At 37.4% G+C, this 288358-nt stretch overlaps 1 protein-coding gene across 1 annotated transcript; it reads left to right on the top strand.

Annotated features, from left to right (window-relative positions):
• The first annotated feature begins 70400 nt into the window (after positions 1–70400).
• On the top strand, positions 70401–211447 carry ADGRL4 (adhesion G protein-coupled receptor L4). Its single transcript, XM_036757737.1, has 16 exons — positions 70401–70523; positions 72854–73000; positions 142067–142219; positions 157744–157899; positions 158297–158367; positions 160500–160679; positions 160773–160956; positions 164304–164420; positions 170052–170257; positions 178300–178473; positions 180587–180790; positions 184506–184726; positions 185972–186038; positions 207181–207272; positions 209523–209691; positions 210013–211447. The coding sequence occupies exons 1-16, from the start codon at positions 70502–70504 to the stop codon at positions 210073–210075; spliced, it is 2226 nt and encodes a 741-aa protein (XP_036613632.1). The 5' UTR covers positions 70401–70501; the 3' UTR covers positions 210076–211447.
• Positions 211448–288358: the final 76911 nt, after the last annotated feature.

The following is a 288358-nucleotide window of genomic DNA, read 5'->3' on the forward strand; positions in this document are numbered from 1 at the left end:
TCCTACGGAACTGTTGATGTTGTGCTCCCTCAAGTCCTGCAAAGTCAATATACCAAATGTTTCAGGAACCTTTTTCTAGGTTTCCTAAAAGTCCATAGGCACTAGTCCATAATTTGAGCTGTTATCTGTTACCCCTCACATTTGGTACAGAATTGATTCAACTTCTTTTCCAGAAATACATTCCCTAGGACAATCTATTTTATGCCATTTCTAGGATACAAGTCATCAATGGTGATATAGTGCAAGTGACTAAGAGCCACAACAGGCCTCTTCATCATCCTTTGGGTGACCATCATTTTGATTCTTCAAAGGGTGTGTTGGTCTGTCATTCTTGGCCATAATGTATCACTAGCAAAATATTGATGAGCTTTTGAGTTAGACAGTAGTTTTGGACAATTGGATGTATTGCACAATTTCCCAAATTCAATCTCACCCATTTTTTTCTTCCTATTCAGAGTTGAATCAAGCTTATAGTCCATTTGTAGAAAGTATGTGGAGAACCAACTCAATAGCTTGTCCATACGATCACATACATACATAGATACATTCTATTTATTGACCTATCTATATAGGAGTAGAAACTAGACATATGTTATCATTTGTATAGGGAATTCCCAGATGAGGAAACTCCCTCTACCGGGGCAGGTCAGTACCTTCCCCTCATTGTGTAGTCTAAAGAGAGTTGCCAGAGAAGCAGTTTTCTATCCTTTTGGTGTTAGGATTACTTTTCACTCTTAGCTTACTGAGAGCTCCCCTTCCCAAAGAACTGTTGCTTTTGTTGGTTATATCCAAGGTATGCTGGTAAATGTTTAATGACCAGCTCTCAGAAAGTGCAAGACACACTTTAGTTGAATCTGAATTACCATCATTTTCTCCATCATGTCATTAAGTCTGGACAAGAAATAAAACAATAAACCTAGCCCTCATTTATAGTATTTGGTAATTTCTAAGGTGTAAAGACTCACACTGAAATTTAACTGACTAGAGCTGGCTATAGCACTGCCTTGGTTATATCTATCAACATTTACTGTTAGAAATTAAAATGTTTTATTATTATTATTATTATGAAAATAGTTTTGACTTTGAGGACGGCTGAAAGGGTCTCAGGCCCCACCTCCACTCCCATTGGTCCCTGGACCATGTTTTGAGAACTGCCGGCCTAGAATGCAGAGAGGCTAAGTGTGTTGCTCAAGGTCATACAGTCAATGTGTGTGAGATTCAAGATTTGACTTCATGGTTGCCTGGCTCCAAGGCCAGCTTTCTCTCCATTTCTCCCCCCTGTTTTTCACATATGTAGGTATTTATAGATGCATTTTGTATTATGTGTGCATAGAATAATAACACCTATTTCAAAAGATTGATGTCAGGATCAAAAGAGATAATATATGCAAAGTGTTTCATAAACTTTTAAAGCAATGTATAAATGTAGCTGTTATATTTGTGTTCTATAGAGAGGGACATATATTTAGATAGTTAGATGATAGATAGATAGATACACACAGAGAAAGTATTTTGAGTATATGAAAGAGAGAGAGAGGGAGAGAGAAGAGAGAGAGAGAGGGAGAGAGAGAGGAGAGAGAGAGGCAGACAGAGAGACACAGAAAGAGACAGAGACAAGGCAGAGTGATAACTAAGGTCCAGATAACTTAGGTTTAGGAATACAATTAAATAATTTTCATTTTTTAAACTAGGATCAGTTTTTTGTTGTTATTGTTGCTGTGTGTAGATCAACTGCACTATTTCACCAATATGACTTGAAAGAGACTGGAAGATAATTCTACAGCATGGACTAGCAGTAAGACATTGTCAACTTTTGGTCATGGACTGAGAATGTCAAGAACAGTCACATATAAATTTGCACAAGATTAAGAGGAATCGCAACGCTTCAGTTTGACTAGATTTGCCCTGTTAGCATGAAAAGGAAGTTTACTTAGACAGCAAGTGGGTCAGCCTGGCAAAAGGAGGTGTTAAATAATTCAGAAACCCTGCCAGATCTTCAACATAATAATGGTTTTCCTAGAGCTCAGTTACTTTGTTGCTGGATTCACTTAACCGCTTTATTCCGTGTTCCGACAAAGGTCTGGGCAGTAAAGAAAATCTGTGCTGTGATTCTAATCCCTCCTAAATGACTGGTGGATTGAGGTGACTGGTGTCTCTGCATACTTAAATATTCAAGGGATAATTCTTTGGACACACACACCAGTCAAGGTGAAAACTGAAACAGGAGAAAATGTCCCTATTTATAGTCTATCCCAGCCATGATGTCAAATTCAGGTTGGGGGAGAGGTTGAGGAGAGGAGCAAAATGATGATTTCAGCCGTCAATATTGACAGCAACCATATAACTCTCAAGGTTGAGTTGTCTCACTGCTCCAGTTCTGTGTGAATGCAGACGATTGTTTGTTTCAGTTCTGGGGGCATTTGGCACGAGGATCATCGAACTATTATTTGCCACTTGAGTATTCACAACTGGAATGGCAATGGACGTGTTGTTTGTAAAACATCCATGAATTTCACCATGGGCCTTCCTACTGACATAGCAGCATCTGCGTCTCAAACTGTTCCCCAGCTGTTCGTTCACTACCTGCAGGTTCTTGTAGCATTAAGGCCCGATTAACACTGCTGCTTATACTCCACCCCTGATGGGTCCTTACAAAAGAGTTCCTCTTATAGTACACTTTAATGCACAAAATCCCCTAAAGATAAACCACATAGGACTCTTATTGGGGAAAAACAAAAATTCTTGCCAGTGTGGAGAAATATTGCCAGGATTCCAGTGGCAGCTCTCCATATTTTAATCCAAGCCCCTTTTTGTTCCCTAAATCTTTTGCAGAAAGTCCTTCCTTCCAGGGAGATACACCCAGGGTGATTTCTCAAACAAAGAAGAGAGAAAATTTCCATGAAAGAAAGATTCAAAAGTGAACAGAAATTAAAAAAAAACCACTAATGTTGTTCTAGGCCTTATCTTCAAAAGCACAATTGCTTCAGGACTCCTGAACAAATAGACTTATTATTAAGGCTTTGGAAATTTTTGTTCCTTTTTATAGTGCCACACATATTGTAGGTTTTAATTAAAAGCTTCCGTGATAATAGTTTATATCATAGTCCCTTACTTTTTGGGGGGGAAGAGGGGAAACAGAAGAGAGAAAAAGGGAGGGCAAATTGTATTTCTAAATCATTTGGTAAAAGGAATTTAGCAGTTTTACTTCAGGAAATGGGGGGATTTGAATTTTGTGTTTAAAAATGGATGAAAAACAAAGGATCTATCAACATTTAAATGTGCCTACAAATGCCTTTAGAGGGAGCTGTATGATTCAGTGGATAGAATGCTGGGCTTGGAGTCGGGAAGACCCAAGTTCAAATCCTGACTGAGATACTTAATAGCTGTGCCACTTAACTTGAGCAAGTCACTTAATCTCTGTTTGTCTTCATCCACTAGAAGAGAAAATGGCAAACCGCTTCGGTACCTTTTCTGAGAAAACGCCATAGACAATAGTATTCATGTGGTTGCAAGCAATCAGACATAAGTGAACAATAGCAAGAAGAAATCTCTTTATCTGAAATAGAATAACCAGAGTTTTCCTGAATTCAGATGGGAAAAAAAATCACTGGATCAGATCTTAGAAAACCTGGATTCAAATCCCACCCCTGACATTTGCCAGCTGTGTGACCGAAGGAGATCCAGTTCTGCTCCGTGGGCCCCAGTTTATTTATCTGTAAATTGAGGGGATAGGACTACATAGCCCAAAGGCCCCATTGCAGCTCTATGTCTATGACTCTGTGAAGGATTCACTAGACTTTGCCAGCTCACCACATTTCTAACTTTCAATTAAAATATATAAGCTGTATACCTTGAATTATCATCTCTTGTGATAGCTGATAGAACCTAAAGGCATCTCAAGGAAGCTTTCCTTAGTTGATTCTTCCAGTCAAAATGCCAGGCCCATGAATCAGAAAATCATAAATTTTGAGAAAAAACCAATAAGCTGTTGTTTTTTTCAGTTCTCTGGAAAAAAAAGAAAATCAGTTGATCCATGCTTTAGAAAAGCCATCATTCAGGTTCTCATTCCAGGCCAACTAGCCAGTGTTCATCTTTTAAAATAGAGACAATGTATGCTAACATTATAAAAGAACCAAAATATTTATAATGGGAAATAATCTATTTCTTGGAGTAGGCCCCACATGGGCTTCCCACAACAGGGTTCCGTTATTATTTCTTCCAATGCTGTATTTATGTTCTATATGTGGGAAAGGCAAGCTAACACTGGAGACTCTTAAAAACATACCCCACACAAGTAATAGCCTGGAGTTTCAGATAAGGCCAACTTTTTGTAAGTTATAGTAAATCCCTCAGCCACACACTTCTCTTACAAATTTATATCAATTCATAACAAGCAATGTTTGGAGGGTCATTTTTCTAAATGCTTTCATTTGTCCACCTATGCTTCCCCATTACATATTTCTGTTATTTTCACCACTTTGAGAGGTGTATAAAAGTGGATTGTCCTAATCTTTTGATGGCTATGTTTCTGTACAGTTAATGTCCAAAAAGTGTCCCTAAAATAGCTAAGCATAAGCCTTTCTTTAGCCTAATTTAGAGGTAAACATATTTAAAGAGTTTATCTTTATACAGCATAGATACTGTTTCACTTTTCCAGAGGAATAGGAAAGAGAAGAGGAGAGTGAGAAGGGAAAGGAAGAGGAGAAGGATGAGTGGAGGAGGAGTAGAGAAGGAGGGAGAAGGAGGAAAAGAAGAGAGGGGAAGGAGGAGGAAAAGTAAAAGAATCAGGAGGAGAGGGAGAATGCAGAAGAGAAAGGGGCAGAAGAGAAGGAAGAAGGAAAGAGGGAGGAAGAGGAAAGGGACCAGAGGAGGAAAAAGAGAAGTAAAGGGAGTGGGAAGAGAAAGAGGAGGAGAAATAGTGGGAGAGAAAAGAAGAGAGAGAGAGAGAGAGAGAGAGAGAGAGAGAGAGAGAGAGAGAGAGAGAAAGAGAGAGAGAGAGAGAAAGAGAGAGAGAGAGAGAAAGAGAGAGAGAGAGAGAAAGAGAGAGAGAGAGAGAGAGATGGAAGAGATAATGAAAGAATGGAATAGACTCTCCAAAATTGTTTTTCACAAGCAATGGATTAAAAGTAAGAGGATGGGGAGGGAAGGAATTTTCAAAGATAAGAAAACAAAGTTGGCTTGCCATTTGTGACAGCAGGAGAAAAAATCCACACTGAAATCACATGTCCATTGAAGTATTTGAAACTTTATTGTTTACTTTAGAATAAGAGACCTACTATGGACATTTTATAGGATTTGAGATCCAGTCACTTTTGTTTAGTTAGTCAGTCAACAAGTATTTATTAAGAACCATGTGCCAGGTGTAGTGTCAAGTGCTAGTGATGCAAAGAAATGTAAAAGACAGTCCTGGCCCTCAAAGAACTTACAGTAGAATGTGGGACACACCATGCAGTCAACTATGTACAAACAAACTACACAAAAGATCACTTGGAGGTAATCAACATTAGGAAGGCAGAAGAATTGGGGGGAGGGGCGGTATTGTGAAAGGCTTGTTGTAGAAGGCAGAATTTTAGCTAGGACTTGAAGAAAGCAGGGGAAGCAAGGAGGCAGAGGTAAAGAAGGAAAATCTTCCAGCACTGGGTCAGCCAGTGAAAATGTCCAGAGTGGGGAGATGGAGTCTTGTGAAAAGACACTGGATTGCAGAATATATTCCTTACATTAATTGATGTAGAGTGGAAGGAAGACAATATACATAATGACCACCATAATGTAAATGGAAAGAACAAAAAAAATGAAGGAGATTTAATTATAATGACCAAGGTTGAACCAAGAGAAAAGATGAAGAAATGTACTTTCCTGCCTTTTTTTGTAGAGGTGAAGGACCATAGATATACAATGTGGTATGCCCATTCAGAACTTGGTTTCATCTTTGTTCAATTTAATGGACTGTTTTGTTTTTGTCTTTGTTTTTGTTTTGTCTTTCAAAGGATGGCTTTTTAGGCACCAGATATAGAAGAAATAGATTTAGAAATGAAGGTGATATAAAAACAAAAATATCAATAAAATTATATATGGGTAGGTGTATTATTTATTTGTCCTGGGAGAGTCTATTTACTTCATTCAATGAATTATTAGATTTTACTGCTTGGTAAATCTACGTTTACTATAGACATATGAATTGATCTTTCAGTTATTAGTAACTGCCACAATAAGGCTGCATAGGGTTTAGATTGGACAATAGGAACAAGTGAGAGAGCTTAATTCTCAAGAAGCTAACACTTGAAATGGGGAAAACAAACTATAGAACAACTTCAGCTGTAGGGTGAATAGAAAGGCCCAGGAGTCTGTAGGTTACATCAGTAGGTCAAGTTGGATGATACTGACAAGTATAGGAGAGCGGAGTCAGGAGGGTGTAGAGGCTCTCTCTGATACTTTAAGGACCTGTGATTTCATCAGTGTGAATGTTCTATCCAATTATATGAACAAAATAGAACCTTGTTATTATTTGTAGAATTTCTTTGAAAGTTATGAAGGCCAAAATATGCATCAACTTGTGGCAAACCTGACCTGATAATGCTTCTCTATAAATTTAGTTGGACTAGTCCTCAGGCAACATGCTGCCAACATAGAATCATAGATTTTGGACTACAAGAGTCCCCAGTGGCCAATGAGTCTAATTCCATTGGTTTGTAGATGAAAAAACTGAAGTCCATAAAGACTGAGTGGATACATATAGTGCAAGTGAAAAAACAAGCCTTCAAACCCATGTCTTCTCACTCCAAGCCCAGCTTCCTCCCCCTTGCACTATGCTGCTTCCTTTCCATGTTCAGCACAAGGTTAACAGAGCTGTGGAGCCCCATATCCAGAGCTCACTCAATGCAGGGTGACTTCCCCTAGACCTTATCCTCCACCTTCCTGCCAGTGCCTCCTTTCACCTGACCCTCTCATTGCCACATTTTCCTGAAAGAAACCAGAATTCCCAAGCCAAGCCTGCCCGTAAGCCCATACCCCACTTCCCAAGAGTGGTGATCCAAAGAGTCAGGGTCTTGCAATGCATCCTGGGCCATCTCCAGTCATCCTGGTGAATATCAGGCCCCTGGACCCAGATGACTCTGGAGGAGAAAGTGAGGATGGTGACCTTGCACAGCCCTTCCTCACTCAAATCAAAGTCAACTGCAAGTCATGTCACCATTTCCCTGATGTCATGGTCCTCTTCAAGAACAAAGGACAAACACAAGAAGCAACAAAAGGACTCCTGAGCCTAGCCATCTGCTCAATGATTGAACTCTCCTGTGTGTATTGACTCTCCCCATTATCGTGTGAGCTCCTTGACAGCAGGATTGTCTTATTTTTCCTGTTTCTGTGCCTGAAAATTGACAGAATGCTTGGGCATATAGTGATTAAAATGCTTTTTCATTCATTGATTCATTCATTCATAACTTGCCATTAAGAGCATGAGGTCTTATATGAACAAAGCTGGAGTACCAGAGTGGATCTTTGGGGGAGGACATTTACAGACTAGAGGATAATATGAGCCTTAGATGTCATCAGATACAACCCCTCTCATTTTACATATGAAGAAATGAAAGCTAAGAAAGGGGAAGTTGTTGGCCCAAAGTCACACAGGTAGTTGTTACAGTCATCAAAATCAGGTACTCCAACCAATGTTCTTTCCACAGTACCAAAGTTGTTCCAAACCTTCCCTTCTTTCCTTTCCACTCAATTCTAGTAGATGGTCTTACCTCCTACTTTACAGAGACAACTGAAAACATGCAATAGCTCTCTCAGCTTTTGGCTTCTATGTGTCTAAACTTCACATAATTTCAGAGTTATAGAGCCTCAAAGTTCGTCCAGTCCAGGTGTTGGCAATTTACAGCCAGAGGGCACGCCCTCTGTTTCTGTTCAGCCTGTGAGCCAAGAATGATTTTCACATTTTTAAATACAGTAAAACCTTATTTAAAATGTAAAAAAAAATAGTGTTGGCTTTCAGGCCATATAATAGTAGTCAGCTTACCGGATCTGGAACGCAGGGTGTCATTTTCCAGCCTCTAATTCTAGTCCAATCCAAATGTGAAAAGAGATTGTCTTTACAACATACTAGTGGGTTTTCATCCTTTGTTTGAAGAGCTCAGGTGAAGATGAACTCACAACCTGTGGAAGCAGTCCATTCCACTTTTGGACAACTCCGATCACTAAGAAGTATCTCCTTACATCAAACTTCAATCCGCTTCTCTGAAATTTGTTCCTGCTACTCCTACATCTTCTGCCCTGGAGCCAGGTAGAATAAATTGAATCCCAATTCCTCATGACAACTCATCAAATAATTGGAGAAAGTTATGATTCCTCCTGCCCCTGTGAAGCTTCTCTTCTTCAGGCAAAAACATAGTGTTGGTTGAAGTCAGAATTAAAGAAGGTGCCTTCAGCATAACTTAACTCTATTACATAAAATAAAGAATTCCCCAATTGACCTCTCTATGCAAAGGGGTAAATTTACCCCATTGTGTTTCATTGTATTCCTAAAATTCTATTCCTCTTTGTCCTTTTTTGTGTTTCATTCCCTCTTTTCAATCAATTCAGCAATAAAAAATATATATTGAGCTTCTATGCCAGTCCCAGCATTGTACTACAAGCTATAAATACATTGAGGAATACAAAAGCAATATTAGGCATGGTAAAAAATATTTTGCTTGCTTATAAAAGGCAAAATTATACATAACACTTGTAAGGGAAACAAATTTTGGCTCATATCAGAGGGTAAAAAACTTCACCCCAAAAGCAAAAAAAATCCAACCTTATAATGGACTACCTCTAACAACAGTGGGTTCTCCATCACTTGAATTGTTCAAGCACACTTCTCAGATATAATGCGAAGTAGATTTTTGTTCATGTATAGCTTAGACTACATGGCCTGTGAGGTCCCTTCCAATCCTAATATTCTGTGATTCTGTGAACCTCGTGTCAACCACTGTCTTCATTTAAGAATTTTTCAAATGGAATTCAAATTTTCAGTATCCAAATTGTCAACACTCTTGCACCTCACTCTTAAGGATCTTGGTTGTATCTACAGGTGGGAGGTTAACTTGGTGCTGTCCCATAAAATATTCAAGCCAACTTGCTAAGATTTGTTTTAGTATCATTGTAACAGAAAACCCAATGTTTCTAGAATCATCTCAGATGGCTCCCATCCTGAACTAAGCTCATACTTAAATATGGTCTTTGTCTTGTCTCACAGCACAATGTCTGGTGGGATCTTCTGAATAAATGTACTGTTGGTGGCAGGCCAAATCTTTGTAATATGAAGTATAGAATATTAGAATCTTAGATCCATAAAGGATCTTAAAGGTCATCTTGTCCAAACCTTCCCCTATGCATGAATGCTTTTAATAGCATCCTCAGAGGCGGTCATTCTGCTTTTTCTTCAATAGCTCCAGGGAAAGCATTAGTATTGTAACTTCCTAAATTATCCAATGTGATCTAAAGCTTGAAGATGTGTCATTCCTAGGTTAAAACCACAAAATATGAGCCATAAAACATATAAGCTTAATGGATATTCGGTGCTGTACAGTAAGAGCCAAGGCAATGAAATCTTTAACAATCTTTAAGTAATAATGGGAAATCACTGCTGATTTTCATTTAAGAAATAATGTAACATATTTTACAGAGCCTATATATGATCAGAAGGTAGGACTTGTCATGGAGCAGAAGTGAAAGGTTGGAAAAGATGGATATTCTCAAAGAGGGAAAAGATATAGGGGTTTTAGTGGACTACAAGAGGTTATTGAGTCAGTAGTATTATACATAGCAGTCAAAAGAGTTAATAGAACTTTAGATTACATTAAGATGGTTATAGTGTCCAATACATTCAAGGCATAATAATCCAGTTGTATATGCCAGATCAGATCACATCAGGAGTACTGTGTTCATTTCTGGATGCCACAGTCTAAGAAACCATTGATAAGTTAGAGAGCATCCACTGATGAGTGACCAGACTGATGGAAGGAATTACGATTATGTTACATGAAGAATGTTTGAAGGAACTGATATTATTCAGCCTGAAAAAGAGAAATCATAAAGGAAACATAATAGCTGTCCTCAAGCACTTGAAGCATTGTCAACTGGAAGTGGTATTAGACTTGTTCTTCTTGGTCTTAGAGGGAAGATAATTTTGTCTACGCCAATAGATTGTAAACTCCTTAAGTACAGAGGTTTGCTGATTGTTCCCCTAATGTTGAACCATCCTCACATCTCTGGTGTAAATCCAACTTTTGGGACAGAGGGGGTTTTTTTGCTTATTTTGTTTCTTATCTTTGGCAATTCCATTATAATTCATACTATTTCTCTCTCTGGGACTAGATTATTTAAGATCTCTTTTTAGTTTTCTATTAGATTGAATATTTTGTATTTTGAAGGTATTCCTCTTTATTTTTGAGGTTTCAGTTTTGTTAGCATAAAATTATGCATAGTACATTCTGACCATTCTTTTCATTTCTTATTTTATTGTGATTTTACATTGTTTGCTATTTTACTATTTTGTTAATTTAATTTTCTACCCTCATCTTTTTAATGAGATCACCTAAAGATTTGTCAATGTTATTGGTCTTTTCAAAGAATCAGCTTTTAGCTTTGTCATTTCAATTTTTTTGTTTAAGTTTTCTATTTTTTCTCTAATTTTTAATATTCTCTCTTTTGTGATTATATTAGATTGAGATGGTGCTCTGCAATCCATTAATACTGACCTCCTTGCTTTTTTCTCAAACAAGACCAACCCTCCATTGCCTGACTGGGAATTTTCACTAAATATTCCCCGTGTACTGTTGTAACCAGAATGGACTTTGTTTTCTTTGAATGACTCAGCTTACCTCATTGAGCTTCCCTGGACACTGGGTCTTGCTCTTCCGGGGCAGGAAGCCCAGCGACCATGCCAGGAATCAGAGAACTTCCTGTGTGATGAGTCATGGGGCTGGCTGAGGGGAGGTGTGTTAACCTGGTCTACACTAGGGGGAGGGGCCAAGTCAAGAACCAATCGGCCCTGGTCGTTCAGGCAGCGCTTGATGATGTCAAAAACTCTATAAGAGGGGAGAGGACAGCTTGAAGATCCTCTCTTCCTTTTTTTTTGCCTAGGCATCTCTGGCTGCAACCAGAAAAGGAAAAGGAAGCTTCAAGCTGTCCTCTCCCCTCTTATAGAGTTTTTGACATCATCAAGCGCTGCCTGAACGACCAGGGCCGATTGGTTCTTGACTTGGCCCCTCCCCCTAGTGTAGACCAGGTTAACACACCTCCCCTCAGCCAGCCCCATGACTCATCACACAGGAAGTTCTCTGATTCCTGGCATGGTCGCTGGGCTTCCAAGACCCAGTGTCCAGGGAAGCTCAATGAGGTAAGCTGAGTCATTCAAAGAAAACAAAGTCCATTCTGGTTACAACTGTCCCTCTTCATCTCTAACTCCTGGCTGAGCCTAGAGTCAGGAAGATCAGAATTCAAATGCAATCTTAGGTATTTACTAGTTATATAATGATGGACAAGTCATTTTACCTGTCTACCTCACTTTCTTCAACTATAAAATAGGAATAAAAATAGTACCTACCTTCCAATATTATTGTAATAATCAAATTAGATATTTGCAAAACACTTGGTAGAGTTCTTGGCACTTATTGGGTGCTTAAGAAGTGTTTCTTCTTATCCACCTTCTTTGTTCTTTAACCTACTCATTCTTTGGAATTCCATTTCTAAATCTCCATTTTGGTCTGTCTCTTCTTTGTTCTCCCTGAATTATTTACTATCCTTGTCGCATTGTGGTCTGTAAAGGATATGCTTACTATTTATGTCTTCTTAGATTTATTTTAAATATCTCTTTGTCCTCATTGATGGTCAATTTTTGTAAAAAGCCCATGTGGAGTTGAGAACTGTGTGTGTATATGTGTGTATGTACACACACACACACATATGTGTGTATTTATATGTGTGTATGCATATATATGGATATATGGATAAATAGATAATCTTCAGCATTCCTGTTTAGAAGTTGCCATCAACAATTTAGCTCTAGTTTCTCTAGCAACTTAATCAACTCTATATTTTCCTTTTGTTCAGATTGTCTAAAACAGAGGAAGAGACGTTAAAAACTCCAGCCACTCTTGTATTACTCTGTGTTTTCTTGAAATTCTGTTTACTTTTGTATTATGAATTAATGCTAAGGCATTTAAAGCATATTGATGTTGGTTTGTTTTCTATGGCTCCTTCCAGCATAATGTATTTTTCTTGTTTATTTCTTTTTGTGTTGTGAATTTTTGTTTTTTTTTTCTCTGTCTGATAACTAGATTGCAACTCCTGCTTTTCTTTTTTAATTCACCTATTGCATAGTAAAAATTTTTGTTATCATTTTTATTCCCATGTCTATCCTTTTGTAGGCATGTTGTTTGTGAGCAACAGACTGTGGACTTTTGTTCTATTATACCATCTTCCACTCTGCTTCATTTTATCAGATTGTTTAACCCATTTGCATTGAAGATCATGAGGGTTAGGTTTTTATTTTCCTCCATTAGTGCTGGAAGGCAACCCTATTTCCACTGGTTCTCTTATTTTCATCCTGAAGTCACCCATCTTTTATTTATTTTCCTATTTCCCTCCCTGTGACCTATTGGGAATTTTGCTTAACTTGTGCCTTTTTATATAGTTATCTAATTCTCCTCTTTTATTTCTCAGTTAATTAGTTAAGATGAAGCCATCTTCCTCCTCTGCCCTTCAACCTTGTTTTGTTAGATTTTTTGTTAGATTTTTAATTTAGTTTTCTGCATCTTTTTTTCTTGAAAGCGATTACTGTTCCTCATTCTTTTGGGAGCTCTGGAATTTGGCTATAGTATTACTAAGAGCTTTCATTTGGGGATCTCAGTGGGTTATCAGTGGATTCCTTCAATTTCTTTTTAACCTTCTAGTTCTAATATATCGAGGAAATTTTTCTTTGTATTTTCTTGAAACCTGATGTCTAAGCTTTTGTTTTTTGTTGTTTTTTTTTTTTGGAGGGGCAGGGCAGGGCAATTGGGGTTAAGTGACTCACCCAAGGTCACACAGCTAGTGTGTCAAGTGTCTGAGGCTGGATTTGAACTCAGGTCCTCCTGACTCCAGGGCCTGTGCTCTACTCACTCTGCCACCTAGCTGCTCCTAAGTTTTTTGTTTTTATCATAGCTTTGAGGTAATGCAATAATTTTTAAATTACCTCTTCTTGATCTGTTTTCCAGGTAAGTTTTTTTTCTAAGATATTTCACATTTTCTTCTATTTTTTCATTCTTTTGACTTTGTTTTATTGTTTCTTGATGTCTCATGGAGTCATTAGTTTCCACTTGCTCAATTTTAATTTTTAAGGAATTCTTTTCTTCATTGAATTTTTGTGCCATTTTCTTTTTTTTTTTTTTTGAAATTTCATTTTTTTTATTAAATTTCATTTTTTTAATGCAATTTATTTATTTAACAAATTTGGTTTTCAGCATTGATTTTCACAACAGTTTGAATTACAAATTTTCTCCCCATTTCTGCCCTCCCCCCCCACTCCAAGATGGCGTATATTCTGGTTGCCCTGTTCCCCAGTCAGCCCTCCCCTCTATCACCCCCCTCCCCTCTCATCCCCTTTTCCCTTCCTTTCTTGTAGGGCAAGATAAATTTCTACGCCCCATTGCCTGTGTATCTTATTTTTTAGTTGCATACAAAAAGTTTTTTTGTTTTTGAACATCTGATTTTAAAACTTTGAGTTCCAAATTCCCTTCCCTCTTCCCTTCCCACCCACCCTCCCTAAGAAGTTGAGCAATTCAACCTAGGCCACACATGTATTATTATGTATAACCCTTCCACAATATTCATGTTGTGAAAGGCTAATTACATTTTGCTCCTTCCCAACCCATCCCGCTTTATTGAATTTTCTTCCTTGACCCTGTCCCCTTTCCAAAGTGTTTGTTTTGATTACCTCCACCCCCATCTGCCCTCCACTCCATCATCCCCCTGCCTTTTATTTTTTTTTTATCTTCCTCCCTCTTCTTTCCTGTGGGGTAAGATACCCAACTGAGTATGTATGGTATTCCCCCTCAGGCCAAATCTGATGAGAGCAAGGTTCACTCATTCCCCCCTCACCTGCCCACTCCCCTCCTCTCCTAGAACTGCTTCCTCTTGCCACCTTTATGGGAGATAATCCACCCCATTCTATCTCTCCCTGTCTCCCTCTCTCAGTAAGTTACTCTCTCATCCCTTAATTTCATTTTATTTCTTTTAGCTATCTTCCCTTCATCCTCAACTCACCCTGTGTCTGCTCTCTTTCTTTTACATATATATATATATATACACATACATACATATACACATAGATACATGCATACATACACATTCACTTATATATATACATAAACATATATATATGCATATATATATACGCATATTCCCTTCAACTACCCTAATACTGAGGTCTCATGAATCGTACTCATCATCTTTCCATGTAGGAATGTAAACAAAACAGTTCAACTTTAGTAAGTCCCTTGCAATTTCCGTTTCTTGATTACCTTTTCATGCTTCTCTTGATTCTTGTGTTTGAAAGTCAAGTTTTCTATTCAGTTCTGGTCTTTTCACTGAGAAAGCTTGAAAGTCCTCCATTTTATTGAAAGTCCATATTTTGCCTTGGAACATGATACTCAGTTTTGCTGGGTAGGTGATTCTAGGTTTTAATCCTAGCTCCATTGACCTCCGGAATATCGCATTCCAAGCCCTTCGATCTCTTAATGTAGAAGCTGCCAGGTCTTGGGTTATTCTGATTGGGTTTCCACAATATTCAAATTGTTTCTTTCTGGCTGCTTGCAGTATTTTCTCCTTGATCTGGGAGCTCTGGAATTTGGCAACAATATTCCTAGGAGATTTCTTTTTGGGATCTATTTGCGGAGGCGATCGATGGATTCTTTCAATTTCTATTTTGCCCTGTGGCTCTAGAATATCAGGGCAGTTCTCCTTGATAATTTCCTGAAAGATGGTATCTAGGCTCTTTTTTTGATCATGGATTTCAGGTAGTCCAATAATTTTTAAATTATCTCTCCTGGATCTATTTTCCAGGTCAGTGGTTTTTCCAAGGAGATATTTCACATTGTCTTCCATTTTTTCATTCCTCTGGTTCTGTTTTATAATATCCTGATTTCTCATAAAGTCACTAGCTTCCACTTGCTCCAATCTAATTTTTAAAGTAGTATTTTCTTCAGTGGTCTTTTGGACCTCCTTTTCCATTTGGCTAATTCTGCCTTTCAAGGAATTCTTCTCCTCATTGGCTTTTTGGAGCTCTTTTGCCATTTGAGTTAGTCTATTTTGTAAGGTGTTGTTTTCTTCAGTGTATTTTTCAGTATTTTTTTGGGTCTCCTTTAGCAAGTCATTGACTTGTTTTTCATGGTTTTCTCGCATCCTTCTTATTTCTCTTCCCAATTTTTCCTCTACTTCTCTAACTTGCTTTTCCAAATCCTTTTTGAGTTCTTCTATGGTCTGGGGCCAGTTCATGTTTTTCTTGGAGGCTTTGGTTGTAGGCTCTATGACTTTTCTGTCTTCTTTAGGCTGTATGTTTTGGTCTTCTTTGTCACCAAAGAAAGAATCCAAAGTCTGAGACTGAATCTGGGCGCGTTTTCGCGTCCTGGCCATATTCCCAACCAACTAACTTGACCCTTGAGTTTTTCAGTGGGGTATGACTGCTTGTAGATTACAGAGTTCTATGTTCTACGTTTGGGGGGGAGGTGCCAGCTCTGTCAGAGTCGCACTCCTCCTTCCCCAAGGACCCCCAGTCCAGACTGGGCTCAGATCTTCGGCAGGCTGTGCACCCCTGCTGTGATCCGCCACTTATTTCCCCCCACCAGGTGGGCCTGGAGCCGGAAGTAACAACAGCTGTAGCTGCCCCACCTCCGCTGCCCCCGGGGCTGGAAGCCGAACCGCGAACTCCTTCCACTCCCGCAGCTTTTCCCACTAACCTTCTCCGCAGTCTTTGGTGTTTGTGGGTCGAGGGGTCTGGTAACTGCTCACGTATTCAGGGCGCTAGGGCCCCCTCCGCCCGGCTTCTGGACTGGATCGTCCACGCCGCTCAGGCTGGGCTCTGCTCCACTCCATTCCCAGCTCCCAGCTCCCAGCTCCCAGCTCCGTGTGGAATAGAGCCCACCCAGAGACCATCCGGGCTGTCCTGGGCTGGAGCCCTGCCTCCCTCCGCTGTTCTGTGGGTTCTGCTGTTCTAGAACTGGTTCAGAGCCATTTTTATAGGTTTTTGGAGGGACTCGGGTACGGAGCTCACTCTAGTCCGTGCTTACCAGCCGCCATCTTGGCTCTGCCCTTTGTGCCATTTTCTACCATTTAACCAGTTTTGTTTTTTAAGGTGCTATTTTCTTCAGTATTTTTGTGTCTCTTTTACCAAACTATTAATTCTCATTTCATAATTTTATTGCATCATTCATGTCTTTCTTTAACTCTTCCAGGAATTCTTATTGGGTTTATGTTCAATTTGCATTTTTTTCTTCAAGGTTTTGCTTGTATCTGTTTTCATGTTGTTGTCTTCTTCTGAATTTGTATCTTTATCTTCCCTGCCACCATAGTAGGTTTTTGTGGCCAGGTTCTTTTTATTATTATTTGTTTATTTTTCTAACCTATTTCTTTATTTTGAACGATATGCTAAAATAGGGCTCTCTTCATCTGGGTTTGGGGAAACACTGTACGAACCTTCAGCCTTTTTCATGTTTCTATTTTCAGAGCTAATTCTGGGGGTCTGTAAGTGCTCAGTGTTTCAGAGTTGGTGTTATCCTGGGAGAGGTATGATCACTGCTTTTCTGGTGTGTACTCTGGTCCTTACCCAGGAAGGGCCTCTGTGTTCCCCTGAAGCTGCAGTACTAGCAGTCTCATCAATCTGTAAAAGTGCTCCTCTTCTTCCTGGAACCTCAACCCAGAATTGCATATAAGCAATGGTTTTGCCAAACAGTGCCCAGTCCTGCATCCAGTTCAAGGTGCCTGGTAATCTTCTTCTGACAAGTTGTCAATTCCCTTATCATCTCTGGGCTGAGAGCACTGAAAACTGCTGCTAATGATGTGGCAGCTTCCTCCAAAGCCTACCACTGATGTCGCTGCCGACTACACTCTAGGATAGTCCTCACCTGTGTCATAGATCTCTCCTGTCAATCTCCTAGGCTGTCTTGGTCTGGGAAAAAATGTCTCACCCAAACCTTTTGTTGGCTTAGCCACTCTGAAATTCTACTTAATGTGTCATTTTTAAGTAGTTTGGAGTTGAGGTAGTTTCAGCTGGGTTGCTGCCTCTACTCTGCTATCTTGGCTCTGATACCAATTTCTTTTAAGGCTATTGTTTTTTGCTTCTCTTCTGGATATTTTTTTTCATTTCTGTGTATTAAAATTACAATTATTTAGTCTCAAAGAGAAAGTGCTTTCCATTGGTTCACTAGGTTTTCTCTATTCCTTTATTTGTGTAGATGATTATAAAAGTAATATATCATTGATATGATAAAATTATATTATAATATGATCTATTATGATATTATATTAGATAATATAACATACACATGTACATATTTGTATCTATGTGCACCCATATATGTGTGTGTGTCTTAATTTGAAGCCCAGCACTGCTGCTTGCTACAGATATGACCCTAGGTAAGTTACTTTATGTCCTGAAACCTTAGTTTCCTCGTGTGTAAAATGAGGAAGTTAGACCAGATGGCCTCTGAGGTGCCTTGCAGCTCTAAACCTATGATCTTTTAATTTTCAAACACCCTAAGATAATTGTCAGAAAACTAATTCACATCGACAGTGTTATTAAAGGGGATGAGCAACATGCCTATTGAAAAAATAGAAGGACTGAGGCATCAAGCATTTAATGGAGCTTCCTAAAGGCACAGAATTGACCTAGTCTATAAGCTAACACTAGAGCACAACTTTCCTAATCCCCATATAGTGAAATCTATGAGAAACTGAGAGTCTGCCAATCAATTAGCATTTTTTCAAGAAGCTACTACATGCGAGGCTCTGGATTGAGCACTAAAGACATAAAGAGAAAAAACAAGGTCCTCACTCTCAAGGTATTAACATTTTAATGGAGGAACTATCGTGGAAGCAACTATGTATGAACAAAATATGTACAGTATAAGTGAAAGATAATTTCAGAGAAAGCATAAGCAGTGGGAAGGGGTCAGGGAGGGACATTAATTTCTGGAGGTCACCAGGTTATCGTTCTTCGCCTTGAAAAGACAATTTACTACATTACGCTGATTATCAGAGTGAGTCCACAGCAGGTTCTTCCCAGAGAATATTTTAATGTCCCTAGCCTATCCCAGAATCATGGAGTATTGTTGACATGGGGGTTGGTGGGGAGGAGGTAAATAATCCTATGCCCTTTCATTCAGTTCCTCTTCCTGTTTATTTGCACTAACTTTCAACTTTTATGGAAGGGAGATGGTTCAAATTAATAGGTTCAAAGACAGAAAAATTGAAATTCCAGAGTTGTAGCATTATCTACTTTAAGTGACTCTATATCTCCATTAATGAGGATTCAGAAGTCTCTTTCAATATTTAAAACTTTGCCATAAATGATGAAATTGAGCTCCTGAAAAGGTGAGTAGTTAAATATATTAATGCAAATTCACAAAGAATTTTTTAAAATCAAAATGAATATCTCTACTCAATTTCAGCAAATTATTTTAGATAGCTTAGGTGTCACCAAACTCACAAAGCAAGCAATGTGTAAGGTAGAAATCAATTTTACACAAGTATTATCTTTATTCTCAATTTTTTTTACCTCATTTACAGGTTATAATTAAACTGAAAAAGGAGAGTTGTTCAAGAATTATCTTTGTTCTGGGTGCAATTTTCAATGACAGTATTCATTCGGGTGTTCATGAATGCATGCAGGCAAGCAGGCACTCATTCATGCATTTATTAAGTTCCTACTATGTTCAAAAGAGTGTATCACACCAAGAATATGTCATCTGGGGGTATAACTGGCTTATTCCTAAAGCATCAGCAGAACTTTTGCTATCCAGGAATTTTTAATTACAAATTCCCATGCTCTAGTTCTTAGAGATGTTGGGAGGAAGACAAGGAAAAAGAAGAAAATTTCACCCTGCTGCATCCAAGTGTAAAGATGAAGAGGATCAAAAGAGGAAGAGAAAAAAAAGCACTAACAACGTCCATTCAGATGGAATTTCTAGTTATTTATCAGTTACCCTGCGAGACAACTGTCTGGAGCAATGAGAGGAATATTAAAGACAATGTCAAGATCATGTACTCTATGTGTTCCTCACTTGGGGTCTGTGAACCTTTTTTTTAAAAAATATTTTTGTATTTTTATTTCAGTATGATTTGTGCCCTTGGTAATTCTTTCAATTTTATGCACTTAAAAACCTTTTTCTCCCTGAGGAGTCCATAAACTGCAAGAGCCAAAGGAGTCCATAATAGAAAAAGGTTAAGAACCCATGATCTATTAACCCCCTCTCTTTACATGAAAAGAAACAGATGATCAAAAAGGTAAGTGATTAGTTCAAGGTACCACAATTTCTTTGTGGTAGACTCTGAACTAGAACATAGGTTTCCAGAATCCAGGTCAAGGATCTTCTCATTAAATCATAAATTTGCAATCTAACAAAACACTTGTGTGCGAGATATAGAGAGACACATTATTCATACCGTCCTTAATTCTTTCTTTCCACCTCTACTTCCTTCTTATTCCATTCCCTTCTCCTTTTATACTGCCTTCTTTCCCTCCCTCTTTCCTTCCTTCTTTCTTATTTCTTTCCCTCCTCAAATTCCTTCTTTTATACCATTTTTGCTTTCCTTTCCCCTGTCCATTCCAGGTCCTTCCTTCCTTTCTTCTTTCTCTGTCTCGCCTTCTTTTCTTTCCTTCTTTTCTTCCTCTTATCTTTCTTTTTTTACCCTCCTTGTTCATGCCTATCTTAACTTTCATTCCTTCTTCCCTGCTTCTTTCCCTCTTTTCACTCTACCTCCTTCCTATTTTTTTCCTTCCCCAACACACTCCTTTTTACTTCTCCCCTGCCCTCCTTCCTTTCTTACTTCTTTGCCTCTCTCCCTTTTCCCTTTCCTTACTCCTTTTCTCCTTCCCTCCCTTCTTTCCTTCCTTGCTCTTATCTTTTTTCCCTCTCACTTGGCCCCCCTCTTCATCCCAGAGCATTTCAGCCCTGAAACTTACACTTTAGAAGTACCTTCATCCCTGTTGCCTCTCCGTCTGATTGGATGGCTTCTTCCAGAACCTCTATTTTTCCATTTTTTATTTTATTCTGAACTTAAGAAATTAAACAAGCATTTCCATAACAGTAGAATAGAAGAAAAAGATGATTGGACATGAAACTGCAAGTCTATTATGTAAAACTTGCTATTCCTTTTAAAATATACAATAAAGTTATCCTGTAACTTTCTTTTTTTGCCTTTGTTTCTTCCCTTCCCTCCATTTAAGGGAGGGATCCAAGACTTGTCATATGTTCATTTCTCATCATGACCACCCCTGTGCTGGGTACCTTCCCCTGCCTCTTTTTAGCTCCATTTTATATGTAGTTTTACTTTTTAGATTGAGGACATGGATTCTCCCGTTTTGTCTTTGTATTTACAGCACCTGGCACAATGTCTGGCAAATAGTAAGCACTTAATAAATGCTTCTTGACTGCCTCAGCTTTCCCCTTGAACAGACCCAATCTACCAAGCTTCATTCTGATCCCTTGATGATACCCCAGTCTTCTCAAACCCTTCATTCCCTCCAGAGAAGGGGAGCCTACAAGTGAAAAACAAATCACAGTTGGAGGAGCCTTACCCACTCCTAACAGTCAGTTCTCATTCTAATCATCACTGGAAAAGTTTTTCACCTAGTTACTCTAAATCAGGTACAGAAAAGTACAGCAAGTATCCCCTGGAGCATAGATGGGCCAGTTAGTGCTGAGTTAATGAAGACACAACACTGTTACTTTAGCAATATAATTTTGTCCTCAAATCCATCTTGTGAAAACTGAGTGAAGATTCAGCTCTACGTTCTTTTCTGATTTGTACCTAGATGATGTTCCAATAATTTTAGCAGCTCAAGGACATAATAAAAGGCCTTGTTAACATTGTATTTACTTCATATCTGACTGAGCTATCGATAGTCATTGACATAACTAACCTTCAGAATCTAACAAAAGTTTTCCTTTCTGTTGAAACATGTTCAAGATTACAAAGCCCCTGAATCCCTATTATTTCCTCCTGAAATCATCCATCCTGGTACATCCTCGGAGGGTTAAGTATAACAAGAGATTTTAATATTGCAAGAGATTTACAGCTCACCCTTAGGGTAACTTGGCAGCAGTTTCTTGCTACTAAATATTCAGATCTGTCATCATTTTTTACAGTGTTAATTCAATTGTTCAAGATGGTGTCTGTCCACTTGGAGAAAGGAGGCATTTTCTCAACTCAGTTTTAAAGTTTGCCTCAGCAATTCTCCCTTCCCAAGGAATTTTCACTTACACTCACTAAGTACATAGTTTCTTTGGAAGCAAGAAATCAACTAACATTTGTTAAAGACCTACTTTGTGCCAGGCACTGTGCCAGACACTGGGGATACAAAGTCAAAGGAGAAATAGTCCCTACCTTTATAGTTCATAGTGTATAATCTCTTGTGGTTTACAACATGACATATACAGTCATCCCTCAACATTCACTGGGGTTAAGGGCACAGGCCCCCTACAAATGTGAACTCTAGGCCCCACCTCATATCTTTATTTTTAATCATTCTGAGCATATTTTTAGTATACAAAACAAGTAAAACAACACATTGCACTCGTAAAAATGTTGCAGTTTCTCCTCAAGGGAGAGTCATATCTAGAACACTATGCAGAGTCTTCCCAAACACTTGTATAGCTATAACAACAGATTCATGAATTTCTTCCTACAAAAAAGTTCAAGATACAAAGATTAATGAGGGAGAAAATCTTGTGACTGGATGGTAGAAATACAAAGAGGAGCCATTCCCAAACAGAATGCATGGCCCATCATTCTTTGGTGTGCTGAAACTTTTGGCAAAATTTAACTGTTTATCATAAATTTAAATATGAATATGTAAGGTAGCAAATAATAAAATAGATTAATAATGTATAGTATTAATGCATTTATGACTCTTTTTTTGTTTTCTTTACATATGCATGTCATCTGTGATTTTCCACAGTATGCCACAAATCTCCAAAAATCCCCATTTAATTATCAATGACCAACCTAGGAATAGCCAAAACCACAAATGTGAAACTCTAACAACAATGCTACTTGCTGCTGCTGTGACTGTGTTAAGACCAATAACAACAGCACACAGAAGGGCTGCTAGCACAAGTTCTTTGATCTGCTTTTCTAAGGAAAGAAACTTTAAGAGGTTAACAATCTTACTTTAATTAAAGATTATATATGTTTATATGTATATATGTGTGTGTATATATATATATGTATATATGTGTGTATATATATCATTCACTTAGTTCAGGGGAAAAGTCAGCACCCTGAACTTCAGAGAAACCACAAACAGAAATTGCAAACAGAAATTATATAAACAGAACAAAATAACACAAATCAACAGACAGGCTTCTAGCCATCTGGCCAAGATGTTACATACATAGTTACCAGAGGGAGAAGCACAAGCATCTGGGTTTTTCAAAGCTGAGGGGCTCCTTCACAGCTACCCAGAGTCTCATCTGGTCAAATCATAGAACACTCTTCCAGTGACTGAGCCCAAGCAAAATGATAACCTCAGAGTATATACACACGTCTTCAGTGTCAGAGGGTGTCAATCATGCCACTCAAACCCATGTGAACTAAGCCTTCCCATGACTTAAGCAGGTCATCAAAGACTCTTGATGCAATCAAAGATTTTTGATTGAAGCAAAGGCAAGACTCAAAGGCACTTGATTGCCTTAGTGCTGAGAAGCACTCCAAAACAAAAGACAACAAAAAGTCCCACCCTGCTTGCCACCACAGAAATCCATCAATCTCAAGGTATGACTATATAACTTATACTTAACTCATACAGGGGCAGCTAAGTGGTGCAGTGGACAGAGTGTCAGGCCTGAATTCAGGAAGATTCATCTTTCTAAGTTCAAATCTGGCCTTGGACACCAGTTATTGATCCTGGGCAAGTCACTTAACCCTTTTTGCCTCAATTTCCTCATCTGTAAAATGATCTGGAAAATAAAAAGGGAAACCACTCATGTATCTCTACCAAGAAAATCCAAATAGGGTCACAAAGAGATGGATACAACTGAAAACAAATGAACAACACTTAACGCATACAAAACAGATAAAAGAATTGAAGTTACTATACCTAAGGTAGCAAGGTGGCTCAGTGGGTAGTGTGCTATACATGGACCTAGAAAGACCTGAGTTCAAGGCAAGTGAAATAAAGTCTCTTTGCCTCAGTTTCCTCCTTTGTAAAATCAAATGAGAAAATATTTGTAAAGTGATTTGCAAATTTCAAAGCACTACATAAATTTTAGTTATTACCTTCTGTGGCTATATTGAAGAAAGAGAGGTAAAGGGAAGTTCTGTAACTAAAGTTCTTTTGTTTGAAAGGTTGGTTTTATTTTAGAAAGACATTGTCACATCTTTGCATTGGCTGAACCTTATGACTCAAATATGCTCCCTACTCACTTCCACCTGATAGAATCTCTAGCTTCCTTCAAAGCAAAGTCCAGGTGCTACCTCTTATATCAGACCTTTCCTAATCCCCAGGACATTCATGTCATCTCCTTGAAACTTTTCCATTGCTTTGCCTATAGTCTATATTTACTTATGTGTGAACATGTCCTATGTCTCCAGTGAAATCTAAGTTCCTAGGAGGCATTTTTGTCTATGTATTTCCGGAATATGGCACAGTGCCTGATGCACAGCAGGCACTTAAGAGTTTTTAAAATTAAATTATTTTTAATTTAATTAAATTTAATTTTTTGGAATTGTTTTAATATTTATGTCAATATTTTGTGACCCATATTAATGAAATAACATATCCCTGATTCATTAAATATGTAATATTTTACAGTTTTGTATTTTTTCATCTGTGTTGAGAGCCTGTAGTCATTGGGAAGAGGCATTCCTAAAGGTGGATTTGAGAGAATGCATAAAGAACTTTAAAAAAATTAAAATTTGCTGCAACATAATGCTCTAATTTTGATTGATTGAGGAGTTGTTTCTTTCCTATCATTACTCTATATGCAAAAAGTTAAAGTATTTTAGCATAAGTAAATCTCCAGGATCATTTGTTGTTGTTGTTGTTATGTGATTAAGTTCTCATCCATTTACATATTTCGAGAAATAAATTAGGAGGGAGAAAACTTGAGTTCTAGTCCCAGGTTTCCTTTCCTTATTTATTTCTTTCTTTTTGATGCAGGCAAGTCTCTTTTTCTTTGTGGGCTTCAGTTTCCTCATCTGTAAAAGGCAGGATTGGTCATGATGATCTTTAAGGTCCATTTTGATTCTAAACCATTGGTCCTACGAAATCAACCGGCATCATTTGTGCTTCCTTTCATCTGAAACTCACGATCCAAATACGGAAAAAGACTTCATTTTGCAGGTATTGTTAGACAAAATACATGAATATTAAGCCATTATTTTTACATTAGCAAGTTTTCCCCAGGTAGGTTTTTATCATTTTAAGACATTTTGTTTTGTGTGTTACTCTCTTTTTGTCTAATCACCTCTAAAATTATGAACACTCTAAGAATAATACACCCTGAATAACAAAACAGCTTGAAATATTCATAACTAAGAAAGCAACTGGTAAATGTTCATAAACAAAGTTGTTTGGAGACTCCTTTATTAATTTTTAATTTATTTTCAGTCAATTCCTTATTACTTCCAAATTCCTGTAGGGGATTCTGTTAATTAGTCATGTGTAAAATATTCATTAAAACCAGCTTTCTATTTTCTTCTTTTATTGCAAATTTACATTTCTAATCTTATAACCAAAATAAATGCCATTGGGTAGAGAAGCCACATTAATTTTGATCCTCCACTTGAAATACAACCTCAAACAAAAGATATGGTAATATTTGACGCAGGAATATTGGGATACTCTGATAGAAGACATATCAGGTGGTTACCTAGTTAAACAATTGAAAATATGAACGTCAACATTGAGAAGAGATAATTGGGAAAGCTAGTAGAATTACTTAAAATAGAAAACATTAACCTTGCCTTGTTTTACTTGTTCGTGTTTCGAAAGCTTTAGAATTCTAATCCAATCCAACAGACATTTATCAAAGCACCAAAAAAGTGGTCATGTAGCATTTGCTTGAAGATATCTCCTAAAGCATCTCTTAAAGGGTGGGCTCACTACCACCTGAGGCAGCCTATTTCACTTTTGCATAATTTTCCTTACTCTAGTAGTTAGAAAACTTTGTTTTAGCAAGCACTATTCTACTGCATTGGTTTACCTCTGCATCACCACTAGTCACCATGACTCTCACATCCTTCCCAATCCCTCCCTTATAAAAATAGTCAATGTTCTCTTGCTTCCGCTCATTTAGCTCTTCATTATTTCATGAAAATCTTTCCATGTTTTTCTAAAATCATTGAGCTCATCATTTCTTATAGCATAGTAGCATTCCATCCCAACTGTATGTCACAACTTATTGAGTCATTCCCCAAATGATGGACATCCCTGCAGTTTCCAATTTTTTGTCTCTACAAAGAGAGTTGCAATAAACATTTTAAACACATAAATTCTTTTCCTTTTTCCCTAATCATCTTTTATGGAAATGTTTGTTTTATTCCATAAATTTTTTTAATTAAAAATAGAGTCAAACAAGGCCACACATTGGCTTATATACCTAGTCTGTTCAAGTGATCAAATTTTCAATTTTTTAAGCAGAATCTCCACTCAGCTCTCAAAGTGATCCTCCTAAAGCACAAGTCTGACTATGTCAGCCTTCTACTGAATAGAATTCACTGCTTATCACCTCCAGAATTAAAAACAAAATCCTCTGGCATTCAAACCCCTTTACATGCACAACCTTTGTTGTTGTTTAGTCATTTCCAGTCATGTCCAACGCTCCGTGACCCATTTTGGGTTTTTCTTGGCAAAGACAGTGGAGTGGTTTGCCATTTTCTTCTCCAGCTTATTTTACAGATGAGTAAAGTGAGGCAAACAGGGTTGTGACCTGCCCTGGGTAGCACAGCTAGTAAGTGTCTAAGGTGAGATTTGAACTCAGGAAGATCAATCATCTCAATTCCAGGCCTGGTGCTCTATCCATCATACCACCCAGTCTGACCAGTTTTTTATGCCTTATAACCCCCTTCTACAACCCGAAAACACTGACCTCCTTGTCGCTCCTCTAAAAAGGTATTCTATCTTCTATCTCCAAGAATTTTCACTGGTTGTTCCCTGTACCTAGAATGCTTTCTCTCCTCATCTTTGCCTCCTGACTTCCTTGGATTCCTTCACAAGCCCTAAGTAAAATCCTACATTCTATAGGAAGCCTTGCCTAATCCCTTTTAATTTGTGTGCCTTCCCTCTGTTGGTTATTGCTGGGCATGACGTGGTTAGCTGAGAAAGCTAAAGCAACTTCATTTTGTCTGCAGTTCCTATGTCTTGCCACAGACTCTGTTTGTACTGCAGCTAGCCCTTTTTATGACCTTCCTTTCTGCTGAAACAGAAAGGACATTCCTATCTGTTAGGGTGGGGTTGCAAGAGATAGCTAATTGGAGGAAGATCCTTTCCTGTTACTAGTCCTAGCATAGGGCATTATATCCCCTATTACTACCCTGCATGCCTCTAGCAATAGGCACAATACAGTCAAGAGGTACCCATATCCATTTCACCTCCTGTCTAAATGAAAACCTGTATAAGCTTTATCCTTTTGTTTATTCAGGGAGTCTCTGCCCATGGAGATTGGACTTCCTTGCTGGACCCAGAATGGTTTCTAAATTTTCTGTTTTAGCTTTAGTTTTGCTTCTGGTTATAGTTTTTCTGGCTCTGACAAAGGCAAAAACCTGAAAAACATCACAAAAAAGAAAGCGATTTCATGTTAAGAGATAGGGAATTCCACGTTACTGATATGGGAGTCATTTCTAGATCAAATATCTTTGTACAGTCAGAAAAACAACTCATTAAAGCAAAGACAAAATTTATTACAAAGTTAGAAGAATAGAAGAAAGAAAAAAAACAATATGGTGTTCAATTTAAAAGATTTCTTCCTGAATGATTTAAATAATTTATTGTGGGTGAAACATGATGAAAAAAAGACATAGAAACATAGTGTAATAATTCTATATGGAAGTTTAACCCAAATAAGTGGGGTTTTTTAGCATTTATATAATAATGTCGTTTAATAGTGAGTTGCCATGAACTAAAATTTTCATTTAAAAACTATTTATAGAAACTGCTGTTAAGTCAGGTATTTTATATTTCTGCAATTAATTTTAACCTAAATTTTAGTTATTTTGTTCCTCCCTACTATAGTTTGGATTGTTTTCTTATGTCATAACAAATTGGTAAGCATTCTATCAGTGTCTTCATTGAAATTGTTTGCAAAGATGTAGCTTTGATAGAAAATAGAACCAACTATAGAATGCTGTGACATACCCTATGGGGCCTCCATCCAGATTGATGCCAACCTCTTATACAACACTTCTTCAACATTATCATTCCTTGTTAACCGAAATCTTTCTGAGCTGAGGTTTGCACTTATCCTGAATTATGAAACCACTTAATTGTCCTATCAACCAGTGCTCATTTATCCAACTCATCCAGAAGTCTCATGAGATACTCAATCAGATAATTTACTTACATCAAGAAAAAAAAAATTATCAGTAGCATTAAAAAAAAAGAAAATGGTTTGTTTGGCATGACTTACCCTTAATGAACCCATAACATGCCCTGGTAATTGCCATTTTCTTTTCCACTTGTTCACATATTATCCATTTTTTAAATCTGTTTTACAATTTTACTAAGGACAGGCATCAAACTCTTCTGTCTGTAGATTATAAAATCTACCTTTTCCCTACTTTTTTGAAAAATGGGGCCTCATTAACTAATCTCCAGTCTTTTCCATTCTCCATGATTCTTCAAAGATTCACAGAAAGTGCTTTCATATCCTAAGGTGCAAGTTCTTCTAGTACCCTGGGATATAGTTTGTTGAGACATAAAGACTTCAACTTATTCAAAGAACTTGGGTTCCCTTTTATTATCTCCTCACTTTCCTTGGGCCTTATTTCTCACTTTACCACATTTGTTCAACGATTAGCTGTGATGAACAAACATTCTTAATGATAAGCAAGATGAAAAGAAAATTAGCATTATAATACATTCTCCCAAGCAGAGGGCCCAGATCATCTTAATTTTTCTTTTGGATTACAGAATAACAACACCAATAGCAATTGCCATTTATGAAGTGCCTGCTCAGAATCTCAGCATCTCAGCACTGAAAGAAAGCTGATACTGGCTCTCTCCCTCCCTCCCTCTCTCTCTCCCTCCCTCCCTCCCTCCCTCTCTCCCTCTCTCTCTCTCTCTCTCTCTCTCTCTCACTCTCTCTCTCTCTCTCTCTCTCTCTCTCTCTCTCTCTCTCTCTCACTTGTGCTATATTATAGGGATAAAAATAGCCCCTGCCCTCCAGAAGCTTATTTTCTGTTGAAAGAAAACAGCACAAAACCAGATGACTACATGCAAAATACATTAGTGCAATTTCCAAGATGGATGGCATCAGCAACTTGAGGTGATCAAGGTAGTCCTAGAGTAGGAGATGGAAGGAGCTGACCCTTGAAGAGAGGTAGGGATTGAATTGAATTGAATTTTGAGATGCTTAAATTCACTCTGGGCTTTAGCCTTCCCTGACAGCATTATAATTGTACTTCTCTAGGCCATTTATAGTTTATGAATATGCAATTTGCAAATATTTAGTTTGTGAATATTTCATGACTTTCCCAATAATATATATCACTGTAAAATGAAGGCTTTGAATAGATGATCTTGAAAGTCCTCTCCAGCTCTAGACATTATGCTTAGATGATTCTTCATCAAGTAATTTCTAGATAGGAATGGGATGCTTATTACATCTGAAGAAAGAAATAAAGGTTGCCTGGGAAGGAGAGTGAAGGGAGACCAGTAAAAGTTGTTCGTTGACTTTTCTTTCCTCTTTTCTGTGCTGTCATTATTTTCCTACTTTTATTACTTTTGAAAACTGCTGAATTGTCACAGTTCCTGGGCTTGCTGCCAAATACCCATTGAGTTGGGTGTCATTCCTGTCTTGATGCCAGGATGACTTCGATCCTTCCCATAGTCTTCATGAGGCTCCAGTTGTCCAGTTATTTATATTCAATTTTAATGCCCATAGTCCCAGTTGCTCTCCTTGCCTCCCTAAAGCTGCTGTTTCATTCACCACTATCCCTATTATACCAAGGATTTTCTTTTTCAATGTAAAAAAAGTGTCTGAGCCGGTCTAGTCAGTTATCCCTTCCACATTGCAGGGATTAGGAGTGTGGGTGATCTGGAAATTCCACGTATAATTTTTTGCCCTCCCTTCACACCAGAGAAGTCTGAATTATTATGGTATTAAAAGATAAAATATGTTGATATTACAAAATACCTTACATATATTTTATTCACTTTTGAGATTCTAAACTATTTCTGTGTCAACCGCTGGCCTTCTCCTGTCATCTACGGCTTCCACAAAACTTCCAAAAATTTCCCATTTAATTTCTTATGGCAATCTGTGATATATCAAAACCATGATGGGGAAAGAGCCATGGTGTGAAATGGCTAACTGTATATCTTTGTGAATAAAACTGGTGGAAGCTAGAATCAGGGCAGGAAAAGATTGGGTGAAGAAAGGTTCTATCTCAAATGAGAAAATGTATGTAAAGTGTTTTGCAAACTTTAAATTGCTATATAAATGTCATCTTTGTTTTTATTTACAGTTAAGTGACCACTCTACCCCAGGTGTGTTGCTGTACCATAGTTTCATATAAGCATAAGAGCACGTTTTCTGTTTTGTTTTCAGTACATTCCTGATGATGCCCAGCATTTTATTCACTTTCTTGGCTGTAGCTCCCATCTGGCAAGATTCACTTCAATTAGAGCTAGGGTGGGAGCTGGACCAAGGAATAAGCTACAGAGCTTCCACTAAACTGCGCCATCTTTCCCTTGAAATATCCTCAGCTGTAATGGGACACACTCTTAAAACAAAACTGTGGAGCCTTTCCCTAAAATATCCTGCCAGTATCAAAATCTCCTATTTAAGACATCACCATATGGACTAGATTCTTACTCACAGAGATAGCTTAATTTGACTAGCATATAAAGAAAACCTGTTATTTTCCCTTATAAAATTTTGAACTTTAGAGTAAAAAGGTCAAATTTTAAAAGAAATCCCTAAATTTTGCAATCTGATAGGGATTCATCTGTTTTGCCTTTTTTTCTTATTTGTTCTAAAAAAATGAATTTTACAATGTAAAAGTTTACTTTGGAAACCAGATAACTTTATCAAAGCATGATATTTTACTATTAGTTCAGCCTTTGAGGTAGATTCCCTGGAGCACTTTGTTTCATTATGTAACTGTGTTTTAGTAAGGGAATATTTTTTAAAATATAGAGAGGATTGAGAGTAGAGATGTGTAACGGATAGAGCTGTGGGCTTGAAGTTATACCTCTGACACTTAATAGCTCCGCATCCCTGGATAAATCCCTTACCTCTCTGAGATTCCGCTTTCTAACAAAATGAGGATATCAAAACTTACAATATCTATCTCATGTGATCGTGATGAGTTAAATAGGATATGTGTTTGCACATATGTATATGTATACATATACACATATATGGTATATATTATATGTATACATATAATGCACACACACACACACACACACACATATATATATATATATATATATATATAAATGGGATGGTGTGTGCATGTATGTTTGTGAAAACAATAAAGCAATATACAAATGCCTGCTTTTTGTTATTAGTTGACAGACTGCCCTTCTTTGAGTCAGGAAGACCTGAGTTCAAATGTCACTTCTGTCACAACCCAAATTACTTAACCTTAATGTGAATCAGATAACTATCCAGGAAGTACATACTAAGTCACAGATTAAGATCTAAGAGTAGCCTGCCCATTTACTATCCCTAGTGTGTTCACATAGAAGTACAGAAACAGTTGTATCCATCACTTACTATATGATACCACATGAAGGCAATATTCTTTGTAATATGAAGTTACTCAAATAAAAGTGTGGTCTCACTTAGAAATTACACACACACACACACACACACACACACACACACACAATGCAGACTTTAATCTATTTCTGTCTCTCCATCCTAAGAGACTCTTGTCTATGTCCTCTCACGAGTTTGCTACAGAGGGTCCACCCAGCCTGCGAGGGGCCCTCCTTGACTTCTGGCATTACCAGGATACCAATGGATCTCTCAAGTGGTTTTCCTATTTTCCCTCAGAATCACCACATGACTAGCTCATCTTCATTTTCATTCATATATTTTTTTCCTGGCTCCATTATTCCAATTCTTCTTCAAATTACTTATTTATCACATGTTGCAGCCTGATCACACCCTCATCACCATCAATGGGATGCTAATTTCCACTTCTTTAGAATGCTATTTTGCATGTCTTGTAGCCATATGACAACAGCAATAGAATGGTCGCATTAAAAAGATGAGTCTTGAGGAAATGAAACTATCACTCCTTGCAGATAATTTGATGGCCTACTTAGAGAACACTAAAACTAGTTGAAACCATTTCAGCAAACTTGCAGGATATAAAACAAACCCACATAAATCATCAGAATTTCTGTACACTACCAACAAAACCCAGCAGCAAGAGACAGAAAGAGAAATTCCATTGAAAATAATTGCAGAATTACAAAATGCAAAATGGATAATTTTGATTATGTCAAATTGAAATGTTTTTGTACAAAAAAAGCCAATGCAACAAGAATTAGGAGGGAAGCAGAAAATTGGGAGAAAATCTTTGCAACTAGTATCTCTGATAAAGGCCTCATCTCTAAAATATACAGGGAGCTAAGCCAAATATATAGGAATACAAGCCATTCCCCAATTGAGAAATGGTCAAAGGATATGAACAGGCAGTTTTCAGAGGAAGAAATTAAAGCTATCTACAGGCATATGGAAAAATGCTCTGGATCGCTGCTGATTAGAGAAATGCAAATCAAAACAACTCTTAGATACCACATCTCTCCTGTCAGATTGGCTAAAATAACAAATCAGGAGAATGATAAATGCTGGAAAGGATGTGGGGAAATTGGAACATTGTTGCATTGCTGGTGGAGTTGTGAGCTGATCCAGCCATTTTGGAGGGCGGTGTGGAACTATGCCCAAAGGGCTATAGAAATGTTCATACCCTTTGACCCAGTAATACCACTTCTAGGGTTGTATCCCAAAGAAATCATGCAAGCGGGAAAAGGACCCATATGTACAAGAATATTTATAGCAGCTCTCTTTGTGGTAGCCAAGAATTGGAAAGCAAAGGGATGCCCATCAATTGGGGAATGGCTGAACAAACTGTGGTATATGAAGGTGATGGAATACTATTGTGCCATAAGAAATGGGGATGATGCAGACTTCATAACAACCTGGAAAAACCTACACGACATAATGCTGAGTGAGCGGAGCAGAGCCAGGAGAACGTTGTGCACAGCCACAGATATGTGGATTCCGTGAGGACCAACCCTGACATACTGCGCTTCTTTCAGCAACCTAAAGGGGCAAGGACAATTCCAGGGGACTCACGATGGAGAATGCTATCTTCATTCAGAGAAAGAACTGAGAAGTTTGAATACAGACTGAGGCACACTACATGCTCGCCTTTTCTGCTTCTCTTTTGTTTTTGTTTTTGGGGTTTTTTTTTCTTGTTTGTTTTGTTTTTTTTTTTGGTTCTGTTTCTTCTTTCTCGTGATTCATTCCATTGGTCAAAATTCTTCTCCACGACTTGACTAGAGCATAAATTAATTCAATGCGAAGTTATACATGACAGTTATATGAGACTTCATGCCGTCTTGGGGAGGGAGGGGAGAGGGAGGGGAGAAAAACTGGAACTCAAAACTATGTAGAACCGTGTGTGGTAAACTAAAAATAAATAAAACACCTTTAAAAAAAAAAAAGAGAAAAAAAAAAAAAGAAAATAATTGCAGACAATATAAAGCACTTGGGTGTCTACCTGCCAAGATAAATCCAGGGATAAAATAACACATTTATAAAACACTTTTCACATGAATAAAAACAGATCTAAATAATTAAAGAAATATTAATTGCTTATGGCTAGTCTGAGCCAATATAATAAAAATGACAATGCTACCCAAGTTAATTTACTTATTCAGTGTCATACCAATAAAACTGCCAAAGACTTATTTTATAGAGCAGGAAAAAATAATAATAAAACTCATCTGGAACAAAAAAAAGTCAAGAATATCAAGGGAATTGGTTGGAAGAAAATTGTGAAGGAAGGTAGCCTAGCAATGCCATATTTCAAACTATATTGCAAAATGTTAATCATTAAAACAGGATAGTGAGGTGGCACACTGGATAGAGTACTAGATGTGCTGGAGTCAGGAAGAATTGAGTTCAAATCTGGCTTCAAACACTAGCTGTGTGACCCTGGGAAAGTCACTTAACCATATTTGCTTCAGTTTCCTTATCTGTAAATGAGCTGGAGAAGGAAATGGCAAACCACTCCAATATCTTTGCCCAGAAAAAGAGGTCATGAAGAATATGACATGACTGAAAACAACTGAACAGCAATTCATCAAAACAATCTGGTAATGGCTAAGAAATAGAAGTAGTTGATCAGTGGCATAGATTAGTTACACGATACACAGTAGTAAATGATCATAGTAATTTACTGTTTGATAAATGTGAAGATGCAGGCTTTTGGAGTGAGAACTCACATTTTGACAAAAATTGCTTAGAAAACTAGAAAGAGTTTGACAGAAACTAGCTAGAGAGCAATATCTCACATTGTATAGAAAGCTAAGGCCAAAATGGATAAATGATTTAGAAATAAAGAGTGATAGTATAAGTAAATTACGGGACCATGGAAAAATATACCTCAGATCTATTGATTAAGGGAAAACTTTATGACCAAACAAGAGAAAATAACAGGAAATAAAAAAAATCGATTACATGAAGTTAAAAAGGTTTTGCATAAACAAAGCTAATGCAGCCAAAATTAGGAAGAAAACAGGAAACTGGGTGGAAAATTTCATGGAAAATTTCTTTGATAAAGGCCTCATTTTTCAAATAAATAGGAAACTGAGTCAAATTTATAAAAATAAGAGCCATTCCATGGCTGATAAGTAGTCAAAGGAAAAGAAGAGGAAATTTTCAGAAGAAAAAATAAAAACCATCCAGAGTCACATGAAAAAATGCTCTAGATCACTACCGATTAGATAAATGCAAATTAAAATAACTCTGAGATACCACCTCACACCTATCAGATTCACTAATGTGACAGAAAAGGAAAATCACAAATGCTTGAGGGAATGTGGAAAAATTGGGACACAAATGCACTATTGGTGAAGTTGTGAACTAGTCCAACAATTCTGGAGAACAATTTGGAACTATGACCAAAGGATTATAAAACTGTGCATACTTTTTGACCCAACAATACCACAACTAGGTTTGTAGAGATCAAAGAAAAGAGAAAAGGACCTATTTGTGCAAAGATATTTAAAGCAGCTCTTTTTGTGGTGGCAAAGAATTGGAAATCGAGGGAATGCTCACCAATTGGAGAATGACTAAACAAGTTGTATATGATTATAATGGAATACTTTGGTACTATATGAAATGATGACCAGGATGGTTTCAGAAAATCTTTGGAAGACTTATATGAGCTCATGCAAAGTGAGCATAACCAGGAGAACGCTGCATGCAGTAACAGCAAAATTGTAATGATGTTCAACTTTGAAGACTTAGCTACTTTGATCAAGAAAATAATCAAAGACAATTCCAAGGGACCTATGATGAAAAATGTGATCGAGAGAGAGAGAGAGTTGATAAACTCTGAGTATAGCTTGAAGCATATTTTTTAAATTTTCTTTATTTTTCTTATATTTTGTCTGTGTTTTCCTTTGAACATGGTTAATACGGAAATGTATTTTGTGTGACTTAACATACATACTTAATATTAAATTGCTTGCCCTCTCAAGGAGGGGAGTGGGAGAGAATTTAGAGCTCAAATTTTTGATGATATATAATACACATTAGCATCTATTTGCACATTCTCTCCATATAGAATATATATATACATATATGTGTTTGTGTATGAATGTATATTTCCTATACGTATACATATGTGTGTGTACATATTAGAGAGAAATGATGATGATGGTGATGATGGAGATAGATAATGATGGCAAGGTGATAGATAGGCAGAGAGAGAGAGAAAGAGAGAGAGAGAGAGAGAGAGAGAGAGGGAGAGAGAGAGAGAGAGAGGGAGAGATGAATGACTATAGGGTGTCTAACTGTATATCCTCATATGTGCAACAGATGGATCTTTATCCACTTGGTCTTTCTTGCAAGGATGGACAAAGAAAATACTTTTGAGAGCTTACAGATCAGGGGCTGGCCCTCTGCCCATTATGCCATATGAATTTTAAATATATATAATTTCAAACAACATAGAAAAAGAGAGGATCTCATCATTGACTTTTTCACTCAATATGGTTAAAGAAGTAACAAAAGTATTCTGCCAATATGATTAATATAAAAGCTGGTTTATTGTGAATATAAGGAGTTGTGGTTTAGTGCTGTTTCTTATTGTGTTTTGTTATTAAAGAAGCTATCTACAGCAAGGGCTCTTAACCTTTTTGTGTCATCAAGATATGTAGCAGTTTGGTAAAATTTATAAAATCTTCTCAAAATAATGCTTTTAACTACATAAAATACATAGCATTAAAAAAGGAAAGCAACTACATGGAAATACAGTTTTCAATTTTTTTAAATTTTATTGTTCCTCCTCAATAAGCATTCCTGATGAAGGGTTACTTGCTGACTGTTGTTTAGTTGTGTTGAAATCTTTGTGAGCCTGTGCACCATAGCACACAAATAAAATCCATAGGGTTTTATTGGCAAAGAAACTGGAGTGGTTTGTGATTTTCTTCTTTAGTGGATTAAGGTAAAGAGATGGTTAAGTGACTTGCCCAGGGTCACACAGATAAGTGTCTGAGGCCACATTTGAACTCAGGTTTTCCTGATTCTAGTCCCAGAGCTCTATCCATTGAACCATCTAGCTACTGCTTAGTTGCTATTTAGCTAACCTATTACTATTTTTAAGTAACTTTTCATTAACATCTTCTGTTGTTAAATCAATTAAATTTATATCAGTAGTACCCCTCCCCAATAGCCATGTAAATATTTTATTTTTAAAAAAAATAAAAAGAAATTAGCAAAACTGATCATGACATGAACAAAATCTGAAAATATATGCGATGTTCCATAACTATGGACTTTCCACTTCTTCAAAGGAGTGAGGAAAGATAACATCTTTTATATCTTCTTTGAGGTCATGACTGTTCTATGTAATTGTAAAGCATTGGCTGTCTTTTTTTCTTTTTTTAAAAATAAGTTTTTATTGATACCTTTTATTTTCACCCTGTCAAAATTTCTCCTAGTATCCTTATTCTTTCCTGTCCCAGAATACCATCCCCTATAAAAATACTTTTAAAGAAAAAGAAAAGGAAAAGAGAGTCATCAAAACCAATCAATATATCAAAAATCATTTCAATATATACAGTGTTGTACACCCATGGATCTCTCAGTGTGTATTAAATGGAGTGGGGTATATGTGTGTTATCAAAACTCTTCATGGGACCATACTTCTTCTTTGTAATTTTGCAAAGTTCACTTTTGATCGAGTTGGGGTTGTTCTTGCAATTTTCATTGTTGTAGTCACTGTGTATATTCTTTTCTTAGTTCAGCTTATTTCACTCTGCATCAGGTCATGTAAGTCTTTCTTTGTTTCTCTGTATTCATCATATTCATTATTTCTTATAGCATGATATATTCACGGACGAAAATTTATTTATCCATTCTCCTATCAATGGCATCTATTGCATTTCTAGTTCTTTGCTACCGCAAAGAGTGTTGCTATAAATATTTTTGATATATAAGAGGACTTTCTTCTCACCAAAGACCTTTTTTTGTAGTATAAGTGTAAATGGTGAAATCTCTGGTCAAAGTGTATATGAACATTTTAGATACTTTTTAATTCTGAATTGCTTTATAAATGGTTGTACCAATTCACAACTTCACAAACAATGCATAGGAGTTCCTGTCTTCTCACAACTCCACCAACATTGACTTTTCCCATTTTTTGTCATCTTTGCCAATTTTCTGGGTATGAGATGAAACCTCAAAATTATTTTGATGTGCATAATAGTTCACAATTCTTTTGAGAACTGTTTCTATATAACTTTTAACCACTTTTCTACTGGGTAATGTCTTTTGGGGTGTGTGTGTGCATGTGTGTGTGTGTGTGTGTGTGTGTGTGTGTGAGACAGAGAGGGAGAGAGAGAGAGAGAGAGAGAGAGAGAGAGAGAGAGAGAGAGAGAATAAATGAGTGTTGTACATCAAAGGTTTTTCTGCTTCTCTTGAGATAATTATATGGTTTTTAATTTTTTATTTTTAATATGATTTATTATGTTTATTGCTTTCCTAATGTTGAACCATCCTTGACTGCCTAGTTTAAATCCAACTTTGTTACAATGAATGTTTTCTTGGATGAATTACTATATCCTTCTCTGATTTAGGTATTATGACTGTATTTATCTCACAAAAGAAACCAGGTAGAGGGCTTTCTTTCTCAATTTTTTACAATAATTTTGGTAGCATAGGTATTAATTTTTTATAGAATTCCCTTGTGAATCCATCAGGACTAGGAAGTTTTTCTTTGATAGTTGTTCTTCAGTGGATTATTTAATGTCCCTGTTAGCTTGGGAATTTTATGTGTTCAAAAGTACACCTCTATTTGTTTTGTGTCCTCAATTTTGATTAAAAAAAATGCCTATATGTAATAGATTCTGATAATTCTTTTTATTTCTTCTGGTTTTACTCTGATTTTGCCTTGCTTGTTTGCTATGTGGTCCATTTGATTTTCTGTCCTCTTATTTTTAATCAGGTTGACTAAAGGTTTAACATATTATAGTCTTTTTGTTTATAATTTACCTATTTATCCTCTGTAAGATATTATCCTTTTTTATTTTGGTTACTTATTTGTTGGCTTTCTAATTTTCAGATGTATATTCAGTGCATCAATTTTCTCTTTTTCTATTTTGTTAATGTATGTTTTTAAGGATATAACTTTTCCTCTATGGATTTCTTTGTCTGCATCCCAAAAATTTTGTTTGTTTCATCATTATCATTTTATTTCACAAAATTAACAATTACTATACAATTTGTTCAATGATTCACTCATCATTTAAAATTTCTATGTTAAATCCTTATTTACATATGAATCTTTTATTTGTTCTCTCTGAACTGATTACTATTTTTATTACATTATGGTCTAAAAGTTATTTTTGCTATGTCTGACTTTTTACATTTCTTTAAAATATCTCTGTGCTCTAATATAAGGTCAATTTTTGTAAAAGTCCATTTGGTACTGAGAATATGTATATTCCTTAGCAGTCCCATTTAGAACACTCCATAAAACAGCTATAATTTAATGTTAGACTTTAAGTTCCTCGAAAGAAGGAATTTTTTTAATTATTTCTTTATATGACCACAAGATTCGGAATCTAGAAGATCTGAATTCAAATATGGCCTCAGACACTTAGCTGTGTAACCCAAATTGAGTCACTTAACTTCTGTTTACCACACTTTCCTCACCACTTAGCACAGTGCCTGGCACATAGTAGATGCTTAATATGTTAATGCTTTGACATAAGTTTCTCCAGCAAGTTGCTACATTCTATACTTTCCCCTGTGTTTATCTTTCCTCAAAACTGAGACATTCAAGTATGCTATTATAACTGTGCTATTGTGTATGTCTTCTTGCAATTAGGTTAATTTTTCCTTTATGTATTTAGATACTTAAGCATTTGGATTATATAAGTTTAATATTGATATTGGTTTTCAGTCTATGGTTCTTTTCATCATATGGTTATTTCTCTGTTTATCTCTATTTATAGTGAGAATTTCTGTTTTTGTTTTGTCCCATAGTACGATTGAAATTCCAGTGTTTGGGGATTCAACAGATATGTAGTAAATGTTGTTAAAGCTCATCATTTTTATTCCTTGCTTTATAGATCTGTTCCTTGTAAGCAACATATGGGGGAAGGGGTTCTTGTGCAATCTTTTACTCTCATTTTATCAAATTTTATTCCATTCACATTTAAAGTTATGAGAGTTAGGTTTACATTTTCCTCCAGTTGTCTCCTTTTTTCTGAAATACTATTTTTTTGTCCTGCATCATCTGCAAAGACAGTGTTTTTTCTCTTCAATTATTTGGCTTACTCTGCTCAAGTCAATTTTATTACTACAAGCTCTCTTCTCCTCACCTTTAATCACCACCCTGTTTGTCACCCCTTTCCCTAGTTTTGAGATTTTGTTTAACTTATCAATTCTTTGCTCTTTCTTTTATATAGTTCTCTTATGCTTCCCTTTTCCCCCTTTCAGTTAAGTAGTTAATTAAATTTCCCATCTTCTCTTCAATGTCTTTATTAGGTTTTTTTTTAACTTTCTGTACCTTTTTTCTAATAAATTATTTCTTTTACCTTGTTCTTCTTATCAATCCTCTTCACTTTCTATCATAGAATTTTCTTCTTTGATTCATTGCTCTTGTACTTATTCTTTTTTTAGTTACTTCATGGAATTAAAGTTTCTAAACTATCTATTAAGCATTTCTTCTTCTAAATAATTTCTTTCTAACTCTCATGCCTCACTCTGAGAGTTATAAATTCCTTCAGGAGGCAGAGAAGATATTGACCCATGGTAAAATTTTCCTGTGTCCCTGATTATGTAGTTCATTCTCAACCCTTGCCTTCCCTAGTAGCACCTTCTTTTCTGATTGTCATGAGGTTTCCTCTCTGGGGTTCATGTCCTCCTTCCCTTCTAGATAGTAATTACCTCCAGAACCTCTGATTCCTCTTCTCCTATGGCAGAATACTGTCAAAGGGTGGGGCACAACACTCTCTAAGAGGCAGCAATATTTCTGAATAACACAACTTTTGCAAATCATGCCCATTGTAATGTCCTCATCTCTCAATTCAGAATATGTCTATGCCCCACATGGAAGCACTCAATAGGGCTATGCCCTCCCACCACTGAATTGAAATTTCTCCCTTTTATACCCATGTTTTAATCCTTCCCTTTGCCATGACAACCATTCTCCCCAGGCCTTTGTTCCTGAAAGGCTAAAGAACTTATTTTCCCTCCATAATTTACCACTGACTTGGTTGTTACATAACACATTTCCTAAAATCTTCTGAGCACCTACATGGCATTGTAGAGAAACCATGAGACTTGGAAGCTAGATCTAAATTCACATATGGGCTCAGACACTTAGCTGTATAACTCAGATTGAGTCACTTAACTTTTGTTTACCATACTTTCCTCATCTGTAAAGTAGGGGTAGTAATAGTAACTACCTCGCAGAGTTGTTGTAAGGATCAAATGAGGCAATCATTGTAAAGCATGTCACATAGTGCCTGACACACAGTAGGGGCTATATAAATGTCAGCTGTTTTTATTGTTATTACTTTCTCTCTCCCTTTTAACGTGTACCCCAATTCTGAGATTTACTCCCACATTGATTCACTTCTCTTGAGGGAAGAAAAGTGAAAGGAACAAGCATTTATCAAATACCTACTATGTGAAAGGTGCAGTAGGAAGCAGTTTACAAATATTATCTCATCTATGTCATTTCAGCCCTGTTCCTCCACGATCACTTCTATATAAGTTCTACTTTCATACTTATTGCCTTTTATCCTTCCAGAATAAAAACTTTTAGTGGTCCCTTTGTTGTTATTTTGAAGCTAATAGATGCCTTTCTCTTTCTCTTTTCCCTTTTTAATAGTCTCCAGAGATGGGGTAATTTATTTAGTTACTTGTGTTTTGATTTTGGTAGCTGTGTTTATTTAGCTTTCTTGTGTTTCTGTTGTCTGGGATGTTTGCTAAGCAAATAAGCTGCTTGTGTCTATTGAAATGCTTCAAATGCCTCTCTTTTAGTGAATGTTCATATTTTTTCATTAATGATTAGGTTCAGGTTTGCAGAGTATGTCATTTTGGTTTATATCTTGAGCTCTTTTATTTTTTTGGAATATATTATTCAATTCCCTTCTGTAGTTTCTGATGGATGCTGAATAGCTTTGTGTTATTTTGAATTTTCTTTATGTTTGAAGTTCTTTTTTTCTGGTTGCTTATAGAATTTGTTGTTTGTCATTGCACTTGTTATTAACCATTATATGTTTTGGAGTTTGCAGTATGGTTTTGTTTTGTTTTACTATTTTGTGGAGATAATATGTTTATTATTTTGATTATCATTTTCTTTTCTGTATTCAGAAGTTCTGGGTAGTTTTCTAGTATTATTTCTTGCATTACAGCATTCAGTGTTTTGACTTGTATTTTCTAGACTTATGATTCTTAGATTATCTACATTCATTCTATTTTCAAGAGCATTATGTTTTATATAGAGATAATATGTTCTTTTAACAATACTTTTTTTGCCTCTCCCTGTCTTCTCTCTTTCTCTCTCTCTCTCTCTCTCTCTGTCTCTCTCTCTCTCTCTCTCTCTCTCTCTCTCTCTCTCTTTCATACATTTACACAATCAAGTGTTCTCTTTCTCTTCTTTGGATAGATTTGCCACATTACATTCAAGTTTCTCCATTCTGCACATTTACATTGTGTAATCCATAAATTCTTATTTCTCTCCTGAACCATTCAGGTACATCCTACTGTGATTCCATAATCTCTTTCTATTTCATAGTCTCCTGTCTCATCTTCTGGTTGATTTCCTTTGCCTTGTAATATTTATTTAGAGATGTATAGATTGGTTTGAATGTCTTGGTGGCCATTTTCCTTTATGATTTATTATCTTGTCTTGTTTTATTTATTTGCACTCATGGTTTTCAATTTCAGGAATTTTCTTCCTCCTGAGAGCTTTGGTAGTTTAAGATATTTCCCTCATATTTTGCAATTCTCACTTTTTTTCCTTCCCTTGGATCTTAAAACTATTTAAGTCTCCTCCCACATTGGAGAATTCCCTTTTTACCAGCCTCAGTCCTTGTCCTAAGTGACTTCTCAGGAGATAGAATTGACTCCAGCTGGTTGCCTGCCCCTCTTCCTTCTGGTCTGGTGTAGCCCCTCACATGTGCTCATACACTGCCCCAGTTGTCTCTGTTCTTTAGTTCTCTACCTGATCGGTGGTGCATTCTTAAACAGATTAGGCTTCTACTTTCCTATAATTGCATTTTCTCCAGTATTCTGTGCTCAGCAGAATAAAGGCACGCTACTTGTTACAATAGAATGGTATGGTGGCAGAGAGAGCACAAGCCAATGGATTAGATTGTGTCACTTTGAAAAAATACAAGGACAGGTTGGGGAAAGGGAGCTGAATGACTGTGATAGGGATTAGCCTCTTCTGTTAATCATTGCTACCTTCTTAAAATCATTGGCAGGTTGGTCTGCAGAGACAGTTGTAATAATTTCATCTCTTGTGCATAAATCTTGTTTTGAGCAGTTTTGAGAATTGTGACTGGGGAAAATGTCAGGCTTCTATCTTGCTGGTGACATGACCCCCCACCCACCCACCCATTACTACATTGGTTTGTTTTGGCTGGTTTTTTTGGTGTCTTTTTTAAGCCAGATTTTCCAGGACTTATAAAAGGCTGATAAGACATCCAATAAAATCATAAAAGCTTCTGCACATCAGCTAGTGTTGACTCTTGAATTTTGCAGGTGGAATTTCTGCCATCCTGTAGAGGTAACTTTAAAAAAATATTATTTGACAAAAATAGCAGAAGTCATTTGTTTCCAAAATTTTAAAGTAGTGACTAATAGGAATCATAATTTTTGTCCTGGAATGTATATGTCAATTTTGTTGTGACAAATAGAAAATTGACCTTATTCATTTTTTAAAATTTTTATTTACTTTTAACATTTGGGTAAATAAAGAGGAGGTCTTAAAAAAGAATTTAAGATTAAGAACCCAGAGTTTTACAGCGACATGTCTTCCTACTTAACATAGTTCAGTTGCCACTCAAAAGCACTTCATTTATAATTCAAATATATCTCAGTATTTATTCATTTCCTGGCCCTTGTTTATTTAGCGCAAAGTAAAATAATTCTATAACCACTATTGTACAGCCAGAATAAATAGTGTTAGTAGAGAATGCTAAATGGAAGGGACTTCTGCAGACAAAGCAAATCCCCAGCTCTGGTCACAATCCATTAGAAAAATTTTTCTTAGGAATTAAGCCCCAAGGGGAACTGAAAGGGCCACCATTATTACCACCACACTCAAATATAATTTACTTCCATACCAAAATAGGGGAGTAACCAATTATAAAGCAAGACTTAAAATGAGCAAATGATAGACAATTAGATAGCACTTAAAGGTATGTAATCATTTAATTGAAGCCTTTTATTTTACAAATCAGAAAATTGAGGCCCAAAGAGGGAAAGTGATTTATCCAAGGTCACACAAATAATAAGAAATGGAAGTAAAACTAGAAATCAGGCTTCTGAGCTCTAGGTCATTTATCTTTCTATCGGACAGACTTAGAGCACAATTTGGATATTTGCATAGTCTGAAACATTGCTTTTCACATATGACCCAACAAAAACAAGAAAAATAAATGTTTATGGACTACATTTAAGTACCCCAAAATGGATTATTTCTATAGCAATTTGTAGCATTTTCCATCTTTAACGTATTTTATGAGTTTTTTTAACTGTAACTTTCAATAAAATCTCTGAAACAAAGAAAATCCTTGCTAAAGATTTTAATTATGAGATTTTTCTTCCTTCATAAAATTTTCCTGGAATTTCAAATGGCACTTTGGATAAGATATAATTAAATATAATCTCAAATATTTAATATTAATTTTCCAGTCTCTTATATGGATAAATGAATCACATTCTACCTTTTTAATCATGAAGCTAATTAATTCTCCTTAATTTATGGATACTATTACAAGAAGCCTTTTTTTCCCCCAAAAAACTGCTCAATTTACCTTTTCACTCATTCAGCAGAGCTCCTTTTTCATTAGGTTACATCATGTCACTAAATATATTAGCGAGATGATCTGGCATCAATATACTTTAAACTCATTGTTTCAAAACATATTACTATCTTTGATGTCTTTCATACAATTTGCAATAGTCAGGAAGAATGTATATCGTTTATATGTCACAGACTTTCACATGCTGCATATGGTGACTCTTTCAGATTTCCCTTCATCCTGTCACACATCTCTGAATGCAAAAAATTAATTTGGAATGAGATGCAGATAGGGGGAAAGAGACCACAGATTAAGCAAAAGTGAAGCCAATTTACCATTTCTTCACCCCATAAGCTCCATTTACATAGAAAGTTCAGAATAACTTGAAGATTTTTGTGTTGTTGAGTGACAGCCAGTAGAACTGTATCACTGCCAAAGGGTATGCTCATTAGCATAAAGACTGAGGAGAGATTGTATTTTTAAATCACCAAAAAAAAAACAAATTCTTTGTGCAAGTTTGAAACTTCTCCCGGGCTGAACCCTGTCTTAAATGAGTGAAAGAAACTGTTGTCTCGTTAGCTGAATTCCCTTTTACCTCAGAATGCCATGTAAGTATAAATCACATTTTTATTACACTCCATTTATTATCCAGCCTTACAACTTTCATCAGAATGAGCCTAGTGATGATTACAGCTTTGCAGGATTTTACAACTTCTTCACCCATCAGAGTGAATTGAAAAATGCCCTGGTACCACAATAAACAAGCCAGCCTTCAAAAGCATTGGGGCAAACCCCGCTTGTTGTTCTGTCAGGTGGCAGAATGAGCAAGTCAAACTGTGGAATTTGAAGATTCCAGGAGACTCACAGGAATGGAAGATGGGCTTTCTAAGAACTCAGTGCAGAAGGGAAACTTGGCAGAACCCATGTGGAAATTCATTTCATCTGTTTTCATATTGCACTGTCTGTCATGTAGTTTTGATCATCAAATGAAAAAGGAAAAAATGAAATTCGACCATATGCATCTTATAAATTTCATTTTAGCTATCAGGTGTCCCACCTGCCATCATTCTCCTATTTGATGCATTCTCACCAATTGGTCCAATCATCTCCCTTTGTAACCTATATCATTCTAGGAAGCCTGACTTGGCTTTTGCTATAAATCCAATTTCTTGCCCATTTAAGGAGGCTACCCATGCCAACTATGTTAACAGTTCTACCAAGGACCTGCATGACAGTGGGCAAGCCTCTTCATATCTCCAAATGTCAGCTTCCCCATCTGGAAACAAGGGAGATGGGATTTGAACTCTAATGCCCCTTCCAGCTTTACATCTAGGTAGTACCTTATGAATCTAGATGTTTAAAAACATTCTTATTTATTCTTTTATCCAAATTAGTATGCCCTGACTATAATGTTTCCATGTAATATTCTGCAGTCCACACAGCAAAAGGATTTATGTACACAAATGTGGTTGTAGAAGTTTACAGAAAATCACAACCTGTTTCTCTGGATATTAATCAAAGACTAGTTTGCCTTAATGTGGGTCTTCTTTTTGAACCCCAATGAAAACTCCCATATGTTTTTAGTTTAGCAGGGGGAGTGGGAGTGGTATTCATGAAAAAACTAAACATTAAGGGAATGTCAGGAAGGCTGTACTTCTAACAAACCCAAATACTTCCCACATTAACTTACAAAGATTCTATTTCTTCAAAGCTTTGTAGGATTTTCTTCCATATTCATGTCCTAGGTAGCCTTCCTTAATTTAAAAATAAAAATGACTTTATATATGCAGATACACACATATTGCAAGGACATTTCTACTCAAAAACTTGGCTCATTATTTCTCAAATTCATTTGCCATCTCATTCAGTCAGATCTTTTGGCTTGTGCATTCCAAACCATTTCTGTGGATCAGAGCAAAATAAAAAAGAGAGGAGAAAGAAAATATAAACATGGAGGTTGTATTATAGGGCATAGAGAAATAGAGAAATTATTTTTAAGAGCAATTGAATAAATATAAATGCTGAGAATGGGAACATTTCTTCCATTCAAATTTTTGTTTCTTTTTTTTAATGTTGGCATTAAAATAGCTATTCAGAGAATGGGTAGTGCCAGTAGAAGCAGTGTGATAGAATGAAGAGCAATGCAAGAGATGCAGCTTTGCACCCCAGCTCTAACACTTAATATTGTGATCTTGAGAAAGTCACTTAACTCTCTCAAAGCCTCAGATTCCACATCTATAACAGGAGTAATGACTATACTTGCACTATCTGTCTCACAACAATTTGAAAACCTTAAAGGCTTGTAGAAATTGGACTTGTTATTATATAAGTGCTTTCCCTTATAGTACTTTCCTTTCACACAATTCACAGCTTTAATTAAAGAAGTAATCATCGATTAGTATTTATTTGCCCTTCCACCCACCTGCCCCCCCCCACCATGAGAAGAGAAAAGAAGAGAAAGGAAAGGAAAGGAAGGGAAGGGAAGAGAGAGGAAAAGATGACAAGAGAAGAGAAGAGGAGAGGAGAGGAGGAAGAGGAGAAGGAGAAGTTAGAGAAGGTGAAGGGGGAGGAGAGGAGAGGAGAGGAGATGGGAAAGGAAAGGGAAGGGAAGGGAAGGGAAGGGAAGGGAAGGGAAGGGAAGGGAAGGGAAGGGAAGGGAAGGGAAGGGAAGGGAAGGGAAGGGAAGGGAAGGGAAGGGAAGGGAAGGGAAGGGAAGGGAAGGGAAGGGAAATCTTTTTATCCAATATTCATAGTAGTCAAGCAAAACAAATTCTCTCCTTGGCTATGTCCAAAAATGGATTTCATTTGGCACCTTGAGTTCATCATCTCTTTATCAGTAGGTTGGTAGTATGTTTCCTCATTATGTCTCTTGAATCATGGTTGGTCATTGAAAATAAAATAAAATTTTAAAACTTTTTTTTCAAAATAGATAATCGTTGAGTAACTATAATGTGTCAGACCCTGCACTAGCTACTGTAGTGTCTTGTTGGAGCACTGATGTCACACATTGATATTGCTCTCTCTATTCACAGTCTTTTGTTTCCTGTCCTGTTAGCCAATTTGATAGGTGTGAAGTGGTACCTCAGAGTTGTTTTGATGTTCATTTCTCTAATCAATAATGGTTTAGAGCATTTTTAATTTGACTGTTGGTAGCTTTACTTTTTTCTTCTGAAAACTGCCTATTCATATTCTTTGACCATTTTTTTATAAATTTGACTTAGTTCCCTATACATTTGAAAAATGAAGTCTTTATCAGATAAACTTATAAAAAATTTTCCCAATTTCCTGCTTTGCTTCTAGTATTGACTGCTTTGGTTTTATTTGTACAAAAACTTTAATTTCATGTAATTAAAGTGATTCACTTTACTTCCCTTGATCTTCTCTGTTTCTTGTTTGATCATAAACTCTTCCATTATCTATAGATCTAAAATGTGTATTTTTCTGTTTCCCTACTTTACTTATGATATCACTCTTAATCTCTAAATCATGTGCCAATTTTGACCTTACCTTGTTATACAGTGTATCTATATTTTTATCAATGCGTATATGTGATACGTAATGTAAAGTGATATGTAATCACCAAATATAAGCCTAAAGCTCACATATGATCATGTTGCTCTCCCTCCCCTTCTCCCCCACCATGCCTATTCAATAAACTCCTCAGATCCCTATCACCTCCATGAACAAATCCAAAAAATCCTCTGGCATTCAAAGCCCTTCATAACTTAGCATCTTTTTTGCTTTCCAGTCTTCTGATACTTTATTATATACCACCCCACAAACACTCTTCCATCCACTTACACTGGCCTCCTTGCCATTTCTCAAACAAGACACTATATCTTGGCTTTGAGCAGTTTCTCTGGCTGTCCCCAGTATCTGGAATGCTCTCCCTCTTCATGTCTTCCTATTGATATCCTTCAAGCCCCAGCTAAAAATCTCAACTTTTACAAAAAACCTTTCCCAACCACTTAATTCTAATGATTTCACTCTTTTAATTATCTCATAATTTTTCTGAATATAGCTTCTTTGTTCTTATTTGTTTCCTTGTTGTCTCTCAATTTAATCATGAGTTCCTTGAGAGCAGAGACTATCTTTTGCCTCTTTTGCATCCCCAGCACTTAACACAAGTGCCTAGCACATTGTAAGAGCTTAAAATATCTTTATTGATGGACTGATCAACCAAATGTAACCTTATCCACAAGCTTCCAGGGAGGACTTCTACGTCTCCTTAGGGAAGGAGGGGACTGTTATATCAAAGCTATGGGGAGGAGATGAGATTTAGGAGCTGTGGGTTATTGGTTATTTGAAGAGCAAATGAGGAACTAATCCAGAATGTACCATGCCTGGCCCAGACAGGAAAATTAGGAAAAGGGAAGAGACTATTTGGAGTAGAGTGGCCAACATCATCTTTCACAGTAGGTACACAGGACTATAGTAGTCAGATTAAATAAAAGACCTTATATTATATTTGATACAACTGAAGCATAATGGCTAATGGTAAAAGAAAAAAAACCTATGTTGTATTTTACTATGTACTATTGCTAAAGTATTTTATGAGCCTTGAATCTCTTTTGTATAGATTAGTTTATCTCCACTGTCTTTGTGCATATAGTTACTGAAGATCTGAGTATGCAGGGACTGAGAGCCATAGCGAGTTTTATATTTCACAAATTATCTACACTAGAACCCTGCAGTTCTGGCATTGGAGGTTAAGACCTCTGGGAGCTATCAAGTCAAAATTAGTATTATGAATAATCATATAACTCCCCCAAACTAAACTTCAGAGCTTGATCTCTGGGCCCATTTAGATTTATCATGGATAGAATGAACCACTGGAGCTAGGTACTAGATGAGGAAACAAAAAAAAGAAGCATTTATTAAATACCTATTATGTGCCAGAAACTGTGCTATGTGCTTTTATAAATATTATCTCATTTGATCCCCACAACAACCTGGAAGGCAAGTACTATTAATATCTTTATTTTATAATTGAAGAAACTGATGGTCCTATAGCTAGTAAATATCTGAGTCAGTTCCTTCTGACTCTAGCCCTAGTGCACTATCCATTGGGATACCCTTCTAGGATTCTCAGCTTCTTTCTCCTATCTACAAACAGCTTAACAGGTAAATGGAACGTCAATAAAGCAAACCACCACACTAGCAGACTTTGTCTTAGCACCTACACTAGAAACCCTACTAATGAAAGCAAAAGGTACAAAAGCCCACATTGATAGAGTAAGTATACCAAGGCCTTGGAAGTGATAACAAAAAATAATAAAACAGAACTCTTCTGGTATAATGATTCCAGAATTCATAATCACATCATGGTGACTCCTGAAATGGAAAGCTACTTCCTAAAGTTACCCAGTATAGTTTATATCCCATGCTGTGAAAATATATTGGGGGAGTGAAAATGACAGATGTGAAGTACATTAGCCAAATGAACAGTCACTTCATCCCACCAGATGAAGCATTTCCAGCACAGTCATTTATCGTGAACGAGACGGTGATTTAAGAGGAAACACTGGGAGTATGGTATCTGTTGCAAAGGAGTAAGCAAGGTTAAAATTGTGATATTAAACATATCATCAGAAGCCTCATAACATAAGCAATTTGGCACAGAGTTTTAAATATTGATTTTAATTCAATGAATATAACATGAGCCTAAATGCACTAAATTAAATAGGAACCTAAGTCAATTATTTTTAAATATTCTCCCTCCTTCATTATCCAGGGATTTTAGGAGAAAGTAGGGAAATTGTAGTCTATATTTATCTAGATTACATGTATACATATATATGTACACACACACACATAAATATATATATATATATATATATATATATATATATATATATATATATATATATATATATGTTTGCTTTGGATATGTAGACATTAGCTCTTCAGCCAGTTCTTTATGGAATATACCTAGATTTTTTATCTGAGTGAAAGCTATCACGACAGCCTAGTGAGTTCTAATATTTTGAGAGCAAGTAAGTTCTAGTTTCAAAGTCCAATGCCTACTATGATCCAATAAGATATCTATCATTATATATTATGTATGTATTATGTGTATATAAAATATTCAAGTGAATTCAATATTATAAAGTCATGGAAAGATGAATATCATAATTTTGTTTTGCTTTTTTTCTTAGTCACTACCTTGGTGTGTCTTAAGAATACATCTACATAAAGGAAATGATTGCTGAACCAAACTCAGTGTTTTTTGAACAATCACAGAGATCCAGAAAGATGCCAAAGGACTGTAAAATGGAACATCTTGTGCAGAGACAGATAACATGAGAGTATTCTGGTCTGTCGCCTAACTGTTACAGAACACAAAGAGTGGCAGTTCCTTTGTTAAAAGTGCATCCTTTAAAAAAGCGCATCCTTTTGAACCTCCAGCATCTTTTTTGGGTGTCTTCTTAGAAAGGTACTATTGGACATGCCCACATTACTTGGGGCCATGTCCCTCACTTGACTCCAAACAAAGGCTCATAGCCTGTAAACTCATCAAGTTAACAGGGGAACTGAACAACTTGATCAAGACCTCTCCTAAATCAACCACCTCATAAATATATAGAAAAGGGAACAGTAATCACTAAGAACCATCATTCTTCATTAACAGCACATCATACCAGACTAACCACATTTCAGTTTTTTATAGTATTATTAGTCTGATAGAACAAGGGGCAGCTATAGACATAGTTTGCCAACATCTCATTAAAATATTTGACAAAATCTCTCATGTTATCCTGGTAGACGAGATGGAGTTATGTGGGTTATGTGGTTAAAAAGAATGCCCTATGAACACAGCAGCTGGAAAGCAGAGACTTGCTTAAGCTCTCCCCCAAATCCCTCCAAACACCTGTAAATAATGGCTCTGAACAAATTCTAGAGCTACAGAACCCATGAAATGAGAGAGGGAAGCAGGTCTCCAGTCCAGGACTGCCTAATTGGTCGCTGGGAAGGGTCTATCACACCATTCTGGGAGGACAACACAGCCCAATTTGGGCCACGCCAGGACAGACCAAAACAGGAGTCGAATAGAGCAGGCCTTAGGGCCATGAGTCATTGATCTGTGGCAGTTACCAGACGTCTCAAGCCACAAACGCCAAAGACCAAGGAGCAGGTTAGTGGGTAAACTGCTAGATAGGGTTAGAGAGCAGTCCAGCCACCAGCCCAGGGGGTGGCGGAGGTGGTGAAGCAGTGGAGCTCCAGTGTCAGCTGCTTGCAGAGTCCCTGGCTCACACACTGGGAGGAATCAAGTGGCAGACCAGAGCGGGAGTGCAGATCCCTGCTTGGATCTGGGTCACAATCCTGGTTGGCAGTTCTTGGGGGAGGAGGAGTGCTGCTGTGGCAGAGCTTCAGGTGACAGTGGAATAGAAGTAGTTCTGAAAACAGCAGCCCAGCACCTCAAGCTTGGGACAAAGCACTCTCTACTCTACAAGCAGTCATACCCTGACTAAAAGCTCAAAGGTCAAGTAGCTGGCTGGGAACATGGCCTGGCAGCCATGAAACTCAGACTCTAGAATCTTTTTTTGGTGACAAAGATCAAGACACACAGCCATAAGAAGTCAACAAAGTCAAAGAGCCTACATCAAAAGCCTCCAATAAAAATATGAATTAGGCTCAGGCCGTGGAAGATCTCAAAAAGCATTTTGAAAAGCAAGTAAGAGAAATAGAGGAAAAACAGGGAAGAGAAATGAGAGTGATGCAAGAAAACCATGAAAAAAGTCAATGACTTCCTAAAGGAGACCCCCCAAAATAGTGAAGAAAATAACACCTCAAAAAATAGACCAACCCAAAGGGTAAAACAGCTCCAAAAAGCCAATGAGGAAAAGAATGCCTTAAAAGGCAGAATTAGACAAATGGAAAAGGAGGTCCAAAAGGCCACTGAAGAAAATACCACTTTAAAAATTAGATTGGAGCAAGTGGAAGCTAGTGACTTTATGAGAAATCAAGATATTATAAAACAGAACTAAAGGAATGAAAACATGGAAGACAATGTGAAATATCTCATTGGAAAAACCACTGACCTGGAAAATAGATCCAGGAGCAACAATTTAAAAATTGTTGGACTACCTGAAAGCCATGATCATAAAAGAGCCTAAACATCATCTTTCAAGAAATTGTCAAGGAAAACTGCCTTGATATTCTAGAACCAGAGGGTAAAATAGAAATTGAAAGAATCCACCTATCATCTCTTGAAAAAGATCCCAAAAAGAAAACTCCCAGGAATATTATTGCTAAATTCCAGAGTTCCCAGGTCAAGGAGAAAATACTGCAAGCAGCCAGAAAAAAAACAATTGTATTGTGGAAACACAATCAGGATAACACAAGATCTAGCAGCTTTTACACTGAGGGATCAAAGGGCTTGGAATATGATATTCCAGAGGTCAATGGAGCTAGGATTAAAACCAAGAATCACCTACCCAGCAAAACTGAGTATCATGCTGCAGGGCAAAATATGGATTTTCAATAAAATGGAGGACTTTCAAGCTTTCTCAGTGAAAAGACCAGAGCTGAATAGAAAATTTGACTTTCAAACACAAGAATCAAGAGAAGAATTAAAAGGTAAACAGGAAAGAGAATTCCTAAGGGACTTACTAAAGTTGAACTGTTTTGTTTACATTCCTACATGGAAACATGATGTGTATAATTCATGAGACCTTTCTCAGTATTAGGGTAGATGAAGGGAATGTACATATGTATAGACAGAGGGCACAGGGTGAGCTGAATATGAGGGGGTGATATCTAAAAAAATAAAATAATATTAGAGGATGGGAGAGGAATATATTGAGAGAGGGAGAAAGGGAGAGATAGAATGGGGTAAATTATCTCACATAAAAGCAGCAAGAAAAAGCAGTTCTGTTGGAAGGGAAGAGGGGGAACGTGAGGGGAAATGAGTGAATCTTGCTCTCATCAGATTTGACCTAAGGAGGCAATAACATGCACACTCAATCGGGTATCTTACCCACAGGAAAGTAGGGGGAAGCGGATAAAAAAGGGGGGATGATAGAAAGGAGGGCATATGGGGGAGGAGGCAATCAAAAGCAAACAGTAAGGGGAAAGGAGATGGGGGGCATTGGGGTGACAGAAGGGAGGGCTGACTGGGGAACAGGGCAATCAGAATATATGCCATCTTGGAATGGGGAAGGGTAGAAATGGGGAGAAAATTTGTAACTCAAAATCTTGTGAAAATCAATGTTGAAAACTAAAATATTAAATAATAAAATAATTGTTAAGAGAAAAAAAAAAAGAATGCCCTATGCCCTGCTTGGCCTTATACTCTATAGCATCATAAACAATGCCTCAAATAAAGTCAAAAAGACATATTGATCAAATCTGAAGTTGACACAAAGCTGAGAGGGGCAGCAGAATGAAGTTACAAAAACATCTCAGCAGGTTGGAATGTTGGATCAAGTCCAATAAGGTAAAATTTAGAAGCAGCTAGATGGCCCATTGGAAAGAAAGCTGGGCCTGGAGTCAGGAAGAGCTGAGTTCAAATACAGCCTTAGACACTTTCTAGTTGTGTGACCTTGGGCAAGTCACTTGACCTCTGCCTTAATCCATTGGAGGAGGAAATGGAAAATCCCTCAAGCCTTTGCTGAGAAAACTCCATAGGCAGTATGGTGGACAGGGTTGCAAAGAGTTGGACATGATTGAAAGACTGAATAAAAAAAATTAAGGAGAAACATAAAGTCTTACATTTGGATTAAAAAAAATCAACTTTGGGGCAGCTAGGTGGCGCAGTGAGTAGAGCACCAGCCCTCAAGTCAGGAGAACCTCAGTTCAAATCCGGCCTGGGACACTTGATACATTTACTAGCTGTGTGACCTTGGGCAAGTCACTTAACCCCAATTGCCCTGCCTTCCACCCTCAAAAAAAAATCAGCTTTACCAGTATCAGATGGGAGAGGCTTGGTTATATATGTGTTTATCTACAAAGTCATACTAGCTCTCAGGCTCAGTATAAGTCAGCAGGCTGACTACTCTGGGGTGATGGAAGCAGGTAATTAGAGGTGCAGAGTATCCAGAACTAGAGAGAAGAGAAGGTCCAAGACAGGCTCTTTTATGCCCACTTTAAGGGGTCATAAAAGTGTGAAAAACATGCAGAGTAGGGAGACAGTGAGAGGGTACTACCCAGAGAAGTAGGGAAGGAAACAGTTGAGTATGATATCAAGGAAACTAAAAGAGAAGTGAGTGTATGATTTGGTGGTATATAAACTACATCTGCTTCACAATTTTGGTTAGGACTAGCACTGAATATGAGCTTCCTATTCTCATAGGTCTTCCAGGTGAACAGAAAGTAATCTCCAGGTTCACTGTGCTTCTCAAATTGAAAAATACTATATATGCTTATGCTGTGTGTATGTGCGTATTAACATATAAGTATGTATACATACATGTTGTCAACTGTTAAGAAGTCACAGAAGCAGACTTGATGAATAGTAATTCATTCTGAGGTTCCTTATTTTAAAATAAAAATATTGTGCCTGTGAAAAGTCAGTTATAAGGAAGGATGATTTTTGCAAACACCAACCCCAACCAGTAATTAGAACATGGAATATTACGTCTGCTTAGTGGGAAAAAAGGCTATAAGTCATACTTGCAGACATACTGATCTAATCAGTTCTTTTTCAAGAGGATGTCAGGAATATGCAATTTCTTTTTCTCATTAAAATATAGTTATATTGTAAAGCATCTCAGTGTTATATCAGTTCAGTTTTCCTACCATTCAATGCTTGCCCCCTGTGGACTGATGTGGTGGATAGTGTGAGTTTTTCACTGAACATGAACAATCTCAGAGTTATTATCTTTGTCCCTGGATACCAAGATTATTATGGAACCCTCTTGCATTCACAGACAAAGTTACTGATTTGTTTCTGCTGTTTTATTGGGATCCAGAATTGATTGGATGGCCAGACTCAAAAATTCATAGCAGTTTTTAATGATTCAGTGTTAACATGGCAAGGGGTCTCCAGTGGCATGCCCCAGAGCTCTGGGTTGTTGAGTGTTGTTATCAGCAACTTGGATAAAGGATAGGAAGGCATGTTCAGCAAATTTTGTGGACAAAGCTAAGAGGGATAGCTAACACGCTGGATGATAATTAGGATCCAAAGGAAACTTGATAGGTTTAAACATTGGGCTGAATCTAACAAGCTGAAATTCAATATGGCTGAATATAGAGTCTTACAGTTAGGTGCAAAAAATCAACTTCAAGAGTGTACAATGGGATAAACATATTTAATGATTCCAGATTTCCTGGAAAAAAAATCTGACAATATTAGTAGACTGAAAGCTGGTCATTTGTCAGTACTGTGATTTGTTCTTCAGTCACTTCAGTTGTGTCTGACTCTCTATGAGCCCATTTTGGAGTTTTCTTTCCAAAGATACTTGAGTGGTTTGCCATTTCTTTCTCCAGCTCATTTTACAGATGAACAAACTGAGACAAACAGGGTTAAGTGACTTGACCAGGGTCACACAGGTAGTAAGCTTTTGAGGCTAAATTTGAATTGAGGAAAATGAGACTTTCTGATTCAAAGCCCAGTTTTCCATCCACTACAACACCTAGCTGACCAGCAGTATAATAGAGACCAAAAAAAACTAATTCACTCTTGGGCTACATTATAAGGAGCATAGCTTTAAGGAATAAGGAAGTGATAGTCCCAGTGTACCCTGCCATAGTCAGACCCAATAAGGAATATCATAATTAGTAGTATGGGGACCATGGCTTAAGAAAGACATTTATAAGAAGAATATACAAAGGAGGGCAACCAGTTTGATGGACATACTTGAGTCCATGGTAGGGGATCAATTGAAGGAAGTGAGAATATTTAACTTGAAGAAAAGAAGGTTCGGAAGAGACACAATAGCTGTAATTGAAGGATTGTCATGTAGAATGGAAGATGGATTCAATTTGTTCTATTTGGCCACAGAGAGCAGAACTAAGAGCCATATGTGGAAGTAGCGAAGAGGCCAGTTTAGAAGAAAAAAAGAATTCATGCCAAAGTATTGTTCTTGAGAGTGGTGGCTTTTTTCTCCTTTGATGTCTTCAGACAGAGACTAGACAACCATTTCTCAAGGGTGTTACAATGGTGATTCCTTTCTTGTAGGATTTGGACTTAATAGCCATTGAGGTCAATTCCACCTCTCCAATTATTTTATTCTATTATTTCCTCCAAAACTGACCTTTCTTCTTAAATGTTATACATAGAAACACATTGTAAAAATAACATTTGGCTTTTCAATGCAAGTATATACTAGACTTCGGTCATGTGCCAGCCACTGTCATAGCTTATGATTGCTTACATTCTATTCTAGTACAGATGAGACAAAGAAAAAATGAGAAGCAGTCCCTGCCTTCAAGGTGTTTCTATTCATCTGGGGGGCCATAACATGCCAACAGAAGAGTAAATAAGAATTTGAAGAGGAGGGAAAGAGCATTATACTAAGAAAGAGATCGGGAAAGGCTCCTATAATTCATATAGATGATTTAGCACATAGGAATTGAGGCTTGAAGTAGCATAGGGAGTAAGAAAAAGTTTCATATCTTGTAAACAAGAAATATTGTCTGTGTGCATCAATACAAGTTAATGTGATTAATAGGAGATATAAAAGAGCTTGTAAAAATCGATAAGTTTCACGCAGCCCCTTTAAATACATACCATTCTTATCTATAAACTAATACTACATCTTGATTGAATTTGAAAGAAAAACCAACCCAGAATATTTTTACCAATAAAGCTGTCATACAGACTTGTACTTTGTACGATTCATCAACTACTTAGAAACCCAAAGGCTCTGTCAATAAACCACGTTGCTCCACTGAAAGCCCAGTGTTGGTGTCACATAAATGTCTTCCTTACAAGCTAATAATGATTTCCACTATCACTTAGCACATACAGAAATTGTTTTCAAGTTTCTCTGATAAATACTATCTCATTTTTCCCATGACTCTGTTTCCAATCCATTAAAGTTACCAAGTGAATTTAGGCAAACTTCAGATTAAACAAAATTCTTCTATACTTGAAATCTTTGAAATTGTGGTATTTTTTAAATTTTTTGATAGGATAAAAAAGGAGCAGAGTCATAATTAAACAATCAGTAAACATTTATTCAGTACATTTTATATGCTGAACACAGTGGTAAGTGCTTAAAATGCAAAGATGAAAGTTTACAATCTACTATGAGGTACATTATGTCTGTGCATGTGTACAGTATGTATGTATGTATGTGTACAGTATACACATACATACATATACAGTTGGTGGCAGACCATTCTGACCACATCACCACCGCCATTGCCCCCATACAGCATGCCTAGAGCTGCCCTTCCTGATTACTACGGATAGGAGCTTTGGCACTTGCTTCTAGCCCAGTACTAAGAGGACTTGGCATTTTATAATGACTTAGCAAATATAAATTGTTTTGATCTGTGATTTCATAATGTAAAGGTCTCCTGATACGGTAAGTGCATTTACCAAAGTAAATCATTTATAACTCAGTAGAAAAGACTTAGGAAGAAGCCTGAGGCAAATAGAGTTGAAGTCACTTCCAGAGGATCAGACAGATAGTAAATCTCAGAGGTCGAACTTGAGCCCAAATCTTTGTTGCCTCCAATCCAAGCACTCTACCCATTTGGCCATACTGTCATATACATATATGCATACACACATGTGTATATATGCATATATGTATGTATATATTCATATATGTATATACCAATACACATACATATTCATACATACATGTGTGTGTATATATATTTTATACATATATATTTATATATAAAATTCCCAGGGTCTTTAGCAACTTAGACTCCTCCATGAGGTAGCCTATCTGAGTCTTGCTGAAAGACTGTTAACACAAAGAAAGTAGGGGTAGGGGCTGAGGGTAGAATCCAGGCTTCAATGTAGTGTATCTATACAGTTATCCCTTCCACATGGTGGGAGTAAAGAGTGTGGCACTCACTTGATCTGGTAAACCCGTGTAAAAATTTTTGGCCCTCTCTTTGTATCAGAGAAGTCTTGATTTTTTTCTTTTTCTTTTATGGGGTGTCCACAGTACTTTAGTCTAAAATTTGGGTTAAGTATTTGATCATAGTCTCTGTGTTGTCTGCTGGCCTTCACATGTCATCTGTGGCTTTCACAAAACTCCCCCCAAATTCCCATTTACTTTCTTTATGCTGACCCACAATATATCGAAACCATGATGAGGAAAGTTGTGATGTGGAAGAGATGACTGTAGAACTACATTTCTCAATTTAGACTTTATCAGTGGATCTGAACCCAAGTCTTTCTCACTCCAGACCAGTGCTCTATCCCCTGGGCCAGTCTGTTGTTCACTAGCTGGCACATAGTAAGTGGGTGGGAGAGAAAGAGAGAGGATAGATATTCATTTGAAAATAAAATGGAATTTAATTTAGAAAATATTCAAATTTTTAGAAGTGCTTGTTGATTGATTGATTTTGAAAGTTAGTATGCTATAGTGGATGAAAAGCTATTCTTGAAGTCAGGAATACTTGAGTTAATGGCCCACCTCTAACATATACTGGCCGTACGGCTTTTAACAAGTCATTTAACCTCTCAATATCCAAGAAAAACTCTTTAAGACTGAGTAGCTGAGAACTTAGAGGTGGTGCAGTGGATAGAGGGAAAGAGTGCTGGACCTGGAGTTAGGAAGACCTGAGTTCACATCCAGACTCAGACACTTACTAGCTGTGTCACTCAAGGTGAGTCACTTAACCCTGTTTGCCTGTTCCTCCTATAAAACGAGCTGGAGAAGAAAATGGCAAGCTATTCCACATTTTTGCCAAGAAAGCCCCAAAAGGGGTCACAAAGACCCACACAACTGAAAAAAATGACTAAATAACAATGACAAAAGCCGAGTAGTTATTGATCTGCGTTGGTAAAGGGAATCTCCTCACCTGGAGTTCCCTATACCAATGAAATCACAGATAAAAACCGAAATCCCCATTTTACAGATAAGGAAATTGAGGCTCTGGATACCTTTGGTGGGGGAAATCAAATCTAGGTAGCAAAAGACTAGACAATACTTTATCAGCTTTATAACAGATGATATTCCTTTCATGTTTGGGTTGGAATAGAGTGCTGCTAATTGCTTTCAACTCTCAAATTCTGTGATTTGTGATTCTGTAACCCGACTCCAAGACCAGCATTTAATCCACCAGGGTAGATGGACTCTCAAGAGCACCTTCAACCAACCTAGGATAGTATCAAATACACACTTGATAATGATTTGTATTAAAGGATAGGTGTATCTGAAATTCCTTGTGCTGTGATGATAGGGTCTCCATCTGGGAATTGACTAAAACATTTGGGAAAGTTAAGGTTCCAGCAACTTATTTTTACCCAATGTAAGATTCCCTTGGTATTTATATTACTGTGCTGTCCTTAACAATGGATACAAAATTAAAATTTAAAGATTCTTATATGAATGGATTCATTGGGTGCCATTTTTAGCCCTCATTACAGTTTTTGTTGCAGAGTTTAACTGCAAATAGAATAAGAAGCTGCTCAGGCTTTAAATTCAATGATAGCTCATTGTTAGGATAGAATTCTTTGTGTGTGTGTGTGTGTGTGTGTGTGTGTGTGTGTGTGTGTGTGTGTGTGTGTATTTTAATGATAACCAGGTCCCAAGGTTAATCCAGACTAGGGACAGGCTCGTGAGTCTATCAGGAATGGAACATGGAATGCAATGTATCCATCCCATTGACAAGGACAGTGAGGAAATGGAACAAAATTAGTACATTTGCATGACAACCTTTAAGACTATAATCATACTGTTCCTTTCAAATGTTATGGTAATGGACCTGGAGGAAACAGTGTAAACAAGACACATCACTTCAATCCACATTGTACCCATCAACCTTATCAATCTGAGTGCTGAAAGTATAAGCAGAGCATAAAATTAATTTCAGACTTCAAAAACTACACAGTCAACAGAGGATTTGTGACTCTCTTCAAGTGATACGCTGCACTGTGAGTTTCTCAAAAGCATTTTAGTTAACAAATACAGAAAAAAGAAAAACAACCATCTTCTTATCTAGTGACAGAAAGTAAGAAATAAAAATATTTCTGAAAGATATACTACCAGTTGAGAAATCTAATCCAATCTAATGTTATAAGCACTTATTAAGCATCTAGTTTGTGCAAGATTGTACTAGATTCTGGGGCTATATAGACAAAATCTACAAGTCGTTGTCCCTAATGAAGAAATTTGTATCATACTGGAGGAATACAACTTTAAAAAAATTTACAAGATACTTTGATGAGGATGAGAACACTAGCAATAAAAGGGATAATAAGGACTCACTTTGCATGGTTTTTTATTGTTGTTGTTTTTAAGGGTTTTGTTTTGTTTTTGCATGGCTACGGTTTTTGTTTTTGGTGGGGAATTGTGGCCTACACAGCTTGGGTAAGACCCAGGATGGAAATTCCCTCCATTAGCAACTCCTCTATAACCTATAGTCTTATAGGGTCACCTGGACGCAAAGAAGTTTAGACTAACTCACAGTGACTTCAGTATTAGGGGTCAAAATCATGACTTGAACTCAGGTTCAGTTGACTTCAAGGCCTGTCTTCCATCTGCTATGCCACGCTGCCTCACTGTATATATGTGGTACAAAGAGTAGCTGAGGGATGCAATGGATAGGGTGCTGGGCCTGGAGTCAGGAAGACCTGAGTTCTAATCCAGTCTCACTGACTAGCTGTGTGACCCTGGGCAAGTCACTTAATCTTATTTGCCTCAGTTTCCTCAACTGTAAATTGGTGACCCTGGAGAAGGAAATGGCAAACCATTCCTCTATCTTTGCCAAGAATCTTTGGCCCATAAACGAGGTCAAAAGAGTCAGATGCGACTTAACAGTAACAAACCCCTGCAAACTTAGAGTCAGATCATCTGAATTGGAAGCTAGGTCTGTCACCTAACTACTTCTGTTGAAACATGGGAAAGTTCTTTCTAGACCTTAGTTTCTTCCATTAGTGAAATGAAAGGAGAGCACTAGATAGCTTCTAACATGCCTCCTAGCTCTATCATCTCGTATGGACGATGCTTTAAGCTTTGCAAATGACTTTGTAGATATTATTTCATCTCATCTTCATACCAACCCTGTTATTATTATTTCACAAATGATGAAACTGACATTCAGTCTGGTTAAGTGAATTGTCCAGGGTCACACGACTCATAAGTGCCTGAGACAGGATCTGTGCAAAGATTTTCCTTGTTCCAGGTCCCTCATTCTGTCCACTGCCCCTCTTCAGAAAGGTTAGCATGAAGAGATGGTACCTGAGAGGAGACTAGAGAGAAGCTAGCCTTCTAAGAGCAGAGGGAGAAGTTGTTCAGTTGTTGCACTCACGTCTGACTCTTTGTGACCCCATCTGGGGTTTTCTTGGCATTACTGTCTTCAGCTCATTTTACAGATGAAGAAACTGAGGCAAACAGGGTTAAGTCTAGCTAGTGTCTGAGACAAGATGTGTCTGAGTTTATCAGGAAGATGAGTCTTCTTGACTCCAGGTCCATCACTCCACTCACTGGCCCCCTAGCTACCCTGAGGAAAAAGAGGGAGTGTTTTCAGGTATAAGGAAGACCAGGTTTAAATACACGTAAGTAGAAACATAAAGAATGAAATGAAGTGAAAATGTACAATTAAGAGATTAACTTGAGTTTGCATTGCATTTTCTAGTTTGCACAGCAGCATCAGATTTGTCCAAGGATTTGATTAAGAGCTACAAGGGACTTCAGAAATATCTACTCTTCATTTTACAGGTGAGGAAAGTGAGGCACACACAGGTTAAAATGGTTCACCTAAGATAACACAGATGTCATTTAAACTCAGGGCTTACTGATCCCAGTCCATGTCCAGTGTCCAATTTACTACACCATGTTACCTGTCAATTTGCACAACAATTGATACACACACACACACACACACACACATCCTTCAGGCAGTATTAAGTAGAATCATAGAATTTAGAGCTGATGATATACTAGACATCTAATTCCAACCTCTTTATTTTTTTAAATAAGTAAACTGAGTCCCTCAGCGAGGAAGTGACTCATCTAAAGTCAAACAAGAATAGTAGATCTGAATTTCAAACATGGGTCTCCTAATTCCAGATCTAGTGCCTCCTTCAGCTAAAGAAGTTTGAAGCTAAAGATTGAGCAACTTAACTGATGTTGAAAAGGAATAAATTGTTTGACCTAGCACAGGTATGATTTACCTAATACTCTAAGAAAGATAGTTTTTAATCTCATCCCAAGTAACTAGAGAAAATAAGAAATAAACATCTTGAACATGCAAAGTCATCATATGCACTCCAGCCTACGAGTGCAAGATTCCTGATTTTATTTCAACTCCAAACCTCTACTCTTATTTGACTAAAGAGTAGAACCCCAATGACATTCCAGTTACATTTTCTTTGATTTTACATGCATATATTTCCTTGAGGGGAGCTACATATGAGTGATTACCTTTGGGTCTTTTGTTCAATTGTTTCATTCATGTGCAATTCTTTGAGACCTCATTTGGGGTTTTCTTGGCAAAGATACTTGAGTGGTTTGTCATTTCCTTCTCCAGCTCATTGTACAGATGAGGAACCTGAGACAAACAGGGTTAAGTGACTTGTCCAGGGTCACACAGCTAGTAAGTGGTCTTTGAGTCTATCTACAAATCAAGGAAAGGACATTCCAGAGTAGTTTAATCAGTTAAATAGCATCTGTGCCAGTTCAGTTTGTTTGTTAGTTTTCTTAATGGAGACACACATTGTTTCATCACTAATCCATCAGCATTTAAGTGATGTTCCGCAATTTGAATGGTTTCATTTTCCAAGGAACTCATATTAACCACTGACTTCCCTCTTCAGGAAATTCATTTGCTATTAACACTTCTGAAGCTGTCACTAGAGTTGATGGCATTTCACCACTTCCATCCTTGACCTAAAGTGCAATAAACACCCAAATAAGCTGAGATAGTTTGATTATCAAGAAGCAATGCATATACGATACAAACTATCTAAATGAGATAAAACTGTACATTTTAGAGACAGTGTTTCCTAATGGTACAAGCACTGGAGACTTGGGTTTTTATTTTGCATCACACAGCCACTAGCTATGTGACCTTAAGCAAGTCACTTAACTCCTCCGGGACTCAGTTTTCTTATCTGCTAAAAGAGGTTAGTCACCCAAAGGGTTACCCCTAGATCCTAAGGATCCCTCTCCGCTCTGGAGAAGTAATCTCCAATTGTGAGCATGACCTAAAGCAGATGAGCCCAGAGTGGGAAGCTATAGAATTAATTTATAATGAGACTAGTATAATAGATTAAGGACAGGCTATGAAGAGTTTTAAAAGCCAGCCAGGCAGAATACCCATAGAAACTAATTAAACCAAGGTCAACTAAAAATCCTTTGTAAATAAGATGTTTATTTCAAAATTGAATATCATGGAGATGAAAATATGTTGAAAAATAAGGCAATATGACTTAACAGAAAGATTACTGACTTTGTGGTTCCTGGGTTCAGATCCCAACTCTGAAGCTTACTACCTGAACAAGTAGTTACTACTTTGGACAAGTCACTTAACCTTCCAGACTCCAATGCTTTCATCTGCAGAATAAAAAAATTGGCCTCTGAAATGGCATCCAGCCCTGTGATCCTAAATCTATCATCTTTTGTTATCCATTTTGGAAATGTAAATTGTTCAGTTGTACATTCACTTGTAATCCACTGAATCTCAATGAAGGCTATGGCTGGTTTGGACAGAACCTATTTATGCTCATTATGTCATTAAATGGAAATACCACCAGAACCTGGTGTATATAGTAAGAAACACAATTTTTAAAATGCAGTAAATGAACAAATGGGACCCAGTGAATGCAATTTATTTAGACTTTCAAAACATCTATTTCATTTTTAGACAGTGCCTCCCCACAGAAGGCTATTAAGAAAACCTGTTATGAAAGGAGAAGCAAAATCCTGTCAGAGATTAAAAACTTGAGAGGAAATAGGAAGTAAAGAATAAGACTAAAAGGATAATTCTCAGGGCGAATTGAAGTTAATAATGATGTTCTCTTGAGATCAGTACCAAAGGCTCATGCTTTCAATAGCCTTATTAATAATATGGAAGACAGGGGTGAATAACAAGGTACAGAAAGATGCTGACAGCACACAATTACAGTATTTAATTTAGTAAAAAAAAAAATAAAGAAAGAAATAGGAGAACAACATGGTCAATTGCAAAAGGATGCAATAGACTGAGTGATTTTGGCACATGATGGAAGATGAGATCCTAGGTTGGCAAGTTCGAATGGCTATTGAAAGAAATCATTTAGAGGACTCATACACCCTGAAGGATTTCAAATTAGCTGGAACCTCTCCTGGTGCCATGGTGGACAGCTTAGCTCATAATAACGGTCAGACGGGGTGCAGGATGCTAGCACGCATTCAGCGAAAGAGGAAAATGAGAAGGATCTGGAATAAGAGGTGATTTTTAAAAAGATGCCTGTTGTTACCCTTGACAAAATGAGGTCACCTTAATCTTTTTCCCCCTTAAATGAAAAAAGGTTCTGAACAGGGTAAACAGTGTGATAGAAATGAGAGGATCAAGCAGAGATTTCTTTTTAATGACATGCAACAGGAGTGAGTTAAAAAGCAGCTGGTTATTAACGTGAATCTGGATATACTTCCAGGCAAATCCTGGCCCTCTGAGAAGGGATTGAAGCAGGAACCAAGGGGCGCAGGCCGAAAGTCTGAGTTACCAGTTTATTAATCTTCATAATCCGGAACTAAGGAAGAGAAGAGAGGGAGAGGAAACTGGGAGATCCGCAGATGGTGAATGAAACCACAGAGAGGTTAAGTGATTTTCTGAAGGTCACAGAACAATGGAATGACAAGGCTGGGGAAGGAACTCAGGTCTCCTCCCTTCCAGTCAATCAGCTGTAAAATTTGCCAGATGTGGTTTTTGTTTTTCTAAAGGAGTTTGGAGAATAAAAGCCAATTAAGCCCGCCCCGCCCCCATTCACCCTGTCTCCTGATATAAATGGAAATCTGGTGAGCCTGTAAAAAAATTTCTTTTTTATATTTATAAATAAAATGGAAATGTATGATAGACCTCCAGAGCTCACTTTTGCTCTGCTCAGCAATATCAAGGCAATGTGTTTGATGGAAACTTGAAAAGATTCAAGGCTGATGAGGTTAAAATAGGTTTCCCGTCTTTGGATTTGAATGTGACACAGGTCTGTTCTGATCAAAAACTTATGATTAGGGAAGTTTCTGATAGAAAAAAGAAAAAAAATTCTGAAGATTAGGGCAGGGGAAGGTAGATAGGGAAAAGCAGGGAGAAGGAACCCATGAAAGCAATAGGAGTGCACATCCCTAACCTCCAGGAGCTCACAATCAAGTTGGGATGTTTGAATGTCTGAAAGCATCGTAGTCAATCGCAGTCTCTTTTTATAAGGGTTTAGAGCTTCCATAAAGCAAGCAAGCAAGATGTAAGCTCCTTGAGGGCAAAGTCTGCTTTATTTTTTGTCTTTATACACCAATAGCAATCACAGTGCCTGGCAGATAGTTGGTACTTTACAAATGCATGTAAAATTTAATAGAACTAAACAACCGTGATGCTAAAATTAACAAGCTTCTTTTTTATTAGCATCTATTTTATCTCCTAGGATGGCATAGTAGAAACAAGCAGAGAACTTTGCTTTAGGGGTTCGACTCTTAGTTCTGTTCATTGTCATTTATGTGACATTGGTCAAGTAATTTCTCTCGAACCTCAGTTTCTTTAACTGCAAGTTGAGGGAAAAATAAAAGTAAAAAAATTAAAGTGCATTAGACGGTTTAAAAAAAACTGTAAATTGAGGGAATTGAACCAGATGACCCTTGAGTTCCCCTCTGGCTTGAGAGCTATGATCCTACCTAGATGCAAATAAACACAACATGGGTACCAAAGAAGTGCTACGATGACCAGGAAAAGGACAGGACATGTGGAAAGAGGAAGGGGTGATAAGAGGACAGCCCGAGTGCTCCCCTGATAGCTTCATGGTGCTAGGAGAAATGGAAGAGGGCCTCCAAAAGACTGGGTGAACTCTTTGTAGTCAACTATTAGGAAAATGTGGAAAGGACAGGTGGACATAAATTGGTTACCATCTGTACCATTGGAGGGAACTTCCAAAATGATGAAATAAGAGCCATTGGAGTATTTGAGGAGTGCTTTTATCTCAATTTATGATGGTAATGATGTCTCCAATAATTAAATATCAGGAAATCAATCAGAACGCATTTAGTAAGTACCTACAACTTGTGAAGCACTGTGCTAGGCAACTATAATACAAATATAAGGAATAAAAATCACCACAAGCAAAGAATATATGATTGTTTAATATTTTATTTTATTTTTTGCAAATAAGAAAAATCTTCCTCCCCCTCCAACTCCATACCTCCAATGAGGGGAGAAAAAGGAAAGGAAAACACTTGTAACAAAAATGGATGGTCAAAACAAAAACCAATTCCTACATTGGCCATGTCCAAAACATGTCTAAATCCTTCTTTACCCTGAGCCCATTACCTCTATGGTAGGAGGTGGGTAGCATTTTTTATCATCTGCTCTCCTGAATCACACTTGGTAATTGTGTTTGTCAAAGCTCTCAGTTGAGGCAGTTATGTTGCATAGTGGTTAGAGTGCTGGGCCTGAAGTCATGAAGAACTGAGTTCTAGGAAGAAATAATTAAGTGACCCTGGGCAAGTCGCTTAACCCCTGTGTGCCTCCTTTTCCTCAACTATAAAATGGAGATAATAAAGCACCTACTTTCTAGGGTTGTTATGAGGATCAAATGAGATAATATTTGTAAAGCACTTAGTGTAGCTCCCAGCACACAGTAGGTACTTAATAAATATGTGTTCTCTTCCCTCTTTCTTTTAATTCTTTTAAAACTTTTTAAAGAGATTACATTCTAATGGTGGAAAAATACATATACATGTATATACAGTATAAATGTGAAGTAAATAAATATAAAATAATGAAATAAAATATAGCTTGGGAGGGAGGGCACTAGCAGCTGGGAAGATCAGGAAAGGCTTCCTGCAGGAAATGATGTTTGAGCTGGGTCTAAAAGGACAACAGGGACTATGAATTTAAGTTAACAAGGTAGTACATTTCAGGCATGTGAGACAGTATTCAGGCATGGAGGTAGAAAGGAGATGGAATGTCTTGGGTGAGGAGTAGATGGGTCAGTTTGGTTGGATTATCCATCACAGGAAGGAAAGTAAGGTCCAATTAGACTAGAAAGGCAAAGTTGAAACATGGTTGTGAAAGGCTTTAAAGCTGTACAGAGGACTAGATATTTTATCCAAGAAGCACTAGAAGTGATTGAGTAGAGGAGTCATATGGTCAGATCTGTACTTAAGAAAAATCATTTTGGTAACATGAATTGGAGTGGGGAGATCTTCAACAATGAGGAGGTTATTGCAATGATCTTAGAGATAGGTGATGAAGGACTGCACTAAGATGGTAGCTGTGTGAGTGAAAAGAATGAGTCAGATTCAATAGATGTTATAGAGGAAGAAATTGCAAGATTTGGTAACTGATTGGCTGTGTGAGATGAGGGAGAGTGAAGAGTCCATGATAATGCCAATGCCAGGAACTTGAGAGGCTGAAAGGGTGGTGGTACCCTTGATAGTACTAGAGAAGTTAAGAAGAGTTCAATTTTGGGGAGTCCAACTTTGAACATGGTGAGCTTTTTATTTCTCTTTGACATCTAGTTTGAAAAGCTCAATAGACAATTGATAATATGTGACAGAAGCTCAGGGTCATAGTGCCTAATTGAAGAATGTTGGCCAAGTTCTAGGGGAAATTGATTTATTTTTAATTCTTTATATTTTCCTTTAATCATAATTCTAAGAAACCCCTAAAAAATTTTTTCAGGTTTTTTTTTGGTGATAAATCAAAATTTATAAATCAAACCATTTTCCTAAACAAAAATTTAAACTTTTTCTTCTTCATCAAGAAGGTAAATTAGATAGATGATGATGACGCCACATAGTCACTCCCTTAATTCCTGGAGAAAACTTTTTTTTAATAAAAGGCATTCTGAGTGATTTTGAGATTTACAAAAGAGCAGTCTTAAAACTGAAAGCTTTTTACAAAACATTGCCTATTCATTCCAAGTCCTTTTTCTCCCCTTTGAGGAGAATTATGTTGTTTTGAGTAAACTTCCATCTGCCAACAAAAACAAGGTAGAAAAAAAAGACATGACTGAGAAATTATTTGGGATGAAGACAAACATTTTCATTTACCTTTTAAACCCCCACCAAGCTTGTTTTGTGTATGGAGCCTGAACAGAACAGAGTAAGGTATTTTATAAGATATTTGAATTTGAATTGGCTCTCCCATGTTTCTGTTAAAGCAAAAGTGTGCTTATAGGGCACAGAAATAAATGAACCATTTTGGGAGGGGATTTGGTATTCATTCTAAATATTAGGAACAGTAGGATATAATAATTAAGTATATTCCCCTCCCCCTCCTCCAGACAAACCATAAAATTGTAGCTCCTACCCTAATAAGAAGGTCTGTCTGGGATAGCAAGTATGTATCATATATATTTTCTGCCCATAGCTTTACATGCCCTTGGGAAATGCCTCAACTGCCTTACCCTTGTTACCACTTTGATAGTTACTCTTTATATCATACACACATGCACATTCTCTATAGAGTCTTAGAATTAGTTAGGAATCTCTTTTAAAATTTGGCTCTGTTCTCCGAAAAACAGAGACACTTAGGAATGTGCTTTTTGAAGCTAAGTTGTAAATGAGTGTATGTAGAAATTGAACTTGCTATGTATATGTATTTTGACTACAGATAAGCTATAACCTCATGAGGTGGAGTCAAACCAAAATATGCAAAATGCTATAGTAGCCTGGAACAAAATTAAGCTAGTTGAATTTAAAATAAAGTGGTTAGTTATTTGAGTTCTAAACCAGAATGTATTATTCATTCATATATATTCTGATGTTAGCTATTCAGCTAAAATGATATCCACACAAACGTTTTGGGAAACTAGAGAAACAGTCAATTCAATTTAACAAATATTTATTAAACTCTTATTATGGGCAAAGCAGTGGATATGTAAAAATAAAATTGTCCCTTCCTTCAAGAAGCTTATGTTCTACTAAGAGTAGAGGTGAGTATGGATTCAATTGTCTTTATATTATAATTGTGTTATATGCATAATTATTTTGCTTAAAATATAATTATAAATTATTATTTGCATTATTTTCTGTGTTATATTCATACTATATTTATTTATATTATGGATAATATAATTCTTCTGTAGAGCAGTAGAAAGAGTAACTGGATCCAAGTCTCAGCTCTAAAATTTGCCAGCTTTGTGTCTTTGGACAGGGTATTTTTCACTATTTTGATCCTGTTTCCTTCTCTGTAAAATGAGGTTGGACACACAACCCCTAAGATCCTTTTCCCTTTTGTAAATCTGTGACTCACTTTTTGACGAATCATCCTCACAACCACCCTAAGAGGCTGGTAGGTGAGTCAGGCAACAAACCCATTTGGCAGATAAGGAGCTCAAGAACTGCTAGAAGGAAAACAAATTGCAGTCAGTCTTGGGTCCTTGCCTCTTTGGGGCTGTACACACAGGGCCTGCTAGAGGGAAGCAGATAAACTTGTGCAATGGAGAGATGATTCTGTGCCCAAGAAAAGGGGCTGCTATGTACACAGTTTGGGGCTAGGCTTGGGGTGAGCATGCACAGTTGTGTTTGCTTTGAGGATTGAGCGCTATCCAGTAGATTTAGAATCGCAGGATAAAAGTTCAAATCCTGACTGTCACTTACCCTCCCCCAACTTCTTCTGTAAACTGTATTGGACTCAATGACCCTAAAATAAGTGAGGTGGCTGTGGAGAGGAGGAGGGGGAGGGATAAGAAGAAACTTCTCCAGTTCCTTGGAGGAACAAGGAGAGCATTTCGAGGCCAGGCATCAAGCCAGGTCGGGTAGAGTCCTGGTGGCCGGACATGGGAGGTGGCCTCGTTGTTTTCCCACATACACACATACACAAAAGGGCCGGGAAGTCTCTAAAGGAAGTGAAGAGCGTCACTGCTCCAAGCGCACCGGGGCCTCCCCCCACCCCAGCTGACCTCCCACCCACCCCCACCCCCCCAGCCAGCTGCATCCAGGGTGCAAGGGTAAACCAGCTCTCTGCAGCCCAACTGGAGCAGCCCAACAGCCCCAGTCCAACGCGTCCAGGTCTAGCTCATCCCTGCCGTGGCCAATGAAACTGATCCCGCTTCTAGGTGAGTTACAGTCCTTGACCCTGGGAGGGAGCAGGGACACTCCAGCATTTTGTTTGGTCGTGGATTTGGAGAGATCAGCGGGCACGGCGTTCGGAGTCTGGGGTCAGAGGACCCAGGTTCAGATCGGATCCCGCCACTTGATCCCCGTTTGATCTAAGATAAGTGATTTCCCCTACCTGGACCTCAATATTCTCAGCTATAAAGCGCAGTGAGTGGACCAAGTGGCCCCTTTAGCACTAAATCTCTGGTTCTTAATCCCTTTTGCATTATGACCTCCTTCGGCAGCGTGGCAAGGCTACAAACCTCTTCTCCAAATAGTGTTTTTAAATGAATTTTAAAAACTAGGATTACAAAAGAAACCAAATACTTTGAAATATAGTTATTAAAAACTTTTTTTTTAGTTCACAGATCTTCAATTAAGATCCTGTGCACTAAATCCATGGCCTGGTTCTCTTCTGGGCCTCTCAACTCAGAAGTTTAGTCCTCTGGCCTCTATATCTGAGAAACTACATCTTTCTTCTCTCCCTTGGCAAAGAAAACCCCAGAGGAACAAGAAATTGCTAAATCCCAAGCCCCTGCACTAAGTGGGCTCCTTGGAAGGACCTTAATTTCAAGCCATGGAAACTACAAGTATTGGGGTTCGTTTGAACACCCCTTTAAATGATGCTCTGTATAAAGAAAATAAATCCTTTGATGGACAGCAAATGGATTTTGAGTGAGATAGTCACATCTAGCCCCTGTGTAGGGCTTGGATTTAGCTTGGGAATCTCTTGCTACCAGATAAGGATAATTTATCTCCTGACTTTTCTTGGAACAATAACTTATATAACTCATACCTATTCAGCCCCAAGTGGGTTTCTTGTGAGTTGGTTTCTTGAAACAACAATTTAAAAAAACTTGGGGGGAAAGGGGAGGTGTGCCTTCCCAGGGAGTTCCCTTATCTCTTCTTAACAGTCCACTAAAGATTGTCCAACTTTATTTTCATTCACTTAGAGATAAAGTTTTGCTCTGTCCTGTGTTTCATTGTTTTTAAGTTACTTCAGATTGTGCTGCTTTCCATTTCCTGAAGATTGGTCTTTGCTCTGTGAGTAGTAAAGGCTGAAAAACTTAAAACTTGTGTTACAGAAAATAAGTCATTTGGGGGAAAAGTCTCCATCGTTGATTGGATTGCAGAAATTATTGTCTCCCTTTTAAAAAAATGCATGCATTTTAAAATGTCTAATGCTCTTTTCATATGTGGAGCACAGTCTATTGACCCCATATCATATGCCATGACTTTTTGAATTAAGAAAAAAATAGACTATTTCAAGTTTTAAAAGTATCCAGGCATATTGTGCATTGGCTGCTAAGCAGAGAAATTTCTACAAAAGTACATTTAAAATCATCTTAATTTCACTTTGAAAGGACCCAAAGTGGGGATGTGATCACTTTAACCTGTCTGGGCCTCAGTTTCCTCATTTGTAAAATGAGGGGGTTAAACTAGGTGGGTCTCTAAGGTTCCTTCTAACTCTTATCTACAGTGGATCATAGAATGTAAGCTCTGTGAGGTAAGGGTACAACAATTTTGTCTTTATATTCCCAATCCCAACCTCAGAACCAGGATATCAATCAATCATTTAGGAAGCATTTATTAAGCACCTCCTCCATGTCAAGCATTGTTTTAGGGGCTGAGAATACAAAAACAAAAAATGAAATAGTCCTTTACTGTCCAAGGAATTATATTTGTGGGGAGAGACAGATAGACGAGAGAGAGACAGAGAGAGAGAGAGACAGAGAACAGAGAGACAGGTAGATAGATAGAGATAGAGAGATAATGGAGATAGATGATAGATCAATAGATCAATAGATGGATGGATGGATAGATAATGGAGACAGATAATAGAGAGAGAGAATGGAGATAGATGATAGATAATGATGATAGATTCTAGATAGATAGATAGAGCTTAATAAATGTTAGATGATAGACTAATTGAAGGCTCTATATCCCAACTGAAGAAGCAAAAAAATGTTAATATTCTTACCAAAAAACAACTGCAATCTGTTGTTTACAGTAGCACTTATGGGAGCATAGGTCATAGATTTAGAAATGAATGAGACCTGAGAGGCCAACCTTCTCATTTTACATTTTAGAAAACTGAGACTCAGAAAGGTGAATGGATTTGCCCAATGACGTATAGATAATAAGTAGCACAACTGGGATTCAAACCCTTGTCCTCTAAACCTCCTGGTTTTTCAATAGATGTTATATGGTTTGAGTTGTGCGTTCCCCAATTGAATTACAAAAGAAAAACAAAAGCAAAATATATATTTAAGTGTCTCCTTTCATTTAGTGTGCTTGTCCACTGTGGTGGACGGAGCTTTTGCACAAAACTGTGCCACTCCATGTGACCCACACGCAAAATGTGAGATTCGGAATGGAATCGAAGGCTGCTATTGTTTACCCGGATTCACAGGAAATGGCATAACAATATGTAAAGGTAAGTATTCTCTCATAGCTTTTAGAATTGTTTTGGACAAGAGAAAGCTTGACTACAGTTATAGTTGCTATTTCATTGCATTACCAATTATATGTAATATGTTTTTTAAAAAATGATTATCATAGAGAAGACTTGGTGAATATTGAATCTGAAATGGGCCAAGCCTATAAACCTCTCCCTTTGGGGGGCAGCGGGGACAGTTAAAGGAGAGAAAGGTGTTCTCTGTATCTTTGGTTTATCCCGGTGGGAAATGCCCTGTGTAGGGCCTCCCTCCTATTGAAGATCTGAAGCTCACCTGTTATTAATTAGCTTAGAGAGTTGCCTCAAGAGCCGAGAATTTAAGTGATTTTCTTACTCCTGATTGCTCAGCTGATATGTATCAGAGACAGGGCCAGAACACAGGTCTTTTGGATACCATTGCATTCTGTCCATTACATTCCCCCTACAGATCTCATAAAGGTAGTTGACCCCATGGAATGAGACCTTCTTAACTGTGATTGATAGGAGAGCCACACAAAAAACACAGCTGTGAAACCTTTCCATGTGATGTTGATGTGCTCATGTGTTCCTTGACCACAATTTTACCTCCCTCATAATATATTGAGGTTGATTGTTGAGTCTCGAGTTCCTTTCTTCCTAGAAAGTTTTCCTTCCTCACCTCTACATCTTGGCTTCCTTCAAGATTCATCTTAAAGGCCAGACTAGAGGCCCCTCCCAGTCCCCTCAGTTGCTAGTGCCTTTCCCTCTAAGATTACCTTTCATTTACTCTGTATGTATTGAGTAAACCTATTTATGTACATGCTGTCTCCTCCATTAAAATAATAGCTTCTTGAGGACAGGGATTTTTTTTTGTTTTTTCTTTGTATCCAGAGCTTAACACAGTTCTTGGCCCATAGTAAGCATGTAATAAATGCTTGATTGATTCTTCAGGCAGCCAGTTGAGAAGAACTTCTAGATCACAAGTGAAAGCACAGAGGCATGTTGGTTTTTTTTTGTGAGGCTAGCCAAGTGCGACTCTTGCCACCAGTTTTGCATGGAAATGCAGTATCACATATGTCTTGACAGGCAGTGGGTACAGTGGTACAACTACTGAATTTAGTCTTAGGATTCAAGACGAAGTGCTGGAATGGACCAGCTATCTAGTCCCACCCCCTCATTTTGCAAATGAGGAAACTGAGGCCCAGAGGGGTTGATTCAAGTCTTCTAACTCCATGGCTGATGCTATTTCCACTGAACCACACTGACAGAGGACCTTGATTTAAATTTTGCCCCCAGTTTTTACTACCTTGGCAAAGTCATTGAATCTTTTTTGATGTTGGGATCCTCATCTCTAAGATGAAGCTGACAGATTAAAGAAAACCGTTGCTAGAACTTTGGGTCAAATTCAGCAGAAGGAATGGTAATGACATAAAAAAATGAGAGGGAACACAGTTGAGTGGGGCCAGAGGTGGCAAAAAGAACAAGAGTTCAGTGGTAATTACAATGGGAAGAGGTAGGAGTAGTGGTCCTTGTAGCACAAGCAGACCAGAGGAGAAGGGGTGAGAACTTTGTCCCTATTGTCCCAGTAACCTAGAGACAAAGCCTGCATCATCTCACTTTAGTTATAGTTCCAGGATTAGAAGAGACCCCTTTTGGCTCTAAGTCTTGTAACTCTATGGAAAATGGAAATTGTTGAGACAGGGCCTACCTGTGTAGTGAGCTCATAAGCTGGTAGACAGGACATGAATGGCACAGTGGATGGATGCAAATGGTGGCCAAGATGAAAAGCCATACACAGGAAGAAGACATTGAAACAAAGCTAATACCAGCAGTGCCACCCACTCTACTCAGATAAATTTGGGGAGTTTGTATCACTCTGTCAATTCTTGTTGTGAATTTGACTGGGTGCTTTATCTTCTATTATTCTTTAAAGAGGTTAGGATGTTAAACTATATATTGACTGTATTTAAGCAAAAAAATAAGCTCATTCCATGGGCTGTTGAATGAAGACAGAGTCTTGGCATTTATATTTGCAAAGTGAATCCTGCTTGTTTTTTTTTTAAACTGGAGAGATTTTATATGTTTCCTTCAATAGAATAAAAGCTCTTTGAGGGCAGGCACTATTTCACTTTAATCATCATACCTTCAATGCTTAGCACAGTATCTTACATATAATAAGGGCTTAATACATGTTTGTTGACTAACTAAAATGGTCAAAGAATTGGGTTTTCAAGAGCATTTCAGAGGATGGTTGTTTTTTGCTAGCAGAAAGAGCATTTCAGCCATCAGGTATGCCAAGGGAATGGACTCCAAAGCAGCCGTAAGTAGCTGAAGAAAGAGCAGAATAAATTTGATGGGGAAGCATGGGAAGCAAATGAAATAAATAACCCAAATTATTCTGGTAATGATTCCAATATCTTACGCTTCTCTTGGTGCTTCCTAATGGCCTCCCATTGTCTTGGGAGGAAGAAGGGGCAGGATCTCAGCCTACACTGCCTGTTCAGCAGAGATGCCAATGAGTGGAATTTTCAAAGAGAAATTTAGGCTTGATGCCAGGGAGAAAAACAAAACAATAACAAACAAAAAAGCTACGTAGAGAGGCAATGGGTTGACCTGCCTTGAAGGTCTAAAAGCAGAGGTTAGATGTTCACTTGTCGGTTGTTATTGTGGGCATCCCTTTCTTTGTATGGGTTAGGCTGAGTGGCTTCTGGGGTTTCTTCTAACTCTAATTATGTGATTCTTATGATTCCTTTGAAGAGGTCAACAGACCAACCTTCAACAAAGCAAAAAAAAACTTTCCAAGTCACATAAATTATGTTTAAAATATAATTAAATGGTGAGTTCAGATGAGAACGGCACAATATTATACCCCTAAATGTATTTAAGACAACACTGAGGTTTTTCTAATTAAGCCAGTGTACTGAGCACTGTTAATATTGCATGTGTTTGCTTATAGCATAAACAAGTTGTATTGTGTGATTCAATTTGATAGGCTCTTAAAAAAGATTAAATATACAGCATAGTCAGGCTAAGCCTCATCATAATTAGTTTAATGCTTAAAATATGTAGAGCAAAGCTACAATGGCTTAATAGTACATTAGATCAGGCGTTTGCCTGCTCTGTACATGAAGCAGGAATTTGTAATATGCTGTTCTACAGACTCCACAAAATTCTTTTCAATAAATAATCTTGGATTTTTATGGGGGAGTTAATTGAATGGCATCATCACATTTTGATAGTTCAGTGACCTTCAGAATAGCCCCATCAATCACCTTTGCGTATGTTTTCTCTCTGGCCATTATTGCTAGGACCACGGTTCTTAGTAAGCAGCTTCCCAACTTTGTTCTATAGGTCGGTGGCAACTGTCATAATTACCGTTATTAACATCCATAATTTTTCTCCATTTGGACCTTTGACAACCAGCTTTTAATGATGTTTTTAATAGTTTCTTTTTAATACCTAAACCATTACCCAGCATATGTATTCTTCTTTCTTTTATTTCTTTTATTTCCTCTCTCCGTGTTGATAACCAACTAAACAGCAGTAAATGTTTTCTATGGAGAAAAAAAATTAGTTCAAGGTCCTTTAGCCTGCATGTTTTTCATGCTGTAAAACATTTTTAATATAAAAATATGCCGGTTGTCAGTGATTTTTCTTTCAAGTTCACGTTTATGCATGTTTTAAAAAAAATCCTTGTCTTCTCCAAAGGAACTTGCATATTCATTCATTTGTACAGTATTTTTACTGTCTGCTGCTTTAAACTTCCATACTAAGAATGTATGAATCTTTCTATTTAAAAAGGAGCATTCATATTTTTAAATATTATTTCAATCTTCTGTATTTTTAATTTTTTCATAAACAAATATTTATTTTTCCAATTCCCACCCTTAGTTCTATTTACCCACATTTTAAAAATGAGGAAATTGAGTCTCTGGGAGGTTAAACAATTTGGCCATGGCCACACCTCTAGTAAAATGGCATGTCTCCCACCACTGGAGGAGGGTTCAAATTCAGATCTTCCTGACTCCATTTGTAGTATTCTGTTCACTGCCTCTTACAAAATACCTTCCTCTCCCCTAAAGTTTGGCTGCCAAATTCTGCATTAAAAAAGCAGAGCATTAAAATAATCTAAACCTACATGGTCCAGAAATCACATTAGAGAAGGGCCTCTGAACCTTTCTCTCTCTCTCTCTCTCTCTCTCTCTCTCTCTCTCTCTCTCTCTCTCTCTCTCTCTCTCTCTCTCTCTCTTTCTCTCTCTCTCTTTCTCTCCCTCTCCCCCTCTCTCTCTGTCTCTCTTTCTCACACACACACACACACACACACACACACATACATGTGCACACTTGTATATTATGTGTGTATGTATACATGCATATGTATATATGTACACATTTATATATATATATATGTACATACATGTATAATTTTCCTATACCTCTTCTCAGGATAATGTTTTAATACAAGTCATAATTGAATTATGCTAAATTTCGGTTAGAGGTTAGTGATAATAAAAATGTATTTTCCCATCTAAGTTTCCAGAGCCCCCAAAATCTGCCATGGAGCCCAAGTTAAGAACCCTGTTATTAGAGCACTAAAATCTGTTTAAAACTGCCTATTTCAGAAGTCACAATTCAGAATTTTCACACCTTGACACTAATGATACATTATGAAAGTGTCAAACAGACACACATCCTCATACACACCCATGAACACCTTGTGTTCATCTTCCCTTTGTGTTTTGTGCTAAAGTAATTGTTGTGTACAAAGTATAGGGAAAGAAATCATATAGTCTAAGCCAAAGGTGAAGCCATGATAAGAACAATATTTTTGGAAGATGTCCTGGAGGATTTGTTTCAGTTTGCATGGGAAATGAAAGGATGAGCTTTGCCTTCTCCAATCTTCCTTCAGCTCTATCTCTTTGAGCTATAGAGATTAAAACTGGGCCCTAAATGTGGGGCTTCATGTCCATTTTAATCTTCTGTTGCTTGGTAATCATATAGCTGGCAGGAGAGCAAAGGGGCAACATGAATGCTTCACCAACACATCATAATGGTCTGTGTTTCTGGGTATCTTGTGTGGGCTTCTTGCCTCATCAACGTTTGAAGATTTCAACCTGTGTTTTGTAAAAAACCAATGGCATTTGCTTTGAACTGGGAATGTCAGATCCCAGGTTTTGTAGGGAATCAACACACTCTATAACCAACTCTTATTTCAGAAACTGATGATCTAATTTAGGGATTGCTTGGTTTTCTTCTGGTTCTCCTTTTCTCTCTCCTTCTCCCTTCAAATGTTTGATTTTGGAGAAATGTTACTGCTCCATAGCTTTTCTGCCAGAGTGGGGGGTAGGAAGAGGTAAAGTAGGAGAAACTCATCATTCACTTCTTTAAAAGTATATTTTCACTGATGTCTTTCATCTTTATGTCACCTACATTTACAGATATTTCCTTCTTCTCACTCCCTGCTAAAAAAGCAATCTCTTGTAATAGAGAATAGGGACTAATATAATAACAATAAAGATTGGGGGAAAACAATACAGCAAAACTAACCAATATATCAAAAAAGTTTGAAACCAGATGCAGTGTTCCATAATCTACCATCTCTCCAAATACATAGGAAAAGGTGCCTTCTGATATCTGTTATTTGGGGACAAGATTGGTTGTTATAGTGGTACAGTATTCAGTTCCACAAATCATCCAATTTTAATATGCAGTTTCCATATTATCTCCTTCATCAATTCTTCCCTGATCACTTCCACCCCCACCCCCAATGGGTGATAGGTTTTCTCCCTCCAGAATCACACAAGAGTTTTATTGCAACTCTCTTATTCACTTACCTTTGGATTTTTTCATATTATAGTCATTTATTTGTCTTCTCTCCCTACTAGATTATAGCCTTCCTGAGGTTAGAGACTAAATCTTTTCTAAAAAAAGTCATTATTGAAACTTTTTATTTGCTACAACATCTACTAGAGAGCTCTTCATTTAGTCGATATATAAATATTTTATTGGTGCTGATTTATTACTTATAGGCATCTTGGAATATAAGGTTTGGTGTCAGAAGGTTGATCAAACCTTTGGCAAAAAAATGAAGTTTTTAGTCATTTTGTATATTTCATTTAATTTCTGCACACATAGACAATAGCTGTGTCTGGTCTTATTCTAAATTATGTGTAAGTGTAGAAATGATAATAGTAATCACTAAGAGTTGTATGATCCCTTAAGGTTTGTAAAGTACTTTCCAAATTTTAAAAATAAAAATTAGAAATTAAATGAGAACTGACTGGCATCTTGGCATTTGCAGCTCAGAAGACCAAGCATTCTCTTCTCAACTCATAACAATCCTTAGGCTAATTAATAAAATATTACTATCCTTCACTTTAGGGATGAGGAAACTTTGAGAGGTTTAATTGCATGTCTGTAGTTACACAATTAGTATGTGTCTGAAGTATGATTTGAACCCAGGATAATTTAGCTCATTTCAAAAAGTGTTTCTTGGGTGCTTATTAACTTCAAAAGAAATAGGCCACTCATAGAGCAAGATAAAAACACATTAATCTGATTAAGTCCCTTCCCTTGAGCATCTTCCAGTTTCAGGAGGGACAAAATCAGATGTGTACAAAAATAACCATGATGCAACAGAAATGTGAAGTCAAATGAGTATTAAAAAGTGCTAACAGAGGACATAAGTTAATATGAGTAGCCCTGTTGCATGGCTGGCTATACTGTACCTTGATCAGACCACATCTGGAGTACTAGGTCAATTTTGGATGCCAGTTTTAGTGTATGCACAGAAGACGACCACCTCTTTTGATGGGAAGAGGATTAGAAAATTTATCATGGAAAGGTCAGTTGAAAAAACTGTGAACCCTTAGCCTGAAGAAGAGCAACCTTATAGAGTGCATGATAATAGTGAAAGAGAATTAAACCTCATCTATTTGGTTCCAAAGCACAGAACTAGAAGCGATACATGGAGATTACAGAGAGGCACATTTAGGCTTGATGGAAAGCAAGACATATTAACCATTAAAGCAATAAAAAGGGGGGATGGGTTACTTTGGGATCCTAGATTAAATCACAGATTTAGTGTTAGAAGGGACTGTAGGAACCATCTGATCCACCCTCTTCCCCTTCATTTGTGCAGATGAGGAAACTGAGCCCAGAGGAATTAAGTGAGTTACTCAAGGTTACACAATTAATGTCTAACATAGGATTTGAAACCAGGAGATTTGCCAGCAGAGGCTAAATGTCCTTTTGTCAATTTGCTAAACTGATCCAGGCTTCTGGGTCAATATTTGGAACATTTGAAAACTTTTTTGTCCCCCCAATGGACTAAGAAAGAAATCAGCATTGGTTCCCATTTCACAGTAGGGGTAGTAACTCCTAGCTTTAGGAGATCATGGGTCTAAAGGTAGCAAATTGGGAAGTGAAATTTTTTTGACAGCCAGGATAGTGACAATTAAGATCTAAGGACTCTTTTTTCATCTTTAAATTATGCACCTGTCAGGACAACCACTGCTGACTTCGGGAGGGTTATTTGTCCCCAACTCTAAATTCCTCTGATTCTCTAAAAGGGTTTTATTCACATGGCCTTATTTTCATTGACACCGACATTTTCTTCTACTCTTCTCCCTTCCTCTCCCTGGGGAGGAGTAGAAAAAAAACACACAAAGGAAAATGATACATGTGCCTTTCAATATTATTATTCCAAATCCTCAGGGACTGTTGCCTGTTCTTAAAATATTTGAAACTGAACGGAAAGCTACATTTGTCTGTAACTTTTCTTTTGTAAATGAACTCACATGTAAATTTACCAAATAAATATTACATTTAAGTTTAAAAAAAAAGAAAGAAATCAACATTCATTAATTATGCTAAGCACTGGGGATACAAAGAAAGGCAAAGAATAGTCCCTTCTCTTGAGGAGTTCGCAGTCTAATGGAGGAGGCAACATACAAACAACTATTTACAAATATCTACATACCTATCTATATCTATATGTATTTGTGTATGTGTGTTTATACATATATATATATATATATACACATAAACACATACACACATATTTGTTGTTTAGTCCTCTCAGTCACATTCACCTCTTTGTGACCCCATTTGGGTTTTTTTTGGCAAATACACTGCAGGGGTTTGCCATTTCCTTCTCCAGCTCATTTTGCAGATGAGGAAACTGAGGCAAACAGGGTTAAGGGGCTTACTTAGGGTCACACAACTAGTAAGTGTCTGAAGCCCAGATTTGAACTCAGTAAGATGAGTCTTCCTGACTCGAAGCCCAGCATTCTGTCCATTGTGCCACCTAGCTGCCCAACAATGGGAGCTCCTCTCAGGTAGAATGAACTGCCTCCACAGATATCGGGTTCACACTTAATGGAAGTTTTAAAGAAAGAAAAAAGTAGATGACCAAAATCAGAATTAGAATCTCAGATTTGGAAAGGACCTTAGAAGCCACCTAGGCTAATCTGTTCATGAGCAAGAATCTCCATATAATAGAAAACATAAGCTCTTGAGGGGCAGGATCTCTTTACTGTTTTGTCCTTATAGCCCCCAAAGTCTTACATATAATATATGTGTAGTGCATTCTTGTTGAATTAGATTGGACCTTATCTTAGTATCACAAGACTGCTAAGAGAACTAAGAACTCCATATTATTATCTCTATTAAGTGATTAAATGATGTGGCTTAGAGCCAGTGTCACAGGTAGGGTTGAAACCCAAATCTTCCTGACATCAAGGTCAGTACTCTATCTAACATGCCCTACTGGATGTTCACCTCTTGGTTTCTGATGTGATGTCTAAACTCAGGGCTCCCTTTCCAGTTCTACATACAGGATCATAGATTAGGAGTTGGATAGAACCTCAATGGCCATTGAGCCCAACTCTTTTTTTTTCTCTTTACATAGAAAAATAAAATAAGGACCAGAGAGCTTTAAGCAACTTGTTAATGAGGATCACACAGCTCGTAAATGTCTGAGACGGTATTGAAGCCCAGATTTTGTTCACTTCAAGTTCAGGATTCTATCAACTACAAACAGTACCTCTCATCCCCTCATAGAAACTGCTCTATGATGGTGGAACATGGACACATCTCTGCCTGGCTTCCTTGAGTTTTAGTCTCTTTGTTACTCAAGTCATATTCTCATTGGCTTGGCCTTTTTAAATACTATTCCTAACATATGGGATATTTTCATAGGGCTGCATGTTGCTGTCACTCGTTGTTTGAAGTGACTGTGCCTGGATGTACATTATTTGATGGACTGTTAGCTCACCAAATTTTATATTATTTCTTAACCTGTTTTAAGCACAAGTCAGGAAGGAATGAATTTTTTTCTTTATGTTTTTGAAAGGACTATTATTAGCATCTGAGTACAACCAAACATGTGAAGGGTATTGTTGAAAAAAATCCATACCCCCAGTCTCGAGAGGGTTTCCGAAGGTCTAGTTGATTATTCATATAGGGAGACATATTTGTTTAATTAAAAATGTGTTTTAACCCTTGCCAAGTGTTACTAACTTCCTTTCTCTAGGAAAATTCCTTTTCATCCTTTTCAGTGACTCTGAAATTTACCAACAGATTACATGTTTGGAGGATGTAGGAAAATTCACTTAAGAAGCTGTTAATGTATTATCTCAGATAATGTTCCACTTTCTGTCTGCCAGAGATATGATTTTATATCCTGTGTTCCTGTATCAAACATCAAATTGGTCCCATGGCTCAGGAGTAACGAATAGATTTGTCTAATTTGTTAGGCAGAAATATGAAAGAATATTGCACAAAATGGATTTTGTAGTTGTATAAATGTATCACAAATTTAGCAGTAAACTCTGGGAAGGATTTTACAAAATAAAAATGTGATTTGTTTTCAGTAAGGAAGGTATACTTCACTAAATAATAAAACATTGTGGCACAAGGTTATTGGGATAGATTACTGGCTGCAATACCTTCATATCTAGATCCTTGCCATAGAGTGAATTGTAAAGGTCTTGGGATTTAAATCATCATTGTTATGCTTATGTTTGTGAGGTCTGAGAAAGAAACTGGTAGGAAATGTTCTATTCAGAGGACTTAGAATATGAAGAAGAATGCTGCAGAGAAGTGTAATGGAAGATGATATCTTTAGATGCAACTCAGATGGTTTTTGCATTAAAATGTGAATAACTTGAGTGTTATTGGTCAGACTGGCTTCATTACTGATAGGTTCTATTACATGGATTATATTTAATGCAATTGGATGCTGTTTTCTATTTCAACCATGGATTTTCCTCTGTGTGTGTGTGTGCTCTAATATATCATTATATTACATGCAGAAATCTAGCTGGCATATTTTTGCCCAAATTCTTTGTATGTTATTGTTTAAACTTCCCCAAATGCATTGCCTAAAAGACAGAAATGTCAAAAATTGGTCAAATCTTGTATATACAAAGCACTTTAGGAAGGAAATTAACACTTTGGGCCTTTACTTGCCATGGAGAGAGATAATGACCTTCTCTAGCAAGATCAGAATCTAACCAAACATTGTATTCTAAATATAGAGCACAAAGCCTTGTGCCATTTGTGAAAATGCTATCAGGGAGAAAACCTGAGGACTGAGTTTCTGCACTGTATTTTTTAGGGACATAGATTTAATTTAGAGATTATAGTTTGAAAATAAAATTTACAGTATGAGTGTTTTTGGCTGATAAGAAATTGATTTTGTGACCTTGGTGAGCGTTAATTGAAATATCTGGCACTGTGTCTTGACTAGGTTAAAGGAAACCATATATGCCTGGAACCATATTATTCCTTCACCTTGAACTCTGCAATTAATCATAGTTGTAATCACCATGAGGAAGGAAGCCACCATTTTGCTGTAGTACTTGGAAGCTGAATAATCCCTGTTCATTGTCTGATGAGTGGGGTCTTATATAATTAGCATCAAGCTTAGTTGAGTCACTCTAGTCTGAGATGGATTTATTTTCATTTGAAATAACATTAGCATTGAGTGTGCATAATATAATGTTTGACAAAATATTCTAACAAAAATGTTAGATTTACATAGTGAATTAGTAGGATCATTGTGAAATTAGATATGGAGAAAGGGACTTAAGATTTCATGTTTTCTATTTATTGTCTAGTATTTAGGATATATTTTTAAGAATTTTTTAAATACATAAAAAGGAAGGGAGTACTTGAATCAATATACCACATAACACCATAATAATTAGCAGAACATCCATTCAAAGTCCCTCATTTTTTCATAAGAAACTAAGGCCTAGAAAAGTTTGACCTGCATAACCAGATTGATGGTCTGCACTATAATTACTGGTGAACATTGATGTCTCCATTTTCCATGTGTACATACAATCTGAGAGGCAAAATCAAAACCACAGTTAGTGAGTTGCTCTCTGCATTTACTGTATACTACAGAAAACATATTCCTACTTCTCCAGAACGTGTTTATGCTAAAATACAATCTGAATGATGATATTTAAACAAACACTTAAAAGATCTATGTGGACTTGAAAATTTTTTCAGCATAGGGCACTTCCAGTGTGACATCAGTGAAGATACTGATTAGATTCCACCAATAACTTAGTAAATAGCTCCCACGGAAATGCCTGTGGCACAACCAAATTAAATGACTTGTCCAGGGTGATTTAGCTGGAAAGTGTCAATGGTAGGGTTTGAATCCAGATCTTTTGAACCCAAGCCCGAGACTCTATCCATTACAGAGCTCTGTGACTGAATGATATTAGTATTTGAAAAAGTAGCCTGGGGAAGGGATGCATAGTCTTCCAGAATTATTCATTCTGGAATTTGACTCAGACATCTGGTGATGAATTGTGTTTACATTAAACAGAGGCAAAGATGCAACTACTTGTTTCATAAATTTTTATTCTTGTTGCGTTTTTATTCTTGTATGGCCTATTATTATTTCTTTAAAAAAGAGCCATGTGTCCTCCGTGTCATGAAGGTTCCAATGTTAACTTTTCTTGTGCCATATGGAGGATGGCTTCTGAAGATTAATTCTAGGCATATAGTCAGAGAAACCCATTGAGAATACCAAAGAAATTAGAACAGTACTCTGGTGCATATGGAGTGCAGTGCAGACAAGCAGATGCTTGATTATAGCTTTATGTTTGTTCAACTAATGTTATGTTCATTGCAGCAATTTTGTTATACACCAGGATGTGGAGGAGTATGGCCTATCAGATGTACTTTAGATTTCAATTTTTGAAACTGGTTTATTTGTAGAAAAATGTTTCTGAAAGTTTCCATCAGGAAGCAGTTATTTTTCTGCCAATAGGTTATTTTCAAAACTTTAAAAAAGTTAAATCATAGCAACTGTAAATTCTTTTACAGTGATGAAGTGAAGAGTAATTCTGAGTTGAGTTTTGATCCTGTCTCTTTCTTAGTAAATTTAGACAGTGCAATCTGAATAAGTATCTAATCTGGATTAACAAGTGGAAAAGATTAATAATAGTAAGAACGGTTATACAGCGCTCTGAAGTCTTCAAAATGCTTTACAATCATCATCCCATTTGAACCTCACAACAAACCTATAAGGTGTATGCTAAAGGTTTTATTATATTCATTTTACAGATGAAGGAACTGGAGCTCAGAAGATAACTGGCATGCTCATGGTAGCATAGTTAGTAAGAGTCAGATCTGGGATCTGAACTGAGGACTCTCAGTCCAGCATTTCAGTGACCACACCATATAGCCTCATTCTAGTCTAAACGGCAGTATACAGTAATGTCCCATTGGATTTGCTTGTAGGTTTTGCTGTTAGCTTACATTGTTTTTCACTGATTGACTCAAATAATATAGTAGGGGATATACTCGTGCAATTCTTGGGTTACATCAAATTGGGTGAAAATGTCAAAACATTGAAAAATAGGAGGAAAAAATAATTCAAAGAGGGTCTAAAATATTGGGTTACTCTTTTAAGCCAGAGTGTAACTTAGAATTGATAAGTACAAGATAGCACATTTTTGAGAAAAAAAAATAAAACCTTAACTTTTTCAGGTTAGGCATCTTAAGCGAGTAGCCCTTTAGTGAGTTAAAACTGCTCTGATCTTACTTTTTGTAAATACAAATTCTCTCTTTTTGTCATTTTATTAAGAAACAGAATCAGAAAATTTCTTGTGGAAGGAGACCTCAGAATCCATCTAGTTTAACTCTTGTCCTCCGCATCACACCTGACAAGTGGTCATCAGTCAATCAAAATGCATTTGATAAGCTCTTACTATGTTCCTGGCACTGTGCTAAGCACCAGGGATAAAAAGTACTTCAAGAAGCTCACAATTTAATGGGGGTGGCACCAAGTAAATAAATAGGTATAATCATCTAGTCTTTGCTTCTGGAGGAGCCCAGTAGACTTCTGAAATAACAATCAAAGCTTGATAAATTGACTCACAATTATGAAAGTTGTATTTGATTGTAAATTCTGATTAATAAGGCAGGAAGATGATTTGTTCATTTATATCTAGCAAATACCAAGTGAATGCCAAATGCTCATGTTGGGCATCTGCCCAGTTGTACTTATAATCATAACATCACTTACCTCCATTTCAGCATATGTTTGGAACATGTTACTCTTTTCTAATTTATAGATTATGTGGGTTACATTTTAACCAAAATAGCTCATATTAACATAGTTCTTTTTAGAGTATAAACCCTTTTCTTTACAATCATGTTATAAGAAAGTATGACAGGAATTATTATCCCCATTTCATTGGTGGGGGAACTAAGAAGTGGTGAGCTTAAGTGGCTTAGCTGAGATCACACAGCCAGTAAGAGCTCTCCAGGACAAAAATCCAGATCTTTTTGTTTCAAATAATAGTTAATATTTAATTTATGTAAAGCTTTAAGGTTTATAAATCCCTAGTGGCTCTTCTTGGCATCTAGGATCAAATATGAACTTCTTTGTCATTCAAAGCCCTTCTAGTAGACCCTTCCTATCTTTCTATTCTTCTTAAACCTTTACCCCTGCCATGCATTCTTCAATCCAGTAACACTGGCCTCGTGGCCATTCAAGGAACATTCCATCTCTCCATTCCAAGCATCTTCTCTGACTCTCTCCTGCCTGGAATGTTCTTGCTCCTCATCCCTACCTACTGGATGCTGTGGCTTTCTTTAAGTCCCAACTAAAATCCCACCTTCCACAGGAAACCTTTCCCAACTCCCCTTAATTTCAGTGCTTTCCTTCCCTTAATTATTTCCTATTTATCCTATAGACAGCTTGTTTGTAAATATTTGCTTGTCTCCTCCATTAGATTGTGAGATCCTTTAGGGAAGGACTGTCTTTTGCCTTTTTTTGTATGCCCAGAGCTTAGCACAGTGCCTCGCACATAGTAGGTACTTAATAAATGTCTACTGACTGGGGCAGGTAGGTGGCGCAGTGAATAGAGCACCAACCCTCGAGTTAGGAGGGCCTGAGTTCAAATCCAGACTCAGACATTTAACACATTTACTTGCTGTGTGACCTTGGGCAAGTCACTTAACCCCAATTGCCCTGCCTTCCCTCCTTAAAAAATAAAAAAGAATTTAAAAAATGTCTACTGATGAGCTGCAAGATTTCATACATACATATATATATATATGTATATATACATATATATAATATACATATGCCTCATTTGATCCTTACAACAACATTGTGGGGTAACCACTTTTATTAGGGTCATTATATAGAAGATGAAACTGAGGGTGAGAACTTTTAAGTGACTTACCCAGGATCATATAGTCAGTAAGTATCTAAGGCAGGATTTGAACTTAGGTCTTCCTACCTCCAGGTCTAGTGCTCTATCCACCACCTAGCTGCCTAATGTTCACCGCTTTTTGAAGACAAAAGAGAAGGGGACTTTTTTTCTCATTATTGAGTTTTCCCCAAACCTCTCTGTAGGACCAGATAGGATTATTCCATAAACTTGATTCACAAAAGATTGTCCTTTCTTGCTCAAGTGTCTCATCCTTTTCCTGATGCTTGCTTAACTCATTTTTGTTATAAATTCCATTTTATACCTAGCCCTGTAGTCCTTGTAAACCTGCTTCACATGTGTAACTAGATGAGTAATTTTGTCAGCATATGTCTAGAACAAGTGATCTTAACCTGAGGTCCATGAACTTTTACAGACATACATAAATAGATACACATGCACGTATTTATCTTAACCACTGTATTTCAATATAATTGGTTCCCTCTGTAATCCCATGTATTTTATTTTATTTATATAAAAATATTCTGAACAGAGCCCATAGGCTTTACCAGATTTCCTGAACTATGATATAGAAAAGGGTAAGGGGCCCTGGTCTAAAAAAGCGTTCATTTTTAGAGACTTTTTTGAAGTTTTAGATAGATAGGTAGGTAGGTAGGTAGGTAGACAGATAGACAAACAGACAGACAGACAGAGAGATGGATGGATGGATGGATGGATGGACAGATAAGAGAGATAACCAGACAGATGATAGATAGATAGAGGAGACAGATGATAGGTAGTAGAGAGGTGAATAACAGATAGATAGATAGATAGATAGATAGATAGATAGATAGATAGATAGATAGATAGATAGATAGATGGATGGATATATAAGAGAAAAAACAGACAGATAGTTAACAGACAGAACACCAGGTAGATTGATAGATGATAGATAATAGATAGATACGTGGTTAAATATTGAGAGGTAGTGCAATAGATCAATTAATTTGTGATATAATATTCCATATTAAAAAGTAGTGTGGCAAACTGGACAGAGAGCCAACCTCTGAGGTAGGAAGACTTGAGTTCAATATACACATGGGCTCTGTGACCCTGTGCATGACACTTCATGCCTCATTGCTCTCTAGAAAAGTCTCTAACGCTATCAGTTGCAGAAGGGGTGCCAGCCAACATTGCTAGAAAGCTTCCTTACCCTGAAGTTCACTATAACTGAAGTAACAGATCCAGTCCCATAATATTCACATCTAAAATTCAGATTACTGAAATTGTTATAAAGAATGATACAAAATCTATATTTACTGAGATGTTCCTTGCAAAGAAAAGGTTTGATAGAAAGCTCTTATTTTAAATGATCCTTCATTTGTTTTAGGTTTCTTTTTGGGAGAGAGACTGTAATATATTCATTCCTCTCCATTTCTTACAAGTTTTCTTGCTCAGTGTGAAAATTTCAAGGTTCTATAATTTCCTCAGCTTTGGGAATTCCTCCTACCAACACAGATTTCAGCTAAACTAGGACTTAGGTTTGACCTAGGGAGTTGTCCAAGGAACATAGAGAGTAAGTGACTTGCCCACAGTCACACAACTAGTAAGTATTAGAGATAGGATTTGAACTCAGATTCTTCCTGATTCCATGCACAGCACTCTATTCACTGTGCTGTGCTACCCCTACAGAAAACTAAAACTCAATTTGAATATTGTTCTGTGTGATCACCAAATCTCCCAATACTTGTAAATATTCTCACTTCTCCTTGTTTGACCTCACTCTCCACTCAATTATAAGTGTATAATAATGACATCATTGAAGGACCATAAATTTATGATCATCTAGCTTTCATGACAAATTGGGGGTTTATGGATGTTTTTCCTTTGACATTGTTCCCTTTATAATTTGAGGATTAGTCGTAAGGCTAATGTGTATGGCATGTGTGGTGGTGGTCCTGATGGTAGAGGATTACCCCACCCAATAAATTACTGGCAAGAAATATCTTTAAAAGAGTTTCTGAACTTGAACTTCTTGGAATCACTGCTGCATGTTTGTTGCTTAATATAATGAATATATGCTAAGAAAACTCCAAATAGGGTCCCAGAGTTGGCCAGAACTGAAAAGGCCTGCATAATAACAATATTGAATACAAATCAAGATTCCAGTAAGAGATTTCCCATAATCTTGGAACCTTAGACAATCAAATGTATGGAATGAACTCTATAAAGTTAAATTTAGGAAAATACTTAAACAGCAAAAATTAGAACCCCCTACTGCTAAAATTTTTCTCTCTCTGTTAAGACTTTTCACATGTCTGCCATGAAACCAGCCCACTCATTCAGTTTCATATCAGATTTCTTAAAATATACTTTTAAAGAAAGAGCAAACTTATTGAAACAATTGAATCAAATAAAGTAATTTGGCAAGAAAAAAAGGTAGATTTTCAAACTCATAAATGCCAGATTGTAGTGGGGCAACTGAGATCCTTCACTATGTTGAATATGGTTGGATACGGCAAAAGAAAAGGAACAATTTTCAGTGAGAGCTATCTTATCTTAATGTGTGCCCATCAGTATGAAAATAGTATAGAATAATCTTAAAATGTCAGAAATTGTGGCTGCATTTACTTCATCTATACATCAGTATTATGGCATGGCATATGGTAAATGATGTGGTTCATAAAATTAAATTAGGGGGACAAAAGAGAACTGGTTATAGAAAGTGATAAGTATAAATTCAGAAACAGGAGAGACCATGGAATGTCCTCTAATTTATCTCCGAAGAACACTGGGTTTCACCTTTCTAAAAACTGAATATATCTTAAGATCAAAGATCTAGAGATGGCTTGAAAAGGATTTTGATTTTAAGAAATCTGGAAATGTTCTTTAATTTCATGTAAACATTTATGAAAAACTTCTCTAACCAAAGCAGAGTGCTATGCACTTAACATGCAAAGATAAAAACCAACAGCCCCATTCACCTTTAAAGAGCTTTCAATGTCAAATGCATATGATATCTGGGCAGCTAGGTAGATAGAGCTGCAGGCCTGGAATCAGGAACACTCATCTTCCTGAGTTCAAATTGTGCCTCAGACTCTTACAAGTTGTGTGACCCTGGGCAAGTGACTCAGTTTCCTCATCTATAAAATGAGATGGAGAAGGAAATGGCAAACCGCTCCAATATCTTTGCCAAGAAAGCCCCAAGAGGAGTCATGAGGAGTTGAACACAACCGTAATGATACAACAACAACAACAAAAGGGGATAAAAGGGAAAAAATAGAGCCAGGCAAAGTATTATAAGAAAATTTGAGGTGAAAAATTAACTTTCGGTTGGGATAGGGATGAGAGGGTCAGGGAAGGTCAAGGAGGAAGCACCCAAGCTGAGCCTTGAAAGAAGATAAATGTTGTACTCAGTTGTGAAGGTGGAGCATCCCAAGCAAGGGTGGCACCTTTTCCATCTTTGATCTTTTTCAAGTTCTTCTTTAAGGTGTTGCCGAAGTAGAAATGGAGACACTTGTAGATATCCTTCACAAAGCCCAAGAATCAGGTTATACTTCCTTGTTTTAAAGTAAATGAGGAAGAAGCTAAGGAAACATTTGATAAGGTTTTATTAAGAGCTGACTATGTGCTAAGTATTGTGCTAATGAGGAAACTCTGAGAGAGGCAACAGGGTACCTTACCTCTTGAAAAGCCATTGCAACATTTTCTCTCTTTAAATTTTTGCAATTTGGCAAGAAAATATGAGATAAAGTCTTACTGTTTATTTTCAATCTTAAGGCATTTTGTTAGGATAGTTGAATTTTTTTTAAAAACAAAAAAATAAGTTACTCATTCATCTAGCAACACTGGCCTCCTTGGCTGTTCCATAAACAAGACACTCCATCTCTCTGTTCCAGGCATTTTCTCTGACTGTCCTCCATGCCTGGAATTCTCTCCGTCCTTTGCTCCAGCTACTGGCTTCCTTTAAGCCCCAACTAAAACCTCAACATCTATAGGAAACTTTCCCAAACCCCTTTTTAATAGGGCCTTCTCTCTTATTAGTTATTTCCTATATATCCTTTATTTTAGCTTGCTTTGCACATATTTTTTTGCATGTTGTCTTCTCCATTAGATTATAAGCTTGTTGAGGGCTGGGGCTGTCTTTTGCCTCTTTTTGTATCGCCAGTGCTTAACACAGTGCCTAGCACATAGTAGACAAAATAAATTTTTATTGATTGATTGACAGTTGTTATTTTTATTAAATTGAATACCTCATATTCGTATCAGAATTGCTGTGGTTTTCATATCTCTGAAATATGATGTTCTTTTCTGGAGGACACATTTTAGAAAAAGCATTAAGCTGAAGGACATTGAAAAAAGAGTGTTTAGATTAGTAAGGCGCCTCAGGCTTATGCCATATGAGGATTGCTTGAAGAAATTAAAGCTGCATAACCTAGAGAAGAAAAAATTTGCTGGTGGGGACAATGATGGGTATATTCAAGAACATTAAGGAATATCATCCAGAAGAGTTGGTAAAGGACGCTACAGATGTTGATTTCCTAATGTCCATCCCTATGTTCATGGGTTGACTTTTGAACATGTCAAGATAGTGTTTCAACCACTGGATAGGCAGAAGTAGATGAGGAAACTGGGTTTTCTGGGATGATGGGATTGGGGGAGGGCCCTAGAATGGAGAGAATGAGTAATATACAAGTACTAAGTAGCAGCCACTGTAGAATACTGACCTCATGGCACTGCCATGTTTTTCTTACAGGTGTGTCAGAGCTGCCAACGCTGATCTAGAATGTTGTATTAAACAGTGTACATTTTTAAAACTGGGGATATATATCATAAATACCACAATTTTTATCAGATATATTGGACACTTTTAGATATTGAGGTGGGCAGCTTATCTAACCCTACAATAAAATGCAGGCTTCTTGAGGGCAGGAATTATATACTTTTGTCATTGTACAGCCCAGGTTCTAGCATTGTGTCTGGCACGTAGTAGGAGATTAACACATACTTACTAAATGAAATTTAAATGAATTGCAGCTTCCTATAGCCATATGCTATGGTAAAGTGAGAGTAGGACGGCTGAAATCATTCCATCTGGGATGGAAATTTTACTATTAAAACAGACACCGAAAGCCCCATCCAGATTTCTTTAAATGATCAATCAGTGTTTGGGTTCTAGAACATTTATTGAGTTTAATGTGTCTTCAAAGTATCTCTTGCTTTAGGACTTCTCCCTTTGCCCTCACATTTTTGACCTGTTAGCTGATCTTCTTTCTAAATATGTTCCCTTTCTATTTCTGATACCAGACTGGTGCTTTAACTTAAAATTATTGACAATCATTTCAAATAGGACTGCAGCTGCTTTTAGCTAGTGATAAGTCAACAATTCACAAAATGTTTGAATTTGAATTGCAAACATAACATTTGGATTTCAATTTGATTGTAATAGTTACAATGCCTGACTCTATACCATAAGTTCTGAAAGTTGGAGTTACAGAAGGAAAACAGGAAAAAAATCAGGTTTCATAATGAAATATTTTAATGAAGTAATATTGTAAATGTCAGGCAGTACCGGGTCAATTAAGTTATCTGAAAACTTACAATCAGACTCAAAGTTATTGAAACATTCCCTACATGCTTTAGAGATGTAGTTTGCTTTGCTGTTTTTTAGACCTATCAGTTCTATCCAGCTCTTTTTGACCCCTTTTAGGGTTTTTTTTGGCAAAGATACTAGAGTGGTTTGCCATTTCCTTCTCCAGCTCATTTTACAGATGAGGAAGCTGAGGCAAACAGGGTTAAGTGACTTGCTGAGGGTCACATAGCTAGTAAATGTCTGTGGCTGGATTTGAATTCGTGAAAGTGCTTCAGATTCCAGGCCCAGTGCTCTAACTACTGTGCCATCTAGTTTACTTAGCTTTTAGAAAATATTTGATAAAGTCTTTCAAGTATTCTTCTAGAAAAGATGGATGATAGCAAAGTTAGATATATTGGGGCAACACCAAAAGGTACTCATTAGTAGTCTGATTTCTTCTTGAAGGAAGTAGGTTTCTAGTGGAATGTCCTCAGGATCTATGCTTGATCCTATATTCTTTAACACTTTGACTGATTTGGATAAAGGCCTGGATGGTGTTTTGGGGTTTTCAGACAATAATAAGCATGAGATAGTTAATATGCTTAATTACTGAGAGGTTCAAAAAATCCTAAAGTTAGAACAGTGAAAACTTTGTGGGGATAAAAAAATTGAAACCTTACACTTGATTTTTTTAAAAAGACAACTTCAAAGTACAAGATGATGGAGGATGGGAGTTGGGGTGGCAGTGGGGAGGCACAAAATTACTAGACAGCTATTCATCTCAAAAAATATCTAGATGATCCTGGGCAAGACAAGTCCCTTACCCTCTCTCAAACTCTGTTTTCTACTCTATAAAATAAAATAACATAGCACCCGCTTACAAGGTTGTTGTGAGACTTGAATGAAACAATATATGTAAAGCCCTTTGCAACCCTTAACTGTTACTGGTTATTAAGAAATATCCAAAGATATAGAGTAATGCAAGACTGTCTAATAATTCATTTAAAGAGGAATTCAAATTTAACATTGAATAACGTTTAGATATGTTATTTACTATAGTTCACCATAGTCAGTTTTCCAACTACAGTGGTGTATATATGTGTGTGTGTGTGTATGTACATATATATATATATATATATATATATATGTATATATATGTGTATATATATATATATATATATATATATATATATATATATATATATACAGAGAGAGAGAGAGAGAGAGAGAGATACACACACACATGCTGGGCCAATAAAAGTGTTTAAAATCTTAACTTCTTTTGTACTATACTATGGTAAAGTAAGAGTAAGATGGCTGAAAGATTTCCAATGTATTATCTAATTTCATCACTGCAACAGGTCTATGAATCCCTAAAATGTAAACTCCTTTTTAGTGGGGATTGGTTCATTCTTTGTGCTCATATCTCAAGTGCTTAGCACAGAGCTGTCACTTAAATGCTTTCCAGTTGATTGAATGGTTGATTGTTGGGATATACAGGAGAGGTATCATTCCTTTTGGTCATATTAGGAAATTGAGGCACATAAAGATTTTTATTTAAGGCCATGGCTAGTTACAGATCCAGGATTGAATTGGACTCAACAAATACTTATTAAATATCTATTTTGTGCTAGTAGTAATGAGGGAAAGAAACAAGCAAATCATTAAGGGCTTACTATGTACCACCCACTGTGCTAAGCCTCTGCTTGGGATAAAAACACAAGAAAAACAGTCCCTGAACTCAAGGAGCTTACCTTCTAATGTGGAAGGACAATACAGGAGGGGGAGCTGAAAAGCAGGAGGAGGGTTACTTGGTGTAGGGAACATGGTTCTGGAGTCCAGGAGCCAGGAACAGGGCTGAGAGGAGAATGAAGATTGGCCTTAGTGGGTGTTCTAGAAGGAACTTGCTGCAGGAGCTGAGGGATAGTTTACACTGAGAACACACCTCCTAGTAGTAGTATTCCACCAGAGTGAGGAGGTCCTAGGCATTGAGGGAAGTTACAGGATGAGACAACATGATTTGGAGTCCATAAGCCCAGAACAAGGCCAAGAGCAGAATGAATGTAGCTAGTTACAAAATTAAAAATGGGGCAAGGGGAAAGGGGAGTACCTGTCTTCAAAGGGTTTACAGTCTGGAGTGGGCAGGGGGCATGGGGAGGTGAAAGTTAGAGTATTTACACAAATAAGGAAATAGAAGACAATTTAAGGAGATAGGACTCTAGGAACTAAAGGATTAGAGCTAGGATCTCCCAGCCAAATGCAGTTTCCAGTAGGCTAAACTCCCATCATGCATAACAATGAGTGCAATGAAAATGTCTCGTTCAACAGCAAATGGCTTTCACTATTGTGCAGATGCTAGTTGGGATTTTTCAAAACCTACACTACAGTTTAAATTCATTGCAATTACTTCATAGCCCAAATTTTGCCAAAGACATTTATTGTTAATTATCCTCATAATTATAGGGCTATTCATTTAGTCCTTGTGTTAGATACCTTTATAATGATGCATTGTTAATATGCATTCTTATTATTTAGGATCCTCTATGAATTAATTTCTCTCTCTTCTTTTTCACTTGGATTTAGTTTTTATTTATATTCTTTGTTATATGGATTTATATGGATTACAATTTTCCACTTTGAAAATCAGCAAATTAAGCTAGGAATTTTACCACCCACACCCCCATTAAGTGAAAGAACCATAAATTAATCCCTTCCTTTTTTTCCCTGCTCCTCCTTTCTGCACCCTTTCTAACTTTCCCGCAGATTTGCCCCCACCTTTTTCCTTTCAATTAGCTTTTATTTCACATTAATTCTTCCCATATTGCTTACCACTTCCTCAAGGAGAAAACGTGTGAAAAGTCTTCTGCAGTGTTAATTCACTGTTGTTATTATTATTGTTGTATTATTATTATATTCTGCCATTGTTACTCCTTTTTGTTGTTCAGTTGTTTCCAACCCCATGGGGGGTTGTTGGCAAAGATACTGGAGTAGTTGGCCATTTCTTTCTCCATTGTGTCCCCATTTTACAGATGAGGAACTGAGGCGAATAGGACTTAAGTGACTTGCCTAGGGTCACACAGCTGGTAAATATCTGAAGTCAGATCTGATCTCAGATTTTTCTGCCTCCAGGGCAAGTGTTCTATCCACTGAACTGCCCTATTCCTTTCTACTCTATTCTATGCTTGTTTTTTTTTTTCTCTTTCCCACTTTCCCTACTTCCTTACTAGGCTATCTTCTCACCAGCTCCCTTGCTTCCAGGACCAGATACTATATCTGCTATCTTTCCCCTACCTCCAACTACTGTCTAGTTCCAAAAACCATAATCAAATCAATATTGCCTGCTCCTGAAAAGGATATGTTAATTTACTCCTCTAAGAGTCTGCTTACCATCCCAGTAACTTTCTAAAACCAAACACCTCCTCTAGCTGTTACTCACTTTTCTTTGTTGTGTCCCCCTATTACAATGGAAGCTACTTTAGAGCTTAAGGCTATCTCCCCTCTAGTTGTTTATCACACTGTTTGACACAGTCCAGCGTTTAATAAAAAGCTTTTTTCGTTCATTCATTTTCTTCCTTTCTTTCCTTCTTTGTTTCTACTTTCACTTATTCCCCTATTCTTTTCTGTTTATTTTTCTTTTCTCTTTTTTTAAGTTCTTCTTTATTTTCAACTCTTTTCGACTTCATCCCTTTCACTCTTATTATATAATCTTTTGCTATCTGTCAGTCTTCCTGCTGTTTCCAGCAGCTCCCGAAGGACTAAGAAAAAAGTGAACCATTTCCTTTCTTAAGTCTCTCAACTGGTCCTGATCCAGGTCTTGTTCTGGTACTGGTTCTGAAACCAGTACCAATTGGTACTCTAATTTCTGTTGTCAACCTTCCTTCGACTTCCTATTAATAGTTCCCCTTCAGCTGCCCAAAGATAGGATTGCAAACTTATGTGAGAACTTATTTTGGTCTTAAATGTCTCATCCAATGAAAACCTATCTTCTGTGCTTTCTACCAAGATTCCACAAATTATATATATATATATATATATATATATATATATATATATATATGTGTGTGTGTGTGTGTGTGTGTGTGTGTGTGTGTGTGTGTGTAATATATATGTGTGTATATATATAATATGTATTATGTATATATATGCATATATATGCACATAGATTAAATAGATATGGATAGATGTAGATAGAGATATATAGAGGCAGAGATAGAGATAGACATATACACATATATATATGCACACACTAATAAACATATATACACAAATACATTTATATGTATACAGACACATATTGTCATAATAAGAGAATCATATGAGCCATGGGAATAGCACAAAGTCCTTCAGGATTATTTAGTATCATCTAGGTAGGGAAATCATTCTCATTTTTACCTTTTGTGGAAGGAAACTCAAAGAGAAAGAACTCATTGCCTTAGCTTCATGAAATTATCTTCTAGCAGAATCGCTTTTATTAAATTTATTTTTGAGGATCCAGATAATTTTTTTAATCATCATGGGACATAGAAAGGGCACTAGGAGTTGGGGAGACAGGATTTTGCTACTGATTCATAAATGTTTATTAAATTTAATTGAATTCACCTCATTAGTGCTAGTGGTGCCATTTGACCTTTGGGAAAGTCACTTATTTTCTCTTGATCTCAATTTCCTCACTAATAAGTTGGGTCAGACTAAATGATCTTTAATATCTTTTATACCTTTAAACTGAGCCATTGTGTGTTTGTGTGTGTGTATGTGTGTAACTGCATAAAATTCCAGCCACGATAAAAGCAACATTGTATATTACATTCATTCCTTGAACATGTTTATTATTCTCCTTGAGAGCAGGACCTCTTTTTCATTTTTGTCTTTATATCTTCAGTGCCTTACACATAGTAGGTGCTTAATATGAGGAAAATTAAATGAGAAATCTAAAGAAACTGAACAGGAAATTAAAATTCTTGGTCATCCTAATAGAATTTAGAGGATCTGCTATAGAGGACATTGTGTCAAGTATTGACATGAATGACCCTGTCCTTCTCATGAATCTTATGTTCTTTTAATGGCAAAAGACACTGGGCACATATAACTGTAATATTATGATATATTTAATATATAATATTAAAATATTATATGATAAATGAATTAGGGAGCTATAAAACAAAGCACTCTGAAGTTTGAGGGGAAGGTTTACTGATCTACTGGAGACTGAGGGAAGCCTTCAAGGAGAAGGTGGCATTTGACTTAACCTTTAAAGAATGGGTAGATATTTAATAGAGAGGAGGAGAAAGAATGTTCCAAGATACATATATGGATGTGTGTGTGAGTGTGTATAATTTCATTTGAGCTTTTTGACAATCCTATGAGGAAGGTTCTATTATTATGACCATTTTACAGATATGGAAACTGAGGCTCAGAGATTTTGTGACTTGCGCAGGGTCAGACAATTAATAAATATTTAAAGCAGGATTTTAAATGAGGTCTTTAGGGCAGCTAGGTGGGACAGTGCATAGAGTGCCAGGCCTGAAAGTCAGGAAAATTCATCTTCATGAGTTCAAATCTAGCCTCAGATACTTACTAGCTGTGTGACCTTGGGAAAGTCACTTAACCCCATTTGCCTCAGTTTCCTCATATGTAAAATGAGCTGGAGAAGACAATGGCAAACCACTCCAGTATCTTTGCCAAGAAAACCCCAAATGAGGTCATGAAGAATCAGACATGACTGAAATGACTCAACAACAACTTTCAGACTCCAAATCCCATACTCTAATGTGGCACCACAGAAGATTTTTGAGGGGAGGAGTCATATAACCACATTATTTAAAGTGTTCAAGTCATTTAAATATTATTTAAATGAACTTTCTGAAGTTGACAACTTCCGACCTACATGCTCAAGATGATCCGCTTAGTTCATTGGTCCAGCATAGTAGACCCTTGGTTTGTTACTGCCCTTTGACTTCTCTCACAAAGTGATCCCTGGGGCCACTTGCTGTCTCCCGGCAGCCTCCCCCTTGGTCTAGAGACTGGGCCATAATGTGCTGAGTCACTGGTCTGAATTACATAAATTTACAGAAATTCGCTAACTGGGACACATAACTTTGGTGAAAACAGGAGAAAGCAAAAAGACAATTAAGGAGCAGAGGCAACTCCAAATAAAGAGACTGAGCTCTGAGTTCAAGATTCTAGGATCAGGTAGAAAGAAATTAAATTAAGAAAAATAAAATAAAGTCCCACACGGTTAGGAAATCATTTGAAGTGTTTTAATAGAAAGGAGATACACCTGAAAACTTCAGTGGAGACTTATTTTCTCTTGAGAAATAGCATGAGGGCATAAGGGAGAAAAAAAATCTTATGAACAAAAATCTTAAGAAATGCTTGAATAGGTCTATCAGAGAGCTGAATTATAAATGGGAATTCCACAGAAGGTGGAAGTTAGGGCAGATTGCATAGGGGGAGAACAAGGAAATACTGAAAGCGTAGTAAGATGAGATGAGCTAAAGAAGGAAATTAGATGCAACTTGAAGGCATTGGAGGAAATAGAAAAAATAGTTTTTAAATATATTTGGCACATTAAAGATAGGTGCTCTTTTTTTATTAAATTATATGAGCAAGCTAATAAGACGAAAAGGAAAGATGGAAATTTTAACGTCTTTCATTTACCTTTACCTCCCCTCCCCAAGAAGGCATTTGGGAACAGGTAAGCAAAACACATTTGAAAATAACTATTTATATATAGCACATTCAGGATTGTAGAACACTTTGCACTCATTATCATTTTTGCTCAGCCCTGTATATTCTATTGTATTGTTATATTCATTTAAGAGATTATAAATCAGAGGCACAGAGAGCCTGAGATTTGCCAGAGGTTACAGTACCAGGAAATGTCAGAGACAGGATCTGAAGCCGAATTTCCTGACTCCAAGAATGTAACTCTGTCAAATCAAAGATATTGTCTGGGAGACACCTAACAATCCTTTAAAATGCTTATACTATCCTTAAATTTATTGTGAGAAAAGCAGTTATTCCAGAAATCATAGCTTAATTTTTATACCCTAATAATATTCTGGTCCAAGCCAAAAGCAGAATATTTGGAGGTATATACATAAATGTACAACTGTATGTATGTATATTCTGTTTGCTATAACTACATTTTTTTCTTGAAATTGTGCATATAGTAGGATATCCAGAATATATGGCCATATAGCACAGTACCTGCCACATAGTAAGCACTTAATGAATGTTTGTTTCCTTCTTCTTTCCTTTCTTCCTCCATCCTTTCCTCCCTCTCTTCCTTCCTCCCTCCTTTCCTTCCTCACTTCCTTTCTTCCTTCTTCCCTTCCTTCCTGCTTTCCTCCATCTATCTCTTTTTTCTTTCCTCTATCCCTTCCTTCCTCCTTCTATCCCTTCCTCTCTCTCTTCCTTCTTCCCTTTCTTTGTCCACTCCTTCCTCTTTTCCTTTCTCTCTTCCTTCTTTTCTTCCTTCCTGGAAACAGGGGAGAAAAGCTACCATCAAATGAATTGGGAAATGCCCTACTGAGAAAAGACTAGAAACAATTAAAAATAAAAAACAAACCAAAAAAATGAAAGCAAAACAGCAAATAAGTACATCTTCATCCTGAATCAGCCAATCAGCCTAATCTATTCTTCTGACTCAGTGACAAGCTGGATACTTAGAAATGAAATAAAAATAAATTAATCCATCTTGAATTTAATTTGTGTTTGTGAGAGAGATAGATAGACAGACTCAATGACATATTTGTGGCCATAAATTTGATGATAAAACTCTTAGGAAAGTGTGTAATTAGTTGGTGAGCTAAACAAAGCCTGAGTACTAGATGTATTAAAGAGGTAGCAATGCTGGTTACTCATCTAGCATTTATTATACAGTGTCAGGCAATGTGCTAAGCACTGGGGATACAAAGAAAGACAAAAGACAATCCCTGTTATAAAGGAGCTTAAAACAGGTACACAACTATGTTCAAATAAGATATTCACAGGATAAATAAGATATTCATAGGATAATCAACAAAGATATCATTAAGAGGGAAAGCCTTCTTGCAGAAGGTGGAACTTTAGCTGAGACCTAAAAGGAGTCAGGGAAGCGAGGAGGCAGGAGTGAGGAGGGAGAGTTCCAGGTGAAGAAGACAGACAATGAAAATGTTGGGAGTCCAGATGGAGTGTCATGTGTGAGGAATTGAAAGGAAGCCACAGTCACTGGATCACAGAGCATGTAGCAGTTACATTTAGGAAGGGAGTGGACGAAATATTCACTCATTTTTCAGTTGTGTCTGACTCTTTGTGAACCCATTTGGGGTTTTCTTGGTAAAGATACTGGAGTGCTTTTCCATTTCCTTCTCCAGTTATGTTACAGATGAGGAAACTGAGGAAAACAGTGTTAAGTTGCTTTCCAAGGGTCACACAGCAAGTAAGGCCAGATTTGAACTCATGAAGATGAGTCTTCATTACTCCAAGCCCAGAACTCTTATCTACTGAGCCACCTAGTTGCCCAAATAAGAAGAATCAGAAAGGTAGGAGCGCACAAAGTTGTGGTGGGCTTTATAAGACAATCAAAGGATTTCTATATTTGTTCCTAGAGGCAGTAGGGTGCCACTGGAGTTGATTGAGTGGGGAGAGTGGGAATGATATGCTCAGACCTGCATTTCATGAAGATCAGTTGAGTGTAGGACGGACAACAATGGAGAGAGACTTGAGGAAGGGAAACCAACCCAAAGGTTATTACAATTGTCCAGGTATGAGTGAGAACAGCTTGCACTAAGTGTAGAGACAACCCTATATCTGCCATTAGAAGACCTAGGATCCAAAAACAAAAACAAAAGAGAAGAAAAAAAGGCAAGCATGAAGTGTGCCTCAATCTGCATTCAAACTTCACAGTTCTTTCTCTGGATATAGATAGCATTCTCCATTGTGAGTCCTTTGGAGTTGTCTTTTGTATCTTGTGTTGCTGAGAAGAGCAAAGTCTGTCATGGTTGGTCCTCACAGAATCCATATATCTGTGGTTGTGTATAATGTTCTCCTGGCTCTGCTCCGCTCACTCAGCATTATGTCATGTAGGTTTTTCCAGGTTATTACGAAGTCTGTGTCATCCCCATTTCTTATGGCACAATAGTATTCCATTACCTTCATATACCACAGCTTGTTCAGCCATTCCCCAATTGATGGGCATCCCTTTGATTTCCAATTCTTGGCTACCATAACAAGAGCTGCTATAAATATTTTTGTACATATGGGTCCTTTTCCCGCTTGTGTGATTTCTTTGGGAGACAACCCTAGAAGTGGTATTGCTGGGTCAAAGGATATGAACATTTTTATGGCCCTTTGGGCGTAGTTCCAAATTACTCTCCAAAATGGCTGGATCATCTCACAACTCCACCAGCAATGTAACAATGTTCCAATTTTCCCACATCCTCTCCAGCATTTATCATTTTCCTGTTTTGTTATTTTAGCCAATCTGACAGGAGAGATGTGGTATCTAAGAGTTGTTTTGATTTGCATTTCTCTAATCAGTAGTGATTTAGAGCATTTTTTCATATGCCTATAGATAGCTTTAATTTCTTCCTCTGAAAACTGCCTGTTCATATCCTTTGACCATTTCTCAATTGGGGAATGGCTTGTATTCCTATATATTTGACTCAGTTCCCTGTATATTTTAGAGATGAGGCCTTTATCAGAGATAGCAGTTTTTTGGTTCTGTTTCTTCTTTCTCATGATTCATTCCATTGGTCATAATTCTTCTCCACAACTTGACTAGTGTATAAATTAGTTCAATGCGAAGTCATATGTGGTAGTCATATGAGATTCCATGCCGTCTTGGGGAGGGAGGGGGGAGGGAGGGGAGAAAATCTGGAACTCAAAATTATGTAGAACTGTGTGTTGTAAACTAAAAATAAAAATAAATTAAAAAAAAAAAGAAGACCTAGGATCCAGTTATAACTCTTCTACTTGTTATTTGGGGAACAAGTAGCCTATCATTTACCTTCTCTAAGTTCAAGCTTTTTCACCTGTAAAATGTCAGTATTTGCAGTGTGTCCTTACTAAGGTTGCTGGAAAGATCAAGTGAGATAAGAAATGAATAGCATTTTGCAAACTCTAAACCACAGTTTAAATGACAGCTATTTATCATCATCATTGTCTTCATCAGCATTATCATCACCACCACCACCACCATCACAATTACCACTAATAATGATAATGAATTTCTATGAACCCAATGGATTATTAACACTTGGGAGGATTTAATGTCTTTGTCCAAGCTGTGCCCCATGTCTGAAACAGGCTCTCTCTTCTACTTTGCCTTAAAATTTCCCAGGCTTCCTTCCAAAGCCCAGTTCAGGGACCATGTCCCACAGGAAGCTATTTCAGGTGTCCCCAGTTGTTACTGCTTCACTATCTTGAAATTATTCAGTCAGTGTGGCTGGATCATAGAATGTATGGAGGGGAATAAAGTGTAGGAAGATTGGAAAGGGGAGAAAGGGCCAGGTTAGGAAAAGCTTTAAATGACATTTTGCCTCCATAATACCTCTTCTATTTGACCCCTTCTCTCCACTCATACAGATTCCATCAGTCCATCCTACACATTCTAACCAGAGAGCTTTTCCTTAAATTCCTCCATACCCTTCTTAAAAAATAACCAGACCTGTGATGTCATTGTTGTATATAATGTAGGGTCTTAGAGAGAGCTTCTTGGGGGTTCTAAGAGGTTAGATGATTTGACCAGGGGCATGGGTCTAAAGCAGGACTTGAATCCAAGTCTTCCTCCCTCTGAGTCCAGTGTCCTATCCACTATCCATATTTTCTCCCTGTATATAGGTTTTATATATATACATATATATGTGTGTGTGTGTTATTAATTTTCAGTTTCTGCCGCAGAATCATATGTATGTACGAATCTCCATCTCAAAGAAGGTTAAGTATAAGCTTTTGAACCTAGAGGTCAGGATTGCCCAAGAAGTGAAGCATTGGATATGGACTTTATTCCTAGAGCTCCCACAGTAGAGTTGAGAGAATGTAAACCACACAATTTAAACTCAGGCTTTCCGTTTATAAAACTCATCATACTTTCAACCTGTGCACATCTGAAAGCTGATTAATGAGATAATCTCTTAGAGTCTGCCAGGAGAATAATGCCCTAGTAAAAATCAGATACATTTTGAGATGCACTAACCCTTTGGAGTTAAATCAGCACTCACTAATTAGTCATGGGTGTATTCAGTAATTAGTCATGGAACCTGGGTATTGTGTTTCATTGGTAATCACCTGGACGTGAGATTACCTGGCACTTTGTACAAAACTTCATTGGCATAGTGTTGAATCTCTTCTTTGGAATGCATGAGAAAAGAGAGCATTTATTTGAGAGTAACTAATGATAGTTTGGGGAAGCTGGGTGACATAGTAGATAGAGTGCCAGGCCTATAGTCTGGAAGACTCATCTTCCTGAGTTCAAAATCTGGCCTCAAACAGTTTCTAACTGTGTGATCCAACTTTGTTGGCCTCAGTTTCCTCATCTGTCAAATGAACTGGAGAAGGAAATGGCAAACCACTTTAGTATCTTTGCCAAGAAAACTGTAAATGAGGTCACACAGAGTCAGATATGGCTGAAATGATGGGCTAACAGCAGCAATGGTAACTAGAAGAAGTAGAAAACAAGAATAACTGATATCAATGGCCTGTAGAATTACATAGCAGAGAAATTGAAATATTTATTGCATATCATAGCCGGTTGGTTACCATGGACACAGACATTTTCCTACTCAATACATGACACTCCTTACATTGAAGGTACTTCATAAATGTTCATTCTGTTGGTGATTTTTATCCAACTTAATTCATCAAGCATTTATTAAGCACCTGCTATGAACTAATGACTATTTTAAGCACTGGGAATACAAAGTCCAAAATGCAAAAGACCTTGCTTCCCAGTAACTTTCATTCTCTTGGGGGAGGCAACATGAATGCAGAGAAGTAAATATAGGTAATTTTAAGTGGGAAAAAGTACTAACCATTGTAGCTCAGGTTTTGAACACAGTTGAAGAATGGGACCTTGAATTGAGCTGAGACTCAGAGTTTGGGATTCTAAAAAGTAGAGGTGAAGAAGGAGAACATTCTAGAGATGGGAGTACGGCCTATGTGCATGCAAGGAGGTAGGAGATCATGGGAACACAGAGCTAAAGCTGGAAGGGACCTTAATTACTTCTCCCATTTTACAGATGAGGAAACTGAGGAAGCTTAAAAATTCTGCCCAAGATCAAATAGGTAGTAAAAAGAAAAACTGAGATTCAAATCCAGGTCCTTACAGCAATCTTTCCATTATGACCATACTATCTCTATAACATCAGCCTTTTAGATAGCACTTTAAAGTTTGTATAGCACTCCACATACTTGACCTTTTATAATCCTCACAATAAACCTAGGAGGTGGATATTATTAGCTTAATTTTGTAGATGAGGAAACTGAGAGAGGATGAAAGATGTGTCCAGGGTCACACAGCTCATATGCATGGGCCAGAAATTGAACCCAAGACTTCCACATGGTAGGCGAGAATTCTACCATTGAACCACTCACGTGGGATGGGTCACACAGTTAGTGAGTATCTGAGACAAGATTGTAAACTGGGGTCTCTCTGACTCAATCTGTTCCTCGATCCATTTTACCAACTAGCTATCTCTCTGGTGGGGTGTGCTTGGCGAGTAGCCAGGAGTCAAGTTTGGCTGAAACAGAAGGAAATAAAAATGGAAGTCAGGAAAGGTAAATGTGAGCTAGATTGTGGAAGACTTAAATGTCAGATTGAGTAGTTTCTGTTTTACCTTAAAGGAAACAGGGACTCCATTTAGAATTCTGAGTAGGGGAGTGACATAATTAGTCTTAGAAATATTTCAGTTGGAGGGTGGGAGACCAAATCTTTTCTTCCTTCAGGGAGATGCAGTGCCATATGTTTACACACACACACACACACACACACACACACACACACACACACATGTGTATATATATATATACACACATCTATATATGTGTGTACATGTGTATATGTATGTACATATACATATATATGTTGCTGGATATTTGTCTAAGTGGGTGCAAGGAAAGATCAGCAACAGTCAGGATCATTTATATTGATACTCTACAAAAAGTCAGAACTGTTCCCCAAAACTCCTGGCATTTGGGAGGGGGGGGGCATTTTCCAGACCCCATTCAGATGCAGATCAGGAATTGAGCTTAAAATAGCTAACCATATTCCTAAAGTAGGCTGAACTAAATTGAGGAGCCACTGGAGAATGGTTAAGGTATACTTGACTAATAGTTATAGCTGAAAGACCTCAAGGGCAACTGGGAGTAACATTTCCTAGGTATAAAGAGACTGGCCCCAATTCAATTAGAAAAATATTAAGTTCCTACTTATTCTGTAGAAAACTGTGCTACGTCCTGGGAAGGATGGTCCAAGAGGCACAATACAAAGATTAAGGAAAACATTGATCCCTTACCCTCATAGAACTTATGATCCATCGAGGAATTATATCACAAAGAAAACAAGCATTCATTATGTATCATGAACACAAACAGAAGTAGTAATAGTAGTGATAGCAGTAATAATAGAAATGAGCTTGCAAAAGATGAGTTTACATCTCAATACTTTTGTTCATTTACAAAAAGCAGTTTGCCTGCCTACCCAAGAATAAAAAAGTAATAGCAAGATAGCAGCCGATCGCAGGTCTGTTTCTACTGGAACTCCATTGAACTAAGATGAGAAGACTGAGATGATCATAATAGTAAGTGGTTTTGGGCTGTGAGTCATGGAACGATATGAAAAAAGACAATCTTTGATGTGTCTTCAGGGCACAGACCTAGTCATGTTATTACTTGGTGCTGATTTTTTATATTGAATGTATATATTTGTTACAAAGAAGAGTTCTGTTGGGGATGGGGGGAGAGAACCATGGGTGATGTTTGAAAATTGAGAAGAGCACTGATAAATAAAAAAAAGCTTTTTTAAGTGAAGCACATAAAAAACAAATCAGATACGTAGATGAAAGTACTTTGTAATCATAAGGTAGTTTAAAAGCATGTACTCCCTTATTATTGTTTATTTCAATGGGCATTTTTTTCAGATTGATTTTCTACAAATCTGCTTCAAATTTTGGGCTTTTTTAAATACTAAACTGTAAATGCATCCTCCTCCCCCATGTCCACTGGATCCCTTTTAGCATTAAATCTATGGAAGTTGGTTCATAGATTTTACTTTTTTGATTTTATTATTTTAAGTAATTCTAATAATTTGAGGTTGTTATATCTTTGCTTTGGTCAAATAGTGCTGGTTACAGCTGGTTTATTTGATGAGGATGCCTCTGTCAGGAACATAATCTCCCAATTATAATATCATTCCTATGGGAAAACTATGATTCCACTCCACAGCAGTTCACCTAACAGGTGTTCCAGAATCTCATTGTGGCGAAAAGCAGGGGCCACTCCTATTATCCTCAAATTACCTCCTCACTTCTTGTAAGAACTCTACATTTCTGTGCTTAAGAGGGAACAAAAATATTCATTTTTTCCTGTGTTAGAAGAAAAAGATTTTTTTAAAAAAAGAATGATACTGATTTACCTCCATCTCTACTGCATATGAGCTATTGTTGACATTTCCCTATCTTCATTCACTTCCCCCATTCTTTTAATAAAATCCTAGGATTGTGTTTGGGAAGAATTACAAAGGGATTTTAAAACAGAGGACTGCATGAAAGGCAGGAAATTCTACCTTGCTTACAAAATAGCTTGAATGCTTTGCAAAAGCCTGTGTGAAGAAATGATGCTTGATGAGGTTGTCCTAAAACACCTGTCCAGAACTGGGTATCTACAGGTGATTGCCTCCAGTGTGTCTAAAGATAATCATTGAAGAAGCCATGCAAATCAGTTTCCCCAAGTACAAAATTAATTAGAGGAGCTTTGCAGACTTTGGCATATTTTAGTATCACAAAAGTTTGTGTGTTATGTATCTTAGCAAATATGTATTAGCAACATCGTAGCATTCAGGGAATTGAATCCATACTTTTATCCATAAAATTGTGAGAATACTGTTCACACAAAGTAATGAAAGCTAGGTTAAGTTATAATCCATCATCATTCACTGCCCAGAAATTTTGTTAGCCCATGTATACATGTCTTACAATTGAATTTTACCATAGTCATAAGAATATTAGTGGGTGGCAGATAGGTGGTGCAGTGGATGGAGTACTGGACCTGGAATCAGGAGGATCTGAGTTCAGATCTGGCCTCAGACACTTACTAGCTATGTGACCTTGGGCAAATCACTTAACCCCAATTGCCTTGCAAAAAAAAATTTTAAATAAGTGATTTTTTAAAAAATAAGATTAGTGTAAAAAAGAAATCATAGTAACTGACCTCAACATTCTTAAATATTATCTGATTGCCTTAATAGGTATAATATTATGTGTGTGTGTATGTGTGTACGTGTTGTGTGTGTGTGTGTGTGTGGCATTGCCCACTAGACTATGAGCTCCTTAAGGGCAGGGACTGTCTTTTGCCTTTTTTGTATCCTCAACATTTAATATAGTGCCTGGCACGTAGAAGACACTTAATAAATATTTGACTGACTTAACTATAAGTAGTTCAACCTTTTTAAAATTTCATACAAAGCTGGATAAGAACAATTTCATTAGAAAATGTTCATTCTGTATCTTTTCTATAATCTATGACATCAAAATTATTTTAATTAATTAAAATTTAAAAAATTATTTTCTAAAAAAATAAAATTTTAGTGGTGGAATTTTTAAAAATAAAATTGCCTTAATTTGACAAATTAATAAGCTTGAACATTGAAACGCAGAAGAATAGGAAAAAGGATTGTATGTGAATCTGTGAACTTCCATTAAGTATAGTTGTATGTTAAATTTAACCACAGGTGGATTGTGATCTGCATCATTTGAGGGACTCCAGAGCTGATGAGATCAGGGCCTCATGTGAGCATTTGAGAGTATTAAATTTAACACAAAAACAAAATTGGCCAGTTTGATCATGTCTGCTACTGCATTTACTTCAGCTGTCTTGGGTCTATTTTTTAAGTGTTTCACCAGTGATTTTTTTCTTTCTTCTCTTTTTATTTGAATCATTTTCACTAAGCCCCTACAACTCCTGTCCCCCAAATAGAGAAGCCCTAATAAATATAGTCAAACAGAATGATTTTACATTTTGGCCATGGAGAGAGAGAGAGAGAGAGAGAGAGAGAGAGAGAGTAGATATAAAATTCACTCCCTCTAATAGGTGAGATATAAGGTAGGTATTACCTGCATTTTCTTTTGGAACTCCCATAGCATCTGGGCACACATATACATTGGCTGACTGATATCCAGGATAAATGGGAAATTACCACATATAAATAAAAGTGAGGCCTGTTGCCCCCAGAGATGAGTAGTAGATTGCCCGATCTTGTTTCAACCTTCACAAAATTCTCCCAATTTCCCTGCCCCCTCTAATCACACAGCTACCAACTTGGTTTAAGCCCTGAAGTAGCCTCCTAATGCATCTCCTTGCCTCAAGCATCTCCTAAAATTAATTAATCATCCACATAGCCACCTGAGTGATTTTTCTAAAGCGTGTTTTTGTTTCTTGGTTTTTTTTTAAGTTTGACCACTTTATTCCAGTTCTCAAAAAACTGGTACAAGATCATCCAATATAGTGTATCTGCATCAAAAAAGGCACCGAATTGCAGTAGCTCAAAAGAAATGTGAGATACATAATAGATCTCCACTCCAAATGTTTACATGGACTATTTGTGCCTGACCTGTGGTAGAGCTTCTGAGCTCATATTGGTCTGATCAGCCACAGCTGGACACACTATACATTGATCCCGACATCTTGAGGTCATTTTGGTCCTCTGAGAATGAAGGACACACAACCACCTCTAGAATCAAATATAAACTCCTTTATCTTTTTTGCCATTTAAAACCCTTTATGAGGTAGTTTCAAAATACTTTTCCAACCACATTGCATATAACTCTCCTTCACATGCACTATAGTCTAGTCAAACTGGCCTTATTACGTCTCCCAACTCCATGCTTTTGACCTGACTGTCCCCCTTTTCTGAAATATAATCCCTCTTCTTTGCCATCTCTCAGAATTGCTAATTTCCTTCAAGTTTTATCACCTTCTGCATGAATTCTTTCATGATCTTCTTCTTTTGCTACTCCCTCCTCCAAAAAAATTAACGTTTTACCTATGTTTCATATACCTTTGTGTGTATAAGTTGTCTCTCTCAGCTAGACTGCAGGCTGCCCAAGGCTGGGACTGTGCCACTTTAGTCTCAGAACCTTGCACAATCCCTGGTACCCATTAGACAATAAATGCTTTGTTGATCGGTTGATCAAAAAAGATGTGACTAGTTTTTAAAAGAACCCCAGATAATTGACTACCGTATGAAAGACTGATCCAAATCACTAATAATAAAAGAAATGCAATTTAAAACAACTCTGAGGTTTCATCAGATTTACAAAATGACAAAAGATGAAAATAGTCAATGGTGGACAGCTGTTGGGGAGATAAGCACACTAAGATGGTGGTAGAGAAGCTGTCGATCCAATCACTCAGTGGAAAACACTTTGGAATTTGGTGAGAAAAATCAATATTCTATACATACACTTTGACCCAGAGATCATAAGAATCTATTGTAGTGAGGTCAGAGATAGAAAGTAAGGCCTCATATGCAACAAAATATTCATTTAAGCATTTTTGGCAGTAGTATGTGTGGCTTTGGTGGGCACTCACTCCTGTCTCTCCTCAGTGTCTCCCTGGGCTGGTTCATTTCCATTAGATTATAAGTTCCTTGAGGGCAGGGACTTTTTTCCTCTTTTTGTATCCTCAACACTTAGGTTGTTGTGCCTGGTATACAGCAGGAGTTTAATAAATGTTGCTTGATTGGTTGATTTCTTCCATCTGTACCCATTTTGTCAGGTAAGGTTATTGCCTTCAGAGAGGTCCCAGCCCCAACTACTCAAATACCATGCAAACTCTCACGATCCTAAGGGTAACCTTGTGTGTTTCTGGTGAGAGTGGGAGAGGAGGGAGTGCATTTTTACTCTTTGCCATTGTGGTTCCTGAGACCCCTATTGGTGTAGTCCTATTGCCTCTGATTTTTTTTCTTTAAGACTAGATCTTCCTATTTTGTCTAGGCTGGAAGTTCATAAGCTTGGTTGTCCTATAATTGGCGTGGGGGTATCCTACTCCATTTCTGAACTGGGCTGGTTCACCCTTACTCCCATTTCTGGGGGTCACTGTATTAATTTCAAATAGTCAGTAGCCCACTGTAGCTAAGAAGTCCAGAGCTCGAGAGATCCAGCAGGCTCATCCTCTCTGTAGCAAGGATTACAAGCATATACCACCATTCCAGACCATCCTAGAAGCCAGCTCCCTCATTTTACAAGTGAGGCACCAGAAGGTTAAGTGAGTTGCCCAGTATTACACAGCTACTGAACGAGGCAGGATTTTACTTCGTGCACCCTATCGGCTGTGCCACCTAGTGGCAGTATCAGAGCTGGGATTCTTCCTCCACTGCCATGTCTAGTATAACAAAGAAAGAACCAAGACTCCAGTTCCACGCTTTGTACTTCTAAAAGCTTTTTTACATACATACATCTTTCAAAGAATGCTTAAAAACAACCTAGAAAGGTCATAATTTAATTTGATGAGCTTTCCAGATAGGTTGCATGGCTGAGCTTGGTTGTATCCCCATTTGTTCTTTTAGAGATGAGGAGAGCATAGAGTGCTTTACTAATCTTTGTTGGGATGACAGCTGTATTGTGAATTAAATAGCAAAACAGCTACTATTATGAGAAAAAGTCATAATCTGTTCCTATTAATAAGGGCATTAGAACAAAGGAAAACACAGAAGGGTTGTTCACATTATAAATTGTGAAGGAAAATCAGGGACTTCCAAAACAAAAGTCTGCTTTGAATCAAGCATTTAATGATAAAAGGAGCAAGAGAAATAAGAGGGCAAAGACCAGGAAACTCGACTTTTGAGAATAAAATGCCAGCAAGCTAGAAACCTGAGGGTACCACCTGTCTGGCTTCATTTACATTAGAGCACATGTTTTCCTCATTCTCATTTTGTATGGTGTTTGTGGTTGACAAGCCTGCACCTGGTTTGGAGCTGGCCACTGCGGGCAATTTTGTCCTTCTACTAGACTCCTCCCTCCCCTCTCCTTTTTCTTTTTCTTTTTGGTTAAGGGAAGTAAAGGGAAAAGAGGGGAAATGACTTGGCAAGCAGGATGTGACTATGGTACAAAAAAATCAGTAGGAATCATGAGCAGATGCATGGTGGTAATAAAGCTACTGTGACAAGTCTTAAAACTTGAGAAATGAATTTGGAGATTTGTACATATTTCCAAAAAGAGATACTAGAAGGAAATTCATGTCCTACATATCTGAAGCCAAATGTCCTACCCAAACACTCCCTTCCTCAAAAACACACACACTATAAACCCCCCAAAAATCCTCCTGTAAGATAAATATTATGTCCTTTATAGTTTGAATGACCAGCTAATTCATCACTTTAAGCAACAGACAGATAGCTTGGTGCTCAGAGCACAATGTAAAATAATGTAAATATTTGAATATAAGTCCTTTTTGAAGATGAGAGATGTTTCATTTTTATGTTTGCTTCTTTCACACTTAACACAGTGCCTGGCACATAGTCACTTTTAAAAGCATGTTAGATTGAATTGGAACAATGATATAGTGGCTAAGGCACTGAACCTGGGTTCAAATCCTGATTTTAATACTTACAAGGACACAAGGCTCAAAAGTATTAAAAATCAGGATTTGAACCCAGGTCAAGTTCTTTAACCTCTTTTTCCCTTAGTTTTCCCTTCTAGAAAGTGATTTGACTGAATAGTCTTTCAAGGTCCCTTCCAACTCTAAATGTTTGATTTTTCTCATGTTAGGTGTTTTATTTTATAAGTGCTTTGGTAAATTCCATCTGTCCTTATGTAAAATTAGGTGCTTGCATTTTTACTGAAGGGGAAACAGTCTAACCAATATTGTTAACAAGTATTTAGGCATTATATAAGAATGTGTAAATTCTGGCCTCTATCATAATAAATATGTATTTATAAATTTGAGCATGTTATAACCTTATCCAAACCAGCTGTTAATTTATTTTCCTGCATTACGTCATTAATATAGTGGAGGGTGGGTCTTAAGGGTTCTGGGTCCATGATTTCAGAGATGTAGGAACCTCCCAATATGGAAGATCCCTCTAGCAATGCAGATTAATCAATCAATCAATTAAAAAAACTTATTAAGCATTTATTATGTAACTAGCACTGTGCTGAGCTCTAAACATAAGCGACTCTTCCTGAATTTACAGTCTCAGAGAGTCTGGATGCATTAAGAGCTTAAATGACGATATGAGCACACAGCTGATACTGATCAGAGACTGAATTTAAAGGAAGGCGAGACTTGGGGTCAGGAAGCCCTAAGTACCATGTCATCCTTTACTGAAGCAACTTGGCTTCCTGCCTTGGTGGCACTGACCCTAATGTTCCCATCTAGGTTCCAGACATCTCACAATCTCTCAGCCATTTAAGGTGTGGAAACTTAGATGCTTCTTTATGAGTCACTCACTGACCCTGAGTTTTAGTCTGTTGTTCAACAGAGTTGACTGATGTTAAATAGATATTCATGTTGCTGATTTGGCTTCTATCCACCTATGCCCAGTGTCTCTTATTATTAAGGCAATCTTTATTAAACAAGATTCTAAATCCTCTCCCATCCTTACCTGATAGAACTACTGTCCTTACACTGAAATTAAAACAATGCTGCTCTAATAAATTTATAGTTAATAGAACTCCATATAACCCCCAAGCATCATGTGTTTTTTTTTAATGGGATACATGTAAAAACTGGGCTTATCTCCATATTCCATCTAGAGAGACTAAGATTTAAGCCTATGGTAGCAGTTTTTAGAATTCAAGAATTATATTGCTGGAAGATGCCATTGTTCATTTAATTCAACCCCTTAATTTTACATAAGAGGAAGTATGGTATATTAGATAGCTAGACTTGAAGGCAGGAAGACCAGGCTCTGGATCCTGTCTCAGACACTTCCTAAGTAGTTGACCTTGAGCAAATTACACCATTTCCCTGAGCTGCATTTTCCTCAATTGTATAATGGAGATGACATCTATCTCATGGAATGGTTGTGAGACTCAAATGATAAAATGTTGGTAAAACCCTTTAGCATACTTAAAACCTTATGTTATTACTACAGTAATGCAACTCAGACCCAGAGAGATTAAGAACTTGTCCCAAATAACACAGCTAGTTGGTATCTACGGCAGGACGAGAAACCAGACCTTCTAAACCCCACCCAACACTCTCCCTTCTTCTACCTCATATGAACTGCAAGGCAAGCTTCCAGTTACAATATAGGACACCCAAAGTACTATATACCATTATTCTAATTTATCCCTCGTAAGTAATTTCAGACAATTATTACAAAGTTGATAGTGTAATAAGATAAGTGATTTTCTCTTTAGTATTTAATTCCTAGGTTTTGCTATTCAGGACTTCAAGAAAAGTTCTCTCTGACAGTAAAGATTTCAATAGAAAGTTAAATAGGCCTATGTGTTTCTCTGCACAATGAATTCTCCTCTAGCCTTCAAGGCAAACAAATGAAAGGAAAGAAATACTCCATATATGGTGATTTTTGGTTTTCATGTTAAATTATAACTTATCAAAATTTAACATTTTTTTTCAAAAATTTATTTAGACCTACAGAATGTTAGAAATACATATAAGGAACATAGATTTAGAGTTGCACAAGATCTCAGAAGTCATCTACCCAATCCCTCCATTTTAGAAATGATGAAACTGAATCAAAGAGAGATTAAGTGACTTGCTTGGGTTGACATTGCTTCCAAGTGTTTAAGACCAAGTCCTATCCCTTGTACCTGATTCCAAGACCAAAACTGTCTCTGCTGTTCCATATACTTCTGACTCTTCTGACATTCTTTTGAAGGATTTTCATGAAACTAGCATTCATTTCTAAAGGAATACTATTTTCCTTTCTAACTTTTGAGGTTAAGACAATTGTATTCATAGGTTTCTCTCTTGTTTTTCCTTGTGTGTTGAAAGTAAAACATTGCTAATGCTTACTGAAACACTGAGTGATTATCAGGAAGTGACAAAGTGATGAGAATTCACTCATTTATTGCACACTGTAGTGTTTATACTGTTATAGGAAGGATTTCTAGCCTTCAGAATTGTTAATGAAGCCTCATTTTTATTGTTATTGTTGCTAAGTCATTTCTGACTCTTTGTGACCCTATTTGGTGTTTTCTCAACAGTTACTGGAATGGTTTGCCATTTTCCTCTCCAGCTCATTTTGCAGATGAGAAAAGTGAGACAAACAACAGGGTTAAGTTGTGTGCCCAGGGTCACACAACTAAATGTCTGAGGTCAGATTTGAACTCAGGAACACGAGTCTTCCTGACTCCAAGTCCAGCATTCAGCAGCATTCAGCTGCTCCCTCTACCATTTCTATTGTACTCTTACCTTTTAAAAAGTTTTTTTTAACATCTTCTAATTTTATGCTCTGGAAACAGCCCTGGAAAATCAATGCCGTGTACTAGACTGTAAGCTATAACAGGGAAGGGATTATTTCTTTCCCTGATTCGTAACTTCCATAGTGTATAACACCATGTGTTGTACATAGTAGTTGTCCAGTCAACATTTGCTAACTGACATCTGAAATATATAGGGATTTAGCACAACTACGAGCCCTTTCCCGATAGATAAGGGTTAAAATGGCATGAACAAACAGTTTTCAACATAGGACTTGCAAGCTATCAAAAACTATATCAGAGCTGGCACCAAATCACAAAGTAATAATGATAATATATTGCTTTAACACTAGAAGAACCAAAAACTATTAATATCTTGAAGTAGTAGCTGTATCAACTGGTGCAGTGAATTTTTTATCAATAGGGCAAAGAAAATAGAGATGAGTGGATGAAAAAATTCTATCATTATACTCAGTCCCTCTAGTAGGTTTGAAAATGCTTAAAATTCTTTAAATTTAAATTGAGAGATGCAAATTTAACGACCCCTTTGGTAACACTTCACACCTAGCAAACTAGTAATGATGACAAAAGGCAGAAATGTCAGAGGGGCTGTGGGAAGAAAGGCACACTGATACATTGTTGGTGGGATTGTAAATTGATCCAACAGCTCTAGAAAAGAATTTAGAATTGTGAAAAAAAAGTCACTAAACTGTTTATATCCTTTGACCAAGGTGTATGTGTGAGTGTGTATGTGTGTGTGTGTGTGTGTATATATATATATGTATGTATGTGTGCATGTATGTATATGTATATACATACATACACACAGAGATATATGTACACACATACATACACACACAGTACATATTGACTAAGGAAGCTAAAGATAGAAAGACTCTATATGCTAAAATATACAGACTTTTTTGAGGTACTAAAAAGGGAAACAAAGTAGATATTCAACTGTTAATGAATGGGGGAAAATGTGATGTACAAATCTAATATTATTACTATCTAAGAAATAATATGAGGAAGTTAGAGAAGCATGGAATGATCTATATGAACTGATGCAGAATACAGTAAACGGAAATAAGACAATAAAATTCACTATGGCAACACTAGCATAAATGAAAAAACAATAAAACAGAGGCAAGTGCTGTGTAATTATAATGACCAATTTTGGTATGAGAGAAGAGATGAGAAACTGTACCTCCTTTTTTCCATGAAGAGGTGTGGAACTATGGTCAGCCACAGTCACAGTGCAAATTGGTTTTACTAAATTGATTTTTTCTTTGTTACAGAGGAAGCCTCACTTAATGGTGAAGGAGGGGGAAATATATCTTGAAAGAATTTTGATTTAAAAAGGAAAGACATACATAAATCATTAGAACAACTATTGAATTCATTTACAGATAAGGAAATGAGGAACAAAAGAGCACAGAGTGCATGAAATTTTTCTTGATTGCTTTGCTTGCTAGTTTCTCCCCAGATTATTTTTTATTTGCATATATTTTGTATTTACTTATCCCTGTGTACATATTTTTAGCCCAGTAGAATTTAAGCTCATCGAGGGTAGAGATTTTATCTCAGTACCTAGCATGGTGACTGACATATAATAAACACTTAAATGCTTGTTAAACAAATGAAAAGAAAAAACTAGTAATTAAGCTAATTTTTGAAATTGGGTCTCCTCTCAGTATTTATCCATAAATACTGTTGGAAATGCATCAGCTATTGTATACCTCCTTCAAATAGTCAATCCACCCTTACTCATAGTCTTTTGGTCCTACAAGAGTAAAAGAGCTAATTCAGTACTCTGCATTTTTTTTATTTCTGCTTAGACAAGGACACTTTTAACTTTTTTACACAAAGAGAGAACAGGATCATAGACATAAAAATAGATCTTATAGTGGTATTCCCCAACCAACTGGAAGAGGGAATATGGATGCCAATTTATAGTTTTGCAACTGTACTGAGAAGACAATTAATTGGATGTGGTATAGAGTTGATATGATGATGGTGGTGGTGGTGACAGCATTCTTATAATGCTTTAAACTTTACAAACTGCTTTACATGGGTTATCTTATTTGATACAATAATCCTGTAAGAAAGGTCATGTTATTATTTCCATTTTACAGATTAGAAAACTGAATCAGCTTGAGACTTGTGGTTTAAGTGACTTATGTAGTATCACACCCCTAGAATGTAAGGCATAATATGAGTCTTTCTGACTCCAATCCAGTGCTCTCAGAAAGATGAATGTGGCATAATAAAATGTTAAAGAGGAAAGTACAAAATTTGAAGATCGATGAAGGTGTGGTTAGGGGAAAAAGGGACTGAGTTGTGACTGGGACATTTTAGAACAAATACTACGAGTTGAAGAAGTGCTTTTCATTGTACTGTCTCAGAGAGAATTTTCCCCCCATAGGAATACATCTTCTCTGTGGTTTATTTATGCCAGCTACAACTAAGCAATCCATAGGTCTTAGCAATGATGTCAAGCTTTCTAAGAACACAACAAAATTAGAAGGGCCTAGGGTCCTGATTCCACACCAACAAGATCCCCTTTCTCTAAGCCATACCTACACAAAGCGTTGGCATGGTCGGCACAGATGCCTTTAAACACACAGCTGAAACTGATTCTACAACAGAACATATCACAGAAAGAGAAAACAGTATTCTGTTTGATGAGGGTAACAATATCTCACCTAATAAATCGGCTGTCATCCCTGTGCACTACACAGATAAGGGAGGATGAGGACATGTGGATGCCCTTTTTGGAATGCCAGTTTGCAATTATCCTATGACAGAGTGCATCTTTACCATGATTGATGAAACATTTCAGGAAGAAAGAACTTAAATAGAAGGATTTTATTGGATTTTAGAATGACATTGCTAACAGTACAGTTAGGGGAAAACAAAACCAAACATTTTAAATATATATCGGGAAAGTAGGCTCAACTAAACCGCCTTGAATGTCCTTGCTATTTTCACTTACTTTTTGCATCCTGTGTGCGATGTAAACAACCTTAATTCTAAGGTTCTTATTTTGACCTTTCCTGCTCTGTACTTTGATCAAATAGAGTGTCTGAAATAAAGATGAGATACCTCCAAGACTTGAGTGTGGCTTGTCACAAAAGGCTGTTATTAAACATAAGAAGGAAAAAAAAACACAGTGCAACCTTGGGCTAGAAAAGACATCAGGATGATCACGGGAGAAATATATCATCACCCCAAGCACAATGATTGTGAACACCTTGTTTTAAGACTGACTCAAAAACGGGAAAAGTTTTTGAGCCACTTTCATTCCTTTTAAGCACTTTGATATTAATATATAAAATATATTTCCCCATCCCATGCTGGGTCAGACCAGTGGTCCAGAAAATAAGGCAACATGCCTTTTTCCTGGGTCAGTCCAACTTGCAAAATTGTCTTCCCACAGCTAGCTGAGTATACCTAACCAATTGTATAATGCTGCAGAAATGATGGAGGAAAGCAATTTCCAACTGACCCCTTTAGGCAATTATTTTATGACCTGATGCCGCAATATTTGATTACCCTTAGCATCATTGTTGTTTGAATAGCTATAAATTAAATTACCCAAGCCTTTTTTGGAACAACAACAGTATTTAACTCAATGAACTCTTCCAGCAGTTGCAGAAAGGTCCATATGTTGATTGTATACCCCATAAAACAGTGTTTTTGTATGTGTACTAATTGTTTCTTGGCACCTTAACTTTATTGGGTGAGAGTTTATTTTCAGATTCTTTTGCAGCAGAGACAATAGAGGGTCATAGCACTGATCTCTTCAGGTCCTTCACCACTCTAAGCCTTTGCTTAAAGTAAAACATACACAGCATTTAGCTACCATGTTGTTATAGCTTCCAATGAAGAGAACAAGTTCAAGGCCAAAGGGATTTATGACATGTCATGGAAATATTTACTAGGAGCCCTATGGAAAGGTTGAGGAGAAGAAAAATCATTAAATGGCAATCTAAGGAAATTTTTTAAAGGAAGAGGTTTTAGATTCATCCTCATGAGAGGCCGAATGACATAACTGATAGACGATCATAGGTTTGAACTAGAAGAGACTGTTGAAGTTATCTCAATCTAACACTCTCATTTTATAGATGAGCAAAGAGAGACCCAGAAACATAGAATGTCTTGCCTAAGACCACTAGGAAGTTGGTGGAAGAACCAGGGTTCAAATTCCCAAGTCAGCAAAATGCTTCTTGACAAAAAGGGCTATCCAAAAATGGGATGGGAAATCTCAGGCAGTAGTGAGTTGATCCTTATTGGAAGACTGCAAACAAAGAATAGATGACCACTGCTCTCAGTGTGATGTAGAGGGCATTTTTGTTCAAGCAGTAGATCACCCTGAGATCCATTCCAACTCTGAGGTTCTGGGATTCCATAAATCACTGCTATTTAGGATCACAAAGCAGTTTAAGATTTTTTTGATAGCTAAAGACCTCGAAAGTATCATTTTAAAAAAATAAGAAAGCCTTTTTTTCTAATACTTAAGCATATGTAATCATTTTATACTTGTTAAAAATAGGTTATGCTATCCAAGAATGCCTTGTAATTGCAATATGCTATTTGGTTTTCATTCAATCTGTTACAGGTGAAATAGATAATTTCTAAAATCAACACATATTCAAAATTAAATTTGTATTTTAAAATAAAATACTGTGGATCTCAATTCCTCTCAATAATAATAATAATAATTTGTATTTAAGATTTATAGTCTACCAAAACTTTTGAAAGCCCTTTTTTACCTTAAATTATTTCAAGTTTCTTTGACAGTTTTTATAAATTGTATTTTAGCTTTGAACATCTGTAAACCCTAATTATTCTTTACACAGTGGATGACCAATCCAGTCATTATTCCATCCAACTTATTGCTAGTCAACAAAGGACCTTCATGAGAAAAGAGAAGAGTAAATATGTCATTGTAATCTGGCTCATCTCTTCCTCCAATCTTTCTTTATGGCAAGATGCCTCTAGAGAAATTGTAGTAGTATTATTTTAAATATGTTGGCATGAATGTTGCATTGTCTGAAAAAAAACAGCACAGCTGTGCATTAAACATTGATATTAAGTATTCAGTTTTAGAACTTCAGGAAGACTGTCTTTGTAGTTTCAATTTTTTGGCTGATTTTCAGGGTTGAATTCTGTGAAAAATGAGTATGGAAAAAAGTGTGATTAGAAGAAATCTTGCTTACAGCTGACATTTTATGGGGCCATACATTTTGCAATGTCTTTAAATGTGCTGTCCCTTTGAGCATCCCAACAACACTAGGACCTAGGTTAAGCTTCATTGTTAGAGCAGTATACTTCTTGAGTTTGGTGACACCATCTTGTGAAACTTCTTGGTTATGCAGATTAGGAAATCAAGGCCCAGTGAGGGGAAGGGACTTGTTCAATGTCAACTAGATAGTTTCTGATGGAGGCAGGATTCAAAGGTGGTCCAGTTGAAAGAGTCTTAGCTCTGTTGTAAGAACACCTGGATTCAAATATCCCTCTCTTACACACATGCCTTTGATTCTTATGATCTGTAGGACCTTGAGTACCTCGCTTGCCCTCCCTTGTACATTAGTTTCCTCACTATCTCTGAAGTGAGGGGAGAGGAGGAGGTGAGCTCAGAAGCCTTTTCCAGCTTTAAATCTATGATTCTATGACTTTAAATCTACTGCTCTTTCCATTTCACCTCACTACCTTCAAATTTTACAGGTAAGAAAATTAAAGCCAAGAGAAATTAAGTAACTTGCCTATGTGCTAAATATTCATTTATATGAAAAGCTTAGCTTGGACAATATTTTATATAGCTATTTCTATTATAATTAATAATACCATAACTTACTATAATCTGTGAATTATTTCCCTAGTATATAATCTCACAATTCAAATTGTACAAAATATTTAAAGGATTTTTTGGCTAAATATCAATATTCAATAGTCCAATTTAACAAACATTTACTAAGCATTGTACCCAGGCACTGGGGATAGAAATAAAAAAAATTGTGTCTGCCCTCAAGGATCTTAGGTTCTTTATGTAGGGTACACAAGAAGAGATAAGAAGCAACAAAAAATATGCAGTCTTTGGTTGGGGCCAGGAAGCCTCTAACTTCACAATTAATTGTCTATGAGCTTCATGTGTGTCGTAAAATGTGTCACATAGTTTTTACATCATATATAAGTTGGAACCACAATCTTGGCCCAGAATCAAATGGATGGAGAGTGAGCTGGATTGCCCTCAGAAAATTTTGTAAAGTACCTTCAATGACCTCTAGTGTCTCCCAGAAATAAAGGCCCATCTTGTTCATGGCACCATTCTATGGGTGTCATTATACAGCAGCATTATGTAGAATGCATTAGTCTTCAAATAATTGAAAATGACTCTTACACAGAAAATAATAAGAAAAGACACTTGGAAGGTAAGAACAGGGAGCAACATGCAATCAATGAGGAGTTTAGAAGAAGAAAAGGAGTAAGTGATATTGTTAGAGAAATGTATGAGAGGAGAAGATGGCCTGGTCACACGGTAATAACAAAGCATGACAAATGGACAGCTGGAGTGCTCCACTGTTATTAACTGGATGTCAGGAGAATGAGAAAAACTTCCAGAGGATTGAGTGGATACCACTCTATGGTAAATTTATAGTAGGACATGGACAAGAGTGATACAAGAGGGACAGGCATGAATACATTGAGACCTCCATCATTGGATGGCAAATCCTAATTAATATAATATAATTTATATTATATAATATAATTATATAATTTATATTATATAATATAATTATATAATATAATGACATTGATTCAGTTGAATGATTAAGTGTAAATTTGTAGATAAAATGTTGTAAATCAATTTTTTTCTCAAATAAGAGGCTATTTCTAGTGGCTAATATAATATTTCATCCATTGCATAAACACAATAAACACCAAGTAAAGTCTTAGGAATGGTCTTCATTCTTTACATCCTTTAGCAGTAGTATCTGATAAATACTATTATAATAGAAAGCTTATTGTACCAAAAGTCAAAAGAGACCTGGTATAACAACAGTGCTACTTGCCACTACTGTGGCTTTGTAAGGCCAATAACACCAGCACATAGGACGGCTGCTAGCACAGGTTCTTTGATCTGCTCTTCTAAGGAAAGCAACTTTAAGGAGTAAACAATCTCACTTTAATTGAACATACATATATCATTCACTTAGTTCAGGGGGAAAAGTCAGCAACCTGAACTTCACAGCAAATACAAACAGAAAATATAAAGAGATCAACAGACAGGCTTTTGACTGATCAAGACATCACATATCTAGTTACCAGAGAAAGAAGCATCAACATCTGGGTTTTTCAAAGCCAGGAGGCTCCTTGAGGGTTACCCAGAGTCTCCGTACTAACACTCTTCTGATGAGTGTGCCCCAAAAGCAAGATGTTAACCTCTGAGTATATATACACTTCTTCAGGGTCAGAGGGCATCACAACCATGTGACTCAAACTTATGTGAACTAGGCTTTCTTGTTTATTAAGCAGATGGTCAGAGACTCTTGATTCAATCAACGACTCCTGATTGAAACAAATGTAAGACTCATCAAAGGCACTTGATGACATTAGTGCTGAGAAGCACTCAAACAAAAAAAAAAAACAGCAAAAAGCTCCACTTTGCTTGCCATTACATTTGAAAGGCAAGACTCATCAAAGGTACTTGATTACCTCAGTGCTGAAAAGCACTCCAAAATAAAAGACAAAAGGTCCCACTTTACCTATGCTATTCTAACAAAGACAAGACTCATTAAAGGCACTTGATTGCCTTAGCATTCCAAAAGAGAAAACAGTAAAAAAAAGTCCCACCCTGCTTAACATTACACCTGGGTTCAAGGCCATCTTCAAAACCTTATTAGCTATATGAACATGGTCAAATCACTTAATCTCTCTGACTATTAGTTTCTCCATTATTAGACCTAGGCAGTAGACCTATGATTTCTCTGGTTTGGAGAACTCCCATGAGAGGAGAGATACCCTCTAACAATTCAGACAAGGATGTTTTCTGAAATTTATAGTGAACTAGAAAGCATCTTAACTGCACAGAGCCGGTATATGTCAAAGGCAGGCCTTGAACCCAGGTCTTCCTTTGGCTGCATAACCACTATCAACACTGTTATGTAAATAATAATATCAGTATTATCTACCTCACATGGTAATTATGAGGATCAAATTGAGCAATTTATGTAAAGTTCCTGGCAAGCCATATAAATGGGAGTTATTATTAACAACAGCTATATTTATTTCGGATTTGTGACATGCTTGTTATCCTTCCAAGCTAAAGTGAGAAAAAGCTATAATTGAAACAGACTATTTTTTAATAAAAAAGTTGTAAATCAAATTTGAAGAAAAAAATGCAATCCAACTTTCTAAAAAGGAACTTTGGCTTCCCAGCATGGGCTAGTCCATAAAAACACAATTTTAGATATTTCTGCTATAGAGCTGCTTTCTTCAGTAAGCATTATAAATATATCAAAAACAGATTTTTCTATAGAGAATTTGAAAATAATCTAAAACATAAAGTAACTATTCCTCATATAAAATTTATATAAAAGAAAATACTATGAAGCATCTCATCATTAGAATCAGTGAATATCTCCAACTTTTTAAGTGTTTGTAGTTTACTAGTCATTACAGTGAGCTTATAGAATCTTTTTAAAATTTAAACCCAAGATGGAAAAAGATTTTTAATGATACCCACTTAAAATATTTTTTCCCAAACTGTCTTTAGTCACCTTTCATCTTCCTTAAGGTTTCTGCTGCATTTGAAGATAATTCAATTCAGTTCAACAAGCATTTATTATATACACTCACTATTTGCCAGTCATCACAATGCTCAGCCTTAGAGAGTCAGAAACATAAAGGAAAGGATACCAATCCTTAGGAAGCTTACAGTCTATGGGAGTCAAACAATAAACACACAAATAAATCAATATAAAATAAAAGTATAGGATCTGGACCTATTATTTCAATCGATCAATCAATTTATCAATTGTATCTGGGGAGGGCAGCTAGGTGGTGCACTGGTTAGAGTACCAGGCCTGGAATCAGGAAGACTTATCTTCCTGAGTTCAAATCTGGCCTCAGACACTTATTAGCTGTGTGACCCTGATCAAGTCACTAAAACCTGTCTGTCTCCATTTCCTCATCTGTATAATTAAATGGCAAACCATTCCAGTATCTTTGCCAAGAAATCCCCAAATGGGGTCACGAAGAGTTAGACATTATTGAAAATGACCAAACAACAAAATAATTTGTCTGGCACTGTGCTAAGCTCTGGGGATACAAAAAGAGGCAAAAGACAGTCCTTAACCTCAAGGAACTTGCAATCTAATGGTAATATTTCATTGGAATGGGAAACTCTTAGGTGATAAAACTTCCTTTACCAAAGCATATTGATACCTTCTTGGCAACTTCTAGTCTAAGAGAGTTGACTAAATCACTGAAAGAATATGTGACTTATCTAGAGTTACACAACCAGTACATACTAGGGAAAGGCCTTGAACCTAGACCTTCATGGCTCTCTAGCTCCTACACCACCCTAATTATATACATATGTGTGTGTATTATGAAAAATCATTTAGATCCAGAAGGGACTGACTGATAAATGAATCATCCAAATTCTTCATTTTTTAGATGAGGAAACTGGGGCCCAAGGAGATTTAGTGATTTATGTAAAGGCGCATTTCTAGCCAGTGACTGAGCTGTTTTTAGGAATCTATCCAGTTCCCTCTTGCTTCGTATGTTGGCTTTAAAACAACAGGGTCTTTGAGTAAAGGAGGGTTCAGTGGAAATAGAGAAAAATCTGTATTTGAAGAAAATCAAGCTATTTCATAGGGGTTGGAGGAAAGGTGATCATTTTAAAAGGAATCTCTTGCATGCAGTTTTTGTAGTCTTAAATCTTTGTAACGTGCTGTTTTATAGGATTTGTGCTGGGGCCTGCGAATACAAATAAAAAGAATAAAATAATCTCCACTTTCAAGTCAAATCCCTACACTACTTCTTGGATTGCAGCACTGGACAATATATTTGGGGCAACTAGGTGGCACAGTAGATAGAGTGCCAGGCCTGGAGTCAGGAAAACTCATTCTTTTTTCTTTTTTTAATAAGTTAATTTATTTATTTTTAGTTTTCAACATTCACTTCCATAAGTTTTAAATTTTCTCCCCCTCTGTCCCCTCCCCCTCCCCAAGACAGCATGCAATCTGATATAGGCTCTACATATACATTCCTATTAAACATATTTTCACATTAATCAAGTTGTATAGAAGAATTAGAATGAAGAGGAGTAACCACGAGAAAGAAAAACATAAAACAAAACAAAAAAAAAAGAAAATAGTCTGCTTCAATCTGCATTCAGACTTCATATTTCTTTTTCTAGATGTGGATGGCATTTTCCACCATGAGTCTTTTGGAATTGTTTTAGGTCCTTACATTGCTGAGAAGAGCTAAGTCTATCAAAATGAGTCATTATACAATGTGACTGTTATTGTGTACAATGTTCTCTTGGTTCTGCTCACTTCACTCAGCATCAGTTCATATAAGTCTTTCCAGGTTTTTCTGAAGTCTGCCTGTTCATCGTTTGTTATAGCACAATAGTATCCCATGAAAACTCATCTTCTTGAGTTCAAACCCAGTCTCAGACACTTACTAGCTTGTGACCCTGGGCAAGTCACTTAACCCTGTTTCCTCATCTATGAAATGAGCTGGAGAAGGAACTGGCAAACCATTCCAGTATATTTGCCAAGAAAAACCCAAATAGAATCAGACATGCCCAAAAACAACTGAGCAACAACAAAATACTTACATGAGCTGAGAAGTCCTTTCTGAATATTCCTTCAGTTCTGCCTATGCAGCAGCAGTCAATCAAAGAGGCTCCTCTACATCATGTGATAAGAGGACTGGCACCAATTACAGAGTTTCTGTACATGCTACAAAGTTTTTCTAAGGTATTCCATTATGTCATCCAAACTCACCTGAAAGAAAGGGTCCACAACTTTTCCATATGGAGAATTGCATCAATGTCACTTTGTGCATGCTCATAGGACTTCCGCCATTACAAATGAACAAATGAATGAATGGTTAATTAAATCTAGATGATCCAGTCCTAAATCCTATGATCCCATAGTCAGGCAGAAATGAGACTTGAATTGGACTTTACCATAAAAACAATTTTGTTACTAATTAGAAAGGAGAGACTGAATTCATGCAGGTGGGGAATGACATTGAATGGGCTAGGGCACCCAAAGGAGAATGTGGATAGCATATTTTGGGGGACAATGAGAAGGCAAGTCTGATTGGGACAAAGGGCTTATATAGGGAAATAGTCATAGATGAGGATGGAAAAGGGATAAAATTATGAAGACCCTTGAAAGCTAGTCTATGGCATTTGGAATATATCCTATGGGGGAACTCTTGAAGGACTTTAGCATGAAGTAACACAATGAAAGATTTTAGAAAGATTAATATGGAATCCAATGAAGAATGTATTTTTATGATAAAGCAGAAAGGATCAAAGCAAAAATTTGAAAACATCCATGAGCAACATGGATAAAGGGACTAATAACATCCCTAAAAGTCTGTTTTCCATGTTGCTGCCTTAGGAGTTAGCGAAGTGTATAAAACAACAATAACATCTTGTCAGAGAATCACAGAATCTTCCATAATATTCCTGCCCCTTTTTCTGCAGGTATTTATTTCTAGCATCAAAATAAAGCTGTTGTGGTGATTGCAACTTCATTCAACAAATGAGTAAATGGCGAAAGAGCAAAAACAGCAACAGACATAAAGAAACTGTGGTTTCTTTATTTCTACTGCCTCAATTTTGGGTGTAGACATTTGCCATTTCATTGCTGTGTAGGCAGCTTCCTGGTCAGGAAATTCCTTCTAAAAATTAATATTGGCAACGTTTTATAACTTAGAATATTAGAGAGTTGTATAAGGGCAGTAAGAAGGTGAGTAACGTGACCTGGGTCAGACAAGCTGTGTGTATTTGGAGGAAGACTTGCACCTAGGCTGTCCTAAAGTACAGAATGCTGCCTGTGTTTATGCCACAGAAAATTCAAGGTGTTTTCGGTCTCCCTAAAACACACACAAATACACACATACACAGTGAACATACTCAACCATCCCCTTCCCCCCCAAAAAATATCAGAATGAGTTTTATGTTTTAAATTACTTATGACACTTTACTCAATGTTTTAAATAAAAATACAACAACCTGGAATGGGATTAGAGCTCTGGACCTAGAAGGCACCTGAAAAGTCTTAAAATCCCTTTCATTCTGCAGACAACAAAACAGGCCCAAAGAAGCTAATTCACTTGTCCAACATGACAAAGCCAGTGGATTGAAAAAACAGCATTTGTTCTTTGCCTCCAAATTCCAGTCTTCTTTCCACTATACCATTCTGTCCCCTCCAGTATTTAGATGGTTGCTAATGCCTTAACTGTGATAATATTAACAAGTTTTGTATTTGTATCTGTATTATGCTGTCATGGATAGATGGCTGGATTTGGGTTCAAGTCTTACTTGTGACATTGATTAGCTGTGTGATTGTGGTCAAGTCCTTTATATTCTATGTGTCTCTGTGTCTTCATCTGCAAAAATGGGGAAATAATCCTAATACTACCTACCGCAGGGAGTTGCTATGAGTAAAATGCTTCACCAACTTCGAATTGCTGTGTAAATGTAGGGATAATTAGAGAGCCTGAGTCTGTGATTTTATTGGTATTAGAAAAATCCCAGACGAAGAAATTCCCTCTACAAATGCAGGGTGAGACCTCTGCAACTTATATCAATAGTTTTCAACAGTTGCTTGGAGAATCAAGAGGTTAAGTGACATACATGTCAAAGGCGAGATTTGAACCCTTGTCTTCCAGCTTTTGAGACCACCACTCTACCTATGATTATTTCATATATGATTATGAGTTATGATTATCATGGTGAAAAATAATTCAGGATCATTTAAAAAGGGTTAAGCTAGTCACACAGCTAGTATCTGAGGCCAGTTTGAACTCAGGTCTTCCTGACTCCAGACTCAACCGTTTATCCACTGCATCACCTAGCTGTCTCAGTACAAACAATTACTTTGTTATTATACAATGTGGTTTAACTGTCCATCTCTTTTGACCTAGAGATTTCATTTCTTGGTATATGCCCCCAAGGACATCCCAGACAAAAGCAAAAGTCATATTCATAGCAATATTGTGGTAGTAAAGTACAGGAAATAGAATGGGGGGTCCATCAATTATGGAATGATTTCAAATGGAAATCACAATGTAATTGAATATTATTCAGTGAGAAATAACAAATATGAGGAATTAGGCTCAGCTATGTGTTTCATAAACACAGGAAAAGCAAACAGTGTACCTTTTGGTTGTTTTACCAATAGCAGTCAAGTGAAAATGAAAGTGTGTATGTATGTGTGTGTGTGTGTGCACGCGCGTGCACGTGTTTCAGCATTCTAAGACCACATGCAAACACATAAAGTGTAGGCAACTACTAAGGAGACCAACAGATCCTTACACAAGGAGGCACATTTGGGCTCCCAGGTATCATTGAGCCTTGGTGATAATATGACTCTGGAGGGGATATCTTATTTAGAAGGAGCAGTATTTGCAAAGCCTTCCAGGCAGTTCCATCACAGGGACAATGTGTGCAGGGCTAATGGCACTTGTCAAACTCAGCAGCTTTTAAGTTGTTATGATTGATGTGAAAATTTCCAGTGGCATAACACTCACTGGAGAAGAGGAGAGGAAGCTCATCCCATTTTTAATTAATTTTCCCAGTCTGCAGTCAATAGGTTGGAAAATGGAATACAAGCTAAATGATTGTTCAGATCCTAGGGTGCCAGTGTCTGCTCACACTAGTATAATTCAATCTCTTCATGAGCAGAATCGAAGTACAATCCCACATTAATGGTGATCACCCATCATGCTTCATTAGTATGGTTTGCAACTTCAGTCCAAACTGCATCAACTATGCCTGCTTTGCTTGTCATTCCAAATCCCATCTTTAATTTGGAAGAAGGTGTAAAGACAGTGTGAGAAGCAACAGTAATAAGAACAACAAAGGTACTTGGTTGGGGGTGGGGGGCGTAGAGAGGTAGTGCTAGGAATGAGTTACACTTTAAAAAATTAAATTTGCAGGGAAAAAAGGTCATACCAACAATGACAAAAAAGGGGAAGTCAACATTGACAGGATTACATCGATACCTTGTTGATGTGTCTGTAAAATGGTGCAACTTCTTTGTTCAGTCACTCTGGCCATGTCCAGCTCTTGGGGTTTTATCGGGAAAGTGGTTTGCCATTTCCTTCTCCAGCTCATTTTACAAGTGAGGAAACTGAGGCAAACAGGGTTAAGTGACTTGACCAGGGTCACACCACCAGTGTCTGAGGCCAGATTTGAACTCAGGTATTCCTGACTCCAGGCCCGGTATCCTATCCACCTTACTACCTAGCTACCTTGGTACAAATGATTACCTTGTTATCATATGATAGTGTGACTCAGCTTCATATCTTTTGACCCAGAGATTTCACTCCTTGGCATATGCCTTAAGAAAGTCAAAGACAAAAGACAAAATCATATTTACAGCAATACTCTGGTAGCAAAGTACAGGAAATAGAATGGGAGTCCATCAATTAGGGGATGATTAACAGTGGGAATCATAATGTAATTGAATATTATTCAGTGAGAAACAACAAATATAAGGAATTAGACAAACATGAAAAGATAGACTCATATATTTAATACTGAAGGAACCTAAGAAACCACTGTAGAGCACATTTTTCCCCAAAAAGTAGATAGAGGTTTAATGGAAGAAAAAAGGGTATGAAGACAAGAGTCGAGAACATAGACCACAGAGTGCAAATTTTGCTTCATACGCTTACTGCCTGAGTGACCCTGAGAAAGTCATTAACTTTTCTCAATCTCAGGTTCCTCATCTGTTAAGTGGGGATAATAACACCTACTTCATAAGGTTATTATAAGAATGGAATTATGCTTGTAAAATGCTTTGCAAATCTTAAGGTTCCATGAAAATGTTAGACATTAACGTACCTGAATGCTGATATATATTGAGGTTGTGGTGTGCTCAAACCTTCAGATATTATTTCTGGAGGAAAACCCTACTGTCTAGTCCTGCCTCCTTTTACTGGTGAGGTTGATTTTTTTTTCAATCCAAGATAAAGTCTTAAAATGTATCCCTATTAAATACTATTAGATTGGATTTGCCCCGATGTTCTTACAGGTCAAGATATTTTTGAATCCTGAGTCTTTATTCTAATATGTTAGCAATTCAGCCCAGCTTTGGGTGATCTGTAGGTTTGATTCCCCAACTCTGCTTTTATTCAAGTTGGGGGGCGGTGCTGCTCATGGCCAAGCACATGTCAGTTAAGTGTTTGCTGGTGCCTGTCCTCCCACAACCCCTCCAGCATTGTTCCCATTTTTTTTGGTCATCTTCGGTGTGCCCTGTTTTAGATATTTGATGTCAAACACTCAATAATTTCCCTCTTTGCCCATTCAACCACTTCCTAATTTACCCAATTATAGAGCCCATCTCTCTAACTGTTCTATAATCATTATGTGATGGAGTTGATTAATGCCTTATTAAAATCTTCATAAACTATATCTACATCCCCCTGATCTACCATTGTAATCTGATCATCAAAGGAAATGAAGTTAGCCTGGTGCCATTTGTTCTTGAAGAAGTTGTTAGATGTTTCCTTTTATTCCATCATACCATTTATTATATCATACTTACCTATATACATGTTATATCCTCCTGAGTAGAATGTAAAATCCTTAAGAGCAGGGCTTTACATCTCCAAAACCTAGCACAGTGCCTGCACATCATTGTAAATATTTGTTGAATTTAGATATAAAATGCAATTCTCTACAGATCTAACCCCAAATAAAATGACTCCTAAAAGACAAGCATTAACATTTCCTGCCCTTAAACATGTAACTTCTTAACTAGCTAAAATTATTTTTAAAAATAGAAACTAATTTATTTACTTATCCAACATTTTTTCAGCACCTACTATATAGAAGGTACTATGTTTACTACTTACTACTATATAGAAGGTGCTAAACCACAAAGAAAAATACAAAGATGAATGATAGATAATCTTACCCCATTGTGTTTATAATCTGGTTGATGAAATACCATATACACACATGGATTTATAATACAAGACCAAATACACCAGTTGCCATTACATGGGTTCTAACAGAACTATAGGACTTTAGGACAAAGTGATGTATGACAAAAGGATCAATCACAAAAGGATTAATGAAACACTTGTCATATTAGTAGAAATTTGAATAGTTGGCACATTAGATAGGACTTGAAGGAGAGTTTAGATATTGCTAGTCAGAGAAAGGGCAGGAAAGTAAGGACATACCAGGCACAGCATAGGGTGAAAAATCCAAGGAACAGAGAAAGGAAAACATTGGGGATGCTCATTAATAATTAGTAATCCAGTTTAGTTGAAACATTTTGGGGGGCGGGATGGAAAGAGGTGAGACACTAGTAAAGATTTAACAACCAGCTTTCTGAAAACTCATGACACCCTTTTAAGTTTAATCCACACTATTGACATTTCTCCATCTCTTTCTTAATTCTAGACAATCAAGAAAAGAGTAAATCAAGCCTTGAATTGTAGCATTTACTAATTTCCAAAGTGTAAATGGTCTTACAGAAAAGTTAACAATTGTCTCTCAAAGAGTCAGTATAAGCTGACTCCAGTAGACCCTTGAACTTGGCTCCAATCATGGAAGACCTTATAAAGACTTATAGGCGATCTTCAATTTTTTATTGATGCAGATCCTATTTTCATCTTAAAATACTTTTTCTTAATAGTTAAATTGCACATAACTTGAAAGTTTTTAGTCACATCAAACATGCCATACTAAATTTCCTAAGTGACATTCTGATTTAAATTTTATTATCCTAGTTCTCCAATAAGAATTAAAAGGACTATTGTAGAGATGTAGTAGCAAAGCCAAATGATTCAGACTGGAAAACAGTAGACAAAACTGTGACTGAGGAATTTAAATTCCCGTGTCGAAACTACAGTAATGCAGCACTCTGCTGGAAATTTAAATATTTGAACCTAGTTATTGAAAAAGTTAAAGATTGTCTGTAATTAGCAATTTTTTTCCCTCTAAGACATCATTGTCTATCTCTGTTACTTTAAAATTCAATAAGGAGTCCTCACTCAGATAAGCTCTATGGGTTATGGAGAAAAATGAGAAATGGGCTCTTAACTAATTAATTCACATAACATGTCTGGGAGGGTGGGAGGTGGAAAAGAAAAAGCATCATTAGCCCCAATTTGTAGATAAGGGAGCTAAGAGGTTAAGTGATTGGCTTCAAATAACAGAGTGGGGAGGCAGCGAGTCAATGACAGGATTTTCTTTCTCTTTCTTCTTGATTTGACTTTTTTTTTCTTTTTTTAGCAAGGCACTTAACCTCTGAGTATATAAATTTATTTTTATAAACATATTCAGTTAGGTAATGGAAAGTGGTTCATTACCACTTCTTGACTCTCAGGAAAAGCCTCCTGAGACCTCTGTCTCAGGCCTGGTTTGCATCCTTTCTCAGTATACCTCTTTTTTCGGTATATCGCCTCTACAGGTGAAATTCACAGGGGATCCAATTCTCATCTTCCTTCATATTGCCTATAACTGATCTGAGTGCACAGTTCCTTATAAACTCAATTCAAACTTCTCCTAGGATTTACTGTGAAATAACCTAAATTTAGGAATATGTGGGAATGGATATGCAGTGTCTGTGTGTGTGTGTGTGGGAGGTGGGGTGGGTGGGTGGGTGTGGGTGTGTAATAAAACTATAGGATATTTTTCAACAATTTTAATTTTAAAAAACTCAATTACATGTTTCTTTGTCAACTTTCTTTTAGAATATGAACTCTGATCACAGGGTAGGGACTTCGTCTTTCTGATTAAATTTTACTTATCTCCAGGTACAGCCAAATTCACACTTGGGAACTCAATAAATATTTGAGTAATTGAGTGACTGAATCTATACCCAACTGGAGTAAAATTATTTTCAGCTTCTGTTCAATTCTGGAACCACTGGAAAGTTTTCAAATGAAATAGTCACCTGATTTCTATTATAGCTCATTCATTTAGTGCTTTAAAGCTTCCGAAGAGTTTGCCTCACAAAACTCTGGGAGGTCATACAAGTGTTATTATCCCCACTTTTCATATGTGCTAAATGAGGCTTAGAGGCTTGGAGCCACTCATTTTGGGTCTCCTGACTTTGAAATTTGAGGTCATTTTGCTACTTCTCGATAAATATAAAAGACATTTATAGCTATAGAACTAAGTGTAATGTATGCATGTATATGTATCATATGCATATGATACAGACATAGATATAATACATTTATTTAATGAATTATATAGTGTATCACAAAAGTCTGAGACTTTTTGAAGACTCTGTATGTATGTGTGTATTTGTGTGTATACACACACATACATACATACATATATATACATACATATACACATACATACAGCTACAGAAATAATTATATGTAAGTATATATTGATATGTAATTATATGTTTATATATAAGTATAGAAACAAATATACAAGCATATATTACATTTCAGTGTATATTAATGCTATTAATTTTATATGCTACATATTATATATAAATACATAACATATATGACATACATGCATAATGCTTAAGTTATTAAATTTTAACATCTTAAAATTATGCTGAGACTTTGGGGATATTTCATATATATACATAAAATTAAAAAATAACTATATGTAAATATATATTGTATATAACTATGTTTATATATAAATACAGAAATGAATATGTAAGTATATTTTATATTTAAGTATATATGTCTGTTTTTATAGCAATTTAAGCATGATGTTTATTTATGTAGCTACAAGTGCTTATTTATTTCTATGCATATATGTGAATAATTCTATTAACTGAGAGTAAGGCCTAGACTTGTTATTTTATTGACATAGGGCATTCCTAGAATAGGAAATTTCTTCTACCAAAGCAAGTCAGTATCTTCCCTAAGAGTTTTGGTCTTAGAGAGTTGGCTAGAGCATTTGTATCAAATTCAAATAGAAATGGATTCCTGCAGGCTGCGTATTGACTTAGAAAAACAGAAATTAGCATTGTCTATGTTGTATTTTGTTAAATATTTTCCATCTACATTTTAATCTGATTTGGGCTGAGTGACTGTGACACCTCTGGGCTAGATCACTGAGAGTTAAGAGACATATTCAGGGTCACCCAGGCTAGTATATGTCAGAAGCAAGACTTGAAGCCATGTCTTTCTGACTTACAGGCTGGTTCTTCATCTATTGCACCACCACTGTCTCTGCCTGCACCCTTCCTCCTTTTCTTCTTCCTCCTCCTACTCTTCCTTCTCCTTCTCCAACTCCTCCACTTCCCTCTTCTGCCTCTTCTTCTTGATCTTTTCCTTCTCCTTCTTCTCCTCCTTTTCCTACTCTTTTATTTCTTTTCATTCACCTCTTCCTCTTCTTCTGCCTCTCCCTCTTCTTCCTTTTCTTCTTTTTCTTCCTCTTCTTCTGCCTCTCCCTCTTCTTCTTCTTCTTCTTCCTCCTCCTCCTCCTCCTCCTCCTCCTCTTATTCTTCTTCTCCTTCTCCATCTCCTCCCTTTCCTCCTTCTCCTCCTCCTACTTCTTCCTCTTCTTCCTCTTTTTCTTCTCCTTCTTTCTCTTGTTTTTCCTCTTATCATTATTTTTCTTCTCCTCTCTCTTTATCCCTTCTTTCTCTCACCTTCTCTCTCCATAATTACACACACACAAACACATACACATGTGTGTATATGTATATGTATATGTATATATGTATATATACTTGATGCTAGTACTGTTCTGAAGGTTTTTTTGGATTATCCTTCTATGGAAAATCTTACTTGATTCTTCTAGCAGTTAGTTCTTAGATTGAAATGCATTTATTTTTCTGTGTACCTTTGCATTTTCTGAATAGTGAGTAAGCTCCTTGAAGTCAGGGCCTGATATTTTTGGTATTGGCATCTTCAGAACATAGCACTGTTTCTTGAATGTAGAAGGCATTTAGGAAATGTTTTTTGAATTGGATTTTCAAAGGACAAATCAAGAGAGAGCAACATCTTATAGGTCCTACCAAGTTTAAAAGGCCTCAAATGTGGTCTGTTACTGGGCTGTATGTCCTTTATACATTTTTTAGTCATAATAACTTTTGAGGTCCCTCTACATCAGGGTTCTTAGCTTCTCCTGTGACATACACTCCTTTGGCAGTACAGTGAAGTCTACAGACTTCTTTTAGGAATAATATTTTTAAATTCATAAAATAAAATACATAGGATTACCGATGAAACCAATTGTATTAAATAAACATGTATTTTTCCATCCTGAGATCTAAAAAGGGATCCCTAAACTTGGACCCCAAGTGAAGACCTCTTGTTCCACATAATCGAAAGAACCCATAGCATCTAAATCACAGATTAATAGATTCATAGATCTAGACATGGAAGGCATTTCATAAATCACCCAGATCAACTCCCTCATTTTATAGCTAAGGAAACTGAGACACCTAGAGAGCAAAGTGACTTGGGCAAGGCGATACAGCTAATTAATAGATCCATATTCTCTAACTCAAAATTTAGTGTTCTTTCCATTGAACCACATTAACAAAAGTAGAATTCTACTTAAAGGAAATGGAGGTTTCATGTACAGATTTTATTCCAAGAGAAATCTTTTGTTTTGTGGAAAAGCATTTATGAAAATATTTTGAAAATCAATTTTTTCTTCCATAATGGTTTTACCAATTTACAGCTCCATCAACACTGCACCAGTGTGCCTGTTTCCCTGAAGGTCCTCTAGCATTTATTCTTTTCTTTTCTTGTCATATTTGCCAATCTGGTAGATATGAGATGGGATTTCAGAATTGCTTTAGCTTGCATCCTTTTAATTATTAGTGATTTAACCCAGATCAAAAGATAATATTGTATTTGTATATAATTTTTCTTGCCATATAAGTTTCTGTAGTGAGACAGTTTAGAAGACAAATTCTCATTATAATGACACATAAAATTGCAAATGTGCATACTATATTATATTTCTACTGTGCAACATTTAGGACCTCTATTATACTCCCTCTGTGATACCTCTACATGTTGTGTAGATGATACAAGTTTTGTTAAGATTCTTCCATCAAAGCATTGATTTCTAATATTCCTTTCATTATGAAGACATCAGGTGCTGGCCTGTAGACAGTCATCCAAGGACCACACTTGCCCTTTTTAGAGAGCTTCATCAATAAAATTCAGACCACCAACTGATTCTTATTTTGTTTTGTTTTTAGCCATGGAAATTAAAAAAAACTGCCTAATAAGGAAAAAAGAGGTTTTGATCTTTCTTGGAGATAGGAATATCTGTACCAATGAAATTATGGATCTTTGAAATATCAAAGAATAAGCTTTCACATTAAACATCCCACCTTTGGGCTAATAGTAAATGGGTTGATTTAAGCCAAAGTAACTGACAGACTTTTACTATATTAATTTTTGCAACCATTTCTTGATCTGAATTTTCTCTATTCAAATGAACTCTCAGAATAATGATCTTGTTCTTCTTAGGGTTTTTTTTAAATAACTGAAAAACAACTTCTCATCTAAGTAAGCAAACACTCATCAGTGGAGATAAATATTAAGTTCTTGATTGTATTATACTCACATTATTTTGGCATTCATATTAGGGAACAAAAAATGGAAAAGAAAAATCTAGCAAGCAGGAGCTGTCCAAGGTTCTGACATACCATAAACATTCTGTCTATAGTGTCTTCTACTCACATAGCATCTAGGACCAATCCTTGGAACTGCACCTCCTTGCCATGCATCAGAACAAAGAATTGAAGGCTCTTCTTGTTTGTATGTACCTAAGTTGTACTGGGAAATAGTGGTTGAGCATGTAAAAGTTCTTCGTAACAACAGCAGTCTCAAGGAAAACTGCCTCTTCCATTTCAGCGGCTGCCTATTTTTTCTAAGTTTTGTGAAGTTGAGACTTGCCTATTGTGAATCTGGAGGAGAAAAAGAATTTCTTGGGGACACTTTTTGGTCTGTACATTTCTTTTTGGGTTCGAGGGGTTCATAGGTCAATAGTGAGCTGATCAGGTCACAGGTGGAAAAGGTTAGTGATACAGATACCTCAAAATAGCCTCTCTATAGTCCAGGATTTTTAACCTAGATTTATAAATGTTTAAAATGTTTTGATAACTTTACTGTAATTGGTTTCCTTTATTGTCCTGTATATCTTATCCTATGCATTTAAACCATTATTCTGCGAGGGGTTCCATAGGTTTTACCAGTCACTCCCATCAACTATATGTTTTCTTTGCCAGCTCATTTTAGAGATGAAGAAACTGAAACAAAGAAGTTTAAGTGACTTGCCCAAGGTCACACAGCTAATAAGTGTCTGAGGCTAGATTTGAAATCAGGAAGGGGAGTCTTCCTGCCCAGGCCCAGCATTCTATCCACCTAGCCATTTAGCTGCCCCTATGTAAAAGTAAGCTGTTATTACTGCTAGTTAATCTTCAAAGCATTGTGTGGAGCTTTGTTGTTCTTTTTTTATTCTTATGATGTGATACCATTTTTTAAAAATCCTCTTCAGTCATTTTCCTTTGCTTCCATCTTCTGTAAATTTCTTTTTGTTTTAAATTTGAATTTGTTTAAAGGATCTCTATACTTCTCCCAAAGAAAAGCTACCATCACCCTCCCACCAAAATTTCTTTTCTTTCAAATAGTTTGTGACATCAGAATATCATTTTCAAAGGATCTATTCTATCCCTTTTGATACAATTTAACCTTTAAAATACTAAGCCATGGATCCTACATGGTTTCTCTGAACACTTTAAAATCTAATTTCCCCAAGTAAATGTCAATTTTCAGTTAAGTGACTGCCATAAAATGGACAGACAAATTTGTTTAATCCAAAGCTTGAGCATTATTTACGGCAAAGTGAATTGCATATTGTATACTTTTCATTGTGTATCTGGAATTTAGAAAAACAGTTTTCATCTCCATTATGTCAGTCACCAATAGTTGTTTTCTCTTTCTAAAACTGACAAAATGTTTTCATATGAAAATTCATTTTGATTATAATGTTTTGTATTTTAAAAATTCTCAACTTATTCCAGATATAATTTGAGAAGTAGAGTTCACTTAATTTTTATTAAGATATTTTAATAGATTATATCCAAGTTGGTAAAATTAATATCCTGATTTTATAGATGATTACATTATTGAGGAAATTATTTTCATATTTATGTTTAAATAAATGTATCCATGAATAATAAAATAGGAGTTGCTAATTGAAACTGAATTATGACAAAATAATCATTGTGCTTTCAAATCCTGAGCAATAAAACAATTTTAATTCAGACCTAGAATAGGAATGACCTTTCTCTTTTTCCTGATATTCTCCTTTCCCCACCAAAAATCAAAAATAAAAAGAATTATACATGTAGAAAGACTTTAGATGGCCTATTGAACACAAATTTCCTTTGATTGAATGATTAGTTATTCATTAATTCTTCCCACATTGATATTTGATGGTTATAAATTGCATAGAAATTAAATATATAATTTACATTTTAAAATATGACTAATTTTTTAGTGTTTGAAATTAATGAGGAATGGCAGTTTAAATAAGATGGATTTCCTTATATTTAGCTATTCGTGTTTTTAAAGGTATAATCCTTTGTTATGCCATTTTAGATATCTCACCCTCACACTATGATCTAATATTAAATTAGGAAATTTAGCTTTTATATGTTCTCCCTTTATCTTGATATCTATGCATAATTTTGCATTGGGTTAATAGCATGAATTCTGACTTTAAAATTAATTAAGATTTCATTCAAACCAAAAGCCGGGTTAAGTGTTGAACACATTTCCCCAAGACAGAAGATTGATCATATTCTTGGAATGTTCAGGACAGGAGGGGAGGGAAAGGAGGAAGGAAGGAAGGAAAGAAGAAAGGAAGGAAGGAAGGAAGGAAGGAAGGAAGGAAGGAAGGAAGGAGGGAAGGAAGGAGGGAAGGAAAGAAGGAAGGAAGGAAGAAAAGAAGGAAGTAGAGAGGGAGAGAAGGAGGGAGGGAGGAAGGAAGGAAGGAAAGAAGGAAGGAAAGAAAGAAAAAAGGAAGGAGGGAAGGAAGGAGGGAAGGAAGGAAGGAAGGAAGGAAGGAAGGAAGAAAAGAAGGAAGGAAGGAAGGAAAAAGAGAGAAAGCAGGGAGGACTTAGGGTTTTCATGAATGTTGCCTGGTCCCTCAATGTGGATCAGCTTTATTAACTCATTTTCTTCAGACCAAGTTCAGGGGAAATTATTCTTTGAACCACTGACCATGTCTAAGATATGTTTAGAAATACACCAGAAGATAAAATTTAGGTAGAAGATACAGGAAAATTCTCCTTCATCTAGTCACTGCTGTGCCGACTGAATCTTTTAATGGGTTGCTATGGATAATTATCATAGGAACAAATCATAAATTTCAACTTAATCTATCAGTCAATCTACAAGCACTAAACATCTACTCTGGTAATGTCCTCAGAAAGCTTGCATTCTATCATTCTATCTATTTACAAAATGAGTACAGAGTAATTTTGAAGGGTAGCAGCTGTGGAATGGGGAATGAGAAATGACTTCATGGCAAAGGTGGTATTTAATCTGAAATTTGCAGGAAACTAAAGAAACAGGCAGAAGGGAGGAGTACATCTTAGGAATGAAAGGCAACCTGCATGATGACATGGACTGGAAATGATATGCCACATGCAAGGAACAGCAAAGAAGGACACTTTAGCTGGATGATAGAGAATATGAAAGATCATAGATTTACAGCTGGAAGGGTTCCTAGAGGACAATAAGTCCAACCCCCTTATTTTACAGATGAAGAAACCAGTGCTAAGGTTGAGTGACTTGCCCAGGGTCACACAGCTAGAAGATGTCTGAGGCAGAATTTGAACCTAGGCATGTGACTCACAGGTCCTACTTTGTCTTCACTACTCTATGCTGCCTCTAGGGTCAATTCTTCTTTCTTCTTTGCCTTCATATTCTTTGCCTTCATATTGTTTGACCAGTACCAAGTAATTCTGATGATTACTTCCTTTAATATAGTCTGAGATCTAGTAATATTACTCCTTCTTTATTCTTAAATTGATTTTCATCATTTCCCTTGCAATTCTGGGAATTTAGAGCTAGAAGGGGACTTGGTGGTCATTGATTATTTTCCTTTCATCTTATAGATGAGAAACAGAGACTCAGAAAGGTTCATTGACCAAGGCCGCATACATAGTAAATGTTAGAGACAGGATTTCTTTCTCCAGGAATTTTGCAAATGTTTCCTTGGGTTGAATAAAATCTTCCATTGGAAGGTAATTGACTGCTTCATTGGCATAGCACTGTCTATAAATCAGTTTAGATAGCATTGCCATGTTTATTATATTGATATAACAGCTATGTGGCACAGTGGGTCGAATGTTGGCCTCAGAAGCAAGAAGACTTGAATTCAAATCCTGCCTCACATATTTACTAGCTGTGTGACCCTGGCCAAGTTGCTTAACCTTTCTCAGCCTCCATTGTTAAGATCAAATGAGTTAATGTATGTAAAGCACTTGAGAAACACTAAAGGTCCATGTGAATGCTAGCTCTTACAGCAGAACCATGAGCCCAGAACAACCCTCTGCCCTTTGGAGCCCTACTTTTTCATCCATATAGTATGCATTTTCATTGCATTCAAATAAATCTCATATATGTCTTGAATTAACTCCCAGATATTTTATGCATTTAGTAGTTATACTTAATGGAATTTCATTTATTGCTTTTTTCTGGGTTTTGTTAATATTGTATGAAGTACTGGTGATTTTTGAGTATTTCATTTTTATTCTGCCACTTCACAAAAGTTGTTAATGGCTTCACTTGGCTTCTCCAACATTCTCTTGGGTTTTCTATGTATATCATGTGTTATCTACTAATAGGGATAATTGTCCTCTGCTTTTTATTCTAAATTTCAAGCAATTGAAATCATCAAATTAAGATGCTGCAAAATAATAGAGCCTACTTTCAATTATGTTCAAATAATATATTTTCAAGAATTAAAAATAACATGACCTTTCAACTGATATTTTCCTAGATGATAATGAGTGTGAAAACTCTACACAGCCTTGTGGCGAAAATGCCAACTGCACTAATACAGAGGGGAGTTATTTCTGCATGTGTGCACCTGGCTTTACATCTAGCAGCTCCCAAAACAAGTTTGTAACTAATGATGGAACTACTTGTATAGGTAAGTTGGCTTTAAAATGGTGGTTCATTTCATGTGACTCTTACTTATGAGATAGATTAATTTGATAGAAACTGAGCCAGATCCTCCTAGTTCCTACTCGTAAACTATGTTAGAGATTTTCTGTCAATATGATACTGTTTAATGAAATTACTAAGCTATAAAAGATATTGGAGGCCATGTAGTCCAACTTGAAGAAGAATACCCCTGATAACAGCCATTCTACACCTTTGTGGGGGGGGGGGGGCGGGGCTGGGTCATGGACCTCTTCGGTGGTCCAAGCCTTTGGACTGTTTCTCAGAATAATGTTTTTAAATGCATATAATAAAATGTATTAGATTGAAAGGAAAACCAATTACATTGAAATAAAATTATGAAACTTTTTAAAAAGGTCATGGACCCCAGGTTAATAAGTTCTACTATAACATACACAACAAGTGGCCATCCAACAACTAGATTTTAACAAAATGTTTGATAAGTTTCTCATACTATTCTAAGAGGAAGAGAAGGGAACATTTATATAGCATCTACTATGTACCAGGCACTGTGCTGAGCACTTTACAAATATTATTTGATTTGGAAAAGATGAAAATAAGTTGACTAGAAGGTGAAGAATTGGTTGCACAGCTGTATTCAAATGAGAGGTCATTAATGTGTCAATGCTGTCTTGGCAAGAGGTCCCCATTGAAGTGCCTTGGGGATCTCTCCTTTGCTTTGTGTTCTTTCAAATTTTTATCCATTACTTAGATTAAGGCATAGATGGCATTCTCATCCAATTTTCAGATGATACAAAGCTTGGATGGTGAGTATTTAATATCTAGCATAAGAATCTAAAAGGTTGTTGACAGCTAGAGAGCACAGGGAGGAAATAGGGATGAATTCATACTGTACTCTTGGGTTCAAAAAAATCAACTTCACTGGTGTAAGATGGAAGAGGAACACTGAGATAGAGGTTATCTGGAAAATATTTTGGGGATTTTGAGTGGACTGTAAGCTGGACATGAGTCATTAGTGTGGCATTGAAACTGAGAAAAACTAATGTGATATTGGATTGCATTAAAAGAGGCATATTTTCCATGAATAAGAAGGTGATAGTCTCACTGTGATAGCTTGATAGGGTAAGATGTGTGGAAGAGAAGAGGAGAGGAGGGGAGGGGAAAGGGGAGGGGAGGGGTGGGGAGAGAAGAAAAGAGAAGAGTTATGGCATTTATTAATTACTCTGTGCCAGGCATTGCGATAAGAAAGGAAACAAGCATTAATTAAGCACCTACTATGTGCCAAACATTGTGCTAAGTACTTTAGAAATATTATCTTATTTGATTCTCACAACCCAGAGAGATAGGTACTATCATCGTGCCAGTGGTAGGATTCAAATGAGCCAAGGCACTGCCCCTGCTAACAATGGGTTTGCTGAACTCAACCTAAAATTAGGTACCGGTTCTACCTAACCAGTGCCAACTGGCTGAATCCTACCACTGCATCATGCCCATTTTATAGTTGAGGAAACTGAGGCAAACAGAGGGTAAATGACTTGCCTCAGGTCACACAACTAGTGTCTGAGGATATATTGAAAAATCTCTTGCTGATTCCATGCCCGGTGTTCTATTTACTCTAACACCTAGCTGCCTAAGCACTGGGAACACAAATACAAGCAAAAAGAAAGACAATTCCTACCATCAAGGAACTTATATTCTAGTGCAGGTAGACAACACAAAAAGGGAATTGAAAAGCAGGAATGTGTGGCAAGGTGGAGAAAGCTGGAGTGTCAGGAGTCAAGCTAAGACAAGAGTGAGCATGAATAGTTCTGGCACTTCCTTAAATGGGAGGTGTGGAGGTAGGAGAAACTCACCAATCAAAGGTGGTACTGGGAGGGTGGAGACAGAGGTATGCTGGTAAATGTTTAACAACCAGTTCTTCGGCGGGGGGTGGGGGAACAACAATATTCCTACAAGCTTTTAATCTTTATTCACAATATTAACATTTTCTCCCTCACTTTCTCAAGTCTGGACAATCAATGAAATAATAAATCAAGCCTTGTTTTGTGGCATTTGCCAATCTCTGAGGTATAAGCACTCACACTGCAAATTTAATGATCAGCTCTCCAGAGCCAAAACAATCTAGCTCCAGAAAGCCCTTTGCTAGAGAATGGTAGAGATATCCAGAGTCAGTAATGGAGCCAAGAGAGGATATGCCTTGGTCAGACAACATCTGGACTTTTTTGGTTTTCTTTTGTTCAATTTTGTTTAGTTCTAGATGCCACATTTTAGAAAGTACATTGACAAACTGGAATGTCTAGAAGATGACAACCAGGATGGTGCATATACTTGAGTCCATGTCACACAAGAATTGGTTGAAGGAAGTGGTAATATTAGAAAGGAGTCAAGCAAAGGTAGTTATCTTCAAATATTCAAAAAGCTGCCATGAGTATCAGAAATGCTCCATTTGATCCCATAGAACAAACCAAGAGTAATGATAAAAGATAAATTCTAATTTAGTCCCAATGCCAGGGGAAACTGCCAAACGATTAGAGCTATCCAAAAGTGAATCCACTTTATTGGAGGTTGTCAAGGAACGGCTGGATGAACCCTTCTTGGGTGTGTTAGAGTGGTGATTTCATTTTGAGTATGGGTTGGACTAGAAGACAATTGAAGTCTCTCATAATTCTTAAATTCTTAAATAACATGACAATTCTTCAAAAACTTAAGGGTACCTATTGTGCCCCATGCCCAACCAAATCTTCTTTTCTTAAGGATAAATATCTCCAGTTCCTTCAAACAATCCTTATATTTAATAAGTTGCTTTACAGTATTAGTTTTTCCAATGGCTTGAGAAGTAGGAAGAATTTATGCTGTGAAAACCAAATCAAATAACATACAGAGAAAATAATTTTAGAAAGCTCTGAGGTCTAGTGGCCTAGGGTGCAGTTGCAACAAATTGAATAAATATTAAATTTGAAAAATTGATCTGTTATGCCCAAGAAACAAAATATATTCTGGTCACAAGTTGTTGTTCATGTTCTGAGTTTTGTAAATTTATATTCAGATGTTGGCCCCAGTGGGTCCTGAAAAATATTCAGTTTCGATTTCTGTGTGGCAGATTCTCCCTTTGCTTTTGCTACGAGCTTGTTGTTAAGTGACACTTCTATGGAATATGCATGACCCCATGGTACTGTTTAGTGAGTTAGTTCAGGTTCATAAAGATATCTTCTGAAAATATTTGATTTCCTATGAATAAGATAAATTCATTTCCTATGCCAATGGAAGATTATTCCAAACTGGTGTTTATAATAAACAGACTATCTGGAGGACATTGAAAATGTTCTTACACTGTAATTTGTTCGTTTACTGAAAATCAACAACCAAATTCACTAGGGGCTAGAGGTTTGAATTGGATTCTGATAGGAGAGGGAGATATTCAGGGATTTTAATAGGCACAGTTTTCAGAAACAAATTCTCTGGTGACTCTAATTCTTTGACCTTTAAAATTAACTTTCTTTTGGAACTTGAGAAGTTCTCATCAATCAATTTACCACCACTTAGCAGCCCACAAAGTACTCAATAGTAAATAATGCAGAATAATAGAATGCTAGTACTGGAAGGAATCTTAGAGTTCATTTGCTCTGTCCTCCCAATTTTACTGATGGAAGAAACTGAAAGTCAAAGATTGGCCCGAAGTCATCCAGCAAACCCATAGAAGAGCTACATCGAGCACCTGGGAAGCCATGATGAGGAAACTATTATCTCTGGTCTAGCACATCAATCAGTCCTTGAGCAGTTATTAAATGCCTGTTGGGTGGCAAGCATATAAGGAATTTAGTAAGCTATCTCTGGATAGAAGTACAATTTTTGGTTCTGCCCCTTGCGACATTCCCAGTCCTATGCTGGGAAATCAAGTTCTTCAGAATCGCTCAAATTTCCAGAGTGCTCCAACATCTCCAAAGTGATTCGCTCACAACAATCCTTGTGCAATGAGTGAGGCAAGAGTTATTATCCTCTTCTTAGAGATGAGTAAACTGAGGTTCTAAGAGTTTGAGGTGTATTAAAAATGATGTCTCCTACTAACTAATCCAGCAATTATCAACTCTACCATACTGCCTTTCTTGCCCATTTTTTAAAATCTGGGGGCCTAAAAATGGATCTACTGTTCATCCCTCTACCCCTACAGGGAATAGAGGAAGGAGACAGTCAGAAATGAAGATTATATGAGAATAAAAGATAGTAGTTAATCAATAAACATGCATTTTAAGTGCATATTATATATGCCAAGCTCTGTGGATACAAGATGGAGACCAAAAAAATATATATTTCAAATGAAATTTTAGAACTATAGGTAGCTGAACAGTGGTTACCTATGTCAGTGTGAGAATGGACAGTTTACTTCAGCTCTCTGAGCCTCAGTTTCCTCATCTGTAAAATTGGAATTATTATATACCAATACCCCATAGCACCTACTTCTCAGGACTACTCTGAAGCTCACATGAGAAAATGTATGTACAGTGCTGTGCAGATGTTAAAGTGCTATAGAAATGTGAGCTATGATAATAATAATGTCTATCTTAAAGAAAGACTGTCATTTAAGTAATGATGATGAGGAGGACGAGGAATGGTTATTGTAAGAGTGTCTTGAATCTGTTTTACACTTTTCAAAATATGTAATACTGAAAATTAGTGAGGTAGAGAAGACAGCTACATGGTGCAGTGGATAAATCATCGAGCCTTGAGTTCAAATCCAGTCTCAGACACTATCTGTGTGACCCTGGGCAAGTCATTTAACCCTGTTTGCCTCAGTTTCCTCATCTGTAAAATGAACCAGAGAAGGAAATGTCAAACCACTCTGGTGTCTTTTGCCAAGAAAACCCAAAATGGGGTCATGGGGAGTCAAACACGACTGAAAACAACTGTGCAACTGAATGATGACAACAACAACACAGAGCTGAATTGGTGAAGTGGATAAGGTAATAGAATTGGAGTCAGGAAAACCCAAACTTAAATAGGACCTCTGACTTAGCTGTGTGATCCTGGGAAAGTCTGTTAATCATTCTCAGTTTATTCCCTCATCTATAAAAGGAGCATAATAATGGAACTTACTTCACGAGGTGACTATGAGGTTCAAGCAAGATGACATGTGTCGAGAACTTTGCAAACCTTAAGGCACTCTATAAATGACAATTGTTCTTGTTAGCCAGGATAAGCACTATTATTTTCAGTTTAAACGAAATAAAACAAGATTGTTTTGTCATTGTTCAGTTATTTCAAACTCTTCTTGATCTCAATGGGGGTTTTCTTGCCAAAGATACTGGAGTGATTTGCCATTTCCTTCTCCAGATCATTTTACAGATGAGGAAACTGAGGCCAACAGGATTAAGTGATTTCCCCAGGGTCACATAGCTAGTGTCTGAGTCCAAATTTGAATTCAAGAAGAAGAGTCTTCCTGACTCCAGACCAGAGAGTCTGTCCACTGTGCTATCCAATTCCCCAAAACAAGATTAGAGGCTTCTAAAGCTGACACCACTAGGGCTGGCAGCCTAGTCCCCTAATCCCCAATCCATTATTCTCTGCAATATATGTGTGTGTGTGTGTGTGTACATATGCTACTGGAAATTCTCAAATAGATGTTGGCGGAGTGCTTTGTTCCTCCAAATAAGAAAAAAATATTCCAACTCTAAAAAAATCAGCCATTTTAACTTAAAATTTTCAATGCATGAAATTCCTGCCCAGAAAATTTGCTGTATCTCAATCTTAATTCTCCCTAGCAGATTATGTTTGTTAATTTACCATTAGGAAAGGCCTGCCATCTAAAATGGGGAATTTGCCTTTAATTATCACCTATAACTGTAGACATAAATGGCTTGGTTACAAGAGGGAAAAAATCTAACCTTTAACATCTTAATCATTGGAGTTTAATATAATTTTAATGCTGCTGCATTCCCAGGTATATCTTGTTTCCAGAATGTATCTTACTTCTCTTCTGCTCATGTTACTTAAAAACCCCAAATCACAAAAATCCACCTTATGCAGCCCCTGATGATACCTTACAAAGATAGAATCACCCCTATTTTGTTAGAAGTCACCAAATATATGGGGGTGGGGGTGGGGGGAGAGGAGACAGACACAGAGAGAGAGAGACAGACAGACAGAGACAGAGACAGAGGTAGAGACAGAGACAGAGATTCTCTCTAACTTCTCTAACTTGATGAGTTAAAAAGGAAGAACAATTATTTTAGATGTAACATATTTATTACTTCAAAATCTATTCTACCAATGTTCTTTTATTGCAGTTTTGTTGAATGACTCTAATACTTTGCAATTTATTTTCTTTTCCTGGAGTCCTACTTTAAATACTCTTTGGTCCAGGGCATTGGGAGTTGTGTTGAAGTCCTGCACCCAACCCCCATAACTCAAGCTTCTGCCTATGTTTTGTTTGATGGATTATTTTTAGGATTACAGTGCAAAACAGGTTCTCTGGAAAAATGCTATTTCTCACCAATTTTTGCTGTCCTTAAGGATTACCTTTCTTTGGCAGCCATGCAACTATTTCTCTTTTTCAATACTGTAGTAATTTTCTTTGTGTATTTTGATCATCCTCAGGGAATTTGAACAAAGAAATACATCTATTACCACCTTATACAAGTATGCCTCTTTTCCCTGGATTTCAGCTAATTCCAAATGTTGGTAGATGCATAAGCTTGACAGGTCTGATAGTTATAGTCATTAGAATCCACTGTAAATAGGAAATGAAAAACTGTAATAGAAGAAGAGAGACAGCGTGGCATAATTATCCTTAGAGTCAAGAATTGGCTTCAAATCCTGGATTCTGGTTCATACTAGCTATGTAACAGAGACAGGTCATTCAGGGGATAGAGCGCTGGCCCTGGAGTCAGGAAGACCTGAGTTCAAATCTGGCCTCAGACATTTACTATCTATGTGATGCTGGGCAAGCCATTTAACCCCTGTGTGCCTTAATCCACTGGAGAAGGAAATAGCAAACCATTCTAATATCTTTGCCAAGAAAGTCCCACAGACAGTATTGGCATGCTATGATGATGCGTGGGGTCATGAAGAATCAAACATGACTTAACAACAACAACAAAAGCTATGTAGCAGGTAGGCAAATCAAGTAACCTCTCAGTGTTCCAGGACACTGCGAGAATATAATCTGAGATGAGTTTATAAGATTGTAAACAGAGGCTATACATAGAGATATCCATCTCTCAGATAGAGGCAGCCATAAGGTACAACGGACCCAGCACTGGAAATGGAGTCAGGAAGACCTTCAGAGCTCAAAACCAGCCTCAGACATTTACCAACTGTGTTACCTTTGGCAAGTTGCTTTACCTCTGTCTGTCTCAGTCTCCTCACCTGTAAAATGGGGATAATAATAGTACCTACCTCCCAGGGTTGTTGGAAGGATCAAATAATATGATGATTATAAAGCACTTAGCATATAGGAGATGCTTAATAAATGCTTGTTACTATACCAGGGGAAGGGAGCCTTCACATTAGAAATGCCCTACTCTAATGAAATCATAGAATTTGATTCTATAAAGTTATATTCTATTTACATAGAATACATATCTGTATATATTAATGTGTATTTCTATAATATCTGTGGAAGTAATTAAAAAACTATTTCTTCCTCCCTGATTTGTTTCTAATTCTTTGAATAAAAGAGCCATATAATCTGATTAGTACTATGATATAGTAAAATTTGTTCAATGCGCCCCATACACACACACACACACACACACACACACACACACACACACATATATATATATATGTATATATATATATATATATGTATATATATATATATATATATATATATATACACACACAAACACACAATCTTTATTGGCTAGAAAGGTCAGACTGCTTAGTCCTGAGTACCATGAGCACTGTGTTTTAATTTATTTTCCTTTTTCTGCCTATTGAGCAAGATTACATTTTAAATTTCTCTCTCTTTATAAATTTTGGAAAATATCTAGTTGATTTGGGTGTGAGTAGAATGAAAATAACACCAGGAAATTCAGTTATTGGTGACTTTTAGAACTTCCTGTGCTAGGCTGCGGAGCCATGAAATTGTTGTGCACACAAAGGGATAGTCCAGTTAATGAAAAGAGTAAATGTAAACTGGAGTAAAAATTACATTAGGTGCTCAAGTTTAGTGATATTTCAAAGGCACAAAGGTTAGTGGGCAACTTGCACTGAGTTGGCAATAATGGAGTTGCTCTGACCATGCAGACAGGTGAAAGGTGTTGAGTGTTCTACTGTAGGTGGAAAGGAGAGTTGTATAGTGGCTTCTGACAGTGCTACAGCCTAGGAAATGGAAAGGGGAAGTTGGCTGACATTCAGAGAATCTTAGAGCTGGACAAAAACGGAACAATCTCTAGCCTCAAGGAGTTTATATTCTATTGGGGAACTATTACAAATAAATATAAGATAATTTTTAGGGAGAGTAATTTTAGGAACAATAAAACTCAATTACTCGATGAATGCTAAACCTTAAAGCACAAATTGCTTGGTGAAGAACTACCTATTTAACAAGAAATACTAGGAAAACTGGAAAGCGTTTTGGCAGAAATTAGGTTTAGACCATCTTACACTATCTACCTCAATAAGCTCGAAATGTGCAAATGACCTAAATGTTACGAGTCATAGAATTCAAAATTTAGAAGAGGATAAGTTCAAGTACTTTTCATAGCTATGACTAGGAGACTTCTTAAAAAACAGAATGGAAGTGATTATAGGAAATAAAATAGATAACTTAAGTTGTATGAAATTTAAAAGCTTTTACATGAATAAAATCAATGCAATGCAATTAGGATAAGAGAAAATATATCAAGTAGGAGAAAATCTTTGCATCACATATTTCCAATAAGTACCTAATATCAAAGATATATAAGGAACTAAAAATATATATATAAGACCAAAAGTAATTTCCCAATGAATAAGTGGTCAAGGGATATAGAATAAATTGTTCTCAGTCATCTTTTTATTATGCTATGTTATGGAAATGCTTGTTTTATTCCACAAATTAAAAATAAAATAAATTTTTAAAAAAGAAATGCAAACTGTTAAACATAAGATTACCACAAATAACAATATAATATAAATCAAAATAATTATCAAACTACCAATAACAAAAGATGGGAATAATCAATGTTGGTAGCACATTAATATACTTTTTTCTGGGTTGTGAATTGGTCCAATCATTCTAGAAAGTAATTGGAATTAAGCTAAAAACAAAATATCCTTATTCTTTGACCCATGGATACCCTACTCCAAGGAGGTCAAAAACAGAAACAAGAGACCAATATTCACCAAATATTGCATTTTTACGGTAGCATAGAATTGGAAACAAGAGGTTTCTACTGATTGGGCATGGCTAAATAAATTAAGTTCCATGGATAAAATAGAGTATCGTTGTACTGTAAAAAATGATAAATATGAAGGATTCAAAAAATATGTGAGGATATGTCTTTCTATCCACAGGGCCTGTGTTTTAACCATCCAGCTGGCAGCTTCTGTGGGGACATAAGATCCCCCCACAGCCAGCACCCAGGAGGCTGCTGGCACGCCCGGAAAGCACGGGTTCTTTTTATCTGCTTAAACAAGGAAAGCACGGTGAAGGGGTTGACCAGCTTACTTTAATCCACCATTCAGTTAGCATACAGACAACATTCATTTAGTTCAGGGGAAAAAACGCCAGCATTCAGTTAGCATGCAGTTAGTTCAGGGGAGCATACAGACAAGCATCAACAGACAAGCCAAATACAAATTACAGTCAACCAGTTCAGGGGAACAAACAGCCAGAACCCTGAAGTTCAGAACATTCATTTAGTTTGGGGGAAAACAAAACCAGCACCCTGAACTTCAGAACAAAATACAAACAGATTACAGATATCAACAGATAGACCAAATACAGATTCATTCACTTACTTCAAGGGGAAAAGGCCAGCACCCCGAAGTTCAGAACATTCATTTAGTTCAGGGGAAAATAAAACCAGCACCCCAAACTTCAGAACTAAATACAAACAAATTACAAGTATCAACAGACAGACCCAATGCAATTCATAGTTACCAACATCTGGGCTCAGCCTGAGAGCAAGGGCTGGCCCAGAGTCATGCTCACCACTGCTCCCACACCAACCAGAAAAGGAAAGAGGGCTCTTCAAGCTGTCCTCTCCCCTCTTATAGTTTTTGACATCATCAAGCGCCACCTGAATGACCAGGGCCAATTGGTTCTTGAGTTGGCCCCTCCCCCTAGTGTAGACTAGGTTAACACCCAATAGGGCATGGCTCTGGAGTTAACACCTCCCCTCAGCCAGCCCCATGACTCATCACACAGGAAGTTCTCTGCTTCCTGGCATGGTCTCTGGGCTTCCTGTCCCGGAAGAGGAGCAGCAGACCCAGCAAGACCCAATGAGGTAAACTGAACCACCCAAAGAAAACAAAGGCCATTCTGGTTACAGCCTGGCACAATGTCTAGTAAATAGTAGCTACTTAAATTATTATGGAATGGAATGGAATAGGAGCAGATTGAGGACCAAAGAGATGTGATACCAAAAAGGCAAGCCAGTAAATAATGAACTTTTACAGCTAGAGCAATTCATGAAGACCATCTTCTCACTTACAGAGCGGTTGTTATCTGCACTGGTGAAGAAATTGCTAGTCCACTGAAATAAGTAGTGTAATTAATCAAACAAGCAAGCATTTATTAAGTGTCTGCTGTGTACCAAGCACTATGGAGGCACCAAGGATACAAATCCATCAACAAGCATTGAGTTAGTGCCTAATATGTGTCAGGTCCTATTTTAGTGCTGGAGATACAAAGACAAAAATGAAACAGTCTCTGTGCTCAAGAATTTTTGTTTATTTAAAAAAAATTATCAATTTTATTTAATATTTTATTTTCAACATTGATTTCCACAAGATTTTGAGTTGCAAATTTTCTCCCCATTTCTACCCTCCCCCCATTCCAAGATAGCATATATTCTGATGGCACAGTTCCCCAGTCATCCCTCCCTTCTGTCACCCCACTCCCTACCCATCCCCTTTCCCTTATTTTCGTGTAGAACAGGATAGATTTCTATGCCCTGTTCCCTATATATCCTGTTTCCCAGCTGCATGCAAAAACAACTTTTTTGAGCATCTGCTTTTAAAACTTTGCATTCCAAATTCTCTCCCCTCTTCCCTTCCCACCCACCCTCCTTAGGAAGGCAAGCAATTCAACATAGGTCACACATGTATCATTATGTAAAACACTTCCACAATACTCATGTTGTGAAAGGCTAACTATATTTCCTTCCATCCTATCCTGTCCTCCTTTATTCAGTTTTCTCCCTTGACCCTGTCCCTTTTCAAATGTGTTTGCTTTTGCTTACCTTCTCCCCCATCTGCCCTTCCTTCTGTCATCCCCCATTTTTTATCCCCTTCCCCCTATTTTGCTCTTGGGTACGATGCCTGATTGAGTGTGTGTTATTCCCTCCTCAAGTTGAATCTGATGAGAGCAAGATTCACTCATTCCCCCTTACCTGCCCCCTCTTCCCTTCCAATGAACTGCTTTGTCTTGCCACTTTTATGTGAGATAATTTACCCCATTCTGTCTCTCCCTTTCTCCCTCTCTCAGTATATTCCTCTCTCACCCCTTAAATTTATTTTATTTTTTAGATATCATCTCTTCATATTCAACTCACCCTGTGCCCTCTGTCTATATATGTGTATATATATATATATATATATATATATATATATATATATATATATACACACACACATATATATGTATATATGTATGTATATTCCCTTCAACTACCCTAATACTGAGAAAGATCTCATGAATTACACAAATAATCTTTCCATGTAGGAACGTAAACAAAACAGTTCAACTTTAGTAAGTCCATAATGATTTCTCTTTCCTGTTTATGTTTTCTTGCTTCTCTTGATTCCTGTATTTGGACATCAAATTTTCTATTCAGCTCTGGTCTTTTCATTGAGAAATCTTGAAAGTCCTCTATTTTATTGAAAATCCATATTTTGCCTTGGAGCATGATACTCAGTTTTGCTGGGTTTGTGATTCTTGGTTTTAATCCTAGTTCCTTTGACCTCTGGAATATCATATTCCAAGCCCTTTGATCCCTTAATGTAGAAGCTGATAGATATTGTATTATTCTGATTGTGTTTCCACAATATTCAAATTGTTTCTTTCTGGCTGCTTGCAGTACTTTCTCCTTGACCTGGGAACTCTGGAATTTGGTGACAATATTCCTAGGAGTTTTCTTTTTGGGATCTTTTTCAAGAGGCAATCAGTGGATTCTTTCAATTTCTATTTTACCCTCTGGTTGTAGAATGTCAGGGCAGTTTTCCTTGATAATTTCTTGAAAGATGATTCTAGGCTCTTTTTTGATCATGGCATTCAGGTAGTCCAGTAATTTTTAAATGATCTCTCCTAGATCTATATTCCAGGTCAGTGGTTTTTCCAATATTTCACATTGTCTTCAATTTTTTCATTCCTTTGGTTCTATTTTATAATATCTTGATTCCTCTAAAGTTACTAGCTTCCACTTGCTCTAATCTGATTTTTAAGGTGCTATTTTCTTCAGTGGTCTTTTGGACCTCCTTTTCCTTTTGGTTAATTCTGCCTTTCAAGGCATTCTTCTCCTCATTGGCTTTTTGGAGCTCTTTTGACATTTGGGTTAGTCTATTCTTCAAGGTCTTACTTTCTTCAGTATTTTTGGGTCTCCTTTAGCAAGTCATTGACTTGTTTTTCATGGTTTTCTTGCATCTCTCTCATTTCTCTTCCCAATTTTTCCCCTACTTCTCTTACTTGCTTTTCCAAATCCTTTTTGAGCTCTTCCATGGCCTGAGCCCAATTCATATTTTTCTTGGAGTCTTTTGATGTAGGCTCTTTGACTTTGTTGACTTCTTCTGGCTGTATGTTTTGATCTTCTTTGTCACCAAAAAAAAGGAATCTAGAGTTTGAGTTTGAGTCTGAGTTTAAGTCTGAGTTCGTTTTAGCTGCCTGTTCATGTTCCCAGACAACTACTTGACCCTTGAGCTTTTTGTCCGGGTATGACTGCTTGTAGAGTAGAGAGTACTTTGTCCCAAGCTTTAGGGTCCAAGCACTGCTATTTTCAGAGCTACTTCTACTCCACTGTTACCCCAGGCTCTGTCACAGCAGTCTTCCTCCTCCCCCAAGAACTGCCAACTAGGACCGCAGTCCATATCCAAGCCAAGAGAACCTGCCTTTGTGCCCACATAGTGCTCCTTGCACTCCAGCTCTGATCTGCTGCTAGATTCCTCCCACCATGTGAGATAGGGACTTGGGAAGCAGCTGATGCTGGAGCTCTGGAAGCAGCCTCAGGAATCACCACTGCACCACCTCCCCCACCCCCAGGGCTGGTGGCCCGACCAGTCTCAACTTGATTCCACAGTTACCCACTAACCTGTCTTTGGCATTTGTGGGTTGAGAAGTCTGGTAACTGCCACAGCTCAATGATTCATGGCCCTAGGGCCTTTTCTGCCAGCTGACTCCTGGTCTGATCTGTCCTGGCACAGCCTGTGCTACATTCTGCTCCCAGCACCATGCGATAAACCCTTCCCAGCAACCACCCAGACTCTCCTGGGATGGAGACCTGTTTCCCTCTGCTATTTCATGGGTTCCACAGCTCTAGAATTTGTTCAGGGCCATATTTACAGGTGTTTGGAGGGATTTGGGGAAGAACTTAAGCAAGTCCCTGCTTTCCAGCCACCATCTTGGCTCCGCCCCCTGTGCTCAAGTATTTTCATTCTAATATGGAAGACAACATGTACATATGAACACACAAAACAGGCCACAAGCATTTATTATGGACGTAATATTAGACAGATACCATGCTAAGTTCTGGGGATACAAAGAAAGGTAGAAAGGTATCTCTTGCCCTCAAGGATTCCACAGTCTAATTAGGGAGACAACACGCAAACAACCATGTATATACTGGATTTTTGTTGTTTTTTCGTTGTTTCAGTTGTGTCCTACTCTTTGTGACCCCATTTGGGGTTTTCTTGGAAAAGATACTGGAGTGTTTTGCCATTTCCTTCTCCAGCTCATTTTACAGATGAGGAAACTGAGGAAAACAGTTAAATGACTTGATCAGAGTCACACAACTAGTGTTTGAAGCCACATGTGAACTCAGGAAGATGAATCTTCCTGACTGCCAGCCTGACACTCTATCCACTGCACCATCCAGCTGCCCATGTACAAGATGCATCGAATTTAAATGGTATATAATCTGAGGGAAGTTTCCAGCAATCAGGGGGAAGAAGAAAAGCTTCTTGTAGAATGTATGGTTTGAGCCAAGTCTTGAGAGAAGCCAGGAGGTTGAGCTGAGGAAGCAGAATATTCAAGGCATGATGTACAGTGAGTAAAAAAGCATGGAACTGGAAGACGGGGACCAGTAAGAAAGTCAGTGTCACTAGATTGCAGAGATTATGGAGCCAGGGAATAAAGTGTAAGAAAAGTAGGAAAAATTGAAGGCAGTTAGGGAGTTTGGAAAGAAAGGATACAGATCTTAAAATAAAATAAAATTTAATTTAAAAATAAGAAAAAGAATGGAAAGGTAGAAAGGGGACAGGTTTTGAAGGGATTTAACAGCCAAATAGAAGATTTGGAGATAATAGGGAGCCACTGAAGTTTATGGAACAGAATAGTGACATGGTCCGATCTGCTTTAGGAAGATCATTTTGGGAGCTGACTGGAGGACCTGTACCCATACAAAAGCAGATGCAAAGTAACCTTGGAGAGGAGTGTATTGTAGCCAACATGGTAACAAAATGAAATTGCAATTTAATTTAATGTTTGCAGTAACTCCTGGCCAAAAAAAGAAATGTTTTGAATGAGATAAAGCAAACATTTTAAGGAGTACTTTGCACTGTTTGACATTAGCTAAAGTGCATGACTGATGTTCGAAGTACCAGATTCAGAAAATATTAATGCAAAAGACCCTTATTTTTTTCTCATGTCACTGAGTAAAAGAATTGTGATAATTGCTTTAGTAATATGCAGAAAGAACTACACTTTAAATATCATTAAAGAAATAGCAGAAACCAATCCCTCTAAACAAACCCTTTAAAGAAACAAATCTTCATTAAATTAGTTTTAAAAGGCATACCTTAAATACAAAGAACATCTTCAAACTGATTTCAGTCACCTCAATTCCCGAATGCTTTTTTTGTGTTTAATCTTTGTTTATAGGAGGAAAGAAAGACACGCATGAATTTGGTCTCTGAAACATTTTTCACCATCATATCAAAACTGATTGTTTAAACCAAATGCTTTTTTATGTGCTCAGCTGAAGTTACCTTGTCATTTCTCCTTGATAGCATTTTCAGATGTGTTCCCATTACATTTGGTTTTCCATTTCCTCATTTTTTTAAACAATTTTGTTATGAAATGGCTAGCAGGATGCAGTACCATTATCAACAAGGTAGCAAGGTGTTAGTCTGTAAATACTTAATAAAAAATTCAATTTCTCACAATATTTGCAGATATAGATGAGTGTCGGGAAGCAACCCCAGGTGCCTGTGGGGATCATGCTAAATGTGAAAACGTGCATGGAGGGTATCACTGTGCCTGCAAAGAAGGTTATCAGCCATCCACAGGAAAATTGCAATTTAAGCCAAATGATGGCACTTACTGCCAAGGTAAATGATATTATAAAGGTGTCTACGTTATGATAGAATGACCTCTTCTAAGGAAACCACCACTGTTCTTTATGGCCCTGGTAAGGTTCATCATCAAGAGAAGAAAAGCATTGTCATTACAACTATATGAGGGTATAATTGACATGCACAGTACCTTAAGTCTGAATGAAAATAAGATTATTCTGAACCTGAAAAAAAATCAGACATGTTGAGAAATATGCTTTTGTTTTGTTTTGTTTTTAATATTTTGAGGAAAGGATCCATATATCATTGGAAATTATTCAAATATATCCAGTAAGCATATATGCTACTTAATAGCTGGGAATTGAATTATTCAATAAACCATTTGTGGTATATAAAACAAAATTACCAGATGGTGAATTTTCTTTTTCTACAGAAAATATGAAGGCAAACTGTCATTTAGATGATGTCTGCATTGCTGCAAATATTAACAAAACTTTAATTGAAGTAAGTAGAATGGTTTATGCATAAGCTTTTAAGATCATGGTTTATTTGAATTTGACACTTTTGTTTCTGTAAATATGCTTTCAAAATGATTTTTTTAGGAACGGGAGCCTGCAGTTAGACTTCTAGAACATTGGAAGTAGCTTACTTATTTAAATCTGAGGCTTAATTAGCTTGTTAATTTCCTATAATTTGTTTGGGTAGTATCAAAAATTTGATGAACTGGAAAATAACCAAACTGTTTCTGTTGCTTAGTGATAAATAGTGAAGATAGGGTTTTTTTCCACTTTTAATTGTATTTTGTGATTTATTTGGTATGATGGAAAAATGTACTCAATAAAAAAGTGGGGACAGCTGACAAGTAAGATAGAAAACCCTGCCTTATTTTGTCCCATTCAAAAGAGCATTTGTGAAGTTCATGGGATAATTGATTTAGAATTGGAAGGAAACTTCAAGACCATCTAATTAAACTCCATTTTACAGATGAGGAAAATGAAGCCCAGGGTCACATAGCTAGTGTCAGAAACAGGATTTGAACCCAGGCCTTTGTAAATCCAAGTCAAAGATATTATGTAACTATATTTTCCCTTAAAGGAGCAAATTTCAAAGAAAAAGTGGCATAAATGAATATGTTCATAAGACAACCAGTTTCTAAAGTGATTGAATCAGTGAATCTTAGCCCTGAGCATTTGGATAACATCAAAAACAGAGTTCCCCTATTATCAAACTTAAAAGGGCTTCCTGGGTTAGATTAAAAAGTCTAATTCAATGATTAATTCATTATTTAATATTTAGCTGTGTGCTTATTATTTACAAAAAAATCCTATTTTGATACATCAATTAATTAAAGTAGATTGGAATATATCTATATATCTATATCTATACACACACACACACACACACACACACACACATATATATATATCACACATCAGGGAAAAAAGAACTATAAAATAAATTAATTACTTTTATCCACTACCTACCAAAGAGACCTCATGGTACTATGGATCAGTTTTTGTACATGGCTAACCAGCTTTGGAGTCAGAAAAATATGGATCAAACTCTTCCCTCTGATGAGTACTAGCTATGATCATGGGCAAATTACTCAGTTTCAAATAACTCCGAGTCATCGAGCAGGTACTGATGAGCACTGGTGGAAGAAGTTTTCTCTCTCTTTTTTGGAGGGGGGAAGGTAGGGCAATTGGGGTTAAGTGACTTGCCCGAGGTCACACAGCTAGCAAGTGTGTCAAGTGTCTGAGGCCACATTTGAACTCAGGTCCTTCTGACTCCAGGGCTGGTGCTCTACTCACTGCGCCACCTAGCTGCCCCAAGGAGTTTTCTCAAGAGAAGTTTCTGACATCTCTCCTCACAAGTCTAGAAGAAGATCATAGACTTAGAGCTATGGGAAGGGACATAGGACGTCACCTCATTCAACCCTCTCTTTTTTAGAGATTCGGAAAGTAAGGCTCAAGGAAATTACATGCCCTAACCAAGACCATAGTTAGTAGGCAGAACTCAGGTGCTCTGACTGCTGAGCCTTTCTACTGTTGCACCTCTTGATATAGAACGTTCACCAGTGTATCTATCCTGGAAAGATTTGTATTTCCCAAAATAACTACCTCTGTTGAAGTTATTTGGTCAGATTATGTAACTAATCCCTGGGTCCAAATCAGGGATTGTACTTAACACCATTATATTACTTACAGAGAAAGAACTATAGCAGAGTAGATAGAGACCTGCTGTTGAGTCCAGGAAGACCCGTGTTCAAATCCTGCCTATACAGTGACTTGTTCTACCCAACTTTCTAAGACTAAGTTGTAAAGAAGGTGCCAGCCTGCAATGTGGAGGAAATTCCTCACCAGGAGCTTCCTACACCAAGGAAATCACTGGACTTATGCACACATATATGCACACATATGTACATATATACCTGTCTGTATATGTGTGTGTTTATACGCATGTGTATATACATGCAATTATGCATATATACAAATGAGTGTCTGTGCACCACTACCTAAGTCAATAGACCATTCCCAGGAAAAAAATCTGTTGTTTTCATCTTGAAAAAAATTAGTATTCAGTGCAGTATATTGATTTCCCTCCTTCAGTCACAGTTACCCTTCTTTTCTTCCCAGATCAAGCATATAAAGGAACCTTTGAATCTGCTGCAAGAAATCTACCAAAAATCTGGGCAAGCACTTTTCCCCATTGATGTGCTTACCAATGTCGAAGCACTTTCTGCATCTTCTCCATCCTTGAGTTATATGAGTTGCAATGTCTCTGAGAAGGAAGCATTTACTAATACAACTATTAATGTAAGTAGCCCGAGGCTTGTGATTATATTTTCCTCCGCTCCTGTGAGTAGCGAGAGACTCCAACACTAAAAAACATGTTTCTCCTGCCAATAGGTTTTTGTTAACGCCGTAAACAATTTGGTTCAAAAGGATAAAATTACAATTTGGAACAAGCTGTCTGCAGATAATAGAAGAACAAGTCTCACTAAGCTGATGCACACAGCGGAGCAGACCATGCTAAGCATGTCCCAGAACTTCAAAAAGACAACCCAGTTAGAGATTAATTCAAGTGACATGGGTAAGGAAAGAAATCACTCCATCTGTAACACTCTGGTCTTGAAATATGGTTTCATTTTCTTCTCAGATAAAAAAATAAACAGTAGAAATTTTAGATTTACACTGTTTGTGTACAATGCTCATATTTCCCCCCAAAAAATTATAGCAGCATTTTAGTGTTTTAATTTCCTTTCTAACATGATTTTTTTAATTTTGAATTCCAAATCGTTTCCCTTTCTCCAGCCCCTCCCACACCCATTGAAAAGGCAAGCAATATGATGCCCATTATACATGTGAAGTCGTGCAAAACATTTCTATATTAGCCATTTAAAATTATTTTAGCACTTTCTAACGTCAAAAACATATTAGTCAATCGATATAAACCTATTTCTTCCCCGCTAAGTAACTCCCTCATCTCCTGCTACTCTTTGACTTTGACAGTATAGCGTGACATCTGGTGCTACGCATACCAGGAAAATTGGACTTTCTCTTCTTGTTCATTTTCTAGAGATTTTCTAATTAATCAAGAAATGCTTTATCCAAAGCATTGCCCTTTTCCACACACATACTTCTTTTTTGAGAATGGAAACTTCAGAATTAGCAAGATATTTAAATCATAACAATCAATGATCCTTCCTTTTCTAGATTCTCATGCCTTTTAATAGAGACTGTGAAATATGGAATTAGCCCTAGAATAACTTTATGGAGCATTCCAGGGAATTGGTCAGATTTCTGATAGAGCCACTGAGTTCTGTATTACACATACCCTGATACATGTCAACACTGAGGCAAGGTGACATATTATAAAGAGCAATCAATTGAATTTCAGAAGACTTGGGTTCATATTTTCGTTTCACCCTTTACTAACTAAGTTTGATACATCATTTAACTTCTATGTCCCTAATCTTTAAAATGGAGAAAATACTGTTCAAACTCCTTACCCCAATGGATTATTGTGAGGAAGATAATGCAATTTACTTTAGAAATATAAATTCCAAGAATTATTATTGTTGTTGTTATGTTTACATTAGTATTACATCAAACTTTTTTCACCATCAAAGGATTGTAAGGTCGTTCAGTACACCTGGACTCTAATTAATCACACTCGTATACATGCTCATAGAATAGGTAAAACTGGCATTCAGGGGAATGAAGATGGGAAAAGCAACCAGATTAAACCAGGTATAATTAGATGAGATCTGTGCAGAAGGTGACATAATGTGATAGTGCTCAGCAATTGATCCACAAGGAATTTGAAGGATAAAAAGATATCAAAGGCATGGAAAAGATCTTAGACCATATTATTCTCAACAAAGGCAGCCATGTAAACCACCAACTTTTATGTCTAATTTTTCACACACACACACACACACACACACACACACACACACACACACACACACACCTCAAAATGCTTTAAGATTCTTTGGAAGATAGAACAATAGATAAAACTTGTTTGATGATCCTTTGATGATTAATAACAGGTGAGGAATAAAATAAGGAAATATATGCTCCCCCAAAGTGTTATTTACCACTGTGATGGAGAAAATATAGTGTCAAGTTCAAGGTGAAGAATGATTCCTTTGGGATGGCAAGTTTCTCCAGATGGTGCTATTTCCAGATGATATCATTCTGGTTACATCACATTCCAGAAGAATGAAGATCTCCTAGGTGAGATCTGACCATTCAAAGTGTTTGGCCTGATAATATTACTATCCATCAGAAAAAAATCAAGTGAATTAAGTATGCCTGTTGTTCAGATTCTGGCATTCAATTAGATGGATGTATCTCAGTAATCATTATGTTCCTATATGTATACATGTGAATACATGTATATATCTGTATGTGCACATTTATAGAGCTCAGCCATCAAGATATGTAGATCAATTTGTATGTATATTGTGTATCAGCATGTGTGTATATATATGCCTTTATATGTGTGTATTATATATGTATGCATATATGTATGAAGAAGTACTAGAGTTATCTTTATATGTGTATCTGTAGATAAAAAATATATAGATATATTTCTATAGTTATAGCTCTGTATAGACAGGTATAAACTTGAATATACATATATGTATTGTGTAAATATATAGGTATTCAAAAAGGCAACTTATATATGTTTATATACACAATATATACAAACACATATACATTCATATATGTGTATAGTGTGTACAGGTGTAATATTAATGGGATATGAAGATCTTCCCCCACCATTAATAGGGCTTATGTGGAGTCCATTAAGAGAAGCTTGCTTAGGGGAGGCATTTTTTAATATTTTTAATATTATTTTATTTAATATTATTAAGACTAGTCATTAATGTGAAATGAAATATTGTATTATTGCAATTAGGATAGAAAAAAACCTGAATTTCCATATAATATTTCTGCTGCGATTGACTATGTTAAATATTCTTCACCTAAAATGAGAATCTGTTTACTTATTATATTGTATTATTGTGCCATCTATGGATGCCTTGGGATCTGAGTACTAAGGGCAGTGAATCATAGGGTTAGAATGCCTTCTTTTTTAGATTCCCCATTTTTTATAGATGAACCCCAGAAGTGCCTGGCCCAATATTATTTAGAAAATAATCTCAGAACTGTGTTTCAAACCCAACTGTTTGACTTACTTTGAAATCCAGAAACATTGTGTTTCTTTGTAAGGATTTTAGTCATTGTAATTTATAGTCCATTCAAAATGCATATATCCTTATCTCATTTGATACAGGGTAAGTCAAAAGTGGAATTTTATGAAAAAAAAAACAAAAATTTAAGCCCCAAATACAGGGTGTCCCAAAAATCTTATTGCAATTTTGAGCTTTAAAAGCCTCAAATTATTTTTAGTTATTATAGTCATAATAACTAATAATTGACAGCTAATAAGCTTCTCTGGGGCAGCTAGTTGGCTCAGTGGTTAGAGTGCCAGGCTTGGAGTCAGGAATTCTCATCTTCCTGAGTTCAAATCTGGCCTCAGACACTGCCTAGCTGTGTGACCCTGAGCAAGTCACTTCACCCTGTTTGCCTCAGTTTCCTCATCTGTAAAATGAGCTGGAGAAAGAAAGGGCAAACCATTCCTGTATCTTTGCCAAGAAAACCCCAAGTCAGAGAATGAAGAGTTGGACAATTGAAATGACTGAAAAGTAACAATAAGCCATTAATGTTTAAAATTGCACTGAGATTTTTGGTACACCCTGTATATAGACCTGACTATTAATATCCAGATATATGCTATTTGTCGTCATTGAAATTGACGTAGGCCATGTGTTGAAGCATAATAGTGTAGGGTCATTTTATAACTGTAAAAGTTTTATTCATTATACTATTTTAAATAAATATAAGGGTTGTATTTCTTCTTTTCAGGTCTCAAATTATTTGCGTTTGATTCTCATCATATGAAACATATTCATCCTCATGTGAACATGGAAGGAAATTATATAAAAATCTACCCCAAGAGAAAAGATGAATATGATTCTAACGGTAGGAGAACTTCCCCCTTTTACTTGGTTTGTTTTTATGAGAACCATATCATACACATAGTATTGGGGGGGGGGGGTTCTTTGGCAGAATTTTCTTTTTTTTTGTTTTAATTTAAATTTATTTATTTAACATATTTGGTTTTCAGCATTGATTTTCACAACAGTTTGAATTACAAATTTTCTCCCCATTTCTACCCTCCCCCCACTCCAAGATGGCTTGTATTCTGGTTGCCCTGTTCCCCAGTCAGCCCTCCCCTCTATCACCCCCCTCCCCTCTCATCCCCTTTTCCCTGCCTTCCTTGTAGGGCAAGATAAATTTCTACGCCCCATTGCCTGTGTATCTTATTTTTTAGTTGCATGCAAAACCTTTTTTTGTTTTTGAACATCTGATTTTAAAACTTTGAGTTCCAAATTCTCTCCCCTCTTCCCTTCCCACCCACCCTCCCTAAGAAGTCGAGCAATTCAACCTAGGCCACACGTGTATCATTATGTATAACCCTTCCGCAATACTCATGTTGTGAAAGGCTAACTACATTTTGCTCCTTCCCAACCCATCTCGCTTTATTGAATTTTCTCCCTTGACCCTGTCCCCTTTCCAAAGTGTTTGTTTTGATTACCTCCACCCCCATCTGTCCTCCCCTCCATCATCCCCCCCCTTTTATTTAATAAACATTTGCTCGACTGAAAGGATTATGTCACAGAAATAGCGGCCTCAGGACCAAGAGGGCTTGATGTATACTAACTGTGTGACCCTGAGCATGTCACTTAGCCAACTTCTCAGTGCCCTTGACAGAGCTCTAAGACTTTAAATTGTAGAGGAAAAACTGATACAAATTGGTTGTGGGAATGCTTCCTATGTCAGTGAAATCACAAGTGTGGACCAAATTGTGGTTATATCTGTGTGTGTATACATGTATGGTGTCCAAAATACTGAGCTGAATAAGTATTAAATTGTGTGTGTGTGTGTCTGTGTGTATTCTTAACACATTGTGGTTGATTTTTTTCTAATTCAGCAAATCTCTATCAAGAAATAGGGCAGCTAAGTGGTACAGTGCACAGAGATCCAGGCTGGGAGTCAGGAAGACTCATCATCCTGAGTTCAAATCTGGCCTCAGATACTTACTAGCTATAAGATCCTAGGCGAGTCACTTCACCTTATTTGTCTCAGTTTACTCATCAGTCAAATGAGCTGGAGAAGGAAATGGCAAACTAATCCAGTAGCTCCGCCAAGAAAACCCCAAATGGGGTCACAAAGAGGTGGACACAACTGAACAACAACCTATCTAGTAACTACACTTAGTAGAGTACAGAACTGAATTTGATAGGTGGATAGATGTTTGATCATGTCATATATGTATATACATATATACACATCACATAGTAGGCACTTATATATTTGTTGAACTGAATCTGTTGAATTAAAAAGAACACCAACTATAACATGCAACAAGAATGATTATTCACTAGATTGTCATATATATTCAGTTCAGTGTTTTGTGCACAGTAAGCACTTAAATGTCTATTTACTTTATTGGATTCCGCTCAACAAACATTTATTGCATTCTATGTTGGCAATGTACAATGAGGAAGACACAAAAATAATGAAAATATCCCTACCTTTAAGTGACTTATGAGCTAATAGGGGAGGAGAGGTATGTACAGGAATAACTATAATTCAAAGCAGCATATAGTTTGTCCTCTAAAAGAGGTACAGGATACTATGAGTAAGCAGAGTAATAATAGCCCATTTTTCCCTCTCTCTCTCTTGCTCTTAGCAACCTCATATCCATATGCTTTTGCTATATGGCAGACTTTTGTTTAAAAATTGCCAGTAGGTCCCCAACCATATGGTCTCTCCCATTATAAAACCCACAAGCAGTCACTTTCCTTTTGGGGTAGATTTGGCAGAAGTATCTGTCACCTATCAAGTTCTGTGCCCCTGCTCCCTTCTCCTTGTTCAGCTCTTGTGAGTTTCCCAAAACTCACCAGCTAGGCTTTTAATGGTATGCCTGTAGAAGAAATAGTTCAAGTATGGTGTTTAATTTCATTAGAGAAATTCACTAAGAATATCAAGAAACTATGAAGATGAATTATTGGAAGAGTTATTAAGTTAGATCTTCAAGACACCAGAGGTTATGTGGTTTCTTATGTAAATTTGGATTTACTCTATTAACTGTTTTTTTTTTAATTTCATTGTAGACATATTCATTCTAAATCAGGGATAGTAGGCAAGAATCAGTGCCTTCATCCTTGTCCACCTTCCCTCTCTGTAATATCCATTTCTATTCTATAGAATGAACTCAATTTACTAAGAGACTCACCCAAAATTGCATGGCAAATAATGGCTAAGTTTTCTATGGAGGTATTTCCATATTTTTACTTCAGTGAGAAGTTAGGTAGTCTGCAGAGGCATGAACTAAGTTTTTGGGTTTTGGGGTATTTTTTTACATGTAACATTTCATTTCATTTCATGTTTCATGGGAAAATCCCAGATAACTGCAATAGTCCCATCTTGCTTGCTGGTCACATCCCCAATTTACTCACTATTTAGCTGCGTTATTGACAGCAGAGATGAGGGGAGGGAAAAATCTATAAAATGTAAATCTGATAAAAATGTCTAATAATATAGGTTAGGAAGAAAAAGAGGAAGCATCTAAAGAAACCAATGTGTTGCATAAAAAGCTCTTTGATGAGCTCAGATATCAAAAGAATGTATACAAAAGATCATAGAATCAGTTTTAAAGATCTTAGGGACCTTGGGGGTTGTCAAATCCACTACCCCACTTTTTACAAATGAAGAAATTGAAGCACACAGAGGTTAAGTGACTTGCCCGTGATAACCCGGCTAGGTGGAATTCAAACCCAGACCTTCTTGACTGCAAATCCAGCACCCTATCCACTGTACCATGCTGAAAGAGAGAACATGTGTATATAATCAAGAATTCATTCCAGGCTGTGACATAAACCTGAAGAGTAGTGTAAGACCCAGAAAAATGAAGCTTTTTAAAAAACCCTAATAACAGCAAAATGATACTTTAGCTAGAAGAGTAAAGTGATAGATCTGCTGCTTATAGCAGAAGGTATAATATTTACAGATAACAAGAAAGGAGAAAGCTATTCAATTCTTTTTTTATTCCATTTTCTCCATCAAATAGAATGCTCTTCCAATGGGAAATAGTAGAACAAACATTTAAGGATCAAATTAGAGCCCTCTGTCATTGAGTGTATGGTGTAATGTGCCAGTTAAGTGAATTTGTAGCTGATTGAACCTATTGTCCAGCAACGGTCATATGGTTTTGATTCTATTTTATTCAGCATTTTTCATTGAGTTGCATGAGAGAAAGCATGCTTACAAAATTTGCAGATGGCATAAAATGGAGAGGTGTCACTTTCAATTAATGACCAGATTTAAAATTATCTCAATAGATTATAATGATGGACCAAAACCAATGAATGAAATTTGACAAGAATGAATCAGTCAACCAACACACATTTTATTAAGCACCTGTTATGTGCCAGGCACTTCTAGGAGCTAGGAATATAAAAACAAAAATCAAGACAGCAGCCTCAAAATCATCTCACAATATAGGATGGAGATGGTCTGACTTTAAAGCAATTCACATGAAAAGTTCTAGGGATTTTAATTAACCACAAACTCAACGTGATCATGTTGTGGTTACTAAAGAAGTCTAGGAAGTCTTTGATTTCCTTAATAGAGACATACTGTACTTATTACAAATGATTTAGTGGAAAAGACACAGACCTGAAAGCAAGGAGATCTGGATTCTGGTCCCAGTTTTCTCACTTGTTTGACCTTGAACAAAAGACAACCTCTTTGCCCTTTAGTTTCCTTTATCCTTAAAATAGGCAACTAGGTGGCACAGGGGATAGAGTACCAGAGCGGGATATGTCTTCTGAGTTCAAATCTGGCCTCAGATACTTATTAGCTGTATGACCCTGGACAAGTCACCTAACCCTGTTGGCCTCAGTTTCTTCATCCATAAAATGGGCTGGAGAAGAAAATGGCAAACCATTCCAGTATCTTTACCAAGAAATCCCAAATGATGTACTGAAGAGTTGGGACCCAGCTGAAATACAACTGAACAACAAAAATTCTTTTAAAAAAAGCAAAGTATTTGGCCTAAACAATTTCAAGGACCATTTCTACATCTAATAGTCTACAATACTAGTAAAGACTTTCACTCCAAAATGCACTGGTCAGATGGTTTGGTAGTATTAGATCCAGTTCTTGAGGCATATTTTCCACTGGGACAATAACAAACTAGTCAGTATCTAGACATAATTTAGCAAGATAATGAAACTTCTAGGAATGGTGTTAAGTGAATAGCCATTGAAGGAATTAGGGATGCTTAGCCTGGAAAAGATAAGTCTAATGCTAAGATGCTTAAGCATGTGGACTGGCACATGGGTAAATGGATTAGACTAATTTTATGCTGCTCTAGAGTTTAGGACTAGGATTAGTAAGTGGAATTAGAGGGATGCAGATGGAATGTGCTACCTTACAAAGCATTAAATTCCCAGTCTCAGGAAGACCGCATGTTTACAATCCAAGATTAGAATCATAGTATCACAGGATTTAGAGCTGGGCGTTTGTCTTTAAGCTGATATAGTCAAACTTCTAATCCAATGCAGGAATTTCTTCTGTAACTATTTTGAGAAATGCTCATTTACCCTACATTTGACAATTTCCAGTGACAGGGAGCTCACTGCATTCCAAAGCATTCCATTTTTGCAAGGCTCAAGTTGTTGACTTCGTTTTCCACACTCTGAACAGAAACCTATCTCTGAAATTTTCACCCATTGATCATAGTTCTACCATTCATAGTTATACATAATATATCTAATTCCTCTTCCATATTAATAGACTTTCAGATATTTGAACACACCATGACTTCCCTAAATCATGTCAAGAACATAGAACAGATTCCGTCGATGACTGGGAAACCAAACTGAGTAACCTCTGGAATCCCTCTGACTCTCAGCTTATAAAAATCTTTGACAATTTCTATCCAGAACCCCCTTCTTTATCAAACATGAAAATGCATCTAGTAGTCTAAGTGTATAGTTTTCCTGTTTGCAAATTTCAAATTTTCTTTATATTAATCATCCTTGTTCTGGATTTGGGTATGAAATTATATAAAAATATTTTCCACATATTCTGCATATAATTCAGAGGGGGAAACCCCCTTATAAAAAGAATGCCAACTCCTAATCTTAGATGTTTATAGATTGTACTCCTAAATGATTTCAACTTTCCCTTTGTTAGTACGCATGCCAGGCATATGCCTGCTGTATTCAATTCAGTTCAATTCACTAAGCCTTGAGTAAATACTTGCTTTATTCAAGACACTATGTTAGGAGATAGAGAGACAAAGACAAAAATGAAAGTCAATCCCTGTCCTTGAGGTACTTACATTTTACTGGCAGGCTACGAGATGTGCACAGATAAATCAATGACATTTTTTTAGCTGGAAGCTTTTCTATTTCCCCAAAATCTTCCATATGACTTTGCATGTTTAAATGAAAATTAGAGCATATATTAGGCTTCTGTCAAGATTTTGAATGTTGTTTTCTATGGAAAAGTCCACCAAATGTGCTCTTTGTTTAACAGGCACCATTGCAGTTTTGTTTTTGCATTATAAAAGTATTGGAGCTTTACTTTCATCGTCTCAGAGTGACTCCCTGGAAACAGAGAGTGACAAGAGTCCTGAACAGGAGGAAATTGTGATCTCCTCAGTTGTGTCTGTCTCAATCAGTGCAAAGCCATCTGCACTCTACCAGCTTGAGAAAATCACATTTACATTAAGTCATGTAAAGGTAAGTTGTTTATGCCATGTTGGGGCATGCTGGTCAATATATCTAGCTAATCTATGTATTTATAGCTATCCATCTATATATCTACTTGTTATAAATATATTCTTATATATTTTTTATAAATACATATATAGAGGAGAGGAGAGGGGAGAGGGAAGGAGAGAAGAAAGAAAGGGAGAGGGAGGGGAGAGGTAGAAGGAAAGGGAGAGGGGGTGGAAGAAGGAAAGGGAAAGGGAGAGGGAGGGAGGAGGAAATGAGACAGAGAGAGACAGAGACAGAGACAGAGACAGAGACAGAGACAGGGAGAGAGAGAGAGAGAGAGAGAGAGAGAGAGAGAGAGAGAGAGAGAGAGAGAGAGAGAGAGAGAGAGAAACTTCTAAAACTAAGCAGACTTCAGTTTTGTGTTAAGGATCTTGTTTCCTTAGAAAGTCACTTTTTCCTCAAGAAAATGTGTTATGTATTACAAGAAAATGTGAAGTCGTAGGGTCTTGTTGAAATATATCACTTTCATAGGAAGGGAATTCATGTGCCTTGTTTCCAATTGGTATGTCACACAGGACTTTGAAAGTGTTTGGGCCTGGTTATAAATAAATTCACCAAAGAGATTAAGTAACAGTAGTCAAAGAATGTTTCATTGGAAAGTTAGCACAAATCCTTTTATTACTTTCCTTTGAACTTTTTTAACCTTCCCCCAAATAAAAAACACTATCTTTTTAAATTATTCTTTTACATCTTGAGATTGAATCCTCCAATGCCCTCAAAATTACCACCTCCAGCACAGACCTTGTTGTGTACCGCTCTCTGTTCAGGTGCTCTCATTGTCCTTTTCCCAGGGATTTTGGAATGAGTTTCCTCCCAAGTCAGTGAGTGCTGCTCACTTGAGGTGTTCCAGAGAATTTTGGATGGACACTTAGCAATTATGTTACAGAGGGGATTGTTGTTTAGGGATACATTGGGCTGGGTGGCACCTAAAGGCCCTTCCAACCCTAAGATTCTACAATGACATTACAGTCTACATATGATGGCTCTACTGTCATTGATGAAGAAAATAGTTGCTTCCCAGATCAAAAGCCATAGGCATCAGCCCTTCAGCCTTCCTGGTTATGCTTCACTCCACTTCCTCCTCCCATACCATCTTCTCGAGTCAACATTTACTAAATGCCCATTCTGTGCCAGACGCTGGGGATACAAAGAAAAAAAGAAACAAAAACATGCCTTGCCTCTGTGGCTATATCTTTCCACCACCACCCCTCCATTTCTGGAGTATGATCCAACTCTACTGTTGTTCCAGAAGGGGTACATCAAGTGACTTCTCTGTGGCCATAGTCACCAGCCTGTAATTTCCTGGAACAAAGTAGCTGTGCATGTATTGTCCCTCCCTATGATCATACAGTGAAGTGTTCTTGGGGACAGAAATTGTCTTTATATCTATATTTGTATTGCCACTACTTAGCACAGTGCTTGGCACCTAGTGAGCACTTAATGACTTTTATTCATTTTTCCATTCATGTATTTACAAATTAATTTTTCATATCTTTGTTGTTCTATTCATTTGTCATGAAAGACAGTAGAGGAGGGTGATGAGCCAGGCCCAGAACTGAATACTGGGAGGATGATTGGATTAGATTTGGGCAAATGTGCAGAGACAATGTGAAGAATAGCAAGATCGATGGATGACAAATGGGCACTGCCCCCCCATACTCTCTTGGTTCCCTCAATATGTCAAGGGTTCTAGAGCAACATATCCAGAACACTGGGTGGATTCATAGTGGAAACTTTATGGGAAGACACAGACAAGGAGTAGGTGTATTGTAATCTGCACCATGGGAGGGGATACCGACATTGATTGTCTTGCAAAAAACACAAGATGGAAGAAGCAGCAGAAGAGTGACAAGAACTACAAGGCCCAGTAGATCATCATTTTGATACTTTCGAGATTCATCATATACCCTCTACAGGAAGGCAGTGGTGGTACAGTGGAGAAAGCATTGAACAGAGTTGGAAAATCTCTTCTTTGGTCCCAGCTTTTCTGTTAACTGTGTGACCTTGGTCAGGACACTAAACTTATTTTTGGTCAGTTTCTTAATCTGTAAAATGAAGGGGCCAGATATGATGGCTTCTAAGATCCCCCCGACTCTAAATAAACAATGAGCCAGTACGAGCATTGCCCTTTCTATCACAGCGCAGATTCTTCTATAAAGTGAAGATCGTCATACCTACATCAAAGAGTTGTTTTAGGGATAAAATGAGATCATTTAGATAGAGGGCTATATAAATGGCAGTTATTATTTTTATTCCCTACTTCTCACATATGGAGTAGTGAAAATGTCTTGATTTTTCCAGGAGTCCTATTATAAAGGAACATCTTAGTACATGATTAAAATGTCTCAGTAAAGCCATATGGAGAAACTTGAAGTTGACCAATCATTCCCATACTTAATGGGGAAAAAAGATGCATTTGCTATAACAAAAGGGCCAGGCATGCCTATACACAAACAAAAATATGTCACCGAACATCAACAAACACATCTTACAGTGGAGAGAAACAAACTTGTGGAAAGTAAGTAAATAGGAATCAGCAACATTAAACATATTGTGGAACATCATGTTGAGAAAAAAAAGGTGTGAACAATTTCAGAAATGAAAACAGATTTTTCAGAAACAGAAAATCAGCCTTATTTTCTTCCAGCAATAACAGTAGAGTCTCAGAGTTAGGAGGAAACTTCAAGGTCAGCTGGTAGCTAACTTCTACCTGAACATGAATTTTCTCTTCTACCATTAAACAGTCAACAAGCATTTATTACGCACACACTATATGCTAGGCACCATGGTAAAGGTCATACACATAGGTAGACAAATGGTCACCTGACTTCTGCCTGAAGACTTCTAATGATCTGAAACTCCCTACTTCTCATTCAATTCTTGAATGGCTCTAGTTGTTAAGATGTTTCCCCCCTTCAATTAAGCTGCTTCTCTTTTACTTCCACCCCTTTGGCTCCTGGTTCTGCCCTCTGAAAAATTCAAATCCCTTTTCTACCCTAAAAGTATTTGAAGTCATTATTTCTCTCTCTCTCTCTCCCTCTCTCTCTCTGTCTCTCTCTCTCTCCTTTCTTCTCTAGGCCAAACATTCTATATGTTCAATTCTGTATGTCCATTCAGTATGTCCAGTTCTCATAGAGTGTGGTTTCAAGTCCTTTCACCACTCAAGTTGCCTTCCTCTAGGATCTTTTAATCTCTGCCCTGTAGTCCTTGGTTTACATTAGCTATATTTCTCTTAGAAATGTGGATAATTAAGTCAAAAACTTGATTTTTATTCTTTTCCCATTTTAAATAGAAAAAGGTTCACTTAAATAGGTTGGGATGGAGTCACCATAATTGCATCAGTGTCTTCTCACCTTTATCCTTTCTTCCAACATGATGCTAATTTTGTCCATTGCTTTAATTAGTAGATGATTTCATAGAAAGAGCTAATTCATGAGTGATTCCCACATCAGCAATGATTAATTTCGTGCCTGTTAATATATAATCAATTTCATTCCTTCTGATATATAGCCACGCTGTCTAACTCCAACCTGTTCCAATTCTTCTTAAACAAAATAATCATGATATGCAGACATGAGGCTTCTGAGTCATCTTACAGTCTTTGGTCTCTTTCATTTCTAATTCTCAAACCATTTTTTCCAACGTATTTTTCCTCACTGTTCTCCCCTGTGTCTGCCTTCTCAGGGAAGTAATTGAATATCAAAGTATGTATTGACTTAGTTTGGATAATGTTTTAAGTCCACCAAATTTTACTACATTTTCAGTAACAGATGTCAGGGCACAAGCTGCAAGCATCTTCATGGTGGGCCCCTTTCCTCGTTGTCCCTCATGGCCACTCTGAGGGAAAGTACCTAATCATTCCATGAAACAAGTTGTCTCCTTGCCCTGGAACACACAAACAATGAAAATCTTTTCTTCACCATGTTGAGAACTTTCAAGTCACCCTTGACCAAACACTCCACTCCAGTGCTTCATCTTGATATTGAGAAGATGCAAGTTTCTCAAAGGCTCTGTCATTGGATCTCATTGGATCCCAAGATCTGCCAGGCAGAAAGAGCTTAAAGTATTTTCTAGAAAGTTTTTTCTATAACCAACCTTGCTATTTGTACACAGACTTCTCCCCAGCAGGTTAGCCAACAGGTGAGGGATTCTTTGTCCCTGGCAACCCTTAAACAAGAAGTCAATCCTGGATGACCTCCTTTTGCTTCTGTAGTACTATGTAGTGACATAGCAAAAAAGGAGGAAAGGGAGAAGGAGGAAGAAAAGGAGGAGGAGGAGAAAGAGGAGGAGGAGAAGATGAAGGAGAAGGAGGAGGAGAACAAGAACGAGAAGAAAGAGGAGGAAGAGAGAAAGAAGAAAAAGAGAAAGAAGGTGGAGGAGAAGATGAAAGAGGAGGAGGAAGAGAAGGAGGAGGAGGAGGAAGAGGAGGAGGAGGAGAAAAGAGAAGGGAAAGGAAGGGAAGGGAAGAAAAAAGAAAAGAAAAAGAAACAGAGGCTGCTAAGAATAATATGGTTTTCTATGCTAGAAGTATTAATTTAACTATTAGTACTCAAAATGTGACATCTCTATCCAAATACCAGTGAGATGCTATGCTATGGGAGGAATTGAATCATCTTAATATTTATAATCTTATAAATAAAACAAGAGATCACCCTTCTTTTTGCAAATATTTGTTGGGTGCATACCATGTTACCTTTAAAGGAGCTAGGTGGTACATTGGATATTAGAGTGCCAGGCCTGGAAACAGGAAGACTTCCTGAGTTCAAATGCAGCCTCAGACACTAGCAAGTCATCTAACTAAATTTGCCTCAGTTTCTTAACCTATAAAATGATCTGGAGAAGGAAATGGCAAACCACTCCAGTATCTTTGCCAAGAAAATCCCAAATGGGGTCACAAAGAGTTGAACATAACTGAAAAAATGACTGAACACAACCATCTTACAACTGTTACTTATGCTTTTGAGTTTTTTAATGTTCAGTTTAAAGGATTAATATATTCCAAGATATTTATTATCCCAGCTTCCTCTGTGTATCATATCATTCATTCAACTTATTTATAAAATACTAATAAGGATGTAAAATGTTTCTGGGCACATATACAAGATTTTATCTTCTTGGGAGCATATTCTAAGAAGCAAATGTGAGGTCTTGAAGAGTAGGAGCTATTTTTTGCATTTCTTAGCATCCTTAATATTTGGCACAACTCTTGGCACACAGTAAGTACTTAATAAATACTGGTTGACTGATGCTTTAAAGATATCTTTTTGTGTGGTCTCATCATGTGATTTCATTGTTGTGAAGACTGACTGCTCCTGAAAATTCCTCCACTGCTGCAGACTGTCAACTTGTCTGCGATATGTAGTCTTAGAAACTTGCTTGGGGCTCCATGAGTTTGGGTGACTTGCCCATGGTCACATAGCTAGTAAGTTTCAGAGGCAGTACTTGGACGCAGGTATTCTTGACCCCACTGTCACCCTATCCATTATGCCATGTTGTCTCCAGGATATTTAAAATTATATGTCCTGACAAATTCAATACTTCTAAAACACAGCTTACTATCTCCCACCCCCCACCTCACAATCCACTCCCTCTTCCTAAATTATCTGTTTCTATATAGGGCAGCATGACCCTTTCAGTCACCCAGATTAGAAATTTCAGAGTTCCTCACCCCTCACTCTCCTTCACTCCATATATCCAATTGTCGAATCTTTTAGTTTTTACCTCCATGTCTTAAATCCATAACTTTTCTCAGCTCAAGCAGATACCAACTAGTTCAGGCCTTCATTACCTCTAATGGGGATTATTATTACAATAACCTCTTAATTGGTCTCCAGGTATTATCTCTCTTCTCCAATTCACCATCCACACAGTTGACAAAATGAGTTTTCTAAAGCATAGGTTTGACCATATCACTCTTCAGTAAACTTCAATGGCTCCCTGTTATTTCCAGGATCAAATATAAACTCCTCTGTTTGGAATTTAAAATCCTTTACTACCTGTCTTCAACCTCCCTTTCAAGGGTTATTTCATATTACTTCTTTTCACACACTCATCATTCCAACCGAACTGACTTTTTTATTCTTCTGCACACAGGATATCTCCCATCTCTTCTGTACCTTTGTGCCTAGAATGTGCTGCCTTATCACCTGTACTGCTTATAAACCCTAGTCTCTTTCAAAATTTGGCTATGTCCTCATCTGTTCACACACACTGTGATACTCTTTGAGGACAGGAATTATTTAATTTGTGTGTGTGTGCGTGTATTATATATGTGTGTGTGTGTGTATACATATGTATTACATGGTTGGTGGTTGTCCTCTGTTCTTGAAGAGGACCAAAATGCCATCTCTATGCTAGAGTCAAGTTTTACTGGTGAGTCCAACTGTCGCTGATCAGACCAATAAGAGCTCTCAGAATGCTCCACCACAGGTCAAGCACAAAGAGTCCATGTGAACATTTGGGATGGATTCTCTAAATCTGCGCATCTTGCATTTCTTTTGAGCTATTTCACATATATGTATTCATATAATATATCATTACATACATGTACACAAAACTTAGTTTGCCTTAGTTTTCACTTAGGTGCTTCATCTTAAGTATCTAACTCAATGCCTGGCACATAATAGTTACTTCATAAATGGAAGCTGATTGATAATATTCTACAGAAATAAATTATATTTTATTCTCATCTATATGTCTAAAATACAACAGACCAACACAACATGGAAATCTTGCAAAGGACTCTGAAGCACAACACATTACCAACTCCACATAGACATGTACATACGTAACCCAAACACACACACACACACACACACACACACACACACACACACACACGCACACACACACACAGAGTACAGAGTAAAAGGACAGGAAATTTAATGAAAAAATGTAACATCCAAAGTACCACTACAGAAAATTCATTGATTTAAGTGCTTCAAAATTCAAGTATTATTAGCAACTTCATGGGTCAGGTGTCAGAAAGACCATTGGCAATGGAATGAACATGAACATGTAGTCTTTGTATAAAGTTCAATATTTTTATTTTTGCTCATAAGGAAGTAGTCATCTTGCCTGGGTTTAGGATTCCTAGAGTAACCCATTCACTTGAATAAGAATGCTCTTAGATTTGGAACTCTGAGTAGGAATCCTATTTGTTGGGCTAATTCCTTCACTTCTCTTATATTTGGAATTTTTAAAGGATATTTAAGATGTTTCAGAGTCCATCCCCCAAATTCATGCAGCATGCTTCTCAGCCAATTCTTTTCCTAAAACCAAATGGATTATATTTTTGAGAAATTTAATCCAAGAAAATTCTTTGATAAAAATAATGAGGAAGAGCAATAATTTAGAAAGTGATGAGCACAAAAACATGAACGCAGAGTAGAAAGAACAGATGAAGTGGGAAAGAGCAAATGTGTGATTCGAGATAAGGCCTTAAATTGATCTTAGTTTAAACATCTTCAAAATGGTAATAATAATATTTACCACCCTACTTCCTCATCTCCTTTCTCATCCCCTCCTTCATCTTTTACTTTCTCTTCCTCTTCTTCATCTGCCTCCTCTTTCTCCATCTTTGTTGGTAACTTATCCTGCTATAAGTCTATTAACTCCTTAAGGTCAAGACCAGTTTCTTATCTGATTTTTTAATCTTCTGTAGGACTGCATACAATAGGTGCTTGAAAATTATTTTCTTTATTAAATTATTGTTTTATTGTCTTGAAAGATGTGATGTCACCATGGGCATGTGATCTTAGAATACACCTTCTTACTCAAGGTCAACTTCAATGACGTGGATTTTACAAAATACGTTTTGAAGTGGGACTTCACGTAACCTAAAAGCTGCAGAGGAGTGGGTGTAAATGGGTCAAGAAGACCCAATGAAATCACAACTCCATCGATGTCATAGAATATAATAGTGTTGCATTTCAAATGTGCCAACAGTAAATGAGAAATTTCTTTTCTTTCTCCCTCAATAAAACAGTACACTTCTTTTTCAGCCTAGAGAGAAGGATAGCAGTGAGTGTGCCTTTTGGAACTATTCAAGTGATACAATGAATGGCAGCTGGTCTACAGAAGGCTGTGAACTGATGCATTCCAACTCTACTCATACCTCATGTAAATGCAATCATCTGACACATTTTGCTATTCTGATGTCTTCAGGTGCTTCTATTGTAAGTGAATTGGGGAGTTTTACCATTTAGTATCAAGATAAGACTTGTAGGTGGGTTTTGGTTGTTTTTTTTTTCAGTGTTCCTAAAGAGAATATATCTTTGATTTCATCTTGCCTCCCTTCCTTTGGTAAATTCACCATGTAAATTCTACAGAATAAGATAACCTTGCATTTACGCCTACACATTCCTAGAGCCTTATGTCCAGGATGTATTTCATCAATGACGTAATAACCTATTCCAGATTTCTTTGTTTTAAATGCCAGTCAGATTTTACTTAGCCTGCGTCAGTAAATTACTGCCTTGTTGGGGCTTTATTGGGTTTATGATTGAACTCCTATAATGCTTTCCTTACCCTGGCAAAAAAATTACTATTAAGACAATGTAACTAATTATTTGCATGTGTATGCATGTGTGTACATATGTGTATATGTATACACACATGTGGTAATGGATAGAGGAATGGACCTAGATTCGGGAAGACCTGAGCCCTACCTCAGCTACTTACTAGCTGTTGTGACCCAGGACGAGTGACTTAACCATTCTCTGCCCCAGTTTCCACTTGTGTAAAATGGGGATAATAATAGTACTAACCTCCCAGGGTTGTTATGAGAATAAAATATGGTAATAAAATATGGTAAAGCACTTTGCAAACCCTAAAGTACTATTTAGTTGCTGGATATTATTATTGCAATGCCTCTGAAACACTAATCTACATACGTATAAGGAAAATTTGTGTGCATGTGTTTGTATACACTTATTTGTATACACACAGAAAGAGAGGGAGAGAAAGGGAGAGAGGGAAGGAGGCAGAGGCATGCTGCATGACTTAAGCTTTAAAGTCGTAAAGACCAGGGGTCAAGTCCTGTATATGACATTGACATTTGACATTGATTAGCTTAAAAAAAAGCTAAATGACCATAATCAAATCACTTGATCTCTCAAGACTTCAGGTAACACTCTCCCAAACCCTTACAGATGATTTATTGCTTTATAAGGAGGTAAGGAGTTTCTACACTGTGAGTTCCCCCATACCCATGAAACTGCTACTTTGGTGGCCCCAAAATTCAAGTGTAGGTTTGGATGTGAATATATATGCACTGGAATAGTGCTTTCTGATTCATAGATAAATATTCATCAGAAGTGATTTTTTTACATTTCACAAATTGTATCATAAGCTAAATTAGAATAGAGGAATATCTCTGCCAATATTTAGAATCTATATTTGGGTATCACACATGACCAACTAAATCTTTCCCAAACTGATGTGCAGGCAAATATTACAAAAGTTCTTTTTGCTGGATACCAAGTAGCCAGAGCAACCCCACTTTCAGGATATATTTTCCTAATTACAAATAAATAAATAAGCAAACCAATTTCAAAGTCTTTGAGCTATACTAATTATGTTTAATATTCTATATGCTTAGTATCCCTAATAACTTTATTCAGCGTGTTTTGAATGAATCCCTGCTTGGTTTTAAAAAAAAGAAAAAGGAAAAATGTTTTTGCAACATTTTGTGAATTCAATTAAATTAGCAGCGTCCCAGATATTTACTAATAAATTGTTTTAGAATTGTAAAGAAATAAGTTATTGAAACACTAGGTAGCATTTAGATAGCACTGGATTTACAGTGCTTTACACAAGTTATTCTGTTTGATACTCGTAACAACCCCGTCAGATAAGTGGTATTATTTTGCAGATGAGGAAAATAAGGTTGAGGGAAGTTAAGTGAATTTCAGGGTCAGAAAGCAAAGTGTTGGGCTGGATTTGAACTGAGGTCTTCTTAATTCCAGGATCAGTGCTCTATCCACAGTACCACCCAAATGGTGGTGAAGATATCTTAAAATCATCATGCTAATTCACATCATAGGCAACCAAAAAAATGCAAACACTAATTTTCATGCTGCTTAAGGTCTGTGTGATTTATAACTGATTTCCACCATATAAAAGCCTGTCAAAGTACCAAAATGTTTCTCATCTAAGTGAATGTTCATTCTCCACCAACTGACTACTTTGATTAATGTTTCGCAAAAAAGGAGGTTCACCATAGGTTGAGGTTCCAGTGACAAGCAACTGAGTTAATCTCTTAAGAGTTTTCTTATTTTTGGTCTTTAGGGTATTAAAGATTACAATATTCTCACAAGGATCACTCAACTTGGAATAATCATTTCGTTGGTTTGCCTCGCCATGTGCATTTTCACCTTCTGGTTTTTCAGCGAAATTCAGAGCACAAGGACAACCATTCACAAGAATCTTTGCTGCAGCCTCTTTCTGGCAGAGCTTGTTTTCCTTGTTGGAATTAACACAAATAGTAATAAGGTAAGTCTTTGGTATTTTCTAGTTTTTTAACTTCCTACTAGCTATTGGCTAGGGACATTGACTTCATTTGCCATCCCCATGAAGCAATTACAGAATATGATTCCCCCCGCCAACTATCCCTTTCCTTGGCCCTACAATTCTTGCCAAAAGTCAGAATCAAATGGAGGGAGAATACTATAATTTGGTAGTGTCAGTATAATTATTGACCCATTTCTGTTTAAATCTTTAGCAAAAATCCCATCAGTGTTGCGTATCTTTGGAAATGAGCTTCAAATTTTGTCTACACAAAAGTAACACCTTCTTAGCTCATAGGATCATAGAGCTAAAGGTGGATATCCCTCAAAAGTCAAGTTGTTCGACTTATTTTACAGATGAGAAAACTGACTCTATATCTTTTAATATTAAAATTCATTTTAATGTTTGTAAAGCATATTCCATACAACAGCTCTGTGAGGGTGGTCATACAAGTACTATGGTCCCCATTTTCAGTTGAGGAAACTGAGGCTTTGATTCCCTAAGTTTCTTAACCAGAATCACACAGTTAGATAGACAGACATAGATGCTAGACACATACATAAATGCAAAGATAATAGATACATGGATACATAGATGTGGCAGCATTAGAATCCAAGTCTTTGGGTCCCTGGTCTACTGATCTTTCTATTAGGTCACTATGTTTCAGAAGCTGTAAAGAGAAGAGTGGATCAAGGCAGAACTTTTGCTGGAACTCAACAACTGAAATTGGCTTTCTTAGGGAAAACATAATCCAGGTTGATAACAATTTCCTCAGTGCTTCCACATGTCAGATTACAAGACCCTTCCCTCCCTTACAAATCTAAAATCCTCCAGGAACAATTGAATACCTTTATCTTCCTAGTTTCTCTTTAACCCTAGCATCCTGGGTAATTCTAGAGCTTAAAGGCACCTCAGAGTCCATCTATCTGCACCTCTCATTTCACACATATGGAAACAAGGGTCTGAGAGGTTAAGTGATTTTCACAGCATCACATAGTTGGTAAATGACAAAGCAAAGATCTGAACAAAGAATCTAGATTTTAACTGACAGCTAGCCCTCGGCAGGTTTTTATTTGAAGAAAAAATTCTTAACAATTAGTCCTTAATACATCAGAGAGCCTCTCTTTTGCTGGTGCTTGGCCACACACACACACACACACACACACACACACACACACCCAGAGCTTTTTTTCATCAGAAACAAAACAGTTAACTTTTCTCAGATAATATCATTAATGATCATTCCTTGAGTATCCTCTTTGAAATGTCTAATTTGTTCAGTTGTTTCAGACTCTTCATGACCCCATTTGGGTTTTCTTGACAAAAGTGCTAGAGTGGTTTGCCATTTCCTTCTCTAGCTCATTTTACAGGTGAAGAACTGAGGCAAACAAGGTGAAGTGACTTGCCCATGTTCACACAGCTAGAAAGTCTCTGAGGCCAGATTTGAACTCAGTTGAGTTGAAGATGAGTCTTCATAACTCCAGACCTGGTAATCTATTGACCTAGCTGCCCAAGAAAAGTCTAAGCCTGGATCTAAAGACATTGCCAATTAAGCATCCTCTATCAACAAAGTAGAGAGTATAGAGAGAGTTTAGAAAGCAAAAGACGGTCTTAAGGGATTTTAGCATTTAGATGAAAGAAAAAGGAAGAGGAAATGGAGATGTTTGACATCACATAGATAAATAGCCAGTTAATTGAAAACTAAAAGATGTAGACAATCTTTCAATCAACAATAATTTGAGGTCAGCAATTGGGAAATGCCATTAAAGCATTTTTTTTGAAATCTCTCACAATATTCTTGCTGACAAGATGACGAATTATGGGCTAGAGTACAGTTTGGCAGATTTAGAACATGAAGAAAGATTGACCGTAAAGTGCAGTTATTAAGGGGTTAACATCAACATGAAGGGAGTTTTCTAATGGAGGACTCCAATGGGTATCTCCTAGATCTTATATTATTCAATATTTTTGTAAGTGATGTAGATAAAAGCATAGGTAATATATTCATCAAATTGTCTAATGATACAAACCTAGAAGAGAGAGGTATCAACACTGAATGACAAGGATCCAAAAAGATCTTGACAGGTTAAAATGATGGGCCACATCTAATGAGATTAAATTTAAGAGGTATAAATATAAATTCCTTCACTTGGCTTTAAAATATCAGTTCTACAAATATAGGATGGAGGAGGCATAGCTAGAGAGTGATATGTGAGGTAAGGATCTGAGAGTTTTAGTATACTGCAAGCCCAATATGGCAGCCAAAAAAAAAAAATCAAAACCACAACCCTAGCATAATCTTGGGACCCTTTAAGAAAGTCATAATCAGAATAAGAAAAGTGACTCCTAATGGCCTTTCTTCTGGTCAGGCTCCATTGGGAGTATTTTGTTCCAATCTGGACACTTCATTTGAAGAGCAGCTTTAACAAACAAGTATGTCTCTAGGAGAATGCAAATGGTGAGAAAGGAGTGGGCATTGTGACATTTGAGGATAGACTGAAGGAACTAGGGATGGCTAACCCTAAGAGGAGAAGATTTAGTACATGTGTAAGTGCTGTCTTCAAGAATATGAAGAGTTGACTTGGGAGTGGATTAGATCATTTTGTTTAGTCCCAGAGGAGAGACTGACAAGCAATGGGTTGAAGTTGCAGAGAGGCAAAATTCAGCTTAATGGAAGAAGGGGAAATAAACAAAAACAAAAAACAAAACTTCCTAACAGAACTTTACAAAAATGGGATGTGCTGACTTGAGAGATAGTGAGTTTCCTTCACCAGCAGTCTTCAAGCAAAAGCTAGATGGCCACTTGTGAAAGATGTTATAGAAGGAGTTATCATTAGGTTCAGAGATTGTACTCACTAACCTCTGATATCCTTCCTAAGCTAGAGAGTCTATGACTATGGCCAACCCAACACATCTGACTTTATTACCATCTGTGTCACCTTGGTCAAGTCATTCCAACTCTTTGGGTCTCAGTTTCTTCATCTGTAAAATGAGGTTGTTTAACTGAATGATTAAGGCTTTGTGGTATAGGACTTGGAGCCCTGAATTTGGAATCAGGAACAACTTAGTCAAAACCCACCTTGGACAAATAATAGTGATATGACCCTAGGCAAGTAATTTCAATCGTATGAGCCTCAATGGCTCTTCTTTAAAGTAGAGAATATAATGACATGTTCCCAGTAGGGTTATTTGTGGAATCAAATGACAAAATGTATTAAAGTATTTCACAAATCTTACAGAGCTATATGAATGTCAATTATAATGATGATATGTGACCCTAGTCAGGTTTCTTAATCTCTTAGTGATCCCAGACCATTCTCCAAAACTATAAATTGTAGAATAAATGCTAACCTGTATTGGTAAAGGAAGTTTCCTTACCTGGAAGTTCTCTATAACAATGAAATTGCAGATTCAGTTCCTTTTCCTGTAATGAAGATCCAGCAGTACCAGCATCTCCTCTAAGATCCTTCCAGGATTAAATCCTTTGATCTTCGAATATTTTTACAAAGTTAAAGTGCCTTCCTAACTGTTAAATTCTTTTTTACATAAATTTATTATATTTTTAATTTATGGAATAAAACAAGCATTTCTAACTTAAATTCATACAATCATGCTGCCAAGTGGCATAGTTAGGGAAAGTTATGCTCTACAATACTAGTGAAATTTTGTTTATGACTTCCTTTCTTTGGTTGATTTCTAGCTCTTCTGTTCAATCATTGCTGGATTGCTACATTATTTCTTTCTAGCTGCCTTTGCATGGATGTGCATTGAAGGCATCCACCTCTATCTCATCGTTGTTGGCGTCATCTACAACAAGGGATTCTTACACAAGAATTTTTATATCTTTGGCTACCTCAGTCCAGCTGTGGTGGTTGGATTTTCAGCAGCCCTAGGATATAGATACTATGGAACAACAAAAGTGTAAGTAATTGCTGTTTCTTTGAAGTGTTTGCTATCATCATAGACAGCTTTGGAGGGGGAAAGACTGCTAATTTCCCTTTGCTTGCTCACATTCAACATATTTACAACCAGAAGTCATACCTAGGAGGATGTTCTGGTACACCCATCAAATTCCTTCCCCTTCTCTTCATTGGAAGTAGCTAGTGTGCTGGCACACCTTTCTGGGCACGTCTGTAATTATAAATGTTACATGTTACTCACTTTTGTTTTCCTTAGGATAGGCACTAGATCTGTGGTTTCCTAAAGGAACTCCCAAGAATGGAAGCTCCTTCTACCAATCAATCAGTCCATCAGCAAATGTTTTTAAGTGCCTACTATCTGCCAGGCACCAGGGATACAAAAAGATACAGAGACAATACCTATCCTTAAAGAGCTTACAGTCTAACAGAGGAGACAATATGTGAACATACACACACACACACACACACACACACACACTCACACACATATAATATATTACATGTTATATATATAACAAATATAAAACAAAATATATAAAATAAATGTATAAAATAGAAATAGGAAAAAGATGGAAGGAACAGGAATTGAGGGGTTGAGGGAGAGGTCCTGGAGAAGGTGGGATTTAGTTGGGATTTAAAGGAAGCCAGGAAAGTCAGTAGTTAGAGCAGAAGAGAGAGAGAGTATTCCAGGCATGGGGGATAGCCAAAGAAAATGCTCAGAGCTGAAAGATAAAGTGTCTTGTACATAGAACGAGCATCCAGGACGTCCACATCACTGGATGGATGGGCACATGTTGGGGAGTAAGGTATAAAAAGATTGGAGGGAAAGGTGGGGGGGCAGATAAGTTTGAATGACAAACTGACAAACAAAGCATTTTGTATTTGCTCCTGGAGGCAAGAGGAAGCCATTGGAATTTATTGAAAAACAGTGCAGGTTAACATCTTCTTTAGAACTTATGGTTCAAGGGAGTTGCTTGAGGCTCTGAGAGGTAAAATCACTTGCTCAGGGTTACACAAATAATATTTGTCAGAGGCATGACTTTAATCCTTGTATTCCTCTACTCTTCACCAGCTTTCTCTCTCTCTTATGCCATACTACCTGTCCGAAATAGTTTATTGGGACTTTTAGGAAGTACCAAGTATTTATATTTTTCAATGTCATGCAGTATAAAATATAAGAAGCACATATATCTTGATCTGTATCTATGTCATCTATATCTATTTTTATTTTATTTTTACTTTTCAGATGTTGGCTCAGCACAGAAAATAACTTTATTTGGAGCTTTATAGGACCAGCATGTCTCATCATTCTTGTACGTATATTTTATTTTTTTTTAAATTTGAGTAATCACAAGCTTCTTAATAATTACTATCATTATCCTAAGGACAGCCATGTGTAAAAACAAAAGAAAAGCAAGGATATTTCTGATCATTACTTATCATTCTGCCTTTTAAAGCTGCTCGTCAGAAAAAAACGATATTTGACAAAGGTCATTTCATTTTATTCTTTCCCTTTCTGTCTTTTGGGGGGAATGGAATAGACAAGAGGGAATCATTTCTAGCTTATAAGGAAAAGCATTTTCCTGCTGTGGTATCTCAGCATTATGCAGGAAGAAATGGCTACAGGGAGTATGCCAACTGACTGGTAATCTGGCATTTGGGATGTTACGTTACTTAATCTTTTATTGATGATCGGTCATCTCTGAAGATTAGACTGTCATCTCTACAGTTTTATCATTCCTGTGTACCCTGTCATCATAAAAGCTATTTGATACTAAATTGCAACGTCAGAGACAAGAACCCGCTATTTCTCATGGGTAGACAAGTCATCTGCTGATAGGCCTATTTTCGGCTGGAAAGAGGGCCTTTTAATTCTTATTGGAAGTGGTTTTCAACCTGCAAATTTGGCAGGTATTATGTGTTCCATTCCAAATAAAGATATTTTTATATGTCTCAAGAGCATTTCTAAGTGCTAGAAGTTTTCAGCATCCATTCTGACTATAATAGTCTGTCAATGAATACGGGAAGTCTGACAATAATTAGGGAATGACATGATCATCAGGAAAGGCACAGACTTTGGTCCGTGTCTTTTGGAGTGATGGCTATCTTTTTACATTCTTTTCTCATTCCCTCTACTGCTGTATTGTTCCATTTGAAGGGAGGCAGATACTGGTAAAAAAAAAAATATGGTGATTAGTGAAATGCTTCATAATTAGGAAATTATATTTTAAAATGCAGCAAATATCACTTCTCAAATGTGACTGTGTGAACAGAAGTTCTGCCTGACATTTGGATGGGGGCAGGGGAGGAGAGAAAGGGGAGGCAGGTTGTCTAGACCTGTGATTTCACCAGTTTAGAGGAATCCTGTTGTAAAAATTCCCCTCATCACTCAAGACCATGAAGTTTTCTGTAACCAATAGTCTTAGAGATTTCGTGGGGATTTAAGATGTTAAATTATTTTGATCATAGATTGGCATTTAAAGCCAGAAGGGACCTTAGAGGTCATTTAGTCTAGTTATCTCATTTAACACATATTGAATAGAAGGCCAGAGAGGCTCAAGATCATGCAGATGTAGCAAGTAGCAGAGATGGGGCTCAAACCCAGGTCTTCTTATTCTAGATCCAGTCCTACTCCTGTTAACATGCACTGCCCCTCTTGCCTAGACTCACACCACTAGTATGTATCAGAGACAGGGTCTTTCTGTCTCTCTTAGCCACCACACCACACTGTTTATCATCTAATCCTTCCAGAATCAGAACAAACACCAGAAACCAAAAATGGAAATCATAACTAAATTTGGTTTATAGCAGAGCTTCTTAATATTTTTATGTGTCCCAATGCCTCTTAATTCTAATGCCTTCCCTCTGTTAATTATTTCCAATTTAGTATGTATATGTATACATATATATATATATATATATATATATATATATATCTTCATTCTATGTAGTCGTTTGTATGTTGTGTCTCCCGTTAGACCGTGAACTCCTCGAGAAGAGGGACTGTCTTTTTCCTTTCTTTGTATCCCCAGTGCTTAGCACAGTGCCTATTGACCAAATGCCTATTGACTAAATGATTGTAATGGATGCTTTTGATTTCAGTGAAGCCTATGGTCCCCTTCTCAGAATGGGGTTTTGTCATCTGCATTCTTAACTGAAAGAAGTATTCAAACTCAATTGAAGGTTAGTGAAAATTAAGATGTAACTTTCCCCAGGTTCATAGGCCCACTGGAATCTATCTACAGACTTGCCAAGATCCCCTATACCTCAGTAATTTTATGCATGTATACATATATGTATATATAAATATATGTATAATATAAACTATTGGTATATATGCATATACATGCTATACATATATCTATAAATATGTGTATTTACAATTATGTACATATATTCTTTCAGATACTCAAATGGAAAGATGTTTTTACAATCTTGAAAATTGCATTCTGAGCATTTAAAGGATTAGAAGCATCGGTTTGATTCGTCAAAAATTCAATTGAATCTATTATCTCATTGGTGTGGCTGTTTTCAAATGTGCAGACTGCAACCCAATCTAGCCTACCCAGCCTCTGTAATGCATCCATAAGTTTGTCAGAGGGGGTCAACCTAATGCATTGTGGGCTTTCTTGATTTCTCTATACATTAAAAGAATACTAATGGAGTACATATTCTGTCCTTTGTCCACCTTGCTATATGAACAGCCTTCCTTTTTTCTTGCTCATTCCCCCCTTTTATTATGATGTCTCTTATTCCACTTCTGCTTTGTTATTCTTTTATTTTCATTCTTGCAAGCATCTTCTTTTGTTTCAGGTTTTTTGAAGGAGCTCAGTGTACCTTAAAACTATCCACCAGAACCAGTATTCCAAAGCTTAATTTAGAGTAGGGGGAGAAAAGAGTTGAGAAAAAGAGTGGGATCCCTTAAAAGAAGCAGTGTTTTCATTCCCTAGTGAACCATAACAGGCAACATAACCTTCAAGTATAAATCAGTTGTTGCTGGCATTGTCCAAGTTTGTGTTTTGTCCCCAATCTAAGGGATGGATGTCATGGACTTCATAAATTTACTGATTACATGTAAGGCAACTGCTATTACAACTACTGAGTTCTCTATCAGATGACTACCATCATTTCTCCATAGAAAGTTTTCATTCTGTCCAAATAGGAAGAAACAAGCTTTGTATATGGTACTTACTGGCTCTTATGAATGAATCCCTGTGATATTTGTGTTTTGACATTACAAAGTAAAATGTCTTTGAGACATTCAATAGAATGATGAAGAACAAAGCTAGTTTGTGCTGATGGCTTCTGGACCTCGAAGTCTTTCCTTCCTATCCAACCACCCCCCAAATATCCAGGCTTCCTTTAATCCACTTCAGTAACTAAACTCTAACTACTCCCATGTTTCCCATCTGGAGTCTAAGCTCCATCCTCCTTTGATTTCTTGAGTGGTAACCCTGCTTCCTGAGGTGTTTGCTCATTAATATGAAGGATCTCTCTTAATTCTGAAGTGTAAACCAGTGGCCCAGTCGATCTTATCTGAGAATGATGCCTTTTGTCATTTTAAGATTGCAAACAGACATGAAAAGAAGCAGGTCATGCATTTGAAAGATGGGGTAGTACAAGAAAGAGGTTTGTAAACCTTTGTAAAGCAAGCTGCACACTGAAGATAATTTACACAATTTATTTCTTCCTTCTCATATTTCTAATCTTTATTACTGAAACAATTTTAACTATACTGCTGATTAGATCAAAGTATAGAAGTGTGAAGAAACAGTTTGTGAAAATAATTTAATTTTTAAAAAGAAACTGAAGTTTCTCATAAATTCTTTCAGCATTGAAGAATAGTATTTGCTTGACTGAGACAAATACTAATTAAGTGTTGGCCAAAAAAGACTATTAAAAAAATTAAGCATTCCTTTGAGTGTAAGTCATTGCCTCTGCAATCGAGCAGTTGTCTGTAAGATGATCCTCATCCCTTTTTAACTCTTGATCTTGCAGTTCCTTATGTTCTTCTCACCAAGTCTAGATTTTTTTCATTCCTTTTTACCATTCTGCGTATGTTGAGACCTAGCTAATTTACAACTCTAAATCCCTGATAATGTCAGCATTTGTTTTGTCATTATCACATGCACCCATGTATCTTTGTCCTCTCTCTGGTGATCCAGATCTTGGCCTAAATGTTCCTGCCCATCCCTGGTGACTCTAGCTCATGTCTTGTTTATAGTGTGTTGCAGCCTGTTCTTGGCCACTGTTAGCTCCCCATTGCCCATTGGGTTGGCCTCAATATGAATTCTTCAAAGATTGTAGTCTTCCATGACTCTAGCTTCATAACATCACCAGGAGACGATTAGTGTGATTATTCTAATAGATTAATTGTCGCAGACACATTTCAAGGTAGAGACGGAAGAGGCTGCAGCTAAAAGAGATTTTAATAGTCATCTTCTCGTTTTTCAGATCAAGAAACTGAGGGCCAGGTGTGATGTGATTTGTCAAATTCAGACAGATAGTGAATAGCAAAACCAGAATAGGATCCAGTTCCTTTAACACCAAATCATGAGCTCTTTCTATTATACCACTCAACACTGGGAAGTGTTACTAACTGAATTTCCTGAAGTATATTGTATGCATTCCTGAAGTTTTCAACAAATCACATGGAAATAAGATTAGAAGAATTTAAATCATAGTTTGTATATAATGCAGTGTGCTTTCATGACTATATTAAAATTGAATTAGAAATGCTACCTACTGTAAATTCTTAAAGGTTATAGTTAACTACCTTAACATTTTAATCACATGTTTTAGTAGTACTTTATTTGTTGGGAGGTTTGTGTGATGACCTCAGTGATTCAGAGTGCTTCAGTGTTCTGATCTTTCCTCCACATTTTGTACTTTCAAGCAGCTCAATGCTTGCTTTTCATGTTTTTTCCAATGACTGAATGACCTTGACATTTTATGATTTGCTCTTCTTCACCAATTGTTCATACCTTTTTAAATAATAGCTTGTCTGAGTGGGAAAAAATAGGTGGAATAAATGAAAACTTAGAATAAAGAATACATTTGTGGTTTCTAATATTTTTTCCAAACTCATGGGTGTTTCCTAACTGGAAACACTATTCCTGATAAAGTCTTTGGGATACATGATATAGTTACCTCATAAAAATGAAATAACTTTGTAGAAATTAATTGGTCAAAGGTTATAAGGGATCTCTTCACAGATTTTTTGTATTCAGTTCAGGGGGCACATTTTAGGAAAGGAATTGATAAGTGGGAGAGCATCCAGTGGAAAATAACCCAGTATGAATAAGGGTCTTGAGATGACACCCTAGAAGGTTCAATTTAAGGCCCTGGAGATGCTTAGCTCAGAGAAGAGAAGGCTTGAGGATAGGGCCATGATAACTTTCTTCAGGTATTTAGAGATTCATGTGGAAGATGAATTAGATTTATTCTGTTTCCCTTAGAGGGCAGAAGGAGGAATGATGTGTACAAATTACAGAAACAGGCTTAGGCTAGATAGATGTAAAGGGAAAAAACCAACCTAGCAGACTATCCAGAAGTTGAATGGGTAGCCTCAGATGCTCTGTGACATAATGGAGGAAAATTAGGAAAATAGGGGCTCAAGTTCTCACAGATTTATTTTCTACATGGCCCTTGGAAAATATTTTCCATCTCAGGGTCAGTTTTTTTTCCTACTAAAATATTAACAATGGTGATGGCATCTACTGCACACAGTTATTGTGAGGATCTGATGAGATAATGTATATGATGCACTTTGCCAAGTTGTACACACCATGTAAATATGAGCTATTATCATTAGGTCTCCAAGAAATTAATGGTTCACTGCTTCTTGGGTACGTAATAGAGGGGACTCTTAGGCTGATATATTACATAAAAATACAAATAATAAAATGTAATGCAAATTTGTCCTTTAATAGAGGCTCCACTATATGGAGAATCAGGTCTTTTTTAGCACTCACTCTAGAATCCATAATGCTTAGGTTGGATGACATGCTGTTGGAAATTCTTTCTAACTGAGTTTCTGTGCTTCTGTAATATTGGATCTGACAAAAGCCATTATGATCACTTGATTAATGTGGTCTTATACCATGGAGGCAGAGTGGAGGAAAACTACTGTGGCACAGTAGATGGAGCACTGGACCTGTAGTCAGAAAGACCTGAGTTCAAATCTGACCTCAAAACATTTACTAGCTGTGTGACACTGGACAAGTCACTTAACTCTGGTTTGTGAGATTTCTCAATTATAAAACAGGGATCATAACAGCACATACCTCCCTTGTTTTAAGGATCAAATGAAATAATATTTGTGAAGCACTTAGCACAGTACCTGGCACATGGCATTAAGTCATTTTGCAATCATGTCTGACTCTCTGTGAGCCCATTTGGTGTTTTCTTGGCAAAGATACTGAAGTGGTTTTCCATTTCCTTCTCCAGCTCAGGAGGAAGCTGAGGCAAATGGGGTAAGTGACCTGCCCAGGGTCACACAGCTAATAAGTATCTGAGGCCAGATTTGAACTATTAATGCTTCTTCCGTTCCTCTATTGTGTGATTGATTATGATTACAAATAAATTTTGTAATGAGAGAAGGTTGCCTGTATCATGCAGAGACATCGAGAGGGTAAAGGAATGGGCCTGGGTTGGATTCTTTTAACTCCTTCTCCCCAACTTCATTTCCTGAGCTCCCAGGTAAGTGCAGAGAGACGTAGCAATTGCAGAATAAAGCTCAAGAATAATTCTTATCACTTCCATCATCCTCTTGATGTTCTTACATGTTCCTCCCGTAACATCTAGTCTGTTATTTTACTTAGAATAAATGTCAAGCTTGCTCCTTTCCTACCTTGTTGAAGAAAGAAGAAAAGCTAGTCTGGCATCACATGCTCTCTTCCCAGTTCTAAATGAGGTCTTTTTTTAAAGCACTTGCCAAGAACATCATGCACACAACTGCTACAGTGTTTGCTAAGATCCCTAATATCCCTGTGAGCAGGCCAGCCAGACTTGCTGATTTATACATGCTCAGATCTTTCAAGTATTCCCATACTTGGTTTCTATTGATAGCTATTTTTGCAGGGCCTCCATTAGATCTAATTTTTCAAATTCCTTTTCGTTTTCTTCGTTTCTCTCACAGAATTCAGGCTGAAAAATAATCTTAGTACTCCGGTCTTTTGAAAGTTTCGATTAAGTTCATACTCCTCATCAGGTGTCACTTAGACCTATTTCTTTAGAGGGACCTTTCTGTCAAATTCTTTTCAGTATCCCTACAGTTCTTTGTAACTAATAGAGTAATTTTATCTACTTTATTGCTGTCAACAGCTTTTTTTTCCTACAACCTTTAATAAATGTCTTGCTTTTCACCTCCTTCACCAAGCTATCATGGGGCTAAGAGTACCTCATGATGACTTTTCCTGCAACCCAGGCTTCCTCAGCACCTAATATGTGGCATATAGGTGAAGTAGTGACCTCATATTCATAAATTTCGATACACAAATGGCGCAATGATCTCATTGTTGTGGGGGCCATTGTCACCTTTGTCTGACCATCCTATCCTACTCTTTTCTACTCCATTGTGGTTTAGTCATTCGGTCAGGTCCAATACTTTGTGACCCCATTTGGGGTTTTCTTGGCAAAGATACTGGAGTGGTTTGCCATTTCCTTCTCCAGCTCACTTTACAGATGAGGAAACTGAGGCAGGATTCCATATTAGGTCTTCTTGACTCCAATTTCAGCGTTCTCACCTAGGGTGCCACCAATTTGCCTTAGAGTGGAGGATACCAGCAAAGAAATGAATGAGCAAAAAAGAAAAAAGTTTTGCCACATGGCAAGAGTGAAGGATAACAGGTAGATGGCCTGTATGTTCCAAGGGTAGCCAAAAAATATCAAGGGAACTAGAAGGACTCCTTCACATTGGGTTGTCTCCCTAGTGGGCAGCTAGATGATGCAGTCAGTAGATCACTGGGCTTCATGAGTTCAAATCTGGCCTCAGATACTTAGTAGCTGTGTGACCCTGGGCAAGTCACTTAACATTTTTAACCTCAGTTTCATCATCTGTAGAATGAGGATAATGATAGCATCTATCTCACAAGGTTATGTGAAGTTAGAATGAGATAACATAAATATGATACTTTGCAAACCTTAAGTGCTATATAAATGCTATCATCATGATCATCATCATCCTCCTGCTTCTCCCATGGAATTCTTTGTAATGGTCTGAAACTTGTTTATGCCTATCGTATATCTGTCCACTGTTCCTGAGGTGTTCCTCAAGTGCATTTCTTTGGAGACTCCATGACTTTGATCACCACACACTCCATTGTTAAATGGCAGATCTTTTTTTTATATACACATCCACTCTTTTACCTTTGTTCCCTGCCCTAGCCTCACTCTGTGACTCGTATCTATCTACAATGACAAATCAGTTACGAAACAGCCTCACTGGAATAATATTGGTATTTAAAAGATAAAGTTTTATTTCAGAGAAGAGCTTGAGGCCATTGAAAGAGCTGTGCTGTTATCCAAAGGCAGCCCAGCCCTCCTTCAAGTTGGTGTTCAATAATGAGTCCACTTAATTATCCATATGCAATGGCTGAGAGTAACTTCTCTTTTGTCTTACTCTACATGTCTGCTCAACTCAACTGGAAGCTCCTTGACTGAAAGGGCTCTGTGTTCCTTTCTTTGTATCTCCCTTGAAAACACTGGTTACATCTACCTGGAGTACTTAACAAATGCCTATGGAATTCAGTTTTCTTGCTTTGTACCTTTCTTCCTGAGGTTTTTCTTTGCTTGTAGAGATTCCTTCATTTCCTCAGGACACAAAAAATGTTCTTTTTCTCAGTTTTCTGCCTTTTACACAGCTTCTAATCTGGTCTTGCCTCTAGTCAGCTTTTGAAGATTGTGGAAGCTCATATTGACCTCATGCCCTTTCTTCATTTCCTAAATGCCTGAAAGATTCATTCTTAAAATTGTACTTAGATTATGCTTATTCATTAGAAATATTTTTCTAACACTAGACTTGTGCCTAGTACTTAGTGGGCACCTACTAAAAGATTACTGATTTATTTTATTAATTGATAGGACCTAATTAAATATCATTGCCAACTGTAGCTCTGACAGCAGAATTACCTGGAGAAGGTACCGGAATGTAAATTAAATGATCCTATCTCTAATCCTATTTCTCTCGGTACGTCACTTGGTAGACTTTAGGAAGTAACTTCCCTAATGTGTCTTTGATTCTTCATTTGTAAAATAGCAATACCAAGACTTATTCTGCCTGACTCATAGGATTATTATAAAGATAAAAATTAGAAAATAAATATAAAAGCATTTTTAAAAGTCAGAAAAATGGTAATGTAGTTTAGTATTTACTTTTATTCTAAATATTATTTTGTGTAACTTCTTGTATTTTTGGTACCAAATGCTTTGATCATGACTTTTCATATTACCAAGTTGAGTTCATTAATGAAAACAAAATAGGTCAGCCTCCTTGTGTAAGCCAATTGGTTTAGGTTGTCTCAAATGCTGTTATGAGATGATTCCAGTCCAGTCTGGAAGACTAAAACTTTCATAGTTGAAACTGCTCTTGAGTTATGGTTATCCTTTAGGAATTCAGGGACAAAACTAGGTTTTGATCAAATATCTTCCACATTTGTCAATATCTATCATTGTTTTTCTCTTATCTTCTGTGTTTTCGTCAACATCTACTTCATTGTCAAATAGAAAATGACTTTTTCTTTTTAATACTTTTAATATATGTCCACTATTTCACCTTTACTTCTTGCCTTACCATCATTCTATGGCTTCTTTCCATCTACAATGACAAAACACTTTTAAGAATGAACCCACAAGATTTCTTGTGTGCCCACTAGATCATAGCATCCCTTGTTTATACTCATTATTAGCTGTCTTTTTTTCCAGTTACTTCCTGACTTGAATTTAAAGAGTTATTTTTATATTGCCAGTGCTACTATATATTTTAATCTCACAAAGCTATATGGGCTAAGCAGTAGTTTAATACCTAAGATTATATACTAAGATTAGAAGATTAGCTATATTAAAAAAATAATATGTCAGTTGTATATACAACCTATGGGAATATCTTTCTAAGTGAGAAAGTCTGCTGTTGATTAATGCCTTTCATTGTGGTCCACCTATATGCACAGGCTGATGATAAATAACCTCTCAGGAAAATATGTAAGTTGTGATGAATTTTAAGTACTTTTAGGTAGCCTATGATATGAGTAAATAAGGGCTGTGGCTTTGACCATTTCCTTAACTCAGATGTTATCTCTGAAGTAAAGATCACAGCATTTTGGGGTATATACCCTACATATATTCTTTATAGTAATATACTCTTCAAATATTCTGTCCCTAATAAAATATCCCTCCCTTTTAAAAGGAAAAAAGAGTTAGAAAAACTGAAAACAGAACTAGACTCCAAAAGGTTTACAAAAGTTAATGAATTACAAAAATTAGTGAGTCATGCTGATTTATTAGTGGAAATTAAGATGTTTTGTGGTCTATTTCTAATTGTCTTTAAATTTACATCAAAGAAGGTAACTATACTCTTCCCTAAAATGTCCTTACATGACATTGTCTGAGACCATAATGGGATCAATCAGTAATGAATTTAAGTCAGTTTGGCATTTCCCAACCTTAAGGTGGTTGGCTATCTGCATTTACATCATATCCAGTACCTAGACTGTAACCTACATGAGGAAAGGAACCATGTTTTATCTAAACTTTTAGACTCTCCTGTGCTTTTGCTTGATGAATACTTATTGATATGTTGATCTTGTGTCATCATGAAATTGGTGGGGGTGGGAATTCTTCCAAGTGTGACCAAATTGGGCCAATATCAAAATATTTAATTGGTTTTATGCTTCTGCCACTTTCATCAAAGAAACAGAAGGGGGCTCCCCAGAACTGAGGACCATTTTGTGGAAGTTTTTTCTAGATATTAGTTATTGTGATTATTATTATGTATTGACATATCCAAGGAATCCATCAGCAAGTGGCCAGCCCTACTGTTACTTACCTCTGAGTACTTAGCTAGACTGGTCCTCGGGAAAACAGAGCCTAGTCTATTGCTGGTGCCATGCTTGAAGCTTTTCAGGCTTCAGAGTCAAACCTGCTATGACACGAAGTCATCTGGCAAGTTTCATCAGAGAAAGCATTTTTAGTGGAATCTGGAAGTGCCATCTTCTAATCCATAGCTTTTATGATATGGTTTTTTTTTGCTATTTTTAGCATCTTTTTGTCATTCATCCTGTTGAGGGTTTTGTAGGCTTTTAATTGTGCATTTCAAAATTTCACATCTTTATTTTTCACCTTAATTTGCATGCTTAATCTGAAATCAGATGAAAAATAGCAGAATTTAAACTAGCAAGAAATGACACTTGATGCTGACCTCAGAGTGTCAGATGTGAAGCATGTCGCATACAATATATTTATTATGAATGGGTATGAGTGTATTTTCCCCAACAGCTTAAAGACCCAGGGGTCTATTCTACCTGCCTGTATACCTTTAAGACTATAGCATCAGTAAGAGGTCTTGTTTTCTTTGATGAAAGTTTATCTCTTGCTTCACTCTTTTGATATCAGTAATATCAAATCAGTTTATCTGGATGCCTACTGTTGTGTGGGTTAGTTCAATTCAGGTTGGCAAACATTTAGGATGCGCTTCCTGTATTCAAGGTAAGATAAAGCCTGGCATGGTGAATAAATGGCCAGCCTCTGTGTCAGAATTACCCAGGTTAAAGTACTACTGGCCATGGGACCTTTTGCAAGTCAGTGAAGTCCTCCTAGAGGACTGCAGCTAATCTTCATAGAGGGAGTTGGCTCACCAGTAGTGTTCTACCTTACATCAGTGAAATCCCTCCTCCCTCTAACCCTCCCCCACAATGTGCAATGCACTCTAGGCTAAACAGGGGAGACAAAGATACAGGGCAGATAACTTATATTGTACTAGAGGAAGGGAAGATTCTATAAACATGTATATATAAATATATAATATATTTGTATGTATATACATATACATATATACATACACACACAAATAAGCAGAAAGTATATGTAAAGTTATACAAAGAATTTCAAAGGGAAGGAAAGAGCCCCTTTAACAGGAAGGATCAGGGAAAGAGTGATGTACGAGTGGTACCTGAGCTATATTTGTGAGGAGGAGGAATGTCTCTTCATCAAACTTTGTATGACCTTCAGATATTAGTACACTGCTTTCCACACAATAGGTCACTAATAAATGCTTGTCGAATGAATGAATGTCTTCATGAATGAAAGTTTTCCATATGGATAAAGATTTTAAGTGTTTGAGTTTCTTATGGTAGTGATTTTAATTTTCCTTTAGGACAGCATTTGTTGGTTATGATTTATGCCAGCATTTTGGGTTTTTTTTTGTTTTAAGGTAAAATATAAGCATAACCTAAAAAATAAATGAATAAATAAATAAAGGCCTTCTTGAGAATATGTTCAGAAATGTTGACGTTGACATACTTGCCAAATATGCTATATCTAGAGCATAAATTATAAACTTTCTATTAAATTTTCATAGCAATGCATAATTTTATGACAAAATTAATACTTATTTAGACAAGGTCTTAAATATATTTAGCTATCAAGTATTCCTATTTTAAATAATTGAGATTTTTCAAAGCAATTATAATTGCAAAATCTCGCATGTACAACTGCTGAGCGTTTCTTTATTCTAATTTAATTTTTAGCGTCTCTTGCTGCTCTCCCCCCCACCTCCAGCTTTCCAATGCTCTACATGACTAGTGCTGTAGCTGAAGCATTTACAGAAGCACTGCCAATTGGGAGGAAATAATAAGAAAAATCATACAGGAGACAAAACCGAGACGGCTTGATTGCCAGCTTGTGAGCAATTCTATGCAATTAATATGGCATACTTTTTTAAAAAATTGAAGTTTAAACTGTTGCCTTGTTAACTGTTTAACACTATGGTACCCTAACTAAAATAGCACATTGGTTGAGAAAAGACCACTAATTCCTGGGTGACTTTGGCCAGGCAGACACAGTGACCTGTGCCTTTTGCCCTTGACAAAATCGGGGCCATTGTAAACTGGTTAATTTCAAGATAATACGAGCAGTTGAGAAAATATAGCAGCTCTGAATATCACACATTTCCAAAGGAGCCAGATTCCATCTGATGTATGTAAAAAATTCAAGCTTGCATCTAAAGGAGCAGCAGGAGAAATTTTCTCATTCTTTTTGGTGAGATCTGACATCAGCATATAGATGGCTTCATCAATTATTGAGAATGAGACTAAGAAAAGAAAAATGACTGATTTGGGGGGATTCATTTTGAAGTCTGAATTTGAAGCACTCAGACTGAATCAGGACTTGTATATCTAAATCTTTCAGAATTATCTCCTGCTTTTTCACTAGCTCCTCTTGCTAAATTTTCCAGTTCTAGAAAGACAGGCACTGAACGAGCTCTAATACACTGAGACTAGCAACATAGGGCGCCCACTGATCTTCTGCAAGGAATATGTATCATGACGGAGAGCACAGATTCCAGTCCATAAATAAATATCTCTGAAGTTAGAATAAAAAAAACCAACAGACTTCTAAATTGAATGATGACTTACTTTCTCTTTTTAGAAGTGGTCTGTTCATTTGGTCTAGGTAAATGTCACCCCTGTGTCCATTTCCAGTCTTTCCTGTAATGCAAGGCATGGTGGAGGATACCAAAGGGTTTCTTTCTCCTTTTTCATACCCTGATGTGCATATTCTCCACACACAGACCTGAGAAAGCTTTATGGGCTTTAGTAGTTGATGGTCCAAGAACTGTAAAACAAACTGATTGTGAATCACTGTTCATTTCTAAGTCTTGTGTATTTTAAAGCCTCCAACATTCAGGATAAAAATAATGGGGCTAGAGTAATAATTCTAGAGGCAGCTAGGTGGTTTTCTGCATGTAGTCAGGAAGACCTGAGTTTAAATTCAGTGTCAGACACTTAGTAGCTGTGTAACCTTGGTCAAGTCACTTGCTTTCTGTTTGCTTCAGGCTCTCCATTAATAAAACATAAATAACAACAATAGTAATGATAATTATGATAATAATAATAATTAATAATAATAATAGCATTTCCCTCCCAGGGTTGTGGGGAGGATCAAATGAGAAGATATTTTTAAAGAACTTTGCAAACTATAAAGCCTTAAATAAATACTCCCTATTGTAATAGGTAAGATATTATAGCATAGGTAGTATGTGTGTATATATGTAGTATACGTATTATATAATATTATATAATAATCAATGTGAAGACTATACTAAAGTGCCCACTTTGTACAAGGAACTATACTAGATTCTGGAGATAATTCTCAAATACTCCATATCTCAAATGGATCTATGATTTTATCAATGTTAGTAATCTCTCCAAGATTGCAGATTGCAACTCATCCGTACCTGCTCATCCTGGGTAGGTCTTATCTCTGTCCTCTCTTATGACCACCACAGAAGATACACCCCATGTGTGGGGACCTTCCCTTGCTTTTAGCTATTATTTCTAAGATACCAAAGGAGCACATATACATTGCATGATCAATGTCACTAATGCTTTTCTCTGTAAATAAAAAGTAAGCTTCTTGAGGGCAGGGACTGAGCCATTTTTACTTTATATCTGTGGCACCACCCAAGGACTAAGGACAACAATGCAGTGATAGCCTTCTCTTCAAGAAACTTACATGCTACTCATAGTGGAAACCGTTAGACATACTCAACCCTTTTAAGTACTACAAGCAGTCTTCATGAACGTATGTTACCAATGAGCTCTTCTTCATACATATTTTTTCATATGTCCTGGTCTGTCTCCCCAACAAATTCTGCTTCTTAAAGGCAGGGGTATATCTTATACTTTTTTGTATCCCTTTTGTACATAGCAGGTGGTCTACAGATAGACCCTTCCTGAATACAGGTCTAGTTAGAGATATACAGGGTGTTCCTAAAGTCTGGACACATAGGCAAAAATGCACATTTTCAAGAAATGAAATGAATTAAATTTTCAACAACATTTTATTTAATTGGAATATTAACAAATAACATCTTCAATATGATTTCCATCATTTGTGATGCAAAGATTGATGCGCTTTGCAAGATTCATGTGAACTCGATGCAATAAATCCATACTGCTGTCAATTTTAGCACATTCACTCTTTATGCATTCAATCAAGTGTGTTGCATCTGTGATTTTCATTGAGTACACCTTCTCCTTTAGCATACCCCAGAAAAAGAAGCCAAGTGGGCTAAGGTTTGTTAATATTCTAAGTATTTCAAAATATGCATTTTTGCCTACATGTCCAGACTTTGGGGACACCCTGTAAATACTGAATTACAGAATGAGTGAATGACTAGGAAAATTAGTCACTTAATCTGCTCAAGTCACTGAAGAATTCCAGGTCACTGAGAAGAGAAACCATTGGGGGAAAATATGTGAAATCACAAATGGGAGGTTTATATAATTTATAAATTTATAATTTAAAACTATACTCATTACATACGTGTTAAAATGCTAGTAATTAGTTTTCACTTCTTTTTATTGTTGTTTTGTTTCATTGGAAGAAAACTGTGATGAAGAATTGTCTCAGGTGTTTCCTCCCTTTGGGATTTTCTCTGCATGCCAAAAATTAATGCTAAAGCTCGGATAGCAAAAATTCCATAACCTAGCTTACCTTTCTCCGGATGTCCTCAATCTGATTTTACCTGTTGTTTTCCCCCCTTGCCACAGTCATTCATTCTAAGTCACTTATGTAACTGTCCCTCCTTCTACCTGTGGGTAGATTCTTATTCTTCTTGTCTACTTCTCCTTGTTTTCCTCTCTCCCCTGTATTTGCATCTTCTTCAAATCTCTTCATCATCTTCACCCACAATGGCTTTCAGATTATCTATAGTTTTGATATTCTATGAAAAATTTTACTGACTCAAATTAAGCACTAGTAACTGTATGTAACTTACACCCTATTCAACATGGTTAGGATAAAAATATTTATATAGAATCCTAGCATCATAGATCTAGAATTAGGCAGCACACACAGAGGAGGTTTTTATTCCTTTCATTCCAGGAGTCACTAAATGACCATAAGAGCATAAAAAAGTCACATTATAGAATCAAACAAATCACAGAATTTCTGAGTTGGCTGGAAGTTTTGCAGCATACTAGTCTAACCTGTGCCTGAAAAAGAGTCCCTGATAGAATGCACAAGTGATCTTCCAATCTTCACCTGAATATCTCCAGTAAGGGGAAATCCACCACTTCTTGAGATGACCTAATGCATTTTTGGATAGCGTTGGTTGTTAGGATTTGTTTTCCCTGAAGCCAAGCCTAAATCTGTCTCTTTACAGCCATTATACCTATTTATGACCTTTAGGGCCAAGCAATTACAAATCTAATCCCTCTTTCACGCAACAGATTTTCAAGTACTTGAAGACTTTTACCAGGTTTCCCTTAAGTTCTTCTGGCTAAACATCAACCAACCATTTTTTGTAGGATATGGATACAAGCCACTTCTGTTTGACTTCATCTAGAAATTCTTCAATTTATCAGTCCCTCTAAAATGTAGGGCCCTAAACTGAAAATAATACTCTAGGTCAGGGGATTTTAACCTAGGGTCCATGAATTTTTATTACCATTTTTCCACTTAATAGTATTCTATTTTTCCAATTACATAGAAAGATAGTTTTCAACATTCATTTTTATAAGATTCTGAATGCTAAATTTTTCTCCCTCTCTTTCTCCCACCTCACCTCCCACCCCAAGACAGAAAGCAAGATCATACATGTATAATCATGTTAAATATATTTCCACATTAGTCATGTTGTAAGAAGAGAATCAGAACAAAAAGGAGAAAACCATGAGAAAGAAAAAACAAAAAACACAAAAAAGTGAAAATAGTATGCTTCAATCTGTATTCAGACACAATAATTCTTTCTCTGGATATGGATAGCATTTTCTATCATGAGTCTTTTGGAATTGTCTTGGATCATTGTATTGCTGAAAAGAGCTAAGTCTATCATAGTTGATCGTATCACAATGTTTCTGTTACTGTGTAAAATGTTCTCCTGGTTCTGCTCACTTCACTCAGCATCATTTCATCTAAGTTTTTCCCGGATTTTCTGAACTCCATCTGCTCATCATTTCTTATAGCACAATAGCATTCCATTATATTCATATGACACAATTTGTTCAGCCATTTCCCAATTGATGGACATCTTTTCAATTTCCAATTCTTTGCCACCACAAAAAAAGCTGTTTTGTACATTTGGGTCCTTTTCCCTTTTTACAGTCTCTTCAGGATACAGATCTAGTAGTGGTAGTGCTGGATTGAAGAGTTTACACAGTTTTATTGCCCTTTGGGCATAGTTCCAAACTGCTCTCCAGGATGGTTGGATCAGTTCACAACTCCACTAACAATTCGTCAGCGTTCCAATTTTCCCACATTTTCTCCAACATTTATCATTTTCCTTTTCTGTCATATTAACCAATCTGACAGGTGTGAGGTGGTACCTTAGAGTTGCTTTAATTTTTATTTCTCTAATCAATAGTGATTTAGAGCCTAGGGTCCATGATTTTTAAAAAATATTTTGGTAACTGTTTTACTTTATAATCCTGTGTATTTTATTTAATTTTTTTTAAATTGTGCTGAAAAGGGGTCCATAGGCTTCTCCAGATTGCCAAAAGGATCCATGACATAAAATAAAGATCAGGCCTCCTGCTCTGGATGTAGTCTGACCAGGACAGAGTACAGAAAGACTATTATTTCCTTATTCCTGGTAGCTATGTATCACTCAATGCATTCCAAGGCCACATTGATTTTCTTTCATTGTCATTTCACATTTAAATTATTGAGTTTGCAAACCACTAACACCCCCAGATGTTTTTTCAGACAAATTTCCCTCTAAATAGACCTCCCCAGTTTTGTACTCATGAATTCAATTTCTTATACCCAAGTTCAAAACTTTAAATTTATTCATATTAAATTATATCATTTGTTTTAAACCCAGTGTTCTAGCCTTTTAAGAACCTTTTAGTTCCTACCTGTTTTAGCTTTGTGTCATCCTCAACTTTGATAAGGATGTCATCTATGCCTTTAACCAAATCATCAGTAAAAATCCCATCTGTGCTCTTCACCAAGTCATTGATAAATATGTCAAGCAGTGTGGTCTCATGACGAGATCCCAAGGGATAGCTTACTGTTCACTCTGAAAATGGCCCCAAGGGGTTTTAGGCTGAGAGTATGTGAACTTCCTATTGTGATCTCTGGAAGTTAGAGAAATGCCCTAAATATCCTTAACATACCCTTAATATGTCATTGTGGATTTCTTATCCCTGGATTTATCAAAACCCTTCTTGAATCTATTTATAGACTTAAGAGGTATATAATGATATCTCCAGCTAACAAGTTCCATATGCTTACGACTCCCATCATCAAGAATCCAAGAAGCAAATGAATGTAAATTTCGGATTAGGCCAAATCATAAATAAAACCATCAATATAGTAAAGCTTTCAACATGGGCACATATTCAGATTTAGAAAAACATCCAAGGGTGTCCTTTGTGAAATGAGAACTAGCTTGCCACTGCCCAGCAGCACCTGGTTTTTATGAGCACAAGAACAATTTTCCATTCTGTATTGGAAAATGTAGTTTCCAGGCCTGAGTTGTCCCTTGGGAGCAGTGCATTTCCCTGTTCCCTGATTTCAGCATATGGCACAGGACTGCAAAGCCCAAACAAGTGAACACTCCACAGAACCCATAGTGCTGTGAGCAACAGTTTTCTCTCCCCACCCCAACCTATAGCTAGCTATATTGGAAGCAAAACTTGAGAAGTGTTGCTAGAACATACTGCAAATTACAAAATGTGTGGGTCTTTGGAACTGTTTTGAACATTTTCATATTTTCTAACTCCTGTTTTTACCAAGATAACCAATGTAGCTTAGAATGTCTCACAAATATTTTCAAGACATAAAAAGTAACTTCTAGCATATTTCATGTGGGGTTTTTTTTAGCATTTTGCCTTATACAATATCTATGCTGTCTTAATTGGTGATGCTAGAAAGAAGTTATAGTCTTTTAGAATTGTGAAAACTTAGACTCAGTATGTACTCCAGGGGTTCTTACATTTCAGGGGAACTATGAGCTTGGTAAAAAAAATTACATCTTCAATTTCACTAACTTCTAAATGAAATTTCACCTTTCCTTCAATTATGAGTACAGGCAACAAACATTTTTCTGATAAGGGGTCCATACCATGAGAAAGATTGAGTCCCTGAGACAGTCAGGTTTTTATGACTTTAGAAATTATTACATAAAAATATTACTTGTCATAATAGTTACCTGAATGATGACTACTCAAATATTCTGTCACCTAAATTTATTTAAATCTATTTTATCTCCCCTCTGCAATGATGAAAGGTCTTCTCTCCTCTTGATAGAGAAGCATTATTCCCATTAGAATTAATTAATGAAGTAATTAGAATTAATGGACATTTTCCAGTATAGAAGAGCCTAAACCTCATCTTATATTATACCCATAAGATTTTGCTTCCAAAGATCAACCCCATAGAGAAGTGACAGCACAAAAATTCTTTAGCTCCTTTTATTTATTCTTTTACTGCTTTATTTTAGCAAATACTGGACCTGCCCTTTGGTTGAAGTTGTAGCATGCATAGCAATTTATAACATTTCCAACAACCCATAAAATAGATCATAAAAAAGAGGCTTCCAATTAGAGTTCATCTCAGACACAAAGACAACAGAAGCTTAACAAATTCCCTATTATGATTTGTTTAAAAGTTAGCTGATCATGATCATTTTGTCTATCACAGTTTCAAAAATTAAAAACCATTGGAAAAGATATTCAAAGAAAGAGTAGTAGTTAGAAAAAGCCCTAGATTAGGAGTCACGGTACCTTGGCTTTTCAATGGGATCCTGGGGCAAGTTGCATTATGTTAATTACTGTCAATTAGGACATCTGTAAAATGGGTGCCAGTTTTTTTTTTACCTTTGAAGTATGTATGTTTCATAGGATGTTACGAGACTCACACTGGGGAATTTAAATCAATGTGAATTAAAACCTGGGAAATGCTAAACAGATATAAAATATTAGCAAAAGAATATTGATCTAAATATAAATTATCTCAATCTTTTTATCCAGAGTTGGAAGGAACCATAGAAGCCTTCCAGTGCAATGCCCTCATTTCAAAATTGAGGAAATTGAAGACTAGAGAAATTTGGTACTTTGTCCAAGGTCTCTCAAAGTGAATAAGTGAAAGCTCTAGGATAAGAACCCAAATATCTTGTTAACTCCCATCTAATACTCTTGCCTCTACACATTGAGTTCACTATGTTCATTTGGATTTGAGTATTTCTTATAGGGATAAGTATATAATTAAAGTAAGGTTTGCTTTTTGTCAGACATCCACCCCCTCCAATATAAACTGAATTAATTTCTAAAAATTTACAAAGACAAATAATGACAGGGACATTTAACCTCCAAACAGATAAATAATAATAGCTATCATTTTTAAAAAAAATTTGATGATAAAAAATGATAGGAAAAATTCACATATGGTTAATGGTACCAAATGCAAAGACTTAAATTACAAGTAGGCATATGTTAATAGAATCTGAATGCCTTACAGAAAAAATACCTTATAAATATTTGAAGAGATTTTGACATAAAATGTAAGAAAGAAAATAAACCCCAATCATCAGTACCAGGAGATTAATCTAGAATAGGATGAGGGGTAGGACATTTCATGAAATCTGACAAAACACAGCAATGGTTTTTAATTCAATTAAACAGACATTTATTTGGTGTTTGACTATGTGTGGGACAATCAATTGTTATTTACTAAAGGTTCCAGTTTTGTTTTAGATCCCCCTTGTGCATTTCAATGGAAAATAACTATTTTTCTCAGAAAAGTCACTAATAGCATTCTTCATGGAAACCCTTGTAAAAATATAACCCATGTTATTCAGTAAAGGATCTATCAAAATTGTTTTCTAAATTATTCCCAATGCTTTCCAAGCCCAAAATGACCTCCATGCACAGTGAGCTTTTGATGTTACTGGCAACAGATGATATGCCCTGATCAATATGTATGATAGTGGGAAATCTGAAGAGCCTTTTTGGCATCTGCTTAAAATAATCTACACTGGGAATAGGAGAGATTTACCAAAAAAAGAAATCAATAAACATTTCTGGTGATAATGTTAAGATTAGGTTGAGTTACAGATTTGCTTGACTCATGTCTATTAAAGGATTTTGCTTTTCTAAGATTTAAAACTGCTATGATTTTTCTAGGTTCCTTACAATGTGAAATCTTTACCTCTTCTAATCTTCCTCAATACGCCTCTAATCATAACATTCAAAATTGTTTCATTGTCAATTGAAATTAATATGTTTCCCCCAGGTTAATCTGCTGGCTTTTGGGGTGATCATCTACAAAGTTTTTCGACACACTGCAATGCTAAAACCGGAAGTTAGTTGTTATGAAAATATAAGGTAAGTTTTTTTCTGTTAAGGCTCCTTTCTTTGGCAAGGTAGACCCTTCATTAATCTATACTACAAACAATCTGTGGCTACAGTACTCAGAAAATACAAATTTCACCCTCATTATTTTGCAATACCATTTAATATATTTTTAAGATTATAATCACCATAGATAAGCCATCTTGATATAATACATAGAGTGTGGGACTTGGAGTCAGGAAGATCTGAGTTCAAATTCTGCCTCACATATTAGCTGCATGACCCTGGATGAGACACTTAATCTGTCAAAGCCATTTTCCTTATTTGTAAAGTCACAGGGTTGTTGTAAGGTTCAAATGAGATCATAATTCAATTAATTAATTATTTATCAATGCTTACTATATATAAGACACTAGGAGTACAAAGACAACAAGAAAACAGTCAATGACCTCAAGGAACTTACATTCTACTTACTATCAGCTAAGTGGCAGAGTAGAGAGTGCTGGGCCTGAAGTCAGGAAGATCTGAGTTCAAATGCGGCCTTAGACACTAACTAGCTATAGCGACCCTGAGCAAGTCACCTAAACTCTGTTTGCCTCAGTTTCCTCAGTGGTAAAATGGGGATCATTATAATAGCACCCACCTCCCAGAGCTGTTGAGAGGACCTATGAGTTAATGATACTTGTAAAGCTCTTAGGACAGTGCCTGGCTAATAGTAGGGCCTACATAAAATGCTAACTTTTATTATCATTATTATTATTATACTAGACGGTGCTTAGCCAACCTTAAAGTGCTATATACTCAAATATTCCAATGAACCAATAATTTCATTGATGTGTGTCCTCACTGAACATGCAGATCTCAAACCCATCCAAGCATCCCATTTCTGTTTTATTCTCCATATCCTCCAACAAGTTGGCCACAGGGGGCCTTCCCAACATGCTAAGGGCCTTTCTTGATTCCTTTGAACATCAAGATGACAACTTATACTATATAAATGTCAGTTATTATTATGTAAAAAGTGATAGGGTTTGCGCTCAGAAAAGCAAAGGTCCTTTCTTAGTAATTTGCCTTCGAAGAAAGACAAAACCATTTAAAGACATTTTTGAGGGGGTGGAGAATTGGTCCTAGTTTGCATGTTGCCATGATTTTCTCCATCAGCTCTCTCCTTAAAACTGATTTATTGAGACCTTGAAAACCGTTTGCGCTGGGAAAGCTGAAGTGTACAATAGGGAACATTGAAAACAACGTACTGTTTGTGTTGCTTAGAAACACTCCTGCAGTTTCCATGTGTTGCACCAGATTTATAGTTAGGATTTAGCTATTGTGTGATTGATGACTTTCTGTTGCTCCTTCCCCTCCACAGTCTCATGGAGGGAGCTGGTTTTAATGAAGTTGAAAATGATTCATTTTCTAAGGAACAGGGCTAAAAGATCTTCCATACTAAGGAGTGATTGGACTAAGAATGAATGAGAAAGCAATCATTAGTTACTTCATTTTCAAGGCAATGAAAGTCATCAGTATAGTCAGTGAATAAGGCTGTATAATATTTCACTAAAAGTCATAGGCAGTTCTTTTTTTTGTCAAAATATGTGTACATACACACACATGCCCATATGTATTATACACACATTCACACATATTATATGCTTGTGATATACATACACAAACATACTATGTGCCTCTAACATAGAGACATCAGTACTCTGACCCTGGAAGAATTGAGAGGCATTTGTGTTGTAAGATCAAAAAGAAGAAAATCTAGTTTTATATCCTGCACCTTCTTCTGTATCGCATCTGAAAGGAAGCCAGAAAATTCTTTTGATGTTGTGCACATGGGCTGACCTATGAGCACACAGCACATTTTTCAAGGTTTCTTGGGGGAAATACTTCATAACAGATATATGTTTTACCTTTGGGAATTATATGAACAGTAGATTTAAAATCAAATCATATTGGTCTGCAGTATACCAGAAGGGAGGAGGGGGAAAAACATTTTCAGATTAAGAAAGTCTCTTTTAAAAAAAAATTATCCACTTTTTTAATGCTGTACATAGCCTGTTTTTAGCTATAAGTTCCTGCAACAGTACAGCAGCACACCCTAAAGACCACCCCATGTAACTACGGTAAGATTTCTTTTTTCATAATTCAAAATTATTTTCAGTCTTTGTTTAAGAGCAAGATTCTCAGGCTTGTGGATTTTCCACAGTGTAATCATGGGAAGCTTCAGGGTGTCAAACAATGTGCTGAAGCCTCCTTTGTAATGTTATAAATATGATTTAGGTCATGTGCACGGGGAGCCCTGGCCCTGCTCTTCCTTCTTGGAACCACCTGGATCTTTGGGGTTCTCCATGTTGTGCATGCATCAGTGGTGACGGCATACCTTTTCACAATCAGCAATGCTTTCCAGGGGATGTTCATCTTCATATTTCTTTGTGTTTTATCTAGAAAAGTAAGTATTTCACCTTCATTTAGTATCTCATGCTTGTTATTTGTAAGACTGTTACCCCAATGAGTAAAAATCACTATTGGAAGAGAATTTATTCCTTTGACCTTCAATTCCTAAAGACAGTGAATCTCATCACTATTATTACTAATTGTTTCTGGAAAGAAAGTTTCACTCATGGATATTTAAGCATCTCAGCATGATAGTCTTGTGTTGTCCTTGATTTGGAAATCAGTATAAGAGACTTCGGAAATTTACTATGAGTGAATTCATGGAATTCTGTAAAAGTAATGTATTATGTCTTCTGTTTGTTTTCATTTTTTCCAGATTCAGGAAGAATACTATAGGTTATTCAAAAATGTTCCTTGTTGTTCTGGCTGCTTACGGTAAATAAAAAGACATTCCAACTCAATACAGGCATAAAGAGAGAAACCAGACTAAAATGTTATTAATTCATGAAACACAGTATTGTAAAAACACCAAGTGACATACTGGACAGTCAGACTGCAATTCAGTCATGCCATCTACAAGATAGAGACGGTCATAAAATATGCAAGTCAATATATTCTACCCTTTGCAGATACCCTATACATTTCTACAAGTCATTGTAAATTGGTGTCAAAAATACACCAGATAAGTGGGAAGAGATTGAATTCTTATTAGAGAAAGAGCCACATCTATCAAAAAACTTATTTCTTACCTAAGGAATGATCCAATAACATGAAAAAACCACCTTTTTCTTGAATTCTGCCTTTAAAACATATCTCCCTCCCTCCTTTAGTAATGATCTTCTTTATCTAAAGTGGGCCATTAGAATAGGAATAAAGGGAGAGAAGAACAAAACATTAAAAGAAAAATGGCTACTCAGAACATTTAGTTGTCCTTCTGGTAAACTTGTCCATGTAAGGTAGCTAAGAAATGGTGAGGACAAAATAGAAGGAATAAATCCCTTTCAGAAACTTAAGGAAATACTCTCAAGTTACATTTCTATGACAACAACTTATACAGAAATCAATTTCCTTCTGTGAATAATACTCTGGGAGAAACTCAGTCACTTCTTAAGTTAATTGTCAACAGGCAATTGTTCTCTGCTGATTCTTCACTTCTATGCCTTTATGTGTTTAATTAAGTAAAAAAAATCAATGTTGGAGAAATGTATAACCTGATGTAATGGTCAAGCTACTGCCTGCATGTATCAAAGGCCCATTACTATACATGCCATTAAATGTAAAAACATTGTACATAGAGCACATATTTCTATTGAACTTGGATTTCCTAAAGTGAATGTTATCTTTGGTGGGGGGTGGGGCTGCTCTTTTTATATATTTTGTCTTTTATTGTCTGAAGTCCTATAGAGCCCATTACCAAATTCCCCACATGATTCTCATTTATCAAAGGGCTTTGTAAATATGAAACTGCGCATAACTTAACTTTTCTGTTTTAAAAAGTACATTTTTTTAAAAAAATGTTATTTATAACAAAGAAATCACTAAGAATTGCTGTCATGTCTTCCCTGAAAACTTTTCTATAGATGTTTTGTTAGAACATGTGTGGGAAAATGTACTGTCTATTGCCCTAATGGAAAAAAAATTACCATTTTTCCCTCAAAGAAATAATTGCAGAATTAAATGTAATAATTGCTGCCATGTGAATTAGATCAATATATGGAATATTTCACTTTTAATTTAAAAACTATTTCCTTCATATTTAAGCCAAGCCCTACAAATGCTCCCCTACCAAATAAACTAATGCCTGAAAGAAATTTTCTTGCATCAGCTTTTCTTAGTTTTCACCAAAAATGAAATGGAAATTCGTAAGCCTTATATATTTGATGAGTGTCCTGGCTGGTCACTTTCAGCTCCTTGTCTATTGCATGGACAGTCTGTGGCCTGTCAGAAATATCATCCTGACTGGGTATTTATTAAGTGACCACACGTGCACGGCCATGTGTGAGTTACCATCAGCCTGGCTGGCCCAGGAAACACTCCTTCTTACTGTGTAATGACTGCAGTAGCCTGGGTGATACTGAGCAAAGTAATTTGTCTGAGAGCACAAAGGATAAGAAGTGATGGTGATGTTTATGTAATGACATCTCTAGGAGCAAGATCCCAGTCACAGATCCATATGGCAAACCTAAAACCCAGGATACTGTATATTCATCAATTCTACCATTGATGTCAGTGGGAAACCTGGCTTCTAAGAAGACAATGGGGGAGGGAGAAGCAGGGAAGGGTCCCTGATGCCAGATAGAGAAAGCCCAGTATTTCTCTTACCAGGTTTCATATGGGAGAAATGAAATTCCCTAAGAAAAATGGTTTGTTTGCTTGTTTAAAAAGAGGGACTGCAAATCATATGTCTGGAAACTGCCATCATATTTTCTGTGCTATACTGGAAATGCTCCTGACTCAAACAGGATCAAAGTTAAACATTAATGCACTATCACTAATTGTTTTTGCCTTGCTAACTAGGTAATCCCCCTTCCATGTTCCTCACTTTAAAACCATATGCTGTGGCATTATGGACTGGCATTCTGCTAGTCAATCTTCAGGAGTCATTGTCTAAGATAGGGGTTATTTGGGATACAGAATAATGAACCAGAAGGGACCTCGAGCAGAGTCAGGCCAAGTGTGCTTGGAGCATGCCTTTAGAATTGGAAGGGCCCTTAGAAATTGATCAGTTGTCTTCATACGAAGCCCCAAAGATGGTAGCTGACTTGACCTAGGTCACTTCACTCTGGAGAAGTGGATTTATATCTTAGCACTGATCAACCTCCCTGAGTCTCATCAAAACCTCAGTTTCTCCCTCTGTAACACAAGAATAAATAACATGTGTGCTATCTACCTCACCGAGTGCTTGTAAGGTCTGCGTTTTGTAAAACTTGGCTGTAAAAATGTAAGTTTTGATTATCGCTGAGTCAATTTTGTGGATAGGGAAAGTGAAGCCATGCTATTTAAATGTCCTCTTCCAAGGTTAATGGCAGTACCAAGACAAGAAAATAAGTGTTTTTCCTTTAGGCAGGAAACATTCTAGCTACACCCATATGCAAGGGAGTTATTGATCAATCAACAACCATTTATTAACACGCCAGCCTCTGTGCTAAGTGATAGTGCTACAAAAAAGACAGACAGTGCCTGCTTTCAAGGAGCTCACTTTCTAATGAGGAAAGCAACCCGGAAATAAATAGTTCATACAAGATACAGAGCAAAAAGGAGGTATCCTTGGAAGAGAAAGCCAAAGTGCCATATTTTCATGTTTGAAACAAGAAGGACACAGAGATATGTTAATCAGCAACATACCAGGTTAGGGATAAGGACTAGATCTGTGATCTCACTGGTATAAGGAACCCCTTCTAGCAATGCAGGTAACTTACAGTCTTGGAGTGTCCTGGAACGGAGGTTAAAGTCTCATCCAGGGTCAGACAGCCAGGATATGTTAGAGACAAGTCTTGAATACAAGACTTCCCGGCTGGAGACCTACTCGATATTCAATGTGTCTCTATTTACTTTTCATATTGGTCAGGGGGGTTGGACTTATAATCTGATGAGTACAGTGAGCTCTATGGAAACTCAATAAATCAGTTGAGTATTTATCAAGCGCCTTTAATGTTCTAGGCACTGGGGACATAAATACTAAAAACAGTCCATACCCTTAAGAAGTTTACATTCTATTGTGTTCACAAATGTATAAACTCAGTGTGTATGTGTCCATATATATACATATATAAAATATTTGTTGTTGTTTTTGTGTCTATATATAGATATATGTTTGCTGTTGTTTAGTTATGTTTCAGTTGTGTTCAACTCTGTAATACCTTTGGGAGTTTTCTTGGGAAAGACGTTGGAGTGGTTTACCACTTCCTTTTCCAGCTTATTTTACCAATGAGGAAACTGAGATAAATATAGTTAAGTGACTTGCTTAAAGTCACACAGCTAGTACATGTCTGAGACCGGATTTGAATGCAGAAAGATGAGTCTTCTTAACTCCAGGCCCAGCACTCTACTGCACTACCCAGGTGCCTATATTTGTGTGTATGTATATGTATATTTATGTGTATGTGTACATATACACATATACACATACATATGTGTACACACTCACACAAACACAGCAACAACAAATACACAATTGAAGGGAGGAAGGAGGGAACTACCACCTGAAGAATCAGGGAAGACTCCTTGAAGAACGTAGCGGTTAAAATAAGCCTTGAAGAATAACTCTGTATTCCAAGAAGCAGAAATAAGGAGGCAGAGAGTTTCAGTGTTTGGAGTAAGTATGTGCAAAGACATGTAGACAGAAGATGGATTGTTATGTATGGGAATCTCCAAGCAGACCAGACTGGCTGCAGCATAGAGGATGTGTAAAGTGTACTTAGCCTGGAAGGATAGATTTGATTCAGATTGTGAAGGCCAGAGAGAGGAGCTTTGGAGGACACTAGAGGAATCACTTGAAGTTTCTTGAGCAAGGGCAGACCCCTCATTTAGGAATATCAGTTTGGCACCTGTGGGGAGGATCGTACAGAGTTGGGAGAGACTAGAAGAATGGAGATCTTTTAGGAGTGTATTGTAATAGTCCAGACAAAAGGTGAAGGCTCCTTCTGCCAATCAGCAGCCAGGCTATAAGGTAGTCAGTCTCCTGGGGTGCTGAGACCTTAAGTCATTACCCCTTAACTTTCATTACAAAACTATTTGGAAATCCATAATCCACATTTGCATAGATAGGCCAAAAATGTAACTGGCCTGGGAAATTTTTCATTATTATACTAATAATGTTATTAATAGTAAATGCATTTTCCTGGATCCAATTCTCCTCTCCCCCTCTGAGATGGATAGGTAAAATCTTAAGGGTGCATAGGAATCATTCATGAAACGAGCAGCGATTTCACATGTATTATTTTGGTAGGCAATAAAGGGGTGCATGAACTGATTTTATGAGCTAAACTTTTTTAAATGGAAAAAATAAAAGTAAAAGTAGGAGACACAAAGACAGCTTTTACAAAAACTTACAAGGTAGAGCTAAATACATTCAATAAAATGAAAGCTCCATGAGGTCAGGACTTAATTTTGTCCTTGTAGCACCAGGGTCTCGTGCCTGGCACAAAGCAGGTACTTACCAGGTCTTTATGAATTGAATTGAATTAATTTACAATCGATTCTTACAGTTTAGCAGGAAGAAAAGAGATTTATGGATAAAAAATGGAGAAGATAAAATAGTTTATAATTATTTAAGCAAAGATGACAGACTGTTATATACTACTTTCATGATATATACTACATTCAGCAATTTTTAGTGGCTCCCCCTTTCTATTTGCAGCAAGTTTAAATTCTTTGCCTGGCAGCCACAACATACATCTCCTGTGCCACACTCTGTGTTCAGTTACTTCTCACTACCTATCTATACACATCTTCTGACTGAATCAGGCTAGGATCCATCCTGTCCCATATACAGCCAGTGCATCAACATGAATTTATTAAACACTTACTATGTTCCAGGTACTGTTCTAAGCATTGGGAATATAGAGCCAAAAGTATCCTTGTTGCACTCTTCAAGGATACTCTCTCCACTCTGGGTCTCTATAAACTACTTTAGCCTCATTCTTCTTCCTATAGGAAAACTTATCAGACTCCACTGCTCATTCTTTGCCTTACTCCTATCCCTCAAGTGAGTGTCCCATAAGGTTCTCTTCTAGGTCTCTACTTTCTCTATGTTTTGTTTTTCTTTTAATGATCTTTTCAAAATATCATAGGTCCAATTATCACCTCTACACAGATGACTCCCAAATTTAAGTATCCATCCCTCATGTCTTCCATGAGCTCTCATCCTTCTTAGCCAGTTGCTTTCAGAACTTCTAGAACTATCCCACCAGGACCTCAAACTTACTTGATCTGGTATCATCTATATCTGTATGCATGTTGCATCTTCCTTGAAGTCTGAGATTGTCTTTTTTCCCTTTTCTTTTCTTTTAAAAGAAATATGTCCCTGTCACTCAGTAAAGTGACTTCCACATTTTAGTGATTAATAAATGTTTGTTAAATATTTTTCAAGCAAGTCTCACACTAATTCCCATCTGCGAACCTCTATTCTTGCTGTCCCCCCTGCCTGAAATGCCTTCCAGGCTGGACACTCTGAGGAGGAAGCAGCTGCTTGTCTTTTAAGGAACGATGATGTATATCCCAAATTCTGTCAAGTGAGAAGTAATCAAGTAAGGATCAGAGGAAAATGAGTCAAGCAGCATTATGTCATTGAAATAGGATTGGATGTGGAGTCTAGAGACCTGGGTTCACTCTGCTGTGAGACCCCTCTTGACAACTGCATCCTCTGATCTCACCCTTCTCCCAAATGCCAAGCTCACTCAATACGAAAGAATTTAATACTTAATTACCCAGGCTTTGCAAATTCCTTATGCAACTTGTGAATTTTTAACTTGGGAATTTTAATAACAAATGCTATAAGAATTGTGGAAGTAATCTTTAAACAATATTTAAAGACAATGTGGATTTTCTTCTTTAGCTTATGCATACCGCATTTCTGCTCTCTTTAAGACTCAGTTTACCTTCCTACTTATAGGTGCCATTTTGTGAGATGATTTGTAATTTTAATGTATTATATACATGATCTACATGTTAATAAATTTGGTTTCAAATATTAGCAGTCATTTTCTATCATATTGACCAAACATAGAGTCTTTGATCAAAAAAAAAATTTTACATTTTACTATTGTTTTGTTGAAGATGGTCTTGTCTTTTTGTACTGAAAAGAACTAATATTATATAAAGATGAGTTGAATAACAATAATAGCTGGCATTTATAGGTTTGGAAGTGCTTTATAAATATAAACATACATATGTGTACATCTGTATGTATGTATATGTGTAATCTCATTTTATTCTCACAACTCTGTGAGGTAGGAACTAATATTATCTCCATATTACAGATGAAGAAACTAAGGGTCAGATAGGTTAAGTGACCTGCTCAGAATCACACAAATAGTATATGCCTGAAGTAGGATTTGCCTTCAGATTTTCATGACTCCAAGTCCAATGCCCTCTCTACTATGCTCCCTTACTATTAAAGTAATTTGACAAGTTTAGCCTGGAAAAGAGATTTGGGCAGTGGAGGCTGGAGGGAAGGAGCTGATAGCCATCTTTAAGTGTTTGAAGGGTGGTCCTATGGACTAAGGATTGTATGTGTTTTGCCCCACTTTAGATGTCAGAATCTGAATCAATCAGTAGAAGTCATGTAGACATAGCTTTCTACTCTATATAAGGAATAATTTCCTAACAATTAGAGATGCCCCAAAGTAGAATGTCTTCTTTTGGGAGGTAGATAGTTCCACGTCTTTAGAAGTCTTAAGTCTGTGATGGATGGTCACTTGTTGGGTATACCATAAATATCAGGTACAAATATCCTGGATGACCTTTCAGGTACTTTCCAACTTTGAAATTCTGGAATTTAATTCAATTCAATTCACTTCAACAAAACGCCTACTATGTTCATGGCGCTATGTTAAGCTCAAGCGCTACAAAGACAAAAAATACTCTACCTGCAAGAAGCTTACTCATTCTAAGAGAATATGAAGTGTTTTCTACTTTACAAAGATTGAAAAAAACTATCAAGAAATAATTTATCACATTATGAGATGATAAAAATCACACTAAACAGATAGAAAATTATGGAATTTCCATGAAGAATACAGAGACTGAAGAAGGAATAAATAAGTATGAGGGCCACCAATCAAAGAAAAAACTCTAGAAGAGAAAGTGAAGGTAAATAGTTAAGAGAATGAGAGCTGAATTTTTTTAGTAAAAAGCACAGAAGATGAAATTTAAAACTAACAAACAAGTTGAAGCAGAGACAAGGAAGAGGAGAAGAGTTAAATAACTAGGTAAAAGGAAGAAAGTAAATACTCCAAAATTAGGAAAGGGTAACAAATAGGGAAAAGGGATTGGAGGAATAGTCTTGGCTGCACATGGAATTTTACAAAAATTGATCATTAGGGTGCAAAGATATCGCAAACAAATATAAAAAGGCAGAAATAGTAAATGCATCCTTTATACACTATAGCACAATGAAGATAGTAATCAGTTCAAGGAGTAAAAACAAAAGATGCAGACTGAAAAGGAGACTTACTAATGAAATCCTAAATACCAAGTAGGTCAAAGAACAAATCATAGAAACAATTAATAGATATGTGAAATAAAATCCCCATGATGACAAAATACCAAAGTATCCGGGATGCTGCTAAAGCAGTCCTCAGGAGACAGAATTTCTGAAATCCTGTCCATAGAAAGTTTGAAAAGATAAGGCAGCAGAAAACTATAAATGTAGAAATGGCCCAGTGTTCCAAGGGACTTTGTAAAGTACAGATGAATGGCATTAATGTTGATTTTTTCAGGTTTTCTAAAAGGATTTAGGAAGAGAAATGGAAATTACTAGGAATCAGCATGAGTTCACTAAGAACAAGTCATGCCAGATTAAACTATTAACCTTTCTAATTAGCTCAGAGAAACTGTGTATACACTATTTCTGGATTTCAATCATTCAAAGATTAAATTCAACAAATATTTATGAAGTACTCACTAAGTCCACACCCTGGGGAAGATGCAAACTTCAAACAAAGGATAGCGCTTACCCTTATGGAGCTTTCAATCTATCAAGATGATCTGAAATACGTGCAATCTAAGATTTCTTTGCAAGAAGGTATTTAACATAGACAAGGCAGACAAACATGTCCTAAATCAGAGGTGTCAAACACAGGGCCCACTGGTAACAATGCTTGCAACATGCCTGAGTACTGCTGAACCAGGTTAAAATGTAATTGGGAAATATTTAGCAAAATAAGTAAAACTACACCAGAAAATAGATAGTTAGGTTTTCTAAGTCAATGTGCAATGCAGGGAATAGTTGAGTGACCCCCATTTCTATTTGAGTTTGACGCCACTGGTCTAAATGATAATACAATTCATTGGATGTGTTAACTGCATGAACCATAACCTTACCTCAAGAGTGGTGGTTGATTAGCAAATGAATAAATGATGATTCCTGGAAGGAGGTCTCCAGGGGAGTGCTCTAACTTTCTTTTTCAAATTTTTTATTAATTACTTCAATGAAAACCTAGGTCAATGAAGACCTCATTCATCAAATTTCATCACATTTAAAATTTCATTAAATTTGGGGTGATATGCATATGGGAGGTATAGAATCAGGATCTAAAGTGATCTTGACAGACTGAAACAATAGCCTGAATATGTTGAAATATAATAGAAACAAATAGAAAGTTCCACACAAATGTTCAAGAAAGAATTCAACTTCACAAGAACATGGCAGCAAAAAAAAAAGATCATTTGACTTAGGTTGCAATAGTAGAAGTTGAGTGTTCAGAATAAAAGAAAGTATTCTTTCTATTTTAGACATTAAAAAATAAACCTACAATTTTATGGGTGAGCTTAGTAGTTTCCTCTCCCAAGGGAGATCTTATACCATTGTCCAACTTATAGTATTTGAGAGCTGCGTATAGCACCGAGTGAAGTGACTTGTCACAGTATGTGTCAGAAATAGATCTTGAACCCAAATCTTACTGATTTCAAGGCCAACTCTCTAATCACTGTGACAGGATGCCTCTTGTGTCTGAACTCTGCCAAAGTCAAAGTAAATGATGGGATGCTGCTGAGCTGGAAGAAATGAGGAGCTGGTTGATTTTAGAAAAACATGGAAAGACTTGCATGAAATAACAAAGAGTGAAATGAGCCAAACCAAGAAAATGTTGTATATAGTAACACCAATACTACTCCAAGAACAACCATGGATAACTGAGTTATTCTGAGTATTATAAAAAATTAAATCAACTGCAAAGAAGCTATGAAGTAAGATGTTATCCACATCCAGAGAAAGAACTGATAAAGAAAAGTATGCATAGTATGGTTTTACATTAATGTAATATGTATATTATATATGTGTGTATCAATTGGTTGCCTTCTCTAGGACAAGGTAGAAAGGGAGGGAGGGAGACAGTTTGGAACTTAAAATGGAACAAAAAAATAAATAAAATTTTTTTAAAGTCTAAGAGTAAACACTGAATATTATATCCTTATCTGGGCGCACTAGCCAAAGGAGGCCATTGAAGAACTGAAAGACATCCAGATGATAATCCCACAAGGATCAGGTAAAGGAACTAGGCAAGTTTGCCCTACAAAAAAAAGACAGTGTACATGAATGCTTTCATAGATCTGCAGTTTTCATACTTTAAATATCACTACTGGAACTCCATCCTCTGATGCAGATCACAAACCCTCCAGTCCTCTCATCGTGGGTCTTCCTTACACATGGTAACACTGGATGGGAATAATAAGGCCTGGGTTCAAATCATACTTCCTATACTTAGCAGCTGTGTGAGCATGGGCAATTTACAACCTTACTATACCTCAGTTTCCTTATCTGTAAAATGGGGGTAATGATATACTACCTACTTTAAAAGACTATCAGGAAAATATTTGTAAATTTCTCTCTCTCTTTTTCTCTCTCTCTCTCTCTCTCCCCCTCTCTCGTGCTCTTGCTCCTTCTCAGCACCCTGATACCAAAGTTGTTAAAGCAGAGATATTACTGTTGAGGGGCTCCATGCCTCAGGTATGTGATCAGACCCCCTCAACTCTAGGATTCTAAGTCACAGCCACACTTTGAATAGGACCAAAATAACTCCTCTTTGTCCACCTTCCACTTTTCCATTATTGTAAATAACAAGAGTCTCTATTAAAGTACAATTACCCTTAAAATTGTTCACATACACACAGGAAAAAAAGAGAGGAAGAAAAGGTAATAACAGGTTTCCACTAAACTTGTCCTTGAGACATGTGGTTTTGTTTCCCCTTAGACTCAGAGCCATATTTGCAGTATCACAGCGACAAAAGACCAAATTGGGCAGCATGAAGATGATTGTTTTATCTTCTTTCCTTAATGTATTGGAAATGTATTTGAAAGAGCATCCAGTATATGGAAGGGGGAGGGGGAGATGAGAAAGGAGGAAAGGCTGGTGAAGAGGTAATTGCCTTAAACACCAAGTGAACTTTGGAAATTTTAGGTGGGAAGAATGTAGTGACAAAAAATGACTCCTGACAACTGCTACCTGATATAAGTTGTGACTACTGGTTACTCTCGACAGAGAGAGACCGTATATTGACATACAACTTTCATCCAAGGATTGTTCACATTCCCTAGTTTTCAGTGCATCCTTCTTCCTGGTGACTGGCATTGCCCCGTGGGTTACTGATTCCTTCACTGAAGCCTCCTTGGCTACCACAACAGCTCTTTCTTCATTCAGTGTAATACAGTTGTGATGTTTTCTGCAAAGCCTTCCTAAACTTGAGAGAGCTAGGTGATTCTTCTTATTGGTCTTCTCCCATTTTCAATACTCATCCACTCCTCTGACTTGTTCTGTCTTCTTCCTCAAACCAATTTCTCATTTATCCCTAATAAATTTGTGAGTCGGCAGAATGACTTTCCACATTGATGGCTTTCTTGTGTCGATTCAGATGCTGTTTTTACAACAAATGGAGTTTACTCACACTTCAATATGTGTGTATAAACTGCGTGCTTATGTGTATGTGTGTATATAATAATAATTGGCATTTATATGGCATGTACTGTGTGCCAAGCGCTGTGCTGAGCTCCTCACAATTATCATCTCATTCGATCCTGACAACAACCCTGGGATGTAGGTGCCATTGTTATCCTCATTTTATAGATGAGGAAACAGACAAATAGAGTGACTTGCCCAGGGACACACACCTAGTAAATGTCATTTACACTCATGTCTTCCTGACTCCTGGTCCAACTACTCTATCCTACTATATGGGTGCCTTGCTGGGGAGAGAGAGAGACAGAGACATAGACAGACAGAGAGACAGAGAGAGACAGAGACAGACAGAGAGAGAGAGACAGAGAGAGAGAAGAGGAAGGAGAGAGAGATGAGGGAGAGAAAGAGATAAGGAGAGAAAGAGAGAAGGAGAGAGATAAGGAGGGGAGAGAGAGAGAAGGAGGGAGAGAGGGAGAAGGAGGGAGAGATAAGGAGGGAGACAGATAAAGAGGGAGAGAGACAGAGAGAGAAGGAGAGAGAGAGATAAGGAAGGAGAGAGAGAGATAAGGAGGGAGAGAGAGATGAGGGGAGGGGGGAAAGAGGGAGGGAGGGAGGGAGAGAGAGAATATACTTTCCCTACAATTTCATAGTCTTAGAGACTTGTCTGGGGCATTGAAAGGTTAAGGGACTCATCTAGAGTTCCAGAATCAATCAGACAGTAAACAAGCATCTATTAAATGCTTGCTAAGTGCCAGGAACTGTACATAGCCTTGGGAATTCAAATACAAGAAAAAAAGAAAGACAGTCCCTACTCTCATGGAACTTACATTCTAATGGGGAAGACAGCACATAAAAGGAAGCTAATAGTGGGGAAGAAAATGCTTGACATAAGAACATCATGTCCAGAGGAGTGCAGCTTGATGGGAAATGAAGAGATGGTCTGTTCCTTAAATAGAAATTCTAGGAATAACCATCCAATAAGAGGAAGTGACTTCCAGGGCAGGGGGAATGTAAGAGGATGAACTTGAACCTAGGTCTTCCTGACCCTGGGTCAACTCTCTAGCTATTATACCACACTGGCTATTAATGAATAAATATATGTTATGCTACAAATATTATATAATTATACATAATAAATATATTCTATGTACAAATAAATAATTTAAAAAAAAACATTCCCCAATGCATTTCTTCCATTAAAGATCGATGAGTTTGTTGGTATGGGTACTCTCTCCACAGAAGTCAATCCTAACTCTAAGAAGAGAATCATCCTGAGTCGTAGTGCTTAAAAATAAAACCATCACCTGATTTTCAACTTTCTGGTGATGAGCCTCAGGCTAGTCCTCAGATGCAAAGATGCTCTCAAGGCTCACGTGCTACATCTTCTGTGAAGTTGCCTCCAATCTCTCATTACCAGTTTCCTTTTATCCTACTTATTTTTACCTGGTACCCTCTATTTGTGTATGATGTCCTCTCCCTTTTCCCAGCAAAGCATCTCTGTCTGGTGGAAAATAGATAGTACAACAACTTACACCAAATGCCACAATAAACTAAATAAACTAAACTGGATCTGTGTTCTCAATATTAAAGAAGAGACAGAGATAGAAAGAGACAATCAGATCAGGTATCTTTTATAGTTATGGCTAAGAGGTTAATTCTTAACCAAACAAGACAGAAGAAATGACAAAATATAAGCTTGATAATTTTAACATTTAAATGTAAAATAAATTTTATTTATATAAATTCTGCCTGGAAAAAATCAATGTAACTAAATAAAGAAGGAGGGAAACTTTGAATGAAATTAAATAAATTGAATAGTTGAATAAAAGACTATTTGATATATAATAAGAATAGTGTCCTTGTCCTAACTGCTGGAAATACAAAAACAAAATTGAATACAGTCCTTGCCCTCAAGGATGTTATATTTTAATAAGAAAAGACAAAATCTAGAGAGGAATGTAAACTAGGGAGCAGTATTTCAGTTTGGTAGTCAGAGTAATAGTGAATGTAGCCATAGAGGAGTAGAGTGGAACAGCCTTTACATTAATAATGGTAGCATTTGTTCAATTATGGTTCTAGAGCTGAGAGTTAGGTGATGAGAAGGTCAGGGGAAGTTAGATACCTGGTGACAGGCTCATTGGAAAGAAAATAGCCAAAGGTAAGGTGAAACAGAGTTGAGGAGCTCAGTAGGCAACTAATGAATATTAAGACCAAAAGCCATTCCCCAAAAGATAGGTGGTCAAATGATACAAACAAACAGTTCTCCAAAGAAGAACTGCAAATATTGAGTTCAGCTCTGTGCAATACATTTTTGAAAGGGCATTAAAATGCCAGAGCATATTCAGAGAAAGTTAAGCAAGAAGGTGAGCAGGGTGGAGGATATATCATGCAAAGAATGGTTAAAGGAGCTGTGGACACTTAGCCTGAAAAAGAGAAAATTTGGGGGACAAAGGATGGTGAGATATATAGTTCTCCTTAATTACTTGAAGGACTGTCATGTGAAAGAGAGATTAGACTAGAAATGTGTGTCCCAGAGATTCTGTACAGATAGAGAATGGGCTAGATGGCATCTGAGATCCCATTGCATTTTGAGAATTGGTTGTTTTCTGTCCCTTCTGGAAGTCAGGAGCCATGTCTTAAAAGTGTGTTTTCATCCTTCATGGCAAACAGAAATGCACCTCACAAAAAAGCACCTTGCAACATGGGCATAAAGTATGTATGTGTGTGTGCATGTATATGTTTTATATATGTATTTGTGTATACAAGGCTACAAAGATACATCTTTTCATATGAATTTACCTTAATACTGGAGTCAGGATAAGAATGGGAAAAAGAAAAAAGAAAAGAAAGGCAATTCCTAATTCTACATTTGCCTTTTCTCACTTAATTGATATGACAAAAATCACAATTTCACTTTAAAAAATTAGTGCTTAAGAATCTAGATTTATCTAAAATCTTAATAATAGAAATGTAAAAATTGTACTCTTCAAGACAGATAAAGAGCGTATAATTGAACTGTTTTAGAGACTGTGTGCTGAATTTACCTCTTAATACTTATCTTATTTCAGACTATTCTTAAAAGCATAATCACTAATAATTGCCTGACTCAATCAGTTGCTTATTCACTCAGCAAACATTGACAGAGCAGCTGCTATATTGGAGATGTTGTGCTAGGGTGCTGAAGAATATAGATGAGTGAGTTTCCGCTCTTACTTCAAAGAATTTAGAGCATGCTAGAGGTGTTATAACATTATATTAAAAGCAATGGGCTTGCTTGCTTTCTAGAAGATGGGCTGGCCATATGTTGAAAGCAATGGATAGATAACCAATGGACAGCTCCTATGTTCTACTGGTATCTTCATGATGCCAGAGAAAACAAGGTCGTCCACAATATATTGGGTGTCCCATGCCTCTAACCATGCCAAACTCATTAAAGGATGTGAATTAATAGTAGGGGCAGACATAGATGGACTTCAGTGTGCATCATGGAGAATATTTCTACCTATGAAGTAAAAAAGTGCCATCATAAAGGAGTAAATAAATTCACAGGTACATCCATAGGCATATCAGTATCATTTTTGAAAGAGGATTTCAACATATTACATACAGCTGTCACAGTAGGCAGAATGCAAATGACTAGGTCAGGTCTATGTAAGGCACTACCATTCAGTTTAATGGAAGGACAATTGGATGTAGAGACAGAAGAACAGAGTTCAATTCCTACCTCTCCCTTCTGCCAGCTGTGTGATGGTTTAAATCAACTAGCCTTCTCAAGCCTCACTTTTCTTAACTACAAAATGAACAATCCCTGACTTCAAGGAATCTACATTCTTCTGCCTCCATTTTACCGCTGCCCCCCAACACCAGCTCATACTCGTCCATCCAGTGGCACTGGCCTCTTCGCTGCTCCTTGCACAAGGAACTCCAGCAACCAACTCTACTTTCATTGGCTGTCCCCCTATGCCTGGAATTCTCTTGTTCCTCATCTCTGCTTCCTGGTTTTCCTGCCTTCCTTAAAGTCTCAACTAAGACTCCTCCTTCTGCAAGAAGTCTTTCCTAGTCCATCTTAATGCTAGTGCTTTCCCTCAGTTAATTGTCTCCATTTTATCTTGTATTTATCTTCTTTGCACCATAGTTTCTTGCCTGTTCTTATATCAGACTGTAAGTTCTTCGAGGGCAGAGACTTTTACCTTCCTTTGAAGTCCCAGCACTTGGCACAGTGCCTGACACATACTAGGCACTTAATAAATGTCATTGACTAGCTGACTGAATATTGTTATCATTATTATTTAATTCTTCTCATCTTTATATTCAATTACATCTATATAGAAATGGTGCCAGGACAAGTTGTTATTGTACTTTTTATGTTTAATGTTTGGTGAGATACTGTAAATGATTATTTATAATCCAATGAAATTGGTGTGAAAATTCATCTCCTTTATACTCAAACAGCACCTGTAAGAATCAGAAAAATAGAAATTAGCTATACTTCTTCCTATTCCTGCATGGTTTTGATTTCTTCTACTAGGTCACAATATTTCAGAGGGTTTGTCACATAGTGGGGACATCAGGTGTATTCAAAGAACTGCAGAGCTAGAGGTGGGAGGGACATAAAAGGCTATATTCCAACCTCCTCATTTTACTATTGAGAAAACTGAGACCCAACAAGGTTAAATGATTTTCCTAAGGTAAGAGAGCAAATGCCATAGGTGGGTTAATTGGATTAGCAACATCTACTAAAAAACATTGTTTTTAGACTTTTGTGGATCAGTGTTATGATCAGGTAATTATGAATTACTACTATTATTATTGTTACTATCATTTCATTCTTTAATTTGAACCAGACCAATGATTTCATTGCTCTAGGGAACTTCTGGCTTGAAACCCCTCCCCACTTTTGTTTAACAGCAATTCTTCTGCAATTTATAGTCTTAGAAAATTACCTAGGGCACTGAGATGCTAAGTAACTTGCTAGCCTATGTCAGAAGCATTGTCTTCTCAAACTCCGTGTGGTTGTTGTTGAGTCATTTCAATCATGTCTGACTCTTCATGACTTCATTTGGGGTTTTCTTGGCAAAGATACCGGAGTGGTTTGCCATTTCCTTCTCCGGCTCATTTCACAGATGAGGAAACTGAGGTAAATAGTTAAATGACTTGCCTAGGGTCACACAGCTAGTAAGTGTTTGAGGTCAGATTTGAACTCAAGAAGTTGAGTCTTTGTGACCCACTCTGTACACTATGGCGCCACCTAGCTGCCCAGACTCCTATTCACTATGCCACACTGCCACTCTACTATGGACACGAGAAAGTCAGAAATCTAGAGCTAGAAACTACTTCAACAGGCCACTGGGTCCAATTTTCTCACTTTACAAATGAGGAAATTGAGGATCAGGGAAGTGAAGTGACTGCCCCAAGATCACACAATTTCATTTTAGATTAACAGTCTCAGCAAACTAAATCCAAGAGAAAAAAAACAATAACAAAGAAATCCTGGATCATCAATTTGACTGAATGAGCTCTGGATCTGATTAAAAGCCTGTCATCCCTCGAACTCCAAGTGGACCTGGCAGGAACCTAAGTGAAAGCATCTTATTTGTATTTTCTCACAACATACCTTGAACGAAGTGTTGGTTTCTATAATGTTGCTGCAGTGAAGTGAAAGGGAAGAAGCCCAGCCATTTACCTGCCCAAGAAAGTTGGCACAAAACTTTTCTAGGTAAAGTGAGTAATTCCAGAGTTTAACAAATGAGGCACGTTCCACTTGGTTCTTTGCTTCATAACCGCAGACTGCAAGGGGAGAGAAGGGAGTGATGAGGCTATGTTTGAGGGAAAGTGGATTTATGGATTAGTGGGGAAATGAGAGAAGTTTCAAATGAAAGCAGTTTGCAGGGATGCCTCCCCTGAAGCTACACAAAATTGAAAAGGCATCTACCGCATCCTAAAGTAACGTTCGATGATATCTTCTATTCTACCCTTTTAATGGATGATTTGTATGCAACACTTCCAAGTGAGATGAGAGTATTACAGACTACTGAATCAGGCATAATCACCCCATAGACACAGCAGGGGAAGCTTTGTGATAATGGGAGAAGAGTGAAAAATCCTATGTTCATGAAATGTGTTTCTCCAAAATTACCCAAGCAGTACAATCCAAGAGCAGTACAACCTAGAGAATCATGTGATCTAGGCATTCACTTACTTTCCCTTCATTTTAAAGGGGTGGGGAATGAGACAGGGGAGCAGGGGCAATGGTAGTGTTGCTACCTTTAAAACTGTTCTTACAATACATCAACTTTAATAAATATTGATTGCCATTTGGTCCTACAACATGTGCATTCACTTTGAAAGAATATGAAGAGATTCCTTACTTTAATTCAATTGAGTTTCATGCTGTTCATTTCTCTTACTTTCTTTTTTAATATCTACTTCCTTGGAAGAGTAATGGTTAAATCTATATTTAAGAACCAAATATTGATTTTTTCAGATGACACAAAACTAGCTGAGATGGTACACTGATGCCATAGTAAGAATCCAAACAGTTCTAAACAGAGATGAACATTGGTAGAAATTGAGTAAGATGAAATTTAATAGGGATGAATATAATGTTTAAAAAACCAACACCAAAGGTATAAGATTTGGGAGATAGCCACCCTTTTGAAAAAGATCAGGACATTTGTGGATTTCAAGTTCAACATGAGTCAGGGGTGTTGTGTAGCAGCCCCAAAGATGATGTGACCTTAAGCTGCATTGAGAGAGGCATAGGAATCCTAGATGGGGAGATGATTTTCCCATTGTACTCTGCCCTAGTCACACTATATCTCAAATATTCTATTCTATTCTCAGAAGAAAATTTTAGGCAGGATATTACTAGTCTGGAGAGAATCCAAAGGAAAACAACCAGAATTGTAAAGATCATCAAAATCATGCTACAAGCTGACATTGGTCATATTCAAATATATTTTCCCACTCTCTCCTACCCAGGGAGCCTTGCCTTGTGATAAAGAGTAAGATAGGTGAGTAAAACTGAACCACATATTGATTACAACTAACAAAGGTTTTAATCTGGGATCCCTGAATTTGATTTTAGAAGATACTTTGATGACTATATTTGTATATAATTGGTTTCCTTTGGAATCCTATGTTTCTTTATTATATGCATTTAAAAAGATTACTCTGAGAAAGTCCATACACTTTACCAGACTGACAAAGGGGTCCCCCCAAAAAAACAGGTTAAGAATCCCTAAAGTGCATGATTACTTGAAGGAACTTGGAATGTTTAGCCTAGGAAAGAGAAGACTTAGAGGAGATGTGACAAGTATGTTAAACTTGAAGAAGGATCAGGTTGTGTGGTTTGTCCTCCATTCTCGAAGAGGACCATGTGAACGAGAGATTAAACTTGTCCTACTTTGATTGATGGGGAAGAACTAAAAACAATGGGGAGAAGTTTTTTAAAAAGTCAAGTTCAATATAAGAAAAACTTAGTAACAATTAAAACTATCCAAAGGTGAAATAGACTGCCACAGAGGGTAGTGGATTCTCCCTCACGGGAGGACTCCAAAAAAAAAAGGTTGGATGACCACTCAACAGCTTTGTTGTTGAAAGGATTCTTTTATTTTTTCATTTTACTTTTTGTTCATGTGCTTTGCTTTTTTTACATCAGTTATTTTCAAATATATCCTCCTGCCATCCTTTACTCAGTGAGCCTTCCCTTGTAAGAAAGCAGAAAAGATATTTAAGTCAAACCAACCAACGAATTGACTGCAACTGAGAATATATGCAGCATTCTACCCTTATAGTCCCCATCTCTGCAACACAAAGAGAAAGGTGTATTTCTGCACCATAGAGGGGATGCTTTTTCAGATATGGGTTAACTTAGATGGACTCTGGCTTTGAAAAATTTGAATTTGATTAACTTGAATTTGGAAGAACTTGTATTCTGTGATGAGTAAGAGAAAAATGAGATGACTTTGTAACTTTTAAATAAGGGCTAACTTTAGAGAACCTTCACTGTTGTCATTACTGAAAAATGCTTCTTCGGTGTGGTAAAGTCAATAGTTCTGCTACATTTCTTGTTATTTGAGATAGCAACAGACAAAGAGTCAGATGAGATAATGACAAACTGTTTGGATTCCTGAATTATCAAAGTCACAAGAATTTCTTACAATATGATGCATTACCTGTCCCACAATGGTGGGAAAATTTGGATTCCAGATACCTTAAACATTCTTCAATTTGTGATTCACATTCTGACAGAAAAGGAGAAACTGCAATTCTCTCAATAACACTCAAAGAATGTATGTTTGAAAATCTTGTAAATATTGCCTGTTGCAAGGATATTTTTAAAGGGAATTGAAAAGTACTTGACTTCCTGATAGATTTTTCTTTCTTTTGAGGATAAGGATTCAAACCCATAACCTTTGGGCTTTCATTGTCTTAATTAAGACAAAAACAGTCTCTCATTCAAATAATTTTATGCCACTCAAGGTAGTGGGGAATGTATCATCTTCCAAAAAAAAGAATAGTATCCTTTCATTTATCCTTATACCACTGTATGATTGACCAATTGTTTCTATTCTTTCCTGTCTCAAGAACATTCTTCTCTTTCAGTGGCCCTCCTGCCTCCATCATACTGTTATTTATGATTTTCATGTAAAAACTTTGGCCTAGGGGCAGCTAGATGGTGCAGTGAGTAGAGCACTGGCCCTGGAGTCAGGAGGACCTGAGTTCAAATCTGACCTCAGACACTTGACACATGTACTAGCTGTGTCACCTTGGGCATGTCACTTAACCCCAATTGCCCTGCCAAAAAAAAAAAACAAAAAAACACAAAACCTTGGCCTCTTTCTAGAACTCCTGTCTTTTGTACCTCAATTCATAGAAGGTATAGAGATAAACAAAACCTCAGAGGATTCTGTAGATAATCTAATACTATGTCTCATTTTTCATTTTTGGAAACTGAGGGACACATGGGTTAAGGGACTTGCCCAAGACAGTAAGCAACAGAACCAGAATTTGAACCCAAGTTTTCTGATTCCAAATCCACTGCCTTTTCTGTTGTCTAATTCATAGCTTATCTGAAACATCAGCCCCTTGTATAATCTCCAAAAGCTTATTCCTCCACTTCAACACCTCTGCTGATGAGGAACTCCCTAACTCACAAGGCAACCCATTCCATTTGGGGATAAGTACCTTCTTTCTTACCTTCGTCTGAAATCTGCCTCCTTCTCTTTCCAGCTATAAATGTATGATCCTACTATTCTGGGCCATTGCCATTCATCTTGACTCTTGTCTTGTCACTGGACTCCGATGACTCTGGAGGAGAGAGCAAGGCTGATGACTTTGCACAGCTCTGCCTCACACCCAATTCACTCACAAGTCAAGACATCACCCTCATGATGTCATTGGTGCCCTTGGAGAACAAACAAACAACAACAACAGTCGCCTTCTAAATTTCCAACATTTTGTTCCAGTTTAGTCTTTTCAAGCCAAGGAGAAAAAGTCAGATCCGCCTTCAAAATGAAAACCCTCCAGAAAAATTGAAGGTGAGCATTTCACACACTGTCAGAGCGTCTTCTGGCTAAACATCCCAACTACATGGTTTCCAGGTCTCTCTGCTTCCTGAAAAACACTAATCTTTGAACATGAACACTAATGTCATTGTTCTTAGACTGTGGTACCCAGCATAAAGTCCAAATAAACACTGACCAGTATGTTGTATAGTGGGGATATTATCTTCTTTGATCTGGATATAACTTTTTAATTGACTCAGCCGAAGGGTTTTTTATAGATTATATTGATGACTTCCACTGTCATTTCTTAGTATTACTGATGCCAAGAACCAAACCCTTCCCTGTAACAGAGAAAAACAGTTAAGCAAAAATAACCAGTCCTGCGCCCATGTATGAAATTATACTCAAGGTTCTACACTCATGTTTCCCTGAATATCTGCCAATAAGAAATTTGTGTCATTACCTATTCTATGGGAGAGAATATAATTTTTTAATTATGTAAGAGTTTGGTTTCCTTCTGGTGATCTTTTTCTCTGCATTGATATAATCATTGTCTATAAAGTTCAGATTCTCTTTATCTTCTGCGTTAGATCATACAAATTTTCCTACATTTATATAAATTCTTTATGTTTACCCTTTCTTCCTATGCAGGAACTCTTCTGTGAAGGAAGTTCTAAGAGGCAGAAGTGAGGAGGGAGGGCATTCCAGTCACAGGCAAAGGCACATAGATGGAGAAAAGAGTTTTGTAGGCAGAAAGTGGAATGGTTTGGCTGTAAAATAAGAGTGACAAACTCAAATAGAAATGAGGCCACTAAACTGTACATAAGGATCTCTGTGGGTCACAGATGGACTTAGACAATCACATATCAATGTTATTTATTTTTATTTATTTTGTTAAATATTTCCCAATTATATTTTTATCTGGTTCTGGCCAAACTTTGAAATGCTGTAGGCATTTATACCTCTGGTATGAAACACAGGTCTTTGAATTAATAACATTATATCACAACTAGCTAGTGGAAAGCACTCCAAGACTGGAGTCAGGAAGACTCATCTTCATGAGCTTGAATCTGGCTTCAATCACTTACTATCTGTGTGACATTAGATAAGTCACCTACCCCCATTTGCCTTAGTTTCCTCATCTGCAAAATGAGCTAAAGAAGAAAATGGCAGATCCCTCCAATATCTTTGCCAAGAAAACCCCAAATGGAGTCACAGAGAGCCTGACACAACTAAACAAAACAATTAAAAAATATCCCATTAGATTCAGCCTTTCAAAATCTGTTTTAATCCAAATTCTGTCATCCAGCAGAGTTGCTCACCATGCTATTTCATGTCATTAATGAAGGTAATGAACATATTATGTTTGTGCTTATCTAAATCACTGATTTCTTTTGGATATTGTTGAGTAGGTCTCATTGCCCTTTCTAACTGAATTTTCTTGGATGCCCCAAATATTTAGATCCAAATGCAGTGGTTCTGCAATTATCAATAACTACTCTCAATCCCTAAAAAAATGATGGGAAAATCTGCTCCACTGTGTTTCTTTTGGTTGTGATGGATGTTAGAGATTATTCACATTACAAATGAGGAAATGGAAAGCAAGAAAGTTGAAGTAATTTGCCCAAAATCATGAGACTAAGAAATTAAGTAGCAAATACAGGGTCCTAAGATAATAAGAAGCAAAGATGGGATTTGAATATAGAACTTCTGTATTTAAATCCAATCCTCTTAACGTCTACATCTACAAGTGTACCCATGCATAGATAAACTCTTTGAACTATTTCAACATTCTCATTGTAGAAATGGGTAAATTAAGGCCTTGAGAGTTGCCCAAGGTCACAAAATTTGTCAGTGGGAAAACTGACCTGTCTTCTGATGCTAACATCAATGTATTTGCAATGCAACACACAATCTCTCAAAAGAGAAGCAGGTTATTTTTTTTCATTTCATACCTATGTAAATATGAGAGCCTATTAAATCAATCAATCAATTTAATCCCTCTCCCACTTAAAGTAATTAACAAGATGCTCTACACTTTGATACCTTCATCAGGTGAGAACACCTCTGTTGAATCAATCAATTAAAGGCAAAGACTAGCAATGAAATAAGACCTTAATCAATTTGGAAGGAATAAAAGCCATTGGATGGAATAAAATGATACTATAAGAAGCATCTTGGGATTGATTGAAGAGGTTCAATCATGCCCTGTGCTCCCTGTGCTGCTTAGATAAAATAGCAAGCCCATTCAGAATCGGACATTCCAATAGAGAGCCAGATTAGTGATGAAAGGCAGGTGCAGCCAAGTCTCTGAGAGGAAATCACTGAGTAGAGAGTATGGCCTTGTGAACTTCAAAGGTCAGAAAATTATGAACTTCCAATGAATGTCATAGGAGTGGCACCAGAACAGCAATGGTTGACAGTCATGTTTTCATTGGGAGCTGAAGACAAACAAGAAACAGTAGGGAAAGATGGTTCATGACTCTCCAAGAAGCCCAAAATCTACAATATAACTAAGGTAAATGATGAGAAATCCACAAGGTGGGGTGGGGGAGGGCAAAAGGACTTCTAGAAACCAGGTACTGTGTTATTCTTTTGCTTGCAGACTCTGTAGCTTTGACCCCAATTTCTCTGGGAGCCTATATATAGTATTTTTGGGATAGTATGCTCTCAGTTTAGGGGTGAAGGGAGAGGTTTTGTACTAACTACTCTTTCTACACCACCTTAGTAAATATTAGTTTCTAAAACCTATTATGGTTAGCTGATTGTTATGAACTGATCATCAATATGGGGAAACACACCAGTGGGGGCTTATGAACACTTGTACTAGAGAAACACCACTAAGCTCTCAGGATTATCCTTATAGCTGTGAGGAGAGAAGTAGCCAGCTGCCCTATGGAGACTCAGATTGCCAGGGCAAGTGAGGGTTGAGCAAAGTAGCCCCAGAACTTCTGTTAAGCATGTTAAGGTCTTTGGTGGATGGGCTCAATTTTAATAGGAGGAAGAATCCTTCCTTCCCCCATGAAAAAAAATGAAAAATAAGAATGATATGAATCACCTGCAAGAAAAGCCCAAATGCAGGTGTTCTGGAAAATGTATTTTCTGTGGACTATTTGCTGTTCCCAACTATAACATAACAGTTCATTCCCTTCCTGTCTTGTCTTTGAAGAGTCTGAGTCCCATGCCCTTCCTAAAATCCACCTCACAAGATCTATCATAAGATTTGATATTTAGAGCCTTTAGGGAGTACAGAGGCCATTTCATCCAACCTTCTCTTTTTGTAGAGCAGGTTGTAGGTAAACATCAGAGGGGGCATTTGAATCCAGGCTGTCTCACTCCAGAACTAGTTTTCTTTGAAACCCTTAGCTCTCTGGAAGGCTCAGCTCCAGTGCCCTGTCCTAATAAAAGCCTCACCTAAATCTTGTAAATATGGTGTTTCTATTTTAGACTTCTGTGTATGCTGTGAACGAAATTATTTTGAGATGAAATTGTACAAAGGCATTAAAAGGCTATGCATACATCGTACCTCCAACCAGTACATATTTGGAGAGTTGCAGATTCCTGCAAAATAAATTAATAAACTAAGAAAAAAAGCCTCACCTAATTTCTCCAAATTTTGTCCTCAATCAATGCCTCCCAAATAGTTTTTATTTATTTTTTGAGTCATTATGGTGTCATGTTTAGAGAGCTGGCCTCAGATCCAGTAAGACCTGGGCTCAAGTCCAGCCTTTGATACACCTTGGCTGAGTGTGGGCATTCCTTGATCTCTCACTGTTGTAGGCAACTCTCTAAGACAGTAGAAATTGCAGAGAAATGGCCAACCAGCATTTATAAAAGAAGTTCCTCCCTAGGTGTTCCCATACCAATGAAATCGCAGGTCCTGTTGTTGTCCCCTATTTTGTATACATTTGGCATTTGCCTTTTGCATACACTGTCCACATCATCACCACTATTGCCCACCCCCATGAGCAGTTTCACATGTACAAGCTAGGGAAAGGACTGTTTCACTTTTGTTTTCATATTCTCAGGACCAAGTACAGCACACAGCACATAGTAGGTACTTGACAAATTTTTGTTGAATGGAATTTATTTAAACTCAGGTTTTTCTATTTCAAGTCTAGTTTTCTATCCATTTTATCATTGTGCTTCCAGAGTTGGCCTTCAGATACAACCTGAATACTATTACATTTTTTATGTTTTTATTATGAACTTAGGCACAAATTTTAATTTGCAAAAGAACAGGAAAGAGAAATATAAGAAGCTGAACATATGTAAACACATCACATACATACATATGACAGCAGTGTAACACAATTGCTCTATTTGTGTCCCCTTCTATACTTCTTTCCTTTCTTCTATTTATTTTAGTAATACTTTTTTCTTAAATCTCTATCCTTACCCACTAATCCACCACCCCATCCTTCTGTCTAAATTAGAAAACTTCTTTTATAACAAATATGTATAAGTTGTCAAAATCAATGAACACATTGGCCATATCTGACCATTCATAGCTCATTCTTCATCTTTAACCCATTGACCCACAGTAAAGAAGTAGAAGGCATATTCCATCATCAGTCTTTGGAAGACACTATTGTTACTTTGATCAGAATTCTTCAGATTATTGTTGTCACCTTGTAAGTTGTTCTCCTGGCCCTGCTAGTTCACATAAGTCTTCAATGCTTCTCTGAATCTGTAATATTTGTCATTTCTTATGACACAATAATATTCGATTAAGTCCATATCCCACCACTTAGTCAGTGATTTCCCAATTGATGGGAATCCACTTTGTTTCCAGTTCTTTGCTGCTAGAATGACAGCTGCTATAAATAATGTTGAACCTCTGGGTCCTTTTCCTCTGTCTTTGATCACATGACCCAGGTAAGAGTCATCCCAAGCCTTGATTTTTTTCAAATCGGGTAAACAGGAACAGACACCCCGAACAGCTCACCGCAGGCACAGTTAACAGTGAAAAGTGGTTGCGTTCTCAGTCAACAGAACTCTGGCCTCTAAGGCTGCTGCCAACAGTGAGAGCAAGAGAAAGCTGAAAGGGCCCCAGAGCTGAGTTGCTTGTCTTTTCTCCATAGGTGATCTTGGCAGCTCTGGATTAAAAGAGTCAGCAGAACTAGGTGAAGGAAGCTGGGGGCGACGGGGGTGCACAGGTAGGAAGGATGGTCTCTATGCTCTGCTATGCCTTTTTGTTTTAAAGAAATTCAGTGACATGTGCTGCAGTGATCTAGTACTCTCAATGAACTCAGAATGAGCCCCCACCCTTTATATATCTAGAATATTCTCTTTTAGTGGCAGAATTTTGTTTTATTTTTTTTTCATTTTGTGAGTTGACAAGTATTATAACTCACCTGCCAGGAGGGAGAAAAAGATCTGCCAGTGGGAAAGATATATTTGATCTTTCAGTCATCTTTCAATTTATAGGATGTGCCCATCAAAATTCAACCTCAGTGTGCATTCATATTAAAATACTCCCAATTACCAGTTAATCTTAAAGTCCTTCCTCCCCTCACTCAAGCAAAATCATAAACAAACAGTTCAATTAAATTCATCTCTATGAATGTTTATTAAGCACCTACTATGTACTATGTGCACCTACATGGTGCTAGGCACTGATGATACAAAGACCCCACTCAAAAAAATCCTACCTAAAGAGATCCTGCTCTCAAGAAATTTACTTGTGGTGGGAGTGGGGTGGTGGTGGTGGGGAGCCTGTTCTTGTGTTCAGTATATGCTCAGAATAATAAATACAAAGTGATTTGAGAAGGAAAAACAACTAGGAGATGGCAGCATGCCCTCTGGGAATGCCATCCAGTAAAAGGTGACACCTGAGCTAAGTCATAAATAAAACTAGGGTTTCAAGGTACAGGAGTGAGAAGAGAGTACATTCCAAGCATGGTGGATGAGAAAAATATCTGGAGGTGGGAGATAACAAAATCAAGATAAAGAAACAATTACTGGTTCAATATGGGCAGAGTACAGAGTAGGTGAAAAGGAGTAATATGAAAAAAAAGCTGGAAAAGTAGTAGTAGGGATTTCCATGCACGCCTGAAGATTTTCTATTTTTTCCCAAAGGTAATAGCTGCTACAAAGTCTTGAGCAAGGTAAGGGCATCACATGGCCCACTCTATCTAACCCCAGTCATGCTTCATTTTACACTCCTGCCACCTTCTCAACATCTGTCCTCCAGCTCCCCCTCTCCACTTTCCAGTTCTGGAACCACCATCGAATCAATAATATCATTCCTCCAGATATTTGCTCATCCACTGTGCCTGGAATGCACTCTCTCCTCACCCCAGCATCTTAGAAGCCTTCACTTTATTTAAGACTTAGCTCAAATGTCACTTTTTATTGGTGGTCACTCCTCATCCTTCCCTCTCCCAGTGCCTCAACCTTCTCAGTCAATCAATTTTCCTCCACTCCCCATCCCAATGATTTCCCTGTCTAAAACACCTTCCTTGGCCATCGCTCCCTACATATGTGGGATGACACCTTTAGAATGTAAGCTCCTGGAGGTCAGGAACTATCTGACTTTCATACATGTATCTCCAAAGCTTAACATAGTGCTTAGCACATAGTAAGCACTTAATGAATTTTGTTTTCATTCATTTATTCATTCAGTCAGGAGAACAACAGAATGCTGAGTTCGGGGAATAGCAATTAGCCAGATTTGGCTGGAATATAGTGTGTGAATGGGAGTAGTGTGAAATACGTCTGGAAAGGTAGGCTGCAGGCAGATTGTGAAGTGCTCTGACTGCCAAGCTAAGAAGTTTATATTTTGTTCTAAAGGCAATAGAGGTGAAGCAGAATAAAGTCTAAGAACTGGCCATTGGATTTAGCGGTTAAGAGATCATCAGTAACCTTGGAGAGAGCAATTTCAGTGGAGTGCTAGGGACAGAAGCCAGATTGCAAGGGACTGAGAAGTGAGCAGATGGTAAGGACATGGAGGCAGGGACTGTAGCTGATTTTGTTTCTAGAATTTCAGTTGAGAAAAGAAAAAGAGAAATAAGACAATAGTAATGGGAAAGACAGGGTCAGTGGAAGGTTTCTGAAGGACAGGGTTAAACTGAGCACATTTGTAAGCAACAGGGAAGGAACCACTATATCTGGGGAGATTGAAATTGGAGGGGGTGGAAACAGATGATTGTGGGGCAAGGTATTATTGGAAGAAATGAGAGCAAGGATTCAATTAGGCAGAGTAGTGTGAGGACCTGGAATTGGGAAGATATGGATTTGAATTCTGCCTCTAACACTGAACTTAAGCAAGTGACCTAAATTCCCTGAGCCCCCATTTCATCAACCAGAAAAAGTCCACTAAGACCAGGGCTATATCTATGATACTATGAGATAAAAGTGTTGACCTTGGTGAGGAGGGGGTGGAGGAGGAGGATCAAGAGGAGGAACACTTCTTTTTTAAAACAACAGTAAAGAATGAGAGATGAGGCAAACAAGTTTTGAGATGAAGAGAAGGGGAGAAGATAGAATTCACAGTCTCAATTTTCTCAGCATAATGTTAGGTAGAGTCCTCCCATGCTAGAGAAGAAGGAGGAGGTAGTGCAAGAAGAGCCATGAAAGAAGGAAAAAAAAATAAGTAACTGCTGTAGGAATGTGATAAAAAGTTAATCAAAGAAGAATTAGAGGACAGTTGTGATGTAACAGAGGTATAGTTGATATGAAATTTTCAGTGCCCCTGTCAGCAAGTTGTGTAATTTCTTCCCATAGCATTCAACATCATTGGTGTAAGGACAGAAAAGGTGGGTGGTAGGAGTAACCCAAAGTTGGAATCTGGCAATATATGACCAACAATATGTGTGTCTGTGTGTGTTTGTGTGTATGGTTTGTCCTCCACATTCGAAGAGGACCATGGCATCAGGAAGATGACATGACTTGCAATTGACTTTGATTTGAGCGAAGGAGGGCTGTGCAAAGTCACTTTCTCCTCCAGAGCCCTTTGGGTCCAGTGGCCAGATATTGATCAGGATGGGAAAGGGATTTAAGGGTGGAGGATAAACAATCACTCAGTATTTATGAGGCCCCTACTATGTCTTAGGCACTGAAACTGCCCTTGCCCTCAATGAGCTTAGACCCCAATAGAACAGTGACCATATTTAATTCTAATCTTAAGATCTGCTGCTGGATCCAGAGGAGTGAGGGTAACCTCTCACTCCATCTCCCTGCTGTGTCCATCGGCACTCAGCTTCCAGTCTAGGGTCAGACCTGGAGAAACATATACTCCAATCACAGGGGTTAGGTTCCCTTTTCTCTCATTCTTCAACTTATTAAGCCCCTACAACCAGTCCACTGGGGGCAAATTACTGAAGGCTTTAGGTTCAGAATCATACCCAGTTGTTTCCCCAAAATGGAGAGTTAACACATACTCAATGTACTATGTGAATTGAGTATGGAACAGACATTTATTTCCTACAAACAAAATGAATGTTAAACAGAGCACTCACAAATATGAATTTGACAAAACAAATTTAAGCAATATTTGGTAACTTAATTTATAAACTACATTTAGAATCTTTTTGGCAGCTAATATTTAAATCTCAGGCAGTCTGTGAGGTTGCTAATTCAGCATTTTGGATTTCATCTGGTTCTATACTATGTAAATTCCAGGAATATATCTGCTGGTAATACCACCAGGTTTGGGCCAGTCCTCTTGTCAGCGGCTGGCTTCTCCACTGTAGGAGATTCCTTAACCACTAACGATCCCTATCCTTTGGACCCAGGACTTTTGGACTTCTGGCATTCACATCATCATCTCCAAACCTAGGCATGTTCACTGCAAGGCTGATGTTGGATCACCTACTCATGAAAAGAAACACAAAGCAGTAATACCAATCAGGTGTTTAGGTGCACATCTACCTTATTGAATCCGTGCTCCACTGGGAGAAGTGGCAGAATGAGGGGAAATATGTGAGGGTTAGTGCATCCCCCACAACCCCTCATGGGGAGACCACAGACAGAACTTTCCACACCGGACAACTGAAGCTAGAAGCCGAGCCATAAACTGTCCCTTCTTTTAACAGCTGGAGCAACTTACCCCACCCCCATTTCTGTCATGGGATGGGGGAAGGACCAATATCCCTGTTGAGGGATACTTAATTAAGCTACTTAATGAGTAGCTTAATTCTCTCCACTGAGAATGAACACAGGCATTCAAGGATCACTGTAACTCATAGACAGACAAGTCTAAGGCTCTCCAACCCTTCAGTCCATTGTTAACTGTACCTCAAGAATACTGTAAGATGCATATCCCTGTTGAGAGCTCTGAATTCTAGTTTTCCTGATTTCTAATTGTCGTTGCCAGCAGATTCCCAGGGACCAAACAGTGAGAGAGAGGGAATTGTTAGAGGCAGTCACTCAGCAAGCAATAGGACTATGAGCCCACCCCTTTGTTGACCACAAGGACATGGTGATTAGGAAAGTTTACTCAACTAATTATGATCTGGAAAACCTTGCACATTTTGCATACCTGACTTAGATGAAGCTAAACTAGTAACTGCATATATAGGAATCTCCCACCACGTAGGAAAGTTAAACAATGGTCAAACATGGAGCCACTTCTGTCAACTAGGACCTAACAATAGGCCAATCATCACATCCACATCACGTAAAAATCCATTTTCTTTCATCCTTTATTCATCACATGGCTGAAAGCAGACATGAAGCTCCTCATCTCTGCTATGCCCAAGTACTAAGCACATGGTCGGGTCATTTCTGAGAATGCTACATAAGATGCCTCTAATTGCATAATTGAATACATAATATACAGAAAATAAATGAGCAGCTAGGTGGTGCAGTAGATAGAGCAATGGGTCTGAAATCAAGAAGACTCTTCCTCCTGAGTTCAAATCTGGCCTCAGATGCTTACTAGCTGTGCGGCTCTGGGCAAGGCACTTAACCCTGTTTGCCTCCGTTTCCTAATCTGTAAAATGATCTGGAGAAGGAAATGGCAAACCACTCCTGTATCTTTGCCAAGAAAACCTCAAGTGAGGTCATGAAGAGTTGGAAACAAATGAAAACAAAAATAGAAAATGAATACAAGTTTGTTTGGGGAGGAAGTGAACTAGCAAAAGAGGAATCAAGAAATACTTTATGTAGCAGGTAGCAATTGAGATGGTCGTGAAGGAGATCAGGGATTTCAAGAGCCAGAGGTAAGGAGGAAGTGAATTCCAGGAGTGGAAGCTTGTTATAGCAAAAGCACAAAGAGGAAATGGATTATCATGTGTTCAGAACAGCAAGTAAACCACTATGAACGGATTACAGAGTGTACAGATGGGAGTGATGAGAAAGTGAGAAGGGGACAGATTGTGAAGAGATTTCAATGCAAAACAGAGGACTTTATATTTGATCCTAGAAATAATTGGGTATGGCTGGCACTTCCTGATTAGGGAGGGGTTTGATGTGGTCAGAATTGCACTTTGTAGAATGATCACTTTGACAGCTCTGAGGAAGACTGATTCAATTGGTGAGAGGCTTGAGGTAGGAAGATCCCATAGAAGACCACTGCAATAGTTCAGGCAAGAGGTCATAATGATTTAAACTAGGATGACAGTTGAGTGAGTGAAGAGAAGGACACATGTGGGAGATGTTTGGAGGTAGAAATGACAAGATTTAGTAAATGATTTGATATGTAAAGTGAGAAAGAGTGAGGAGTTGAGGATGCCACCAAGGTTGTGAACCTGGATAACTGGAAGGAAAGCACCCAATGCTTCATGTAGTGATTAAGCCAAGTGTTGAAGGAAGTATGCAATTCTAAGATGTAAATGCATTCCAGTCATGGGAGACAGCCAATGCAAAGAGTGGCATGTGTGAGGAACAGCAAGACTGTTGGGACTATAGAATGAAGGAGAAAAGACAACGTGTGATAAGACAAGACAATTAGGTTCAGGCCAGGCTGTAAAGAGCTTTAAATCCCAAATCCTAAGCAGTTGAATTGGTCAGCTCTAGAATCAAGATAATGAACAGAGGAAAGTGGATGAATTCAATTTTTAGCAAAAAGCTTACCCAATCATAGCACCATCAAACTAAGAGGTATGCCTAATAAAGCCATGGTACTACTGTGATTTCCTAAACTTAAACCTGAGTAACAAGACCTGGGGGAATGGGGAGGATGGCAGGGAAAGCATGTAGCTAGGCAGCAGTAGATATAGTATCTGGTCTGGAGTCAAGAAGACTCATCTTCCTGAGTTGAAATCCAGCCTCAGATATTTCCTAGCTATGTGACCCTGGGCAAGTAATTTAACCCTGTTTGCCTCATCTATAAAATGATCTGGAGAAAGAAATGGCAAACCACCCCAGTATCTCTGCCAAAAAACCTCCAAATGGGGTCACAAAGAGTCAGACACAACTGAAAATGACTGCGCAAGAACAACTGTAAGGCAGGGGTGAAGGGAAGAAGTAAACTGTGCACCCAAACAACTCCACTGAGAGTTACGAAAAATTAAGACAATTATAGAAATAAACTAATAGCTAGCATTAAGTAGTTGTCTGTTTATCATATAGTCAACCTTAGGCAATGAAATAATTTGTTCTTAATTGGCCAAGTCTTCCTAGAGTCAGTGTAGCCTCATAGATAGGACATGGAATCTGAAAAATCTGAATTCAAATCTTTGCTGTAATGCTTACCTATTTTGCCATGGGCAACTTGGTTCACCACTCCAAGTATCAATTTCCCCATCTGTAAAATGGGTATGATAATGAACCCTGCAGTATCTCCTTTTCTAGATTGTGAGGCTCAAATGAGGTACTGTGTATAAAGTCCTTTGCAAACATTAAAGCCTGCTATTTGGATGATCCAAGGTAATGCTAAGGGGATCACATTCTAAGCCGTAATTGGCAGGACATTTATGAGAAAACAAGGTCATAATCATATGGAATGGAAAGCAGAAATAAAAACTCCTTTCCCCTTCTTGGATTCCAGGACAAACTAGAGCCCCTACAATATCTTCAGAAAGTGTGATATCCCATAATTCACAGCAATAGAGCATCATTTGAAGAACTGAGATGCTAAAGGGATGAGCTTTTTCGGCAGTGAGCCATTCAGGGTCATTGAAAGCTTCAAAAGCAAAGCTTTTTCAGAAGTGAACCATTTAGGGTCATTGAAAGCTTCAAAAGCAAAGGCAATGTGGTCTCTTCTTATGAGTACACTCCGAGCCCAGACACTTGGTCCATCTGTAGTACTTGTGCACTTACAGCTATAAGAGACAGACACAAAGACAGACAGACAGAGATACATAGAAACAGATAGACAGAGAAAAGGGAGAGAAAGAGGGAGAGAAAGGGAGAAGAGAGATAGAGTACTTTAATAGATTACTTAATCAATGCACTGAATGTGAAGATTTAGAAATAAAGAAAACATCTCTAAAGACACAAAATTGGGTCTGAGTCCTTCCTCTGACAAATACTGGCTGTATGACTCTGAGCAAGTCACTTAACCTCTCTGTTACCCTAGAACTAGGAGTTTCAGAGCAGGTGTTTATTGATCTTCATTGGTTTTGGGAGTCCCTCACCAAGAACTGCCTTCAAGGGTGGGGAACCTATAGCCTCGAGGCCACATGTGGCCCTCTAGGTCCTTAAGTGCAGCCCTTTGACTGAATCCAAACTTCACAGAACAAATCCCCTTAATAAAAAGATTATTGCAGGTTCCCCACCCCTGAATACCATTTGGTTGCAGTCTGACCCCAAAAAATTCAAAAGGAATGAAAGAAAGGAATGGACAAAGTAGGATTGATGTCATCAGAAAAGTCATCATGAAGGAAATGAGTTCTACTTAAAATATAAGCAATTATACAGTATTTGAAATTTCTTTGGTGCTTTAAAGGGTAGCTGATTAAAACTATTCGGTAATGGTGTCAAACATGCACAGACCCCATTCAGCCCATAGCGATCTCAAGTGCATCCTGAACCAGATTAAAATGTAACTGGGAAATAATTACATATATACATACATATATACACATACATGTGTATGTGTGTATGTGTATATATGTGTATATACACATATGTCCACATATGCAATGAAACATAGATAATGTTAATATGTGGATTTTCTAAGTCAATATGCAGCTAGCAGGGATTCGTATGTGTGGACCATCAGCACTCTTCCTATTTGAGTTTGACATCACTGCTCTTCAGGATTAGAAAGGTAACCCTGAGGAATAAGGTTTTTTCAGTACTGTTGCTCATGAGCCCATCTCAGAATGTTTACCACTGATTATCTACCAGACTCACTTAACTTTTAGAAAGGGAATTTACCAAGCAGTTCTAACAAGTACAGTTGTTACAAAACAATCACCCCCAAACAGTCTACTGTCTCCATGAATGCACAAGGTCACTGGGGAGAGTGAGCCCAAACTTGAAGCACAGTTACTGAGGCCCACATAATGAGACCACATGTGACAGTAGTGGTCACTGGGAGTCCTGTTCTCCTTTTCTTCAGTATCCTTATAAAGTTCCCCTCAGTTCTCTGCTAGGCTTCAAGGATTTGGTGCTTTTCTAAGATCTGTAACCTGCACATCTGTGTCTCAAGGGGTCATGGTCCCTGAGGCTACCTTTCCTTGGTGCGTCTGTTTCAACTCCCAGTACAGCTGCTACGGTCAGCAACTACTGCTCCATTGCCACAGGCTCTGGGCACTTCTAGACAACTCTCTAAGATGACACATTTCAGAAAAAGGCAAATTTGTGTTTGTCAAGGAAACTTCTCACTATGTTTTCCCTACACTGATGAAACCAGAAGTCAGGCTTAAAAAAAGTCTAACTGCAAGGTTTTAAAGGGAAGAGGAACTGAAAACAGGAATAGCAAGAGGAAGGCTGTTAGAATAACTCGGGATAAGGACATAAGGGATTGGTCTAATTAATGAAAGAATGGATAAAAAAGTATTTATTAATCAGGACTATCTATGTGCAAAGCACCATGCTAAGTGCTGGGAATGCAACCCTAATTCCCTGACCTCAGGGAACTCATATTCTAATAGAGGAAGACAACACATTAGAATTTCACCTGCAAATCAGATGGAAAGGTTCCATGAGGCTACAGTAGCCAAGCAGATGATAATACATCTTCTTTAATACTATTGCCACCGATAAAACCATATCCATTTCTGAGGCTGAACCACTGGATGGTGCCAAAGACTTTGGTGGTGAAAACTTTCTTTTCTGGGTCTTCAGTAGTTATGGTGGCTGGGGTGATGATAGAATGGCAGCATTTACAGAAGTTTTATCTTGACAAAGCAGTAATGGTGAAAATGAAGAGGGATATGGGAGAGAGGTATTGAATTGGAAGAATCTACAGGGTTTAGCAACTGAGTACATGTGAGATGCAAGAGAGAACGAAGACTCAAAAAATGACTTGGGCATGCAATAAATGCTCATTCATTGAACTCAGAGGTAAGTAACAGCTAACCTCAATCAAAGGAAAAGTCACAGTCATGTTGAAATCTACATGTCAATACTAAGCAAGTAATGGCTGAACAAGTTGTGTATATGATTGTGATGGAAGACTACTGCACTATAAGAAATGATGAGCTCAGTGATCTTAGAAAAACGCAGAGAGACTTGTACGAAATAATGAAGAGCAAAATGAGCAGAACCAAGAGAATGCTACAGTAACAGCAATATTGTTTTAAGAACGACTTTGAGTGAATATTTTGAATATTATAAATACCCAAATTAACCACAAAGGACATGTGAAGGAAGACTCCATCTGCATCCAGAGAAAGAACTGATAAATAGAAGTACGTATGGAATGATTTTACATATATGTATATATATACACACATATTTGTTTCTAATGGTAGCCATCTCTAGGGCGGGAGGTGGCGGGGAGGAAAAAAGGGGAGAAAAGGAAATTTACATAATAACTTTATTATATATTTAAAAGGAATAGCAAGTTGTACATAATAGATTTGCAGTTTCATGCACAATCATCTTTTATATATGGAAATGCTTGTTTAATTCCATAAATAAAAATTAAAAATAATAATAAGCAAGTAATAATATATAATAAGCAAGTCAATAACAAGAAAGCAATAATTAATTTCCCTCTGACTTCTAAATTAGATACCCAAAGCCAAATGCTATATATGGAAGGATATCAAATTAGAAGATAGAGTACCCCCAGATGCTAGTGTCTCCCCATCCCCATGTTACCTTGTATCTCATTTGTGTTCTGTTAATACGTATTTTCGTTGCCTTCTTCATTTTCACATAAGGTCCTCAAAATCAGGGACTTGGTCTTTGTTTGCCCAGCACTTAACAATGTTATACATTCTTAATATATGCTTCTTGATTTAGACCTAGAAGAAGCAAGACTAACACAAAAAAACTACCTGAAAACAAAAAAGCGCGTCATAACTTGTCCTCTCTTACCGCACTGTTAATGAAGGTCCTTCCCTGGACATGTGCTTCTTTCCATCCGTCACACTGCTAACTCAGTTTTGGATATTCAGTAACTTCCAACTCCCTCAGCCTCCTCTCCCACTCTGATCAGAGGGCTGCAGGGTGGAGCGCTAAACTCCTTCCAAAGCTTTTCTTCATAAATGGCTGGGACCTGGACTTACCAGCTAAATCTCCACTTTCCATGTGCAGCTCTCTTGGTTTCAACTCCAGGGAAGATGGTAACCTCCATTCCTGGGTCCCTCCTGTTATTTCCCTCCTCCCTCTTTGCAGCTTCCTTTTGTGTATTGTCTTCCTTTATTAGATTGTAAGCAGCTGGAGGACAGGAACTATCTTCTTCTTATTTGTATCCCCTGTGCTTAGCACAGTGCCTGATATGTATAGTAGGCCCTTGATAAATGGTTGGTATTATGTTATATTCTTTTAGACGTTCTAATAGTCTCAGCAATCCATGGTCCTTCAGCTTTGGCAGCTGAGTGTCTTACACAATCGTATCCAATGACTCACAATCATGCAGGTTCTTTGAAAACAAATTTGCATTTAGTGAGCATACAGAATTTAATGATACATGGATGACTTTGGGGACATTTTAGCCCAAAGACAAATATGCAAATCATCCATCATTAATAATGGCAAATTAGTTCAACCAGATAGCTACTTTGCATAAGGAACTTATCATTAATAACTTCCAACAGTAATACATAGTCAAGCAGAGAAAGGAAGAAGGGTGAAGCTAAGGTTCATGAAGGAAAGAAAATAGACGTATAAGATAGAAAAGCCAGAACTGAAGGAGATTGACAAATGGTAGGTACAATAACACCAGGAAGATAAGACAGGTCACCAAAGATGTATTGTCTGGAATCTAGCTGGGCATTTCTTGTGGGTGTTCATTGGACCTCCTAAAAGGGGAGTACTCTCTCAAACTCCCCTGCCACTGCCTTCCCTCTGAGATCACCTTCCATCTACTCTGAATATATCTTGTATGAACATTCGATCACTCAATAAGATTTATTAAGCAAGTACTATGTGCTATGCACTGTACTAAATGCTGGGGATACAAAAAGAAGCAAGAGACAGTCCTTGCTCTAGGAACTCACAATCTAATGAGGTAAGAACTAACATAATTATTTACCACAATCTAACACAATTATTTATACAATCTAACGTAATTATTTAGATTTAGATTATGTTAGAATGACATTAGAATGTAAACTCCTTGAAATCAGAAACAGTGTTCTGGCCTTTCTTCATATACCCATTACTTAGCATAGTGCCTGTCATATAAGAAGAGAGGAAATAAGTATTGATTAAGCACCTACTATGTGTAAGCCATTGTGCCAAGTGCCTTATAAATACTATCTCATTTAATCTTCACAGCAACCCTGGTAAGTAAATGTTGTTGTTATGCCCATTTTCCAGATAAGGAAACTGAGATATGGAGAGGTTAAATGATTTACGTAGGGTCACACAGTTAGCAAGAGCTTAAAGCTAGATTTGAACTCAGGTCTTCCTAACTCCAGGCCCTATTCTCTATTCACTGAGCCACCTCCTACTTAATAAATGTTCCTTGACTGACAACTTTTTGACCTGGGTCAAGTCAACTTCCCTTGGATCTCAGTTTCCTCATCTGTCAAAGGAGATTAGACTAGGTAATCTCTGAGCCCTAGAGCCCTAGATCAGCTCTATGTATGGTCCAAACTGATTATAAGTGAGAATCCAGAGGTTTTTCCTTAGCCTTCCATGTGTCTCAAAAACCTCAGCCCTAACTAGGCTTTTTTATTAATTTTTTTCTTTTAAAATGTAGATCAACCAAAGAATCCCTTGCTTCTCTATGTGTAGTCAGATCATCCGCTGATGAGAGCAAAGGTCAAAGTAAACACCAAATCAGAAGACAGAACAAAGATGAAGAGATGACATTGTGCAATCACAGCAGCACCAGCCCAAAATGTTTTTAAAAAGCTGTCAAATCTGAAAAATGGAAATTCAACTGATACAAAGCCATTAATAAGAGGTGGGGGAAGGGGCTCTGAGGTGGGTGAACAAGCATAGCAAAAAACTCAGAAACTGCCTTAGGCAGCAAATCTTGCCAAGTAGAGATATGGCAGCTGAGGACTACACTGATTTAAAGGACAAGTTCATTTGAAAGGCATCCTGGCAGAGGATGATGGGAACCTACAAGCAATATCACTTTATAAGATGGTAAAAAGGAGTTGTGAAGAAAATAAAGCTTGAGAGAACTTAGCATGAGGTCCCGCTAAGCTAGATCACCCTAAAACCATTCCTTAACCAAGGGAGAATGATGATTCAAGGTAAAAAGGAAAAGGAAAAAATAAATTAGAACAAAGATCTTGCTTATCCAATTTTATGGGCAATGATGATGGGTGTTAGGCTCTGTTGTATTTGGGCTCTAGATGCTTAGAATATAAGAAATTGAAGTGTGTAAGCCCCACAGGACTTATACATGCAGAAGAAATTAATGCTCGCAGCAACACAATTTTAAAGGCACACAACAGGACTGATGCTGTGTATCATTTTTACCAATAGTATCAATAAAAGGATGGATACCATGAGTATCAAATGTGAAGGCAACACAAACCTTAGAGGAATAGTTAATACAATGGGTTATAATCAGGATTGAAAAGGATCTTGACAGGCTAGAACATGAAGCTAAATCTAACAGGAAAATCCAATAGGACAAATGTAAAGTTTTATACTTAGGGTCAAAAAATCAATTTCACTGTTACAAGACAGAAGAGCCATGACTAGATAGCTGTTTATCTAAAATGGGATACTTTGGGAAATATTGGATTATTATCATCACAATGGCTAACTTTTATAGAATATTTTCACAGATGGTCAACAGCTAAGTGACACAGGGGGTAGAATGTTGCTCCTGGAGTCAGGAAGACCTGAATTCAAATATGACCTCAGTCACTTGTTATATGACCTCAAACACTAACCTTATGTTTCCGATCACTTTAAAAAAAATCTGTGTTAATCTTAGTTTCCTAATCTGCAAAATGGGGTTTTATCCTACATTACAAGGTTGTTGTAAGCATCACATGAAATAATTGTAAAGCACCTAGCAGAGTGGCTGTCACATTGTATGTGCTATAAAAATGTTAGCTATGTTCACAAATATATTGCATCTGATCTTTGCCAAAGGTCTTCAAGTAAAGGGTATGTGACTATGCTTTATTGATAATGTTGATGGGGGTATAGCTTGGACCCTGAGGCCTCAGAAATCCCTTCCAACGCTGACATTTGGTGATTCTGTGATTTGTCTCAGAAGAACCACATGTAGCCATTAAGGCCTTCTTCAAGGAAAATGTCTCCCATTCATGCATTTAATTTGTGTAGACATGTGCAACTACGAACACAATTTGGCACCAATTTAGATGTAAAGTGAGAAACCATATGCTCACCTAAGGTGCTCACCACAATTTTGAAGGCAGCCTTATACATAGTCCAAACAAAAGGATTCTCTAATGATAACCAAGTTTTCCAAATTAGCTCCTGATTTCTACAAAGATTTCTCACTAAAATTCACCATCTATGTGTGGGCTGTCCATCCAATTGTACATCACATTTGTCTAGATTTTATATTGATACAGTTTACTTAGATTTTAATATAGTTCTGATAAAATATCTCATCCTATTCTTGTGAGTGTGGAGGTGGAGAGAAGAAAGCTATAAGACAATATAACCAAATGGATTTGAAAGTGGTTGAATGGTTAGACTGAAAGAGTAATCCTTAGTGGTTTAACTTAAGCTTGGAAAGAGTTTGCCAGTGGAGTGAACACAAGGCTCTATGGTCCAGGATTATCTGCTGTTTTTAATGGTTTAGGAAAGATGTTGATAAACTAGAGAGTGTGCTGAAAGATAGCAAACAGAATGGTGGAGAGTCTCAAGGCCATAACTAACAACAATCAGATGAAGGAAATAAGGATAGTTAACCTGGAGAGGAGAAGATTTAGGTGATTTGGGGTTGATAATTACCTTCAAGGACACTTAAAAAGCAATCACACGAAGGAGCAATTGGATGTTCTCTACCTGGCCCCAGATAACAGAATGAGGAGCAATGGAGGAAAGTCATTAAAAATCTTTTGAAAAATCAATTAATAAAAGGAAAGACTTTTGAACCATTGGAATTCTCTCCAAGTGAAATGGATTGCTTCTGAGAATAATGGGTGCCCCATCCATGGAGGACTTCAAATAAAGAGTGGATGGCTGTTTGTTGGGTATATCGTGGCAAGGTTTCTTTCTCCAGTTGTTTCATTTATTTTCTTTTTATCTTCAGGATGTGGGATAGTGTCTGGCAAACAACTTAATAAATGCTGTTGATTGACTGATTCCTGTGAACTGCACTAGATGGATGAGGTGTTTTCTACCACAAATTCTGTGAGTCTATGAAATTTTTAAACTGCTTTGGTATTTATTCCAGTGTGGATGGTTAGATCAATCTCTTCCTAATCATGGTACATTCTACTGGGGAGACTTTGCAGAATCCAGAATATCATCATCAAAAAGGAATCTTTTTGTTGGGACTATGAGCAGAACATTTTCCAAAACAATGGCAAACACCTTTGATGAGCATATGTGTCCTTATTTTATACCTCACTTGATGCCAAGTTATCTCCCTAATTGCATATGTGGTGCAGACAGAAGCCAAATTGATATTCATTTATAAGTATGTGAATATATGCATATATGTATGTATACGTATATGTATATACATGTGTGTATATATACATATACACATATACATAGAGAAGGAGGTGCATATGCATATATCCATTAAGCAATGAATATGTATATATACTCAACATATATACACACAAATATATGTACAAAAATGTATATTTATATGTACATATATATATACATAATACTCAACAGACTTGTGATTTTCATTCAGACTACAACAAATGCATATCTCTTTATCCTGCCAAGTCAACAAGCATTAATTAAGCACCTACTATGTGTCAGGCACTGTGCTAAATACTCAGAATACAAAGAAAGGAGAGAGAGAGAGAAAGAGAGAGTCCCTGCTTCAAAGAGTTCCAATTCTAATGGGGTAGATAATATACAAATAATGATATACAAACAAGATATATACAAAATAAACTGGAGGTGATATCAGAAAGAAGGTACTTAGATTTAAAAGACCAGGAAAAGCTTCTTACAGAATATGGAACTTCAAATGACATTTTAAGGAAGCCAAGGAATCCAGGAGGCAGAGGTGATGAGGGAGAGAGCTCCAGCCATTGGGGACAGACAGTGAAAATGACTAGAACTGAGAGTTGGAGTGTCTTTTGTGAAGACCAGGAAGGCAGCCAATAGCAGAGTATGTGGGTGTGGTAGTAAGGTTGAAGAAGTCTAGAAAGGTGAGAAAGGGTCAAGTTACGTCAAGCTTTAAATGCCAAACCGATTTTTTCTTTTTATTCGAGTATTCTGAAGGCAATAAGCTGGGAATGACAGGGTTAGACCTATACTTTAGGCTGATCAATTTAACAGTTGACAGGAGGACGCGATAGTCCATGTATAAGGCAAGCTTGTGGCAGCATTAGAAGGGAGAAGGTAGCAAGCACACGCAAGAGACATTACAAAGGTATGATCAAGAGGACTTGACAAGTGATTGGATATAGGTGGTGAGAAGGTACTGAGGAGTCAAGGATGGCACCTAGGTGGTAAGCCTGGGTGACTGGGGAATTGGTAGCACCACCAATAACAATATGGAAGTTGGAAAGAGAGTAGGGTTTGTGGGGGATAGATGAGTTCTGCTTTACATATGTTGAATTTCAAATGTCTATGGGACATTGAGTTCAAGATGTACAATAGTTGGAGATGTGAAACTGGGGGGCTGAGAGAGATATTAGGTCAGTACAAATTGATCAGAAAAATCATCTGTATGAATCCATGGGATCTGATGAGATCAACAAGGGGGAAGAGAGAGAGGGAGAAGAGAAGATAACCCAAGAAAGAGCATTGAGAGACAGTCATGGTTAGCAGGCATGACCTGGTTGAAGATCCAGCAAAGGAGGTTGAGAATGAGTGGTCATATGTGTACAAGGAAAGCAAGGAGAGACCAGTATCATGAAAACCTAGAGAAAAGAGAATTTCAAGGAGAAAAGGGTGATTGACAATGTCAAAGGCTACAGAGGGGTTGAGAAGGATGATGATTAAGAAAAGACTTTTAGATTTGGCAATTAAGAAACTACTGGTAACTTGTCTATATCATCCCATTGACTGTCCACTAGAGGTCTCCCCCATGTGTTGGAGGCCTTTTTCATGTATTCCTGGAACCACAAGGGTAACTGGAGCACTCTGGTTGTCCATCTAACATTCCTCATTTTTGCTACCATCTTCTCCGCCTATCAATCAATTCCTTCATGGTATCTTTTATTATTGTGCATTTTCAGAGCTCCCCATTGGTTATACATTGCAGCGTAATACATATATATATATATATATATATATATATATATATATATATATATATATATATATATATATATGTATGTATGTATGTATGTATGTATTCGTGTATATATACATTTATACACATATATAATGTAAATTGTATGTGTTTCAGGTTTGACACATATCTTCCTGATCTCAAGGCCAGTTGTCTCTCTACTATGCCATGCTGTCCTGTGCAGTCCGCAAGCAGAGTACCCCAAGGGCTTCACCATTTACAGGGAATCCCACTTCAGCTCTCACTCTGCCCTGAATCTCCTCTATCATAGTAGTGAATACTTTTGATCAGCATATATCACCCTTTCTCATGGCTAAAGTGACAATTGCAATCAGAGCACCATTGAACAGGGTTATTTATATTCTTTTATCTCTCAAGGAAATCTTGAATGATATTGATAGATGGATGGGAGGTAATTTATTTTAAGAGCCCACAAGGTTGTGTTTTATTCCACAGAATTTTTTTTAAATTAACAATAAATAAGCACAATGTGATTTTATACACTCTACACCTTTCAATTAATTGTGAAATAATAATGATGCGGTCCATTGCTTAATAACACTTGGGAAAGCCTGCTTGCTCCCAGCTAATACCCTCATTGAGGATGTCCTCAATTCATGTACAGCTAACTCTCCTAAAGATTTTGTAGAGATAGGAGGGTAGGCTGACAGACCAGTAGATATTGATGTCCTCTCCACTGATTTTTTTCAGTATTAATAAGGTCTGAGGTTTTTTCCCAGGCCTTTGGTTGTCTTCCTTTCCTTCATGTACCTTGTATGTGAGGCGGTCAGTGCCCTCACAATTTTATTTGCCTCCACTGTGGAAATTTTCTATGTGCAGTTGGTTCAATCCAGGTGCTTTTCTCATCTTTACTCTCTTAAATGCCTTTTTCTACTTTATCTGTAGTTAAATAGGTTGTGGTTTGAAATAAATAAATAGATAGATAAATGAATAAATGAATACATATAAATAAATAAATAGATAGATGGATAGATAGAAAGACAGACAGGTAGCTAGCTAGATAGACAGATCAGTCAATCTTTGATCGATGTTACAAGAGCGTGTGGTTTTGACACTCGTAAACCTCTCAAGAATACTTTATTTATTTTTAGTATACCCATGAGACTTTATACTGTTTGCTAATTTTTTCCAGGTTTTGACAGTAATTTCAGAGGAGGAGAAAACATTACTCTCAGCTGATTCTTTGCTTTTGCTAGACAATCTCCTCTACTTTTATGGACTCTTAAACTTATTCCCCTGGAGGCAACCAGGTGCTACAGTTGATAGAGTACTAGACTGGAGTTAGGAAGACTCATCTTCCTCAGACGCTAGCTGTGTCACCCTGGGAAAGTCACTTAATCCTGTTTGCCTCAGTTTCCTCATCTGTAAAATGAACTGGAAAAGGAAAAGGCAAACCACTCCAATATCTTTGCCAAGAAAACCCCAAATGGGGGGATAAAGAGTCAGACATGACTGAACAACCACAAAATCTTATTATCCATAGCATCAATTCCCTATTTCCTTCTCTCCTCCCTATTATTTTCCCCACCTCCAATACACCTACCACACTCAGAAGAAATGACTTAATTTCACTCTTTACTGAAAATTTGGGCCATATTATTTCCCTTGGGTCCCCTCATCCATTCATCCCAACTTCTCACTTACATTCCCAACATAATCCTTCTCTTTGTCACAGAAGTAAAGGCAATCATATTCCTCACTGTGCCTCTTTGCCTGCATGCCTACCCTCTGCATTCCTGCCTACTCTATCTAGGCCTTTGTTCCAGAAGGCATCCCCTCCCTCCTATGGTATATCTTCAGTCTCTTACTCTGCATTGGAGGCTTCGCATTGTGTCAAGCTTAGGTCTCTCCTATCCTAGCCTTCCCTTGATCTTTCTACCCAAAACATTTCCTGCCTCTCCTCTCTGCTCCCCATCACTTTTAAAGCACTTGCATTGTATTTGCATACTATACATACACATGCTTGTTCTTTCTTTGGTGTAATTATATATGTGTGATCAGAGGATCCACATAGTCTAAGGTTACGGGGCCCTGAACGCATCAATTTTATCTCCATCGAGTTTCTGCAGTCTTCTTTCAGAATGGGTACTCATGCCTCACAACTTAGTACATAAGATTGGCAGCAATATTAGATAGATTGATGGACTTGCAAAGTCAAGAAAACTAGAGTTCAAATACTGCTCTAAAAAAACAATGCAACACTAGCAGGTCACTTAACCTGTCTACCTCAGTTTCATCTGCTACAAATAGCACCAGCTTCTTAAGGTTACTATGAAAATCAAATGAGATAATATATTAAAGAACTTTGCAAAACTTAAGGGGCTATGTAAATGCTAGAAATTATTCTTATTTTATATATCAGATTTTTTAAAGTTACAACTTGTTTAATGCCAGTTACGTTGCTTTACATATTAAGATGAAATTGACCACTTCATCCCTTTAGCAATGTGGATTCGTTTTCTTTCAGAGCCATCTGCAGTAGAAATGGAGAACAGTTGCTTATACCATCCAAACAATAGCCTTTCACATCCCTAAAGACTGTTAATAAACACTGCTTTGCCTTCTCTTCTCTAAGCTTAATATCCCCAGTTCTATACTGCCCACATACAGCCCACTTGCCAGAATTTTCATTATTTCTGTTACCCTCCTCTGGATCTTTTCCAAGTCCTATACTTCTTGTGTAAGTTGCTTGGTACAGAGCTAAATGAAAAACTCAGAAAAGCTTTACCAGAGTTAAGTATTGTGGGAGCATTACTTCACACTTCTGATAGTTATGGTCTTATCTATATATACCAGGATCCATTTATTCATTTAGCATCATTATCATATTGCCTGTGCATTTTGCTCTATGTTAAAATGTGGCCCAGTGTTGTTTCTGGTCATTTCCAAGCTATGCTGCCTGCAATCTGGCCCTCAGGCCACAGGCTTTCTTTAATGAGCTTTCACCTTATCTCAGTGGCTTTGGTACACTACACACTTCCTAACCCAACTAAATACTTTCTAGGCATCCTCAATCCATCCTCTTCCTGCCTTACCTCAACCTACCCTTTGTATATATTTTTCCCCTATTAGAAAGAAAGCTTTTTGGGAGCAGAGTATTTTATTCTCTGTTTCTGTATTCTTAGTACTTAGCACGATGCCTAGAACATAGTAATTGCCTAATAAATGCTTTTAACTTTGTTTATTCATTCATATAGCTATGTGACATGGAAGTCAAAAGCCTCCAAGCACTGAAAATGAATATCACACAGAGGGCAATGGAGTGGTACATGTGAGTATAAGTACACTGTAGCATATAAAATGATGTAATAGATATCATTAGGGAAATATACGATCAACAGGCAGATGGACTGGTCATGTAGCAAGGAGGAGAGATAGGAAGTGGACGGTTCAAGTCCTCCACTAGTATTCTCACTGAGTCTGGAGAAATTGAAAACTCCCAGCGTGTTGTCAAGTATTCTCCCTGAAGTAAACACATGGGAGGACATGGACAAGAAGAGAGTAGGATGGACAATGGGTTGTTAATTGCTTTTTTGTAAGGAACATGCAAATTAGTGAAATCACACATTCATTTTATTTAAAAAGACAGTCAGTGAGTCAAAAATTATTCATTGTGTGCTTACTATGTGCAGAAACTTTACTAAATGCTAGGGATAGAAAGGATGGCAAAAACATGGCCTGTGCCCCCAAGGAGCTTTTATTCTAATGGGAGAGATAAACATGTAAATAATTAGGAGCACAGAAGGTATATACAGTATAAGTGGGAGGTAATCTCAGAGAGAAAGGTGCTAGAATCTGGGAGGACCAGGAATGGCCTAAAGAGGAGGGATGTAAGCGGAGGCTTGAATGAAGTCCAAAAAGCCAAGAGGTGAAGGAGGGGAGAAAGAGCAGGGTAAGTTTGGGGCACAGGCAGTGAAAGAGCAAAGGGATGGAAGATGAAGTGCTGTGTACTCATATAGTCAATTAGACCAGTGTAGCTAGATCATAGATTGGTTGGAGGATAGGTTGGAGGGGGTAGAGACTTGAGCAAGGAGACAAATTAGAAGACTAGAAGTCCAGGTGGGAGATGTTGAGGACCTGAACTAATGTAGTGGCTATAAGAATAGAATGAAGAGGATAAATACAAGAGATACATGTGAGATGAGTGGGAACGAGTCAAGAATGACTGTGATTGTGAACCTAGGTAACTGAGAGGATGTTGGTGCTTTTGATAGTTAACAGGAAAGTAGAGAAAAAGAGAGAGTTTAAGGGAAAAGATGCTGAGTTCTCTTTTGGACATATAAAATTTGAGATGTCTATTGAATATCTGGTTCAAGAGATCTAAAAATTAATTGATGATATGGGAGTGTAGTTCAGGAGGGAGACTAAATCTAGATAAAGGGTTTGCACAATTAAATTTCCCTAAATGAAAATCATTTCACAATGCAAAAATTGTGTTGTATATAAATATATTAACAGATTTGCAAAGTTGGAAATGACTTCAGAGGACATCTATTCCAATTCATACTAAGAAGAATTTCTTGTACATTACCACTGTGTGAGGTAAATAAAATGTGAAGACTTCACAGGGAAGATATGTTTAAACATATATCTATATCTATTCATATCTATACTTAGAAATGTTTAAAAATCAAGAAATAGAGAAATAGGGAAATGGAAAATTCAGAGGCTGTGAGAACCTGATTACACAGCCTCTGGGAAAGTTTCTTTTTTTACCCTGAAATTTTTTGTTCTTTCTTATGGTTCTGGTTTAAAGATTTGCTCAGTAAGAATAGGGTCACTGTGACCTGCTTTCCTTTACTGTAAAAGAATGGAGAGGGTATTCCCTTCCCCTTATTCTCTTCTCCTTCTTCAGATTTATAGGCATCACCTCAGTTGTAATCATTAACTAAGGGAATGGGAATTGGAGTTTCTGTGCCTTGATTTCCCAGTTCTTTGTCTAGTTTTTTGTGCTCAGATTGTAAGCCCACCTCCCAGCCAATGGTGAGAGTGGTCAGCGGTGGGTGGGAATCCTCCTGAGTTAGGCTTTGCCCCTTGGACTTTGACTCCCTTGCTGGTTCTGTTCTGTGCTGGCAGAGGACACCCTATTCTCACTAGAATTGAATAAAATTCAATTTCTGTTCCCACCTTGAGATGGTTCCTTATTAGTATTATTTGGTGAGGGTCAAATATCCCACACACCACTTTCAAAGGATTATTGGGATTCCACTTGGACATTGACCTCCAAGGTCACCTCATTCTACTTTTGCACGATTTTCATTGCTCGGCCAGTTTCCTCATGTGAAACTGGTTTGCCTCTTTACATTTTGCATTTACGTGTTCCTAGTTCTGCTCTCTAGGTCCAAGAAAACCAAGTTTTGTGCTACTACCAAGTAGCAACTCTTCAAATTCTTGAATACAGTTTTCTTCTTTTCCCTATGTCTTCCCGTCTCTCGGATAAATGTCTCCATTCCCTTCCATTGAACTTTGCATGGAATGGTCTCTGCTTCCCTGGCCATTTTGTTGCTTTCCTCTGGCTTACTCTAACCCATCCATGTCCTCCTTAAAACCTAGTACCCAGGACCAAACATAGTACCCCAGATGGAATTTAGAAATGACACTTTCTCTAGTTGAAATGGAAATACCTTAGCAACAGTGTGGCTTGTCTTCTCCCACCAAAATGTTTCGTTCAGAATCCAACAATATTCTGACATCCAAGCACTTTCATTCCTCTCCTTCCCCAATCCTGTAAATAACCATTATGAAGAATATATCTCTGCCTGAGATGTCCCATTTAGTTTTTCCTTCTTATTGGGTTTAGGGCAAGTAATAAGTATCAGATAAGCCTAGCTAGAAACTTCATTAAAAACCAAAGTCTTTTTTATGATACAGGAGAAAACAGATGGAAGTGACTTGCTGCTTAAAGCACATCCCTCTCTGGACACCTCAATCTTCAATTTGCCTCAGCCTTCACCTTTGGTCTGTGGATTGCAAGGGGATTGAAGGAGTCTGCACACACAGGGTACATATATATATTTTTAGACATAATGAGTTCAGCAGACTGGCTCACTCATGGAAAATAACTCCTTTTGAGGGATTGGACTTTTCAATTTGGGATATCTTCCCAATCGTAAACTCTAACCTGGGAAAGACAGCATGCAAAGGTCTTTACCTCCCATTATTCACCCCACAGGTGGAACACTTCTGATTTTTACTACCATTCTTTCTGAGTGAATGATGGTGTCTGGAAACTGGAAGTTAAGTATACTGGTGTTTGGATAGGTGTTCAAGGATCCTAGGTTGACTGTGGTAATACCACAGCTATACAGTGCACTGAGAAAAATAGAAAGATATCCAATTCAGTAGTAATGATTCTAAATTAGGATTGTTTTTAAGGGTAGCCTCAGATCATCTTTACTAATTGTGTTAAATTTCTCCCTTGCTTGGAACCATTTGGATTCTAAACAAAGCATCTATCAACAGTTGTCAGTATGTGCTGGTTGTTTTTTTTCCTGGTGACCAAACGTTGCAGACCTTTCACAGAGCATGAGTTGAGGGAGATTAAAAGAAATTGTAATATCAGACTAAATTCACATTTAAGAGGGCCCAAGGTCTCCATTTTAAAGTCAATAAAATTTAAAGGGACAAAACCCAATTTGATCACTTCTGTCTTATAATCAATAAAGTATGTGTTTTTTTTCTTTTGTGTCACTATTAGGATGTGGCAGTGGCATCAACCATTGTCCACAACCAGTTTGTTCTACCACTGAAGCTGATCATTACTGTACCAAAGATAAGTGGAAGAGAATTTTGTCTATGTTTTTCATTCCATTCAGAATAGAGAATGAAAAATGTTCCCTTCTACTATGGCAATTAAAAACTTATAGGACATGAGGGAAAATGAATTTCTCCAAAAGAAAGGAGTCTATTCCACCTCCTCTTTAAACTAAAACAAGAGAGCTGAATTTAGAGACTCCTCCCCATTTCTCATCCATTCACAAGTTCTCAACAAATTGAGAGTCCACCAAGGTCAAGGGTTATGCTGGGCTCTTGGGGTACAAATAAAAAACAAAAAGGGGCCTCTGTGCTCCACAATCTCGATAGAGTGTCCCCCAATAGGCCAACTGCCAATTCCTTCTTCCTTCCAGAAGAAGATCATGGGATAGGGAGAAAACACTCCTTTATCTGTAGGATCAGAATTCTGCCTGGCCTAGGAGGGCAAAGGCCAGATAAGAGAGGCAGGCTTGGTGTGGTAGAGAGACCACTAAACCTAGAGTCAGCAAGTCCTGGGTTCAAATTCTGCCTCAAGCACTTAGTCTGTATGTATTTAAGTCACTGGCCCTCTGAGCCTCAGCTTCCTCAGCTTTAAAAGTAGAAGTAATATCGGTAGCACTTACCTCATCGAGATCTTACATCAATCAGGAGACCTCGGTTCAAATCAGGGCTTTTCCATTTAATAAAAACAGAAATAATATCACCTTTTAAGGTTTAAAAAGCACTTTGAAAATATGATCTCACTTGTTCCTCACAACAACCCTGGGAGGTAGGTGATATCCTTATTCCCATTTTCAGATGAGGAAAGTGAGGCAGGTAGTGGCTAAGTAATTTGCCCAAGGTAACACAGCTAGTAAGCCCCTTAAGATGGATTTGAATTCCTGACTCAAGATCCAGTGCTCTAACCACTGAGCAACCTACCTGCCTCTGGACTTTCACCCAAGTAAACTTGAGCAAATCATTTAACCTCTTCTGAACCTTAAAACTCTCATCTATCAAATGTGATAATTCACCTACATGACCTTTAAGGGCCTTTGCAGCAAGATCTTTGATGCTTCATGATCAAATGAGATCAGCTTTATAATGTGTATTAAGGTTTTTTTAAATTTAAATTTATTTATGGCCTATAAAGGACAGATGTGGTTAGAAAACACTATTCCCTATAACTCAAAACTGTAAAGTTCTTAATCTATGACCCAATAATGAAAACAGCCAATGTATATCACAAAGCACTTTCTATATGTCATTTTATTTGATCCTCACAACAACCTACCTGGTTTTCACAGAAGTCTCGTGACGTCATGCTTGCCTATTGACAAGGTGGGTGCTATAACTATCCCCACTTTACAGATAGGGAAACTGAGACTAAGATCGGTTCAGTGACTTGTTGAGGCTCCCATAGCTAGTTAATTTAATGGAAGATTCAAGATTCAAATTCAGCTCATCCTGACTCCAACTATATCACTCAGTTCACCATATCATTTTTCTGTTCTCCTCCTCCCTGGATGACACATCAGGACACATCCTTGGCCCTCGGTAGAGACTGGAGAAGACTGGAGAAGCAAAGATACAAGGGGATACATGTGAGCCATCTTTAAGTACCTGAAGGGCTGGAGAGATTAGGCTTGTCCTGCCTCACCTTGCAAGGCAAGTTGTGAACAAGCCAATTTAGGTTTGGTTTCTACCAATTTCCTAATGATAATATCTATCCAACATTGAAATGAGTCTTTGTATGTAGTTACCTCTTCCATTAGAATTTCAGCTCTATGCAGATGACCCCCTGCTCTGTATGTGTACTTTGAGCTTCAGTACCATGTTACTGGTACTGTCCCACCTTGGAGTTCTTCAAGCAGAGGCTGAAATGATAGTAATAGTGGGGACTGCTTTGGTCTAAATGGCCACCATGTCCCTTCTAAATCCAGAATATAAAATGCATTGTGTGAGGAGAGTGATGGGGTGCATTCTTTTCTGACCCTGACCAATGCCAAACACAAGCTCAGGTACCAGTATTAAACCTAGCAGCTACTTAAGGAAGACTAGATGGTTAAAATATCTGTTGACTTAGCCATTGTGAATCTAGGCCATTCTCAAGAGCAGAGTATCTTCTAACAAAGCCTAAAAATCCTAAGGAAACATTGAAGATAACCAGGTCTGGCATTGGCATGAGGCCATACAGGAGCCCCAGCAGTCCTGGCCCCAGATTTCTTCTAATTACCCAGAACAACATGACCAAGAGGAGGGGAAGAAAAAAGATATGGGTCAGCATGAGAGGAAGGCTGGCTGGCTCTTTGTCTCCCTACATGAAAGGATTTCTTTCTTGGCATCAGAATCTTCCCAGCTGGAAGGGGCAGGGAATGTCTCAGCTGCATCCCTCCTATCTCTCTTTCCTTGGTCAGGTGCCAGACCAAGGCTGTCAGTCAGGGACAGCTGGAATCCATGGCAGGGCTGACATTTCTCCCTTGCTGATTCAAACTGATTCACTCTGGAGGGAACCTGCTTGTGAGAGGAGGAGCCATGGCAGCCACAGGGAGCTGGGGAGGCAGCTCCAAGGTGGTGTTCTGAGGGGGAACAAGGCTGGCTGTGAGACCTTGTAGTCTCAGCCCAAGGCTGGGAAGGAAAGGGAGAGAAGCAGGACCAGGGTGTGGTAGGAAGAATATAAGATCAAGCCTGGTGGAAAACAAGGACTTATCAACCAACCGACCAATTAATAAGTATTTATTAAGTACTTATCATGTGCCCAGACATTATGCTAGGTACCAGGGATGCAACTACAAATAAAGAAACAGTCCCTCCTCCCAAGTACATAGTCCAGAAAATGTAGAGGTTATGAGTCTGCAAGGCTGGAAGGCTGGTTGTGCATTTGACAGAAATGGGGTCATTTGGAAGAAGGTGTTTGGAGAGGGGAGTATAGTAAGTTCAGCATTGGACATGTTGAGTGTAAGATGTTTCAGGGACATCTAGTTCTTCAAATAAGTAACCAGAGACATGAAACTGAAGCTCAAAGGGGAGGCTAAAACACACATACAGAGCAGGGAGTCCTCTGCATAGAGCTTAAATTCTAATGGAAGAGATAACTACATATTTAAAAAATGTGTGTATATAAAATTAATCAATACAACAAAATTTGGTCGCTAGCTGGAGTGGATAGAGTACTACTAGACTTGGAGTCAAAGGACTCAGACATTTTGTTAACTATCTGTGTGACCCTGACTTAACTTCCTTCTCCCTCCATTTCCTTGTCTGTAAAATGGGATCACAGAGCCTAACTCACATGGTGGTTGTGAGGATCAAATGAAAAAGTATTTGTTAAGCAATTTGCAAACCTTAAAGTACAATATAAATGTTCTATACAAAGTGGTTTAAAGGCAAAGTCATTTGGAAGGGAGGGTACTAGCAACTGAGGGAATCAGAAAAGGCTTCATGGAAAAGATAGTGTCTGAGCTGTATCTTGAAGGAAAAGAGAGACTTTATATGGCAAAGAAAGAAGGGAGTGAATATCAGGCACAGAAGACATCCAGTGTAAAAGCATGGAGGTGGGAGATGAATCATTATGTGTGAGAGACAGAGAGAAGGCCAGTTTGCCTGGATTCAAGAGTGCAAGTAGAGGAGTGATATCTCACTGAGGCTAGAAAGATAGAACAGACTCAGGTCATATAGGGCTTTAAAACCTAAACAAAGGAATTTATGTTTTATACTAGAGGTAATGGATGGCTACTGGACTGATTGAATGAGAGTTACTCGGTCAGATCTGTATTTACTTTAGCAGCAGTGTGTAAGATGGACCAGAATGGGAAATTATTTGAGACAGGGAAACCAATTTAGAGGCTGCTGCAATAATCTGTGAAAAGTGAGAAGGTCCTGAACTCAAATGATGGTTGCATGAGTAGAGAGAGAGAAGAGGCCGAAGGTGAGAGATGTTACAAAGGTAGATATAATCAAATTCGGTAAATTATTGAATGTGGGGGGCAACAGAGAGTACAGAGTCCAGGAAAATGAGTCTGCAAGTTTGGGAGGCTGGTTGTACCTTTGAATTTAGAAATGGGGTAATGTGGAAGAAGAAAGGGTTTGGAGAGGGGAGAATATTAAGTTCAGCGTTGGACATGTTGAGTGTAAGATGTTTTGGGGATATCTAGTTCTTCCGATAAGTAACCAGAGACATGATACTGAAGCTCAAAGGGGAGGCTGAAAATGACTATACAGAGCAGGGAGTCATCTGCATAGAGCTAAACAAAGCAGGTAAGAGCACCAATTCACTGGAGAAGGACATGGCAAACCACTCCAGTATCTTGGCCAAGAAAATGCTATGGATTCTTCTTTCACAACGTGGCTAATGTGGAAATGTTTAATATGATTGCACATATATAGCCTATATCAGATTGCCCACCATCTTGGGGAGGGAGGAGGGAAGGAAGGAAGAAAAAAATTATAATTCAAAGTCTCATAAAAGTGAATGTTGAAAACTAAAAATAAATAAATTGGGGCTGGGGGAAGAAAATCTCACGAATAGTATGGTCCATGGAGTCACAAAGAGTCAAACATAACTGAGCCACTGAACAATAACAATGAAAGTGTGCTGAGTGTCCAGAGAAGACAAGAGCCCTGTGTATAGAGCCTGGGGAAACATCCACAGTTAGGAGGCATGATAGTGATAATAAGAAAGAGAAAGAATTCCCATACGAGTAGCAGCTAAATGAGGAGAGTATCCAGGAGGAGAGGGTGGTCAACGGTGTCAAATAGTGTCAAACAGCAGATTGGCTGATAGTGATTAGGACTGAGCAGGGACATCGGAGGCCGTCTGATCCGATCGCCTCATTTTGCTGGTGAGAATCTGAGGCCCAGAGGAGCAGATGGCCTGCCCAAGACCACACAAAGCAGGATCATAGTCATTTAGAGCTATAAGGGACAGTAGAGTCATCTTGTCTAGGAGTCTTACTTTATAGATGAGGAACTGTGGCCCAGAGAAGCCAAACAACCATGCCCAAGGTCACAAAGGTAGCAAAACTCAGATCAAACCCAGGTTCTCTGCCTCCAAATCCAGAGAATTTTCCACTACACCATCTTATCACCAGCTCTTTCTTCTTGGATGATAGACCTAAAGACCACCTCTGCAGTGACAAGGAACAGCTGGAGAAGCCCTTTGGGGTTGGCTGAATTCCAACTTTGAGCGTCAGTGATCTGAGAAACCCACTCCAGGATCTGGCTCAGAACCCAACCAGCAGCTTCCCTAAACTGAGTATTTCACTGAGATAATAACACTTGGGGCTATGTCATTTCAGGCAAAATATTCCCACCAAGTTTCAAAATGTAATCACAACAGCTATTCTCTCAGTTTCCCCACCAACAAATTTAATTCCAATATGTATTTTAAGCCCTGCTGGTCGATTCTTGTTCCAATGCGCTGGGATCTGGGGATTTGCACACATCATTCCCATTAACACTAATAGGAGTGATCGTAAGAACAGAAATTCCCTCGTGTCCAAACTCGAGTATAACCATATGGATACTAATAAATACATTTTAAATTCCTATTTCATGCAGATTGAATGTAATATTTCATGCAACACTTAACAACGAACTTCTGAGAAAACTACTTCCCTGAAACCTACCCAGCCTATGAGGTACACGGATACACACACACACACACACACACACACACACACACATACACACACACACACACACACACACACACACACACACACACACACGTCCTTTTTCTGGAAGGCTATTGATTTCTGTTGAATGGCCGGGCAGGTTCAACTCAGCTCCTGCTAGCCGCCTAAATGTATGCAGTGTTAGGATTTTTCAAGTACGAAATATTCTTTGCTTGCAAACATGCCTTCTTTCCATCTCACAACCTCATGACCTGTTAGATTTTTTTCCCCTAAAAAGATGACATTTCAGATTTGAGTTTTGTAGAACTTGTACAGTATTTTACTGCCATCTGCTGGGAGAAAAAAAGGGCCATGGAAGTAGGATGGGCAGAAATCTGGGATGCTGCAGCCTCTCCCACCTGCCAAGTCACAATGATCTAATACAGGCCATTAACATTCATGAAATAGACTTTGTCCATGAGGAAGGGAAAGGAAAACAAAAATATAAACAAAAGGAAAACAAAAATAGTGTAAAAGGCAAATGGAAAGAAGGGGGTGCTCAGGAGAAGATGAGGAGAAGGCAAGATAGATGAGATACAATAAGGGAAGGGTGGCTTGGCCTGTGACTGGGGACAACTGGGGATTTGTAATATTGGGAATGTGGCCAGTGTTCCAGCGGAGGCTTGTATTTGAGAACGACTTCCAAATGGCAGGTAATATCTACCTGGTTGTTCCATCTAGTAGAATTTAAAGAAGGACATGTTGTCCTCAACTTTACAACTGCTCATTATAAGTGGCTTGTAGGAATGCATTTTCCCACAGAAACCACACTGAAAGGTCTATTTAAGTTCTAAAGCCGACCAGGAGAGAAGCCTTTATAACCTCTAAGTACTAGCCTATATTTCTACTATGACAATTAATAATAGTAACAGCAGCCATAATAATTATTGCTGACCTTTAAGTGGGGCTTTAAGGTTTGCAAAGATATAAAGATAGATAGAATATATATTCTCATTTGAACCTTGCAACAACCATGTAAGGTAGGTGTTGTTATTATCCCCATTTTACAGAGGAGGAAACTGAGGCACACAGAAGTTTAGTGACCTGATTATAGTCACCCAGCTAGTAAATGGCAAGGATGGAATTTGAATCCAGATCTCTCCTGACACCAGAACTCCTCCTAGAGGAATTTAAATGTTTTGTGCTGGGGCTGATTTTCCTTTTTGCTTTTGTATATCCAGTGGCTACCCTAGGGAAAGAAAGAAAGAAGAAGAAGAAAGGGAAGAAAGAAGGAAGGGAAGAAGAAAAAGTGGAAGGAAGGGAGGGAGAGAAGGAAGGAAGGGAGAAAGAAGGGAAAGAGAAAGGAAGAAAGTGAGAGAGGAAGGAAGGCAGGAAGGCAGAAAGGAAGGAAGGAAGCAAGGAAGGGAGGAAGGAAGGAAGGAAGGAAGGAAGGAAGGAAGGAAGGAAGGAAGGAAGGAAGGGAGGAAGGGAGGGAGAGAGGGAGAGAGGGAGAGAGGAAGGGAGGGAGGAAGGGAAGATAGAACCCAAATATTATTCCTAATTTTTTCTTAGGGGAAGCAAGATGAAAGTTCCAGCAATGTGCTAGCAGCATCTCTCCCCAAAGCATCAACATGGCCATCCCTTCTCACATACCAGCAGTGAGGATAGAGTCTCCCCAAGTCCCAAAACACCAGTGATGATGTTAGAGTTGTGCAGGTTTGAGGAAAGTTTTGCCAAAGCCAGCTTTGGCAGCTCTGGGTGTCTGGATCTGAGGTGGGGACTCTGAGTAAGAGGGAAATAGCAATTTGTGGAGGAGAAGGAGATGAAAGGTGGAGATTGGAGCTAAGGTAAAGGGTGTAGAATAGGGGCCAGGAAATAAGCACAACAGTCATGATAATTAATGATCATTCCCAGACACATCATTGACTCCTGCAAACATAAAAACAGTGTTTTAAATAGATGTCACCACGCCATTCTCATATTCTCCTAGCTGCATGGAATGAAAAGCTTTCAAGATATTGAATCTTGCAGAACAAATCAAAACCATGAGGGAGCAGGATGAAGTGCCGATGCTCCTCGTTATCCCGCCTGCTGCTGGAGCGGTCCAGAAGATGCTTTCAGTGAGCTCACAGAGGATGAGCCGGCATCCCAACACTTTTATTCGCCTACAAAAAGGCAGTCATTTTATCCATATGTACAATAGTCTACAAAGTATTAAATACAAAAAAGCAAGAGCAGCATAGGGCCTAGTCTCCAGACGCTTTCTGTCTGAGCACCATTGAAGATGAGAAGAGTGACTTTTCTGTAGTAATGATGGCAGCTCACAGAGATGGCACTTGAAGGTTTTCAAAATGAAGAATGGGGAGTAGGATGGAGAAATAGTGGCAAAGAGAAGGGGTATTGCTAGTTCAGTGCTTCCTGTCCTCCTATGACCCAATACTCTAAGTACTCAAGTATAGTTACTCAACCTGGGCTATTCCCCTGGTCACTATTTTTTCTTTCCTTCTAAAGGTTCTGGGGAATGATCTGCCCACCTCCCTTCCTATTTCCAAGTCATTGCAATGACCCATGGTCTTTCTTATCCTATGGTCTGCAGCAGGATGAGAACATGGAACCCCAAAGTTGATACTCTAGCAGCAATCCAGCCCACCCTGTATCTGAATAAGAATTCTGTCATCAACATGGTCAAAGCCTAGACTTTTCTTTAAGATTAGCAGTGATGGAGAATCCTCTGGAGGCAGCTGATTCCACTTTGGGACATTTTTAAGTCTTAGAAAGCCTTTCTTTTTATCAAGCCTCAGTTGACCTCTTTGAAACCTCTAACCACTGCTCCTCGTTCTGTCCTCTGAGGCCAAGGAGAAAAGTCTAATCCCTCTTCCATGTAACAGTCCTTCCAATACTTAAGACAGGTATCCTGTTCCCTTGATTATGTTCTTCTCCTGGTGAAGTATCCCCACTTTAGCTGATCTTCATGGAACACAGACTTTGCCATGATGATTGCCTTCCCCTGGAATCTCTCTAGGTTATCAATGTTATTAAAATGTGGTACTCAGAATTGAATCAATTCTCCAGAGGCAATCTGACCAACACTGAGTCAGTACAATTGTGGTCTCCTTAGTCTTTATTGCATTAACTTTTTGGCTGTCATGTTGTATTGGTTAGCCATATTAAATTTGGAGTACCCTAATTCTTCTTGTGCAGTACCACTTTCACATCTACTTAAGGCAAACTGTTATCTATTTTGTTGTGCTTTTTCCATCTTTTGCTGGACTATATATATATATGCACACATATCTATGTGTACACATATGTGCATATATATATGTGTGTGTATGCATGTGTACATCTACATGTGTACATGCATATATATGTACACATATTTATACACACATATATCTATTAACCCAAGTATATCACTTTCCCTTTATCTCTTGAATCTCATCCAATTAGTTTTGCCCAATGTTCTCATGTCTTGAGGTCTTTTGTGATCCTGTTAGCTATCTCACTTAACTTTTTGCCATCCGTAAATATGACAGTAATATCCTCTATATCTTTATATAAATTGTTGATACATATATTTAATAATAAAAAACTATGCCAAATCTATTTGCACTCCATTGGAGACTTCCCTTTGTAAATCTTTTCATACATACTTTTTTGAATGGTGTCTTCTTATTGGGACTGTCCTTTGCCTTTCTTCTGGTCCCCAGTCCTTAGCACAGTGCTGGCACATAGTAGGTACTAAATAAATGCTTACTGACTGACTGACTTCAAAGTTAAACACAACTGGTTATGACTACTCTTTGGGTCTCTCTGTTATTGGAGAGTAAGGATCTCTTGTTTGTATCACATAGTCTTTCTGAATATTTTTGAGTGGCTTTTCTGCTTGTAACATGGGAAAAGTCAGGAGTTTAAAATAATAATTAGGAAAGCTAAAGACTTATTATGAGTCAATAAAGTAGCACAGAAGCTAAGAATTTTTAACTAAAACTTAGATAAAACAACTATAATTAAGGAAGCAATAGTCCCAATGTTCTTTGCTCTGGGGACCCAGGTGGTCTTGGGTCCTCAGAGGGCTTCCTTGTATTTCACAGGCTCAGCAGCCACCAGGGTGCTCTGATTTTAGAATTCTCATTCACATGACATAAGGAAAGAAGAAATACAAATAGGAAGGAGGTTCCATGTGCCAACCTGATAAGGAGATAAGGTTGTCTCTGCTCCTGCCCCCACCCATAGTCTCAAAGAAACTTCCTACTCACCCAATCAAAAGACATTTCGTCAACACATAGTACTAATACTGAGTCATCAGGGCCAAAACCAGCTTCCAGAATTCTGTGTGTTCAATTGGCAGCAGATAGAGAATATTCTACATTATCTTTATAACCTACCAGGAAGGGCAATTCCTAATACCTTCCAAGTACTGGGACTCCATGGCTTTAGGAAGCAGTGTGGCTGCATGGACCTGGGTTCAAATCCCACCCCCGCCACTTTCTGTGTGAATTTGATCAAACCACCTCTCCCAGCTTCTATTTCCTCATCTTTAAAATAAGAGGATTGGACTGTCTTCCCTCTAGAGTCTCTTCCAGCTCTATGAACCTTAGTTTCTATGATCCCAGCACCCCTCACTATTACCTATGCCACTACTCAGAATCGTGGAATCTCAAAGTTGGAAGGGACCTCAGAAGGTAATTATTTCCTAAACTGTACCTAGAAGGGAAAACTCTCCCACATGGTCCCTGACAAGGGATCATCTAGCCATTGCTTGAAGACTTCTAATGAGTGGACCACACTGTCTCCCAAAGCAGCCCATATGACTTTTGGACAGCCCGGATTTTGTGGTAGCTTTTCCTGACATTGAACTTTTAGTTTGCTTCTGTAGACTGTGCACTATTGCTCTTAGCCCTACCAAAATAAGTCTAATCCTTCCATTTAACCAGAATTCCAATGGATACTGAGTTAGGATGTGAAATCAATCACAAAGAATTTATTCAACACTTATTTTATATTAATGCAGAAGCAAGATAGTCCCCATCTACCAGATAGGAGCACAGGACCAGGGAGGAGAACATCTGGGGGAAGTTTGAAGTGAGAGGGTAAAGCAGACTCATTCATTCTCCAGGAACAATGATAACTGGCATTTATATATAGCTTTATACCTATTGTCTCCCCTCATCTTTTATAACAACCCTATGAAGTAGCAACGACTAGTATTATTTCCAACCCCACTTTATAGACGAGGAAACAGGCTCAGAAAGCATAAGTAATTTTCCCATAACCATATAGCTAGTAAATATCAGGGGCAGGTTTTGAATCCAGTTTCCTCCTGACTTTAAGGGCAATGTTTTTCATTTAACTATACTGCCTCTGAGTATCACACTTCCTTCAAAAGGAATTCCTGGAAGGAAGAGAGACACAAAATCAAAAGAAACGTTCCTGGAATAGCCTGACTAAGGTGCCAGTCTCGAACTTATTCACATTACTCCTATCTCTACACCCTATGGTTCAGGCAAACTGGCTGTCTTACTAGTTATCATGTATCTCCATCTCCCATCTCTGCACTTTTGCACTGGTTGACCACCATGCCCAGAATTCATTTCTTGTTTGCTTCTGTCTCTTAGAATTCCATTTCCATCAAAACTCTACTCAGGAGCCACCTTCTGCATGAAACATCTTCTTCTCTCAAGCTACATATGTCCCCCAAACCCCACCAAAATTTTTTTTTACAATGTATCTATGGTATATGCAGCTAGGTGGCTCAGTGGCTAGAGCATCAGGCCTGGAGTCAGGGAGACTCATGAACCTGAATTCAAATCCAGCCTCAGACACTTACTAGCTTGTGTGACTCTGGGCAAGTCACTTGCCCTTGTTTACTTCAATTTCCTCATCTATAAAACGAGCCAGAGAAGGAGACGGCAAACCGCTCCGGCATCTCTGCCAAGAAAACCCCAAATGGGGTCACAAAGAGTCGGACACAACTGAAACAACTCAACAGCTACACTAACTCATGCGTATGTCTCTCCTGATAGAATGTAAGCTCAGGAATTAAAAACTGAGAGCCAGAAAGAATCTCCGAGGTCATCTATTCCACTTCCCCCATAACATAATGGAGGAAGCTGGGGATCAATGACGTTGACTTTCCCAAAGTCACATGGTGGTATAAGTAAGTCAGAGAATCTGAGCCCAGATTCTCTGATTTCAAAGCCAGCAATCTTTCCATCGTGCTCCTCTGTCTCCCTTGAGGACAGAGATTGTTTCATTTTGTCTGGCACCTAGTAGAAGGTGCTTTTTAAATGCTTGCTGGTTGATACATTCCAGGGTAGATAAGTTGGAGATGTTATGCATCCAGCTTGGACCGGCTAAGAATTAATAGAGATGTCCAGCAGCCCTGACCATTCATTAAAGATTCAATAAAAGAAAACTCAGATATGAGTAACAGTAGTTTTGTGGAATTAAAAACACATTTAAATGAAAATAGGATTGCTGCTTTTTAATTAAACCTGCTGCTTGAAACCCAACCCCATATAGTACATCACTTATTTACTGGGAGAAAATTAAAAAGAAAAGCAAATTTTAATAAACCAAGGTTTCCCTCTACATAGACAAAATTGCAAGGCATCAACCCTTAAAAGCAGCCATTTATCCATCTTTGATCCCTGGTTAACCTGCTCAAACACCTTTTTAAAAATTTTTACGTAAGTACAAAGCAGCTAATAAACTGTATTTGGAAAACTTGGTCCATTTGACCTTATCAGTAGAAATCAAGACCCTAAATCCCTCTCCCCATGCTTGAATAAGGCAGCAGACAGCTTAGATACAAAGACAGGAGCCACTGCCCCTAAGATTCTCAGTATAAAAGTACTGACTCTGAAAACGCCTCTCCATTCAAACGTCTGTCTTTAAAAGCCCGGCGAGTCCAAGGGAATTGCAGTGATCCCACCTCAGAAGGCGAGTACTTAATGGATTTGAATATGAGGATCTAGCTTGTTTGATTTTTAAAAAAATTAAAAGGAGAAAGAAACTGAGGCCATTAAACCTCATTACACTAGGCTTAGTGATAATTATGAAGAGATAATTAGAACTTTACTTTCATTTTAATCAATCAGGGTTTTATTAAGAATTTTTAAAGTATATTTTATCTTCAGGGAACCAGAAATAGGAGATGTAAAAAATAAATAGACTTGTGACACTTACTTTGATGATGATGATGACGATGATGATGATTGATAATAATAACAAAAGCAACAACCACAAAAAAAAAAGTCGAAGAGTTCAGAGGCCATTCATTTCAACCCCTTCATTGTACAGACTAGGAAACTGATACTCAAGAGAATGAAGCGATTTTTCTCAAGGCCACACAAGTACGAGGTGGGATTTGAACCCGTGTCCTCGGACTCCTGACCTCTGGCTTTGTGTCTCCGAGCAAATCAGCTGTTGAGAAATCAAGCTTTCTTTCAGTGAATTTGAGCCATTGATTATGGAAGCTCCCTATAGTAAAGGGCAATAGGATCACCACAACAGCAACAAACAAACCAAAAGAATGAAATTTTCCATCCTTAACCTTAGGTGAAAGCAAATTTTCAGGAAACCAATACGACCCATCTCCTAGGCCAAGGGTGATTGTGTGCCCTCTCCCCATGCCCGGAGCAAAAGCAGGCAACAGGTGAGTTTGTCTAATTCATCCCAGGGAACTCCCTTTCCCAAAGTGATGAAAGCTGGCGAAGAAGAGTGAAAGTAGTACCTACAAAAAACAAGAGAGAGGGTAGTTAAAATGGATACTTTCTTTTTAATCAGCGTTTCTATCATTTTATATAGCTTTCACCAAGAAAAGACCTAATATTTTATATCTCTTTTCACATTCTAAGACACTATGTCATCTCAATGTACATGTCCAGATTCTACTCACACTCGTGGTGACTCCGTACACGCACCCTTAGGACAATGTCACCTTGAGCTAATTCAGAAAGCAATGTGGGATGTGTGTTCCTAGATAACCATTATTGTTGTATGGAAATGGATTAAATTCCCCATCACTTCACTTCACCCTTTCTTCAAACATCCATGCAGAGGTGAGCCTCAAAAGAATCACCATATCAGATTGGTGTGGGAGGAGGAGCATAGAGGTAATTAGTTCCAATGCTAGCTGCTCTTACTGTGACTCAGATCTGTGGTGGCATGACAGCAGCTGATGTGTCCTTTCTTGTACCCGTCGGACATCTTCCAGGAGGTGTTGTTGTTGTTGGGTCGTTTCAGTCATGTCTGACTCTTTGTAACCCCACTTGGGGTTTTCTTGGCAAGGATACTTGAATGGTTTACCATTTCCTTCTCCAGTGCATTTTACAGATGAGGAACTGAGGCAAACAGGGTTAAGTGACTTGCCCAGGGTCACACAGCTAGTAAGTGTCTGAAGCCAGATTTGAACTCACGAAGATGAGTCTTCCTGATCCCAAGCCCAGTGCTCTATCGACTGTGCCACCTAGGCTTAAATTCCTGCATACCAAGTAAATATCTCTTCCCTATGAACTTATTGACATGGTTGTCTTCCCTCTACCTAAACATCCACACAATATATTCCAAGAGAGTCTCCCCATCCCTGACCCCCACCACACAAGGGTACCAAGTGATATACCTCTCTTCTAGATTTTAGGGATCCTTTACTATCCTCATGTCCCCTTCCCAAATATCTACACCATATGCCCTGAGGAGGCATAATCCTTTCCTCTTCTGACATTTACTAGCTGCATGACTTTGAGCCTTGCACAATCTTCTAAGGCTGTATAGACTGTAAGTTGTGGTCCATACCACCACCTAATGAGACATCATATATAAAGCACTTTGCAAACCTTAAAGCACCATATAAATGATAGCTAACATCATTATTACACCAGTAGGAGCTGAAATAATTATACCTGTGCCTCTGATAAAAATGGCAGAGTGTAGTAGATAAAGGACTGGGGCTGGAGTCAGAAAAAAGGTGTTTCAGTTTAAGCTTCTGACACTGACTGACTGTGTGATCCTAGACAAATCATTTAACCTCTCTGAGCCTCAGGTTCTTCATTTGTAGAATAAGGATCCAATATGCAAAGTACTTTGCAAACCTTAAAGAGCCATGTAACTTTATGTAAATGTCCTTCAAAGTTTGCAGAGCTCAATATACATGGTCTAGACAATGTACTTTTAGTGAAAAGCTAAAGTGAGAGTAAATAAAGCGATTCCTGAAGCTGGTTTTCAATTCAATTAAAAACATAGAGTATGACTTCCGAGGTCCCTTCTAGCTTTAAATCTTTGATCCTATAATCACCTATTATGCATAAGAACTATACATACCATATATATATACATATATATTTATCTTAATATGTGTCATGAAAATTTGAAAAATGTGCTCAAAGCAAAATTTGCTCAATTCATGAAAACGTAAATGCCTCCTAATTCGTCTCTTGACCTCCAGTTACTCCCATTCATTCATGCCAGTTGACATGACTAAAGTGCAGGTCCAACTATGTCACCTCTCCTGCTCAACAGGTTTTCATGGCTCCCTTTCCGCCCCAGTATAAAATACAAAATGCTGTTTGGCTTTTAAAGTTTTCCACAATTGTGCTCCAAACCATCTTTCCAAACATTTCACATTACTCCACCTCAAGAACTATACTTCCCAGACAAAATGACTTATTAGCTGATTCTTGTACAAAGAAATGTTGCCCTTTACTGTCTTTGCCCAGTTCTCCCCAGCCTGAAATCTCCCTCCTCACCACAATCTCTTAAGAGCTCTATTTCTAGTCAAGGCTTAGCTCAAAGGTCAACTTCCTGAAGGAAACTTTTTATTATCTCCCCCATTATCGGGGGAGAATTTAATTTGTACATATTTGATATTTACTTATCTGTTTACATGTTGCTTTACCCCAGAAAAAAATTTCCTTGAGGGCAGGGACTGTTTCATTTTTTTCTTTGTATTTCTAGTGCCTAGCACAATGCCTGGCACATCATGGGTGATGAATAAAGGTTTGTTGACTTGACTTATTAAAGTGAATTGATCCCATACACCTTTTGGGGGGAAAAGGGAACTAGAACATTACACGCCATCCATCCCTTCCTTCTTTACGGTCACTCATATACTCTAGAGGAGGCTTAGATACATCTAGTGCTTTTGTTGAACCTATAGGGTTTCATCTGTTTTGTTTTGTTTTTTATTTTATTCTTCAAAATAAATTTTTAAAATTCAAATATTTAATTTAATTAACAAAAATCTATTTTTGTTCAATAAAATAGATCCCTTCACACATAAAAAAGAAAACCCTTGTAACAAATCTGCATTGTCAAGAAAAACAAATTCCCATGGTCCCATCCAAAAAAAATGTGTTTCATTTTGTAATCTGAGTTCATCATCTCTCTGTCAGGAGATGGGTAGCATTCTTTATCATTAACCCTCTGGCTTTGTTATGGGTCATTGTGTTGATAAGGGTTATTAACTCTTTGAAAGTTATTTTTCTTTACATTATTGCTGCTACTATAATCTTCTGGTTCTGCTTACTTCATTCTGCATCAATTCAAACAAATCTTCCCAGATTTCCCTGAAAACATCCATTTTGTCATGTCTTATAGCATAATTATTTACCATTATATACATACACCATAAATATGGTCATTCTCCAATTGATGAACACCCCTTTAGTTTCCAATTCATTGGCACCATACACAGAGCTGGATATTGCTCCATCTAAAAATTTGGGGGGAATGGACTTGTATATGTAACACAATAGGTTTTACAAAAGAATATTTGCTTCCAAAAAAGCATAATCACAAATATACAAATGTGAGGGGCATAATCCCCACCTACCACCCCCACCACCTCAGTCTCTGAGGAGAGAAAAGGCATTAGGTTCACAGCTTAGATCAGTTACCATTGAGCACAGTCCCAGTTCCAAAACCAAATTTCCCCTTGAGGTCAAGTCCCAATCACCCTGGCTTCTCAGGGCTTCTACGCCAAGTTGGCTGCTATACCACCCCACCTGTTATCCTAGCTCCAAGGTTACCATGGCTTGAACTCCTAGGTCCTATGAGTATCATCTCCAGCGCTTGAAATTGAGGACAAACAACAAAGTACAGAAACAAACATTCCAAGACCCATTTCTCATCAATGGGTTAAAAAAAAAGAAGAGAGGGGGAAGGAAATCTTTCCCCTCTCACTGGTTGAGTTCATGACATCAACACTGGACACAGCACATAGGAGTCACTGAAAAAGAGTTCACATTTCTTTGCCACCACAAATAGAAATGCTATAAATATTTTAAAACACATAGGTTCTTTTATTTCTTCCCTCATCGTCTTTGGAAACAGACCTAGTAGTGGTATTGCTGGGTCAAAGGGCATAGACAGTTTAATAACTCTTTGGGCATAATTCCAGATTGTACTTCAGAATGGTTAGATTGATTCACAGTTCCACCAACAGTGAATTAGTTCTGATGATAGTGATAGAATACTACCGTGCGATAAGAAATGATGAGCTCAACGATCTTAGAAAAATATGCAGACTTGCATGAAATAATGAAGAGTGAAATGAGCAGAACCAAGAGAATGTTGTATACAGTAATAGTGATATTGGTTTAACAACAACTTTGAACTTATAACTCATCTTGACTATTATAAATACCCAAATTAACTATAAAGGACCTATGAAGGAAGATTCTGTCTGCATCCAGAGAAAGAACTGATAAATAAAAATATGCATATAATGACTTTACATATATATACATATTTGTGTTACATATTATATATATAACATTACATATTACATAGATACACATTTGTATCTAATGGTAGCTATCTCGGGGGGGAGAAAAAAGGGAAAAATGTTACATGATAACTTTAACATATATTTAAAAGGAATAGCAAGTTATACACAATAGATTTGCAGTTTCGTCTGTAATCATCATTTTTTCTATTCTACTATGTTATGGAAATGCTTGTTTTATTTCTTAAGTTCAGAATAAAATAAATAAGACTGTGAATAAGAACTCACAGTTGAAAGATGGCAGAAAAGAGTGTACAGACAAAAGATTCACAAAAGAGAATGAACACCTCAGTCTCAGCACTTTTACAGATGCAGGCAGTTAATCAAAAGTGGCCTTCCCACCCATGTAGTAGAGGATACAGGAGATCCACATTAGGCAAACTGGGCATGCTCAACAGTCAGGTTACATAGGATGGCTCAAGGTATCTTTGCCATCTGAACACAGGACATTATGTTCACTAAGCCATGTTTTACTTTTGTCCCAGTCCTGTGTGTGGCTATTACGCATGGTTCTTCCTTTGCTCCTTCCCAAGCATCACTCGGTCACACACCTGTCAATGTCCCATCACAGCAGTGATTTGCTCTCATCACACAGGCATGAAAGCGAAGCAGCGTTACCCCTATCCATTCCTCAATAACAAAACTTATTGTAGCTTCACGGAGATGCTGTACATTCAGAGATTTCCCCTCTAGGTCCAGAAGCTCTCATTTTTTGCAGTATACATAATTCTTCCTCATTATTATCCCATCGCTTATTTCTTCTCTAGTCCAATCCAGACAACCAGTCATCAATCCTTAAAATGTCGTTCTATCTCCTGTGAAGCAAAGGGAAGAGAGAGAATAGAAGAATGGTTCAAACAACCTCCTGTTACCTTCCAGGGGCATGTCCTTGGGCCTGGATAGTTGTTACCCAGTCCTTGATCATCCCCTCCCTTTGATGATTTTATCCCTTGGCCACCATAAATAACCCAAGGAAAAGGGGACTAAAATAAGAGAATAATATATTTCTTTTAAAAAAAAAGGCTTAGAATCCCTGACGAAGAGCCTATTGAGTTCAAGGCTGCAGTTATCACAGAAAAAGAATTTTGGGGTTAGTTGGGAACATAGAAACCATTTAGCCCAAACTGCACCTGAATAAAATTAAATTTAACTCAATAAGCATTTATTTAACACATATTACATTCCAGGCACTGGGAATAAAAGAGAAAATGAAAGAACCTTGCCCTTACAGAGTTTATATTCTAAAAGAGAGGGGTGGGGATAATATTTACAAAGATAAGTAAATATGAAATATATTCAGAATAAATTCAAGGGAATTTTTAGAGAAGAGAACTCCAAAAACGAGGGGATCAGAAAAGGTCTCTTAAAGGAGGTGGCTCGAGAGAAGCACTGAAGCAAGAAAGGGGTTCTGTGAGGCAGAAGTGAAGATGCAGAGGATCATAGGTCCGGGAGACAGACTGGGAAAGGGAGGGTAGTAAGATTTAGAAGACTGTGCACAAGAAACAGCAAGAATGTTGGCAAAAGAAAACATTTGTTTGAAGGTAAGATGAGATTTAGTACAGATAAATGTAAAATCTAAACCTAGGTTCAAGAAATCAATTTTGCAAGTATGATATAGGAGAGGCACTGTTAGGTCTGTTTGAAAAAAGATCTGAGGTTTTAGGGAGAAAGGAAATAAGCATTTAAGGGTCTACTGTGTGTCAGGCCCTTTACAAATATGATCTCTTTTAATCTACTTAACAACCCTAATAGGTAGGTGTGATGATTATCTCTATTTAAGTAGTTGAGGAAACTGAGGCAGATAAAGGTTAAATGGCTTTCCTTGGATCATCAATCTGAGGTTAGATTTGAGCTCAAGTCTTCCTAACTCCTTCTGGGCAGCTAGGTGGTGCAGTGAAAATTCCTGAGTTCAAATCTGGCATCAGATACTGACTATGTGACCCTGGCAAATCACTTAAGCCTGTTTGCTTCAGTTTCCTCATCTGAGAAGGAGATGGCAAACCACTCCAGTATTTCTGCCAAGAAAACCCCAAATGGGGTCCATGAAGAGTCAGACATAACTGAAAAACAACTATTAACAACTTCCTAACTCCAAACCCAGTGGTCTATCTACTACACTAACTGAATGCCTCAAGCTTTTTAGCAGGCTGCAGGCTCGATTCAACAGTGTGGGACAGAAGCTCAAAATGGTCATTTGGTTACATTGAGAGACGTGGGGGGAGGGGGAAGGAAAAACCTGTGGAATATTGTGTTCAGTTCTGTACACCATATTGTAGAAAGAACATTGATAAACTGAAAAGCATCAGAGGAAACTAACCAGGAAGGTTCCACATCAGGATCAATTAAGAAAACTGGGAAAGTTTAAGTTGAGAAAGAGAAGGCTAAAGGGAGGCATGATATTTATCTTTAAGTAGCTGATGGCTGTCATATAGAAAAATATCACTTGACCTGCTCTCTCCCTTTCTCTCTTCTTCTCTTCTTCTTCTTCTCTCTCCTTCTCTCCCTTCTCTTCTTCTTCTTCTCCCTTCTTCTCTCTTCTTCTTCTTCTCTCTTCTTCTTCTCTCTTCTTCTACTTCTCTCTTCTTCTCTCTTGTTCTTCTCTCTTCTTCTTCCTTCTCACTCTTTCTCTCTCCACTTCCCTCCCTCCGTCTCATATATATGTATACATATCACCTGTATGTATACATATATAATGTATACATAGAACAAGTCAAATGATTTGTCTTGAAGACCTATGTTCTTCATGTACATATTTGACTTGATTTTTTACATGATAACCTGTCAAATGCTGAAAGAAAAGCATCATGGCCTCCTGAGTCTTTTCTTCTCCAACCTAAATATCTACAGTTTCCACAGCATATCTTGATATGCTGCCATACTGACTAGTCACTTCTGGGTCCTTTCCAGATTATCAATATTCTTTCTAAAATTTCCTGTGCAGAATTGAAAACAATATTCTAGAAGTGATCTGAGCAGGGCAGAGTATAGTCTATTGTCTCCTAATTCATATTTAAAGCTATTAAAGTTTAAAACTTCTCGAAGACTTTAGGACACCCTGAATATATGTAGATAGATACATAGATAGAAGATAGATAACCATGTGTGTATATACATATATGTGTATTGCATATACATATATATTGTGATTCACAATTAATTACAGGGACATTATAGTAACACTATAGGAAGAATCACTGGTGTTCAAAAGAGGAGATTTTATGGCAGAGAGTAGTTTGAGACCATTTGGGAACAGATACAGATACAAATACAGATACAGACACAGACAGTTAAATAGAAGTATAGATAGATACAGATATGGGAGCAGATACAGGTGCAGGTACAGATATAACTCAATGGATTTCCCACACAATTGGATGGAAACATGCATCCATTTTGTTTTGCCAGTGCAAATGTTTTAGATCAATGAGGAGCCCGTTGAGTTTGCCAGGGCTCAGTGTAATTTGTGAAGAAAGTATCAACTAATAGTAATAGTATATACTTCCTTCGTCTCAGTACAGAGATGGAAGACTAATGTTCAGAATGTTCCATACAGCATTAGATGAGGTCCCTTTGTTGCTTGCTTTCACTATTTTATATTTCTTGGATGCAAAGAATGATGAAGGATGGTATATCAAGACAGAGTGTGGTATAAAAAAGACATCAAAAACCCTTAAAACATTCATGTTATGGTTAACAATAACAGTGTCAGTACATGCCATTGTTAGACAGCCAGTTTCATAGTCAGGAAGACCTGGGTTCAAACCGTGCCTTGGACACATATTGCTTCTTGTAATCCTGATGAGTCACACCTTCTGAGGGCCTCCAGACAACATTCTAATACCACAAGTTATAAAACACTCGCTGATCTCTATGGCTATAGGAAGTTTCCTATCTTGGAATCCCCCACCTAGGGGAAATCATGAGTCCAAGCCCCCCAAAAATTACTAATGATAATTGCAAAGTTAAGATCCTTAGCCCATAGACTTTCCTTTTAAGATCTGGATCTGGAATGGGTATTCTATCGTGGGATGCTTAGGGAATCACTACAGACTTATTAGAGGAGAGGAGGGAGTTCTTTAACCTTTCTTTAGGTGGGCATAGGCTTGCTACCAGTCTATCTATTCCTCCCCCACCAGATATTGATGGTAACTCTTCATTTTCCATCAATTACTCTTCTTGGTTTCAACACCATGGAACATTATAGTCCTGAACTGGGTATCTCCTGGTGGCCTCCCTTACTGCTTTTCAGCTTCCTTTTGTGTAATTGTCTTCCTCATTAGAATTGTAAGCTCCTGGAGGGCACAAGTTGTTTTTATCTTATTGAATTTAACTGAATTCAAAATTATTATGGGGAATAATTCTATAATATTTCAATGGATCTACCATGTAAGAAATGTAGGACACCCTGAATATATGTAGATAGATACATAGATAGGAGATAGAATACTATGTGTGCATACACATATATGTGCATTGCATATACATATATATTGTGATTCACAATTAATTACAGGTAAGAAGGGGAAGCATTCCAGGAAAGAGGGGCAGGCAATGCAAAGGCATGAAAAGAAGACAGACTGTGTGCGAGGAGCACCGAGCCAGTATGGCTGAATTGTAGAGTAAGTGCAGGGAAGTAAAGTGTAAGAAGACTGGAAAGTCCCTCTGATGGCACAAGTACTGCACCCAAGACCTTCTAATCATGTATCATGCGCATTCCTCACTTAGATCCTTCATAGGGGAATGACGTGGGACCAGTAAAGGAATAGGAGGGAATAGGAGGGCTTCCTCTAGGCTTCTTAACATTCTTTGGATACTAGTGCAGCATTTGGGCCATTTAGTTTTTATGCCTTCTTCTCACATACGAGGGCAGCTAGATGGTACAGCGAATGAAGTGCTGGGCCTGAAGGCAAGAAGACTCATCTTCCTGAGTTCAAATCTGGCCTCAGACACTTACTAGCTGGGTGATCCTGGACGAGTCACATTACTCTGCCTCAGTTCCTCATCTGTAAAATGAACTGGAGAAGGAAATAGCAGACTACTCCATCGTCTTTGCCAAGAAAACCATAACTGAACAACGACTCAATATATACGACTGCCCCACTTCCTTTTCTGATCCTCGGCAATACATGCAAATAAATAAAACATTATAACATAAAGCAAAAGGATTGAAGATGATAAAACTGTAATAAAAGTTTACGTAATTCTTCAGTAATTAATTCAGTACTTATAATCATCTAGCCGTATCACTAGCCTATCGCCTTTTCCAATCATATATTTTGTTAGTCATATTCCTTCTTGGTCATCATGCATTTTAGTACTTAGTATAAACACTTGCAAAAAGGCTGTCAGGAAAATAAATAGGCTGAAATTCCATTTCCCACCTCCATTAATTGCAATAATTACAATAATTGCTGCTTATGCATCAAATAAATTGATGAAGATGATGTAGAAGAGAAATTCGATTATAAACTTGTTAAGTACAATCCTTCAAACTAAATCAACATGCACTCTGATATGTAGTGATTTCAAGGCACAGGTGGCAAAAAGTGATGATGGATAAAAACTTAGGAGGGAAACAATTCAGAAAGAATGAATGAGAAAGGCCAAAACTTGCAGATTACAGAGAAGCCTTATATCCCTATATCATGAATATCTTCTTTCAGAAAATAATTGAAAGACACTAAAAATGATGAATACCAAATAACAGCAAAAAAAAGGACATCAATTTTATATTTTTAAAAGATAGTCAAAGATGTGGAAACTATGCTTAAATTCAGCTGTTTACAATCAAATCATTAAAACTAAGATAAGAATGAGGAAAAGGTAGGGTACACAATTGAAACAACTTAATGTTGAACTATTTGAACAAATAATTGAAAGTTAAAATGGGAAATGGATAACAGAATGACATAGATGTCAACCCTAATAATTTTATCCAGAAATTTAACGCAAATTATGAGACACTGCATTGAGATCAAAAGAGCCCAGAAAGCACATTTGTCAGAAAAAATCTGACTTATTCACCTAATTGAGAGGGATGACTGCCAAAGGCTACATAGGGTTGGAATACAAACTCATTTGTAAAATCTTATGAAGAAGGATGATGGACAATTATGAAAAGGATCATCTTATAAAGCAGAGAGTAAAGCAGTGGAGGGTAAATGTCATTTTACATAAAGCTTTGCAAGATATCCAACTAAGCAAAATTATCCCAAGAGCATTCAAGGATGAAGATGGAAGGACTATCAATCAATTGATCAGTCAACAAGTATTTATCATATGCCTACTATGTGCCAAGCACTATGTAGGGTGCCAAGGATACAAATAAAGATCAAAACAATCAGTTTCCTCAAAGATCTGACATCGTTAATAGAGAAGACACCATGTAAATAATTGGTACATACAAGATACAGAATAGAAAATCATAGCTTTAGAAGGGAAAGCTCTAGCAGCTGGGAGAGCTATAGAAAGGCTTTCGGCAGAAGGTGACCTTTCAGCTGAGTCTCGAAGGAAACCAGGCATTAAATGAGATGGGGGTAAGAAGGGGAAGCATTCCAGGAAAGAGGGGCAGCCAATGCAAAGGCATGAAAAGAAGACAGACTGTGTGTGAGGAGCACCGAGCCAGTATGGCTGAATTGTAAAGTAAGTGCAGGGAAGTAAAGTATAAGAAGACTGGAAAGGCAGAAAGGGTACAGATTATAAAAGGCATTGAATGCCAAACAAAGGACTTTAGGGAGCCATTGAAGTTTACTGAGTGGGAAGTGGAAGAGAGAAGGTAACATTGTGATTTAGGAAAATCACTGAGACTAGATATAAAGATCTGAGAATCATTATCAGAGAGATGGTTATAAAACTGATGGGTACTGAAGAAATCACCAAGGATGATAGTACAGAGGAAAAAAGAAGGGGCCCCAAGAAGAAAATGGGAAAGTTTTTTTTTCAAATCATCATAATAAATTTTCTCCAACAAGGACAGTGGAAACACCACACTTAGACACTAACATGCTAGGTCCATATATTCTCATGGAAGGTGGTATAAACAGCACAAAATAATAAGAACTAGCATTTATATAGCTCTTCAAAATTTGCAAAGCATTTCCCTATACTGTTTCATTTGATCCTCACAGCAAACCTTGAAGCAGGTACCATTTACCCCATTTTACAGACGACAAAATTAAGACTAAGAGAGGTTGAGTGATTTATCCAGTGAAAAGCACAATGCTTACTAAAATAGTAGGACTAATAAATGGTTATTGAATGATTGGCTAACTGTTCAGTTCTATACTGTGGTAGGGAAAGGAGATGGGGGGGATCAATCAATCAAAGCAGATGTTTTATATCACATGCAAGAAAATAGCTGTCTTCACATTCCCACTCGTCTACTCCTGGAGTTTACTTCTGGTCCACAAAGTGGAAACTCTATTTTCAACTCTTAGTGTGATTCCTGAGTTATCTGATGTTTGAAAATCCCAGGTGTGCTTCTAAAAGGTAAAGATTAAATTTCCCCACAACTCACTTGGATTCCATGGGCTGTTCTGGGTCCCAGTATATCAGAGCATCTGCCAAAGTGTGTTCTTTCCCTCCTCTCTCCAACTTCAAATGAAGACATCGCCCTATAGAGAGCTTTTCAAGTTTGACACTGGAGACTCCTCTCCAAAGTTCTTAAGTTAGAAATGACTGGTTAGGAGTTGTGGTTTTTCTTAATTTCTTTGGTTTGCAAACTCTTTTCAAGACTCATTTTGCCATGGTGCCAATTTGTAGGGCTTTGTTCTTCTTTATTCCAGGAATAGAAGTGAATGAGGCAAATTACATAGTTAAATCATAAAGATGAGTTCAATTCCTAAATGTTTTAGATGGTAAAATTTCTTAAATAATATACTATACATAACTTTAAAGATTCCTTATTTTAAAAAAATCAATTGTGTTCAATTTAAGGAATGTGTATTATCCATGTCAGTTATGTATATACATATGGGTTGTCTAAAAGGAGGCATGAATATGTTTGTGTGTGTATCTGGAATCTCATCACCCTTCTGCACTGGAGACATTGACACCTTCCTGGAGGGGTGCCAGAGAAAGGGCCAGGAGGCTAGCCATTCTGCTCTTCACAGAGAGACTAAAATATTATTAGTCTAAGGAAAATGATTATTTAGGCTCAAGCTGTTTACTTGATTATTATTCCTGAAGGGAAAGCTTGTGTCCAAAGACATGGCCCCTTCCTATCAAAAGCCAGCTACACTAAAGACCTTCACAGATAGTGAATGGGAAATAAACTCATATTTCTATCAGATTGTGGTTGAACAAGCTTGCCATCACTTAGGGGCCAAAAACAGTCAGGAATGTCAAGATCAGATTGGAGAATCAGAGTACAGGGGACTCTGTACTGATACTTCTGCCTCATTCTTCCTCCCCACTCCCAACAGCAAAACCACAGGGTCCTTCTCAGTCCCTACCCATGTGCATGTCCCCCAACCTCTAGTAGAGGACCTCCCATACTTCTCCTATCTCCCTTGGAAGCTATGTGAATGTAGAGGAGTTCCAGCATGCAATAGTAATAAATGGATCTAAAGGTTTTAAGACCCTGGATCTGAGACTGGAACATTGTTGGACACCCTCTTTTTCAAAAACACCAGACCAAAAACTAGCTACTTAAGACCCCCATGGTCAGTATGCTTTGTTCTGGCTGGATTTTTCTATTCAGTTTTGTTTGGTTCAGTCCATTAAACATCAAGCATTAAAAACAGCTGGAAGAGTTTGGTATAAATCTTCATTTTCAATTATAGAGAGTTCTGTGTAATGGAATCCAGAAAACAAAATTAGAGGCTTTTGGGGGGGTAGAGGGTAGGATTTCCTCAGTTTGGCTGGTCACATCACCAATATTTGCTGACAGGGTTCTGGGAACCAAATCCCTTTTGGTTTGTGGAAGAGGGGAAGAAACAGGTCATACTGTGTGTTTTACTTTTAATCAACACTCAGTGATGGAACATTCATAAGTCAGAGGCAGCTTGAGGCAATAAAGGTCTTCCCAGGAACAAAAGAAACATCTGGTGCTGCTCACATTTTACAACCTAAAATCTATTTGTGCCAATTGAGTGTGGCTAACCTGTTGATATATTTCACTTCTCCTTTTTTCCTTCTATCCTTCACCTCATTGTTTGGTAGGTGGTGAAATATTGTTGGAAAGGCAAATAGCAAAACACTACATGATTGATAATAGACATTTGAATGGATCCATTCATCTGTAAGGTCCTAATATTTTAATACATTGAGGCATATTCAATTAGGTGGCACACCGGATAGATGGTTGGACTTGAAGTCAAAAAGCTCTGAGTTTAAATCCTGCCTCAAACGCTTGATGGCTGTATAACCAGGGTCAGGGGCAGCTAGGTGGTGCAGTGGATACAGCATGAGGCCTGGAGTCAGGAAGATCTAAGTTCAAATCTGGCCTCAGACACTTAGTAGCTGTGTGACCCTGGACTAGGAACTTAAGACCTATTTGCCTCAGTTCCTCATCTGTAAAATGGGGACACACTGGAGAAGGAAATAGCAAGCCACTCCAGTATCTTTACCACAAAAACCCTATGGACAAAGTCCACAGGGTCATGCAGACTCAGAAATGACTGAACAACTGTGGTCAAGTCAGCTAACCACTCTCAACCTCACTGTTCGTCTGTAAAATGAGGATAACAATAGTACCTACCTCACATGGTTATTGTAAGGATCAAATGAGTTGACACATATTTTGCAAATCTTAAAGTGCTCCATAAATTCTGGCTATTTTTATTATTTAGAGAATAAGTCACGTAACCAGGAAGAAAGAATCTATGGTTATTTTCTTGTTGACTGAGAAGATCCTTTGCTTTAGCTTCTTTAAATTTCAAAATATCAAACCTCTTTGAAGACCTTACCATACTATGTATCATCTTTGTCTTCTCTAGCATCTTCATTTGAAAAGAAGCAGTTTTGGTGAAGGAGGTGGTAGGCTAAAGATTAGGTTACAAAAATGAAATCTTACCCAAAATATTGGGCAACTTAATTATTTGGAAGAGCAAGAAGGGGTTTGACATGGCTAACAGCTGTGGGCTTCAGAAAAGTAAAAATGCAGACCCATGAAGGAGTGGTTCCTAGATATAGCAGTGTATATCATGACTTCCGAAGCCATATTACCCCTGCATGCAAATCTCAGGACCAACGGACCCTGATCTGGGGAAGAAATTCTAGGAACCCATTTCCATGAGTGCTTCTAATAATTCCGGAAAATTTTAAGATACAGGTGCCTGGTCTTGGGAGACCATGGTTATCACTGTGTGATGAAATCCTTCAGGATCCAGCTACACTGCTACCTCCTCTATAAAACCATGATTGTCTTCTCAAGTCATTGCTGAACTTTCTTTCTTCCATGGTCTTTACATAGTTTTTATGTTAGCAGTGCTAGTGAGAAGGGAGAAACTCCCCTTTGCAGACAATGCCTATAGGGTGACTGATCCCTGGAATAAAGGCACTTCTTCCCTGCACCAGCCCATAGTCAGTCAGTCAATAAACAATTTTAAGTGCCTACTATGTGCCAGGTACTGTCCAAACTGTTGGGGATACAAAGAAAGCCAAATGACAGCCCCTGCTCTAGAGGAGTTCACAATCTAATAGTGGAAAAAACATAAAAATAACCATATATAAACGAGCTCTATATAAGATAAATTGGAAATAATCAGTAGAGAGAAGGCACTCGAATTAAGAGGAGCTGATAAAGACTTCCTGTAGAAGGTAGGATTTTAGCAGGGGCTTAAAGGAAACTGAGGGAGCCAAGAGGCAGAGATGAGGAGAAAGAGCATTTTTGGCAGAGATGAAAGCCAGTGAAAATGGAGTGTTTTGTTTGAGGAACAGCCATGAGACCAGTGTCACTGAATTGCACAGCAGATGGGCTATGCTAGGAATGCTGAAGCAGAAAAGGTGTGTGCATGTAGCAAAAAGTAGATGAGAAGAAACAGGGGAATAGTATGGCTGAAACATGCTTTCCCCAGTGGAAGCCTCATTTCAAGAAAGGCAAGTAGCCAGCTTGTTAAAAATTAATCACTGCAGAGTAGCAGGGCAGGTGATCTGATTGAAAGCTGAAATTCTTCCCTTAGTCTCAGCACAAAGGAACCCTTGAAAACTGGTTGACATAAGTTTTTGTGAGATTGAGACTCCAGGCAAAGAGCTTACTTGAAATAGTCCTCTTTACCTGGTCAATGAGTTTAGGGCACTTCCCTGGAGTCTGTCTTGGTGGGTTTGATCCATAAAAAGGAGTGCTTTGTCTGTGTATGTCAGGAAGAATTGGGAATCTTGCTGGAGCTCTGTATTTTTCCCCTCCGTAAAGCAGAATGGAACTGAGGAAACTGGCTAGAATACTTATGTGTATTATCCAAGTATGAGTTGTAGATGAAGCTAAAGACCATAGAATCGTAAATCTAAAAGTAGAAGGAAACTCAGAGGTCATGCACTCCAACATTCTCATTTTGCAGATTTAGAAAAATGATCCCCAGAAATTCCAAGTGACTTGGCCAAGGTCACATAGGTAGT

The sequence above is a fragment of the Trichosurus vulpecula genome, chromosome 4, assembly GCF_011100635.1.
Source record: "Trichosurus vulpecula isolate mTriVul1 chromosome 4, mTriVul1.pri, whole genome shotgun sequence".
Taxonomy (NCBI): Eukaryota; Metazoa; Chordata; class Mammalia; order Diprotodontia; family Phalangeridae; genus Trichosurus; species Trichosurus vulpecula.

Coding starts and splice junctions, on each gene's coding strand:
- ADGRL4 (XM_036757737.1), top strand. CDS start 70,502: ATGAAACTGATCCCGCTTCTAG. Junction 180,791..184,505: donor TTAACACAAATAGTAATAAG/GTAAGTCTTTGG, acceptor GTTGATTTCTAG/CTCTTCTGTTCAATCATTGC. Junction 209,692..210,012: donor TTTGTGTTTTATCTAGAAAA/GTAAGTATTTCA, acceptor CATTTTTTCCAG/ATTCAGGAAGAATACTATAG.